The sequence below is a fragment of the Apteryx mantelli genome, chromosome 5, assembly GCF_036417845.1.
Source record: "Apteryx mantelli isolate bAptMan1 chromosome 5, bAptMan1.hap1, whole genome shotgun sequence".
In the NCBI taxonomy this organism is placed as follows: domain Eukaryota; kingdom Metazoa; phylum Chordata; class Aves; order Apterygiformes; family Apterygidae; genus Apteryx; species Apteryx mantelli.
Window position 1 is genome coordinate 73,339,756 of NC_089982.1, and position 262,873 is coordinate 73,602,628.

Here is a 262,873-nt window from a genome sequence, read left to right on the forward strand (position 1 = left end):
CTCTGAATGGCAGCACAGCCCTCTGGCGTATCGGCCACTCCTCCCAGTTCTGTATTGTCAGCAAACTTGCTGAGGGTGCACTCTGTCCCTTCATCCAGGTCATTGATGAAGAAGTTGAACAAGACTGGACCCAGGACTGACCCCTGGGGGACACCGCTAGCTACAGGCCTCCAACTAGACTCTGCACCGCTGATCACAACTCTCTGAGCTCTGCCATTCAGCCAGTTCTCAATCCACCTCACAGTCCACTCATCTAGCCCACACTTCCTGAGCTTGTCTATGAGGATGTTATGGGAGACAGTGTCAAAAGCCTTGCTGAAGTCAAGGTAGACAACATCCACTGCTCTCCCTCCCCTCATCTACCCAGCCAGTCATTTGATTTCCCCTTGGTGAAGCCATGCTGACTACTCCTGATCACCTTCTTGTCCTCCACATGCTTGGAGATGGCCTCCAGGATGAGCTGCTCCATCACCTTTCCAGGGATGCAGGTGAGGCTGACTGGCCTGTAGTTCCCTGGGTCCTCCTTCTTGCCCTTTTTGAAGACTGCGGTGACATTGGCTTTCTTCCAGCCCTCAGGCACCTCTCCTGTTCTCCATGACCTTTCAAAGATGATGGAGAGTGGCTTAGCAATGACATCCGCCAGCTCCCTCAGCACTCGTGGGTGCATCCCATCAGGGCCCATGGATTTGTGGGAGTCAAGTTTGCTTAAATGATCTCTAACCCGATCCTCCTCGACCAAGGGAAAGTCTTCCTTTCTCCAGACTTTCTCTCTTGCCTCCAGGGTCTGGGGTTCCTGAGGGCTGGCCTGAGCAGTAAAGACTGAAGCAAAGAAGGCATTCAGTAACTCTGCCTTCTCTGCATCCTTCGTCACCAGGGCACCCACCCCATTCAGCAAAGGGCCCACATTTTCCCTAGTCTTCCTCTTGCTACTGATATATTTGAAGAAGCCCTTCTTGTTGTCCTTGACATCTCTAGCCAGATTTAATTCCAAACGGGCCTTAGCCTTCCTCGTCGCATCCCTGCATACTCTGACAATGTTCCTATATTCCTCCCAAGTGGCCTGTCCCCCTTTCCACTTTCTGTATACTTCCTTCTTCTGGTTGAGTTTTGCCAGGAGCTCCTTGCTCATCCATGCAGGTGTCCTACCTCCTTTGCTTGACTTCCTACTCATAGGGATGCACTGCTCTTGAGCCTGGAGGAAGTGATGTTTGAATATTAACCAGCTGTCTTGAACGCCCCTTCCTTCTAGGGCCCTAACCCATGGGATTCCTCCAAGTAGGTCCCTGAAGAGGCCAAAGTTTGCTCTCCTGAAGTCCAGGGTTGCGATCCTACTTGGTGCCCTGCTGCCTCCTCGCAGGATACTGAACTCCATGATCTCATGGTCACTGCAGCCAAGGCAGCCCCTGACCTTCACATCTTCCACCAGTCCTTCTTTGTTTGTTAGTACGAGGTCCAGCAGCACACCTCTCCTTGTTGGCTCCTCCACCACCTGTGTCAAGAAGTTGTCACCAATGCTCTGCAGGAACCTCCAGGACTGTTTGTGCCTAGCTGTGTTGTCTTTCCAGCAGATATCAGGGTGGTTGAAGTCCCCCATGAGAACCAGGGCCTGGGATCGTGAGGCTACTTCCAGCTGTCTGTAGAAGGCCTCATGGACTTCCTCATCCTGATCAGGTGGCCTGTAGTAAACACCCACAACAGTGTCACCCATGCTAGCCTGCCCTTTAATCCTTACCCATAAGCTCTCGACTCGCTCTTCATCCACCCCTAGGCACAGCTCAATACATTCCAGTTGCTCTCTCACATAAAGAGCAACTCCACCACCTCGCTTTCCTGGCCTGTCTTTCCTAAAAAGCACGTAGCCATCCATGACAGCACTCCAGTCATGCGAGCTATCCCACCATGTCTCTGTAGTGGCAATGAGATCATGGCCCTGCGACCGCACACACATCTCTAGTTCTTCCTGTTTGTTCCCCAAGCTGCATGCATTGGTGTACAGGCATTTCAGGGAGGTGATTGAGCATGCAGGTTTCCCAGGAGGGGTAAAAGAGGATCCTCCATAGCCACATCCCATGTGCACTTCCCTGGCTGCATTCACCTGCTGGAGGCATCCCGACTTGAGCTGTCTTTTGCCAACTACCCTGGCACTATAACTCTCCCCTTCCCCCGTCTTTCCTAGTTTAAAGCCCTCCTTACCAGGTTGGCCAACCTGTTGGCAAAGACCCGCGTGCCCTGCCTCGTGAGGTGGATCCCATCTCTCACCATCAGTTGTTGATCTTCAAGACACTTGTTTGGAAAAAAGCTATAAGTGATAGTATTACAGTCATTCAATAGCCATCCTGTTTCCTCGAAGAGGATTCCCTGTCTTGACACTGGTGTGTTGTCTCCAAAGCAGAATTAATCTCTTCTCTTTGTAAAATCCTTATCGCAAGCCAAAACTAATTAGCAAAGACAAGAGTAATACTTTAAAAGAGGACTGCTGTGGTGCACAGGGATCTGTGAAAACCATCCTCACTTCAGTTGTTGTGACTTAAACTTTCTAAATTTTAATAATTAGATTTGAAGGAACTTCAAGTTACTCAGTTTTATGTGCCTCAGTTTGCTGGATTAAAAGTCTAGATTTTTTTGCAAAAACAGTTTTCATTGCTTCCATCTAATTCATGTTATTGCCAGACTCATCCAGAACATGACCTGGTCTTAAACTGGAGCTTTGAACATTGACCAAACTCAAAGGAAGTAGTCACACTCTAGGCTAGGTGGGTATAAAGGTGAAGCCCACAGAATGGGAGCTCTGAGAACAAGGAAAGCAAAGGGAAGATTGGATGACCTCCTAGCTGGGACTTTACATGAGTGGGCCTGGGCTCTTATCCTTGCCTTCTTTCATGCTGAATAAAAAGCATCTTTGTATTTTATCTTCTATGATATGGCTTTGTTTAATTTTCATTGTGATCTCTTTTTCTCTGGGATGCCTCAATGAGGTGAATGAGTTTTTTGCTTATGGTTGCAGTAACAGACTCTGAGTTTGGCTATGTATGTTCCTCCCAATAGTGTGGATATTCGTCAGCACCAGTAGACTTGCAGGAGTGCCTGGAGGGATGGGGAAGGAGAAGAGGGGAGGGAAACCTGTTGAACTTGTGGTAACTGAGCACTGAATTATCCTGTTCTACATGTGACTATTGAGAGCTAGAATTTCTCATTTCAGAAATTAAGCCTGTCTTGGAAAGCTCTAAAGTGGAAGTCAATGCATCCATTAGTTTTTTATTAGATATGTTATTTAGACTATAAGTTAATTTGATAGGCACAGTGGAACTCATCTCTGTAGGTGACTGTAGAAACTACCTGACAGAGTAACAACCATACACATGCCCTATTTCTTGCCTCATTTACATAGACTTTTTAATGCTAGAACACAAATTACTTTTTAAATTTTTCTAAATGATTGCTTCCATTTTATTCTAGTGGATAGCAACTTTATTCATGCTTTCCTGACAGTTTCTATTATATAGATCCAATTTTTTCCTATACTTGTGCCCAATTTCCTCAAGGTATTTGAATGTTTAACCTCTGGACATTTTGGTGATTAGGCAGGTTCGATAACTTTGCTGTTGGGAATAATCTCTTGAATTCAAAGGAACTAATCAAATAACATTGTTCGTGCCTAAATATCTGCAAGATATGGTCCAGTTGGGTGATTCCTCTAACGTTTAGCTCTACAGCGTATTGATAGTACTCATAAAGGTTAATTTATGAATAGCTCCCTGAAAGATTTCAGTTAGAATTTGTGCACTTGGAGAGATGAGATTTTGATTTCCCTTGATATACAGAGATTCATACACTTCAGGAGAGCTTACATAAGTTTACTGTTGTAATTTTCTTACTAGAACACCAAGAACCATTCATTTTAATAAGGATGTTAAACAAAATAGGCAGATTTTACTTGGCTACATTGCCTGGGAACACATTTCTCTACAAAACTGCTCTTAACGTTGGAAGATGCAGCTCTGAGCTCGAGTTCTCTGGAGTATGTTTAAACCCATTCCCACTCAGCACACAACATTTAAATACAGGTTTAATGAAATGCCTATCTGATTTTTTGAACTGAGCCCACAGTCATCAAACAAGGCAGTAACAGGTGACAGCAATCCATTTGGTGTGCCAACAAGGCCTTGTATTCCCTATGGAGCTGTAAAATCTACCCATTAACAAACTGTTCCTATTATCAAGGGAACAACATACAATGTGGGCTTTAGGGGCATCAGAAGGCTTTCCACATCTCCGCATCGTTCTACTATGTCAAGAGGAGGCAATGGTTTTGCTTCTGATATCTCAAATCTTTCTTTGCAGAAACTCAATTGGTATTTTAATTAAGAAAAGGAGACAAAAGGAAATAGCACGTCTCCCCTAGAGGAATATTCCTAACACAGAGTGTGTGGCCACAGAACAGAATGGAAAAAGGAAGTGATCAAGCAAAGCAAGGCAGGAACTCCTGGAAAGACTGCCAGGGACAGCCTGTTCCATACTGTCAAAATTTAGCATGGGCAAGAGTTACTCATCTCTGTGACCTTGCACAGTACTTGGGTTTTTTTGTTTGTTTGTCCTTTCTCAGGGAAGAGACTTCCCCCAAATAAAGGTATTATTCCATTCTCCCCCTCTGCCTTTTATGAAAGACCCAACTGTTTCTGCTGCTGGAAGCTAGACTTAACAGAAAACTATTTACAAGTGTAAAAATTATCTAAGAACTCTTGTAAATGGAAAATCCCAGCAGAGTAGTTTAGCAAGATCATCCCTCCTTAAAACTGAAACTATCCTTCAAACCAAGCCTATACTTGATCCATCCAGAAGAAACTGATAGTCTGGGGAAAAAGTTACCAGAAAGAGAGAGTAAAAACTGCACTGAGTCTGTTACATAAACTAGCTTGTCATAGAGACCTTTCCCTACTGAGAACCAAATACATCCATGTGTTTTTGCAGGCACATGTTGCCATTGAGCAGCACCAATGTATAGACTAATGGAGCCCTACCAAAGGTGTTTAAAAGATCTTTTGCAGAATCCCAGACTCATTGAGATTGAAAGAGACCTCTGGAGACCACCTAGTCCACCTTTTCTGCTCAAAGGAGGGTCACCTAGAGCAGGTTTCCCAGAACAATGGCAAGTCAGGCTTTGAATATCTCCAAAGATGGACAATCCATAACCTCTCTGGGCAGCCTGTTTCAGTGTTCAATCACCCTCATAGAAAAGAGAGGTTTCTGTCTTATGTTGAAACAAACAATTTCTTGTATTTCATTCATTTTTCTATTTCATTTTGTGCCTATTGCCTCAGTGGTGCCCAGTGACAGGACAAGAGAAGAGTCTATCTCTGTCTTCTTTATACCCACCCATCAGGTATTATACGTGCTGATAAGGTCCCCCTTGAGCCTTCTCTTCTCTAGGCCAAACAATTACAGCTCTCAAAGGCTTGTCTTCATAACCCTTTGCTGGACTCACTCCCATATGTCCATGTCTCCCTTCATACAGGGGAGCCCAGCACTGGCCACAGAGCTCCAGGTATGTCTTACCAGTGCTGAGCAGAAGAGAAGGATCATCCCTCAGTCTGCTGGCAAGGCTTTTCCTCACGTAGCCCAGGATACCACTGACCTTCTTTGCCACAGGGGCACATTGGTGGCTCGCATTTGACTTCTGCACCTTCTGCAAAGCTGCTTTCCAGACAGTTGACCTCCATGGTGCATGGGTCTGTGCAGGACTTCTTAGCATTTCCTGTTATTGAACTTCATGAGATTCCTCTTGACCCATTTCTCCACCTGTGGAGCTCCCTCTGAGTGGCAGTACAACCATCTGGTGTATCAGCCATTACTCCCTGTTTTGTATCATCTGCAAACTTGCTAAGAATACACTCAGTCTCATCATCCAGACCATTAAGGAAGATGTTGAACAGTATTGGAGCCATTATTGACCCCTGGGGTACATTGTTGATCACTGGCGTCCAGCAGGACTTCATGCCACTGGTCCCAACATTCTCAGCCTGACAGTTCAGCCAATTTTCAATTCACTTCACTGTTCATATATCTAGTCTGTGTACTTCATCAGTTTGCTTATGAGGATGTTATGGGAGACAGTGTCAAAAGTCTTGCTAAAATCAAGATAAACAACATCCACTGCTCTCCCCTCATCACTGAGCTAGTCATCTTGTTGTAGAAGGCTATTGGGTTGTTCAGGCTTGATTTTTCCTCTTCATAAATCCATGCTGACTACTCCCAGCAGTCCTGCTTGTTCTTGTTTGCAAACAGCTTCTAGGATTACTTGCACCAGATCCTCCTTGCCCTCCTTGAATATAGGAGTGATATTTGCTTCTTTCCACTCCTCAGGAACTTCTGATAGCCATGACCTTTCAAAGATAATTGAGTGGCCCTACAATAACATCAGCCAGCTCCCTCAGCACTCGTGGGTGCATCCCATCAGGTCCCATGGACTTGTGGATGTCCAGCTTGTTTAAATGTTCCCGAACCTTATTCTCCACCAAATCTTTCTTGCTCTGGACTTTCTCACTGGTCTCAGGGACCTGGGAGTCCTGAGGGCTGGTGTTACAGGTACAGACTGGGGCAAAGAAGGCACCAAGTACCCTGACTTTCTCAGTGTCCATTGTCACCAGGACCTCTGCCCCATTCAGCAGTGGGCCCACATTTTCCCTAGTCTTGCTTTTGCTACTGAGGTACCTGTAGAAGCCTTTCTTGTTGCCCTTCACATCCTTCACCAGTTTCAACTCCAGTTGGGTTTGGCTTTCCTAACCCCTCCCTGTATGCTCAGTATCTATGTTCCTCCTGGTTTACCTGCTTCCGTCTCTTGTATGCTTTCTTTTTGTGTTTGACTTTAGTCAGGAGCTCCTTGTTCATCCACGCAGTCCTCCTACCATCCTTGCTTGACTTGCTGCATGGATAAAGACATCCTCTTGGAAAGCCTGGAGTGTAGGGAATGTAATTTCAGAGGGAATAGATTTACTATCTGCAGCTTCCATAATATAATGGGATATTTATAAATTACACTTTGGGGGTTTGATTTATTGGAATCAGCTGAAAGGATAAATGAACACAGGTTTTTGTGGTGCATTCTTTTCTGCACATTTGGGATGATTTAATCTCTTAGAGTTCATGTGTCTTCCTGCATAGATAAATTAAAGCTGGCAATAAACTTTTTCATGTTCCAGACTTATAGAGAGAAAGTGGATCCCCTTGCCTTCTTGTATTACAGCAATCTTCTAATTTATCCAAAACTATCTTCAGCATCATGTCATCAAAATGTGTCTGGCTATTGTTAATAATAAATACTGAGTCAGCTGTAGAGAGGCAGATTTCAAAATCAATGAAGCTAAGTGGAATGGGGAAGAAGAAAACAGTCCACACAGCAGCTTTCTGAATTGCAATCTGACGTGGTTACTAGAAATCATAAATTTGTGGACAGCTGAAAAGCAGAAATGGTGAAATGCCAAAAACTTGATTGCAAAGCCTGCTGGAACCAACCAGCACATAAATATTTAAGGGGGAATCTAAGTTTACAAAAAAAGAAGGAAGAAAGGTGCAAATTATTGTTGCTGACTTTGCTTTGCTTTTTTCTTTATAAATGTGCTGTTATAGTTTCTTCAGTACTTGACCAGCTTCAAAAGGTGATAGGTTTCTTCTGGGATTTTTTTTGGTTCATCTCAGTGACTCAAATGCTGAGACATAGTGCTTGTTTTCTAAATGGAAGCAGCAAACATGGGTCACATATCTTAACAAATCAACTTGCTCCAAATATCAATAATAAAGGGTTACCTGTTTGTATATGTGATCCACACAGACTTCTTGTGTTACTTCTTTCTCAACACAGTGCCAGTTCATGTAATAGTGTGTGTGATGGGGAAGATCCTGGTGGCTAGTGTGCATGCATCTCTTTCTGGGAGCTCTTTTTGAGTGTAGACCCCTGCTAGGTGATGTGGTCCCAGCTGCAGCAGCGTGCTGTGACCTTTCAGCTACTCCACTATGGGGGAGCAGTGGATCCACCAGCCAGGTATGTGTGATTGCTGGAGTCAGGGAACTGGCAAGGTACAGCACAGCTGTGCTCCTGAAAGGCAGCGTGTCCAAAATAGGGTGGAACTTGTGTCTGATCACTTCCTATGAGTAAGGGCCATCACAGTTTTGGCCCAAATGAATGTCATGGATGACAAATTTCTGCATTCTGACAGAGTGGAGAGAAAGATGGAACTGAACCTCTGCTTTTGGCGAATGCAGAGACTGTTTCCTTCCTGATCTCCCCATCACCAAGAGAAGAAAGTTGGAAGAGCAATGGTATGCCATACTTAATTACCAGCTTGAAATCCCATAGTAACGATAACATGTACTTTACAAAGAGATGTACTAATGACAATCACCCTGTTAAAATCCCAAAGTTTTGAACAGCAAATTATAAGCTAAATTGCTTCCTCTTGCAACCTACAAAGACTTGGTATGCACTGAAGTTTTAAGAGTTCCCTTGGGAATATGGCCCAAACCTACACAGTGCTGCTTTCAATAGCAGCTCACGGTGCTTGGTTTCTTCAGGTCATTGTCCCTGCTAACATCAGATGTGTTTTACAACAGAAGGCAGCAGAACTGAAGTACCAGGAATGCCTAGTGAGAATAAGCAATGTAAAATGTGTGGCATAAAGGTGATGTACAACATATGACTAGGTATTGAAACCGGGCATAGGCTTTGGCTAATCTTTCAGTATAGCTAACGCATGGATACTTCAGCAGTTTTTCGATTTCTTTTCCTTTCATATGATACTCTATAAAGTATCCTCTAGTGAATGCATCCTAATTCTGTATCAGTTCTGCAGCACTTACACTGGCAATAGCGACATTAACTGAGCTACATATTTGTGTAAGAACTTGGTATTCTTGACTATTCTACAGAATCACATGGGAGGAAATGTCAGTGTGCCTACTTGAGCCTATACCCATTTACTAGCATCAATCTCTTGATCTGATCTGTTCCCTGAACTCTTGATGGCATTCCTTCAGGTTAGAAGGTTCTTTCAGGTAGAAGGAATCCCACTTCAATACTGCAAATAATGCTTGCTGAAAATGTCTGTCCTTTCTCCTCATTTTTGAATTTTAAATATGATTCCTGATCCTGAGAGACCTCTTGAATTTCGCCAGTTTCCAAATTTCGCTTGATTGCCAAGCTATGTGGGACTATATCATACAATTGAGCTTGATGCTGGACTGTAGACATGCAGAGTGTAAGGAGGAACTTCCACCCCACAATCTCAGTGGTGCTGGTTGCAGTATGGGGGTTTGAAGACAATAATAACAAATCACTGTTTTTTTTACAGATCCAAGATAAATAGTCTGTTAAAATGTTCTGGGAGATTTCAACTTTCTTTAGGAACCCAGGACTGTCCTGAAGTTATTGTTTGCTGCTGAATTTTGGATGTTGCCCATTCAAAAAAGCAATACACGTAGTATTTTTCACCTTGACCATCAGGTCCTCTTCTGCTTTTCAATATCATGTATCCTGTATAAGCCACTGGGACATATGTGTTACAGAGAATAGACCACACTTTGATTGTCTTGACAAGAGCTTTAGCAGGGAGGAAATACTTCTTCAAACCAGTTCTGGCACATGAAATAAGAATCCATTTTAATTTGGACCACAAATCTAGCTTTGGTCAAAAGCTTGCCAGGCACAATGAAATAGTAATCTGTTTGATTGCTGTGTAAAATGTGGGTTGTTAGTAAATCCAAGACCCACTCCTAGACCATGTGAGGATATGCGGCTAAAGGCAGTGCTCACAGCACTGGATGGAGACTCAAAAGACCTATGCTTTATTTTTGGCACTGTCAATTTGCCATCTGATTTAGGCAAGCTGTTTATGCCACAGTGTTCATACATTTACATACATTTAAAACTGCATTTAAATAACTAAATAGGCAGTCTGATTTAGACGCATCAATGCCTAAATTTAATAATCTCTTTCTGAGCTGTCAGAGGTATTATGAGATGTAATTAATGTACATAAAGCACTTCATGATCTTTTCTTTACCTGTCTATTTCTTTATCCAGATTTTTATGCCAGACTGATGAAAGATGCTAAGTTGAAAGTAATTACTGTATGAAGAGATGACTGAGAAAGCCTAATAGCATAATTACTCTTATCAATAGATTTTCTTGAGTGCAACTTTTTGTTGTCCTCCTTTGAAGACAGTGATGATTAGAAATGATTCTGTTTGCATAATTTCTCTTCTGAATAAGAATCTTCTGTGAGGACATAAGTGATAAAATTCCATTACAGAAGACTGGAGTGAAAGTCTGATGGATTTTCAGTTGATCGAGGAAGCATTTCTGCAAATACAGAACCATCTTTCTTTTGAATTGACAAAGACGCAGAATTCCCCGGCTTGGCTCTTCCTTCTTCCCATCCCTATTCTTTTCCATTTGTTCAGGCAAAGGAGAAAGTGGGATATGCCATTTCAATATTCTGGGCATGAGCTTGAGTTTACAGTTGTAATTAATCAGGATGATTAACTAACTATACTCTAAATTTTTTTTTAACTTTTCCAGTAAAATAATCATTGCCTCTATAAAATAAAATGCAAAAATCTGTAACCAGTTATTCAGTAGGTGATGAGGTTAAGGGCTATGAGAGTTAATTACAACCAATGTATGCTGCATGGAGTCACCTTTGGGATCAGCTAAAAACTTTTGCTTCTGAAGATCCTGGCAAAAAGGCAAGGTTTATATTGGGTTTATCTTAGGCTACTGGATAAGCCCATTTGTTCTCATAAGCACTGAGTACTGAGCTGGGGAAGTGGAAGAGAGGGGAGATGTGGCTTTGACCTGCAACCTGCTCTTTGTGGCCATGGCGGGAGTTAGCCAAGCTTTGCCCTTCCTGTAGTCTGTCATGCCAGGTGATTCTTCTTTTTCTCCTGTACAACTTCATGACCATTTTTTGCCTTTGAGGCAGAGTATTTCAGGAGTGGCATATATTCCCAGCCTGTGAGTAATTTGGCCATACTCTTTCTTTTTAGTGTACATACGGGGCTTGGCAAAGCCCAGGCCTGAAACTCCTAGGACTTCTATAGCATTACAAATTCAGATAATTAATAAAAATGACACAGTAGGCTTTAAAGGGAATGACTGTGCTGAGTGAAGAAAGGTGCTATGCAAATGTGACTATCTGCCATTCCCCCTGGAAGTGGTTATGTCTCTAGCCTAGCCCATAACTGCACTAGTCAGTCATGGGCCAAGCCCAGGCTGTACAACCAGGTGCTGTGTAAACACTGAATGAAAGATAATCACAAGAAGTTTCAGGCTAGAATGGAGTTCATGGCGCTTCTCACCTAGCACTTAAAAAAAAATCAGCCCTGTCACACTACCCATAAAAAAAATTATGGTTTGTTATTATTAAAATTTTAGTGGAGAAAACTAAGGCAAGCACTACACTCTACAGTGATCAAAAACCAAATAGAACTGCCAATTTGAGCACAAAATGCAAATAATTTCAGGACGTATAATTAGTGATGAGGATTGTAAACCAGGATACAGTTCCTATTCACTAGAAGAGTGAGGGTACTAGAACAGCCTGAGTGCATTTCTTCCTTCCTTTGTCAGGCATCTGTGTCATGATCAAGGAAAAAAAAGTTTGAAAAACAGCAGACTTCATGAAGCCTGGTTTCATGACTATCCAGCTGTCTGTCAGAAGAAGGCAGCAAAAGCTGAACATTTATTAGACCTCAGAGAACTCACAGTGGAGAAAAACAGCTTAAATTCTGCAGCTGCAGAAAAGCTTCCTCCATATTAAATAGTGGAAAATGAAAAAAGCTGTGACCTCCAAATAACATTTTCCCCCTTCTTATGTCATTAATAGTGCTTCTCTCTGATCTTGGTTTAATAAAACCTGTGTTCATGCTTCCCTCTCTCCCTCAATAGGAACTGTACCATTCTGACTCAGAATAAGTACTAGGTACTTATCTCATGGGAAAGTCGTACAAAAACTGGGCAGCTTTGGGGTCTGGTCCCTGGACTACTTTAGGGTTTGTGTTTCAGTTCAATAACTAATATGAAATGTGTTAAGAATCCGGAAAGTGAGACTCTTCTCCTGGGAGAACAACTGAACTGCTGTGCTCCAAAATCAGTCTTGTATTTATCTGCTCAAATGGGGTTAGGAACATTCCAGGTATTGAAACATGCTTGGCTACACTGGGAAATTGTTAGAGTAGTTCTCTGCATGGTTTTACCCTGGGGAAGCTAATGCTCTTCTAAAAATTCTGGCTGTGGCCTGGGAGTTAGCATGGATCAGAGACCGTTGCCGACAGGCTATTTGGCTGCAATCACCCTGTTTAGGAAGGTAAGTGTTTAGTAGTAAGGATGTGAACTGTTTCATGTCAGATAGTGTCAGAGAACAGCCCGAGACACAAGGACATTTAATGTGGTGATATAAAAATAACCTCATGTTCTCAGCTGCACCCTGGTCCAACAGGAGTCTACAGCCTGGGAGCTGGGACAGTATCCTGGGAAGGGGGAGGTGCGGGTTTGTGCCTTTTTGTAGGTCTGGGTCTGTGCAAATTTAAAAAAATGTCATTCCTCTTTGCATGGTCCATTCAAAAACCAAAATTCAATTTGTATCTATCTGTACAGCATCTGGAGCGGCCTTTGCATTTCATTATGGGTGTTGCTTTTTTTTTTTCTTCTCCAAATGTTTTCTTCATTATAGAGTATTGAGGACAACTTGTACTCTAACATTCTATATTTATCTTTAAATTTAAGTTAAAAGGCGTAATAATGTCTCCAGATTCTTCAAAATGGAATTTGTTTGTAATCTTCTGTTGTCAGACAGTGCTGATTGATAGAGATTTCTACACTACTTGGCATTAATAAAATCTCAGCTGGATGTCTATGTTTAACTTTGAGCAATACTCTTCAAAAAGGATGGTGACCAATTGGATAGAGCCAGAAGTAAGGCAACAAGAAGGGTCGTGTTTTCTAGACCACTGATCAATGAAGAGAGATTGAAATGACTGAATTTGTAGAGTGGGGAGAAGAGACACAAGTCTTCAAATGTGCTGACATCTGCTGCAAAAACAAAAGAAACAGTCCAAGCTTGGGCTAAATAAGGCAGGAGGCAATGGGCTTAAATTTTGAGAAGGGCAAATTAAATACCAGGTAAAAGTTTCTAACAAAAGGGCAAGTGAGGCACTGGAACTCATTATTTGGAATTGCTGTGGACTTTCTAAGATCAACTTCTTCTTAAAAGCTTCCAGATAAACTGCTGTCCAGAATGACCTGGGCTATCCAGGCTTGCCTTGGGCCCGAGGAATGTGTTAGCAGGTCTTGAGTTTCTTTCCTGTTCTTTGACTTTTTTCTTCTGTAAGGTTTGAATAGTTATGAAGTAAAGCCTGTATATTTCTATCCATCACAAAACATCTCTGAAAGGTTTTTTTTTTTTTTTTTTTTTCCCTGTCTGGCTGTAAAATCCTCTTATCTATCTGAACACATTCTCTTTAGGGACCTGCAAACATGAAACAAGATTTCAGAGTATGAATGTATGTACCTGTTTATCTTCAAAAGATTATTGTTTTAATTGTTTTTCTCTTCATTGCTAATATCATGTACCTGAGGAAATGCTTTGACTCTGCGCTGAGCAGATGCAGACTAAAAATCTTTCAATAATGAGATCATGTTCTTTTTCTGGATGGTGTGAAGTGCAGTGAAATCCTGGGTGGCACAGGGTTCCTGCATGTTCTAAGCCTAAAGGGAAAGGGTGAATCCCAGAAGTTGTACAAAAAAAGTTGGTGGAGATTATTCTTTGAAGTTTTTACTTGTATTGCCATGTACTCTAAAATTGGAAAAGGTTTTCATGTGGAAAAAATTACTGGTAGGGGATAAATGTTTGCGAGGTAACATTATCTACAGCACTTTTGCACTGCAGCAAGTGTTTTGAAAATTTTTTTAGGATCCTCTGAACTCAACACACGGATGCCACATATGCAGGGGAAAGTGAAATGGACAAATGGACTTTCCTAATTCTGGTGTTTGGACAATTTAACAGCATGCTCAAATTTAGAACATACAGGTCAGATTCTTCCCCAGTGGTATTTTACTGTATTTTCTTTTCTTTTTGTTGGAATTACATAAGGGCACATTTGATCTGGATCCTATTAATTAGTAGCAAGTCCCCATGTTATCCCTGGATCATCAATGGCACACTGTTACCCTGAACGACCTAATTATCTGATCTAAGGCTGTTGTCTTTCCTGACTTGATGCAGAGGCTGGGGAGTAGGTGTTTAGTAGCCCTCAGCCCTAGGCTGTTTGCCCCGAAAACCAATTTATGAGGAGTCAAACCATCAGTGACTACTTCAGGAAAGGCCATATGGCTTGGACTGGAACAGAAGAGATAGGAATGGAGCTGATACTAGCAAAATTCATAGTATAGCATTTTGGCAAAATTGGAAATTTACATCTTTGAATAATTTTGCAGAATATGTCCCCAAAATCTACAGTTTGGACAACCTTAGAATCCAGTGTGATAATATGGTGGAGATAAATTAGGCGGTCCCTTGAATTAAAACAAATATTCCTCTGCTCCTCATGGAGGAAAGCTGCAGGAATTTTGCAGGGAATTTTGTAATTTTGGAAATGCAGGCATTTCCAAAGGTGGAGCAGAAAATCCTCCTAGTTCTCCTAAGTAAACATCAGTAAGACTTGCAGGAACTGATTTCCCATGCCCAGGGTTCTCCCAGGACTGCTGTTTAGTGAGCTTTCTTGCAGATGGAGAGAAGTAAGTCTGCAAAGGAAACCTAGTCCTGGGGTTGACTACTCTTTCCAGCAAACCTCCTTAGCATAACGGGCAAGACAACAGAACAGATGGTTTGTTATTCTACAGATCTTCTGTAATGATCATACAAGCTGAACACAATTTCTTAATGATGTGCTTTGAGTGGTATTCTGCACTAACTACGCATGGTGCCAGGTGACAAATTACAACAAATGCATCTTACCTAATCCCTTCCCAGTGCCCACGCCTGCCCGGGGCCCTAAGGAATGCAGACTGTTGTGATGCGGGAATAGAAAACTCAGTTACATGGATGATTTTACCACTGCTTTCACTTGGTGCAAAGGTCCTGGTATAATGGTAAAATAAAAGTGTACGAACTTGCTGCCTTGATGAAGGTGAGAACTGGATGATTTCTTGGCAGATTCCAAGTGAATTAGCTCTGTTTATCAATGTTTTTTCCCTTGGACTGTGCCACGCTGGAAAAATATGCTGTCCATGAAAAGCTTTCATCTAATCCTAAATCTCATTAAGATAGTCTGAGTGACAGCAGGTTACTATGAACTGAAAGAGCATAGCTTTGCTTTTAGCACACTTTCCATTAAAAATGACATTTGAGATGTGAAAAAAAGTCACAGCACAAACCATGGGGAATATGCTTGTAAAAGCACTTCAGTGATCAGGCAAATCTGATCCTGGGAATAAAATATACAGCATGTGCAGATGGAGGATAGGCTTTTAAAGCACATTCAAGTATGTATAGTCCCCAAAGCATCCAGTTGCTTTTCTCTGCTTCTGGGGAAGTAGGATGTAACGATACTAGAGAACTGAACTGCTGGTAACTAACAGGTAAGACTGTGTCACAAGCAGAGTGTGTCCTTGTCAGTCATGTCAGTCATACAAAAAGCTAATGTTACTAACTAAAAAAATGCAATGAAAATAATGATTTCTGTTCTGTTTCCAATTCCGAAGACTTCTTGCAAGATATTTTGTCCTAGAAAAGAAAAAGAAATTAGGTTACATTTTCCTCACAAAAGTAATCAGCTTAAAGCAGGAGAAAATGTATTTGGAAGGTGGTTGTAAGAATGAGAACATTATAGGAGAAATTTGAAGATAGAATCATGAGTTCAGTCCAAATGGACTAAGGAATGCTTATTTACCTCAGTCAAACAGAACAAGCAGGAGTTCTGAGAAAGTCTGTGAGAAAATCCTCCCCAAATCCTCCATTTCAGAAAGTGCGTGTCCATGTAGAAAGGAAAGTGTGGACAGAAGTGCCACAGTTGCTTGCTCAAACTTTAACCAAGGTCCAGTTCTAGGAACAGAGTTGTGTGAGCTTCTGCGGGGCAAGGAAATGTACCTGGCTCTGCAGTGTGCTTGCCAAAGTACAACACTGGTTTTACAATAGGCCTGTGTTTAGACCCTCTGACAGCTGGAGGTGGAAAAAAATGGCCAAAGATTAACAGCCTTTGCTGCCTGCTGCCAGCTACCAAGCACATGTAGAGCCTGGTCACTGTGTTAGCTTTGCAGGCTCCGTGGCCTGTATAGCGCTTTCTTTCAAAGTATGTCCATGGTGCTCTGTGTGTGCAGGTATGAAAAGCATGGGCTGTGATGTGGTTTTAATACTTGTATGGAAGTATATGGTCCTTAGTATTTTCCCAGCTCTGCTTGCTTCCCCAGGTGGCATTTGAGTCACTGGACAAGCAGAGGACCCAGTTGGAGAGAGGATGGATTTTGAATGCAGAGTCTGACAGCAACTGATTCAACTCCATTTGGATTTTTCCTTGAACGATAGAGAGCTGCCAGTGCTTACATGTTCAATGTGAAGTCACTGCCAGCATGCTAGTAGATGTCCTTATCTGAGGATATGCTTGCTGCTGAAGGAGTTGGCCTTGGATAGGTGGAGAAGATGCAGAAAATTGGTGTTGGTATCTCTAGAGTGTGCAGGATTTTGTGCAAAGGTTGCTGGCCTGGAGAGGAGAAGAATCTGAAAAGCAAACCAAGCAGTGATTCTTCTGACAGCAGAACTATTTCAGCTGTTGAGCTTTTTTCATTTCAGCCTGGTGCTAGATCAGAGAGTGCACTGCTACAGACAAGTCTCTACCCAATGCCAGTATAGATGTCTGTGCGTGTGTGTGGGAACCCTTGAGCTGTTTACACACAGAGTGGCTCATCAAGAGGATTGGTAGAGCCAACAAATAAAGGATTTCATCTCCAGGAGGGAAGTACAAAGTCGGACAGACACTTTCCTTGAACCTCTGCCTAGAATTGAAACTAATTGAAAAGGAAACCAACATGCTTGCTTCGTTTGCTCTCCATCTCTCCTGGGTTCAGTGTTTCCCTCCCTTATTCTATGGCTCTATGGGATAGTCAAATTTTCTCTGTAGTTCTATGGGAAATTCAAATTTCAGAGGCATGGAGATTTCTGAAATGGCTTCCAGACAAATCTCCTGTTCAGAGAGCTTGTGACCATTTCATTCTAAATATACAGTATGCTTCCTGTTCATTAATAGAATAGAGGGTAAATAGGGTAAATACACTCTTTAAGGAAAGGAATAGCTGTACACCAATGTATTCTTTTATTGGAGCCCTAGAACACATTCTGCTTTCTGTAGGTGTTTCTTGTTTCTGTTCAGGTCTTTTCTAATTTGTATCATAGTCTCATACCTTTTATCTGAAAATATCAAATCATCTACATTAAGTTCTGAGCATTCCTGGGAAGTGTATTCATACTGATAATACTTATTTTGAAAACAAGCAAATTGAGGCACAAGGAAGTTGCATTGACTAAAGTGTAGAAACTGAGTAGGTTTCTTGCTTGCCTCCTTCACTAGCCATTAAACAAATGGACATGGATCACCTTCCAATACAAGCACAGATCTTCATGTAAGATTTCATCAAAGAAATTGTTTGCATTAGGGAAAAATTCACCTAGTAGAAACTTAAGCACTGCCAAATCATACAGACACAGCAAAGTTTGCATTGCTATGGAAACAAAGCTAAAGATGGCTTATGCTGTGAAAAACAACTTACAAGTGACTGTGAAAAGCAAGTTTATAAGGATGACACCTTTTGGGGTGATCTTGATAGACATGATGTAACACAAGCATCTTGGGTTAGAAAGTTGTTTTTATTTAGTTTTCCACCAAGAAAGGTAACGTTCACCTCTATTCTTACAAGTCTGACATAAAAAAACTATCAGCGTACATATGAGCTATCCAGGTAGACAGACATCTGCCAGTACAGACTAAAACTTTTCCTGTCAAACACTTTAGCAAAAACAAGCACGGTCTTTTCATGCCCATCTAGTGAAAGAGGAACTGCTAAGTCAGGATAGAATATTGATCATAATATATTTTCCTCTATATGAGTCAAGTTATTCATAAAAGAGTAAAAAAATCTGGTATCTAGTGTTTAAACAAAACAGACTTCATACATTTGGCTAAGCTGAAACATCATACCTTGCCAAATGAAAAAATGCTCTCTAACCATAGTTTCACTAGCAGCTCAGTAGGTATGTAAAGCATGCAGTTCATTTCCTGCCAAGGCTGAGAAAAATGGGTAGGTCTGAGATAATATTGCTAGTGTGCCTGAAAAAGATCTTAACTGTTAATGTTATAGCTGACTGCATATATATGCTTTGGCTTTTGGTCTCCTTTAAAATTTCCCAGGTAAAACCTTTGGTCTGGCTCCATTTTAGCTCTGAATGATGGAGGGTGCAGCAGGAAACAGAACAGGATTTTCCAAAGCATTACAGTCATTGGTAAGGAACACCAGGTCCTGGAGGAACAAGAGAGATAACTAACATTATAAGGAGGAAGGCACAAAACAGTGAAATGTTCAGATGCTCAGGCCCTGATGCAGTTTTGCTGAAGTCAGGAACAGGGTGGAGATGCATGGGGTGGAAAGCAGAGGCTGCATCCTTGTTGTTGCATCTGGACCTACCCTTCTACAGTAGGAGATCATAATGGTGTACAGGCTTCGGGCTTTTTCCTTCAGAGCACTCACTTGAAGCACTTTCTCACATCTGGGGTATGCTACAAAATCACGGAGTTTTGCCAACACACAGTAATTCTGAAAAACAAGCAAAAGAGATATTTGTAACACTGCACAAATGCAGATTTATGTTCATTGTCCACCACTTAAAAATTCTTATTGTTTTGTGGGAACCTGGAATTCCTACCTCTATGCACATCTAATCTATGTAAACCTTTAGTTAGGAAAATTAATCATCAATATTTCAAAACAAAGATGTCTGCTCAAAATCAGTGCTTGGAAAAGTGCATTTTGGTCTGACAGCTTCTTTCCCACATGCTTTAGGATGGAATCATGCTTTAGGACACATCAGTACCAATACAATCAAATCTGCTCCTGAAGCTGGTGGAGTTACTTACAGTACAGATGCACTGTATCCACTTTAAGAGAGCTCCTCACTTAGCTGCTGAAAAGATTTATCAGGGTCTCACAAACATCATTCTGGTGTTCCCATACAACAGGCAATACTGGGAGCACTAGGGAAAATTTTTCTCAGAGTAATTCTCCTTCACACCTTGTGTTATCAAAGCAAAGCATAGATGGCACTAACTTCACAACTTCCCTGTAAGGCAGGTAAATAAATATGCCAGCTCTTGTTTTAAAGCAAGGCACTAGAACTGCATTGCTTAATCTTTGTTAAAAGTGAGGTTCTGGTAACTCTGGAATTAGAATCCACAGGCTCTTGGCTTGCAACACTTGACAGTGTAATTGCCTCCTGCAAAATGCATTGGACATTTCTTGGTTTTCTGATATTTTTTACCTGTTAGAGCTCAGTGAGGCACTGGGCACATAAGCAAAGTGTGTCAGCTATCCCAGGACACAAAGCTGTAATATAAACTACTTGTGCAGGAGACTATTTGTGTTTGCTGGGAGAGGACTACTGCTGCCTTTTCTCAGTATCACACTTTTATATCCTCTGAAATACTTTTTCTTTCTGGATTCAGCAAGTGGCTGTTTAAAAAGGGAAAGTTAGCAAAGTACTCCTGCACTCCTATTTATTAAAACTGCAGTGCCAGTAGTCACACGTGCTATAAAACAACGTAAAATAAGGTTGATTCTATGTTTTTTCTTTAAACTATTACTCTAGGCATTGTTGCACATTTAACTTCTGAAAAGGAGCTGTCACAATAAATTAATAATATACAAATGGTAATCACTTCAGAATTTCCTCATTTTTGAATTTTTAAGCAAGTATAATCCCTGAAGCTTCACAGGGATTTTAATAAGACCCAAAATGATATTTCTTTTTGCTTTTTTTCCCCCCACCTCTCTAGTTAATTAAGCTTTGAAAAATTAATTTCAAACCACTCTTCTGGGGTACAGTCTAAGCAGTTATTCTCTCTTTTCATTAGCTGATTTTACTGCACAGCAGTAAGAAAGAAGAGGGAAAACTTACGTGTATGTCCAAATACAGCCTGGGGAGCGCCTCCACACATGGGTCCTGCAGGAAAGAAGAAAAACCACTGCAATTTTGTTTTCAGAGAAATTTCTGCCAAAAACTAGCAACCCAAAGTTTCTTTGCAGGAACAGTTTTTAGATGGACTCACCACAGCTTTGGAGGTCTGTAAATCCCTAAAAGACTCTGTAATTTCTTTACTCAGAGACAGCACCCTCGAGTAGCAGGTCGGAGGAGCTGAGCTGACAAGCAGGACAGCAGAGAGCAGAGCAATCAGCCTCAGCAGCATCTTCATCGTGGGAAGTTTGTCAAAAGGAAGAGAAAGGGAGGGAAAAAATCGCTGTCAGTGATTGTGCAGCTACTGGTAAGCTTCAATAGTTAAGTTTGACAAGTCAGCTTTGACAAGTCAGCCCCCAATTAAATAGTCTCCTGCATCAAAGGAAAAAAAAAAATGTCTGGGAGTGGTCCAAGCAGCAGCTTGCTGCCGTTTTAAATTTCCTGCCAACTTATAAGCCCGAGCTCCTAGCACTTTCCTGCCCTGGAGCAGGGAAAAGAGGGAATGGGGATAACAAAACAAACACTATGTTATTCCAGAGAGAAAACAACCTAGTGAGCATCTAAAGGAATACGAATACATGTAATAAACAGCCCAGAGTTATTGAGGGATCATAGGCCCTGATCCTGCATGTACTTTGGCACATACCTCTTTCTTGGGAACATAATATACAGCCCTGGGACTACGCAAGCTACATAAAGAGAAGTATCCTCACAGGGCTGGTATCTGATGTTGATAGTATTGGTTAGATTGCTTATCATCCTTAGCAGGTCTGAAGGGATACTACTATAAAGGAAACCTCCCAAATTCAGTATCTTTTTCTCTTTTCAGTCTATGCCGATGCTCAGTGTTTCTTAATCAAAATAATAGCACTTGTTACAGCTGCTTGGAGGGACTATATATTTATATAGTCAAGGTCTCAAATGGATTAATACGCCTCTATAAGGCTGTCATAAACCTATAAACACCATTTTGCTTTCCAAGTCGAATTTATGAAGCTCTCGTTTTTTCAGCAGAGTCCAAAGTGAGCTGACACATCCAGATGCTGGGATGAAGGCATAAGGGCTGAATGCATGTTGGTTTTAGATGTTAATTGTCCAGTAAAATGGAAGTACCCTTGAAAGAAGAACTGGCTACATGTTAAAAACAAACAACCCCTTGTTCCCCACCTCCACCCCAAAACCTTTCAGGGTCAGACTCTACCTAGGTATTAACCTAGGCAATGAACTGTCTGACGGAGGACTGCACAGTTCCTTGGGATTGAAGCAGCCTAGGAAGGTTCACCTGAATACGGGAGAAGGGGAAAAGATTGAACACCTGTACAAGGAAGGGCTTCCCACCAGCCATTTTTGAGAGGAAATCAGGATTCTGAAAACAGGTTTTGGGGGAAAGAGAGATTCTGCCTGCTGCAGAGGACTCTGCCTTAAATCCTCCAAGTACCTGGGTGGTGGGGGGAAGAGAACTGCATACTATTCTCCTGTTACATATTTCTTTGCTTTATAAAGAATGGTCCATTTAGTAAAATCATGCGCTCCTGAAGGGTTGAATGATAAATAAGAACACCCGATGAGGAAAGAAATACGTAAACTGTTGGGAGTCTTGGCAGTGGGGATTTTAGAGCTGGCTTTGGCAAATGGGCTGCCAGGTCTTATTTTCAGGAGAGGGATTTGCTTAGGCAAATGAGTGAAGATCTTGGAGAAAAAGAGGGAACCTTCTCCAGTAGAAAACAAGAAGCTCCAAAGCAGGTGGATCTACCAAGTGAAATCGAAACACAGATACCTAGTGCACATCCAAGGAAAGGATGTTGCTTTGTGTAAGACTTGCCAGCAAAGAAATAGACCCTTAATCACTGTCTCATTACTGTAAAGAGGAGCTTAAGGTAGCAGTAAAATATTAACCTTCTATCACATTCTCATTTGGCAAGCTGTTAAAATGTAGCTGCTCTGCCAGAAAAACAGTCTTCTGAACAGCATAAATGCTGTCTCAGTAAAAGAAGTCTGCAATCCAACCGCTACTAAGGATGTCTTCAAAATGTAGCTTTTCCTTTTTTTCCTTCAAGTGTGAGCAATACTCTTTCTTCATATTTTACCTATATTAAGCTTACAGTGACAATTCCATTTCAAACTACACTAAAATACTATGGAAGTGTGAGCAACGCTCTCCTTCCTCATGTTTTACCTATATTAGCCCTACAGTGACAATTCCATTTCAAACTACAGCAAAATCCCATGGCTCATGTTCTAAAGGATAGTTAAATGTCAACATGCCTGTTACGAACCCGGCCCCATGGCCACCCCTTCTTTGCCTAGAGTGAAACACCAGCAATAGTAACTCTCCAAGTCCTGCATTTTGGCCAGATTCAGGTAACTGAAAGATATTTAACAATCTCAGTCTGAAGGATGGGCAGAGGGGCAAGCGTGTGGCTTCCTATGGCCCAAGACAGTGCCCTCTGCCCCAAATGCCTCATCCAACACTCATGTCCGGGGAAAGCCTGGCAGTCTCAGACCTCTAGCTCCATGGATGCATTTGGGGAAGGAAGTGCCCAACTCCTGCATAGCACTGAGGACTTGGACTTTTTGCCCAAAAGTGGAGAGACCTGGGATTAATTTCTTTCTCAGTCTCTGAAGGTGCAAATTTTTGTTTCCCATGTCCCTGTTGAATGCCCTGATCACTATGCTGCAAAATTGTCTGTCATTTTCTTTGCTCTGCTGTCCCTCATGACTCTTCTTCCAGCACCCCAGGGCTTGATGGCCAAATTCTGCAAAAGCAGTAAAGGGAAGGGGGCAAAAAAAGTCTGCCTCGCTCTGTTCGTGCCTTTGCATTTGAATTTTGCCTGGGCCCAGGCTCTGCATGCCCAGAGCTACATCTGTCCTGAGCACTGCGGTTTGCTCAGTCCCAGGCTCTCGTTTTGCCACCGGCAGTCAGAGACATGACCTGTGCTCTGAGGCACCTTCTGCAGAATGGGGAAATGCAATGAGCTTTTGAGCTACCGAGACGCTTCTTACATGCGGCCCAGAGAGCAAAGCAAAGTCTGAATCTAGGCCTTGCTGAAATAATTAACCAAAAACAAAAACAGACTCCCTGCTTTGTGACAAGGCAAGACTGCTGGAATAATTTGCTCTGAAGATTTTGCTCAGCTGCAGCATTCCTGCCTTGTGGTTTCCCTTTGATCCCATAAGGATCAAAGAAGGAAAGACACCTATGATGGTCATGATTGCATGGACATCTTTACTGTACTCCTCAATTCAGTGAGCACCTGAGGGCTCTGAGGGCTCGGGTGCCACACGCCATCTCTGTTCTACATCAACTCTTTAGGCTGATGTTGTCACCACAGCCCCTTAGTGCTACTTACAGTGTATATATTTACTCTTTTTTTATAAGGAATATTCCATACCAAAAGTAAACACACAGGCTGAGACTAGATGCCGCCCATGACATGACTCTGTGTATGTATCTTCTTTTTATTTTTGAGCCGTGTTGTCCTCTTGCGTCTATTTTCCTGAAAACTCAAACAATAATATTTTTCTAAAAGTCAAAGGACTCGCTATGTAGGCAGAAATTCCTTCAATGTTTGAACAGTCTACCAGGGCCTCAACCAACATTTGAGAAAAGCCCTTTCAAGTTGCTGCCTTTCCAATACTAAAATCCACTTGCCTAAGGAAAATGTTTATTTTCAAATAGTTGGGGGCTGCCATGAGGCACTTCATGAAGTGAGCTTCTGATTATATGGAAAAATAGGAAAAGAAAAAGGAAAGCAAAACAGCACTTTACAGAGAAGGTCTTGTGTACTTAGGAAGCGATTCAAAGCCCCATGACTTAGCTCACTGTTGTGGCAAAGGTGCCACTTTTTGCTTTAGAGCTGAGCTGAACTGCCTTGCAAGCTTCAATCTCAGCGCAGAGCTACTCGGAGGCTTCTGGAAAACCCTGAAATTTTGATTAAGGCCTCATCTGTGCTGGTATGTTTGACTATTTTTCCTCACTGTTGCCGTGCACTATTATAATTGCACTTTGGTGAGCCTTCACGTAGACACCAGCACTGAACTGGCAATCAGGGTTGTGCAGTCTCACCCGCTCGGGGGGTGCTGGGCGCAGCACCGCCAGCAGCACGGGTACAGGGGGAGAGGAGCATGCCTCAGCACAGCATGCCCTCCCTTGAGGCCGGGGTTTCCAGCCCATCTCTTTTGCAGTTTCCTGCTCGTCATACGTCTCTGCGGGAGAGCTGAGGCGCTTGGTCGAGCCGCGTGGACTGGACAAGGCAGGAAGGGAGGACCTCGGGGCTGTCGCTGCCTCTGGGCTGCTGCTGCGATGCTGTTTGGGATTATTAAGCAACGGTTTTCCTCTCCTCTGTTTACTCAGTGACACAGCTCTCTTTTTCCTACACTGCTGTCATTATTTCCAGTATTTTTAAAAATTTACATATATATTGAAGAAACAGATGTTACTGCTCAAAAGCCTATTTTTAGATAAAATGGTTATAGAAGCAGTTAAGTCATCTGGGTCAGAAAAAGAGACTAGACGTTCTGCAGCCCGCAGGCCTTGCCAGTATGAACCCGGCACGAGATGCTTTTACCTGCAGGCAAACATACGGAAATGGGGTGTCCTGCGGCCTAGGATGGAGGCAGGACAGTTCAGCGGTGACTGCACTAGTCACGGGTAGGGGAGCGGGAATAGTTTCCTTGTGCCGCCATAGAACAGTGACCAAATCACGTACACTGATGGCACTTGTAGACATCTCCCCTCGCCGTCTGCCGAACCTGCTACCCCAAAAAGCCGGGGGCTGGGGCAGTAAGATGACGCTGTCCTCCGGGGCGCTGAGCTGAGGGTGGTGTCGGTGCCCGCGACTGCTCGGAGACGTGCGTGTGAATGGCCATCGCTGCGGTGCAGACGAAACCCCGGCGCTGCCGAGCCTCCGTTCCCCGCCTGTACCCCGGGGATAGCGGCGCTTCCCACGGATGCTGTGGGAACATAGCCATTAGCGACAGAGAAACAGCAGATTGCGCACAGTTTCAGCCCTGTCAACGATGCTCTTTTCAGGGACTGCGAGGCTTATTGATTCGAGTAATGTGGGATTTAGAGTCTTAAGCCTTGCTGAGAAAAGGGCAATTTTACCTCGGAGTAGCTAAGCAGCCTTCGCTGGTAGCAGTGGTGCTTTCAGTGAGGTTCCCTGGTTGGGACCGAGCGCGGGCAGAGCTGCAGCGCCTCGTCTCCTGCCTTGTCTGCACCGTGCCTGGGTTTGGAGACCGCTCGCGCAGGGGAGCTATCTCGAGGTAAAAACACACCTTGCTGACGCTGAAGGCAGGGCCTCGGCAGCACGGTTTGGGGGAGGGAGCCTTGTTTAGATTTAGATCAGTGTTCAGCAATAAAAAGCCGTGGGGAAATAAGTTGAGCTGTTGGTGCTTTCCCTGCTACCCCTTTTGCCTCCCTTCCCCTCTCTCTGCATCCACATGCAAATGTGGCAGATAGCTCCAGGTCTTATCACTGCTGGTCAGCTTCCACCCCCCCTCAATTACATCACGATGAAAAATGATGTCAGCCAGCGAGGAATGTATCAGGGGCAATGCAAATAAAAGTATTCATCTACTAAATTTATCCCTGATATAAGCCATGGGGGAATTCAAGGATTGAATCAATGCGAGGTCTGCGCTACCTGCTCTCAGAGGTTGTCCCTTCAAGGAGCTCTTGTCTATGCTGTGCTTAATCTGTAAGTAAATGAAGGACTTCATTTGCTAGGACTGGTATTCCCGCACCTTTCAGAAGCATTATGTCACTAAAAGAAAATAAATGGGTGAGACTGAAAGTGCAGCTGTATATAGTAACCTGGTCCAAGCTAAACAGGAATCCAAAGAGACTTCTCTGCTGAACTACAGCATGCACGGGAGCTTTCTCAGTACATGCTTAGCATGCTAGCAGGTTCAGTTTTCTATTTATTCTTGCCGAGAAATCCGCAAACGTCAAAGCTTATGTTGCTGTGTGTATTTCTAGATATAAACATCAGTTCTTCCAGCAGGCTAACATAACTGCAAGGCAAAATAAATTCTCATCTCAAGTGGCTGAGAAGGTAAAGTACAGGTCCATATAATACATCATGTCCCCATAGTTCTACTTTCTTTTCTATGGACTGCTTTTCATGTTTTATGTTTAAACATAATGGATGAAATCCTGCCATCATTGAAATCAATGATACAAGTCACAGAGTCCTGCAGATCCACATTCTCACTTTAAATCTAAACTTGTATTTGGTTCATCAGCCTCAGTATCGCTGAAGCAGTGAAGCCAAACCAATAGTAAATCACACACACTATTTCCTGCTCCTCATGGAGAGTTTTACCTTTGGGAGTCCTGACTGTTGGATATATGAAACAGGTTCATCTTTGCCAGTTCCCTATAATTAAATGATGTGACAAGTACCTTGTACAGGTATAAATATTCTTCTATGACACAAAAATGTATAAAATAAGGTGGGAATAGTTGATGATCTGCTCAGCTTGGTAAAATCAGAAATCATGAAAATAACTGGAGTTTCATTCTCTTTAAGAAAATTAATAAACTTATCAACCATTTTATTTTTATTCTATAAGCTTGCCTTGAAATAGTACTAGGCAAAGTATTGAGCATGTCAGAAACTGATCTCAATACCCATACTGTGTTTCAGATGCAGTTTTCAATTAAAGCTCAATTTCACTTTTCATTGCAACTCTTCTGCTTCACATTATGTTGATAAAAAGGAAAAGAATCTCTTCTGCTTCAAAACCACATGTAATGTATTCTCAGGTGACTAGAAGTCCCTGTAAGCATGTTTTTAATTTGTTTTTGTTTAATCCAGGTGACTAAGAAAAGAATTAGTTAAATACTCATGCATATTTTATGAAAGATATCTGCAGACATGCCTGAAATAGTTATGATAGTTCCCTTTGGAAATATGACCATAGCTTAACGCAGTGCTTTCTCTACATGGGAATGTCATATTGCTGTATCAGTAGAGTCAGAGGCAGTATTACCCCAAGTCTGGACATACAGGTTAGGTGTGGGCTGCGTTCAACAGGTAGTTTTGAGAACATCTGCAAGTGGAAGGTGCCCACCTGTCCCCTTCTGTCGGATCAGCTGCTTCACAGGTGGTTTCCAGCGAGTGTGCGGCAGTGCGTTAGCTGGGGGTACTGCAGCACACGGCATGCAGAGAGGACAGTGCCATGCGAGAGGTGGGTGTTCGTGGTCACCACCTGGATAAAAGGCAAGTCAGATCTGAGCGTGGTTTTGGAGGACTTTCTCAGCAACAGCGTATCTATGTATTCTCATTGCTTTAGAAAGTTTGTTTTTACCCACATAGTTATTCCTAAAAGGAAAGAGAAATGTTACGGATCTGAGGTATCATTATAACTGTGTCTATACTGAAGGATTGTATCAACAGAAATATCTGGACTGAAGAATTACCCCAGCTGCAGTGTTATGCTTTTCACATGAACATAGAACGAGCCAAGGTCTTTAACATCTAAACTTTTAATTTTGGACCACTAAGCTTCTGTTAGAAGACTAATTAAACAAACACCTATTTTCTCCCTTTCTGTTTGGTTGCAGATTTTTCTTTTTGTTTTCCCTTTTTGTTTGTTTGATGTTTTAGAAGGGTTGTGGCCGGGGGAGTGAGAACTTGGCTTGGTTTAAAATGTAAATGCAATTCTATCAATCTTCTCCTCTGCTAATAGGCTGCCTGGGCATTTTAAGGGCATATAGTGAAAAGGAAACTGTGACTGCTAAAGAAAAGCCAGCCCCCTGCTGTTCCTGTTCATATTTATTTCACAATCAGCCCATTGAAATGGTGTGATTCACACTCTGATGCTGTCGTTGTCTAGCTGGCAAAGTCACTGTTGAATTTAAAGAAGTTTCCCAAGCTGAAAACCAAGCAAACTACATTTGGGGCAAAAAGCAATCTTATCAGCAATTAGAAATAGTGACTCACTGCAGTGATCTCTCTTGCTGAAAGCTGAGGCTACCCTTGCAAATGAGAAGTTCTTTTGAAATAAGAAGCTGTCTTCAAAAAACTGTAAAAAATGTGTTGCTTTTGAAATGTAAAGTGTCCTTCTGGCATACATATACATAAAGTATACAAGAGTAAAGTCATGCTTAAGTTTGTAGAGGCAATGTAAACGTCCTTTGTTAAAACACCATTCCTCCAGAGAAATACCCAAGAAAGAGTAAATACCCAAGAAGGAGTAAAAGCATGTGTCCATGCACAAGAGGGAAAGAGGCTGCCCAATTCTCCAGTAATCTTGGTGAATACTAAAGAAAAATCCTGGCTGTATACCTTAAATTATCCAGAGTTAATTTATTCATTGTCTACCTTGTACTCAAGCAGTTTGTGTGAAATAATGATTTCCTGGTAACACAAAGGCACACATGGCCAAAACATTATCTTTACTATATTAATCATTATCTATCTTTGTGACAAGTATTACCATATACAATATCACTGGCATAACTTAAAAACAAAAGTTCAGGAGCAAATATCAATGCAGAAAAGCAGAATATCCTAGAGAAATAAATAAAATTCAGAAATCCAATAGTATTATGTACCTGGCTATCAATTTTAAGATAGAATTTCTCCCATATAATTCTCCCAGCTCATTATTTGGCAGTGATAGAAGATGCAAAAAAATCCTGAGTTTATTACAGCATATTTACTTATTAATCATGGGATGAACAGCCTGATATTGCCGTGAAAAAGATGAATGTAATCTTAGGATGTTTCAGAAGAGTTGTATCCAGTAGGGACAAGGAAATATTGACACAGTCATAAAAGCAGGGCCAAGAGCTGATCCGGAATATTGCATACGCTTTTGATCAGCCATGCTCAAGGAGGATGAATTCAAACTGCATGGGGTGCAGAAAGAGACCACACTGTGAATGGAAGAGATGGTACAACCTGGGCCTTTTTCTCTTCTACCTCCTTTTCCTCAATGCCCCAGCACTTTTCCAGCCACCAGTCCCTGGCCTGCTGTTGTTGCGGAGCCGGCTGCAGGTGCCATGGCTTAGGGCACTCCTGCCTGTCACAGCCGCCCTGTGCTCAGCCCATTCCCAGCCAGTGGTTCCTTCCAAAGGTGCCACCAGCACGTTCTGTGGTAGGGGATGATGGTCCCGCAGGCAGCCTTTCTGTGGGTGCACATCCCAGGTGCTCAGGAAACATGGAAATACTCACATGCTGGGACCACAGAGTCCAGACAAGCTAAAAGCTCTGCAGTTTGGGCTGGGTACCAGACCGTGGCCAGGAGCCACCACTTTGGCTGACACAAGAGATCGAAATGAACCTCCAGAGGCTTTCCAGGCAGGAGCTCACAAGTGCCTGAAGCAGAGTCCAAAGGTCTTGATGAGTCCAGGCTGGAGAAGGATGTGGTAACGCACTGACCAGAGAATTACAGTTGTCCCATGGAGACCAAGTCTGAATACAACATTAAAACTGTTGTGTAAATGGTGCTACTTGATGCTCTCAAAAAGACTGGGTTTGCTCTCTGTGAAAAGCACATGTACAAGCAGTGCAGCAGCTGCCACCCTCAGAACATCAACCCATTTTATTCACTAATTGTGCACTAACAAAAAGCATGGCATCAACTTTGTTCATGTCAAAAAGACACAGTTTCAGTTCTTCCTATTGCATAATTTAGGGGCATGCGCTTCTGTAAGAAAGCAATCAGCGGAGCTCAGGACGATAGCATTGTCTGCACCACTGTCGCTGTGACACCAAGGAGAAATGGAGTGAACAGAGTCAAAGAAACTGCACATCATTCAGCAAAGTATCAAAGTGATCAAAGCAAATGCTTTGATTCTGCTTTATACACAGTATTCAAAGACGAGTTACATTTCCAGACTCAGTGTGTCAGTTCTCAGTTCCAATAAACTGGCTCTGTAGAGGTTTAGCTTTATACTTTGGTAGGAGTAGGGACTGAAAAAAAATCTTTTGCAAGATGCATTTGCCTAAACCATGCTATCAAGTGTTGAACTTGCTAGGAAAAGGCTAAATGTATTTGTTACTCTCTGAGGATGCTGCGTCTTACTAGAGAGAGACACAGTGTCTGGGCTGGGTAGCCCTGTAGAGGAATCCACATTTTGCAAGTGTGAGGAGAAACTCTGAGCTGATCTTTTTTTTCATTTGTATTTAATATAAACCTCTTTGTTAACATAGCCAAGCCTCAGGGGAAAAGGGTGTTTTGACTTGCATAGTTTGTGGAATGTGTTTAAAGAGCTGTTTGGAAAAGGTGCCAGGTCATAGTCCTTTTACAGCTAGAAAATATTGATTGATATTATTTTCATGTAGTTATTTTCTTTTTCCAGAGAGATAGGCAAGGATTCGAGGCTCCTGATCTAAGCGGACTGTTGTAAAATACTGTTTTTTGATGTTATGATTTGACCATTAATGATGTCAAGCATGAAGCTTTTCTTATATCCTGGCAGGATGTACTCCATTTCTGTCTTTATAAAATCTTATTTTCTCTCTATGTTGCAGCAACTGTAAAGCACAAGCTTCCCCCAGGGAGATATTTTGTTTAGCTGTGTGGACACATTCCTTCAGGTAGTATCGAAGCCAAACCACACACACACACACACACACACACGCAAAAACTGTATCAGGAGAATTCAAACCTTGAACAGAAAACAAACCAGTATTGGGCCTGAGGTCTGAATTTCAGTGCATGTTGAATTGTATTTTTCACTTTTTTCTTTGTTTTTGCTCCCTGAGTTAGTGGACCAGTGCAGGCACTTTCCAAACACACAGCACTGCTCAAGAGCAGTCCTATATCCTTTGGCCATGTCAGAGTTAAAAAAAAGAACCATATCCACCACGTTGCCTAAACTGTCCTACCACCATGCATATCCACCACCTTTTTGTTCTGCTCCTGTATGAGACAGACATGGCCAGTGGTGTTTTTTTATCATGAGTCAAAATTAAAAAATGCAAAAGATTTTCTGCAATGTGCACGACCAGCACGTGACTCTGGAGGAAAAGTGGTGCAAGATGGGAGATGAGAGACAAAATAGATAGATGTATGCTTGTTGTTTTATACATTCTTTTCTTTTGGTCTCTGAAAGCAGATATTATGGCATTTTCTTTAAGAGAAAAGTCAAGCTCTATTTTCTTCCAAGATGGAACCAGATTTTGATACCCTCCCTGGCAGTTAGTATCAGGAGTAGGATGACTGCTACAGTAAAATGATTAAAACCATCAGAGTCTGACACTTGCTTAGGACCTTGCTTCTGCACTGAAGAACAGCTTCTATTAGGCCAGAGCTGCTGCTAAATTGAATAAAGTTCTAGTGCTTTGTTTTTTTTATTTTGTTTATTTAACATTTATCTATTTGTTTAACTTTATTTATTTAACTTTTATTTATCTTTTTAACATTTTTATTTATTTACCTCTTTAACTCTATTTATTTTGTGTGTTCCCACCACAGAGAACAGGGAGCCATGGGCTGGCCATGGAAGGACTGAATGAGTAAACATGAAGCCAGACCATGACGGACATTTGTGCAACCGGCCGCAGGGATGGACTTCGCACTTCTGCTGCCCAGGCAAAGACCCGTTACAGTCGCAGCCCCTCATACCAGTGAGCAAAGGGGCTGTCTTTCCTGGCGCTCCCTGCATTGCCAGCTGTCCAAAGGGACAGCAGAGCAGAGGAAGAGCCAGTAAATGGCTCTGAAATGGCCCCCAAGAAAGGGGAACACACTGTATGGCTTTGTTTTACTCACTGTGCATATTCTCCCTCCGGCTGAAGAGCTCTGCCTCTTTTCAGACACATTTTGAGTAAGTAACTCCATGCGACTTAGGTTAAACTAACAGGTACGAAAAGAAGAGGGGAGGACAATGCCCGCTCTGTCTGGGCGTGCTGCTAAAGATTATTAATAGAGTAGCAGAGGGAATGACTGTAGTCCCCTAGCTGGCTTGTAGGCCTCCTTGGGGTATCTGAGTATCTTCTGGTAAAAATGAGGAAAATGTTTCTTCTCCTGATCTGCCTTGCCTAGCGAAATGCACAGTGACAAAGAGGCAGAGAGGTGCCAGTCTTTGATACTGCAGCGCTACAGAAAAATGGCTGTGCTCAGAGATAAACACTTCACAAGATCTGCAGTGGATTTTTTGTAGTCTGTTTTGCTCAAGAGCACTGCTGGGTAGGGACTAAGATTTCTTAAATGTCTGGAGCAGTGTTGAACATAACCATCATCTCTTAACAAATGATACTAGTAATTGGAAAGCAGATGCTTAAAATCGAGGGTAAGACTAATGTAAATGAGGGTGAGTTTTTTCCCCTCCAATTGCTCTTCTGCTTAAGATGGCATTAAACTATAGGTGTAATACTTTTATATTCTCAGAAGAAGCACAAGCTGATTTGGGATTAAAATGATGATGCTGAGAAATTTTTCATATAGAACTGGTGTATGAGTTGCTTGAATTTCCACTGCAATGTGTGAACAAGTTTTCAGCTGTGTAAGAGATCATCTGATGCTGACCTCTTTTTTAAAGAAAACACTGCTTAGAAGGAGAAGACGGTGTTCTTTGGGAGCAAACTAAGGCTCCAGCAAAACACTTAAACACATGTGAACTGAGGCATATCACTGAATTTGATAAGAGCACTCTTCTCTTTGAAACTGTACATGCACGTGTGCCTACAGCATAAATGGTGGGTAAAAACTGCCAGAAAAAGTTGCGGACAGATATTTGTGTGCGGCTGCCTAGTCAAGCAAGCTATGTTTTTGTTGACCCTATGTTACAGTTTTTACTGCATAATTCACAACCATTTTTAATAGTCCATGTGGCCATTGTTCCCCCTGATGCATAGATGGTTTAGGGAATGTAATGATTTTTGGCTTTTTTATATTTATGCATACTTCATTCTTTTAATTCCTTTCATTTTTGGCTCACAGCCTCCAGCAGGGGAACAAAGTCCACTGACAGTGTAATGGAAGATGCTTGAAGCACAGAATAAGAAGACACTAGGTGTGATTATCTATGATGCTGTTGAGAGTTGGAGACTGATTTCCAGATGACATATATTGTTATCATTGTTTTAGGGATATAAGGGGCCAAAGTCATAGATCAAGACTCCCACTGAGCTCAGAGCTGTGCAAACTTGTGGTGAAAAGATGGTCTCCAGGTCGCAGAACTTTGCTCAACTGACTGTTTTTTTTCTTCCAAGGCTGTTTTCTTACATCCATTAGTGACAATATATTTTCCTTGTCTGGTAATTGCATGCTTTGCTTAGTATTTGTCTCATGAAATCTGAAAGTGAAAAATGCCTGTGTTAATATGGTGGATTCCCTGCTGTTGTGTCTACTGGTATCAGTGAATCACTCCCACTTGAGACAGCGAAGATTTAGGAGGCATTCGAATTTCTCTCCTTTCCAAGACAGCATTGTTCCACACACTGTTTTCTTGAGTACTCTATCATTTCTAGTGTTAATGATTCATGCAGGCAGAGCACATACCTCTGAAAAAGTCTGTATCTGATTTGGATGCTGTTGCTGACTGGTTTTTGTGGTTTTGCATATCTGGGATGCTGAGACTGGACAGCTTTTCCTCCAATAGTTCTCTATTTATGCTAGAAGCACAAATGCTGCTTATATAGTTTGTTTTATCTGGCAACATTTGGGATGAATAGCATATTCCCTGTGTCAGTTTTTCTGACCAGTTTCTCCTGTTGGGATCTGAACCTGAAAAGGCAAATTCATCATTGTTAGTTCCACTTGGTACCTGGTCCAGAAAAGAGAGGACTCTTGCAGAGCACAAACACAGAGCTCGGCTCTCCTGCTCTGGCTCGTGTATTCGGCTTCAGAAGGCCTCAGCTCAGTCACCGCTGTTGAGCAGCTGTCACATTAATGTCCCTAATGCTGTCACCCTAGGAAAGGCTTACCTGGTACTGGAACTGCTGGAGGTATCAGATACTTGAGACAAGTTTTCTTTGCTGTGGTGGCTTCCATCCTGATCGATGCCGAGGACTGAACAGAAAATCTCACAAACTGGTGCGTTTCCCAGAGTTAAGCTGTAGAACTGGAGGTGATGGAAAGGTGGGAGAGCACAGAATGAAGTGAGTGCAAAGAGGCACATGGCTAAATCTCCAGCAAGTACTACACTGATATGAGTAAAGCAAGCAAGCACTAGGTATATGTTCAACACTGCCTAAAGAAAATGCATTGTCTTTTTGGCAATAGAGGAGATGATTGCACAAAATGTAGGAAAAAAAAACACATTCATGTGTTTCAAGTCTGTACAACTCCACTGTTTTAGGATTTATCTAGTTAGTAACTGAAGTGAACATACTATAGTTAATTAGGTTCAGGCAGCATATAAAAACAAAAATTAGAGTCAAAAATCTTATGGGTTGGTTGTTTTACCGTATTTTCTCTGATTTTTATGAATCTGACCATCGCTTTTCTCTGTCTCATATGGAATTTCAAAAGCAGTTTTTAAGTACCTTTAGTACTTGGGTTATATCCAGTGCCTTGGTAACTAGATACAGTATCTTGGGGGATAGGCTGTACCTGCCAGGACTGATATTTCTGGAGATTCAGTTTTCATTTGACCAGTGCAGTAGGGGATGCATTCCCACTCCTCTGGACATATTACCCTTCAAACAGCCCCTGCACTCCCTGTCTTAGGAAACCAGATGCCTTCTGGCCTATTAGTTTCCAGAGATCAACTCATATTACCAGACTTTTTAAAAAAGGGGAGGTTTTGAATGCTTCTGTGCCGGACTTCAAGAGGTGACATTTTCTAGCATAATTACTACTGTGGTTGTTGCTAGTGTTTATATAAGACACATGTCTAAAGACCCCAGTGAGATAGACACTGTATATGTAGTTAGTGGTCTTAAGAGATCAGAAGCAACAGGAAAAGAAGATGAACAGAAAATGTGGTGTGGACAGTCCTACCTCCTGATAGGACAGGGAGTATTTTGCTGGCTCCCAAATTATTGCCATGACCACAGGCCACAGTGATTCAGTGGGAGCTGAGGAGATTTCGCCCCTCGCACTCTTGCCCTTCCCTCAGGTGGAGGCTGAGATGGAAACTGTGGGGACTTTTGCAAAATCCTCATTTGCGAGCAAACTCACAAACGCTTTCCAAGACTGCAACGAGTTCCGCTGACCTACGTGAGAAAAGGTCACTGTCAGGTGCATAACAGGAACAGTTTCTACAAACAACATGCTTTGTCACCAACATAATTTTACCTTAACATTTTCCCTTCTATGTTTTTATCCCTCTCCCAGGGCTGTTGGTCGCTGTATTGAAGATTCCCGTAATTTCAGCAGTAAGCCACAGCAGGCTCCTCTCAATCAACAGCAGCAGCGTCACAGCAAGCATCAAAAGTAACAAATTTCCCTCCAAGCAAACACACTCTGACTTCATTCAGGCACACAAATGTGCTCCAAATCCCAAATCACAGTCTCCCAGCCCAGCAAGACAGAGGCTGCAAACTGAGTTGAAACAAAACAGATAAGCAAGTAGAAACATTTTCTTCCAGCAGAAAAATAACCCAAAAATTTGCACTTTGTCTTCCTGCTGAAACCTTTGTTCCTTTCCATGATCCCACTGCAGCGTTTCTCTTCTCTAGACTGAGGGCCCAGGCCCGTTGGGTGCAAAGCATGTTCTTCTTTTTACCAGCAATCGAAATTCCTCACGTTTCTCAGGAGAGGTGAAGAGATTCTGACTTTGGGCAACCTCAGTTCCCAGTGAAACCGTTTGGAAAAACTGCCTTCAGGGCTCTTAATCAGATCCTGCCTTCAGAGCAATAGAAGCAGGAGCAGGAACCATGCTTTCTTCAGCCTTGTTTCTTTAATTTCCAGCTCACCATTTGCATAACTAACTAATTCAGCCTCATCTTCCAGCTGAAGGCACAATGAGGCTTTCATTATAGCAAATACACACATACAGAGACAGATGAATGGAAGCCACAGGTGGTGGTCAGTACCGAACACTGGCTTTTGCGAAGCGCTGACACTACTTAGATGCTGGAGATTTCTCCCAGGTTTTTGTGGAGACAGATATGAGAAGCACTGATCTGCTTGTCTAATCATAAATGCTTGCTGAAAAGTGGAAAAAACAACTATTTTTATATGCACCCAGAAGAGGATACTCTTAGAAGTTACCGTCATTTGCAAGTTTCCAGTACAGCTTACAATTATCTGTAAATATCGACATTTTTACAAATGCTGTCTAATGCTGTATTAAAACACCATCATTAAAAGGAGGTAAAATAAAAAAATTCATATTAGAATAAAACATTACATTGTGTCATCCAATTTCAGAAAATACTTTAGCATGTAGGACTGGACTCCTTTCCTCCTCCATTATCATTAATGGAAGAATATAGAAAGATAAAAAAGAAAGTCAGGAAAGAAATCAAATAGAAAATAAATGGTGATAAGAAAAACTCTGAAGGTTACAGGAGATCCGAAAAATATTAAAATCCAGACCAGACAACATCAGTTTCATTTTTGTATCAGAGCAACAGAACAGCGTGTGGGCCCATTTCGTGTTGATATTGATTCTTTTGCCTCACCTGTCCTGACTGACTATCTCCTGAAGAATCAGAAGGATATAAGATATATAAAATCAGTATTTAATACATTTATATTTGTTTAAAATTTTAAATTAATTTTAAATGCATTTTAAAATTTTTATTTTAAGATTTTTTTAAATAAAAGCATCTTTTAATTGATAATTTAAAATTTGACAGTAGTTTGCATCTTGAACTAAATATGCCATCACAAGTTTTCTCACAGAAAAGCAATGTCATAATAGCTGAATAAAGGAGACATGACAGAATGATGAAGCATTTCTTCACATAATAAGGACTTACGATGGCATCAAATCAATGGAGTCTACAGGGCTGCAAAAACTATGAATCCTGGAAAACTGCAGATGTGATGAGCATAACTGATTTTCCACTTCTGCGCTGACTAGTATGTGTGGAAAGAATTCCTTCCCAGTATTAACCAAGCACGACTCTTCCAAACTGTGTGTCCAACTGTACTCTAATATGAAAAAAATTGCTGTTGTGAATGTATATTATTCTGCAGATCTACCTTCAGGAGTCAGGCTCATTTCTCACAGCTGCCTGGTTGCTAAGGATAACTGATGTATATGGATATAGACTGCTCGTTGCATGCATATATGCACTGTATTGAGTGAGGATTTTAAAAGAATGCCTCTCCTGGTACTTCTGCACATTTTTCTGTTTGAATTATTTCTTGAATGTAAATTGAGATAAGCCTGGAGTATAGTACAGAACCAAATGCTGAGGTGTCCGTATGTACCAGAGATTTTTCTTGGCCTACTTGTACAAACAAGTTAATTCCACAGTCAGCCTAATTTTCTACTGTTTCAGGTCCATGGTTTAATGGCAGAAGTTCCAGCTGGGGACAAAAAGCATTGAACAGGGGCTATAGCCTCGTTAGAAGCCAGGGAGTAAGAAGTCAGAACTCATCCAAAGAAGATATTTGCTGTATCTACATTAGCAAGTAGTGCAGTGCTATGGGAGCAGATCTAGAATGGGGAACATCTGGTGCTGAGGATGCCATGTTCACACTGCATGTGTTTTGGAGGTTTCACACCAGACTGGTGCTGATCTGACCCCATGGACTGTGCCCAGTACCAGCTGCAGTGTGTCCTTGGGCTAAAATCTTTATTCTTGAAGCTTTTTATAAAAATTATCACAAAGTTTTTATTTTCTACCCTATAAGCAACTAGGGTGTTGGAGAAAATGATGAAATTATTAGTTTTGAGAGCACTTACAAAAGTTTGGATTCTCATCCAAATTGCTCAGCGGACACATGGCAACCTGCAGACTAAGTCTGTTGGTTCTGCAAATCTGAATGCAATTTTTGCGCCTTTTTCTGCAAACCTGAACACTTCATGAACACCTCTAGCAAGCTTTGCTCTGACAGATTTTAGCAAACTGCTTGAATGGATACTCAGCAAATAAGGTTTTTCATTATTTTCCAGATCTGATTAATTTGATAATTGTTCCTTCAGGTGCCACTTTTTTGAACAATTTCTTTTTCATTCTGTCAATGCTCAGCTACCTGTGTACAAAATCTTCAGGGTCCAGAAGCAAGCCCTTTGCACAAAGTTCAACTCACATGGGTTTATTGTGTCACTCTCAACAAATGACTTCACTTTTCTAGCCATGAGTTTATATTTTCTTATCTGTTAGATGAGAAAACATGTCTTGAACTGTTTTTTTTTTATGTCTAAATAAAAACAGAAGGAGAATGTGTGGCTATACTCCTGTGAGAAAAGAAACAAGGGAGCTGTAAGTCACCCTGGCACTCCTATTTAATGTTTTGCCTTAATAGCCCAAATGTAATAGCTCTAAAAGACTGGCCTCCTAACTATTCTACTAAGTAGGGCTCTTCATCACTTGAGCTACTTTCTGAGTTCTTGAAAGACACTCTGCAGACTAGGAAGGACTGTGAAGTCTATAATTTTACATCAGTCAATATCACCGACAAATTGTCAGTCACAAGAAAGGAGAAGGCAAAATACAATAGAACAAGCTATTAATGAAGCAGCCCCCGTGTTCTAGATACAGACATATTACCTAAAGAGGGGAAGAGAAGAATCATTAAGCAGTAAAGCTTATTAAACAGCTAAGATTAAGGGGAACACAAGCTACCTGAAGCTAGCATGGGCTATGGAAGAGAATGGCTGGGCTGTTTCACTGCTGTGTAATGGCTGCACATTAGACCAGCAAAGCACCCAGAGCAGACACCTCAGGAAAGTGCAATTCTAGCCTGACCTCCCTTGGAATATTTACTCTGGGGAGAGGCAAGAGGTATGTTATGTTACTGACAGGACTTTGCAGCAGTTAGGCTGGGGGAAAAAAAAAAACAACAAGCTGCTCAGGAGATATTCTGGGACAGTATATCCCTCACCTGTTCTACCTAGGCCCTGTTCTTTTCCAGCACCACTCACCTTTATGGCCCAGTGACACCCACTGGAACCAGTTTCCCCTGTCTAAGGAAAGGGAAGCTAATTCAGGCCTTTTTATTTGCTCCTTCCTCGAGCTGCAGGAACTCTGTTCGGCAAAAATTACTTGGTACTTAAAAACACTGAGGTGAAAAGACAAAAAAGTGTGCAAAGGTCACAGATCATGAACAGCAGAAGAGAAACATGGGAACCCCTGGTGCTCATGCCCAAACTGAACATTATTATGCTCAAGAGCATGATTTTCTAATAAGTTGGCCATAATGAAGTTGCATGGTCTCAGAAGCATTTTATCCCATGTGTGTTTTGATGCCCTCAACTGGTTTAGAAAGATTCCTTTCTGACCTCCCAAGTATAAAACCAAAGGCTATGACCAGTACCTGTACAGACAGCAAATATCTTGTCTGCACACGATGTATGTGCATGCAGCGAAGACCAATCTCTTTTTGTGCTGACAATGCTAAAGCTTGACTCTGCTCTCAAAGCAGCAGTTTCACAACATGGTATTGCCATTGACCTTAATAGAACACACACACAAATAATCTTGCAGAGAGCTGAAACCAGGTTTCTCAAATCCCAATCCAGTTGGGTTTTGCTTTATCATAAAGGTGGGCTTCAAAACTTCAGTTGCGCCAAGGAAGGAACTTACAAAAAATTTTCACAAGTCTTACATGGTATTTTTGTGCTGAGGGAAATACATAATGCATATTAGGTTGAATTCCACAGAAGCAGGTAAAAACTACAAAGAAACAAAATGCTTTCTATTTTGAGTGATTTCTACTACATACTGCAGTGAAAATTGCTTAGGGTTTATCAATCTGTGATTTACTGTAACAGTGTCAAATGACAAGGTACGCATAATGGAAGTGATCAGGCTGTAGCTGAAGTCAATTGCAAAAACATCAGTCAGTAGCAATACATCAGAACTAGAGCCAAAAGTTCTGGCGTTGTAATCATTCCTGACCTCTGATTCCAATAACTTTAGTTTCTTTTCACTCCTTGAATATGCACAGGAAGTTCACTTCATTTCTATAGATAATCAAGTTTTCTGTGGGACTCCAGTGCTTTGAGGACTATTTCCAGGGCCAGTGCTCTCTGGAATGGTATGTGCTCAGCATATAAGCAATTTAGTCTGTTTTGATTACTTGTGTGATATCATGGTATTTCACAGATAACCAACATACAATAAATAAGACTAGTTCCTAACTAGAAGCCCAAGCCCAAGCTACTGCAATTTGGACCAGATGTATTCAATGTAGCGCAGCACGGACTGTTGAATCATTATCAGCTTAAGCTTCTGTGTAAGTAGATAGTTCTATTTTATCTCTAATACACTAATTACACGGGCACATTAGATATTCTTGCATTTATATCCAGCACATTTTTAAAGATACTGTGTTCAAGGCTTTTGAGCTATCCTCAAAGCTAGTTTGGGTCTCTAGGAAACCCTGAGTTTGGTGTAGCGTGAGCGTAGTGCAGCTGTGATGGAACGATCAGGTTTGGGAGAGGAAAGAATCTAGATCAGTATTGCTTGTGAGGCGCTTCTCTTAACCACTATGGACACAAAACAGCTAAAGTCCTTATATTCTGTGGAACTTGTAAATGCAGTGCAAAGTGGGAACTGCCAGAATTTTAGGCATCTACCCCTAGCTCTGCTGGGACTTTGCTGCATTCAGGAGACTTTTATTGTTTTAGCTCTTTTTGGAATATGCTGGTATGAAGTAGTAGAATTGAGTAAGACCACCAAACACTGCTGTTTGCAGCACAAGCTTAGTTGGGTTCAAACTCTGCACTGTAGCTGTAGCTTAGCTGAGGTCAAACACTTTTTTTGTCCTCTCCTGAAACAAGGCTGAGCATACAGCAGGCCTCATTTTGAGTAAATGGCCAGAACTGTGCTGAGTTCACGTTGATGTAATGCAGTGAGGCAGCTGTCTGGCAGCCTTTTATAAACCTTATTGAATGGTGTTGGCCTTCCTGTAAAATGGAAGATGGGAGCAGATGCTCTTCCAGTCTAACCATGAGATTTGATCTGCGCAACCACTTGACCGTAAGTCCATTCCATGCCCTGTTACCTTGTCTAGTGGGAAGGCTGGGGCCCTATTAGGTCTCACAAAAGTTCATGCCTGGGTGATGTGTAGTGGGATTAGTGCAGAAACTCTTTAAAACTGTATTTGTCTTTAAATTTGTACCTTGAGGATGAGAAAGAGGACTGCTGGGGAAGAAGGAGTTGTTGGGAGGGCAGTTTAGGAAACCAAACTAAACCACTGCCTTGCTACAGGTCATAACTCTAGCAACGTAAAGGTAACTTTGATCTATGCTGAGATCAGTTCCAGAACTTTGTCCATTCTGGGAGTATGCCAGAGGATGCCAATTAGATTCACTGCTGCCCGTGGTAAACCTCAATTAAAACTATAGCTCTTTAACACACTCTTACTAAAACCTTAGGAGAACGGAAACAGTTTTCTCTAAATTCATCCAGGGGATGAAACGGGACTCAGTTATCTTAAACAGGGTCTGACCTTTCTTGAGTACAGCAAGTACTTATGTTTGAAGAGCGACTAGAAAACTGTCACTGTACATTTCAGGGTTCTTGTGTCTTGCTTCTTTATCAAGTATTCCCAACGCATACATTCCCCAAAATACAAATAAAAAAGGGCAGTTAAGTTTTCTAGTTTCGTATCTTCTGTCTCTTATCAACCTTTAGTGATTGGAATGAGGGGAAGGCAATCAAATATGGTTTTGAAAGCGCATGTGAGTAGATTTATCATTGCCTCAGGTGACACGTGGTAAATGGTCACCGAGTTCTTATTCCAACCCAGGGCAAAGCGGAAGAAGTTGGCTTAAACCACAGAGCCAGTTATGTCTAAACTGAGAGCACAACGACCGCATCTGAAAGCTTCTAAGTCCTTAAACTGCTTGGACCTTCTCCTGAGAGCAAATCTGACTCTCACCAGTTAACACTTTTTGGTGATTTGGAAAATCAATGAGATTGGTGCTCCTATCTCCCTGATACTCACTTTAAAATCCCGCTACCTCTTGATGAGCACAGCTGTGCCCTCCCCTAGTCTGCGCAATGGCAGTAAGGCTGCAAAGTGGCAACCTTGGGAAAGAAGAAGCAAGGAGAGGTGCTATGCACAGGGAACCTCTCAGTTTCCAAGGAGGGGACTATTTTTACCCCGTCATCTTTCATTTTTAAAATGGACACAATTTTGAAGATGCAAGATACCTTTCTAATATCTTGTTTCTTAACTCTGGGGTCGTATTCAAACATCAAAAATTTCAGTGTAAACAAGCTGCAATTTACAAATATTAGCATAACAACAGGGTATGCTTTGAAATCAAGAACTGTAAGGTCACCCTGTAAGTGTCATCAGAAGCATTTTAATACAAAAGCTGTAATCACAGAATTGCTAACTACTGACTCTAAACTACTAAAATGCCCTAAGGGAAGTTTTATAGTGCAAAGGAATGTAATCATGTTTGTGTGGTGTGTGTGTTTTTTTTTTTTATTGCAAACTGCATGGAGGTCTGAAAAATCACTATTAATCTAAGACATATGACTTAAATGAAAATGTAAAATAATATCTTATAAAGATGTTCATGCTGATTGCAGCTTCTGATTTACAGGGAAAAAGCCTAGCTCTATCAGACTGTCCTTTCCCCTATCAAAAATGTTGATGTTAAAAACAGAACATATTTTTAAAAGTAAAACATCGTTTATCTCAAGCAAAACTGGATGATCTTTAAGGAGAGTAGATGAGCATGGGAAAATTGGATTCGGTTCTGGTGTTGCAATACTTACAAATTTTGACTGCAATAGCTTAGAAATATCTGTCCCAGAAGAGCGAATATTGAATTGTCTTGAAAATGTTTAGGCTTCAGAGAGTTTTATTGATATGCATGATGTTATGATATAGGATTTCAGGCTTAATTTCTGATTTACAAAAACAATTGGGAAAAACACATGAGTGATTGTTCTTGAAGAACTGTTGCTAAAATTGAAGCAGATGCAGTGGTATTCTGGTTGTTCTGGGTAACCTAAAATAAAATAAAATAAAAAAGACACTTATGTTATGTATCTGTTCAGCGCTTAGAATATGTTTAGTGTCGCAAAGGACAAAGCGGAGCCCAGGACCCTGTGAATAAGCACCTATATTTTCAAGGATTGCTATTACTCATATTGAAGGTACTAGAAAATTGCCATTGATTTCCTCAGGTCTATGCCGGGCCTGCAGCACACATCTAGCCTTGATGCCTTCTGTTCCAATGGATGCCATTAGGAGAACAACATTTGATTTAGTAGCAGAAACACTGATGCTACCAGGAAGCTCATAACTTGGTACAAACAGATCTTTGTTCAGAGTATAGGCACTGTGGCAATACAATGTATTCATTGCCTTCAGAATAGCAAAACTGAAAATTCTTTTCAAATGATCTTTTTTGGTGGTTTCATATAGTAAATGACTGAAGGATAGCATCCATGCTACCCAAGTGCAGGAGTTAGAGGAATGTAATGGTATCAATTAATAAATCATGAATGATTTCATCAATACATTATTAATATATGCTAATTTTTCACATCTTGCATTAACACAGCATACTGTTTGTCTTAACCTCCTAGCTATGCGGATGTTTAAACATAAGTCAATAGTTTCCACAGACCAAGGACAAATGGATTGAAAAGCTGCCATAATCCAAATAGGAGTTAAAGACACGTCAGTCTAGTAGGACTAATTAATGAACAGAGACAATTCTTTGCTCTGTAAATTGTTAGAACTGTTTTGGTTCATGGTTGGCCTTGTCATATGAAAACATGAAGGGCATCTCAGAAGACTCATTAGACTCTCAGCGTAGATGGAAGACATTAGATGTTTAAAGAAAAGCAACTCTTGGAAATTGTTTTGAATAATTTTGTTTTGAATTAGCATTTTCTGCATGCTAAGTATTCCCAAACTGTTCCTGCCCTTCTGATGTCTATGGATGTATTGTGTGTAAAGTAGTCAGTCTGGAAGTTTGCTGTCAAACTAGCTCTTTTGCCAGTTATTTAAGGCAGGGGGGAGGTAGCTTTAAGGTACTTTCACGTGAATTGAACAAATTACACTAACTTGGTTTAAGCCCTTGGCCCAGGTAGAAGTTAACTCCTATCAATTGAAATGTGTTAAACTGTAAGTGTGGTCCTACTCTGTTGCTAATGCAAAATGAAATGGTTAACTTAAACATCTTAACATTTGCTGGTTAACGTGAAAGATAATTGTTAGCTGAAAGGCAATGATTTCTTTATATGCTATTGCTATCTTTTGATTGCATGAACATAACCTCAATAACATGGTATTGTTTCAGTTTTTTGACAGGGTAACTTAAGCTTTGCGAATGGGTGAGAAATAAACAAAAGAATAACAAAGAGCAATTGACACTTTTCTGGAATACATGTTAGATGAACAGTGTCAACTTTTTGAGAACTTCCCTATTTTGTGAACATTTTTTCATGTAAATAGTGGTAATCCAAACAATTAAGGAAGAGATATCAGATAGTGATACAATCTCACCATGTCTACTTATGGAGAGAAATCGCTGTGTCTGGATTTATTGGCTGCCAGGGTTTGCAGGCACTGCAGGTTCTGAGCCCTTAGCCACTACAAGCTCTTAGACATGCAAAGCAGGGGTTTATCCACTGTGTTCAATTCTAATCAACCTTTCTCTGAAAGGTTATAGCCAAATTATATTGTGTTCAAAGACAGGTGATACAAATAACTAAGATAGTTAAAAATCCTGAGAAGAGGCTGGAAGTTCTCATACTTTATATAGGGTTTATTTTAGGGCTTTTCCTAACCCTGTCTTCTGAAGGAAGTATGGTAGATGTTATAGGAGAGCATTAGAGCCTCTCTGCCTAGAGATGAAAATATATATGCATTGGCTTAGTGTTCCTAGTCCTTCTACCTCTTATAACAGTGGAGAAACCATAAGTGAAACTTCTGTTTCATTTTCTTCTACAGGTTTCTCCTATAGGAAATGCACAGACTTTCAGATACTATAGAACGGTACATTTTCTTTCTACCTGTTTTCCCTCTGGTAGAAGCTTCACAGGTAAGCCTTCCACTGCTTGCCACTAGTAACATTTAAGGTGAATATTCACAGGAGGATGCTATTTCTGTGTAGAAATGTCAATAATATTTCTAGAAAGATCTCACTACTTGCTATATAGCAGGTGATGTGTGTGGTACCTCGAGGCAATAAAGTCATTTCAGGATACTCAAGCTGAAATGTGTGTGTGTGTGTGTGTGTGTGTACTTATAATTGATTCACTGTCTTTTTTGTGCACGTGCAGAATGACAAGCAGGAAGGCCCTCGGTCCCTGCTCACGGCTGCCGGGAAAGGGCCGGGCGCGGGTCCAGCCCCGGGGGCGGCGGGGGCGGCCGGCAGGTGGCGCCGCGGGGCCGAGCCGGCGCGGCGCTGCGCGGAGGGCGCGGAGCGGAGCGGGCTGGGCGCGGCTGCCGGGCGCGGCTGCCGCCCGCACCGCACCGCACCGCACCGCACCGCGCCGCCCGGGCCGGGCCGCCCCGCTGCCCTCGGCGGTGCCGCCTCGGGAGGCCGCCGTGGGAGCGGCCGCGCCCCGCCGGGCCAGGCTGCGCCTTCCCCGCCTCAGGCCCCCCGGGCGACCCCTCGGCGCGGGGGCCCGGAGGGAAGAAACAGCGCGGGCTGGGGGGAGGCAGTGTCCCTTTCTCTCTCCCTTTCTCTCGCTCTTTTTTTTTTTTCTTCCCCCTTCTTTACCCCTTTCCTGTCAACTCAGCCGAGTTCGGAAAACCGGCTCGGTCCCTCCCAGCTGCCGGAGAGAGGACCGACCCCCCCCCCCCAAAATCAGGAGGCAGAAATTTATCTAGACCCAGTACAGCGTTTACCCCCCGCGCCCTCTTCAGGAGCCCGCAGCTCCCGGTACCCGGCCGCTGCGGCCGGCGAGGGGAGATCCCGGCGCGTCCCGGGGTGGTGCCGCTCCCCAGGGGCGGCCCGGGCGGCCACCAACTTCTCCGGGCGGCGGGAGCAGCTCCGTCCGCGTCCCCTCGGGCAGCGCTCGGGGGTGCGGGGGGGAGCAGCCCCGGCCCCATCCCCGGCCCCGGTGGCGGCCGTTCTTGGCGCCGGGGCGCGGGGCTCTGCGCCAGCGCTGGGAGGGGGCGCGGCGCTGCCCGGCCGCCGGGTTTCGGAGGCGGCAAAGCAGCGGGAGGATCCGCGAGGATCCAGGTAGATCCAGCTTTTACCTCTCGCCACAAGCCACCATCAGCAGGACCTCCGCCCTCCGCCTCCCCCCTCCCCTCCCGCCGTCCCTTCCCCCCGCTCCCCGCTGCCCCTCCGCTGTGCAAGATGGATCAAGTTAGTGAGCGGTAGCCGCGCTCCCCGCCGCGCATCGCCGCCGCGGTCGCAGGGCGGTTTCCAGCCCGGCGCTGCGGCGGCGCAGAGCGGCGGAGCGGCGGCGGGCCGGGACCCCGCGGCGGCGGAGCTGTGCCGGCGGCGCCGGGCGGGCGCTGCGGGCGGCTGGCCCCGCGGCGGGGCATGCGGAGGAGGCTGCGGGCGGCCATGGGGGGCGGCCACTCCCACCGGGCGCCCGTCTTCGACGAGAACGAGGACGGTGAGTGCGGAGCTGTCCGAGGTGCCGCCCCGGCGCCGCGCCCCGCTCCCCCGGCCGCGGCGGAGGCGGCGGCGGCGGCGGCGGCGGCCGGGAGCGCTCGCTTCGCCGGCTGCCTCTCCCTGCGAAACCCCGCAGACCGCCCGCTCGCTCTCGGTGAAACTCCCCGGGGAAGCGGAGGGAAACCCCACCTTTTGCTTAGGCACCCGCGCTAATGGCACAGATTTGGGCTCGTGTCTCAGCTAGTCTCAAGTCTAGCGCGCTGTCGCTGGGATTTTAAGCACATGGCAGGTAACTTCGTACGTATCTTTGTGCATCGTTTTGGAAATGGATGCCCACTCTCGTGCTGCTGTTGTTTGTAGCTGACTCCTTGCCCTAATGCCCATTTTAAATGGCGATATCTCTTTCAGTCTGTATACTTCTTTTACCACCTTTACTTTCTGAAACTTTTTTTAGCTTGTTCTGTTACTTAAAGATTTTCTCCTCTCCTAGATGTCATGCAAAGTGTATCCTGCAAAGTTTTTGGCAGACAACGGAAAATTTTGTATTAAATGCTGTGATTCTTCACTATTTATGCATTTCCTTATCATTCTCACATAAATAGAACATATTTAACTGGACTTATGTGACTGTGTTTAAGTTAAAACCATTTAGGTTTTTAAGCAAAGAGAACACTGTCCTTTTAAGAAGCAGTAATTAAGTAGCAGTATCATCACCAGAAATGCTTTAAATATTACATCTTGTTGTGCGTCTGTACAATTTATGCTTGATTTTCAAGATATTCCTTTCCCAATATATTTTATTATGAGGTGGTTGTGCCTCAGCAGACTCTATCACACTGCTTTGGTTTTCTAAGGTTCATAACAGGTCAGTAACACATATACTCTTCCCTAAACATTCAGAACACAAGGACATGTTGGTATTGTTTTACTAGGACGGAGGAAATATATTAAACACATTTAAAGTGCATAAAAGGGTGGCTACCCATTTACTTGTACTTAAGACAATTAGCATTCTCTGTTACTTGGCAAAGCTTGGTGAGGTTTTGTTAACAAAACTTCATTGCCTGCATGGAGTATGGTACACTTTATTTACTATTTGACTATGTTTTGTGATGCAATAGTTGTATTTTTTCTTTAGCAATATCAAATTTCAGTCATTTGCCATAAGTCATGTTAGCTAAACAAACGAGAGAGAAAGAAACCACCCCTCAGTGTAAAATCCTAATGGTGACCAGGTACAATTAGTCTTGTAAACCCTGAAGCTTGCCAAGAAACATCCAAGGCTGAAAGTATGGTGTAAATTGTGTGTGGACATCTCAAGGTAAAAATTAGCTGCGCATTTGCCTTTATGAGAGTTTTGATTGGACTCTCTTGAGCTAGCTGCTTCTATGAATTATTACCACATTTTTTGCATGAGGCAAATCTGTGGTTGTTTTTTGTACAAAATGAACAAGGTTCAGTAATGAGTTACTACAGAGAAGACTTCATACCACTTTGTTCTTTTTCCTTCAGAAAAAACATTTCTGTGATGCAACCGTTATTAATACCTATTTAAAAAAGCACACAGCATAAAGTATTGGTGGCTTTCTATTAGATCATTATTTACTGTTTGCTTCTTTTACCCATTGTGAAAATTCCTAACATCATCTCATATTTCTCTTAAGACATTATGCTTAATACAACCATCCAGTCTGAAAGAATCCATTGCTTTTGAAACACTAGTCTATTTTCTATGGTGCTTATAAATTATTATTTGGAATGGGATTTTCCCAAGTACCTAAATAATATAGGAAAACATATCCTCTTTGAAAACTTGCCTTACAAGGTTTAACCCAAAACTGAGCTGTATTTCATATTCAAGAATCTACAAGAATCACTTCAAGAAACTACAAGAATCACTCTTTTGCACAATATTGGACTCAGTACAAAGTTAAAAAAAACACAGTAGCAAAGGAAAGTAGATTCATTTCTTGAGATGGTATACTTTTGCTCAAGAAGGACAATACTTATCAATTCCAATACAACCAGAATAAATGTGTTATATAGGGATATATAGGCACAATAGAAACAAACTATTTAATGTATTTTACGTAATGTCAGAGCTGCCTTCTAAAATGAGAAAACTAAGCAAAAAAATTGTCATTTTATGTTCATGCAAGTTAATGTTAAATGTAGAAAAAAACATGAATGTCAGAGAGCTTTAAAGCAACTTTGTTAAATGGTTCACTGAATCAGTAACTTTCTACCTGAGTTTCAAAAAAGTATATGGAAATAGCTTGGGAGGTGCTGCCTAACAAGCCTGGAGAGTATCTGCACTCATGCTTCCTGTTTGATGAGAATAGGTCCTGATCCATTGAGCAGGCACTGATCTATCAGGCAGAAAACTAAAAGCTGTATGTAGACCTCCCACTGTGTTTGGAATAATAAAAATGATCCAGCCAGAAGCTGGAAGGCATGTTGTAAACCATGTTGTTCAGTCCCCAGTTATCACAGACAGCACATCACATCATTATAACATATTGATCTTTCTAAAGGTCATAATACATAGCATTTTTTAAACTGTATTGGTCCTCTATGTCCTATTTTTGTTAGAAGGATCTTCCAGAACTTCATTCTTCTAAAGATTAGAAACATTCCGGCTTCTAGATTAAAGGCATTCTTGACCTGTTTATATGATTTATATTTACTTCTATTTTTTGTTAGCTTAAACAGCCGTTCACCCTCCATGATGATTACCCCAGTGCATTTTAGATAGCAAAAGTTTCCCTTCTCAACCTTTTTTTTGTAGGAAAACCTCTTCTAGTTTTCTTTCTACTGCCTTCCCTTTCCCTGAGTCTTTCATCTGCATGTATTCAAACTCATCTTGATTACACACAGCTAGCCTAAATTATACACAGTATTGCAGGCAAATTTCACCAAGACCTTTTACAGAAAATAATACTTCCTGATCTCTACTGGAAATAGCTTTCCTGGTACAGTCTATAATTGCACGCGCCCTTTTCATGGACATATCATACAGATAATTCATAGTCATCTTGTGATCAGTTAGCCCACCAGTCCCCTGTTCAGTAATTTCTACTGATGAGCTCCAATTTGCAGCAGAAATTCTTGATAATAGCTCCTATGTGCATGACCTTGCATTTTGCACCATTGAATTTCAGACCATTTCTATTGTTCATATCCTCAAGATGATCACACTCTTTTTTCCCTTGTATTGTTCTGATTCTCCATTATTTTAACAATGCTTTGTAGTGTCGCCGCTTTCATTAGCTCAATGCCAGTTTTTGAGTCCGCTGTATATTTTGTGGAAATATTCAATTGGATCATTTCCAGACCTCATCTTCTTTGCTGGTAACCCACTTCAACTAGACATTTCCCATATAAACATAACATTGTTTCCCAGCTTACATTTTGTCAGCTAATCCCCACCTTGTTCAGCTTTGCTGGTGCTTTCTTATACTTTCGCTCTGCTGGAATACAGTCAAATGAAATCTAACAGAACTCTACCTTCTACAAAATAAGTTTCTCATCAAGGGGAGGTATCTGGTTATTCTCACACAACTGACTTCTGGTAAACCCATGACAATTTTTTTCTTATTCTAGCCCAGGTTAAAGCACAGCAATAGCTAGGAAAAGCCAGTGAACAGAGTTATTTGTTTGCATAAAGCTTATACTCTGGCTGAAGAAGGTCAAAGGAAAAATATGTTTCGTTTCTTGATTTTTATTGCTGTACAGATTGGGTAGAGATAACCAGATCTGATGTAGCAGCTCCACTACCTCTACTCAAAGTTAGATGCTTTAATGGGTTTGGACTGTAACTTTTTTTCAGACATTTAAAAAGTGTTTTCAAGCTAGATACTACAGTGTCTACAATGTCTGATCAATCCAGTGTGAAAGTAAAAGGAAAACAGTTTCACTTTTGTTAATACTCATGAAGCAAAAGAATTTTGACTCCATCCACTCTGAATATTTCCTGTTCTCATGAAGGAAATAAAACAACCATCCTCTCCTGAACAGGTGCCTCCTGTATAAATAGCAGAACAGAAAAGGAGTGCTTCTTTCCTTGTGTTCAAGTGTTTGGAAATAAAAATAAGTTCACACAAATGGAAATAGAGGACGAGAGGAATATTCACCTCTAATAATAATAAATGTAAATATGTTATTTGCATATTCTCAGTAAATATCATAAGTAACAAATAAGCCAACAATAGCCTTGTGATTGTGTAGAGTATCTTTTATGCTAGATTTGCTTGACTCTGCTCCATGAAGCCTGTAATGATATTTGACAGGTGAAAGTGAAATAGTAGAAAAGACTCATTTAGAAAGGCTCACAAGAAAGATTACTATTACCAAAAGGTAATAACAGATATTTGTGTATACTATAGAGGAAGATACAGAAGAAAGAATAGGAAGCATATGTGTTAGAGGCTGGAAGCTGGACCTTTGACCTGATCTGACAGTTGCATTTGTTTTTGATGATTTTGGGCTTTAAAAGCTGGGTTTGGTATAGTTACTTTTAGAAACAAGTGCACTACACTTTTTAAAAGCTTGGGTTTTTTTTACAGTAAGTGACTTTACTCTTAAAGCAAATTTGTGTTTCCAAAACACCTTTCACTGAGCATCCTGAAGCCATAAAGCTTTCACACTGCTTTGCAGAGGTCAGTGTGACATGCTGTGTCTCAGTACTATAATCCTGTAGGAGGGAAACGAGGAGTAGCAACGTGCCTTGGCTTATTTCTACATAGGGAGTCTCTGATTCAGTGTAGTGCTTATGTATCTACTTACCTCTACGCAAGTGCTGAAGTCCCACTACTTTGCCTGAGTCATTAGGCTTCTTTCTGCTACAGTATCACAACCACAGAGCTCAGTACAAGTTTTTTGTACTAAAGAATAGAGGATCCATTCTCCTGGGTGAAGTTTTAAATTCTAAGTTGTAATTTTAAATTTGATTTCTACCTCTCCTCTTTAGAAAAGTCTTCAGATGACTCTCAGCTTAAAGCAAGGATTTTAAGTTGAGACTAAGGTGAGTCACAGAAAAGGTCATAATTAAATGACCAGCTGCCCAAAAGAACATCTTACACTAACAGCACACACAATAGATACAGATCCTAACAAAAAGGCCTGCAATTAATACAGATTCAGGTAGCTAAATTCAGAACATAATGGGTAAGTTTATACAAAATACGGTAGAAGCTGAAGATCTATAGAAGTGACATAGGGAAAACTGCCATACAAGGGTTTCACTTGGAGCCAATTTACAGAAATGGTTAAACGCAAAATGAGTCAGATTCAAAATACAGTATGCAGTATCCAGTTATTGTCAGTGATAGGGCAGTTCTCATCTGCCTGCTGTGACAAAGCTATAATAGCTAATGTAATATACTACAGCCACATAGCAGCTGCAAGAAGCTCAAATCCTGAAGCTAATAATGTATTATTTTCAAACTAATTATTTCGTAAGAAATAGCCCTAAAGAATGGTTATGGCAAAATAAGTCAAATAGAAGCTTCAGAATCTAAATAAAGTTCCTTCGTGAAAGTAACAGGTATAGGGTGGGATTCATATGTCAGCTGGATTTTTGTCCATGCAATTTTTACAGGGTAGTTATGTGTCATTTTACTGTTTCCTTTGAAAAGATGAATATTCTAATTCCTTGTTAGAACTGGATTAGGTAGGAATGCCACATTGTGACTTATAAATGCTCTAAGGCAGTTCTGTGTCTTAAAAAGGGATAAAACACAGCTTTTTTAAGGCATTATGTTATGCTAGATAACAACTATTAGAAAGAAAGATAAAAAAATCAAGACCACTTTTTTTTTTTAGTTTATGGCCATGCTGTTATACGATTTTATTTGTCAAAGTTTAGAAGTGAATTCATCATTATGTGTAGTGCAATATGTTTCAGAAATCATAATGCTTCTGAATGCCATAATGCTTTGTCTTTGCAAACACAGAATAAAATAGTGATCACTATTGAGCTTGCAGCTGCAGCATAGTATGAGACAATAGGAAGATATGGACAGAAAGGAGAACTCAGAAGAGCAATATGACAATACCAGACAGTGAGATAGGCACCAACTGCCTTACTGTTGTCAAGTGTTTGCATGGCCTGTGGCAAAGCAGATTAAGAAAGGTATTATGGCATTGTAACCATTCTCAGTCATTATCTTCCTGACTCAGCCTCCTTTAAGGTGTTGGTATGGTGTACACAAATAGTGTCGACCTCTTCAGACACTAAATGACAGTTGTAGTGAGGGTTAATATTAGATCCCAGATTTCCCTTTTCCACAGGGAAATCTGAAGAAAAGCAGGACAAATCTGTCACTTCCATTTTAGCTTCTTGCTCCTTGGTCCCTCAAATTAACTGCATGTGCATGCCTGAAAATGTTGTGCAGTCTGATTCTCTCACACTGTCAGGATTAGAACCAAGCCTCTTTCAAGTGGCAGCTAAAGTATTTACCAATTTTACTTCCACTGTCCCGAACACCCAGATTCAGCACAACATCTGCCAGCAACGGCTTAAAGATGGACTAGATGATTTGTCAAGATCCTTTCTAAACATATTTCCTATGATTTCATGATTTGATTTTCTGTTTTGATGGACATGTTCTTGTCAGAAGCAAGACCTCTGTCTTAAATAGAAAGACACTGTATAGGTCTCTGCCTTCCAAATTTTGCACAGGTGGTTGGCATGGTAGCTACCACTGAAAGTGTTAAAGAATTTCTGAGTGACTTGTTCTCCAAAAAGCATAAGTGCTCCGGAAGCATAACATTTTACCCAAATTGTTCCGTATGTGTTATGTAGTGTTCATGGAACTCAGGATAGGCTTTTTGAGTAATCAAGAATAAATAATTCACGGCAAGCAAGATAATCCAACCCAAGATTAGGGAGAACTCCCAATATCAAAGAAACTGGGAGAAAATAAGATTCTTATGTGTATCTCAACCCCATTGCTTTTGCAATCACTCCTTTCCAAATTCATAAATTATGTCTCCCATCCCTGCTGTAAATGGCTCTTGCAGTGAAAATTTCAGGTCCTGTTCCTGCAGCTGTGCTGCTGTGGTTTTCTTTGCCAACAGAGTAATCTTTCAGAGAGCTGTGTTCTGCCAGACTAGAGAAGCTACATGGTGTAAAAGGAAGCAGATTCGAAAATCCAGTGTACCTACACTGACTTTTTGTTGGTAGGGAGCTGCGGGTTGCTGTGGAGGAGAGAACCAACAGCACGATAGGCTTAGGCATATATAATGTCTATATTACAAGCTTAAAGACTATCATGAGCAGCAGTTAGGAGGTAGAGTCTGAACATTTGAATATCTCCTTACTGACTTCTGTGCAACACTTTAAAAAAAACCTATCTTTGGAAAGCTTGCTCAGGATGTGAGATTAGTTGTAGCAAAATATCTGAAAAAGCTTTTTTTTTTTTTTTAACATAGCTGCATTGTGTCCAAAAGTATGGGGGTATTAAAGTTGCTCTATAGTGCAATATCAGCTCACTTCCAGTTGCATTCAACAGACCAATCTTTCAGTTCTGCCAGGGACACCATCAGGCTGACAACACTCATTCTTTGCTGACATGTCCCAGAAGAACAATGAGGAAGAGCCGCACTTCCTCCCATCCGGCTCTCATGTGACATCCCAGAGGTCATTAGCTACATTTGGCATGAAAGTGAAAGAGTTCCTTGATGTGGCTGTGGGTTACAAAACCAGCAATAACGTGGGAATGCAGTTTTTTTGTGACTCTTAAGTAACATTCCCTTCAGTGAAAGGAGGGAAGTTCAGCCCTGAATGAAATGTTGCCCCCAGCTGAACTAGAACATGATTGAGAAAATCTTAGGAAGAAAAAACAGTGAGATATTATGATCTTGCTTATAGATACTCAAAGAAAGTAGGTCCTATCTCACCAGGACTGTCTTTATATAATCTCTTCTGAATGTGGGGATGAAAACCAAGAACTGTGGGATTTTGCTAGCCAAGCACAAGACTCTTTCCTTTTTTTGTGGATTCCTCATGAAATGGCAAGGCTGGGAAAGCAGGAGGAGGAACCCTCCTGACGCTAAGCCTAGTGGGTAGTGACTTCTGGGACCAAGCATGGGGGAGCAGAGAAGGGGAGAAAAGATTGTCATGTTCGTTTTTGAGATGTCACAGTATTTTGACTTCACTGAAATGAGCTAATGCTGAGATGGTGGGGAAGGTGTGGAGGAGGAAATGTTGCCACTGAGCTCAATCAATACAAGGTAAAAAATTCCCAAGGGGATATTCAGGGCAAGACAAGGAGACCTTCAAGTTCAGCCTGGTAGGGGGAGCTCAACAGACAGTTGCTTATCATGGTAAAATATGTGAGGAGAAGAGACACAAATGGGAATGGGTAGTGCAAATTAATCATTGAATTCAGCAGAGAGACGGGGACTTTCTGGTAGGGTAGAGTACGACCAAGGGTAGAGTAGCTATAGTAAGCAGTGTGCGCTGGGCAGTTCGGCTGATCTCTCTTGAGTTCTGCTTAATTTCATGAGCTAGTTATTAAGTCCATTACCTTAAGCTGCATTCTTACTACCCAATGTAAGGCTAAATATGAGCCTTTGTTGAATTTTCTGCCCTATTTGTTAACAGTATATACATGTGTTTATGTGTTTCCTGACAACAGGAAAAGGTTTTTTTGTTATTATTATCCTGCAAAGATCAAAACCTTATGCTGGCAACCAACGTTATTTTTCTGACCAAATCCTATTCTGAATTTCCTTAGCTTCAATGCAAATTTTTCATGTATAATACAGAATGTTTGCAGAAACAGAATAGGTTAACATTTGTGGATTTTCTTCTCCTTTCATTAAAGAAGAACAGAAGTTCAATCTCTAATATACTACTTATTTTGAAGACTAATACCGTCTTCAGTGTGTCTCCATTTGATGCTAGGAATCTGCTTACTGTTTGAGAAATGCTTGTTCATTTCACATTGTATCTGCAGATGAGTGCTGATGAGACCCAAGATGCTCATGCCTTCTCAGTACGCAAGAAGGTTGAACGCTACAGTATCACTTAATATATTTGTCAGGGCCTACAGCTGAGTCAATTAATATGGTATTTCATGGAACTCCTTTCAACTTCACTTCAAAGTATGCAAAATTAATGTTTCACTGGATTCCCCCTCACTCCAAGTTCTTACTCTTCTTCTTCTTATGTTTTGGAGTATGTAGCAGATGGCCTTTTATTGCACTTCCTCTTTGCAAAAAGTTATTGATAGATACTTTGTCTATGAGTAGATAGATTGTAGAGGAAAGGATGAAGGTGTCTGTTGCTTCACTGATGACTACTACCAGTTTTTCAGATTCTTTGCTTAGCGGAATCTGACAGAGAAGGAAATTGCTACATGTAACCTGTTTTCAGGATGTCCTTGGGAAAATCTTAGTGTTATATATTGGTCTGTTCCCTTGGGCAATCAGCATTCACCAGAAATGTCTGGAACAAGGAACTCTAAGAGTAGGGGTGTACTTTTGTATCACAGAGGAAAGGTCTTTCTTCCCTTTGCTATAAAAGAAATTCTTTTCCACCCCATTACCAGAAGACTGGCTTGCACTCTAAACATCTCACACTTGATCAGTTTGACCTCATCTTTAGCTTCCTTCATTTCCACATTGGCTCTTATCAACCTGTGTTGTTATAAGTAAATCAAACATCCAAATGGACAGGCTAGGATTTGTAAGGCACTTAGTTTTGTTTTTGACCTCTGGAAATTTCAACTCTGTAAAATATGTTCATAAAAATAGGATGCCTCTTCTTAAATCACTGGCTTGGCTCTAGAGATTGTCATCTTTCTACTTTTTTCAATCTGGCATTCTTTTGTCTATCAGGAAATCTTCATAGCGGTATGCACCAAGGAAAGCTTACTGGAGAGTTAGGCTTATTGCACTTGTATCTATTCAGTCCATTTCCCCCCTCACCCTTTTTTTTTTGTCAGTTTGGCATGTGCTTAGTTTCTGCTCTAACTAGTAAAAGATTCTTTCTATCTATAATCAGTTTTTCTTCCACACTCTTTTCTGTTATCTCGCACTAGTCTTGGCACAAGAGTGTCAAACTCTATAATATTTTGTTCTTAGAAATGTTCTACCCTATTTTATGACATGCTTATTAAGCATAATGTAAACACATAAATTGCTTTCATTTATTCTATAATTAACACAAAGACTTTTTCCTTTTAAACTGAAGGAACCCCTCTTGGAGTATGATTCCAAATCATTACTGGAGTTGGAGGCAGCCTATTATACAGATTTTTAAAGCTTTAATTATAACTAAATGTAGTTGATGAAACTGAAATTTATTTCCAAAATTTTATATCCCTAGAAGTATTTTATTTTAGAAAAGTTATACTATCATGACATAAAAGTCTATATTTTATATTTCATTAATCCTTTTCTACTTTCTTCTATATTGAAGATATTTAGTTTGAATACTTTTCATGAAATCTATCCTACAGCTTGGTTATCTGACTCAAACTGAAATATAAATTAAAACTGTTTTTTTTAGCCTCCTATCTCGCAAAATTTTCTTTGCTTTTGGATTTGTTTCCACTTTCTCTCTTTATTTCTCATTTTCTCTTACTTTTTTTATTCTTGCTCTTTGAATTTTGCAAAGTTTTGGGTAAGTTCTAAAACTTATATCCTTTTTTTGATCAAAATGTCTTGTCATTTTTAATTTTGCTTAAAACTGAAAAAAGTCAGGCACCAGCTTCATGACTGCATTACTAACACCACTCTGCGTAACACTGTTGTATTAAATAGCATAAATGTACTACAATAGATCATACGAAAAGTAATTTCCTTCTTTTTCTTGCTTTTGCAGTGATGGTAAGGGAACACCTACTGTTTCTTATTTAAAATCTAAAAATGCAAACTGAGTTAATCTCTCTGTTAATTATTATTTCCTTATGATATTGTTCTGCCTCCCTTGCTGAACAATGAAAACTACTCTTAGTCCCCCTGATTAGCCAGCTCCCTGGCTAACAGTTCCTCTGTTAAAGCAGAAATGTAATATAATCACAAAATCACCATTAGCCATAGATTCTGAATGTCCTCCACACTTTCCTGAAAGTATCCTAAACTTCCCTCTGGATTGTCTAATAATGTTTTCTCTTTATGTTGTGAAGATTGTATTTAGGCCTTTTGGATTTAATACACTGCCATTCCACGCTAACTGGAAGAGTTGTTTTATGTGTTAGGCTTAGATAAATCTTTTTCCAAGCTGTAAAGCCTTCAAGCTCTTTGGGGGCAGCACTACATCATAGGCATTATGATTTGTTACATGCAGCCTGAAGTCAAAGAACAAAAACTAATCAAAAGATCATTTCTGAGAAGTAGCAAAAAGTTATTATTTTAAGCCCAAGTAAGTCCAATTTTTTAGCCCCAGAAATTAGTATTTTAAGCCCAGCTTTTGGCCCATGAAGATTTCAGATACACCTATGCAATCTTAGGTACAGGACATTACTATAAAACAAAGTTAGAGTCTTCACTGAGATTGGTTTGGATAATGGAAGGAAAAAAGTAGCCAGAAGTCATATGCAGTTTCATGGTTCCTCTCTGCCCACCCTTGACATGATTTTTCAGTAACATGTCAATTATGCCATTATTTTCAACTCTTTTCCAGCTCAGTGACATGTCTTTAAGGTCTTCAGCTTAAATGTTTAAGCTAAACTATTATACTAGATTGTTTTATATTATAAATAATAATAGCAGATAAAATGTACCATATAAAGAGAAATACACTTTTAGTGTGAAAGTCTCAGCAAAAACTCATTATTGAAACTCTTTGTTGCAGTATTTATTGTTCTATCAAACAAAAATGTCACCATTAAGTGCTAGAAGACTTTTCTGGAAAAGAGTCATAGAATAGAGCATTTTTTTCTGATGATCTAAACTTTCAGCAGTGCAACCCTTGTTCTTTTGGAGTTAGAGAGCTCTCTGCTGATGGATGTGAGAAGAGAACAGCTAGAGAAGAGGCTAGCTGCCCAGGTTAGTTGTAAACCTTGGCTGTGGGTGGAAAAAAAAGTGCAAGCGATGCTGGTCTGGTGGTCAATCAAATTCTAGTTACTCCTAGGATAAAATCTTCCCTCTGAATGGCTTTTCACAAGGCTTTACTGAGAGTAAGGAGAGGTCATGTTTGTTTTTTAGAGGAGATTAGGTAACATGTAGCAGGGAAGAAATGCCATGTTGTCAGAGGTTCAGCATCAATGCTGATTGCTGCCCAGATTTCAGCCCTTTGGTTCTCCTAAGTCAGGAGTCATCAGCCCATCACACAGGTGTTGGAGGGAGCACAGGCACAAATTTTAAATGTGGTGATGGAAAGCCGCCCTTTCAGTGGGAAACATAGCTGCTGCCTCCTGCAGGGAAAAGACGCTGCTTGTGGTATTCAGTTTTATCAGTTTCCCGTGAGATGAGAACTTGAATGCTTCTCTGGGCGCACAAACACATGTGTTTCAACAACTGCAGGATCAGCTCTCAGCATCTTAACCTTCCTCAGTTAGGGGGATCGTATACATCTGTTGATCCACAAACGTACGTGGATCAATAGCATCCTGAGGCTTTGAGAGACAGTATATCCTAGATATTGCTAAGAACCTCCTGCAAAGTTATATTCTAATTTGAAATAGAAAAATGCATCCTAGCAGACCAGCCTGGGAAGATTGCTGACTGCTATCATATGCAATATGTTTCTTCCAGTCTCTAGTTATTTGAGCTGATTTGCAGTTCTTTTTCCTTCTATATTTGTTGATTGACACACTGCCTTCTCCCCCCTGTCAAAAGAGGATAGAAAATAAGCATTTTTTGTTATTTTGGAAGTTTTTCATTCTGCATTGTGAAGAAACCAAGGATTTTAAATATTTTTTTCATAAATAGCCAGAGGAAGCTCTCACATACTGATTTTTACTATCTTATCCCAGTTAGAAAAGTACAGATACAAATATATTTATAGATAATCCATATATATACACGGATGTTTTTGTAGGTGAATTACTCTCATCAAAACAAACTTTTTGTATGTGGCAGGGAACTGTAGAACTGAGTCACCAACATTCATTATTTTCATCTATCATTTATAATTAAGCTTATTTGAGATTTTATTTCTGTGATAATACAGAATTGGTATGAGTGCTTTTAGTAACACTGAGTGTTTCAGAAATTTAGACTAAAAAGCCCTCTGCTGCATCGAACAATTTTGTCTTTTGCAGTTCATTATTTGTTTGTGCTTTGCAGCTAATGACTTCTATTGTTAAAATTAGAAATTATGTTCTTGCCATTAATATTTATTGGCTACGCACCCTCAAATTCAGATGAATCTTTTAATTCATTTCTGTTGTGTGGTGATATGAGGTAGGTCTTTGTAAGTTAAGCTGGGGCTTGGAGAATCTACTGATCTGCTGCTGTCAAGGCCTGCCACCAGGCTGGGAACCGCAGCTGGTCTCAAGTCCTTCTTCTCCCCTCAGAAATCTCTGCACCAGCAGACATGAGAGCTGAGGAATGGAGCCGAGGTGGATTTGACTTATTTTGTTCAGTGTATCTATGCTTGCTTTGCTTTACATCTTTCATGTTTAGTCTCACTAGTGGATAGATGAGACTAAGGCCCAGATTTCCATATTCATATTTACTGGTTTCATCAATGCTTGGACCCATCAGCTTTGGCGTAATTGCTTGTGGTGCATTAATAAGCGTACTTTCATGACACTGAAACTATCTTTACTTCACCATTGGAAGTATTGCCCAGAGGTAATTAATGTAATGATCAGAGGATAAATAATCAGCTCCAAGTGAAAAACTGTTGCAGTTAGGTGGCCATTGTATGTACAGCAGTCAGCCCATCTCTTTCATTCTCAGTGCTAAAACTACCAATTCTTTCATTAGACATCTACCTGTAAACATCTGAGATGAAGGAATTTCAGTTGCCCTGAATATTCTACAAGTTCTTTATGAATTAATTATAGTTTTTCTACACTTTCCACACAACCCTGAAAGAAGATTGTGACAAAAAGTGAAATATCAAAAATAAAAAAGCATTTTAATATTAACTAATAATGCAGGTTGTTGCTTCAACTGAAAGGGGCACAGACTGATCGTGTTGGAACCCTGGCTCAAATTCAACAAAAGATGGATTTTGAACACGAAGGTAGGAAAGCCTTTGGGAGGCATGCAAGAGCTTTCAGTCAAAAATGGCAGACGGAATGAAGGAATTCTTATAAAATCAAATGATTCACACAGTGAAATAGTAAGAATCCTAGCTAGAATCAAAAAGAGGTCCCTTCCTGGCTGCGGTTCATTCCACAATCAAAACCATAACAATAGATTCAGGTCAGTCCTCCTGGAATCGCAGGTTTTGATTTGAGGTTCCATTTCTAAATTTACTTTTCACAAGTATAACTTAGTTTTAAAAATTTGAGATATCTATGAGTAAGATACAACTTATGAGTGCTGAAGAACATAGTGAAAGTAGTTTAACTGCAGGAGATGGATAACAATGTGTGGGTTAAAGAGTGGAATTAATGAAAAAGATCCAGCCCTCTTAAAAGTAAACTTTCTTTTATTTAAACAGACCATGGCAATTTGACTAGTATAAGAGGCATCTAGCTTCTGATAGTTGGTAAGGCACTTCTTCATGCCCATTCTTTATTGATATCCTAGTAATGGAATACTTGATATTTACTGTAACGCTTCCATATTGGAGTGCATTTAAATGCACTCACATACTCCCTGCCCATCGTGTTAATTCAGTTCTCATGGCTTTTTCACACAGGTCTCTTCACAGCAGTCTGAGTCGAGGCTGAGCTGAAATGGGGTCCTGGGCCCATGGGCAGTTTGCAGGGGGAGACTGGTCAGGGTCAGTGAGGCCCATTAGTGTCCTCAGGGCCCTGAACAGACACAGGTTGTTTTTTAAGCTGATATTTGTGACTTTTTTGATGAGGACGAGCCATGAGAAACAAATGCCTGGACATCATCAGAAAAGCTCCTTAATGTTCTTGAAATTTTTGCTATTTCAATACTATTTTCAAATCCCAGAAGATAAATCAGACCTGGACAGGCATATTTACAGCCGGTAGGTTTGTCTGCTTCTTTGGAAAGGTTTTTACTGAGAGAACATCTCTACTCTCAAACTGATGAGCAATAATCTTACAACGACAAACGAAAAACAAGCCTACTGCTCCACACTTCAGGCACACTTCTGCTACAAGTTACAACTGACGTCATTCATTTGAAGACCATGGGGTTGGTTTGGGTTTAAAAACAGTAAATGGGAGGTAATCCCAACTGAAATGTGAATCCAATCCGCATGGCTCCGTAACCTCCCATTAACATAGCACTAAGATCATATTTTCTGAAATCCTGCTTTGTAAGAAGAGTGGTCTTGGAGCCACTACCCAAAGAAGGCTAAAGCAAATGGGTTTCATAGCCTGCCCCCAACCTGCATTATACAGGCCTCTACATGGATAAAAGTGATGTCTTACAGAGGATTTTGTTGGTAACTCCATGGAAAGAATTGTCCTTCACCTGGGGATACCTCTTGTGAATTTTATTGTAGGAAAAAACAGCCTGGTCCACTGAAATTTGACATTTTATTCCCATAGCAACTTCCCTCAGAGAGCCTTCCAGTTCAGTTATTAATGAGGTTATCCTCATAGTAACTCTGAGGGAGGTGAATACTCCCACTTTCCAGCTGTAAAAGATGCCTCACAGTTCATTATGTGTTTCCTGATCTCACAGGGGAAGTCTATTATAGTTAAAGTGGAACTTAGACTTTCTGTATTTCAGCCAATGCATTTTCTTAAGGAGTATCTTTTCTGTCAACCTGTTTCTCCTAGTAATAGATTTCAGAGATTCATTTTGTCAGTTCATTCATAAGTAAGCAACATCATCAATCAGAAATCCTCTTTTCTCAACAAATAAGATTTATGTTTTATTACTTATGAAAGGTCTTAAAGACATTTTACATTTGAGCAGTTTCTGAAACTTTTCTCCTTAGTTTCAATGTCATGTTTACCCTTCAGAAGAGCTATGAGCAGCACACAGACTCACAAAGGCTTCCCTGCTATTCACTGGCTGTGACAAGGTCTAGTACGTCAATTCCATTGTTCCTTGATGATTTTTGATGTTTCCAGTATTGCTACTAAGTTAATAGCTTTTCTGAACTAAACCTCTGTCCTGTAGCAAAACAGAATTGTTTTCATAGCAACAAAAAGGAATCTTTAATTAAAACTTTCACTGATCTTAAAAAAAATCAAATTCACTGACTTGTGAGTCTATAATAGTAGAATTTTATAAATTACTACTTTAAAATAGGATACATGGATGAGTGAGTGAGATGATATCAGAAGTTCCAATTACTTTCTGCTGAAACAAGTTAGTCTATGCAAAAGACTTGCTGCACTAGAAAATGGGTTACCTAAACGTTGTATGCTAACAGAATGTAATTACAGCTAAATCAGTTGCAAAGATCTATTATCGTAAACAAACCTGTAGTTAACCTGAAGATCTGACACTGCCTAAATAAATCCTAGTGACCATGATCTAGTAGAATGTATGTTGATAATGTTTTACTGTACATAGCAAAAGGTTCATCCATTTTTGTCAGACTATGTAATTATTTCAAAGGAACTACTAAAAATATTTAATATAAGACAACCTGCAAGCTTTAGAATTGACTAATGCTGCCAGTGCTGCTTGGAAAGCAGACACAACTAGAGACTTACCTGCTGATAGGTTTGCATTTAAAGGAGTGGTTGTACTGTCAACAGTGATGACAGCTAACAGTTTCTTTTCTGCTTTCATTTTGGTTAGGAGTTCTCCTATGACTTTACAGGTCAGGGTGAAAAAAGGAGACAAAAAGATGCCAGTATGTGGACTGGATTGTAGCAAGGCCATTTGTCCAGAATCAGCCACATCCTGTGTTTCTTCGACTGAGCATAGTGGCAATGAGGTCAGGGCTATGAAACTAAGTCACTCGCAATGAATCACCATTACTATCCAATGCATCGAACCTCATAATAACTTAATAATTTCAGTTCGTCATGTTGCATAACTACAGTGCCAGCCAACCTGGAGAGAGAGAATCAGGTGCTTTCATATGGCCAGGCACATTCAGTCCTGTGCCCAGGAAGTGAATGTCTCTACAGCACTGATGCTTAACTGTTTTCAGCGGCAATTGAATCTTGTCTGGCCTGCAAGCTGATGCAGGTGCCCAGGCTCTGGCCACTGGCAGACACCAATGATGTTTAGGAACTGAAGGTGAGAGTTATGTAAACATTTCAGTTCACCCTAAGGGAAGGCATCTGGCTTCTGACATTGTTTTTCTTACCACTGAATTCTCCACCACGCACATAAAATCCCCGATCAGTCATTAAAGGCCTTCCACAGCAATCTGTAGTTATTTGTTCCTTGTTGAAAAATAGTAGTAGACTTAGTGGTGCAAATTCCATTCACCTTTATATTAAGCCTAAAAGAGAAAGGCCCTGTATTTGAAGCTCAACTATCTTTTTAGTTTAAAGTATAGGTGATTCACTAGTCATCATGAAAAAATACCAATGAGTGGTTAAGAAGGGTTGCTTCAAAATAATGCTGCAGAAGGATCACACTAAACTGGCCCACATGATCTAGGCCATCTAAGCTGTTATCAGCCCTCAAGTTCTTGCTCTCAGTCCGTGGTACCACATTACTGTTGTCTAGGTCAGATTAATCCCCCTCTACCCCCATGGGTGTGAGAAGCAGCATTAGAAGAGCATCTTGTCCATGGTTCCTCTGCAAGGGGTCAGCTCTGTGCAGACCACTCTCCTCAGCCGCAGTCTTGGTGACGGTTTCATCCCTACTCTTAGTCTGCACTATGTTATAGTTCTACCTCTTTCTGAGCTTCCTGATGTCTTTTTGTTTAGGTAATATCCTAGGGCAGGAATTATTATAAACTGAATTGCCTTTTGCAGTATTAAGCTATATTCATGCTTGCCACTATTGTCTTTTGTCTCCTTTCTTTTTGGGCTGTCTCAGCCGCTGCTGCTATTTTAAATCTTAGGTACCTGTCAGGGGAGCTTCACCTTGGTTATATAGCATGTATATTATAGCATAAGCATAATTGGGATTTCTGAAGACCTTGCATGACCTAAGAAAAAAACAAGTAAAAATCATCCTCCACAATAATTTTTGCAGCTCACATCATCAACAGTGATGTTAGATAGTCATTCTTTCCTGTTTTATATTGCACTCCTCATGAGGACATGCTATCAACTTGTGCTTGATCCCGGCTAGATTGTCCAGCTGACTTTTTGTAAAGAAGACACATCTCTCACGTTCCTTGTATTTTCTACATAGTTCTGTCAGCTTTATTTGACTTTTTTTGGCTGTTAATAACAAATAATTTTATATCTATTATTTTAAATGAGTGCCATAAATGGATTAAGAGGTTTTATTGGGCTTATACATAACTTCACTTTCAAGTAAAAGCAGTCATACTTTAGGTTATATTAACTTAAATCTTTCTAGCATAGGCTAATTATTGTTCCTACTTATTCTCAGACCAACGCTGAGACAGATTCACCACCTTCCTGAGATTGCCATCTATGGCAAAAGGCCTGCTGCTTAGCAAATCTTTTAAATTCTGTTTGTACATTTATTGCCTGTGCTCATTTATGCCTTGGGGGAAAATGGAAGGCTCATAGTCAGTGTATTTTAGTGGGACAGGGATTAGATTTTGATCTCTACCTCGGTATAAAATAAATAATTTTTGTAAAAGTAAAACACAAACTCTCAGTTTTACAGACTAGAAATAAAGATAGGTGTAAATTACTAAAAAAGATCTAATTAGGCCATCTTGATTTTACCTTCTCTTTAACAAGATTTCTTGCCAGTAGTTTTACCAGGTATTTTATAGGTTCCTGTCACTCTGTGTTGAATACTACTTTATCTCTTGCATATCCCTGTTCTACATTGGACCAGAGGGTCCTTGGTCTGTACCTAATACTACTGCAAACTCCATGGAAATGATTGGCATGTTGAGTTACTAGAATTTTTCCATTATGTAAAATATTTTCCATAGTATGAAGTGAGAGGAATTCTGGATGTATTTATACTGCTTCACTTTGGCATCTTGTTCAGTTGCTTAAACGAGGAGGCTGCCTGCAGTCTCCCTCTGTCCTCCAGCAGGACAGACTATCTGCTTTCATAAGGTTTCTTGGAGAAGGAGTCATAGGTGCTATAACTCACATTTGGAGGTCACTATCTCATTCTACTCTCCCTGAAACTAGACTTTAACAAGACTAGCTTAGGTATCATGAGGTATCATGATTGGCTTAATCCAATATAAAAATCGATACTGCCACCAAAAGCAGTGCTTCTACTCTCCTCCCTCCTCCTGTTCTCCTCAGTGTGCCAGTGACAGAGTTCATGTGATTGCCTGGTAAGCTGAATGAGCCAGCTGAAATCTAATAATTTTTTTTCTAAAGTTAGTTCTGGGGCAGATCAAGTGTTTTATCTGGATAACCATGTGCTCTTGTCATCTCATGATGTGACAAGGATTGTAAAGAATGGCAGAAACACAGTTTCAGCGAGGTGGCCTTAGAGTTAAACTGGTTGTGCACATCAGCTCTAGGGCATCTAAGTTGTGCTTCTGAAGTTAGGGAGAGTAAGTATTCGCTACTTCATCTCATTGCTAGGCTGGCTGAAAATAGAAATCTTCTCTGTGAAAACCTTAAAACAAAATGAAATGTAAAATTTCTTGAAACATTTTGATTTCAGCAAGCCAACTGGAAATGCACATGCTCTGTGTGCACACAGACAGACAATAATAATAGCAAAATGGAAATCATTGTGAATCAATAGTGAGGAATTTTTCATTTCAACTGGGATCACTCAAGGCTTTTTGATTTTGTAACTCCTTCATTTCCTTCTCCAGTGGCAAAGAGTTAAAATGAAAAGCAAGTACAGAGCAAAAAAGATGAGAAAGACTCCAAATCTAGATAATTTTCTATTTACTTTCCTTGGAATCAAATTCTTAATCAAAGAATCAGAACTTTTGCACTGTTTTTGTATCCTTCAGATAGACATTATTCATTAAAAAAATCATTTTCTTCCTTCATCTCTATACATTTGCTCAAGCAAACTATGACAGGCAAACTCTTGATTTTCAATTACTTTCCTTTTTCCTGGCACCTATCTGAAGATCAGAGAAGCAGCACACCAAACTCTCAGATTACGATTTAATATGGTTAAATTTTGGGCTAGTATTAAAGGGACACAAAACCTAGAAAACTGATTTTGTTTTTTAATCTAGTGGTCCTAAGAAGGACTGTGCTAGAGATGAGCAGTTGCAAGGACTCTTCTGACTGATGCAATTAACTTATGCTGTGAGCATGTATTCCCACGTAATCCTTCAGAAAGGAATAGCCAATCTCATCTAATCAGTGTTAAAATTCTTGTGGAGCAATACAACAGCCAAGCCCTTCCACACCTTCCACACAGAAATAAACTTTTGTTTTTCCCCAGGATGACAATCATGGCAATCCCTTTAGCCCTTAGAGCTTCTGGTGAAGCCTTTTTTAGGCTATCACAAGGGAAACCTTTGAACAGACTTTTAGCAAAAAAGAATGAGTGACATGGTTCTTAGATCAAATCCCTACTCCAGTTTAAGGCAACAGGACTTTTGATATTGACTTCAATGTCTTGATGACAAGACTCTGGTATCTGTAAATCCCTCCCTGTGGCTCACAGAAGATGATATCCCTCAACAGCTCAGAATGAAAATGAGCATCCTTTTCTTCGCTTTGGTTTTGGTGATGTATCTGAAATTCCTCAGAAGAGGTCTTGAGACTGTAGGGTGACACACAGTAGTTTCAGTTTAAACCTTTCCCACAGAAAAGCTGTAATGATTTGTAGCTGCTCTTTGAAACATACTGAAGGAGTAAACTTCTTCTACAGGTTTCAGTTAGTTGCTTGATATATTTTACAGACTTGATGTGTTTAATGGCTTTATTATTTTATTTTATCTTATTATAGGTGCAAACAGCTATGGAAAGAATTTATTTCATTTAATCCTAGGATCAGACAGATTCTTGATTACCTAGGAGTTGCAGTTTGCTTGTGAATGCAAAATTACATCTTCATTTTTTATAACTTTTACAGAATAGCATTAAAAAAGGAATTATTTTCTTTAACAGAATTAAAAGTGAAGCAAGATTTTGATAATCAGTCCTAGCATCTTTTCCTTTAGCAGCTTGGTTGTTGTCAAATGTTAGCTTTCTTCGGGATTTCAAATCCGTTTTGGGTTGTGGCAACACATGCTTGTTTCTGCAACAGTGTAAATCACGAGCTGATTCACTCAAGTCCCTGAATGCTTCCTCAGTTATTCCAGTCTGTTTTCATAGGATTTTGTCAGTGAAAAATGGTAGATTCTTGTAGTTCTTTCCGATATGCACTTGAACAAATACATTCAGAAAATTCTTCAGCTGCTTAGGAAAAAAAGCACACTTTTAGGATACAATGTAAGTTAGATTTCACCGAATACAGTGTAGAATCCTATGACGTTGGTATTGGTTTCAATGAGCAAATTGTGGGTTGTCTAAGTGTACCATGAGTTTGATGTGTAGCTAGGTTGCATATCAAGAACTCACTCCCTTGTGGGAAGATTAACTTAAGGAAATAAGAATGCCTGTAATGCATCACAGCATATGTTATTTAGCCCGCTCTGTTATCTATGATATCAGATATTTACAGATAGAATATATGAATAAGACAAGTATAGTGGTACTTCTCCAACACTGAGGTACTGAGGTATCCTCCCCATTTCTGACAATCTAGAGCAGAGGTTGCATGTGCTTCATCCTGTTTTACAGAGGACACTGCTGGGAGATATCAAGGAATTCCGTCAATTTGATTTTTTTTTCAGAAAAGTGTTAATTTCAGCAAAATGCTTTTCATTTTTGTAACAGGAGATTCACGACTTTCCCCAGAATAATTTTTTAATGGAAAACTGAAGTCTCTGAAAAATCAAATGCCAGTATTTTCCTATCAAAAAGCTGCTTCTGACAGTCTGAATGGAATTAAAGTTTACCTTTTCAAACTGATGTCATTTTTGGTCAATTCAAAGTTAGGCTGCATTTCCGTGTTACAACACATCTTCAAAGGAGTTAGAATTTTATCCTCCCATTCCCTTCTGTAGACCCAAATTTTGTATCCAGTTACATTGCCTATAATCTAACATAACACTGCTTCTGAGTGAACAAAGTGTGTATCGTGAAAGTTATTTGCCCATGCTTAAGTTATGGACGATAAAGTCCAGCCAATAGCCTCATCCCATAGAAGATCAGACATAGTCACCATCACAAGGAAATATAACTTAATAATGAACTGCCCTGAGAGAAACCACTTTGGATCAGTCAGAAAGTCTGAAATGAAGTCTTTTGGCAATATGGGAATGTTTCATTTTGATGGAAAAACAGAAACATGTATTTCCTTTATAAGATAGACATTATTCTGAACTCCTGGTTCTGGATTGTTGTGATCTGATTCCGATATTCAAAGTGTAAAAACTGATATCAGTTCAAAATGAAAAATTTTAGTTCAACTTATAATGTAGAAAAATTATGTTTTCAAATCATTACAGAATCGCAGAATCACAGAATCACAGAATGGTTGAGGTTGGAAGGGACCTCTGGAGATCATCTAGTCCAACCCCCCTGCTCAAGCAGGGTCACCTAGAGCACGTTGCACAGGATTGCATCCAGGCGTGTTTTGAATATCTCCAGAGAAGGAGACTCCACAACCTCTCTGGGCAACCTGTTCCAGTGCTCTGTCACCCTCACAGTGAAGAAGTTTTTCCTCATGTTCAGATGGAATTGTCTGTGTTTCAGTTTGTACCCATTGCCTCGTGTCCTGTTGCTCTGCACCACTGAAAAGAGTCTGGTCCCATCCTCTTGACACCCTCCCTTCAGATACTTGTACACATTGATAAGATCCCCTCTCAGGCTTCTCTTCTCCAAGCTAAACAGGCCCAGCTCTCTCAGCCTGTCCTCATAAGAGAGATGCTCTAGTCCCCTAATCATCTTTGTAGCCCTTCGCTGGACTTGCTCCAGTAGTGCCACATCCCTCTTGTACTGGGGAGCCCAGACCTGGACGCAGTACTCCAGATGTGGCCTCACCAGGGCTGAGTAGAGGGGGAGAATCACCCCCCTCGACCTGCTGGCAACACTCTTCCTGATGCACCCCAGGAGACCATTGGCCTTCTTGGCCACAAGGGCACATTGCTGCCTCATGCTTAACTTGGTGTCCACCAGCACTCCCAGGTCCTTCTCGGCAGAGCTGCTCTCCAGCAGGTCAACCCCCAACCTGTACTGGTGCGTGGGGTTATTCCTCCCCAGGTGCAGGACCCTGCACTTGCCTTTGTTGAACTTCATGAGGTTCCTCTCCGCCCACCTCTCCAGCCTGTCCAGGTCTCTCTGAATGGCAGCACAGCCCTCTCGTGTGTCAGCCACTCCTCCCAGTTTTGTATCATCGGCAAACTTGCTGAGGGTGCTCTCTGTCCCTTCATCCAGGTCATTGATGAAGAAGTTGAACAAGACTGGACCCAGCACTGACCCCTGGGGGACACCGCTAGCTACAGGCCTCCAACTAGACTCTGCGCCACTGATCACAACTCTCTGAGCTCTGCCATTCAGCCAGTTCTCAATCCACCTCACAGTCCACTCATCTAGCCCACACTTCCTGAGCTTGTCTATGAGGATGTTATGGGAGACAGTGTCAAAAGCCTTGCTGAAATCTAGGTAGACAACATCCACTGCTCTCCCTCCCCTCATCTACCCAGCTAGTCATTCCATCATAGAAGGCTATCAGATTGGTTAAACATGATTTCCCCTTGGTGAAGCCATGCTGACTACTCCTGATCACCTTCTTGTCCTCCACATGCTTGGAGATGGCCTCCAGGATGAGCTGCTCCATCACCTTTCCAGGGATGCAGGTGAGGCTGACTGGCCTGTAGTTCCCTGGGCCCTCCTTCTTGCCCTTTTTGAAGACTGGGGTGACATTGGCTTTCTTCCAGTCCTCGGGCACCTCTCCTGTTCTCCATGACCTTTCAAAGATGATGGAGAGTGGCTTAGCAATAACATCCGCCAGCTCCCTCAGCACTCGTGGGTGCATCCCATCAGGGCCCATGGATTTGTGGGAGTCAAGTTTGCTTAAATGATCTCTAACCCGATCCTCCTCGACCAAGGGAAAGTCTTCCTTTCTCCAGACTTTCTCTCTTGCCTCCAGGGTCTGGGGTTCCTGAGGGCTGGCCTGAGCAGTAAAGACTGAAGCAAAGAAGGCATTCAGTAACTCTGCCTTCTCTGCATCCTTCGTCACCAGGGCACCCACCCCATTCAGCAAAGGGCCCACATTTTCCCTAGTCTTCCTCTTGCTACTGATGTATTTGAAGAAGCCCTTCTTGTTGTCCTTGACATCTCTAGCCAGATATAATGCCAAACGGGCCTTAGCCTTCCTCAGCACATCCCTGCATACTCTGACAATGTTCCTATATTCCTCCCAAGTGGCCTGTCCCCCTTTCCACTTTCTGTATACTTCCTTCTTCTGGTTGAGTTTTGCCAGGAGCTCCTTGCTCATCCATGCAGGTGTCCTACCTCCTTTGCTTGACTTCCTACTCATAGGGATGCACTGCTCTTGAGCCTGGAGGAAGTGATGTTTGAATATTAACCAGCTGTCTTGAACGCCCCTTCCTTCTAGGGCCCTAACCCATGGGATTCCTCCAAGTAGGTCCCTGAAGAGGCCTTAGTTATAGCCATTTTGTTACATTAAAAAGAAATAACTTTTTTGGGCGGGCGATTTTGCGTATAAACAAATATTAAAGTATCTGAATTTCCCAAGAGACAGGAATTACATTTTGCATACATGCTTAGTTTGCAAACATGATCAGACTGAAATGCATTTTAAAAATCAAAGCCACATTAGCCAAATTTTAAATCACATTTATCTGACATACAAAGATCTTCAATTCTTTCTAACTGCAAACAAATGCTGAATAATTATAAAAAAGATTAACATAATAATTAGAAACAGTTTATATAAAGACTTAAACACTCATTAAGCCTGAAAAATTGAGACATTGTAATGCAATTTAAATGCAAAGCTCCTAAATACAATGATAAAAAAATGCCATGCTCCATCATTAATGAGATAAAAGATCATCTCTGAAACTGATTTTATCTTGTTCTTCAGTTATGTAACTCTTTCTAATTAGTATGTTCCCCAGTCAATTAATATATAGGGATGGCACATTCCACCCATAAACCTAATGAAGCTATACAGTGTTTGTATTCTTTGCTCGCCTCGAAGATACAGCTTGTTTTAGCGTGCCATCAACAAAAAATCATTTCATACTTAATTTAAACAGTATCTTTCTTCACTAGTTCATTTCCTATCAATAGAGCATGATGGAATGTGACTCCTATGACTACCCTAACCATTTTATACTCCTTAATCTAATTTTTAAGCACTCTTCATGTTTCTCCTGTCTATATCCATTCAAGCTGGTGACTCCATCATGAGTACTGAATATCTATGACTCTATCTACTTGGTTATTCACCTTCTGTGTCTGTGTATGGAAGTACAAGAGCAATTTTAACAAGCTTTGACGGTTGCTGAGGTTCTGTCAGCATGGCCCTGTGACTTTAAGTCATTGTCTCTTTCTCTCTCTGGGAAAAACTGGAGAATGTGAAAGATGAACACACATAAAAGAAGAAGGCAGAGTTAGTTTGAAAACTTAATTGCAGTGCTGCCCAATGAGTATAAAGCAGGTCAAACCATACAGATCACATCTATAAAGGAAATCTGATTTAGTTATTACCCTGTTTTTCTGATTCACACAAAAGCAGGAAGCATTAGGACATCCTGAAACAAACATACGATGTCTAAGACAGAACATAGACCTAAATAAAAGTGTATTTCCTTGGCTGATGTAGCCATTGTAGCATTTCCCTGTTCCTGTTTTCCATTGAGATCAATGGGAACTAGGCTAGATGCCTTGAAATGCACATTCTATTATAAATGTGGCTTTACTGTTTACCTCTAAATACCTTGAGAGACATATTCTGGTTTTGGCTACTGTCACACAGTCCAAATAAATAAGTGGGCTCATCCAAGAAAAGCTAAAGAAGGAGAATGGTTGGATTTGGCTCTGGATACTTATTAAGTAGCTCAAAATATTTCAAATCAAAAGACCCCTAATTTCTTTTCTGTGATGCCAAGAATGTGTGTGCCTGTGTTTTGACTGCTTTGGATAAGCTGCTCTCTGAAATACGAAGTTATCTCAGGTAATGGTTATTGAGTGTATTTGGGCTAATCACATAAATATGCTATAAACACTCCTCAGCTGCAGTAAGAACAACAGATGTCAGCTTTATGTAAAATACACCTGATATACATATTGCTTCTCAAGCTAGATTTAATTTACACTTGAACAAATGATGGGGAACATGAGAGTATTTTAAGTTGAATTCCTAAGTAAAACTAAAAATCAAAAGGTAGAAATTTTATGTTTGCATGTGATGTCATAAATCAAATATGTAATGATCTGCATCAAAGTAATAGTTTGCTTGCATTTGTTTGGTTCAAATTACTGTACCATTCATGAATAATGCAGTTGAGGTGAATTCATATGAAAGACTTCATTATTTTAACACACATCATTGTGCATATAATGCTGATTAGTCTATGCAAAAAAGAATAATAAGCATTTCCATTAAAACTATCTGGTGTGTTTGCAGAACGGTTGTAAAAACCCAATAGTCTGTGATGTGCATATCTTCCCCATAGTTTACTTTATCCTTTGGGAGTAGTGGAGCAAGAAATGTTTATTTTACTTTTCACTGAGGAGTTTTATATCAAATGTCTTCAGCATTCGTGCAGTTGAAAAAATATGTCTGAGAAATGTTGTGGTCTAAAGTAGGAGAGGGGTTCTTGTCTCAGCTCTGCGGCAACTTGATGTGTGCGGTTTGAGTTAGTCATCTACTTTTTTCTGTACCTCCACTTCCAAAGCAGGGTATACTTTTCATCACTTTGAAAATTGCTTTCAATCTTTATAGGGAACGCACTATTACCTGAATTGACAGCCTCTACTCTCCTGATTACTACTGTATCTGAGCACCTAAACTATTTCCTATAGCTAATTTTACAATTACCTAGAGATGTAATGATCCCTGTTTCCACTGATTGGGGCATATGGTGCTGAAGCCTAAGGTCACATGAGAAGGCTGAGGTAGAGGAGAGATTCCTGTGCCCAAGCTGCTCACAAACCATCACGCTGTGCTTCTAGATATTCCTAATATTTTTGGGTGCACTAATATATGTGAAAAAGTATCCGTAATGGCTAGGACCACCTTTTTCCACATTTACTGGCAGAGTGCAACCATTAATTCAGGTTATAAATCCCATTACCATCACCCATGCTTTTATTAGATCAAGATTAAACTACTGCAAAATGCTCTACATGGGGCAGCTTCAAAACCATGAAAACAATCAAAGCAAGGTATACTTGTACTTAAAGCTATTAATGTAGACTTGTAGCTGTGCAGTGGAATTCATTTAAGATTTATTTGAGCATGACTAAATGGAAAAAAAAAGTTTAATTTAGATGCATACACAGCTCATCACTGAAATTAACAGGCATCAGTCACTGTAATACTGTATCATGCAACAGATGCCATAAATGCTGAACTATTTTCTCCCTTAGTTAGCTGAATATTTCTGTTTTATTCCATAATCATTGTCAGTTCTGAATTAATGGAGATTTTTTTAGGGTGGGAGGAGGAAGATGGGGGAGGGGAGAATATCATCCTTCTTGATCTTTCCAAATTGATGAAAGTCAATAAACCTAAAAGGAAACTCCTACATAATTGTTATTAAAACTCACAGTTTAGTTCTGTGAATTCATCTGTGTAAAAAAATAGCTGAAGACAATGTAAATTCATTTTGATTTCTGAAAAAGGTCCAGCTGAAATATGTGCTGTAAGACTCAAGTTCAGAGCTGATGTCTAAGTCAGAACTCCTAAGTATGGCATGTGAGGGAATCTAGCTACCATGTTGGGTATGGTTCAAATGGATCCCAAGGAGCCGTGGGGAGGGTGTTAGCTCCTGGGCCAAACACATAACATCTTTTTGGTGTGGACTGCTAATGAATACTGAGAGTGAAGCATGGTGCAGAGAAATCAGAGCTAAGGCATGCCCTAAAAGAGTCTCAAAAAGCTCTTGCAAGGGTCTGGGAGAAAGATACCATGTCCCAGGTTATGGGGTGAATGATAGCAAGGGCTCCGTCCAGGAACAGGAGGATCGTCTGACCGAGAGGTGCACACACAGCCTTGCGGTTTCCAGGATTAAGTGGAAATTGAGCTGGACAGGCTTCTGAATGTGAGCATTGTTTTAAGCGAAAGGGGTTCTCCGTGGTCCTTTTGCACTTCTTTTGTAGATCTAACCTTGAGTGGTCTCTGGGCAGGCTTTCCATCCGAACATTTGGATTTGCAGGATCTGCCATTCTATTCTTCTGCATTCCAATCTGCAGTCTTTCTACTGGATCTGACCCAGGACCTAAGGATTCAGCCCTTATTCAGTCAAAATTCAAATGTTGTTAACTGTAGTTGTACAATGACACTGCTCTAGCTGTGATGCCGCATGCATTTAAAGTTTGTTCTTAGGTGTTATGAAGAGAAATGGTATGTTTTATGAGACCAGCTGATACTTAGGGAAAGATGGCTTATGTGCCTGAAAACTGAACTGTTTCTCCCAACGGTTTCTCCCAACTGGTTTCTCCCAACTATCAGCTGGTTTAATAAACGTAACCTGTGCTTTAGCAGTGAATGCAGGATCATATTGTTGGAGAAACTTTATTTCCATTCATGTTTGTTAAATACAGGCAAACCTTCTATAACCAGAGGTAGATGAAGCTGATTTAAACGGGAGTTTCAGCGCAGTCATAGTGCTGTGACCTGACACGGGAGTTCTATTTGCATCAGTTGGTGTTGACAGAAAGTTAATGCCCACTTAATTTCATAACCTTCTCTACCTCCATTCAGTCTATATTTCATTATGATATACATGATCAGAGGCATACATAGAGGTATATATATATATATGTATCATAAAGAAAAATGAACATTCATGTGTGTGTGTGTGTGTGTGTGTGCGCGCATGTGTATGCATACTTATATAAAATCATTCATTAACTAGTACCAAATAGTTCTTGCTAAAAAAACTAGTGATAAAATGAGTGTTCAAAAAGTTGGATTTTTTTTCTCCTCTCGAGTAAAGGGTACTAAGAAAACTATTTTAAAAAGAGTAATAGTCATATTATCCTTGCTAAAGAATGTATCTTTCTGCCAGCCACACCATTATCTCAGCTGGGTTTTGTGCTAGAAAAATGTCATTAGCTGCAACACCAGGCTTCACAAGAGAGTTAGACATGTCACGCTTTAGAGGACAAGAATACAATATTTGTGATATCCCCATTGCAGAGGAAATGGCAGTGTCTGATCTTGATGATATTTTAAACATTGGAAATGCCAGAGGTCATGATGAGCTGTAATTCTTCTCAGAAGAAGTAGTGACCCTGTGCTGTTGAATTTTCATCATAGGGGAGAAAAAGCGCATCTAGAACATAAAAAACATGTGATGAACAAAATAAGCCAAAAATTTTCAGTGTGAGATTAAAAACACCTGAGCAGAATAACTAGTGTAATAATAAGGTGGCAGTGAACTTAGCTTGACAGTTCGCTGCTTATTAGAGTAGTGGTGTTAATGTGACTGCTGCATGGCTGATCTACTGTTGATGGGACTGTTGCTTAAAACATGTTAGTTTTACCTGGTTAAATATGGTGTTTGTCTCAGCTGTAGACTGTCCCTTTTATTCCCCCTCCCTAACATCACATTGAGGGAATTTCCCCAATTTTGGAATCTTCAACATTGTATGTTTGAATGATCAAAAGAAATCAAGTTGCCTCAGCTTAGTGAATTGGCCATTTCCAGAAAAAACACAGTGGCTGAAAGCATAGCTCATTTCAGATGCAAACTCAAATGTGTTAGCATACTTCCACAATCACTTGCAAAGATCTTTCTTTTCTCTTCCACCAAGTGTGTTGCAATCATTGTCCCTTGATTTAAGACAGGGCAGACCAGCTTGTGGGACAGTGATATACAGCAAGTAAACACTCCTTTTTCTTTATGAAGATCTGAAAGTGTAATAATGTCCCACTTTCTCCTCATGTTGAACACAAAAACAGAAAATTTGATCAACTGTTGTGGCTGTATTTTATAACCACTTATTAGACTTACTAATAATCCACATTAAATCACAAGGACCAAATGCCTCATTTAATAATTTTCTTCTTAAAGAAGTCCAATCTGCATTTAAATCCAAAATAATAAGTCATTCTAGGCATTCAGAGCAATAAGAGCCATTAAAGAAAGAAGTATAGAGAAATAGAATTTACATTTACATAATAAATTTCCTTCTCATAGCTAAAAATGAATGCTTAATCGTAGTTTTACAAAAATAAAATAAGTCATTGAACAAACTGATGCATTTCAAAATCAGCTGGGTTGCAACACATTAGTATAGTCAAGTCCTACTGAAATGTGACCTGAATTCAATTCAGATAATTAGAGACTAATATATATAAGGTGTTTTCCAGTTGTAGTTGGGAATTGGCCTCAGGGATTTGGATTCAGATTAATGTTACACTCATATACAACTGGCATAAGGTAGGTCAAGGTAAACAAATATGATATTATTCTCACCTATCTTGCATTGAAGTAGATTTGTTCTAACTTCTTTTGAATTATGCTGAAAGAAATTTGGTTACCAAAAAAATGGTAACCTGTATGGATATTCTTCAACTCATCAAACTCTTCCCACTGACTATTTCTTACTGAAGAAGTGTGCCAAAAAAGATTTTTCCTTTACCAGCTCAGCATTACACAGGAACTAAACAGAATATATAAATACACAAAATAAGAGGGGATGCTCTTAAATGTAGTCCTAGCCTCTTTACTTTAACTAAGCTTCCAATGAAATAAATCTGTGTTTTATGCAAAGAATGTCTGCAGAATGGAGGACAAATTCAGTGAAACTAAACTTTGTTAAATGAAAGTGTTTATTAAAAAATCAGTAAAATATACAAGAAATATCAGAAGGTTTGAAAGTTGGGGAAGGACAGGGAGAATACCAGGGTACTGTAGGGAAAAAATCACTGAATTTTCCTGATCAAACAAATCGGTGAGGTGAACACATTGTTTTGAACCTTTTCAGGGCTATGTTGAATTCCTGCCTAAGCTTCCATCAAATTAAAGATCCCAGTCATTAAGCTCTCAAATCCTCCACCTAGGGGAGCACATTTGGATCGAATGACTGGTGGGAACAAAACTTATATTGAAAGAAGTCTGTGTATAAGGTGGTATTCCTAAATCAGCCATCCTATCCATCACACCATCTTGGACCAATGGGAAATACGGGACAATGCCCCACTGGTAAAATATGTGGGCAGAGACCACAGCCATAGGGGTGTCCTTGGCAGACAAACATGCTTCTTCCAAACATCAAGGTAACCCTAGCTCTAACCTGATTCAGCCCAGAACTGTTTTTCCAGCAATAGCAGGTTAAAAATCCTTTGCTGTTTTATGCATTTTCCTTTTAGTATCCAAATCCTAAAATGACTATATTCACAATTATCATCTTTGTTTGTAAAGAGTAAAGCCTGCTACTTTCAACTCTGTCAGCTCTGGATTTGATTTGGTCTCCAGCAATTACGAGGAAGATGGTTGCTATAGCTGCACTAATGAAAGGAGCAACCACGTTTCCTTGAAGACAATGTAAGCAAGCATAAATAAACAAATGCTTGAATATATTATACATGGCATTAATAGTGCAAATGCAATATTCCTGCAACAGGGAAAATAAGATATTAGCCTTTTTTGGAGGCTTGATATATATCAACCTTACAATATTCTGCTTACTCCTTAGCTTGAGCTGGTAAAATTTTTTGGCAGATATGCAAAATATTATAGGATTCTCTTTTTCATCATGATGTGAGTCACATTTTTGTTATACATGTTCATGTTGCCACATTTTTCCAGTGACAGTCTACCTACATAATCTTGCTGGTGTCCTGTTACTGCAATAATGGGCGCATAGATGAAGGTACGTGACCAAAGCCAGGAACAGAAGTTTTAACTAAAAAAAAATCCTGTTAAGTTTCAGTGAACTTTACCAACTCCAGTTCACTGAGTTTAGCCTTAAGTGTGATTCTTTTCTGACGAGTGACTGTAAAGACTGTCACACACTGTCAGGTTTGTGTTTCAATGGCTCCGTATCAATTTTGTTCAGGATGTTATTGGATTTTTTTAAACCACCAGACCTAACAATGAACCAGAGAGATGAAGGTCATGCTGTGTTCAGTCTCATGCAACACCAACAATAATGACATTTCTGGAAAATGAAATATCTCACTCACCTTCACAGTACACCACTTCACTGTCTAGGGCAGAGCATGTTATCATTTAGATTTTCATGAAGCTGGAGCAAATTCATTCTATTGCCAAGCTAAAAGGAAATCTTTCAAAACAACTTATGCTACATCTATGAAGTAGACTTAAAAATATTAGTATTATATATGGTGTTAAGGTGGCAAAGTTCAGAGTAGCTGATCCTGCTAGCCCATGATGGGGCAAGTTCCATCACTTTAACAGAATACCTTCTTGAATAAAAGATGGGAATTGTCCTGTGGAGTGATTACTGTAACAACACTATCCTTATATTATACATATCTGTAAGCAGATGGTATTACTTACCTGAATTATTTAATACTCTTTTAATAGCAATTTCCAGAAGGATTAAGATCTGGGCAGTGCTAATGGCTGCCTAATGCAACTAATTTGCTGTCTTCTTACGTGGTTAGGACAGAGATTTGTTGCGTTTTGGAGACATTGGACATTGGAGGCATTGGGCCAAGATGGGCTGATGAACAAATTAATATTTTAATGCAAGTTTCCTCTTTTTCTAGCTATTAGATAGATTTGGTGTTTTAAGAGAAACAGTAAATATCACATGGTAAAATGGCATTAATAGGAAACTGCCATTTGTTTTAATTGTTATTTGATTTCTGATTCTCATTTAGCACTTGGCAAACTATTTTCCTTCTGTTCTCTACTTTATTTTGCAGTTAACTTTGACCACTTTCAAATATTGCGGGCTATTGGGAAAGGGAGTTTTGGAAAGGTAAGAATCAATTTATTTTTAGCAATTAAAAATCTAACAGACAATTCTTTTGTGTATTTCTGATATGATCTCATTAGACACTACTATAAAGGAACATAGGTTTGTAGACTTCTGCTTTTTGAAGACATTCTGATCTCAGTCATACTAACTCAGATTGTACACTAAATTATTTCTATTGCATTATGTTCATTAAAGTTAATTGAGTAAATATGTTTATAATAATTAAATCTCTACAATGGGGATTAGCAGAAGTTAGAAATCAGTCCTCAAAACAAAACAAAAACATGCAAAAAGTTGGAGCAGACCACTTAGTAGACAGTCTGGTAGGGTCATCTTGTTCTTAAAAGTCTGGACTTATTCATGTCTTTAAAATAATTGCAATATTTTAAAGACACTTTACATAGATACAATACACACAGGACTGTATAAGCTGACATTCACTGTAATTATGATCACTGAGTAAATGTTTGTTCAATTCAATGGGCTTGTGTTGAAACAGAGATTAATGGTTTGTTTACACATGAGTAGATGACCTTTCTTTGCTATAATAAAGACTATAACAAGGTTTTAAATTTTAATATGGGTAAATACAAGGCCATGCAGCCAGAGAAAATCATATTAGAAAACCGTTAGAAACCATTACTTGCAGAAATACATTTGAAGGTGAAATACAACTTCAGTAGCCAATCAAGAAATAACTATGTAGACCTTGATTTTAATGATTCTTGAGCACGTGCCAGCTGAGTGGCAGTGGGCTACTTCTGTAATTATACATTACACACATGCATTAGATTTTTTTGGCTCCTGGCCTTCCAGGCAGAAAATTGACTTTCATTGTACAGGAGCCTAAAATGCTTCACGCAGACCATTGCCTTCCTGGCGTGTCCTTGCTCTGTCCAGTGGATTCTACGAGAAGTGCTCTCGGAGGTGAATAAGAGAATATGCTGCCGATGCAAAACTGTAGTCAAGAATTCCTTCAAAAATCAGGGTGGCTGGAGAGCTGTGACTGTTTATTATCACAGTGCTCTAACGGAGCCTCTTATCAAACAAAGGATAGCTTCCCATTGCCTGCAGTGCAAGTTAGGTCCAATATAAGCACTTAGAAAAGTATCCAAATCATCCTGGCCATCACAAATGTCTCCTGAACCCCTCTCTTTCTTCAAAGCTTCCACGTTTGCACTTCACTGTCTCTGCCTTACCAAAGGGGCTCTGTCCCTTCCACATCATGCCTGAAAATTAAACAACCCTATGGGCTTTTTGGTGACTTGGTGGTTGATTCATTCTTGTCTATGGCATCAGTGTGTGACATTTCCTATGAGGGCAGGATTCAGGAAACGTTGCTGAATGTTTCTATGATGATATTTCTAGAAACAGCTAATTTTCTTATGGGCTTATTTTTTCTTATGGGCTGCAGTGTTCTTCTGAGCCTATTTTGGGAGTAAGTGTGAGAATAAAGTTTCACAATCCTGAGAGAATATACTCAATGCAAGAAAGAAAGAGTACATAAGGTCCCCTTTGAACTTAAATCCTTAATTTGCAATTGTCAATGCAACACAGGAGTCCTTGGCATAACAGGCTTATTTATTCCAAATGAATGCAAGCTTCCAGCCAATCACCTTATTTTTCCTTCCACACACAGAAAGAAAGAAACCCATTTTAAAATGACCTATTGTACCGTAGCCAAAAGCACAACATAGTAAATCAGTCAGCATTTCAAAAGTGTCTTTCTCTGTGAGTCAGTCTTGTCTCTCCCCTTCATTTAGAAGCCTCATTGCTGGCAACTTTTCCTGTTACTGTCCTTCTGGAACTACCTGGCAGCAGAAAACATCAACAAATGATGCAAGGCCTCTAATCTCTATTAACTCACTGTTTAGTTTGGGGTCTACTGCACTCTACCATACAGCAACACGCAACACCGTGTTTGGTATCACACTTTCCTTAAGCTGCTTTCTTCCTTTATGACTGCTCTGTGGCCTTTTTTGTTTTCTGAGAACAATAGGATTTTTTAAGACAGGCTCTAGTTTTTTATTTTATTGTTCTTGGTACAATCACTCTCTCTCTCTCTCTCTCTCTCTCTCTCTCTCTCTCAATATTTCTTAAATTACTGTGGTTGCTACAGCAACCTTAGGCCTCTGTAGGATATTGCTGCAGGAGGTATCTGGAACGGCAGCCAGGCAGAGACTCTGCACAGCTCAGCTCGCTTGTGTGCACACTGCTTGGGGTAACCTGGGCACCCTCTCTGCTCCACCAGGGCTCACTGCTTCAGCAGCTGCGCCCCGGCTCTGCCAGCTGCCTTCAGAAAGCAGATTTCTGACTTTTCCATCAGCTGTTGCAATTTACAGTGGCTGCATTTGCTGTTACAGGAATTCCCAGGCCATTCAGTATCAACCTGTTTATATCCAAAGAGTTCACCTTTCCTGGGAAGGGATCACCAGTTTTGAATGATGCTGCCCCAGTGACCTTTGTTCTCGCAGGGGCAGGTTAAGGCAGATGCAGTCTCCTGCATGCTCCAGTATCTTCTCTAGGGAAAGTGAAGGGACATCACAGCAATTGTGAGGGTAGGAAAAAAGCATGGAGAGAAGAGAAATGAGGAGCATAATCTGGTTTCTGGAAGCAAGCAGGCTTGCTTCTCTTTGCCTGGAAAGAGTTCAGTTTGCAGTTGGCTACTGGGTAGATCAAGAACTTGAGCTTTGAGCCTGCTTGGGACCATTTTGGCCATAGCTTTTGTGCAGCTCAGGGGGTCCTGAGGCTTTATTCAAGACAGGTGACATGTAAGCTACTTCAGACCGATGTGTGACCCCTGACTGAATACTCGTCCCCCTCCTGGGCATGTGCCCTTTTGCCCAGTATATATCTGTATCTGTAGGCATGCATAGATACTGGTGCAGATCTCTGAGCTGCTGAGCAGCAAGCAAGACCAGAACAAGGTATGTGGCACAGCTAAAAGCAGTCTTGCTGGCCTCAGTGACCTTGCTTTGCTGGGTAGGTGAAGGGCGCTCTTTACTTATGCCTTGGTGTCCTCATCTGTAACATGAAATATTGATTTTTATTTTATTGTTGTTTTGGATGCTAGTTGTGCTTTACATGGTCCAGCTATTAGTATTTTCAGATACACTTGAGGTGGATCAGGTCAGAAACTTCCTCTGAACAGTTTTTGTCTATATATTAATTTTTTTCCTTCTAAGTAAATTCAAAGTGGACAATTAGAAAAAAATCAAACCAAAAATTCTGAACACTGGTCTAAGAAGTTATTTCTTTATGCCATGCCACACATTGTAAGTGCTCTCTTATGTTTAATCTGGCTAAATTTTTTTCTTTTATATATAAATATAGCCATCATTCCCATCAATTAAAATACTGCAAAAACGTATGTATTTGAAGATTGTTCAATAAATAAAACATTGACTGGGAGTGAAATACAAAAAAAAAAATCATTTTTCTTTACTGCAATTGTAATGTCATAGCTGCAAACTTACTGCTGCAAAATAATTTGTATTCAGCTGCAATGTCTAAATTTCAGGGATATTATAGTATCAATTTTCTTCAAGTTCTCTGTTCATGTTAACAGGTATATTGAACAATCTGACCTCCTTAAATTAAATTTAAATTATGATTTCAATGTACAAACTCTTCCTCCTTCTATTTGTCTAAGATACTGAGACACAGGGCATAATTCTGATTAATTTGGTTGTATAAAACAGTGACTTCCTCTGCTGAAGTAATTGAAATTACATTGGTGTAAAACAGACGGGAGCCCAGAATCAAGTTTGCGCTGATTGAGGGTACTTTACTAAACAATATGCAAAAAATTTCAGAAAGAAATCTGCTGCTATCCTAAAGCAACATAATGCACAACTACAGAATATTATTATTTGACAGTATAACCACCTATTTTTTTTAGTTTGAGTTAATATGAAAGAATACTAACCAGATGCTCAGTCCCAGCTACAGCTAGTTTTCTCAGGGGAATCTGGGAATGAATCCCTCTATGTCAAGGAAATTTCCTAGCAGTGTAAAGCCAAACTTCTGACATCCATTCTCCGGCTTGTTTTTGCAAAACTCACCCAGTCTGCTTGTAGGCTGAGTCTACGACAATTAATTTTAAGAGTATGCGAGTAAAAAGCAGATCAGGTGGCAGTATCTGGAAACATGCTTCGTAGGCAGATTTGTCCATTCTGACATTGAGTGTGAAACGTGTCGCTGGCTTCTGGCTTGTAGTCTCCTACATATAGGCGTGTATCTTCTGTTTCGATGGTGCCACAGCCTCTCTCCTGGGCTGTGATTACTCACGACAGTTATAGGTGATCTATTGACCTATACCTGACCCTATCCATATCTGATATATTGACACGATTAGTGCATAAGAGATGGTACAGAAGCGAAGCTGAAGTGCTGCTCTGCAACTTCAAGCTTGCCACCTAACAGAGACCATGTTCAAAGGAGCTTCCTCTGGCATCTCTCCTGGTTTATGACCTGTCATACCACCATATCATATACTAGTTTAAGAAGTCCTATACATGAAACTGAGACCAAAATGGCTTTACTGAGACTAAGTGCTCCTGTTTCCTGCTGTTCTGCTCTCAGGATCTAACATGTGGCAGCTAGGCATCTCATGAGGTTAATAGGAAAAATGACAAGTCTGTGCTCTGCAGCAAAATTTTCAGCTATCCCCCTCTTCTGGTTTCAAAAGTACTTTTCTGAAGCTACCTATGGCCGCTCCTATGCAGCATTGTACAGTTTTCTGCAGCAAACCAGCAGCAAATTCTGCCCAGGTTTTATTCAGCAGAACTCTCCAGCTTCCCTGACCCAGCTCTGTAAGAGCCAAGAGGGCACTCAGTCACTGAAAATGGTCTTAGTGTCTGTGACCTATTAATCTGCAGATCAAAATGGAGCTGTAGGGGTTCTATTTTTCGCATGTGAAATCAGAGGAAATCAGAGATGCAGAACACAGCTTAGAAGTGGATCACAGTCTAGCTTGTTCCTGAAAGGTTCAGTTTAGTGCTGCAGTCATAATGTATTCGTTTTCTTCGTTCTGAGGGCAAATGGCTCCAAGTCACACTCTGGTGAAATTCCTTCTAACCTGGTAATTTTGAAAACAATTCATCGTTGCCGTCTCCCAGGTATCAGAAAGACACAACCCTGTGACAACAGCTTAGACATGTAGGAACATCCTCTTTAGGAAGGGAATATATTTGCAAGAGGCTTTTAAATTTAAATCAGCACCCCATAACTTCAAAGAAAATTAACAAGACAAGTTTCATCTTACCTACTTTTAAACACGTACAACATAGATGCCTACATCCAAGCTGGTCACCTAGAGTCCCTTTATATTGGGTAGAAGAGAAGCTGTCCCTCTCGAATTGATTCCCTTACCCATTTAGATCTTTGCTGTAGAAAGAGATGGTCTGTGCTCTGAAAGTGCCTGTCCCTCCCTGCTAACTACGAAGCTGGATAGCTGGTTAGTTGAGTTCATCTGACACCTATATTTGGTTTACAGAGATTGCTGAAGCAATGATATCAGTTTGAGCTGAGCAAAATCATTGGCCTTTGGAAAAATTCAAAGAGGATGTTTTAGCAATGTGAGCACGACAGGCTTCCATACTGATATGTGTAAATAAGGCAGTTCCGCACAGACTTCCTTGTATAATGAGTCTTCACAGAATTTGTTTGTTGAGGTGCCAGAGCACCTGTTTGTCCCTATTTTAAAATGCCTCCTTTGGAAAGAATTTAAACGATAAACAAAAAAACAATTTAAACATTTCCCATTAAGACTGCACATATGAGGAAAACTCTAGGGTTTTTCCTTTCTTTCCTGCAGTAGCTGAGCAGTTTAAGCTTCGCAGAACAGCCTGTTGATGTTCTGCTCAGAAGGAAAGCTGACAGCCAGGAGGTAAAAATGCCAGCGAGTGTCTGCACTACTATTTAGCACTGTCATAGCAATGTCAGGTGTTTTTCACAATAATATCAGTATGAATGCAGCCCGGATTTCTTGATTTTTAGCAGAAAGTACCTTCAGTATGCTAATGAAAATCCTGGTGATTTTGAAAACGTTAAAAGATGTGAGCAGGTACACGTTTCTAGAAAATGTTTTTCACTACTCTTTTTTAAGGCTGTATGCTAAGAAAACTTCTAGTAGCAACAGAATTGCCTTGAATGTCCTCTCAAATGTGCTGATTACCCTCATCTTTACTGTCAGATGAGAGAACCGAGTGCCTTTTAGAATCACAACAATGTTGTAAAACATAATCTCTTTTTATTACATATTTAGGTGTTGTGTATGATCCTAGTTTTCTCCATTGGTCAAACCTGTCACCTCTTGCTAGTCAACTGGTTAATACGGAGGCTCTTAGTATAACGGAACAGGTGACTTCCGTGAGCCCCTCTCAGTCTCGGCCAAGTTTCATTTAAGATCATGCTGCAAATTCATGTAAGTGAATGAACTTCTGAACTTGGGTTCTGAGCCAAACTCCATAACTGTTAGATTTTATAATGTGATTCGCTAGACTGGAGCAGCCAGCTCCAATTCTGTGAGTGTCCACATAATCTCAGATAGGGAGCAGGATTTGCCACTTGCAAGCTCTGTTACACTTCTGAAAAATTGGCAGAAGTTTGAACAATTCTTTTCCTCCCTCCATTTCAACTCAACCCCACCTGCGGTCTGTTCTTTCCCCAAGAGGCCAAATCCAATTTCTTATTTTTACATAGTTTGGGTTCTTTCTCTATAGGCTTGAACCTTTAGTTATTTTCAGGACTTCACCAACATTCTGACTTTCCATAACAGCCCAAGGAGGAAAACAAAACAAAACTTCAGTACACATCATTGTGCAGGATTGATGGCCTCAAGAAAAAAAAAACCACTGCCATTCCTGTTTTACTTAATTAGTAGAACATCTCCCAGTATTAGGAAAGGTAATTAGAAAGGTTGTTTAATTAAACCTTATCATTAAAAGTTAAAAGTACTCTATTAATTCCTATCTTTGGTCTGCATTTGAGCTCAAGAACACAGTTTGTGGAAATAGAGTTCCAGAGAAATAAATGTGGTTCAGTTTTGACCCCACTTCTGGAGGGACTGGAAAAAGGTGGAGGAAGTAAAATATGCCAATGGAAAGCTCCTAGAGCATTTCCTTTGATGGTAAGGTATAACCGAGCGTGCTGTGCCTCCCTCTAGGGCCCTGACCCTGAGCTCTGGTGGGTTGTTACTGGGCCCAGAATTTAGGTGACACCTTATTAGAGTCAAATAAGAAGTTTCAGCTCTTCTAAGTTGTCTCAATTTCTCCAAAGCATTTCTGAACTTTGAGTATGCAAGTTCCTTAAAACACAAATCAAAATCCAAAGGATTTCTTTTTGGTTGACCCAACAATATAATTTGATATCTGAGCACTAATCTCATATATGCATGCATATGCATATATTATAATATGTGTGTGTGTGCACATGTGTTTTTTATATATATATGTATAGTATAAATATATATATTAAAAAATATAAAATAATAAAATAATAGTGCCCACACCAAATGAATCCTGCATAATATCCTTGAACTTACTACAGAGTTGTGGTATCAAAACCGGATACTTACAATTGGTAGTCTGTATATGTCCTGATGATGAAAGATTCTGATTGGAGCCTATGACTGTATCAGCAATATAAATGTTGCATCAAAATGGTATTTTCAGCTTATGTTCTTTAAGCTGTAAGACACACTAGGAGTCCCTAAAAAGGGTGTGATCAATTAATAGGAAAAAACCTTCAGAGCAAAATTCTGGTGGATATATAGTTGTGCTCTATTTGTGTATGTAGGATTTGTTATGAAGATGAGATTCATACTAGCTTTGGGGATGAGACACAGATCAATCTTACATTTCTGTGTTGCCACAAATCATATTTAAAGTGATGGTTCTTAGATGCAGCGCTGATTTAAGATTGTGACTCTCTCCAGCTTCATGCACAAGGAAACTACTCTACCATCATGACTAATGAAAAAAAACCTACAATTGAGTGCTTATGCTGGAGTTCTCTTGAATAAGATTTTCTTCCTGTGTTTACAAAATTATTTCATTTTTTGCCAAAAAAAAAATGAAATTAAAGCAAAGAAAATTACTACCTGAGACTATATCATTGTAATGGTCTCTTGTGACCTTAAAAATATTATGATGAACCTCTATATGAAAATTCTCTTTCTTTTCAATATTAGTTAAGGGAGAATAATTCTGATATTTAGACGAATTTTTGAGCCAAATGAACTTATGACAAATTTATGATGCAATTATCAAGATGTGCATATTGACTTGTGGGAATGCAGACAGTGACTGTGTATTTTCCTAAGGCAGGAGGCAATAATCTCTGTGATTAGTGCAGTAGCCTGGGATTCAAGCAATTAGTGTGTATTCCTCCTAGCTTTACCAAATAACTTCTGGAAGTTATGCCACTTTCTGGGTCTCAGTTTCTTTTTATACAGAATGGAGTAAATATATAGGTATTCTTTTGTTAATTTATTAATTACAAGCTATTACAAAGAATCCTGCATAGTTGTAACATGGACTTTCTAAAGGTTTTCCTAGTTCATGATATCCAGATCTCCTCGGATTCTTGAAATATTGTAAAAGGCTTCTTTTTTTGAAGTCATAATTGAGTTTTATTTCTGCAGGTGTCAAACTTTACCTTTTATTTTGCTGTCAATTAGGTGTGTATTGTACAGAAGAGAGACACCAAGAAAATGTATGCCATGAAATATATGAATAAACAAAAGTGCATTGAGAGAGATGAAGTTCGAAATGTTTTTCGGGAGTTACAAATAATGCAAGGCCTGGAGCACCCCTTCCTAGTCAACCTATGGTAAGCAAGTCTTCTTAAAAATTCTATCAAGGATCTATTGTTATCTCCTTTTGCTGAATAAATTCAGGCTCTAGAAGGCTGGAAAACTGGAAAGAATGAAAGAATGACCTCTTTTTTAAGATATTTGTTTTTTGCTGAGGGTTTTTTTTCATAAATATTTTAGAGGTGGCCTTTTGTATTGCAATATTCAACATCCCTTTCACATTTTCATTTCTGGTTTGGGTTCTCCCTAGATTGTTATAGCAGTATGTGGAGATATGTTGTTCTGTCCATCTTTATCATTTCTTTTTGACAATACCTGGACTAAGTAACTGATTTTAAGATGGTGGAATATCAAAACCAAACATTCAATTAAAAAACGTTTTGAGTTGATTTAGAGAAATTTCAAAACTCAATTACTCTTAAAAAATGGTGACAGGGAATGACATGAAATCATCCATTTGTCACCTGAAATTTCTCTTACCCTTCCAGTAAAAACATCTGAATGCCTCAGTCATGAGAGTGTGAGAAATTGTTGGTCAAGTAATGACTAGGTCCAACTGTACCACAAACTTAAAATATTTGATGGCTTTTATCTAACGATAGTGGTAGTGGGATGCAGACTTTCTTACCTGATCTAAAGATGACCTATATCATTTTAAAAAAAGGATATAAACTATTATGTTATGAGAACTATTCAGTTAATGAATAGCTTGATTGTCTGCAGATGTTCACAATGCAAACAGACCTTCTATTTGTGAGTTTTTAGCAGTCTTACTAGAGTTCAATGACTAACCTACACTCTTTTGTCTGTCCTTTAGCTCTCTCTTGACCTGTGCTTTGGAACAATTTCTTGTTGCCAGTTTAGCACCTTTCATGAACTAAGAGCCAGATTATTTTCTGGCTTAAGTGAGCACAGCTTTAGTTTAATTGCACCCACTTATATCAGCAGAAGACTCGATCCCAAATTTCATTCAAAAAGCACCTAATCATATATACGTGTCTCAAGTGCTCTCCACTTAACACAAATGATCATACTTGAGCTCATCCAATGTCTTGTCTCCAACAGTGGTGTGATACAAAACTTTCCCAGTATACTCACCAAGGTCCCAGCAACTTGTACTCTGGGGATTTCTTCACCAAAGATATGGTATCTGTGTGCTTTGTAGCCCGTGGATTTTTCTTTCATACATTTGCGTAATCTCTCTGAACCTATACAAACTTGTTCTATAACGAGAGGTGGCAAGGATTTCCACTGTATGACTAGACATTGTGCAGAAACAGTCATAGGTTGATGTGACCTGCAAGATACTTTTTTAAGCATAACAATGCTGAAGAATTAAAGATCAAATATTTATTGTGAAACAAGTTGTATGCTATATTGCAGTTACTGAATTATAATTGGCTAACATATTTTTTCTTATTTTCTTTTGTTATGCCAAAGATCAAACCTGGAAGAGACAATACTTTAAAACGTGTTGGGTTTGATGACATTTTTCTTGTAAATAATTAATGTATTCTTCTCATGCTTCTGAGACACAGTCCCAAGATCTCAAGGTTCAGGTGTCATACTATATATGTACATGTTCCAAGAGAAATATAATACTCTAAAATTAGCAAAATATTTCAGGTAAAAAAGATACTATTCAAAATGCACCACTGTACTAACAATGATCTACATCCAGTGCCTCTAGCAATGCTTATAGATGATCAGACTGTCTAGGATGCTTATTTTGGAGGATGACCAATTTTTCTTTGAAGGCAATACACAGAGGGGGCCTTCCCACCACATCAGTTCACTTAGTAAATGACAGGTCCACTGTAACAGATGGAGCCAGAAGTATATACCTGCATTAAATCATGTGAACGGCTCAGAAGCTGAAGCTCCTGTCTCACACTCACCAGGGTTGGTTTCCAGGACTGTGTATAAGAAAGAAGGACACGGACTATCCTGAGACTTACATCCAGATGTAAAAATAGTGCCTGCATTCTGGGGCTATCTTGCCAAACCATGCCATTTGCTTGCACAGTTATACAGCCCCTGTTGCATTAGTATCTAAATGCTTCACAGCCTGAAATGTTTATGTAGACAACATCATCTGGTTCTCCTTAGAGCAAAAACGTGACTCTGCAAAGGTACATATAAGCCAGCAGACGAAACAGCACCCAGGACCATTCCTGGTTGCTGCCGTGTGCAGCTGGAACAGCCCTTGGCACGCACCAGGCCCATGCGAACCAGCCCTTTCCCAAACAACCTCTGGGCATAGCTCAAGAGTTATAATGTCCAGGGATCATTTTGGCATGGCCAGCCTCCATCAGCGACTAGGACTTCCTATCATAGGCACAAGCTGTTCCATGCCAGCTGGTCTGAGCGCTCAGGAATGATCCCAGCGAGTACAGCCAGAGAGTGCCTTAAGCAGCACAAGCTATTCCAGGGACACCTCTTCATCCTTGCAATTGAAGGTGGGCAACTGTGTAGCCAAATCTTGGGTATATCACACTCTTCTGAGATCTAGCAACTGGGACATGCACAATTAGAGCTGTAGGAAATTTTCAGAGAATAATTACATTGACAAATACTTATTATTTACACCTGAAGTTTTTCTCCTCGGACATTATGCATTCACATTTCCAGGGGTTCAAAGCCATGACTCCAGAGTAAGAGGCTGAGCATGCATTTTAACCAGGACAAGTGTGGCAAATGAAAGACTTGAGCCCAGGCCTGCCCCAAAATAATTTAGTCTCCCAGAAAATCTTGTTCTTCTTTGTACCCCACCTGTAGTATGTTTCTGTAAAATGCACTTAGAAAGTTCTGATATATTTCTCGAGTGTCTACACTTGCAGACTGCAGTATCATATTCCACACCTCAGAACCCTCCGTCTAACTCAACATTTGCCTGAAATTCAAGATATTCTACTCCTTGTTTTTAAATAATAATTTCTGTTGTTGAACTACAAGGGCAAAATACAAAAATCACAAGTGATCCACAAATACCTGTCATGTCTGTTTTAACATTAAGTCATGTGAAGCTCTTAAACATATTAAATATATCACATTTATTTAATCATTCAAACTGCATTTTATTTGTTTATTTACTATCATGGAAAATGGAACACTGCAAGTAGAAATGGAATATTCCTGTTAAACATATTTTATGTGTTCCCAGTAATAACCTTTTAAAATAATAGTATTTGTATTTTCATTGATTGTTGGTGAATTAGCAGCCTACTTAATGCATTTTGACTTGCAGTTTAGATACAATAATAATTTGCATTAAATGAGCTTACATTGCAGCTATAACTTATATTGGATGATTAGCAGGAATCCATGAGATTTCCTCTTATGACTCAATTCCTGGCATACTAATGGAAGGAAATCATTGAAGCTGCATTTCTGCTATAGTAATTGCAGCTATGTTTGTGTTTCTTTTTTCTGAGTCAGATTTTTTTCTGTTCATTTTGTTAATTACATTGTAAATGTACAAAGGGGCTGTTACAGGAGGTACTAATTTTAGCTTATTTCATAAACGGCAATATGAATTTAAAAAGGTGTAATTATGTTATGGTGTGTGTGCATGAACTGAGCTGCAGGTCATGTAAATATTCAGTTTTTTTGACTAGGCCATTTTGGACTAATCTGTCTTTCTAGGCTCTATCACACTGACCGAGATGAGCGTCAGAATCCCATCAGCCTATTAAATTCAATGACCATCTCCCTGTGCTGGGATATCTAACTTTGCCCACAGATATTCAGAAGTAATTATTCAGAGAAAGTATGTACCAATCTGCCATCTAGAGCTCTGTTGCAAACCACGTTTAAGCAGATAGGCACTAACACTGTGTCTAAACCCTTGGAGAAGTCAGAAATTTAGTTGTAGGCAGAACTCAGAACCAAGATGATTAGTGGTGTGCAGCTTTTTGGAAATGGTTTAATTGTTTTGCATGCTCATTTTACGTTAGGCTGTCATTGGATAAAAAACAAAAGCAGATTTTGGAGTAGGATCCGTAATAATAGCAGGATCTGTAGTAGGATCAGTAGTAGGATCTGTAGTGTGTTTGCACTAAACACTTTTCAGACTTGTGGCTAAGCGGTCTTGTAGTCTATGAAGAACGGGAGGGTCCAGAGCCCACATCTCCCACTTTCCAGGTGAGCATGCTGACTATTTGCCTAATACACAAAAAGCAATGGCAGTGCTAACACCTTTATTGATGTAAATGTATCTTACTTGCCCCTTGCAGTCTCAATGAAAAATGATTACCTGGCTGAACACACCCTGAAAGTCTTCAGAAACATCCACTTCTCTCCACTGATTTGATAGGGAAATTAACAGCTTATTTTGACTGCATTAACCCTTCACCTTGATACCTTCTTCCCTCCCCAAGTCCTCAGACACATGAAGCAAGACTTAAGCTTAGATATGTAGCCTGGATCTGATCTGCTATTATTTTGTCTGGAAGGAATATGAATGATGAAAAATGTAGAGAATTTTATTATCAAAATCCTTGAATTTTTTTAAACATCATTTTCTGTAAAAAGAACTTCAGTTTCATCAAAAATTATTTTTTTGCTTTTGAATGAATTAAAATAAAATCCCTTATTTCTTTTAATTCATAATGTCAAATCCCAAATCTATATTCAAAAGCATATTTGGAGGAAATTCCACTCATGGCAACCTTTTCATGAGTCTGCCGGACTGTTCCTAATCAGAATTGGTGATTTTCAAATATTATTCATCCTAACCTTCGAAGTATTTAATAAAATCAATACCATGGTAAATCTCCCAACAATTCCTTGAACTTAAGAGAATACTAACCAAGGACATTAGTCTTCCTTTGAGAAATTCCATTATCAAAGAGAAAAGTTGACAACTCAAGAAACAAACAAGCCTGGAAAGTCCTTTAGTTATATGTGATAACTGCACAAAGAGGGAATGAAATATGGGTAAGCAACCTGTCATCAGTTAAATTCTTGTGCAGCAAAAGAGAAGAGGGAAAGAAGGTAAACCTTCTGCAGTGGGTTATTCTGCTGGTATCCCCCAGTAATCCCAGCATATACAAGGATACAGAACAGCTAATATAAAACAAGGGCAGTGTTTCAGCTCCATAAGATCTATATTAAAAAGCTTTTTGAGGATCATGCATCTTTTCTGAGCTTTATTAAATTTAATTTTACAATCTGAACTTATAAATCATATTATTTGAAATATGAACTGTCTTTCATAACATCTGACACAGAAAAGAACCATTCTTCTGTAAATGCTCATAATAGCTTGGAGGATAACAGCATTTTTCAGGAAGGGTTTGGGGATGATTTATAAACTTCATTTTGGAAATAAAATTGAATAAATGCTCAAAGATATGTGAGTCTTGTAGCCAGTTTTATCACCTTTAGAGGCATTTCTGGTAGCAGCAATTCCTTCTTAAAATGAAAAGCAGTCCTGTTTTTTATTAGACCTTTGGTATGTGTCATGTGGACTTCAAGCACAGATGAATGAGCTGTAGAAATGTCAGCTGCTAACACAGTCCCACCCTGAGACAACAGCATGCCCCTCTGAGCTCCAACATTATATCTTACATTTATCTTTCCCCACATACCTGGGTGTCCTCTGGTGAGATGTGTAGCATTCCTGAAAGGATCTATATTTTAAATATTTTTCTTACACCATGCATTAGGACTGAGCCAAGATCCACAGACCCTATCTACCAGTATGGTTAAACTTGTCATTACTTTCAAATATGAGTAGATTGACTAACTACTCTGAAAATAACATAGCTTACTACAAAAGACAGACTTTTTTTTTTTTGGCAAAAACATAGATGTCAAAAATGGTGTCTCCGCTGATGTAGATAAGAAAAATATATTTTCTGAACCGTTCCTCAAAACCTGTGAAACATTGAAGTGATCTTATTTTTAGTAGCCTTTCTCAAGGCTATTATGTTCCTTTTAAATTGTCAGAACATTTTCAAAGGCAGCAGAGGGAGACAAATGAAGATTTACTTTTGTCAACTTACAAGTCATTCTCCTAGTATAGCCAGAACAATATGCTTGATATATTTAACATCCCATACAGAAGGGTTAGCTGTATTCTCAGAGTGGCTCTATATCTTGATATATTTTTATTTCTACTCATCACCCTCTGGAAACTCTGTCTTTCACAAGACAGATCTACAACAGTACATTACTGCTATCAGCTAGAGTAGAGCAAGACTAAGTTTCAAATCCAGTGAGAACTGGAAAAAATCAAGAGCACCTATCATGCCAAAAATGTAAATGCTGTGCATGCATGTCTGAATTCACCTATTGCCTCCTGTCTTCAGACTATATTGGCTGTGCTACAGCTGCAGGTTATCCGAAACAGTTTTCATAGAAGGACATTAAAGTTCATCACTACTCTTAGTTCTTTGTGCTGGGTAAGAGGTGGAAATTTTCCGCACTGTTGTTTGCAGGGAAGGCTGAAGCACAACTGCCACCAAAAGTGGACAGTGAGTAACAGCATTCAACTAACTATCCACCTTCATCATCTATCATTGGCCCAGATGTTGAGTTGCTCTGGCACAACTTCAGAGGTTACTCTTGCAAGAAGCTCACAAGCATGCTGGGACCTCTCACAACAGGAGCCCTCTCTTTAAGTTCCTAGGTGGGTTCTCAAAAAAAAAGGAAGAAAAATAAAATAGAAGAAATGCTGAAGAGAATAAATGATTGGTTCAGTCTCAAGTCTTGTAATGGATTGTTTAATGTACACACACACACACACACAAACAAACATCACTGGAAGTTATCATTTCCCTGTGAAGACACCCTTGCTAGAATAAGCTGGGAGAAATGACACCTCAGGCTGCCCTATAACACAGCTCTTTTCCTCAAACTGGAGTCAAAGAAGAGATGCATAAACCTACAAACCCAAGGAAACAAGCACACCTGGCCAAGTGTTTTCCTGCTGGGTGGAGCTGAAAACAACCAATCAAGTAGCATCAGTTACTTATCAGAAACCTGTGGTGGTTTAGGTGGAGGTACTTCTGGTCAGTCTTAGGGTAGTTTGATTAGTGGCTGTAGGTCTGTGGCTGTGTAGCTCAGTGAAGGAGCATGTTGGGTTTGATGTTGGAGATTTAATCTGGAGAGAAGATATTTTATAGGAGATAGAGAATTTCTTTCCTGGTGTCTTGTATGACCACCTTTCTGAGCTTCAGGATGTACTCTATAGAAGACTGAGTAAAAGTCATGATCTGAGAGGAAAAAGGAAGGGAGGGAAGGATTGTGATGTTTCCTGTTAGAGCATGGGTTGGGTGTTTACAACTAGCAGGACAGCTTCTGGGAGGTATTATGTCCTGCTGAGAAGGAAAGTAAGGTTGTGGGTGATGTCTGTCATCTTAAAGTATGACCCCCAAAAGGTCATGAAACAACAGATCCTGACAGACACTTTATCTCTGGTGAGGAGAGTGTGTCTCAGCAAAACTGCCCAATGCTTTTAGCTTTCTTCTTGTTCATACTCCTCAGCTCTAAGCTTGGCTTATGGGAAGAAAGGCTTTTGTATTGCCCTCCTTGGCTATATTTATATTGGTAAATCAGTATTGGGGAATCTTCCTGGATTCTGGAACTCAATTCTCCATGTTGCTAAACTTTGTATACCTGCTCCTAGTGCAGCTGTACGCTGGGATGGGAGTGCTGTCCCAGATAAGTCCAGATGTAGCCAGAGATCCCTCCAAGCAGGCAGTTTGCATGCAGTCACTCTGTTTTGGAGGCTGATCGTTCAATAGGTACAGACACAAGCTTTTCTATGCAACTTGGCCTCAGTACTGGAGAACAGTCCCTGGCACATTTAATTATATAAATGTTTGCTTCTTACTACTCTTGTGCATTTGGTTGTGATCATGAACTCTAGGCCATGATTTTGGTGCCTTCTAGATATCTGATGGACACCAATTCCTTTGTAGGCAAGAAGACATTATAAATTAAGGGAGAAAGATACCTTGCAAGTTTGTCTTGCATAGACCTCATGTGAGTGAATTGGTCTTATGCAGGAACCTCTCTCTCCCCTCATTGTAGAGGGAGCCATGGATGAGTACTTTCCTCATACAGCTAGATAAGTTCATCACTGAATTAATGCAAAATTGGAATAGGTAAAGATATCAGAGCCCTATATCTAAGTTTGAAGAAGGGGAGGAAAAAAAAAAACCAGTCTCTGCTCTCCAGAGCCTTAGAAAAGATAATGATGAAGGAAAAAGGTAGAAAGTGTGGTAAGGCAGTGGAAAGGGTAGGATAATTGGAAGAAGAGACTGTAGGAAAGGTTTGTTGAGAGTTGTAAATATTCGGGGTATTGTTTCTGGCTGCAGAAAGGCAAAATGCTGACTCAAGTGTACTATTTGCTGTATTGGTAACCCCTGGATGCTTGTGTTAACTGAGAACGTTAGCCAGCAGATTAGCAGTAACATCTTAATTTATTGATGCAGCCTGAATGTATGATCCAACAGTTCTTCATTTTGTGCTGATTTTTAACACCATAAGATACTTACCATCAGTATTGGAACACTGCCTGGACTCTGCCTGTATTGAATTGTGTTCTGGTGACTAATTGCTTCCTGTGAGGAAATCACTGCCACCTTTAGATATATATTTTTGGACTTGTTTTAATTCTCTCTTCCTGAAAGCATGCTGGAATTGGCCTTTGGCCTAGTTTAAGTTTTGATCTCTTTCCCATTTAGAAACTGCTGCAATAGGTATTTCATTTCATGTGTGTCATTGAAACCTGGGACCTTTCTTAGGAACCCATTTTCTGCATCATTCTTACGGAGACAAAGACTTATTTGCTGCTCTGTAATAAACTTTTCTCACAAAAACCTTTCACTGCAAGAGGAATTTTATTATTAACACTGATAAAGTTCAAGCTGCTGGAAAACAATCATTTTATTTTAAGAATGTTCAGTTTCACTGTCAGGCTCTTCTTGTGAATTTGGGTTTATATCCCTCTGTAAAGCTGGAGCAATCTGCTATCCAAAGCAGGCCCTCGTGAGCTTGGGGTTAGCCTTGGCCATGTCCCAGTTCTGTAGTGTGAGGAGAGACACAATAATCCTCAAGTCTGAGTGTGGAAGAGGCTTCTACCATTCCTCTTTGGACAGAAACACAGCTCCAGTGCTGTGGCAGGGGTATCCTCAGGACAGTTTGTTGGAGAGCAGGGTTTTGGTGCCCTCAGCCTAATGGGATGGAAAAGAAAGCTCCTTAGATGTTGTTTCAGACTATTGAATTGCCATTTTAGGCAAGAGGTGCTATATTCTTTTTTTGCTTTCATCCTCTGCTTTAAAGGTTATGATTACCAAACATGATAGCTAGAGCGTGTAATTAAGCCAATAACCAAGGTCCTGTAGGTGAAGTGGTTCTTGTAATCAGTGACAGAGTAATGAGTTCATCATGCGAATCTACTATTTTCAGGTAGACATGAGTGATTCTTATCCATGCTGTGGAAACTGGAACTGCAATTAGCCTTTAAAAGCCTTGCTAGAGGCAGGCTATACGAGAGTAGCTCATCACTGCATTAACATAGCCATCGCCATGAAACAGCCATCAGACTGCAAGCAAAACTTACTTGGAATTACCTGTAAAATAATATAGTAATCCAGAGAGTGAATGCAAAGTAGGTAATGATTACTAAATAAAAGTAAGTGCTTAATGTTTTCCCTGCAAAACTTTGATACTGAACATATCTTGCAAATCAACACCCAGTCCAAAAACATTAAAATTGTTCTTGGATGCTATTGATGATATAATATGGCTTGGAAATTATTCCTGGTAATCTAGTTAAAAATATGCTTCAGGTGTAAAAGTATAAAAATACACTTGAGGTCTTGACTTTTGATTTCAAACCAGAGCCTAAAAATGCATAGGTTAATTCCTGTTTATTTTCTTTATTTATAAGAGGATTGATGTAAAAGTCTGGACTTTTTTTTTTTAATAACAACATCAAGAACTATCAAAATAGCGGGGGAAAAAAAGGAGTAATTTATGTCTTCTTCAGGACATATGTTAGCTCTTTGAGGCAGAGATCTCACCTTTTAACCTGTCTTAATATGCCAAGTCTACTGTCAGTACTGCCAAATAACAGTTTTCTTTTTGTTCAGATGTTCATAAGGACAGAACATTGTCTGAAAGTCTAACTGTATATATGAGAGATAACAATTAAGAGTGTAAGGCAGTTTAAATTGCACATTATAACAATCATATTAAGTAGAGTACTTTTAACATGGTAAATAGCGGAACTGAAATAAAGTGGGAAGTTCAATAATACATTATTGTTCTAATATTGCTTGCTTGGGGATCACTTGCTTTGGTTCATTAAAGCTTTTCAAAGCTTTATTTTAAAAGTAGACTACAGAGTGTTAAAGAACAAGTGGGCAGTAATCCAATTTTATTTAACAAAATGATATTTATTATACTTGTGGAATAGTGATACTACTTAGCTGATACTAAGACTTAAAGTTTAATCATCATTTTCCTAAGTAATGACACTTTTTCAGTCTAAAATTCTTATTAGAAGAGACTAATTCTCATGCTTTGTAAGTACATGCTTCATAAGGGAGGAATGGGAGTTTCTTTCCTCCTGATGGACTCTAGTTGTACTCCTTACCCAACCAAGGAAATCTCACGCGCTCTGAGGTAATGACTGTTTAAATTCATCTGCAGAACAGTTCTGGACAGGAGGAAAACGAGTTCTGCCTACCAAATTCTCTTCAGCTAGCTAAACTGGAATTTATACTGGACACAGTGGGTAACTTCTTTCTTGCAAAAAGCAGAGGTGCTGGATCGAGCCCTGAGGGCAAACAGACCAGCAAAATGCAGCTAACAAAGGTAACTCCTCTTCTTGAAGTTGCATAGCTCTCACCGGCCCACTGACAGATGGGTTCAGAGATGTTAAACAATAGGGTGGGAGAAGAGAAGAAGGCAAACAGGAGTGATAATGAGCCGGGTGGGGGGGGGGGTGCAAACACTGGGGATGAAAGGAGAATTCCCCCCTCCCCCTTCCATGGGTACAAAATCTGAAACCTAATCACAGAATATAGCAAATACTGATGCATGAACCACTTTCGAAGGTCTGAACTCTTCTACTGGCACTTGGAAATAAACCTGTCATTTGCAGATTTTCATGGCAAATAATTACTTTTTACTGAGAATAAGTCACAAAAACTATCTGAAAACACTTGATGTCTGAAAATAACTTTTTCATGCCTCCGGTATTTTCATGACCTTGTTATCAAAATTCTATGAATGCTTTATCAGACAATGCTATGCAGTGACTTTGTGGCTGCCTCTTTTTAATTCAGAGCTCTCTTTTCTAATAAGAGTTGTCAAGTTTTCTGATATGTGTAGATATTGTTAAGAGTCTAAGTATATTTAATAACCAGATATATTCCTTGTCTTTTAGACAGGTTGAGTATCTACGACTCACACTAGAAAGACTTTCAGGTGCTGAATGGGTGCTCAAAAGACAATTACATATTTAGGCATCTTTATATTCTTAAAAGTATAATTTTATCCTTTTTTTTAAAAGAACAAACAAAATATTGGGTCAAGATATAAATTTGTTGTTGTTGAACGTCAAGTGGAGAATGTGCACTTATCTTAGAGCAGCAAAGAAAGTTAATTTTATTTGAGATCTATCAGAAGAAGCAGAGACACTGCTTACAGGCCTATGTGTGTAATGTCTTTTCTGTACAACCTGAACATAAATTCTTTCTTCTGAACATAAATTCTTTATGGAAAGGTAAGGCACTGTTTCTTTGCCAGTCAGTACAAGCAGCTCTATAAATGTCAGATAGTATCAATTTCACTTCCCCAAACAACTTTACTGGAAGATCCAGAGCTTACATGTGAACACTAGCATATTTTTGCTAGATCTGGGAGGCCTGATACAGCAATGCTTGCCATTTGCCATCAGCCATAATGCAGCATGCCTGCATTTAAGTGGTCTGTAAGTATGGGTTTAGACAAGCTACACTATGTGCTGTCAACATACTGTTGTGTTATCACTGTTCTACCAAACTGGCAGTATCTGGTGTCTAACAGACCTCCTACTGACAAATAAGGCAGCATCAAATGTTGATCTGTATTTAGAACCATTAAATTACAGAATAGCACTAATGAAATGTGTTTTATTCTGACACTTGTTTAAGTGGAAACAAGAATTCTTGCTGTATGTAAAAACTAGCATTAGTTATGAGGATATAAAGGTACAGGAAGACAGGTAAGCAGGCTTAAAGGTTGAGACACTGATTCTAGATACATTGATCTTTTATATTATGAGTGATATTTCTCATGAGCATGTTTGAAGTGTTCACCTCGGGCCCATGGGCAACATTCCTTCCATATCTCAAGTAAAAGGATCAAAGGTGAGTGTTTTGCCTGGGAAGCTCTGTGATCAACAGTCACCTCACAAGGCTGAGACAGCTGAACAGCACAACCTCATTCATTTAGGGTGTGTGCGTGGCGGGGGAAATCCTAGACTTGTGACATTGTGATGTATATCGATGCTGACAAAGAAATTGAACTTTCCTATTGGCACTACTCTGCCATCAGTTTGAGCTTGCATTTCATCATTAAGCAATTCCCCCTCAATCTATGCACATTGTCCTTGAGTTCCTAGACAACATGGTGGTGCATCTCTTCTGTTCCTGGCCAGCCACACCAGGCCTTACCCTGCCTGGTGGGTTCACTAGTCACTTGGGTTGTACAGGAAGTGTCTGCTCAGGTGCTGTCATTGGATTTCCTCTCCTCCTCCTTTCTTCCCACATGTCTCACAGGAGTCTTGTGGCTGGGAGTCCACTTTGTTTTATGATGGGGGTGTCTCGTGAACTCTTTATAACTGCTTATTTTATTTCATGAAATGCAGCTGAATAACTTAAGTGTTTTAGGTCTCCCTTTTTTTTTTCCTCCCCTCTGCAAATAATTTAAGAATATCTTAACAGCGTTTTGACATATCAACTTCAGGATGCCCCTGTCAACAAATACTGAGTTGCCCATGGCTTCTTATTTTGCTTTCTGCCTGGTACATTTGATACTAAGTCCACTTGACTTGTGTAACTAGTGGCAATAGCTGATACTTTGGTTTAGGTGAAATATCTTTAGTGTTATCACAGCCTTTCACAAGTACAGCCTGCTTTAATGACACCCTGAATTCATTTTTCTGTAATTGCTTACTAGAACAGTTTCATTTCATTCCCTAGAATGTCATTCTTTTGTTTTCTTTTCTCTCTCTTACTTGGGAGACATCTGAATATTTAGCATGTCACCAAGACTCTAGTGCTCTCTTGAGATGTATGAACTCTTTCCTGCTGATGAGGGAAGAATGGTGCCCTTCAAATTGCTCTCTGATCTCTCTTCAAGCAGAGTATCCAGGCTGTACACCACCTTCTGTGCACTTGCAGGCACAACCTCTTTCGAACCAAGAATGCTGTCAGTAGCTGCAGAATAATGGAGCTGTCAAACATAATCAGATTGGGAGGAACAGAAAGGATCATCTAGTTTTCCAGAGCAATGCACAGAGGAGGACAGAAGTCATGGTTGACACACTTTCCAGACAGGTTGATAGTCCTGGGCAGCTGGCCCTTGGTTCCTCTTACAGCTGGTGTCAGACAGTTCAGTGTTGTATCAGCAGAAATAGATCTGCTTCCTGGTTGAAACACTTTTTTTTTTTTTTACTTTTTTTTTTCTCTGCTTCTGTTCAATCACTCATGTATAAAATGACCCAGTTTAACCTTGGAAAGATGCTTCTGTTCAACTTTATTCCTTCACAACTCTCGGAAGTTGAAGAGGCAAAGTTATAGTGAAATTAAATGATACTGTCTGACAAGCTAAGACTGGCATCTTTGTTTCACAGAGACATGATGGGTTTTGTAGTAGTCTGGAATGAGTGGTAAAGAAGAAATTGTATTTGCTCATTGATTAATCTGGAAAAAATACTGCTTTTTGTCTTGTCTTTTGTTACTTGGAGAAATTGGTTAAGTTTGTAGGACTCTGATCTGTGTTCTCCTCCACCCTCTTCCACATCCCCCATGAATACAGAGCCTTAATTGGAAGCTGCAGTAGGAGAGCAAAAGCATCATGTGTACCATCATGTCTGCTCCTCTCTCTGATGAACCTTCCTCTGAGGCAGGGTCTAGAAGAGTAAGATGTGCCTGTTCCTATAACATTGTTCAGACATTTAAGTCTCTGGGGAAAAAACAGATCTGTAAGTAAAGGACGCAGACATTATCACAGCAGATAAGTGAAAGAAGGCAGGTGACAAGATAGTGTTTAACAAAGAAAGATCCTTCTTTCTCAACTCCTTAACAGAAGGGAGGAGCCAGACTTTCCTTTGTGTGCCCTTCATCCCAGCCCCTTCTGCCCAAATGATACCCTGGAGGAAAGATCTTGAGCGGCCAAGACTGTCAGAGAACAAACGATTCTCAAGGCATTGTCCTTACTTTGGTTAAATGGCTTCAGAAGGTAGAAAGTGGCTAATATATTTATTTCTAAGACATGCCTTCCTCCTCTCCACCCTGCCCCTGCCAAGTCTCTACCCTTCTTTCTTTGTCACTGAAGTGAATCTCATCACTGTCTTGATTCTTCCTCCCTCTGCCAGTGCCTGTGCTGTGATGTCTCCTCCCCAAGGCAACCTGCAAGGCAGCTGCTCCTAATCCAGATTGGCTCTTACTATTGCAGAGCAACTGCCAGTCTTCAGTGACTAAAGGAAAGGGTGGATTAAATTGACCATTTACTCCTTAAAGAAGCAACAAAACACCGGGGGGAAGTCTCTTCTCTAATCTTGTGCTTCTGACCTCACTTTTTTTGAGCAGCAATTCTTAAACTATGCATTTGAAAAGTGTTGTGTGTGCTGCCTTAATGCAACAAATAACTGCCCAATACTTCTTTTGTGCAGGAGATACATGGAGCATTAATTAGGTTCTATTGTTTCTACATCTTTAATGTAGGTTTCCATAACAGCAGAGAGACAAATCAATCAAAGCTAGTAGTTAAACCTGACAATTCACATTCTGGTCACTAGTCTCAAAAATGTGATGTACATTTAAATAATTAGACTGTCTGAGTGCTTGGTCATGTGTTACACTGCTGCCTTTTCATTTACAGCAGTCTTCTGTAAAAATACAAAATGTTATGGGATGTTGATCTGCAACTCAGACTTTGCTATTTACAGAGCAGTCTGTTCAAATCCAAGAAAGATGTTTATCTTACAGATGCAGTAATAGCAGTAATAAACAAGGAGAGAGCTGTTATGCTGTACCTTAACTATATATTTGTATGATATAAAGTTGTATATAAGGCTAGTTGAAAATAGTTTTAACAGAAAATTTATCAAAATGGCATATTGACTTAAATTTTTTTTCTTCTAAATTGCTTCCTTTTCCAGTAAAGCTTCAGAACATTCAGAAACTTCTTCAATCTCTAATGCTGGCCGCATTCTCCTGCACGCTAGTTTTGATGCATTTGCTTGCTATTTTAGTCAGGAGGAAAAAACGAGAAGTTTAGACAGAACTGAAGATCTGGTCTACATGTATATTTTAAGAAAGATGGTTTACTTCTTCCTGTAAAAGTGTCTTTTTAATCACTTCTTAAAAATTGATTTTTATATTACTGTTTTTAATGATTAGTGTTAGCCTGTATCACAGGTATTTAAGACAATTACAGGCTTCCCATGTACAGTGTACAACTGTAAAGAAAGGGAATCTGAAGGACAATTAGATTGAACATTTTCATAAAAGCTGGTAGAGGAGAAATCTGGGGACAGTAGAGGTTTGAATGCTCTCTGGAAACTTGCTACCAGCTGGATCTGATCTAGCCCTCCAATATGGAAGCCTTCTCCAAAACAGTCACCTGATCTCATATTGAACAGTATCTCCCTCTTTAAAGTGCTATTTCTGTTTTGTGTGATTGAGAGCACTGACATATTTTGTTGAAAAGAACACATGCAGATGACCTCTTCCTATTCTCAGCTGCCTTTCTGGAACATCAGGTTCTTTTGGGTATGTCTCCTAAATAGCTCAAAGTATTCAAATGTGAGATGTTGCATCTGTATCTCACTGGCACAAGCCAGAGAAACTACTGCTATTTTTAAGAGAAATTTTATGTAGCAGCACATTTGAAGTGTGCAGGTCAGGGCTAGACACCTGTATGGCAGTTTTCATGTTTTATGATAAAGTAACTGAGTGCCTGATTCAACTATTCAGCATATTCAGTTGAAAAATATGTAGCAGTAGCTGGACAAAACTGACCTGTCTCTGAGTTTGTATGGCCTCCTTCTTGGCTCTATGCAGAAGCTGCTCCAGTACTACAACTGTGGTATTTCTCTCCTCCCTCCCTCTCTCCCTCCCTCCCCTGAGCACTTTTTAAGGTAGTCTCATGGATGTCTATGAAGGCTGAGACAAGTGACCACAGTATGCCTTGTTGAGAGCAAGCCCAGATGCATACCCACTGTGCTCCTCCAAACTGGTAATATGTTTATGCATAAGACAAGGGGTTTTTAATTTTGTCTCTTATATGACTGCAGTATGAGGTATAATGTGACAAATGATAGAAGACTCTGCACAGCTTAAAAACCAAAGCCACTAAAAAGCAATAGGATATATATTCAAGAGGGGTTGGAGTAGCAGAAAAAGGAACTGATTGTTTCTTTTGGGGTTTTCAATGAAACTAAATACAGAAAATAACTGCTGTGGAAGAAAAAACAAGCACATGTCCTGGATTCTCAAGACAAATGGCCTCACTGAAAAGTTTAATCAAGTACTGGAATGCATGTTAGATTTCCTTTAAGTATGTAACATTGGACTGGAATGAGTTGCTGCTGTTATGACTTGCCCTTAAGAAAAATATCGGGCACCAGCAGAAATTTTTTCTCTGACAATTAAAAGATCCACTTTGCAAGAAAGGAAGCCTGATAAAGAGTCACCAAATAAAAGTCAAACCCAGTCTGTTTCCATAACACTGTCGAAAGTGCACGTGCTGTATCAGGAAGAGCAAAGAGTAGGAGGGAAGGAGCATCTTCAGCACTTGCCCCAGTACAGCTGCACCTTTGGCTTAGCTTGGCAAACGAGCAATTCCTAAATAGAAATAATGGGTTATCCCAGAGATGTCTGGAATACTGGGGTCAGTATATGACTCTAATGCCAAAGCAGGCCTCTTGCTCCTGTTACCATTTCAGGAAAGAAGTGTGTTGCCTGCTCAAGAAAATAAAGCCCTTGCAAAGCCTGAGGATGGATGGGTGGATGAGGTAGCTATGTTAAAACTCTGAAAATAAACTTGGTGTGTAAAGATGTGATGAGTGGAAAGAATTACAAATCAAAGTCCAAACTGAACTTCCTGATACAGGATGTATTGGAGAATTAGGTCATTACAAAAATGAATGGATTGAATAGGAGTCTGATTACAGTGGCAACAACCCGCCTTCAAAGAGAACGAATTACGGGCAAGTGTTAGAGAATGCTTCCTTATTTGAGGAGATCATCAAAACCCTCCAATTCTTTGCCTCAGTTTATTATAGAGTAATTCTTTCTGCTTCCACCTCTATGTATTGCTGACATAATCTGAGTGTTAGACAAGTAGAAAGCCTCTGAAGAATCAAATAATGGCAATGATGATGACAACAGCTAGCCTTTCTAGAAATGAATAAGTATAGATGTAAAGAAGGATGGTATAACTATCTATAAAGGGACACGGAAAGAGAATCTAGAATCCTGTTCTGCTGGATCCAGGGGGCTGGTCTGACAGCAAGCACATGTAAAGGCTTACAGGGTGTAGTAGTGCAATGCATCTATGAAACTACTGCAGAAAACACAAGCCCCTCTTAGTCTCTGTTTTAGGACTCTAGAATAATTGAGGTTGGAAGGGACCTTGGGAGGTCTCTAGTCCAAGCCCCTCCTCAGGGCAGGGTCAACTATGAGATCAGACTGGGTTGCTCAGGGCTTCATACAGTCTTGTTTTGAAAACCCTAAGGATGGAGACTGAGCAACTCTTCTGGCCCACCTAGCTAACCCACAAAAAAAGTAGTTAGTGAATGTGGAATGAGGCAGAAGTTTTAGTTTCTACTTCTTTGTGCTGATTGCACTTCTACTTGAGATTTCTAAGTCAGACAAGCTGTTGGGCCTTATCTCCATATAGGGTGTAGAGCTGTGTGATCACAGGTGCCACACATTCAGACAAGTATAGCAGAGGCCAGTGCTACAGGGGTGACAGAAATGGGGATGCTTCATATCTAAGCTTATTGGTAGTTTCCGGACAAAAGAGTGGATTTTCCTCAGTACTGGGAGGCTTCTTCAAGATAAGAGCATGCAGTACTTCAGAGCCCAGTTCTTGGCTGTGCTTATGGTCCCAGTTGACATTTTATGCAAGTTAACCCAGGAACATTTTACTGCAAAGGGTTGTGACACACAGGTGTGAGCAGCATCTGATTCTATGAGCAGCAAATATATTACAAAGGGATGTATACCAAAAAACTGGGAAGTAGGAGGTCTTAAGTACTCTGCAGAAGAAGTCCTTTTTCCTTGAAAGAGATAAAGCTCTATGGCATTCTGAGAATAAGCAATCAAAATTCCAAGTAAGAGGTAGCTTCCCCTGCAGTTTTACAGTTTTGGCCTTTGACGTAAACTAGTGTAAATATCTCAACAGACTCTTTCAGAAGATGGAATAGTCTTTACCATGAAGAAAGGAGAAAATATGACAGAGTAAAATAAAATAAATTAAAAAAAGACAGAGTTAAAAAAAAAAAAGTAACTTCAGCTATCTGTTAATTCTCAGAGAGGCTGCTGGAAAGGAGTGGCCTACCATCCACACCTGGCTTGCGCTGAGTGGCAGGGAAGGCAAGCAACCAGAAGTTCCTGAAGAGCTCTTCTGGAGAAAGAAACTTCTTGCAAACCTTAACAGGAAAAAAGTACTGTGATGAGGAGAACTGGGAGTAGCTGTAGTCTGTCTGGTGAGAGAACTTAGGATGCTGTGACCAAAAAAAAGGCTGTAGGCTGACAGCTGCTGTAATGGACTATTGTACATTTTTTCCTTTTGCTTCCCAAGGTGCTTGGACCACCTGACTTGTTTTTCCCACATGAGATCTATTTATTAAGGCACCTCCTTAATTCACAGGAAAAACAATCTTAGGTTACTGATTTAGGGTTCAGTTGGGGTATAATATAGAGATGACGCCTATCCTATTGCTTTATTCTTTTTCTTTAAGTATTGTTGCAAAAGTGTTCTAGGTGACCCCGCTTGAGCAGGGGTTTGGACTAGATGATCTCCAGAGGTCTCTTCTAACCTCAAACATTCTGTGAAATCTGTGAAAAGGCCCTCTAAAGTTGTCTTCTGCTATTCTGAACTCTTGGGCTAATAAATGCATTACCTTCTCCACTCTAGAAAGCTAAGTCTTTTATCCAGATTGGCTATGCAAATACCTTTCCTTGCTCGTACAATCAAACTTTCCTTGATGACCCTGAGAGAACATAGCTAGAGTTCTTTCTTGTCCTTTGAGTTTGAAGATCTCCTCATCATCTAAGTTGCGGTGGGTTGTTTTGCCTGACGAACTTTTTCCACTCATAATTCAACTCAAGTTAGCATCTCTTTCTTCAGAAACCTTTAAAGGAAATTTCCAGAATTTGAAACTGCTGAAACCGTGTTTTTTGTTCTGAGGTCAAAGAATCAAGATTTTAGTTTTTGTTAGCTAGGTTAACCTTCCAAAACCCAGAAGCTTATTAATTCAGATCAATTTTGGTGTGGAATGAACTGAGATGACCCAAACCAGAACTTATTGTTCTGTATTATAGATATTCACAGTCATTGTGAACAGTGGGTGAAGAGGTAAATGGGTTTAGCATACATTCTTCCAGTAGTAACTAGATAAATTTTTTTTTTTTTGGTCAGGATTCCCTCAAACTCCTTGTTGGTTGTTCATGCTTATGATGCACTCATGCATAGGAGCACACTTTATCAGGTGCAGATGTTTTATGCTAACTGGGTGTTAAGCTCTGTGCGTGCATATTATTTGGCTATGTAAATGACTATTATGTACTATGTTACGTACTAAGTTCTAAAGTTACAAACTAGAAGTGACAAGGGGAAGGTGAAGAGATCTTAGTAAGGGGTTACAGGCCAAAAGCTACAAGGTGAACCTGCAAACGTATTTTGTCAGAATGAAGCAGTGCAAGGCCACGAGGACAAAGGTACTCGGGATACCAAGGTGAAGGCACTGCCACAGCATCTTCAGAGTGTGCAGATGAAAGGTTGCAAGTGAAAGACAGGGTACAGAATTGGAAATGAAAGGTCCTCAGTATTACAGGAATTAAAGTACCTAAGGTACAATGCAAATAATATTATTTTGGAATCAGTCTCCAAGAGCCTCCAAGAGTTCAGAGCATATTTCTCTCCATGAGCCTTATGGGCAACCCGTACAACCTATTGCGAATACCTCTGCCCCCTTCCCAGCCTGCATAATGAAACCCTCATTAAGTAGTAAGCACCCTACAGTTTATACTGTATATCTTTGTCCTTTCAGGCATACACTACTGATTTAAATGCCGTTGTGTTCACAAAAATCTCCCGCTAATTGCTAGTCTTAAATATTATCTGCATTATGCTTCTTCCAGCCACTGTGTGTAAAATTATTCGATCAATATTTTACGGTGGTGACTTCTTTAGAGGCAGAACCATTGATTTTAATATTTTAAAGACAGAACTGTCACCATTCAACAACAGTAATTACCTCATCATAATTAGAGTTAGATACTTAGTAATAAGTAATAATGGTAAAATGCAAAAATGATAACTGGAAGCTTTTATAATTAAAATTGCTAATAGCGAGTCATAAACAGTAGCAGCTGAAAGAGGAAATGAAAGCTGCCTGTGTGGGGCACTTTCAGAAACCAAATCTTTCTGTTCAAATGGAAAGCAGTTCAGGTATCAAAATAATTTTTGTTTCAGAGAAATAGCTAACTAGAGAAGAAAGTAGCACGTCTCCTTCCTTCAGTGAAGCATGTCTATTGAATGAATCGGATTGTGCTTTTGTTTAAGCTGAAGTTATTCTCTATATAAGAAAAGAGAGAAGGATGCATCGGTAATGCCAAAATTATTCATCCCTGGACTAGGTAAAAGGTCAGGAGCTGACTGTGGAGAGAAGAATTATTACTTACCCTTCAGGCAGACTTTCCCCTAACCCTTGAATTTTCCGAGCTTCAGGAGTCCACAGGTCAATATTGCCAGATGCACTGTCAGTGTATCAGTTGCATTTGTCTTTCCTGTACATGTACACCCTTTGCTGGGAACAACGCAGTTTCCCCCTCCCCCGCCACATATTCACCTCCTGAAAAGTATTGCAAGGAAGAATACCTGCAGGATTATTTAGTCTCAGAGCTCACAATACTAGAAGCCAAATATGTATGCAAGGAAGATGATGACTTCTGACTTTGGAAAGAGGAGCTTGAAATTCAGTGCATGAATTTACTCCCAACAGTTTAGCAGTTATATTGTTCATTATTTATGTTTCACTTATAGAAGTGAACAACATAGAGCTAATTCAAATATGACATTTTTGCCTGAATTTTCTACTGCTTCAAGTTGTATATAACTTCCATGTAGAATGGGTGTGAAATGCTTTCATTCTGTTGTGACAGCATTTTTTCAGCAATTAGCAACATTCATGGCTTCTTGGCACCAGTGGTAGGGATTACAGAAGGTTAAAGGTTATGAAGTATCAGACATAGACCCTGTAATCTTTCTTCAAAATCCAAATTCTGAAATATAACTTTGCACAGAAACAGGTTTTCTCTATGTTTCAAAGACTGCTTTTTTTTTTTACTTGTTTTCCTCCTCCCTTTCCTCTTGGTCTCCTGGGTGTTGATTATAAAGCAAAGAGAATTTCTTGCTATGAAACCTAAGGTCTGCCTCAGAATTACACCCATAGCTGCCACCAACCAGCTCGTCTCTGTTTTCGGTAGGTTCAGAGCCTTTTTGACTGGGGATTTTTTTGAAGTTGAAAGACATGAAAAGTACAAACATCTCTCCTGTGTGCCATTACCTGCAGCAGTCTGTAGAGGAGCCTCAGGTTATCCAAGCGTAACTGATTCTTGGTCAGGGACTGACAACTTTCTGCCTCCTTTTTTACCCACCCTTTACTGTCCTCTCCATGAGTTCTTTCTCCTCTGCATTTCTCTTCTGATCTTTGTTTCTTTTTTAGCTGTTTACTCATATTACATATTACTCTTTCTTCTACTAAAACATAATTTTTCCACATGTTGACATCAAGTAGTCCACTGAGCTTTTGACGTTAATGTAAGCAGCTGTTAATACAATCCTCCATTCTCATATCTATTTGTGATTGTTAATGTAGTATTTTCTAGAATTCAGGAAATAGCTGCAAGTGTCTTGCTATCCACCCATCAACTTGTCATGCATATTTCCTAAATACCGCTATCTGATTAAAAACATATTGTGTATGATTAATAATCAGTTCTCACTAGCAAAGAATCTATTGAATGTACAAAGACTTAAATATCTGAGAGATCATTAAATCTAGCTTTAAAGATCCTATCACTATTTCTCTGTCTTACTGGTTGTATCATCCTTGTATTATTACTGTTGACTCCAAGGTATTGTGCAGGCTCATGGACTATTACGTCCGAGTTTGGACTAGTCTCATAGTCTACAGATAATCTGTGATAGTTACATTGTTCTGTATTTTTTTTCCTACATTTGCAGTTGATTTTACAGCCTAAAAGCCATTATTCATAGAACATTCAGTACTATAGCATTATATAAGCAAAGTTGCACAGCAAGTAACTTCTTTAATGTGGAGAGGTTTTGTTATGGCTAAAACTTTCTGAAATTGTTTTATTTTCATGTAAGCTGTTGCTGGTTCATAAATACTAAGTGATCATTATAGATATGAATAGAAGGGGAAACAGTTTATTCTTTCATGAACGTGAGAGGAAGAGTGGTCTGTAACAGGAAAATGTAAGGATTCTTTGCTGCTTAAATTGGAAAAAAAAAACATTTAAAAGATTTGACTGAATAAATTTAACTAATAAACTGACCAAATAACTTTCTTCAGATCTGAGACGTACTAATATTCCAATATATGCAGGAACTCTTTAAGGTCATACAGGTAGTTCTGAGGGTAATATTTAGTTCTTTGGGTTATGCTGTCTGAAGCACAGATTATGATAAATGAGGGCATGTTATCCAAATGTTTAAAGGGTTTGCTTTATGCACTCTGCATGGACTTGGATTTCAAAACAGGTGTATTTTTGTCATTACATACATTTCATCCTATAGTCAGAGAGGATTAAAATGTCCTCTAAAATCTTGGATCAGTGACTAGTTGGCAGTGAAGCTTTAGGTAATCTTTTTATGAGAAGAATTCATTGACAAACCTTCCAATAATGAAGTGTTAGGTCAAAGTTAATTTGAATGTTCCACATTGAAATGTCATTCTTTCCTTGTGTTAATGTTGCACTGAGTACACAGCATTGCATTTCAGCAGGGTAATAATTCTGAGTCATGTCCAAAGTGTCAATGGTGCTCTCCTGTGATTTATGAAACTTCTGTTTCCTGAGGGTTGGTGTGATATTTTCATTTTCCTCTGGTGAGACTATGCAAGTTTTGGACCAGTCTCATTTCTTCTTATACACTCAGATTCCTGATTCTACAGATTTCCTTGTTGTGCTACTGTTCTTTATACTTTTAGTAAATTTAATCTTTATATGATGATTATTTTTGCAGGTCCTTTAAGTTTCATTTGCAGTCTTTGTTGGAAAAAGTGTAATTTAAAAATTTTTGTTGTTAATATTATTCTTGTATAATGCAGAATATTTTTGTTTAATGTGTAATATAAGAATAAATACCGGGGTAGAACTGGGTGGATGAGGCTAATTCCTGAATGACTCCATAAATATCTAAGTACGATAATAAGATGAATGGGGTCATATGCTCTCATTACACTGCATGGGTATGGCACCCATTGATTGGTTGCCCAGACAGGTTGTGGAGTCTCCGTCCTTGAAGATATTCAAAAACCATCTGGACACAATCCTGGGCAACGTGCTCTAGGTGACCCTGCTTGAGCAGGGGAGTTGGACTAGATGATCTCCAGATCTAGAAGGGACGATCTCCCTTCAAGCCTCAACCATTCTGTAATTCTGTGGCATTCGTTTCCTAAATCCTCCAGGAAAGCTTCTGTCACCTGTGCTTATGCCATTCTTCTAAAGTCTGCCCTGAAAGTTTTGTGTTCCAGACTGATATCCACAGCACTGGCAAAGTCGCAGTATTCAAATGCATTAATCGTTTCTGAAACAAGCCTTCTGGAGCAACTGCCCAAACGATGTTGGGGATCCGGTTAGTTGCATCTGTGGTACTATGGTTACATCTGTGGGCAAAATATTTGATCTACCTGTGAGCTGTAAAGTATCTGTTATTATCCAGTTATGCATTAGCCACATGGTATGTGGGTCCTAGATCTCAGAGATGAAAGTCTTTATTTTTATCTACAGGCTAGGTGATTCCATTCCCTCTCAGGAAAAGGCCATTATTCTGTAGAAAACTCTTAACTTTAAGAAACCATAAATCAGATCTGTTTTTTTAGTGCAATATTTTTTTCAGTAATGGTAAAAGAACAATATTTAAAACAAATTTAGTTTATTGCTATTTTAGAAAAAACAGTTTTTGCTAAATAACCTCTATTTGTATTTTTCTTTCTGAAATAAATGTCTGATTTGAATCTACTTATTACCTCTAACTTTAAATTTTGAAAAGAGATGAACTTTTTTATCCTTAGACACTGGTTTTGTCCAAAAGACCAACAAAAATGCAACATACAACATATTCGCAGAATAAAACTGTACCCTGCTGGGAAAAGAAAATACAAGCTGTCATGTGACTGACAAAATATGGCAGAAAAAGCAGTCCATTAGAAATGCTCATGGCAGCCATTTTAAAGATATAATTCCTATTTCCCAGACCCCATCAGAATTTTGCTACCTTCTTCAATCTTACTGGAAAACCTCAGCATATTCCTTGAAAACTGAAATATTTCATTGTCTTTGTCAAAAAATATCAGTGAGAAATAATGAAAATAAGATTCAGATGATTCATTAGATTTTACTACAATTTTAAACTTGCACAGGTGGAAATATAGGATTTAAATTATTTTTAAAACAATGTGCTTTTGATACCAGTCAAAATGACTCATTTTATTTGCTGCTTATAAAGCATTCTGCAAAATTTAGGGAGGTCAGCTTTTATTTTCAAATTCTTAAAGGACTTTAAAATCTTAAGACAATATTAGATGGAAACCCCACTTTTCAGACAGTGATATTGCTCTGTCATTTCTCAGACCGTATTTATTTCCTCTGTATTTAAAATGGTATTCCAACACCAATGATTAAAAATTGAGGCTGAAAGTTGATAAGTCAAAAAAAAAGTATTGAAAGCACTGTTTTCAATACCTCAAAATTTGATCAGCTCTGAATTCGTTAACTCCCACAAGGGCTATATTTTAAAATATAATTAAAATAATAAATGTAAAATGTCAACCGTGTATTTCTTTAAATACTCATACAGTGCTTCAACATTTTTTAACATTGGATGCCTAAGATGTATTTCTAAATCATGACTGGACTCTTCTGCTTTTCTGTTGGGTGGGGGTTGTTGTTCAGAGCTGAGCTATTCCTTTTCCTGCTGAAGCTAATGAGAACTATAGGCACCCTGTTTTTTGGATAATCAAACTATAAGCTGAAGTAAGCATCCAGCTTTATAAGTGTTGGTCATTGCATGGGTGGCTAGAATATAGATTCTGTACCTTCCGTTATTATGTAGGGCTCTACTCTGCTACTTGTGAGGAAGTGATTTCAACAGTGACGCACAACTTCATTGCTTATAACACAAGCAACTTTTTCCATCCATGGGCTTTCATATTTGACTCAATTTCCTGAAAATCTACAGTATGCAGCTTTCTATGAGAATGTGGGAAATCTAATGCCTCTGGCTGGGGCCTCTTGGTAGAGAAAATTCGGTTGGAAGCAGCATCTACTCCATGCCTTTGTTTATGTCTGTGTTAACAGGTAAAGTAGTCCTGTAGGACAGGATCTGTAGGGAGATGGTCTGTGCTGTGGACCAGCAGCCACACTGTATGCCTTTTGAGGGTTTTACTTTGGACTAGCTCTAGTCTGGTCGCATTAACTGAGCACCATTTCGTGGCTGGTGGGAATGAAGCACAATACTAGATTGCATCTTCAGATTTACTTTCATCCATGGAGAACCCAATGGGTGCTCCAAGGCATTTCGTCTGTCAGACATGGTCCCGATCCAAACTGAAATGACAATGCAGTCGCACCCTCTGCTAGGAACTCCTTGTTCATTTGTTAGTCATTCAAATACAAAGGACATAGGGGTGGAAGTCCCTTTCTGTGTACTTTAACTATAATTCTAGCCAAATACTGTGACAGGCTTGCTTTTTAGAAATGAAAAGCTAATGATCCATGTAATGAATAAATTAAATGCTTTTATTCACTTTGCACATGTTTTATTACAAAATCAATCTGAAAGAAAAGCTTGCTTAATCATGTCTTGTTGAAGCACATGTTTATCAGCCTCCCAAATGTAATATTTTCTGTCAAAGATGTGCAAAACTTCTGCATATTTGGCTTCTGATGGAAGGATATGTAACTAAGTAGCTGCTTAGCATTTTGCCACACATCTCAGGCTATGCTTCTTTGGAACTGTGTTACTGCTCTGTGGGGTATGAGGGTGATGCAGTTTATCTTTTTAAAGCAGACTGAGAATGCCATACTTTGATTAGGGTGGTATGTGCCCCAGAGACCACCACTCTCCCTTGGGAATCTGTAGTGATTTGAAAGATGCAGTTATCTTCCACTGAGAATTTTTTGTTTAACAACAATTTTGGTAATAGAGAGAAATTGAGCCAGTAGCACTGTCCAACTAGTTTTTAAATTCAGCATCAGAACAAACTGCTACCGTCATTTCAATTCCCCCACACACACCTTAATTTCAGTGTTCTCAAGATCTGTGCGTCCTTTGGAGCAGCAGTGGGTAGTGGAGGGTGAGGTGAAACCTTACAGAAGACTTCATCAGCATCTGTTTTGCCTTCAAAAGTTGGGCAGTGGATCGTGTAGTCTTAACTAGGTCTTTTGGCCTATGAAAACTATATAGCTAACACTGTATTAGTATTTTAAACAGTGTAGTCTGATGCATATTTCAGTGCAATTTAGAGGTCTTCTGAATTTTGCTTCTTAAGCTACTGAATTGTAGACTTAGGAAATCTGATTTCAGAACCCAGCTTTGCTAGAATGGTCTAAATCTCCTGAAGAAAAGCTCTTTCAGTACTGGATTTGGGAGCAGAATTTCACTCCGGCCAGAATAACTCTATTAATGTTATCTGTTGTACATGCTTAACCTCAGGGAAGACCACTTTGGCTGAAAACATCTTTGCTTTTTATTGTCTCTATAAAATACATGTTGATCTCAGAGTATTGCATAATATAAACCATGGTTTCTTTCCATACCAACAGGAATCTGTTTTGAGGTGTTAATATCTACACAGCCCAGGTGAATAGAAAATAACTTAAAACATTTATTCTTGTTAATAGCAGCCATAACTTAAGAATAAGCAATGGTTTTGTTGCTCTTTGCTTTAAGATGTCTAAATTAGGGGTTTGGGTTTGTTTATTTGGAATAGACCTGTGATTTTTGCAAAAAAAACTAGGAACAATTTTGGGCCAGGATGAATGCCAGCACGTTCAATTTTCTCATCCCAGAGCAGAGATCTGATATCACTGTTTTTCTACTTTTTTTTTTTTTTAACAAAACAAACCAAGGTGCTCCTAACGCTTATGCAAATACCATAAACTTCTTGCAAGAACTTCCATTTTAATTTTTAAGCTTCCTTTTACACACCTGAAAACTTTTTGCACTTCTCTTTCATGGATAACACCTAATAAGCAAGCTTGACTCATTTAAATGCCTGAAAGCTAGTTTATATTAGTCAAACACAGATTATTAGGCTCAATCCACGAAGGATTAAGGCTATTCTTATGACCTGTTTTGTGCAGACTAGGGTAGATAACCCACTAGTCGTCTCTAAATCTAAAATAAATGTGTAGTCCAAAAATAAAATAGGCCAGACATAATGAATTATGGCAGCAGTACTGGAGAAAATAAATAGCTGGCCATCTAGGATGTTGTTTTCCTTTGGTGCAGATTAAGTTGCAATAAATCTAGGAGGTGATTGCTCATGATCAGAATGAATTAAATTGAGATTTAATCCCTAAGATGTTATGAGAATGCATTTGTATAGGAAATCTGACCATTTTTATTGACTAGGGGTTTTAGGGTTCAGGGAAGCATAAATGTTAATCTTGGAGGCAAGCTGAGAAGAAGACTTAATGTCTCCCCTCCAGAATTAAAAAATGCTCTAATAAAAGTTATGATGTTCAGCAATATCACAAAGAGTTATTGCACTATGTTTTCCTGATTGAATCTGGTCCGCAAATTTGAAAAAGTAAAATTTCAACCCTGCTTTAAATGCAGATCACAACACAACAGTAGAAAGCAAATACTACTGACTCTGCTTAATGTGATACACATATATGGTAACAGCAATGACAGAACTGCAACTATGTCTGTGCGCTGAGCCACTGCGGTTATAAGATACAACAGTCAGCATTCTCTATAGGTGCAATATATATTTTCTTCTGCTAAGGAAGATTTAGCTCATCTAAGCTTTTCAGATAGGGAAGTCCTAATTTTCCTCCCTGTTATTACACTATTTACGAATCCAGCCTGTATTCCTGGTGAATTGCTGGCAGCTCTGGTTGTATCTGCAACCTGTGTCTCTGGGTTTTCACAGACAAATGGGGATCCTCATCGAGGAGGCCCCATTGAATTGATCTTTGTGGATATGAGGCATGTGGTCATACCAGTGTTTCCTTTTCTCCTGTTGGAGAAGCAGGACTGGGACTGCCTGGAAGTCCTGGCATAGTGTGACAGATGGTTGCTTTTGCCAAGTAAATTGCCAGGGGTTGGTGTCCCAAGGGTTGGATGACTTCCAAGCACATGGTAGCCACAGAAAAGTAGCTCAGGCAGTCCTGGTGTCCCTGGTACAGCAAAGTGCTGGTGGAGCATGGACTTGGCCATCTGTTCAGTGAAATCACAACAGTTGGTTTCAATGCAATTTCTCACTTGGCAGGGGTTGGGAAAATATCTGGTTTTGCCATGATTAGGATGAAATCAAACGTATGAGTGGCAAGTTTGGTCATGAACAGAAAACACTGTTTTTTAAATCTACCCCTAGTAACTCTCCCACCTAGCTTCAAACCAAGTTTAGGCTCCTATTGCGTTATGTACAGCACATACACAGAGTAAAGGATTGTCTCTGTACCTAACCAGTAAGACAAAAGAGTCATTTTAACTAGAGGTGAAGTGAAATGATTTACCAGTTGTACCACTTACTCTGTTGCAGACCAGAGAAATAAAACCAGGTGTTCAAACTCCCCATCAAATATTTGACAGCTCAATTTGACAGCTCAATTTCCAGCAATTGCTTTTCTTCATCTGACCTAAGCATCCGCAGTGTTGTCAACTTTTCTGTTTGCTCAATGTGAAGACTTCTCACATCAGGTCCTGTGGTATGGAGGGATACAGCCCAACTGTGTGTGCTACTAGTCTTCAGTCTGTGGTGATAATGTTGTTTCTTCTCCTCTGACAAATGAATCTCTTGCTTGTAACAAGCTTACAACTAATGCTATGAACGGCTCAGTATCTGGTTGTGGGTGCCAATTTGTGCCCTGTTGGCAGTCTATCACTGGCCCACCTTATTAGTTAATTTAGCCTCAGAGACTTTCCATGTGAGTGATTGAAAAGCAAATAAAGATGGAGGAACTTTAAAAAAAAAAAAAAAAAGGAATGGCAGGGAGGAGAAATCACTGCAGCCATCTAGCCACTAGTGCAGTTCCATTTCTTCATGCTCAGTCAGTTGGATCAATGATGAGGTCTGTTACAGGCCTTCCTGAGATGCAACCTCATCAGTCTTTCATAATTAGGAATCTCTTGTCAGTTCAGGGGTATCCTTGTTAGGCTTTGTACAGCTCAACAGATACCTAGGTAATTTGAAGCATGTTTAGTCTCATGGAAATGAGGGATCAGTGTGTGCTTGTGTTCCTAGCACTTCAGAAAAGAAATAACAAAAGCGCCATCTGCAGAACTAAAGGTAAAATAAATCAGTATTTTTCTAGTTGCAGGGTGTTTCACATGCCTGGAGGCCCAAGTTCTTGTCTCTTCTGAGTCTGAGCAAATGAGGATTTGAACATGTTGTGGAGTCTAATCTTCTGACTCAGCTTTGCAGGGACTTTTATGCTTTTTGTTCAGAATGCCCTTGATTCAAGGGAAGGGTCTCATGAGAGCCCATCATTACTGGCTAAATACAGTCAGAAGTAGATTTCCTGTCAGCAGGGCAAGGAGGAGAAAGCAGCAGCCTTGGCCTGCGTTAGCCTGGGCCAGGAGAGAGCGCCCTCTCTTTTGGGAGAGAAGAGGGGTGGCTGTGCTTTGGCTCAAATTCTGCCCCCTCCTTATGGAGGCCGCATGCAATTTGGAGCTAGAAAGGTGCCACAGCAAGGTCTCTGACTTATATCTCTTGTTCCAGCCTCAGAGGCCTCTACTGCTGCACAAAGGACGAATCCTGTGTAGTCATCACTAGCAGAGTTCACCAGTAACTAAAACTATGAAAACGGAACATTTCATCCAATCAACAGTGAAAAAGTGCGATGAATAAGGACAATATGTATTTGCAAATTATTATTTTGCAAGCAAAAGGTCAAAGTTAATAAGGTGAACTATTTGTATGATATCATCCCTGTTAGCAGGACATCTGTAAGCGTATTAACACTAGCTGCAGTCTGGAAAGTAACACGACAAGCTGTCTTTGCTTATCCAGATTTTGCTGCTGAAATAACATCAACAAATGAATTTAGTAAAAATAGATCTGTAAAATACAAATAATTGGAGTTTTAGAACTGTCTATGTTCCACTACACGATAAGTTTAAAATAAGACTGTCACAAAATTGTATTCTAGCTGGTGTTATTTCTCTGCTGTGAAGGTGAAATATTGCTATTTCTGTTAGGGTTGCTGAATCTGGTGGTTCAACAGAGCTCCATTACCCCAGGCCCTACCACTAGCAAGGCTGAGCATGTTTTTCCATTAGGTGCACGCATGCAGACATACTCTACAGCACATAAATGCATATAGACATGGCTAGCCACACAGATCAGTGCAGGCAGAAGATCCCACGCTTGCCCAAATGCACCAGTGGCACCCAGTCTCTCTAGTTGCTGGCACCCTGGGCACACAAGTCCCTGTGACTTGTGGTCCGAATCTGGTTGCTGGCACTCAGACCTCCCCACACATGCACACAAAATAGAGTCCCCCTCACACAGGAAAATACTTAGAAACGGAGTTAGGGAGATGACAGGACAGACTGCGGTGATCAGGCACAGAGCAGGGCCAGGCAAGTTTACTGACCTGTTTTTGTGCAACCAGGTCCTTTTATCCCCTTATCCGTCTATTTTCCCTTGCTTGTTCCTCTCCAGACCATCTTGCTCCCTCCCTATCTCTGACCTTGGTTCCTCTCCTGAACATCCTTAAGTCTTTTGTAATCCCCAAATGCTCTTCCCTTGCATCTCTTACTGTGTCTCATACCTCTAGGCAGTAACCTCTTCCAGTGTGTAAGGTGGTTTGGGGAGCCTCTCCAACTGACTCACCATGGTGGGTGTCACCCCAGGCCTACGGGGCTGATGGTTCCTCTGTGACAGCCCTGGGAGGAGCCAGGTGAGGGTATTATTGGGGTTCCCCCACCTGCTATAGTGCCTCTGTGCTCTTTTGTGTGTGTGGTGATGAGTCATTTATCATAGCACCCAACAGCTTCCATATTAGCCTGATGAACTTTTAAAGCAGAGCTCTGCAATTCCTACCAAAGATTAACTCAACTCCAGAAGAACATGTCTTGAACTTTGCTTCAGCGTAATGGTGCAGTTGTGGCCACAGGGTAACATTTAAAAGGGTGTCACTGTGTACTGATTGGGTTCTGAAGAATGGCTGAGCATGGAGGGGCTACCAGGATGATCATGCGTGCCAGCAGGATTAATGGAAGGGCATCTGTACACGGGTAGAATAAGAATGAAGCTTATGACTGTATGAGGCACTGGTACATAAAAGGCCTTTTAACATGCTAGTGTCCTTTGGGCTCATTCATCTTCTACAGGAAGAATCTGCACTGACTCTCCTAACCTTAAATGTAAAACATTTGCTGTCTATGTAGGAGCCTGCATTTTGAAACACGCCCTGTACTCACATGAACTGGAAAATTGTATGTCCTTTGCTTTTATGTCAGCTCTCATAGGAAGGTCTAATATCAGAGTAACATCATGAGCAGACAAGATTTTTTTTTCTTTTTTTGAGGTAGAGCTTTTTTTTCCTACTCATGCTCCCAGGGGAAAATCCCTGTTTAAAATTCTCCATCTGTGGCACCGTGTTGGCCAGGATGTACTGGATCTGCTTGAAACACCAGAAGATTCAGAGCAGGCCACTGCTCTCAGATAAGCCTCAAAATACCTCAAAAGTACCTTTTTCTTTCTTGGACACCTAGCAGCCTGTTAAAGAGTCTGAGCTGAGCCTTCAAGAGAATCTGTAAGAGTTTTGGCATATTGAATATGTCTCAACACAGCAAAGAAATAGAAGAAATTTCTCTGAGTTGAGGAGGAAATAATAGCATGCAATTGCAGTGCTAGCAACCTCACTGCTTGAGATATGGCTTGTAAGCGCTGTTTGCTAAAAGCTGACTGTGTGTCTGCTAGAGGTTTTTAAACTTGTGTTTTGCGTCTTATTTGGAAACTGAGATATTTGAAGTTCATTTCAACATATGGAAAATGGCTGGTTCAATAAGTTAATGGTGGTGTTCTTTCAAAAACATTCTCTTTGTGCTTTGTTCTTTGGGGGCTTCCTCCAATTGTTAGGAAATAGTTGACTTGTTTTGTGTGACGCTATCTGACTAGTTTTGATAAATAACTGAAGAACTCCCTGTTGAGATATTGTTCTTCCTCATTGTTCTCCCTTTGTGTATTTTCATGTGTTTTTTCCCTTCAAAATACTCTTCTAACATATAAATTAAAGCAACCTTTCTTGCTAGGTTTTGTTTTCCAATCTTCCATAAAAATCGAAAAGCTTGTAAATTAACTTATCTTTTCTTGTGTTCCTTGATTCTGTTGCAAATTATCAGCTGCTATTTTGCTTTTCTATTTGTGCAAAGATAACACAGCTATCCATATTCAAAACTCAGAGTTGAGCTTGAATAGCATTCCACCTCCTGCTGTCATTCCACCTTCTCTGTCATTCCATTAAGTACACAGTAGAGTTGAAAAGTTCAGAAATAATAGTGCAACCATAACCCTGCTACGCTGAAATTAAGTGTGAAAGTCTGGGGGATATCCTTGCTTTGACACACAAACTGCCTCACACACCTTCCATAACAGTGTTATATTTTTATGTACATTTTCAAACACTCTCTGTAAATCATATGAAGCATGATATATACATAGGCATTGCATCAAATACTCATCTTTCTTGCTTATTTGTACTGGCTTGAGTTAATTTTCCTAAGGAAAAAAACATTTTTTAATAGCACTCACTGTGTTTGCTGTGCTATATGATCACTTATATATGAGTTGAGTGGTAAGAAATAGCACAAAGTGTTCAACTAAAGGTCTGTGCCAATATTAGTTAACAACCTGACCGCTCATCATTTAAAATTAACATCTCAACACTGGTAGCAAATTATATTTTCAGTTAAAATAGCCCAGATCTGGCAGAACAGCTCTCAAATTCATATAAGCAGTAGCTAACAATTATAGATTCTACTGATTAAAACATCTGGTAATTTAGCTAAAGAAGTAACACATTGTTTCTATTATTAAATCTAACAGATTAGACATTAGGTTATAAATTCATCTGTTTCCTATATCACTTCTTTCATGGGTGAATTCCAAGTGTCCTGACTCTTATATGTCACCATTCTTTTAAGAATTTGTCATAATAAACACATTAAAAGACCATGGAATTATTCTACTACCACACATTCAAATACTGTCTCTGCAGTAAATAACAAATCTAAAATTTTCATGATCGCATTTCCCCTTTTCTTTTGAATCACCTGAAACATCAATATCCCATTTTTCTACCCACTGTTCAAGAAATTTCAAGAAAGAACTGTACCTGTGACTGGCTAAAAAACTAGTCATGAATTAAACCCAGCCATTAGAGAGAAACATGATTACATTGCTTAAGACTCCAAGACACTGAACTGCATTTTCCTTCATTTGATGCTCGGGCTGAGCTGAACTCTTATGGCAGAGTGGGCTAACTGATAGGAACTGGGAAATCCTGACCTTTGAGTATCAGGTTCCTCTACTGATAAGATATTGAGTTCTCAGCAGCTCTGTTATTTCAGTGTTTCAAACATATATTGGTAGAATGGAGACACATCTGTTACCCACATAAATCACAGGGATGCTGTGAATGCAATTAGAAGTCATTAATCAGCATTGCACTTGAGGCCTATAAATGCTCTATAAATTCTGTAATTCATATCATTGTGATATTCTTTCTCTTTAATGCTATTGAAAAATCTTCACTTTCCTGCATAAAGATCAGGGAAGAAGACACACACTTTTGCAAGGAGCTCATATCTTTTGTCTTGAAAAGCTCAGTGTTTGTGCTATATCTCATGACTTCCAAGGTCCAGAAAGGAACTGCTATACACAGGAGAGGAAACAAGAAAAGAGGGACAAAGCACACAGTGGATTTACCCAGGGAGATTTTCCTCTGATGTCAAAAAGCTAACATGAGTAGTCAACACTAGCAGGGGCATGTTATTGTACCAATAAACTGCTCACACACCATCACTGACTGCCTCTGCGGACCAACTGCAATGTAGACAGACAGGAGGGGATGGAGCAGGTTGCACGCAAATCTCTTCTTGAGGGCATGCTTTTGGTAAGATGAAGTCAAACAGCTGAACAGCAGCAAAGAAAAACAAGGGTATGAAGAATTATGGTTTCTGGAGCATGTGTCTGGGCAGTGCAAGGAACTGTGAGAAAGAGACAGTGAGGGAGCATAGCTACTGCAATAAGAAATGGTCTGACTTTCTGGGAGAGGTGACAACAGTGATGATTTAATAGATGAGATTAATGCTAATGAGGTATGAGCACTTCAGTTTTATTTTAATCAAGGGATTGATTCCCTGAATTTGGTACTACCCCATAGCTGTCCTTTGGAGAGCCAAGAAACTGGGTGTTCTCAACTGGAATGGGAGCTAGTTGGAAAATTGCCCTCAGAACAGAAGATTGCATTTTGAAATTGCTTTGATTTATGCATTTTAAAGTTTGGAACTAAACTAAAATGTTTAAAAGTAACCAGTATGCTGATTTAGCAAAGCCAATTTATTGAGGCTTTAATCTGGCATTTTTGAAATGGTATTTCATACTAATTTGGCTTCATGAAACAAAGATTCAGCTGATAATAGCCCTATTCTTTCTTCTTCTTACTATGCTTTCCATTGATGGTTGAAGGATAATAATTGATGTGAGCACGGAAGAGGGGAGAAATGATGGCTGCTAGAAAGTCTTAACATTCAGAGCTTCCCTAGGTTGCAAAATTCAGATTTTGACCCACTGTGTCAAGAGGTAAGAGATAGGAGGGCAATAACAGACCAAAACCAGTCACTGGGTATCTATGAATTACTGATCAAACACATACAGATAAAAATAGATCTCTGCTGGTAATCAAGCAAATAAACAATATTGAATACAAATTATATAGGCAAAGTCACAAAAAGAGGAACTGAACACTTATCACTTGTCTACCTGTACTTTCGTAAGCTGGAGTACTTTTCTGTTTCAGAATACAAGGAAATGACAGAAAAGAAAACGAATCCACTAGTAAACAAGAGAAGTGAAATTGCTGACCATCTAAAAGAGTATTTTCCAGGAAAAAAAGTGGGGAGGGGAAAGATGGCAACCAAGTCTGGATAACTAGAAAATAAGAAAAAACTTGCTATACCCGGGGATAAAGTGTGTATCTCAGAATATTTGAAAAATTCAAATGTATGCATCAGTGGGTCTGACAAATGTGTAAACAAAACACCAGTGAAATGAATTTGCTACGCCAAATCTAGTTATGCAGCTGATTTTGAAAATGGCTGGAGACCCGCTGAAAGTACCAAAAAAATGAAAAACAGAAAATGGCAAGGCCCTTCTTCCATTTAAAAAAAATCAATAGACAAGGAAATCATGTTTTTGTACTGACTAGAAAGAGAAAAAATGTAAAGCCCTGCCTCTCGGACATTGTCATCTGGATTCCCTTGTCCCTGCAGCCCTCAGGAGGTCCTGACAAGCTTTCCGGGTTAGCTACAAATACTGATTCTAGTGTCCCCAAATCCAGGTTTTGAATGTGACAGTTTCCCATAGAGAGCCATTTTGAAGTGTCTGCACGGTTCTTGGTTCCTCTGGGCTATTCCAGCCTGGAAATGTGTATTTTCTCTGAACATCCACCCTGGCACTATTGCATGTGAATCAGTAGCAAAAGAACATAGTTACATTCTGTCATAAGGGACTAGGTTTAAAACCTCTGAATGTTTGTTAAATCAATGTGTAAATGGCAAAGGAATCTTATTTTTGCTTATATTGCTAAGTTGGAGAGATTCATAGCTAATGCTTGTAAAGTGCAAGCATAGATTCTATTGTTAATAGTTACTTTACGTGTTTCCTCATGATCGCCAAGGACAATAATGTGCGTGTAATGGGATACTCCAAATCCCTAGTATAATGTTGCCGATTTTCAGAAAAGCCCTTTTGCAATGGCTTAAGACAAAGTGGCAAGGAAACAAATATGCAGTAACTTCCCCAGCTGTCAAACTGTTGGTCTGAAAATATTTAGCTAGCAGTGTCCACTGGCTTCCGTGCACGTTCTCTGATTAAACCCTGATGTTTCAAAGGGCTTCCTACCTTTTAAATATTTATTTCATACACAATTTATGCTACTGGCATGCAGGCCAAACTTCAGCACTGCTGGCCTCATGCTGCCATCAGCTGATAGCGCAGTTTTTCCCCTCTAACATTACAGTAACTGCTGATGTTCTTCTGTTTCCTTTCCTGTTCCCGGTAGATTGTCTTTTTGACAACTGATGCATCTATGGTGCCAATAACAAGGCAAGCTAGTTATAACAGCAGCAAAAGAAGGAAACAAATGGTTTGTCATTCCTTATAGGTCTTTTAAATAGCTCTTTTAGAAGTACCTTTTTCTTCTGTGGTAATTGTTTTGCTTGTGTTTATCCAGTTCTGTGGTGTTTTGTTCAATGCATGTGAATGCAGTGTGTATTTTCATAATTAATCATTTCTCTTCCACATAGTGACAGCAGCCTTGAAGCTGTGAGAAATGGTGATTTACAGTCTGTCATTTGGGGAAATAATTGTATTAGCCCACTTTTATGCTTAATATTACTCCCCTGATGATTCATTTGAGGTGAATTTTTCTGTCATGCTCTGCCCTTATCTTTCTGAGCACAGACCATCATCACGTATGCCACATTATAAATGTTGCATTACAAAAGTGATCACTTTTGAGCTCTTCTGATTAATTGCTGTTTTTTCCCCCTTCATTTTATTAGTAACAAAATACCAGTCAGTTATACTTAAAAAATACCAGGCTTTTTAAAGGACCTCCATCCCAACAGGTGAGAAGACTTGCTGTTAAGATTCAGTGTTGGATTTGCTCTTCTGTAAGAAGAAATGTAAACAGTCAAGTCACTACTCAATGGTTAAATTGGAGACGGTTCACAGGCAATCAGTTGGGGTGGATATGCTTTGGTGCAGAGCCAAAATGGAACCGAGGTGCTTTAGCACCGAGTAGCCTGGTATAAACCTCTACAAGCACAGCCCTGGAGTGGGGATCTCGGGGTCTGTTAATGCATGCAGGAAGGGATTTGGACTCTGCAGGCTGGAGTATGTAAAACCCCACCTAGCAGAGGGGAGGCATGGATAGCTAGTCACTAGCAAAAGACTCTTTTGGGGGTTTTGGCGGTTTTGGTCCCTCACTGAGCCCAGTTTGGGAGGTGCCTTCATCCGCTTGAGAGTAACAGCCCAGACTGCTCTCCTGCCTGTTCATAACTAACTTCTTTTTTTCAGAAGTAAAACTAGGATCACGCTGTCTTTTCAAATGACAGTGGTGCAAATGCCATTCCTTCTTCCCCTTTTATGTAATAGCCTGATGGGTAAAGCCAAGGAAACTTCAGTCTAGTTTCCTAATAAATTTCCATAGGCCATTACATGTCAAATCAGTGCTGACTGGTTGCTCCTCCACTGGGAAGCTGGACTGCAAGACTCTGGCCTCAGAGATCTGCTCCTGCTTAGCAGAAGAGCTGTGCTCATATTAAAGTCAGATGCTGATGACAAAAAACAGAGCAGCAACAGAAGGCCAACATTTGCCATGCCTGTGGAAGGCTGCAGAACCACTTCGTCCTTTCTTGCTTTTCATTTCTGTTTTGCAGACCAGCCACACCAATGGTCTGTATTAAAATTTATGTTCCTGAGGCAGAGCCAGAAACCAGATGGGTAGGCTAATAATCTGGACAGCATGTGCAGAGTGCTCTGCACTCAGTATTTCCTCTATGCTACAAGTCCGTGAAGTTGCTGAATGTTGTCATCATTGCTGGAGAGGAGAAATGATAGATTTATACCACTGGTTTAATACTCAGTTGTCTACGTAGGTGACTCCATGTTTACACACCCAACCTTTATAGCTATAAATGTATTTTCTGATTGTTTAGGTTCCTATTTAAAGATATAGCATAGGAATTACAGAAGAATATGGGACTAAGAAAGAAATGAGGACTTTTGCCTTCCCACTCTTGTATTTAGGCTGTTACTCAGCTTCATTTTTAGAATTTCAGTTTGCTTCACTGCTTTGCTGTATTTCTGAATCTGTACACAAGACCATAGTTAACATATCCTTTAACAAAGTCTCTGTAGTTATTTGCCTCCTTCTGTTAGAGGATAAATTTACTACTTCAGTTTACAAATCTGTGTGCTGAAAGTATTTTTCCATTTTTACTTCCCATAGTGTGTAAACTGCCTTTGGTCTCTGTTAGAATCTCTGGTTAATGTGTACAACAAATCAGTGTTTCTTTCCTAGACTTAATCCCAATTCAAAATGTTTTTCAGTCTCTCACGAACTTATTACAGGAATATCCTCAAATATTGTTTCCATTGTCCTCTCCAGTCTAGCTACAGCTGCCAGCCTAAGCACCAAGTGTCAGATCCACTGCAATTATTACTACAAATTCAGACAAATACAACTTGGGAGGAGAGTTTATAATGATTTTCTGTTAGTGTGAAGCAAAGTGAATTTGCTGTTATTGGAGCTGGATGAAATTTTTCCAAGGGAACTGTTTTCTATGAGGAAAACCTAAATTAAAGTGAATCAAATGTTCCGAAGACATGCCAATTAAGAAAAAAAATTTGTTGGAAACCCACCCCCTTCTCCTCTTGCCTGGGGGACTGTTAGACTGCCAGACTCTGGGCTCCCTTGCTAATGGGTTGTGAGGAAGAAAGGGCTCCCACACTGGCTTTCTGCCTCCTTCCCCCACATGCAGACTTCTGGATTGCCTAAGTGACAAGATCTCCACCCATCTCGGTGGGTGGACTGCCCAGCTCCCAGGCTTTTAGGCCAGCAGATACCTTTCCTGTGCCCTGGGGGAACAAGTTCCCTAGCAGACTTAGAAGCTCAGAAGCCTCTAGTGCATATTTTATTGAGGGAAATATCCAAAGGAAATACTTGGGATGTATCCAGAAACTCTTTTTTTCCCTTGCATCCTAAATTAAGAATAATAATATCTTTAAGTCACAAGACTCTTGTACTCTGGCTGTTGTAGAAGTCCTAGCAACTCTTGTAGTGCTTGGGCACTGGGATTAAAAAAATAAAAATAAAGGGATAAGAGTCTGGGATTTTCTAGGGGTATTTTGAACAGCAGTGAACCAAAATCTGAAGCACTGCTGCTTAGATCTCCTTCCTCAAGCTCCCCACCATTTTCTACATAAAGAAACATGTTGAGAGAGATTCAGGGAAAGATCAGGCCATGTGTATGATGAGGCAGAACAGGTCAGAAACAGAAGTAGCATCGGATCCTGTCATGTTGAGCAGTCTGAAGAAGAAACTGTTCAGCTGTTAGCACTGTAGGGGAAGGACAGTAGCTCTCAAGCTGTAGATTTGGGCATCCACAATGATTGGATCTGACTTACTCTCAGTCTCATCTTCTTGACCAACAACGCAAGATATCGCTTGTAGGATGCCTGTTCCAGTGCAGGACATGTAGCCAGGGAAGTCTTCCTGAAAGACAGCAGTAAGCCCATTGCTAGCTACTGTATACAGTTAATATCTATTGCATTCTTAATGAATTAATAGTGACTCAAACTAAAAATGTGGAAGCTGGCCAGTAGTACAAGTGAGGAGGTATGTGTACTTTCTATATTACTGCTTGGTTATGTGCTTCTGTTTGCTTTAGGAGACAAGATGCCTGGTGAAATAGGCTTTGGATGCAGTGCCAGAACAGGTTGCTCTTCTGTTAATGATCTCTCCTTAGTATAATGTTACTTTCACAGATGATCTTCTTTGCTGTCATTTGGGTCTCTCCCTTGCTCCTGACAGTTTGGCATGCTCCTCCTTCCTGTACCTCATTTACACTAAGCAGTTACCACAAATAACATCAGTGTGCCACGTTAAAATTAAAAATGAAGAGTAAATCTTGAAGGCTTGACAGACAATTCTGCAGAATAAATTTAAATGTCTAGGATGAGATAGAACCATAGTAGTTGACAACTGAAGTTCCTTCTTTCCTATTACTCTGAACCAACTTGATAAACTCAACTGTAAACTAAGAAGGCAAGAGGTACCTGAGTTTTATATCAAATCTTGCCATTTATTGTCACTATAATGCGAAGTGGGAAAACAAGCTGAAGCTAAAAGCGACAATGAGATCTGATTATTCAGGAACTACATTCTGACAAAAAATTCTGCCATGCCAAAAATATTGTTCTTTGGTAGCAGCTGGCATGAATAAAGAACTGTGAGTCATTGACAACTGTTCCCAGAAAAATGTAAACAAAAAGAAAACGGGCAGAATTAGGGTTCTTTATCATAGACTATCGTGATGTGCTGAGATCATAAAACCCCATTCCTGGGTCAGAAGGGCCCAAGAAACACACGTTCCCATCAGGCATGCTTGTGCCTGGTGCTGGTCAGGAGGACCCAGCCTGGCAGCAGCTGCCTACCAGAAGTCTGGTGAGGGTTAGCACAGGGAGCCGGACCACAGGTTGCAGGGGGCAGGTGTATACCTCTGCTGGTGTCCCAGCTGTTCTGCTAGGACCTGGCCCTTGATTTAGTATGCTGGCTTATGAGACTTTTCCCAGAGCTTTGGCTAATTCATGACACTGAAATCGGATAACATAATGCAGTAAAAGGGTTTTTTTTTGTTGTTTTTTTTTCTTTAGAGACATAGCCTTCCCCAGGACCTGAGAGCCATATCGAGCCTCTTATCTTTCTGCTGAGAGCAAGGAAGAACTTTTCTAACACGCTGCTTATGATACTGTGCAATTCAGAAAACAAAAAGATCCAAAAGCTCTACCAAAGTAAGATACCCCACTCCATCTGCTAAGAAATTGAGGGGAAATGAACACCTGATGCGTATGCAGTGGTGTCACATGAAGCACTGATGGCAGGCCCTCAGTTCCTATGGCTCAAGAACCACCAGGAAACAGAATACTTAAAATCCTGGGGTTTGGTTATCTGACTGCATGTATCCAAATTAGTTTAGTTTAAAATGCTGTCAGCTGAGACTAGCCGCATATTTGTTCCTAGCTTGCACCTTTATGGGAATGAAAGCCAATGAAGGTTATTTTGTGACTGGATGCGTGTCTGATTACTACAGTTTATGTGCCAACTCAAGTGCTTATCATCATATGAAAGTAAGATGTGTTCAACTGAGGTGACTTTAAGTAGGCTTTGAGAATTTAACAGTCAGGCTTTAGTACTAACCAATGGGAATTAATGCAATTCGAGTATTTAAATTCCATAACTGACTTCAGGTACCCTAAGCATTTATCCTGCTGGGTTTTGAAAACAAAAACAGAACAAAGAAATAAATTAAAAGTTATTGAAATCTGCACAAGAATCTAAGGGAGGATCTTGTCTGAAGCTTTCATATGTGATAAAGGTGAAGTCAGTTTTAAACAGAATCTAAAAAGGAAGGTTTATTCTAAAAAGGATTCTTCTTCCCTAGAACATATACATGAATTTAGATGCAAGTGACTAGCTGGTCATTTTAGGGACTTTTCAGCACAGAAGAGACATGAATTCTTCTAAGTTAAATTCAGACATCAGCCTTGTTTCCTCTGTAATCAATGGAAAGAAGATGGTATCTTCAGAGAGTGAATCAGTACATCTACAGTCAGAGTTTCCTCTGGAGGTGTTAATCTTTCTCTACTTACTACACGGGTTTACTAGAGAAGCTAGTCTTCTAACCTAAAGCACATTAATAGGGTGCCTAAATGCAGGCAGGGTGAAACTAGTTTTAAAGAAGCTCGGTTCTAATAAGCTGTTTAGTGCAACCCATCTTGTCCCATTTGGGTTTATGACTAATGTTCTAGAAAGGCAAACAAAATTTTTTCATTTCTAAGTTTTCCAAGGTCTCTCAAGATTTGGTGTGTGGGTAAAAAGAAAAGGTGGTTTCAGGTATGCTCATAATGCTTGAGGAACCACTTAAATCACACTTGTATCTTACATCCCTTCTGGAAGAGCTGATTGTAGGGAAATCTTTGTGAGAAAAAAAAAAAAAAGAAACTTTAAACTGAAACTGAAAACAACTCTCTGTCTTCAGTTATAATTACAGTGAGACAATAAACCTGCTATGTTCTGCACTACATTTTTCACATTAGTGTTCAGAATTTGTTCTGTCTTTTGGGCCTGGAAAGCTTGTGAAATAACTAGTGTGCCATTGAGAAGGTAAGCCTGAAATGCACTAGTAAAGATTCAACAGTGTGAACAGTATTTCACTTCAACTTGTTTAATTTATTGCAACATTTCAGAAATGTTGCACAGTTTAAAGACAGGCTATATCGTACTAAGAGGAGTGTCTCTGAGGACTTCTCTGAAAATGTTAGCAGGCATCTACATGTGATTGAAAGTACTGTGCTTTACCACTGCAGTTTTAAATTAACTAAGTCATTTTCAGAAAATAGGAGGAGTTGCTTATGTGAAACCTTTCGAGCCAGACTTGGCTGGTTTTATTCACCAAAGGTAGTGTCAGAGAGGAAGAGATTCTGTGGGAAACTGGCTGACAAGTTTTGGGGTATTTCTACCACAAAAACAAAAGAAAGCAAATCATTCATAGCAGAGAGAGAGGTTTTGGTCTACAGCAAAGTCAGGCAGAGGGAAGGGTGTAACTGGACATCTGTCAAATTCCGGCGAGGCAATGGACTACAGAAGGCGTACATAGGCAAGGTAAGCCTGGGCTGCATTTTCTAGGCCACATACAAAGAAAAATGAAGGTTTTCATGTAGCTCAGAAGAGAACCTGGTTCAGGCCTAGCTAAATAAAAAAAGGAAAGCTCTATTTTAAGTCTCTCAACTCATACAGGGTGCTCACACATACAGATACACGTACACAGTCACTGCAGTGTATAAGGCTGTATAGGGCAAAGACTTAGGCCTATTCTTAACCTCAAAATGTGTTTGTTTATTTTTCATTTAGTGATGTTTTTCTTGTGCTGAAGGTTAAATCTGTATGATTGAAGTTTAACTGTGAATGCTGCATCTTTGATGTTTCTTTGCTTCATAAACCTGAAAGAACAGTTTTAAAAAATTGTCTCTAAAATAGAACAGTGTTGAAGTTAAAAATAGGGAGAGTTTGGAGGTCATTTGTTTTAATCCACTCCAAGTTTGACTGCTGAACTTTGGATTACACCGAAGTATGAATCTAAACCTGCAACTGGGTTTCTCAATAGCTCCTGTTGCTCCAGCCAAACCTTAGAGCCAAATACTCTGAAGCTTTGGGTTATTCAGCCTGGTTGAAATCTTTGATTGGTAATTTCTGTCTATATTTAGAAATGTTGGCAACAATTTTTTTTTCTTTTTAATCTTCCACTAGATGAAGCAAGTGTTGTGAATATCAGGTAGCAAGATTGTCAGAAAGATGAAAGAGAAACAGAGAAAATGCTCCATGGGACAAATATCTGCTCAAATTTTTCAGTGCTCCTTTTCCTTGTAAATATCCCCAGTTTAGAGACCCAATCAGCTGGTATAATGAAAAGATCCAAGCTTTGCAAGCTGAAGACTGGGCTCTGGACTTGCTTCTGAAATTTGCATGTTTTCAGTCTACATTTCCCACTGAGCTTTTTCTTTCTCCCTCTATCCCAAGAATCCACCTTTCCTGGAGATCTGTTTCCTGTGTTTCACCGAACTTGAGCAGAGGGTTTGGACTAGATGATCTCCAGAAGTCCTTTCCAATCTCAGACATTCTGTGATTCTGTGTGGGTCATGGGGACTTGTTCGCATGAGAGGCAGTTTCTCTGAGTTCTTTGTATATGTTGTCTGTTGCTTGCTTCAGTTGGACATGTTTGTGACAAGCAGAGACAAGAGAGACTAGCTGGCACCACACAAATAATTGCTACTGCTGTAGGGCCACGTGCGTATGAAGTGATATAAATTAGCCGTGATAATAACATGAAATGATAATGAAGAACTTGGCGAATATTCATTAAGTACAATGAAAATAGCCAGTCACAACACATCTCCAACATTGCTGAGTGGATTTTAGAGTCTGTGTTCAGCTGGGAATATCAGCAAATCCCAAATGCCTTCTCTATATGCTATTATTCACTCAAGCAGAATAGGGTTCTTGTGTGTAATTGTGATGTACCTCTCATAAAGAAGGCTATATAGAGAACAGGAGATAGTGCAGACTTTTCCTTAATCCTCTCAAAAAAATATATATGGAAGATAAAATACTTGGAAAAAAAGATTGATGAAGAAACTAACTGAACTTAGTGAAAGCTGCCATGATCTTTGTGATAGCAGAAAAAATAAAATGAGCTTTGATGATCGGAAAGTACTTTTAGAGATAGATAACTTCAAAAAACAAATCACTGTTAGTCTATGGGCATAAAAAAGTTGCCAGAGCAATAACAATGGCTAGCAGTGTGGCTGCTTGGTAGCTTTTCTGCTTTTAGTCATTTCATAGCGCAACAGAAATTCTGCCTATTTGTCTGAAACTTTCCAGATTCCAAACAAATGTTTTTAACGGGTTCAGCAAATGTCACTTATTACCTCAAAAATACTGTGGAGTGATTTTCTGCCTTGGGCATCTCTATCCAATCTCTTCAAAATGGCTAGCCAGTAATTTTGCCAGGTACCCTCTCAAACTGGAAACCTTGTTTCTTGGTAAGCAGCACTCACTAATGCAAATATTTCATGGACTGGATTATCCAGTTCCATTTATACACTCCTTTTTCTCTGTATGATATAAAACCAAATTTCTGACCAGCTGCAAAGTTGGAAATTGGTACTCCCACTAAGGTGCTGCAGAGCAGTTTATGGGGTGGATACATGACAGTCGAAGCAGGAGAGTGGATGTGTCAGAGCCCTTGCTCTGATGCTCTTAGTGGGATGCAGGAAACAGGATGTGGCAGCTGATGCCAAACAGGGTCCCAGCAACATGAATCCATCATGCAATGACTCCTTTTGCACCCTCTCCTGCATTAATCTTTCATGGTGTGAGATCATCTGGCCCTTGTCTACAAATTGTTAAGTTTTAGAGAAGCAGCTTGTTCGTGGGTTAAAGAGCAGAGCTAGCACATGAAGCTATGGGCTCTTCTGACTCTGCCTGTCCCCATGTTCTTTGGGAAATCTCTCACTTACCAAGCTGCAATAGCAAGATTATAGCTAGCAAGCTGAGGAAAGTAATGTCTAGCTGACATTGTGGGTCTCACCTGGAGCAGTGTGTCCAGTTTGGGGCCTTCCAGTATAACAGATCAACAAATGGCGGGGAGTCCAATGGAGAAAATTTAAGATGGTTAGGGGTCTGGAGCACATGATGTTCAAGGGGCAGCTGAGGGTTTCTTTAGCTTGGAGAAGAGAAAGGAAGGGCGAATGGGGATCTAGTTGCAGTCCTACTCCCAAAGAAGGTGGCATAAGGATGGCAATATATACAGATGGAGAAAAACTCTTTGAGATGCACAGTGAAAGGAAAAGAGACAACGGTGACATGGTGGAGCAGGGGAAATCCCAGTTAGCTATAAGCAAGAAATCCCCCCAAAACTCAGTGACTGGCTAGAACAGACAGCTTGGAGAGGCTGTAGAATTTCCATCCTTGGAGATTTCCAAAATTTTTCTGAATGAGGCCCTGAGCAACCATATCAAACTTTGAAATCAGCCCTGCTTTGAGCAGGAGGTTGCACTTGGTGACCTTCAGAGCGCCCTTCCAGCTTAAATTATTCTATGAATTTGTGTTAACATTCAGTGAACACTATTCAATAATAATGTAAAAAATATATCACTTGGTTGTGGTCCATATAAAACCCTGGCTCTAAGTTCTTCACACATGATCTAGGGGAACAGTAAACTGTAGTCTAAATAGTAAGAACTGTTTCTAAATCAGGAGATGACTACCAATATTTTGATCACAAGGTTTCTCTACCATACTGTAAAAGATACCAGGATTAAATATAAGCAAAATATCCACAGCTATTACCATTACCCACTTCTCAAATGACCCTCATTCTCAGCTAGCATGTCCAAAATCGGAGGCAGAAATAGAGATACTATCTTTAGAGGGAGCGAGGTATGGGTGATTAGAGCCAAATGGAGGAGTGAAAGAGAAGAAGCTCTGGGGTGAACCATCTAAGGTGATCAGGACTCACAAAGAACTCCAATAGCTCAACACAACATTTATCAATAACCTGTAGTTTATGTATATAAAAATGCAGTAATGAGGATTATTTCATTAGGCAAAGGCATAGTGCATAGTAAAACAGTAAACAGTGCTTATTTATTTTCCATTTTGCTTTTGTATCTTTATATCATTACTGTTCTTTGCTGCCTGCTTGCTGTTTGGTTGCTGAGCGTGCCTGGGATGAGCCGAGCCTAATGCTATGGCTGTGCAGAAGGGAATGAGGAGCAGTTGTTTTTCAGATCAAAGAGCATTTCTGGCCTCTTCTCATCCTCCTGGAGGAGGAAAAACCCACTTCTTCCATGTGTAGATGAATACTAAAATAGCTCTAATTGACAACCCCTAGCTGGTTTGGAGCTAATATGAATTGGTATTAGTTATATGAATATATGCGATGGTAATGAGTTTGCAGCATGTTTCTCACTACCTTTGCTGCAACAGAAATTCTCAGAGCATCTTAAAACTTCATTTCAGGCTATTCTTTATTTAGTCAATTTTCTTAGCTATTCCCTTTGGTCACATCAGGGCTAAATGGAATTCGAGATGCTATTTCAAATAAGCAGAAACAACTTTATAGAACAGTTTTCCTATCTCAAAAGTTTTTAATGTAATCTTTAAAAATATTTTTATATATTTGTACAGAAATAAAAGAATTAATTGTCCCTTGTCCTTAACAGCCTTTGGAGAAATGGCTCTTGTCTTTCTGAGTTTGGAAGCAAATTTCCATTTTTTTGCAATAAAAGACTTCTATAAAATAGTTTGCAAGTGCAAATCGCAAATCCCAATAACAAATGCTATCCATTTTCCAAAATGACAAAAGAAATCCATAGAACGGTGAGCAAGACAGACATTATGAAAGAACATTTCAAATGTGTGTGCTCAAATTTAAGAGGTTCATAAATCAGGGGGGGTGTCACTTGAAGTTTGTCTTTGACTGGCAGAAAATAAAAACTTCTTGAAATGTCTTTAATTAGTTTGGACATCTCATTTTATAAGCTAAGCAATTCAAATATAAGTATTTGCTATTCCCATCACTGTGGATATAAAAGTTTTCAGTGTATCTTTGCAGTTAAAGCACAGGCAAGTTTTTAATGACTTGACATAAGAATAAATAATGGTATTACTAGCCATACTTTGCACCCATGCTTTTCTTCTCTACTTAACTATTCAGTGCATAGTTCTCTGTCAAACCCAAATTATTCAAGTTTTTAAGTGATATTCTCTTTTTTCAATACAGTCGGTCCCTGGTGACCCTTTTACTGACCAACAAAGGAGTGAGGAGTATTCTATAACACAGTACACAAATTGGGCTATTAAGAAACCAAAACAAGGCAATCAAGAAATAATGACACTAAAACCATTAATTATGCCCTTTCCCTACACAAGGGTGTTATGACAGAATCATTAATTGCAGGACAATGTATTAACTGTACATGAAGAAGATGCAAGCTGCCTTTAGCTTCAGAAATTCATTGGTAATACCATTCAGTATTAAGAGGCATTGTATACTATGCTATATTTTAATGTCATGGTGGTTTAACTTCTCTTTATTAACCAAAACTTTCTGTATGGCATAATCTATAGCATATATGTATTAGTAATTTTGTCAGCTTTTAATGTATTTTCTTACCAGTTCCCAGCACAAAATTCCTTCAATTTAGACGTTAAAGCAGTGAATTTTTCCAAATTTTGGATTTGCTTTTTTACTATATATTCAAGGCAAACCTGTTTACTTTTCTCTGATATGTATTCTGTGTCACAAGCTGCATAGAGACTATTAATTTCTTTTTTTTTGTTCTGTTTTTTATACATTTCAAGTAAATAACTATAATAGGCTGTGTGCTATACTTTTTCAGATCTTTGAACTTTGTAAAGGAAAGATAAAACGATGCTTTTCTAGCCTGGCAAAATATAATAACCATTATATATATGCTGGCCATGCAAGGTAGTTAGACATGGGATCTTTGTTATCTGGCACTTTTATCTTAATAAATACTAGTGTTCATTGTAAGGCATATAGGTAAGAAGGAGAGATGGGATTCCTGTGCATTATCCAGTCTTGTGATTGCGGTGCACCTAACCATGCTGCCTCATGTTTTCCTGTAGAGAATCTACTGGCATTTTCCATTGCCGTTTATCCATAAGCAGTTTCTATGCATGGCTATTTTGTGCAAGCCTTAAGAGTTTTGCAGAAACCGAAGAGCAGAGCCCGTGTCCTGTCTCAGAACAGTCATATTCATTGTGCATCTTTATTAGCCAAATACGTGTGCAGCATTGGTTTCTGTTGTTTAGGAAGGTAGCAAGGTGACTCCTTCGTATCTGGAGTTGTGTAGAACTATCCACAATGTAAAAACAGAGTAGGTCAGTAGCAATTCTGCTGATGAAAGTTGCTGTTTTATCAATAGGAAAGCTGAGCAGAATCAGCTGTGGTAGGCTTTCTCACAGAAAGCAGGTCATTGTTCAAAAGGTTGCCACTAAGTAAAGATCTCAGAGTCTTCAGCTTTGTTTTACCTTCCAAAAAGGATTCCCAGACCTTTGGGATCCACAGCTTAATGGTGTATTTGCCTAAGAGATTACCAAGCATTGGTACACTGGTGCTTCTGGAAATTTTGCTGTGAGATAAAGATTCTGTAAGATCTGGTGATCCTTGGAAACATTAGCAGGAGATTCCTGCTCAGGGACTTGGAAGCCATGAAAACCCTGATTTGGGGTAAGGGCTCTGGAATTTGCACTCCTACATAAAATCTAAAATCTACTTTTGAACAGTCTGTTTAAAAGGAGAAACCATGTAGTCCAGACATAGCCCCATGACTTCTCTGAAAGAGACCAGTTTGACCAGTTAATGAGAGTTACACCATCAACTGCCTACCCCCTCTTGGACAAGCTGAATGGGATTATGTGAGTTAAAGAGAAGCTTTTTCTGTTGGGATGTGTCTGTGTTTGAAGGTTCCTCAAGGCATTGCTAATTCAGGCCAGTTTTGAGCAGCTCTGCAGCAGGATTGAGCAGGGCTCGCAGAGGGAACTCGTAAAGCGCTGAGACGTAAGGCCAGTCCTTCCTAAGCCCTTTGGGTTCCTTATTTCAACTGCAAAGTTAGGCGCCAATGTACTGCTCCAGTTCACTGCTTTGCACTGCTCTGGTGACACTGAATATCTGTAAAGTGCACTTCAGTCTCTGGTGTGCTCTGTCTACTTTTCCAGTGCACAAGAAAATCTATGATCAGTGGGGTTTTGCATTGCTAAAAAAAATTACCTCCTCCCCGTAATACTACCAGGGGAAAACAAGGAAAAGATCTTGCTTTAAATTTCTAATTAGGAGCTACCAAGACTTAATCAGTTATCATATTCACTACAAAGCAGAGCTGTGGTTAGTTGAATGTCTGAATTGTGCATTTCTTGCCTTTACCGATGACCTCAGATTTATAAAGTTTGGTTTGGGCTTAATGACAAAGTCTTTATAATATGTTTTTACTCTTAAATTAAAGTTATACATAAAATATCCATCACAATGTCCTTTTCCGCAGGTAGTACATATGAAAAAAGGAAGGCTGGATAGTGGGTGCCTCGTCTGGCAGGATTTCAAAGAAAAATTACCCTGGTTAACAAAGAAGATGGAATATAAAGGGGAAAAATGATCTTAATAATTCTTCTGTAACTGCTTACGTAAAGAGACAGAGAGATAAATAATAAATATAAATATGATATAAATACAAAAAATATAGATATTATAAAAACAAATAGAGAGATATAAATATGAAAACAAATGTAACTCATTCAGAAAGTGCTTTGTTTCAATTTGTTTCCATGGAGGAGTTTATTCAATTGTAATTTATCTTCCAGCCTGAAAATAATCAAAAGTCCAATTTGTTGTTGCTAGGGGCATTATTATTTTATCTTAATTTGAAGAAAGCTGATTCTAATGCATTAAAACTTCTCTTTAAGCAAGAGAAAGCAGAGACTAGTACTGTAATTAGAATTGTTTTCCTACAACTGCTTCATGACGCTACTTTTTTGAAGAAAAAAACAAACAAACCTGAATCCAAAGAAAGCAATTAACTACAAGCCATTTATTCTCTCATTTCTGTGAGTATTAAACCTGTGGCTTTACAGTAACTTAGTAATATGGTATTCAATAGTAGTCACAAGGCCATAATTCATTCAGTAAGGTATTTCTCAGCTACCTGGTTAACATAAAAATCCAAAACAACCTCTGATTTTACTTCAGAATCAATCAGCCCTTTTGTATGTCTTTTGCCTTTGAGCAGATGAGAAGCTTACGAAACTAAAATTACAGCGCTTGCTCCAGGAGCTGATCTCCACTTGGCTGATTTGCCACGAGCCCCTCCCCACCCTCCGCAACCCACAGCAATATTTTCAAAGATTCATTTTTCAGGGGGCCAATATTTCACTTTCTGTCAATTTCAGTTCTTAGACGAATAAATCAAACCCACTTATTTCTTGAAATATTGGAAAGAGAGATGTTAAAAGGGAATACTTCATTTTTTGTGTAAAGAAAGAATATTGGATTTGTACAAGGGAGAGAGACAGAGAACAAAACTGGTTGTGACCATGACAAATGAATCCCATAGGAGTTGGTGCACCAAGTTCTGTGGGTCCTCTGCGCAGCGCAGGAGTAACAGTGGTCAGTTCCCAGCTGCACCGCAGGACCCGGAGGGACTCCTGCTCAGCAGTTTAAAACTTGCTAGCTGCAGGAGCTACTCAGTGGAGTGGCCACCAGAGGCCTTCTGCTGCTTGACATGTCCCAGCCCTCCTCTAGGTTTCAGGCATAGAAATTTAGTGGAATAATCTCATTTACCCTCCAGAAAATCTCCAGTCTGTAGCACCTTTTATCTCATCATGATCTGAACCTGGCAGTCTGAGAAATGCCATCCATGCAGGTTTGAGCCAAGTGGATCGACAGTACAAGGAAAATGCCATTATCCTTGGCTATATGCATACCATTAGCACAGTGATGTGTGTTGGGTGCAATATAATTTAGCAAGAGTGAAAATGTCCACTCTGTATATTGAACATGTCCACCCACAGTACCTTTCTTTCTAACTGGACATGTGCAGCTCATGCTCAGCCAAAGCTGTATAAATACACAATACTTACAATAGGATCAACAGAGTTACCACAGATATACATCAACATAAATAACAAAGAAAAATCTGGCTCCAAGTGAGAGAGGAGAACATTGGAGAGAGTATACAAAGCTCAGTAAGAACTGTGTCTCAGTGTGCACTATCATTCTAGCTTTAATGCCTAAATAAAGTTGGCCTGTGCTCCATTTACAGATTGTGACAGATACAGGAAGGCTGGTGAATGCAGGCGTTAGCCATACTTTTGTATCTCTGCAGCCTTCATTCTTTTTTTGTCTGTTTGGATTCTAATTATGTTGTTCCAGGGGTACAGTCTCCGCTAGAAGCCTTGTAGCTGTGTTTGTAAGGATTGCAATTAGGTTAATCAGTTTGTCTGAGAGGCGAGATGTTGTAGCAGGAGCCCAATCATTCACTAACAGGTCTGGCAGCTCCCAGGACAAAACCCACCTCTCGTCCTCCCAACCTAGATTCCCTGAGATGCCAAAAAAGTCCCAGAAAGTCCCAGAGCTGTGAATGGGCGGAGGCTGGCTGAGTCCTGGGGGGAAGCGTTATGTATTGCCATACCGCTCTTTACTCTTCCTTGAGCATCTGTTCTTCAGTGACTGTCATGTTGGATAAATCTCTAGACTGACCCAGGGTGGTTGCTCTTATGTTGTTACAGCATGTGAGCAGAAATAGCACACAACCCTCTGCACCTGACTCTGTAGACATGCCCTAAGACTATTCAAATATTGGTATATTCTGACATAACGCAATGGGACAGAGTACCAGCTCTTTCCATGTCTACTTTTTGATCTCTCTTTTAAATCATTCGCCATTCACAGACACGCCAAGAAGTTACTTGGGAAATAATAAAGTGCCACCATTCCCTGCCGTGCACGCTGTATGGCTGTACAGAAATCAGAGTGCATCAGCAGAGTCTCAAGCCTGGAGTGAAAATCCATTTCCAGCTTGGGTGGGGCCAAGATTTCACATTTATTTCTGGATGGTTCTGATGGCTCTTTTATCTGGACTAAACATTTATGGATACGCTTTGAAATAAGCTCATCATTTTTCCGGGAACGGGAGTAGTTGTTGAATTTAAAACGAAGTTCACAACAGTCACTCTTTACCCTGCCTTCACCATTGACAGCTGAATCATTAAAGAAATGACTCAGGGCATTTTTCTTCTCAAGACCAGAGTTGCGTCAAAACTATTTCTACTGACATGTAATCATATGATTCTAGACACTGTGAGACCTCTTTAGTCCCAGACTAGACACAATATTTCATTTATACATTTAAGTACAGAGTTTTCAGTCTGTAACTTTTGATTTCATTTTTTTTTTAATATAGAAAGGAACCAGACAAAATCTACTTTATTTCTTCCTTCAGTTACTGCTTTAATAATCTCTCTCATTACATGTGTTCATAGCTACAACTACTCCATTTAAAAATACAGCAGTGTCAAAAAAGAAAAAAAGTCTTAAACATCAACTACATATTTAAGCTTCCTTTTGAGATTGCTCCAGGCTCAGCAATGCACAATGTTCAGGGTAATTTGAATATAATTGAAGCCTTCTCTTTTCTTGTGTTATGAAATTCTGAGTCTCTGGAGGTGAGTAGACACCGTGCGCCACCTACTTTACTATTTTGTTTCAGAGATTTGACTTATTAAGAAGTAAGTTTAATGCAAATAAAATGGCTTTCCCCTCCTGGCATTTGGCAGGCATACAGAAGTGCGACAGAAGAGCAGAGTACCTAGAGACACTTGCTTCTCAGAGCTGTGTGCTGAAAGAATAGAAAGCATTTAAATTCAAAACGAACCATCTGTGACAACCCCTAAGCAGTGCCTCATTTCAGAAAGTGCAAGCCTGGGAATAAAAGTGAAACTGTATGTAGCCGCCAATTAAAATAATCTAATATAGACTTTTCTGCTTTTTTTTTTTTTTTGGTATGGATTTTCTGAGAACCCACTCTGTTTCATTTCTTTAGTATATGTTTTACAACTGAAAGGAAGACTATTTAAAACTGTAGTCAACATATATTAGACACTTCATGGGATAAAAGGTGATGGAAGAGGCATCATTGTGGTTCACCTCTCAGCAGTTCATATCTACAACTGATATAAGCTAATATAACTTTAAGTCCAAACGAATACTAAAACTATTTCTCAGACAAGAGTGATTTCATACTAGAAATAAGGTATTCACCATTCCCCATTTGGGAATTTTAAAATACTGTATCTTAGAAAGTCAGCATTCAGAAATGAAAACCAGAGAGTTTCTGTCAGTTTACTCAGATCAGAGGAAAATAGCGCAATGGCAGCATACCCAAGGTAAGTAGAAACACATGGAAATTCCTGCTTGCCCAAGCACTATATACACTATATATTGGCTGTCTATACCTTTGGATTTACAGGATTTAAATCAGATCAGAATTTGGACCTCAGAGTATTCAACGTGCTGTTCTGGGAAAAGATCCAGAAGAATTCGCTCAATAACCATGAAGACTCTGTCACTTTATAAGATATAAATCGTACACTGAAAAAATATGTAATGTTAGGCAGTACAATTACAGTTTTATTTCTTATTGAATTTGGAGCTACACTGCAAGCTGTAGAGAATACGCAATAAGAGAACATCACGTACATTTACTGAATTCAGAATATACCCCCAGGATATAAGGTTCACATCCCGCCACGATACTTTTCTTACGCAGGGAGCTACAGTTGTTTGTGTATTAAAACTAAGTGTGTTTCACTGGCCTTATTTTTACTGCTGCTATTTAGAAGGCCATTTTGGCCAACTGAATGAGTATACAGTTATCTAAAAACCCATAAACCTGAAAGGTATTTTAAATACTGTTTCATCAACATTCAGGTGTTAATCTATGGTCAAAGAAATCGAGACAGCAATACATCAGCAGTTTAAGCTCTGCTTGCCTTGAATATGCAAAGAGTCCCACCACCATCAAAGTTTGGCCACAGGTGGGGACTGCAGGCTTCAAGTGTTACATACAGCAGTGGAGAAATTGGAGCGTTACTTCTGAGCAAATTAGGGCCTTAACATGAACAAATCTACTTCTGAGAGACACCCCCAAGGCATGGCTGCAGCTGTTTCTTTGACCATGGCACCTCAGCTGTGACTCTTCCTTCCAGGTATTCTTTTCAAGATGAAGAGGACATGTTCATGGTGGTTGATCTCCTGCTTGGAGGAGATTTGCGTTACCATCTGCAGCAGAGCGTCCACTTTAACGAAGGAACTGTTAAGCTGTACATTTGTGAGCTGGCACTTTCCCTGGATTATTTGCAGAGATACCACATCATTCACAGGTGAGTGGATTTTAGTTGAGGCATGGACTACTTGCTTTTGGCAGAGCATGGGAATTTTATCTTGCATCTGATTATATAGTTTTGTTTATCCAAAACCTGTACACCCATTCGAAAGTTTTCATTGTTGCACAAAGGTATCCAAGGGTAGAATTTGGCTCTAAAAAGTTTTTTTTTTTAAGTATTTTTTCTTCTGTCAGCCATTCAGTAGCCCCATTTCCATGCATATCCTTCTCATACTACCTTTTATTTTCTCTTGATCACATACTATCATGTATGATTTTTAAACACTACGTAAAACATGTAACAGCCTCCTGGCTGCTTTTAATTTATTTTTAATTCTCCAGTGTCCCAATCTGCCTGAACACACAAATGTTATAATTCAGTGCAACAATTTCATACCACAACATGAAACATCAGGAAAAGGTCACAAAACCAAAGGCTGAGAATGAAGAATAATTTGTTAGCTTCCTGAACCTGCTCGAAGGTCAAAAGGAGGAGAAGAGGCAGGGAAATAAGAGAAATAGACAGAAATAAATTGCACCAGCAGTAGGTGGTGTATTTTTTGTGCTTTTTTTAGATTACAACCATCTTCTCTTTTTACTGCTTTTCAAGAATTTAAAGTAATCACAGTATTTGTGTCCAAAAAATTGTCAAGCATCAGGGTCTGTCTGTTTTCCTTAAACAATTTGTCTATTTTCCTTAAACAATTCTGTGTTTAATTAAGGTAGGGGAGTGAGGACCTTTATGATGTTAGCACAGCAACTGTGGAATTATAAAATGATGGTCTTGATCCTGCTCCATTTTTCTATTTTTAGGCTGAATTTCGCCTTTTTAGGCTGTATTTCTCCTTGATTTACGGTGGTATGAATAGGAAAAGAATCAGTTTTGTGAGTCACCATAGCTGGATGTGAATATCAGAGACCAAAATGAACTCATCTGAACCATAGATCTACCAGTGACCAATGTAAATAAATTCCTCCAAATGTCTTAATTGAGAGTTGTCATCCTGTCCACCTAGCAGAGCTGTCTCATGATTTCATAGTAAAGAGCTAATAAAAATTATGATTTCACTTTCTGAAGAGGGAGAGATTAATAAGAAATTTATACACTCTGAGGTACAGAGGCAGGTGGTTGTCCGTATTACTGAAATTGCACAAGACAAAAATTCAAATTCAAAAAAAATTCAAATAAACACTGCAACTGTTGTTTTGCTTGCAATTAAAACTCCCACAAATGTTGCAAGCATTTTCTGCAATCTTGTATTCTCAGCATACTGTTTTTATTTCAGTACAATTCCATGTATTCTGCATATGTTTTCCTTTCTTAGGGAATGTTTTAAAAAGACAAGCTCAGAATTTCATCTGACCTTTGTTTCTATGCCTTAAGGAATGTTCTTGGTGAAAAGCAAACTGATGAGAGTTTTTCTCATCCTCATTCTAATGATGAGAAATTTTATGCAAATAAGCTGTCAAAACATTCATGAGAGAATCCAGTTTCTAATCGAAACTTGTATTTTGTTACTTGTTACTAAGCCTGCAGCTTAAATAAGGTGGCAAATGTCTTGAGAAAATGAAAGACCAGATCCAAGTGTTTGTGACTGTAAGTTTTCACGACAGTGTCTGCATTGTCATGGTCCAACTGTAAAGCTGAGCAAAACCCAGATGGAAAGAACCTTTTGTTCATTTCTGTATTACTTGATCATGAATGCTAAGAAGTTAATTCTTTTTTGCACTAGTTGTATTATAAATTAACTCCACTGACTTCAAAAATTGTTGATTTGCACCGAGGTAAGTGTGAAAGTTGCAGGGTCCCAGGAGCAGCTAGACGCCATGGAAGTTGCTGGCTCCAGTCGGTGGAAAACTCTGTTTTCATTCCACACTGAAAGTTTTCACCAAACCAAAATTGTGTTAAAACACCAGTTTCTTAGCCTGCAGGCGGTGTCACTCGCTGGTTAGTTAGGATTCTTGTTTAGGATGTGAAAGGTCTGGTTCAGGACTCCGCTGCGCTTTAGAAGACCGGGGCAGACCTGAGAGCTGAATGTGGCTCTCCATCCTCACAGCTTCTTGCCCAAACCACCCAGCTGTAGCATGAGGAGCCTGTTGTTTCCCATCTTCCCACCAATTAGCATAAAACCCCAAATGATCCAAGTGCCAGTGAACATGGCATGAACATTTAGTCAGGAAAGTCCCAGCACATTTCACCTTCTGCCTCATCTCAGCTGCAAACTGAAATGTAATTCTGCTGGGCATATCTTAACCGGCATCAAAAGCGCAATGCTGATTTAAATTGGCTAAGAAGCTAAGACAGCAGTGTTGCACAGTGAAGAAACGTGTAGCCATTACTTTACTGTTGCAAATATACCGCCCCATCAGAGACTGCACCAATGAGCTGATTGGTATTTACACCTCAAGGTAGCACACCTCAGCAATACCTTTGTGCCAAAGTCCTACCAGTCAGCATTCGCATGTTCACCTACAAAACTGTATTAGACCTTTCACTTTTAAATGAGTGCACTGGTAGCAAAAAAAAAAAAAGAAAAAAAAAAGGTTTAGTGAGTCACTAAGCCGTTGAGAGAGCCCCCTACTAAATTTTGTCTGTGCTACAAAGAAAGAATAGTTGAATGATTCATCGGACTGGGTAGATGGATTTTCAAATTGCAGTATTATAAAGAGTTGAATATATGGTGTGTGAGTCAGGAACTTAACTCCTCCTCAGTATTTACAGATGTGTAGGAAATGTGTACAGGTTTCCATTACTATTACATCTGGTGACATGACAGAATTGTTTTTTCATGATTAAGCTGCAGCTCCGCAGCTCCAGGAATTTATTATGAAAGGAAGTGTCAGTGGCGCGACAAGGAATTGTCAGGCATGTATGAATGCATGTAGAAGTGTCTAGACCTGTGTTAAGCCGGTTGCTATTGGAGTTGCCATACTATCCGTCTGCATTTGTTGCTGCAAAAAATTTGCTGGTATAGCTAGCTTTGCATTTTTGAATGTGGCAGCCATTTCAGCAATAGAAGTAGTGTTTCTTCCCTGACAACTTTAACCATATAGTGTAAGAAGGACTACTGTTGTGGTGTATTTGTGAAAAATCATAATTTTTCATTAATCACACATATATAAATCCATATTTTTCATGCACAGTCCTACAATAGTGGTCTTATTTATTATGGCACAAGAATGAACGCTGCTCTCTCTCTCACTTGTAGCTCTATTACAAATGTTTGCCTTTACATCAGTGTCCAGCCAGAATTACAAATACTTAAAAAGAAAGAAATTACCATTGTCAAGCTATGATCCAAAGACTACTCTAGGCAAATTTTCACTTAACTTGCACAATAGCTAATTTAATATTGAGACATCTCTAAATTGTGCTTTACGTCACAAACCCCTATTTCCCCACAGTCCTGCTATAATAATTTTATCCTTATTTTTTAAATAAAAAATAATTCTTTAAAAGCTTCCTGACCAGTACTTCTTATAGACCCTTGGATCCAGCATGTACAGAAAGGCTTCTGGTAATTCACATGGTCTCATTCACTCCCTAATGCTGGACCAAATTCGGCACTCTATATTAGCTGACAGCAAGTTTCAGGACTGTATGACTAAACATATTCTCTCTAGTGCTGGTTGTATAATACCATTGAATAATGTATTTGATAAAAGTTTTCCCATCAAAGGCTGAATAAACTTATTTCAGACATGAGTAACTCAACCTCCTCCTTTGACAAATGTTGCTGTTCATACATTTTAATAAAACCACCTGCTTCCTCACTAAAGTAGGCCGCACAATTTCATTCAGCTATTTCTTCCAGCCGTAGTGGAGACATGGTGTCTCCCAGGAGGCTTTTGCAGCTCGAGCCCCGGCTCGGAGCAGCGCCAGGCCTGTGGCACTGAGGGTGCTTCCAAGTAACATGCTTCATGCTGATAGAAACACATTTTCTCTTTCTAAGGGGGCAAGTGTTAACTGCATCGCCCTTACAACTTTGCAGCTTCATTTGGCTTCATCAGAAGCCAAGCTTTGGTCAGAATGAGGCTGGATGTGGCAGGTGTCTGGAAAGGAAATTACAATAACGTTCCAGCATCACTTTAGTGTGCTGAACAAACTGTTTGATCTGGATGCCCGATTTTATATATATTTTGGTTGAAGCACAATACGCTTAGGGTTTGTTCAGTGTCACAGGTCTGTCCTGCATGGTTAGTGTAATCACCACTCTGTTTCACATACCTGCAAGTTCTGCTTTTGAATAGCTATTCAGTAGGATAGGTAGCAGCTAATGGAAAATGGTGGCAAACTGAGCATCATGTTTCACTCTGCCAGCTGATCCACTGCAGAATAAGAGTATCTTGCTGCTACCAGCTAGATGAGGTGTACTCTTAGTTGAACACTGCTACACTGTGCTACAGTGGAGAAGATTCCTGTTTGTTCATTACCTTTGAGCCTTTCAAGGCATCCAGCAGTTTGGTGAAATAACATGTCTAAATGATTAAGTCCTCTCTCTTTAAAGCGAGCCTTTCCAGTTTTACCTGTGGTGCCATACACCAAAAGAACAAGCTCTTATTCAAAAGGTTCCCTCATGAAATTGTCCATTTAGCATGTCAGCAGCAAATAACTTTGGGATTTATTTGAAAACAGAGCCTTCTCCCTTTTTATCAATTTTCAGAGATGTCACAGGCAGAACAGTGCTATCCTGAGGTTTACCAGGACATATTAAAAGGACAGAGTTCCTTATGGATTTCAGCTCACACTGAAATGAACTCACATTCATTTTCTTGCTGGTAAGCATGAGGAAAAAATGTAGAAGAATCTTGAGTCGATGACATGGGAAAAAACAACCAGAGTGTGGCTATTATTCATATGTCCTGCTAAGGATCATGACAGGTTAAGAGGCCTATTCACTGAATTTTCTGGATTTGTCTCCCCAGGTCTCTCCCATTTCTTTTTACTGTGTTTTTTAAACAAGTGCAAGCCCTCATTATTTCCAAGAACAAACTGCAGGAACTGAGAAATGTCATGTAAGAGAAGCAAATTAGAAAATGTATCAAAACCAGATAAAAAAGAAAAGCCATACAAGCCACAAAGCACAGAAAACCTGCCGAATGCTTATGAACTCGCACTGATCAAAGAGAAAGTGATTTACAAATTCTAGGTACAAAAAGTATTTAAATTTCAGCTGAGTCCTTAAAAAAGAATTAGATATCACAAGATATGTATATGCAGAGAACAAGCCTTTCAACTTTTGAAGGGAGTTCTTTACTTACAAAAACAAATTATTTTTACTTTTGTTTGGCAACAGTAAAAATAGTAAATTATTTCATTTATCAGATGACAAACTGCAAACAAATGAAGTTGCTTTGAAAACACGCTGAGATTGCAATATCCACAGACTAGGTTATTAATGATAGGTTACTATCAAGGAAGGGACATGAGAACCCTCTAAGACACTTGATGCCCCATCAGATGGTCCAGTTCTGCCATTGGCACTGATGCGTTCTTGTATTGTGTGTATAGTGTGCTCGCCCTTCTCCACTCAGGAGAAATACCAGAAGAAAGGGCACCAGAAGAAATCCTGCCATGCCCTGCCTGCCTACTTTCAAACCCCATTAAGGAGAGATACATATTGCCATCAACAGGGAATTGTTTTGTTCCTGGTAGTTTGCAAGTGAATAGATGAAGCTGGTGCTCAACCCTGCATGGGAGAACAGGGAAAGGAGGATTTCTTCCATGCTCCTTCGCCTCATTATTGCAAAGTTGTGACAATGGGCTTGCTTGAAATACTTTGTTTAGCCAAGGAAATGTCATCTCACAAGCTCTACATCATCTAAAACTTAGGTGCCCAGTCAAAGTTAGTAATCTGAGAGTCCCTGTAGTCTATAAAGAGATGCAGATAACTTCACAAAATGATTCAGGCTATCATTGTAGACATATATGGCAGGAGAGGGAAAATCTGATCTGTAGATTAAGCCTGGCCAACTAGCTTACATTAGATAACAAATTTCCAGTGGCCAAAGAAAACTGAAATTAATCCCATTCCAACTTTTTATGTGCTGGATTGAGCTCTAGAGAACAAGTCTCCTTCACTAAGAAATTAAAGCAATGATGCCAGAATTTGAAGTGTGTAGAAAGTTTTATCATTGTAGTAGGTTTTCTTATGGCTTGCTTCTCTTTAAAAACAGGCTGCAATTGTATAAATGGTCACACACCCACAAGGCATAGATCTGGTCCTAGATGAACGTACAACATGCATCTAAGAGAAAAAGTTATATATCAATGATAAGCATCAATCTTACTAGTTCTTCTAAAACACAACTATAAATAATTGCAAAGAATTTTATCTGAATTCTGTTTTAATTTTTTACACATTTATTTAACTTTTTTTCCTGAATCTTTTCTCACCTCACAGTCATTTAACTGCAACCAACACAATTAACATGAAAAGCTGCTTTTTCTAAATTTCTAAAATCACAATACCATCCCTGTAGACTTCTACATGTCTGACTTGCTCCTATTAATTGTAGCTCCATACTCCCTACTACTGGAGAACACGGTTCTCTTGGAGCAACCAAAGCATTTCCATAGAGACCATAACTACTTATGTGGTTCATGGCCGAGGACACAGGAAAGGTCCTCAGATCAATCCTCAGAGTGAGTGGAAGAGAGCAAACTAGGAGATTTCTCTCTTAATTTTCAAGGCAGCTCAAGGCTACCTCCCTTTTGCATCCTTACTTACAATTCTGAAGCATCCTGTGAACCTGAAACTCTTGGAAAGAAGCAGAACCAATAGTAGTAACTCGTGCTGGAGAGATGGGCATTAACAGGATTAAAAAGCTTTTATACCAGCAGAAATCAGTCCTACTGAGCCTATCCCACTCTTTATTCTGAAGCAGTTTCATTTCCAAGTGTGTAGAGAAACTGAGGGCCAACCAAATTCAGCCTCCCTGTCATGCCATGAGGCACAATTTTGGCTTGAAAATGGGCAACAAAAAGCCACTACCTTGCCAAAGAGCTTACTGCTGCAGAAACTGTGATAGTTGCATCTTAAGCAGAGAACTGGAGATAACAGCAAGTATCTGGTAGGATACCTCAGCTCAGTACACTCTTTTTTGTAGACTATGCTTCAAGGGAACTTGTAATATCCTTTTGGGTATTATACACCAGTTCACTGGCTCCAAGCTCTGCATCTCCCATTTGCCAGTCAGTCTGGCAGGGAGTATATCAGTGTTTTGTTTTTTTCATTTCTGTCTGTCTGCCTGAGGGCTTTCTCAAAGCCCTTTACATTTGTTCTAGGGCTACTCGCCTATGAATTGCTTCTAGTTTCTGCTGAGTGCACCCCCATCTACAACGGCTGCCTTACCCTGTCTGTGTTATTCTTTTTCCTATCCTTCTGGATTTTTTTAATAATCCCTTTGTGTTAACCTACCTTTTACAAAGCAAAGTGTTATATAGGTAGCCTGCAGGACATATGATATATATTAAAATATTACACGTGTCCCTCATTTCCACAATTTATCATTCCATAGATAGATAATGAAATTAAATGGTCACCTTCCTTCCTTTCTCCCCCACCCTGCTATTAAAATTTTGATCATGAATCATTTTCATAGATTCATACACTGAAGTAGGAGATTCTGACAGAATTGAAGCACTGCCCTATATTCAAGATTATCTCAGGTTTTCATACACAAATACGATCTGCATTATGCTAGTTTTCTGCTTTAGGATATTACTAGTATCTTCCTGCTCAGTGCAGGGTGAGTGTTACCAGAACCATCTTTCTTTTGCAAAAATCTTTTACAAATTTCTTGGTGTTGCTTTAAAGCTGGAAATGGTTTTAGTACAGCATGTCTTCTTAGTTCCTGTATACTAGTGAGCACCACCATATGGATAGTACATTGGTGTTGTAATTCTAAATATAATAATTACAAGTATTAATAATGAATTTTAGATAACATTGAATAAATAATTCAAATGATTAGGCCCTTATTCTAGAGAGACATTGCAGTATCCACAACATTAATTGCATGCTTCCCCTCTCAGAGCCAGGATGGTGCAACTTCCCTAGCCTCCCCATTCCAGCTGCGAGGGGAGGAGGGGATGAGCCAACACTCCTCTTACCAGGAAGATCAAATTAGCAGTGAAGCAAGGTCTGAATGAAAGGGGAGAGAATGAGACCCCAAACCCTTCTGATACTACATCAATTCTTTCTCCGAAGGGATTAGTATTAATGTTATTCTAAAAATATTCTGAAATGTTTGGTACTAGCACTTTGGAAATTTCACCTGGTATCACTCATCGTGGCTCTGCACAGGCATATTCTCTCTAGTAAAGTTGCAGATTTGCATGCAATGTGTTTGAGTCATTCTTGTTTGCATTCAGTGAAGAAATCTAAAAGCTTTGACTAAAGTTAGGTAGATGGGGGAAAAGAATATGAAAAAAGAAGGTGGTAAACTTCAGGTTGAGCAAAGTATAAACCAGTAGCAGTACAAGTGCCTGTTTCTGCTTTAATGATTGCACCACCTCTTCAGCTTGGATGAGCAACACTGGAGTATTCTATCATTCCCTTGGAGATTTCCTCACAGTGTAAGCTTCATTTTAATATATGGCAAAATAACAAAAACTTAAGGCAAAAAATGCACATTTACATTAATTTTTTATGACTGCAGTAGTTTTTTATGACTCAGGAACTGAATATATTGTCCATGATGTGGTAGAAGACATTTCATTAAAGGATATTGCCAGTTTAAGCTTTCTTCCTCTCTTAGAAATTCATTGAGCAGCTTTCAGGACAATTCTGAGATTCCAGGTGAGAGTGGTTTGAGTTGTACAGTTTTTCACTTAGCAGATGTATGGAGGGTTCAGAAAGAGTGGGAGTTACAGCACTGATCACCTGAGGGAGTTTCACCTTTCAAAACGTTTCATCTGGTAGGCAAGAACTGTAATTAAGATACTGATTGCTGAGAGTTTTGTTCTGCTGAAGTTGCTTTCTTGACTTCTTTTTTTCCTCTTGCATTTATTCTCTCTTTCCCATCCGGGAGCTCATCAGGGCATTCCCTAAAAATTGCTTTCAAATATTTCTGTGTCCTCTGCAAATACCAGTACCAACTCCCTTGGATGGGTTTTACAGTGGAGAAAACACAGCAGCTAAGTTTGATGCTGTAGGATAGTCCTACTAGTGCATCTCAGCTTCTTTCAACATGTGCATACGCAACGCACACTGATCCCTGGGGGGAATTTCCTGTTGACCCCGTGGGACAATTCACATTTTCCTTCTGCAAAGGAGATGAGGCAGGCCTGCGATTCAGCAGTCACAGTGCCCTTACGCTCAGCAAGGTTATGTATGTTCTTAGGGAAAGGACTTTGCTAAACCGGAGTCTTGTGAACATGCTGAACTTCCTCAAGGTGGGAACAGCACTAGGTAGACAGTGCACTTTTAATGAACTGAAGTTCGTTGGGATAGATTCTGGTGAATTCAGTCATTCATTATACCATGATCAAAATCATTCTTGTAGTCGGACTAACATGAATAGGAAATAACCTCTCTCCAGTGGCTACCATTTTTAATTCATTTATTTATTTGTTGATCTTGTTATATAGAAGAAACTTTGGCACAGTTTTGAATGTAGAATGCAGAGGTTGTTGCTTTGTAGTCTAAAGATAGAAACAGCTTCTTGAACTTCTTGTCATTTATTTTTTGCCTTCACAGTGACTATTCTGTGTGTAATCATCTTATAGTCTCCTGTTTCTTTGAGTGATATTCTCTCTTTTTGCATATTTTGCACTCTTTGGAGGTGGTGGGGGGTGTGACTGGATGTTTAAATATGAGCACAGGTCCTTTAAAGGATAAATAAGAGTTTCTTATAATACAACTGTGGGCCCTCTTCCTATATAGAGATGCTGTTTCTATTTTGCTGTCAGATTTAGTTCAGGTCATAAGCATTTTAAAGTTCAAAGCATATTTTTCTTTGGCTTTATGCGACCTCCAAACATTGTTAGTTTTTGGTAAAAACTAAGACGGCTTAAAATCTCATCTTTTTTGTAGCTGTTATCATTCAATGTCAAATGGTCTGCAATGGAATTGGAATGATAAAAAACTTCATGAATGATAAAAAACACCACAAGAAAAATAACCAAGCAAAAAGTATGATTTTTTAAACAGTGTCAGGAAAACAAACTGACACTGGTCTGACAATCTTATGCTAAGCTCTGAATGTCTGGCCCATGAGCTCACAGTTGGGAGCTTCAGTGAAAATGGCTGATTTTTCAGATAACTGAGCAGCTACTGCTTGAAGAGCCACTAGCAAGAGGAAAAGAAATTGGTGGTAAGACAAGTGAACTCTAGAGTACCAAGAAGAAAAAGTACATCATCTCTCTGTTCAAGAGCTTGGGGAAATTTTTGGTGGCAGGGAACCGGAGAAGGAATAAGGGAAGCACCGATGAAGTAGCTTGGAATGAGAAAATGATAATTTTGAGGCATTTACAGAGGGTGGATAAAAGCTGAATACACCGAGGGGACTCTTGTATGAAGTGCAGAGGAAAAAAATGCCAGAGAAGCACTGGGAAGGTTGAGGACTGGGGAGTGCAGAAGGCGGTATGGAGCATGGTCAGTGAGAAATCTGCCAGGAGAAAGGAACAGTCTCTGAAACTCAAAATCAGGAGTGAGTGAAGGGAGTGTGGAGAAGCTGAGAGATGCTCTATGAAGTGGAGGAGGGGAGTAATAGGGGAAATGGGGGTATGTGCCAACATACAGCTGTTGAGTTGGGGGCTAAGGCTAACAGAAGACTGACTGATTTTGAATATATCTCTCTTGGTTATCGTCGGTGTCGAACAGCTTTATTTGCCAACCCTGAAAAATCTCTCCCAGAGTTCTTTATGCAGATAGGAGTTAATACACTGGCGTGAAAAATAATCTCTCCTGTGTATTCCCAGAAGAGGTGCTCATGTGGAGAAATGCAGTCCTAGATTTGCTACGTTGCTCTCGCAAGTTGTTATAAAAATTTACAGATGATCCTCTTCAAAAATACATGATCAACAGGTTTACTCAAGGAGTAGCAGGCATCTGTTTTGAATGCAGATCAATCAGCAATAGCTGACTTACTGTTAATAATCAATAACAATTACCAATATAGTCACTTAGCAAGACGTTCTGAGGTGAAAACCTATTGCCAGAATGCTGCATTTGTAAACTTTTATGCTAATTAAATGTATTAATTATCTAGAGTTATGACTTTAAAATCTACAGAGACTCACAGCTTGCCTCTGTTAAACTGGAGATACTGCAGAATTTTCCCCTGACAGTGTTCTTTCAACTTTTGTCTGCAAATCTACTCACAGATGTAGAAATACTCTGCAGACAGACCCCCACGCAGACACATGCACTTACATATGTACACAGAGTTCAACACTAATTAAAATGCTAGCTTATTTCCCTGACTCCCACAGTACCTTTACAGCTGAAACTAAAAATTATGAACATACAGGCAAAGCCGCCCATTTCCAGCCAACAGTCTTTTATCCTATCATTATTATTGAATGTTTGATTTTTGGAAGAGAAGATAAAGTGTTAAAAAATACAATGTAGGAGATCTAAAGCTGAGAAAAAGAATTATTAAGCCTGAGTTGTCCAGATTTTTGAACATATACATCACACCAGAGTAATTATTTAATTAGTGAGAAGAACAATGGTGCTCAGTCATTGCCTGCTCTTCTTCCCTTCTAAGAAATACTTGATCACCAGTTTCATTCCTTCAGACAGGATTGTCTCCCCTAGATGAAAGGTGGCTCCAGCTGTTTAAGAAGAGCTCTGTGTGGCAGCACCTGGTCCTCTCTGGATGCTGAGGATGGCTGGGCATGAGATGATCACGAGTCTGGTGGGGAATAAGGAACCCCTGCTCCTTCCTCCAACATCCCTGACATAAACTCACTCTGTCAGAAGGTTGGGCAGACACTCAGAGACTTTCCTGCAACAAATGAGGAGGATATTCTATTTAATGCCACCAACTGAGAAAATTCTTAGGCATGCAGTCTATTTTAGTTATGGCACAATTTATTGACACCCACAAATCCATGGGCCCTGATGGGATGCACCCACGAGTGCTGAGGGAGCTGGCGGATGTCATTGCTAAGCCACTCTCCATCATCTTTGAAAGGTCATGGAGAACAGGAGAGGTGCCTGAGGGCTGGAAGAAAGCCAATGTCACCGCAGTCTTCAAAAAGGGCAAGAAGGAGGACCCAGGGAACTACAGGCCAGTCAGCCTCACCTGCATCCCTGGAAAGGTGATGGAGCAGCTCATCCTGGAGGCCATCTCCAAGCATGTGGAGGACAAGAAGGTGATCAGGAGTAGTCAGCATGGCTTCACCAAGGGGAAATCAAATGACTGGCTGGGTAGATGAGGGGAGGGAGAGCAGTGGATGTTGTCTACCTTGACTTCAGCAAGGCTTTTGACACTGTCTCCCATAACATCCTCATAGACAAGCTCAGGAAGTGTGGGTTAGATGAGTGGACAGTGAGGTGGATTGAGAACTGGCTGAATGGCAGAGCTCAGAGAGTTGTGATCAGTGGCACAGAGTCTAGTTGGAGGCCTGTAGCTAGCGGTGTCCCCCAGGGGTCAGTCCTGGGTCCAGTCTTGTTCAACTTCTTCATCAATGACCTGGATGAAGGGACAGAGTGCACCCTCAGCAAGTTTGCTGACGATACAAAACTGGGAGGAGTGGCGGATACACCAGAGGGCTGTGCTGCCATTCAGAGAGACCTGGACAGGCTGGAGAGGTGGGCGGAGAGGAACCTCATGAAGTTCAACAAAGGCAAGTGCAGGGTCCTGCACCTGGGGAGGAATAACCCCAGGCACCAGTACAGGTTGGGGGTTGACCTGCTGGAAAGCAGCTCTGCCGAGAAGGACCTGGGAGTGCTGGTGGACACCAAGTTAAGCATGAGGCAGCAATGTGCCCTTGTGGCCAAGAAGGCCAATGGTATCCTGGGCTGCATCAGGAAGAGTGTTGCCAGCAGGTCGAGGGAGGTGATTCTCCCCCTCTACTCAGCCCTGGAGAGGCCCCATCTGGAGTACTGCGTCCAGTTCTGGGCTCCCCAGTACAAGAGGGATGTGGCACTACTGGAGCAAGTCCAGCGAAGGGCTACAAAGACGATTAGGGGACTGGAGCATCTCTCTCATGAGGAAAGGCTGAGAGAGCTGGGCCTGTTTAGCCTGGAGAAGAGAAGGCTGAGAGGAGATCTTAACAACGTGTACAAGTATCTGAAGGGAGGGTGTCGAGAGGATGGGACCAGACTCTTTTCAGTGGTGCCCAGCGACAGGACGCGAGGCAATGGGCACAAACTGAAACACAGACAGTTCCATCTGAACATGAGGAAAAACTTCTTCACTGTGAGGGTGACAGAGCACTGGAGCAGGTTGCCCAGAGAGGTTGTGGAGTCTCCTTCTCTGGAGATATTCAAAACGCGCCTGGATGCAATCCTGTGCAACGTGCTCTAGGTGACCCTGCTTGAGCAGGGGGGTTGGACTAGATGATCTCCAGAGGTCCCTTCCAACCTCAACCATTCTGTGATTCTGTGATTCTGCGATTGTGTGTGAACGATTGTATTCTTCATTGCGTGAAATTAAGCAGAGCACCAGAAGCGTGACTCCTGCAGAACCTGCCTGTGAGTCTGTGATAACACATTACAATAATTTGACTCAGAAACATTCCCCGTTGTTTTCATAATTCCATGCATCCTGCAAGTTTTTTCTTATGTTTTTAAAAACACATTCCACAGTTCACCAAGATCTAAATATAGGTGTCTATATTTGGGTTGGTTGTCTAGAATCCCAATGTAGCAAGTGGATACCTAGTCAATACACTCAGTGGAATCTAAAAAGCTATTCAGCTCCTCCAAAAATAGACATTTAGTCATCTCTCTGGTTCTTCACACTCCAGTGACTGTGTTGGCTAGACTTCCATTGCCTATAAATAGGAATATAGACACCTAATTTACACTCAAATAACCTAATCTAAGTATCTTTTGAGCTAAATCCCATCCCTAATTTCAATTGAACAAGTAGCAAGAATAATCCTTATAATAATTTCAGGACTAACAATTACTGTAATGACAGTTTCTCTGCATAGAGTCTACTTTTTCACTTGTACTGTGTTCTGGTCTAGTAATCTTAACCAGGATGTTGCTACTACTACAGTCTGTGACCCCAGCTAATATTGCAAATGTTTTATTCCTTATCCAGTTTCAAGAGAATCTGGAATAAATAGCTGTTTAATTCTAAGCTATATGTTGTCTACTTGTCTTAGAATAGAAAGTCTTCTTAAAAGATATCATAATGGAATATGGGTTGTGTTTTGGGTCAAATGTTGTATACTGTCAGGCCTCATCTATCTTAAATAGCAGTCTCCAAGAACACATATACCTATTACTCTGGGACTTTCTTAGTAAATTTTCCTTTTTAAAAGCATTCATACTTATTCTTAGAAGTAATTTATTATTTTCCTTCCCAGGACAGGTGAGGCTGGAGATAGAGAAGTGTCATGAGACTTATGTCTGAAGTGTTAAAGGTTGGTTGGCAGGAGCAAGTACAGCATAAAATCAGATATTTGCCCCTCTATTACTTAGAATTAATCCCTCTGCTGGTGGATTTCACAAGAATACTTGCCAGCTGCTTCTGACAGATCAGGTAGGGAGCAGGTCAGCTTTTTTAATAAAATATCTGTGGTTTTCTTTTCAGGCATATACTCTGTGCCTCCAAGTCTGATTAATGCAGCTCACTTTACATATATCATAACTCTAAAGCCAGCCATATGCAGGATGGCAAAGCTCACTTGGCTGTGGAACATATTCAGCCTCTTCTCTGTGATATATCTTGGTTGTGTCTAAGGCGGTCATTTCGAGGAATAAAGGCCCAAGTACTTATAACTACGGTTCTCATGTTGTGGGCATTACCCAGCAGGAAATGATGGCAGCGGTAAAGGTAATTGGGGGTCTGACATTCCTGCTAATATTTGGGGTTTCAGATCTGAAAGAACAACATAGCATCACTACATGACACATTTGTATTCTACTTGCCAATCTATAGACCCACTCCTGGCTAGATCACACTGCTGAAGCTCAGATCAGCAGAAAATGTATTTGAAGGGGATCTTCACTGTGTCACTTCAAAGGAATTCCCACCCAGGCACTCGCTGAAAACCTTCAGCCTTTGGAAGCTGCTGTCACCTTCCCTACCTGCACGTGAAGCCCATCTCACCATACTGTACTTTAATTGCCAGCCAGTCAGGCAGCACTGAATATATTAGCATGTATCGCACTTTGATATACATTATTTAACATCTGTTTCCTTCATGTATTACTATTATGTATGCTGCTGTTCTGACAGACTTCTGTATATAGAAATTGATAGGGCTTTTCAGCCAAATTTTAGAGATATTTTACAGCAATTATAAACTGCAAGCAGTGACTGATTCAGGAATAGTTTCTTACGCACACGTGTGTTTGGAACTCTTTATATTTTCTTTCTGAGTTTGTCTGATAAGCTGAGCAAACTCTTGGAGATCTGATAAATCTGAATGGATCTATTCCATATTTCATGCAGTGACAATAATGGAACAGCTATATGAATTTTAGTCATTGCAAAACACCAGACTTTCCATGTTAGACTTTTTTACAACTGATAAAGCAAGGCATGCTTGTCAGTAATGTTGTGCTCCTCCTGATTTATCTTTAGGCAGGGGACAAATGTCATCAATTCTTGCTCTCATTTACTCTCACACAGGGATTTCTGCCTGTGTTGGAAGAGGGCCTATCTCTTTTACTGGAAGGAGAGTGATATTCATGCAATTGTTGGCAGAGCACATGCAGAGCATGGTCTTCCCCTTACTCCCGGTCAGAAGTTCTCGCATGGTTCCTCTGATGAAGGAAGCATCACCATCACAATGTACGTACTCTTCTGCTGGGTCAGAAAATGCTTTCCAAAGCTGAATTCCAGCCTGTGTCTAATGAGCTGTGCACTTCCCGTGGTTATCAGAGAGGTCATCTATTCTCAAAAGCTGATTCATGCATCGGAGTGTGACCCTTGTCCCTGTGTACACAGAATGTCTCAGCAATACTTGAAACTACAACACAGAAAAGATTAAGCCATCAGCTGCGAAGTTATCAAAATATTACTGATACATGGTGATTCCACGTGACTCCTACATATACACTGAAGCTGAGCATTCAACTAAAAAGAGTTTATTCATTCTTTTTTTAGTATCACATTTTTCTAAAAACATAGGTTGAAATATGATGATGTTTTGGCATTGTCTGTAACCCGATAGCTGTTCAAGGCCCCCCTCAAAGCTACCCTGCAGTCCTGGTGCTCTAGTCCTGGGTGATGTCCAGTGTTGGTACTAGAATGCAATTCTAGCAAAGGAAGTGGAAAATTTCTCATTGCTTTGGGTCCTTCAAGCAAGATTAAACCAACGACTAGATTGCCTGCAAGTTATTGTACTGGATAATGTTCACTTGGAAGAGAACCTCTGTGTCCACAGCAGGAATTCTGGAGAGCACTCTATGGTTTTTGTTATGTAAAATCTCAATTTATATGGCTGCAGTGATGCTTTCCAGCCTCAATCTCTGAGACATTACACGATGAAATACATAGGAGGCAAAGTACTGGTTCACTTTCTCCTTTGAACAAATCTTTCTAACATTAGGAAGCTTTAGCAGTAGGGGGGGTTATAGTACATTAGAATCTTCATCTATTTTTCCTGCAATTACAGAATGTAATTACCTCTGTGATAAAATCATATTGAATCTTCAGGAAGCAGCATCCACTGAAATATTCCTTGTTGCTATTTTATTTTAATCTAGAATCTATGCAAATAAATTCAGGGGCTAAATCTAGCCAAAGATGACTATTATCTGTCTACATGTACCCAGAAATGTGAAAGGCTCAGTATAGGATTATTGTATTTAAAATAGCCATTTTCTTCAACCCAGGATAACAATATCTATTACATCTATTGCTCTAAACCAAAATTGATAGTGTTTCCAAAGACCACTGTCCATACACACAAATGTAGATATCATTACTGCCACCTATTGTTACAAGTAGAGAATTGAAAATATTTTCATAATTGTATTTTTCCAAAGAAAGACATGATTGGAAAATAGCAAAATTGTTCCAGTTGAAGTATTTGTAAATAAGCATGTTTTGGAGGCTTCCTTACCACTCCTGCTTTCAGTGCTATATAAAGTTGGCTATTACGAGTGCTAAGAAAATTCAAGATCTTCATGGACATCTGTTCATGGCATAAAAATTAGCACTAAAACCCAATTCCACAAGAAGGAACCACAGGTATCATAATGCTCAGCATCACAATAACTTGCTTCTGTATATCTAGGTACCGGAATCCACAGCCTTGAGCTTGGCATCTTGACTCTCTTTATAGGTACATAGTATAGGTAGCTATAAAGCTAGCGTTTTAGAACCCTTAATTAGCAAAAGCTTCTTCACTTTTTTTCACTTCATTTTTTTAATTATCTTCTGATAATTATTACAGCAATTATATCTTGCATATGCACCAGAAAATGGTCTTGTTGATCAAGCAGGTTGCTACACAGAAAGAAAAAAAACCACCAAAGTGTTATTTTCAGCTGGGTGATAGGATTCTGATTACAATCATATAAATGCAAGCTATCAGATAATTAATTGGAAGTGATTATGGATTTTTTTCTGCATTTATTCCCCAGGGTGGGAACTGTAGAGAAATCAGAAGCTTTAAATAGGAGGACCCCATAGAGGAGTTTTTGCAAGCCCTACTAATTTGTTGGGCACATCAGATTCATGAATAATGCGTCCCAGATTTTATAATAACAAAATTACATATTTCTGATTGGCGATAAATATTTTATTTGAGATCTAATGTATAGAATCTTGGCAAAGGGGCTTTAATTTTATGGAATGATTTTCAAATCCTGAAATCTTTATTTTATTTTATTTTATTTTTATTTTTTAACATAGCTAGAGCTTCCATTATAGGAGTAACAGAGCTGCCTTAGTGAAGACTGTGAGACTGGAACATGTAATTAAAATATCATAGAAGTATTAACACACTGTGATAAAACCAAACTACCTTCCAAGTTGGAATGTTTGTTAGTCTGAGTTTTTCCTGAGAAAAGAAAGAGTTAATTCTTTTAAGACAACTGGTATCTATCTGTCTATCTACACATATATATATATATATATTTAAAAAACAACCTTTTACTGGAGTTTGATGATTTTGAAACCATAGCTGGTAAATTACTGCAAAACTATACATCTGTGCCTTCTTTGGCATCTGAAATGCAGGTTTTTTTCTTGTTAGAGATGGGACTGACTAAATAAGTTCCACTGGAAGGAATTTAGACCAATTAATATTTTAAGCTTTTTGACATTTCAGACTGGAATAGAACACTGTAAGCAATGCCCTTTAACATGTCTGCAAGTCCTCTGTGCATAACAGGCTCCAGAAAGTGCAAATGGAAATGGCTGAGTTGATTGAATGAGTTGTACCCTTTGCTTCTTAAAAGATAAATATATGCATGGACATCCTGGTGCAAAATAGCAGCTTATTCTGCTTTCAAGCAGAACTAGTGGATCTCAGCTGTGCTGGAATTTCCTTCCTACTCGAGAGAGAAATAGCTAAAAAAGATGCATTCTTCTGTACAAATAGCTCAGCCAGTGAAAGCCATGCTACAGTAAATGAATTGTGTAACTTGCCTCTGGTTGTCAGTGAGTTAGCACAAGTTTAAATAGATCAGGACTAGTACTTTAAGATTTCAGCATCTCACTCATCTCTGCATTTCCGTTTCACACCTATTACCTTTATTAACAGAAATTCTTCCCTTATTCCTGTTTCATTTAGAGAGCATGAAGTGTGAAAGTCTGTTTCTGAGCTTAATTATTCTACTGATTTGGGTACTGGATGTGTTGTCCTGTGAAAGTGTATCCAGACTCATACAAACAAACATCTGGAAGATTTTTTTTTTTCTTTACAAATCTCTCATAAACTAACACCAAATGTTCTCATCTGATTTCCACTTTTACTGAACTCTTCAAATTTCAATATTACAGTGATTGACAGGGTCATGTCATCTCATGGTATTCATCAGAGCAGGAACAGAGGGCTCTAGAGGTCTTTTTATGAAGGGACAGTATGCGGCAGCAATCACTAGTGAGAACTAAGTGAGGGGTACATGAAAGGGCAATCAGAGGTCTGGAGTGGTTAAACTTCTTTCATCCCTACCCATCAGATGGGGAAGTGAGTAAAGAACTCCGAGATTCTTACTGTGTTTTTGTTTCAATACCATTGATCGTTTCTTGAAATTAGGAAGGATGTTGGTCAGGAACAAAAAGCTAAGAAGCTAAATGAGCAATGAAAGGAAGAGAGGACACAGCAGACTTCATTAAGGCTTTTTCTTGGGCAAGCACTTTTTGTAGGTACTCTGCACAGTCCAGCTCCCTGGGATACACCATTTCTGTTCTGCCCTTCTATAAGAGAAGTGCATCTGAATAATTCTTCTCTTAGTTGTATCGTGGCAAGCAAATATTGACTTTTCCTTTGTCAAAGGCTTCAACAAATTTGCCATAAGGAAACATCACTAAATATGTACTCACTTTCTTTACTAACTGCGATACTTGGGCATGTGTATTACTTATGCAAGTGTCTATTTGGTCTAAATACCAAATAAGAAGGAAGTTCAGTCCTTCAAATGTAGTCCTTCCAGTCTATTTGTGAAAATCATAAATTGTTCATATTTCTTTCCATAATCACAAAAAAAACCTTCATAATATATGGTTCACTTCAGTGCTCTGATATAATGCTAAATACCATGTTGACTTGAATATTCCATAGCTGAAACTCATATTTTCCAATTCATTGCCATTTTTATGGCTGTTAAGAACTGTTATACAGCTAATATTAACCTTAATGAAACTTGTTCCAAACTACTCAGTTCATTATGATATGGCAGGTACAAGTCTGTGATTTAATGTGAAACATTAGCATGACTAACTAAAACTAAAAAAATAAAGTAAAATATAAAAGGCTCTGGTCAGGTATAGTCTGTGCTGTATAAATGAGTTATGAGCAAATAATTGAGAATAATTTAATATTTGAGAGTATCAGGAACTCAGTAAACTGAGGTTATTGGAATTACCCCTTCATGACTTCATGTTGTTATCCAGAACTTGTTGTTTTTTTCTGTGCCTTTTTTAATGATAACAGCCATATTCTAGACTTGCAGCTAATAGCCAGTCCATACTCCTAGTCTTTCTGTAATGTTCTCTATATCCAAGAGTACAACCAATGCTCACTTTTAGTCATGATTATGGGAATATTTTGACAAACTGGAGATATACAGGATCTGACAACAGGATAGTGGAGCTCGTTATAGGCTGAAAAATAGTTAATGTGATTTTCCATGACCTTAACCCAATTTTTTTTCGTAGTGAAAACAGTAACTTTAAACACTTTTTTCTGCATAAAGAGAAAAATATTAGTTTAAGAAATGATCTGCATAATTAAGAAAATGGAAAGACTTACTAATAGCCTATATCTTTCGTCTCAGTTTTTCAGTTTGTCCTCCACAACACACAGTTAGATTGTCAGCACTAAGAGAAAAGAGCACAAGAGAAAAATTATTAGGGATGAAACAATGTCTGCTGAAGCCAACATAATCCTTCCATTGACCTCAAGGGCCTTAGTTTGGATCTTGCTTTTTTTCCATCCTTATGAGAACACAAAATTCATTTACTTTAATTTTTCTGTTGGATATTTTGAAACAATCTCCAAGAAACAAACTTAGGCTTCTGCAAGGACATAAGCTGCATTAGCTATAAGCCAATGAATTCTAAGTGTCAACATTGTCCTGGCCACATCCAAAGATGAGCATCTCTTATGATCCATGGAGTTTTGTTACAGGTAGACTTTAGACTTTCCCATTTTTCTTGGAGGAGATTTGTAAGGGCTTGTAGTGTTAAAGGTAGCTTATAGAAAGCCACTCAGTCACTGCTCCTAACCTAGTGGGTGGAGAAAGATCCCTTTGCGCCCTGAAGAACTCACCAATATTTACAGAATCATAGGAAAATATCAGGTTGGAAGGGACCTCCAGAGGCCTCTAGTCCAGCCTGCTGCTCCGACAGGGTCAGTTATGAGAGCAGACCATGTTGCTCAGGGCTTTATCTAGCCAGGTCTTGAAAACCTCCAAGGATGGAGACAGCACAACCTCTCTGGGCAGCCTTTTCCACCACTTGACTGTCCTCATAGTGAAAAAGCTTTTTATCATAACCAGTCTGAGTCTCTCTTTTCTCAAGTCACACCTGTATTTTGGTATGCTAGATTATGGTTTTCAAATAAAAGTGACTATGTGCATCTTCTGTCTATTCAGAAAAAAGCAGCTAAGGGTCACTTTAAAAAAACCTAAGACTTCATTTCATGAGCTTGTATACAATTGAGTTTTCTATGTTAGTTATATCTCTTTAATGAAGAGTTGAAATCACAACATTCTTCATTCAGAGAAAATAACCAATCATCAGTTTAAAGTGGAAATACTCCTAATAATTCATGCTGGTAAATTTACTATTAACTGTAATATTCACAGATGTTTCTGTGGGATCACTTAAGTCTTATGAAGCTCAAGAGAATGGAAATGTGGTAATATATTAAATCACACTCTGAGCCAGCAAGGGAAAGAGTGAACTCCAAAAGACATAAATCTGATGATAAAATATTTTTTGGATTTTGCTGATACCAAAGAAAGGGGTAGAAGCTATTAAACACATAAATTCAGACCCATTCAGGACTGTTACAAGTGAAATATCTCCTCCAATAATATTAAAAAACAGCTTAGTTGGCAAAGAACACCTGCCCCTTTGTTAAACCAACACATGAAAGCTTTTGATAAAACAGAAAGAAAATGCAGGAAAAAGCAGGAAATTGCAAACAAATTTTAAAACAGCAGAAACCAAGCCTGCAGTGTTTGTATGTTTGCTGCAAAATATGAAAGCAGCATGAAACAGATGGGCAATGTTAGTTCTTCAGTTCTCACACGTTTAACGACAAGCATAGACCTTGTGTTTGGCATTATTATTGATGTGTTTCAAATAGGTGAAGGGAAGCCAGCATCTGTACTAGCTGTAGAAGTGCTTTCCTAAATCAATTAGATTAGTCTTAGCAGGAGAAACTCTAGCTGGTAGTTCTGTTACTCACATAAATGACTAAATCTTTGTTTAAGCTTCCCAAGCATTTTTATGCAATTATGTCTTGTAGTAATCAACTTCAGAGTTTAATTCTCAGTTATATAAATAAAATCCTGTTTGTTTAGTTTATTTCATTTTTATGAAATATGAGCCTTACTTTTACATTCCAAAAGCAAACAGGAAAGCACTATCAACCTTCTAGGTACTATTTATTATTTGATATGCCTGTTACATCGCATCTGACAGAGCTCTTCTGTTAACTAAACAATCCTAATCTGTTTGTTCTTTACTCTCAGGGAATTTTTTTTATTCAACCCTTCCCCAGATCTTTTTCAGTTGTTTTCTTTTAGATACTATGAAATCTGGTGACCTGGATACCATTGTTTTAAGTTAGAGCATAAAATTTTTTTCAATATTTTTCTATAACCTATATTCTATATTTTCATAATTAGTTGTTATCAGTGTGGTGTGGTAGTCAACTAAACAGTCATTTCTTTCTTTGCTTAACGAAACTAGACATTTGATGGTTGATTTCACCAACCCCAATCCCACCATTTCTGGATCAACCCTTCAAGTCCAGCCTAGATGGATAGTTACAATAGAGAGTTACAAAGTCCTGGTTGCTAATTTGTAGCAGTGCACATGAAACTTTTTTAGTCATTGTTCTGGATTTCAAGATTTAGAGAAAATAGCATCATCACAAAGCTTTTCAGTCTTCTTTCCTGTGACTCGTTGACCTATCTAAGGGATATGAATATGTGAACTCTAGAAAGTTAATTTAACCCCTATGAGTAATTCAAATTCTAACCTTCTGATATATATATCTTGTGTCTGCTTTTACTTTTACCTGGCACAGGTAATGTAAACATCTAGCTTTGCTCATTCCTACAGAGATTTCTCAGAATCTTCTTTAGATGAAATAACCTTCATTACTTGCCATTTCATATCACTAATAAATATTGTTACACCTCCTCAGTACCAAATGGTTGGACATTTCAATTTTAATCTTCTGTCATGCTGAAGATTGGCTGTCTATTCCTGCTTTTTTCCTCATGAGTAATCTAGCCCCATGACAGAGTTTATCATGTGGAAGCTATGACGATCTTCCATAATAAGCAGCTGTGCTGGACTATATCAAAGACTCACTAATTTCCACATAAATGCTCCTATTTCAGGTTTCCTTTATCTCTTTCATGATCTTCCTTCTAGCCAAAAGGAGGAGGGGAAAGGATGTTGGACTTGAACTTGTACATATTATTTTTCACAGAATCACAGGATTATTCAGGCTGGAAGGGATCTCTGGAGGTCCTGAGTTCAACCTCCTGCCCCAAACAGGGTCAGGTGTGAGATCAGACCAGGCTTCTCAGGGCTTGAGCCAGTTGCATCTGGAAAATCTCCAAGGATGGAGACTTCACAGCCTCTCTGCTGCTTAATTTAGAAACCTGCTTTTACCCCACTCAGTAACATCAGAGAGGAACATGGATGGAAGCAATAATTGACACTGTAGATACTTGAACCTGAATCCTTGTAATCATTGTGAGCCTTTCCAGTGAGTTCAGTGGATGCTGATTTACATGTGGAGTGAATATGAATTGGGCAAAATTTTCCTCCATGCAGAGGGAATATCTTTAAGCAGTGGATATCCTCTCAGCCTAGATATTATAGAAGATACAAATAGACTATTATTAAAGTTGATTAATCTTTCTTTTTTACTTGGAAAATATATGGAGCAACTTCTTACTGTTCTTTCATCCTTCAGGAGGTTTCAGTTTGACATTTGTTTCTAGGCAAACAAAGGAAGCTAGAAATGGTTTCACAGGCGGTAGCAACAAGTGTAAATTAAGCTATGCTTTTTTTCAATCTTTTCTCACCTGTCTGCACCTCTGAGCTTCTTGGCCCAGCTATTATAATGGTTGCACCTGGTCCTGCCAGTGAGTGAAGAGTTTGAAGGTTTCACCTACTCTCATTTTTTGGTGCCTGCTCTGATTTTTTGTGAGCAAAAGGAGTTAGAGTAGCACCAGCACAGACTGAGAAAGTTGTGTGTATGAAATCAGTGACTAGGAGAGTGCTACTAGTTATTGCTCAGTGAATGGTTTGAAGACAGCCCAGGGCCCTTCTCAATCTGAAATTTGAGTTTATTATTTGCAAAAGTGCTTGGATTTATATTGTGAGCTCATTCAAGAGATTTGTATCATGAAATTACTGTTTCAGTTCATTTGTGTAGCTGGGGATGTGCATAACAGGAAAACACTGAAGTTAAGGTATGGAATTTCACATCTGCTGTTTGAACAGGCCTGCTAAAAGGAAAAATGTTTTCTGGAAATCTGATGTGCAGTCAAAATAGAATTTCACTTATTTAACATGTTTGTTAAACTGCTTAACTAAAGAATTTTTATGTTTTAAATCCACCTGCCTACATAAACAAGGTTTTTACTATTTAAATGTACTTAGCTAAACTTTTTATTTAGAGGGACTATCTGTCTTTTGTATTATAGTTGCCAAAAGTTCTCCATTCTGAATATATCACAATTGCATTGCTCCTAGACTTGCCAAGTATTCACACTGACTGTGTTGAATCCTCCCTACCCCATGAGCACTTAAAGATAGGCCTGTACCTGGCAGGTTAATGCAACATGATGTACTACTGGCTTGCTCCTCTGCAATCCGTAGAGCTGTCAACCAGCTGCCTGTGGAGGAGTGAGGTTTTAGCACCATGCTATAAATTGAGGATAACCATGTGAAAGAGCGCTACTAGAAGGCACACTCTTCACTCTGACTTTGCACTTTGGTTTCTCATCTGTAACGTGAATCTATTCATCGTGCACGTCTCCAGGCATGTGCTCCCAAAACAGCAGCATTGTATGTTCTGGAAAAAAGTACTTGAGAAACTTGTTTCCCTTCTGGCTTAAGTTAGCCCATGACTTTTACTTACTGTAAAAGCAGTTCAGAATAACTTATTTTGAGATGTGAGACAGAGTTATGAGTGCATCAAGGTGTCTTGGGGGCTGACAGGTTGGACTGCTTTCCGCAACGCGATATACCCTGCTGCAGCTGCCTCCCCGTGACAGCCCTGGCTCAGAGCAGAGTGCACAAAGTCAATGGAGCACATCTTGGAGAAGATCCCTTAGGCGGGAAAGGGTCTATGGTACATTTGGATTTGTATCAAGTATAAGCCACTGTCTGAATTAGTCACAGAAAGATAAGCACAGATCTAATTTTATTGCTCGACTGTTCCTGAACATTACAGTTGCAACTGCATCTAGAATATATTTGGTGCTATAGACAGATGTCAGGTGGATATGTCAATGTCTTTTCTGGTGATGGTAAAAATATATAGTTTATTTAACGGGGCAAAACCATAGCAGGCATTCACATAAGATTGTTTAAGCTCATCTTAAAAAGAAGATAGAAAAAGTGTGGGCTTGTAATTAGCAGTCCCTGAGTGCTGCATTATTATATGCATGACAGTACATTATAAAGCTGAATTTCTACTTTTCCTCAGTTTTATTCTCAGGGAAGTACTAATGAATTTTACCATTCTAATTCTTAATTTTTCTTTTATTAAATTGGGGAAAACAGTTTGGAGGCAGTTGAATGTATCACTGTTACCAGTAAGCCACCTTATTATGACAGAAAGGCTCTAATGTCCGTAGGTGTAACCCCAATTTCTTTACCCACTTGAGAATTGCAGGGTCTGGTTGTTGAACTTGGTGTAGGCAAAGTTTAAAAGATTTAATTCAACAGCCAAAACTGCAAAGTGTTTGTTTCTGTTGAAAGTCACTGATATATCCAAGTATATACACAGATCTTTGCAAATCTTTGCAGCTTGTTTGCAAACTCATTCAACAGCTTAATTTAACAGTTTGCAATGGCTTCTCTTTTGAGTTCAGTGGAAAACTCAGCCCAAGGGGCAAATGTTTTGCTCAGTGTGGATTGATACTCCACGTAACAGCACGCCAAAAGCCTGGCTTCAAAATTACACTGAGCACCAGCTGCCAGTGAAAAGGCAGTGCCACACAGTACTCCCACATCCACTTCATGAAGCTGAAGGGCAAGACAAATCAGGGAGCTGTCACGAATGAGTGATGCACTTCACTCGTAAGAGAGAAGCAGCAATATATTTTATTGATATAAGACAGTGATTTAGCAAAGTTCAATGGTAAATAAGACAACGGTTTAACAAGATTCGATGGCAAGGTACACTTGGTTATTTACTGCGTAGAGGACAGGGTCAGACAAAATCGTCAAGGAGACCCTCCCGTTGAGTCATGAGGTTCAGAGTGGACCCCGTTGCTTTCCAAACTCCTTCTCAGAGGAGTCTGGGTGCAGCTGAATCCAGTCTTAGTCCCGGACTTGGTCAACTGTTTATGTCTAAAGGATTACGTGCACAATCAATCAGAGATACAACTTAGCAAAGTTTGCAAAGTTTCAGCATGCTATTAGTCTCTTACTGAGGATCTGTCATGGGTAAGGAATCTCTCAACCTCAAGGAGTAACCTTGAGAGGCGTCCCTGCTCAAGGGGAGATTCTGGCATGCAGCCCACTGCAGTGCAGGAGAGCTCAAGGGGCTCTGGGCTGCCCCCTATTTATGGGATAAGATGATTGACTCATAATCATATTTGCATGCCAGCCATATTTCAGTTGGCACATGCTCAATTAGTCCTTGGCTATTGTCCTGTTATCTGTCTCCCCTGAGTCCAGTTTGAGCCGGATACATCCATCACAACCGGATGCAGCTATCACGACCGCTGTTGATGGTTTGCCTGAGCAGTGTTACAGGTGAAAGGTCAGGTGGCGGGGGTGGGGGGAGCACACCATCACAGGAGCCTATCCAGACCGGCAAAGGAAGAGACGAGTTTCCACCAGAGCAGTTCCATAGTGCGAGCAATGATGCTGATCCAAGAAAGGGGGTGGGAATGCCCAGAAATGGGTGGGGGGAAAAGTTGTCTCCAACCCTCCTGACAGTAGCCTGAACGTAAGCCAACTTGCAAATGATCCTGAAACTGCAGCTAGGGCAATGCCATTTCTTTGTGCTAAGATCTAAAGAGAAGAGTTGTGCTAATGTTTCAGCATATCATAATCTCTATCCTGTCTTACCATCCCTCCCTTCCTCAGCCTGCTATCTCTGTTACAGACAGACATATGCAGATTTGGGATTTAAACCTGGAGCTGCTAGACTTACCCCAGCAGCATAAGATAGCAGGACTCTATGAAATGTGAGTGGTCAGATACATCAGCATGGGAGATAACATCAGCGGGTTCTGCCAGAAAGGTTAGGTCACTGATGATTCCAATTAAATGATTTTCTTGGGTTTGTCACATGAGGAGTCCCTGATTCACTGAGGTACCTTCAAGATGCAAATCTTCTGTCTCTTTGTTACCACTGCTATAAGGAATAAAGTATGTAATCTTGAAAAACAATTCCATGTCAATGCTAACCATGTGAAAACAGAAACTGAAATGGAATCTTTCACGCTCTCTTTAGCATTCATGTTTTATCTGAGCAGTAAAAAGACTTAGACAAAAATCTCTTGCCTTTGTGTATGGTATGTTTTTCACAGGATTTTTAATGATTTAAGTGTCCCAGTGTCCTACCCAGATGGGAAAAGCTTTAAAATTTGCAAGTCATCTTTGGGTATCAAATGTAATGCATTCCTTTTCTTATTTTCCAGGGATATCAAACCTGACAACATACTACTGGATGAGCACGGTAAGTGGTTATTGACTGTTTTCTCTCAAATATGTCTAATTTATGAGATCTCAGTGACATGGTGGCTTGTGCTTTGTGATTCAACCTGAGATTTTGGATTCGTATCTGAATCTCATCTGTCCCTACAAAATCCCTCTGTCCACCTTGTGGATCTTGTAATTTCCCCTCTTATTGCAAACAATTAAAGTTGCTCTGACACTTACAAGATCTGAAGACAGAGTAATTCAGTCTGAATTGAGATCACCAGGGTCACCTGATTAAAAAAAAAAGAAAGAAAGAAAGAAGAAAACAGTATTTTAATATTGAGAGACCCATCAGGAGAAGAGTTGATTTTCAGAGGTACCGAGCACTTACAGTTTCTATTCCAGAACTGAAGGGCTAAGCGATTTGTAATAGCAGGTTATTTCTCATGTAGGCATCTGTAATTATTTTCCTAAATTTAGATACAAATTTGGAAATTTACCTCTAAGCCTCTGTAAGATTTTTATGGCTCTACATGAAGTTTTGGTCCAAATGACATTAAAAATACGAGACAACATAATCAGCTTTGAAATTTCATTACTAGTTCCTAGTAGATCTAGATCTCAAATTAAAAAAAAATGGTATAATAAATGCTAATTTCTCTAAAATTTAGACATATAGTAGTATATGATAGCAAAATTCTTCATATATTGCTTAAAACTTCCTTCATGCATTGTTTTGAAGCTATTCATAGGAAAGACATGAGAAAATAAGAGTGAAAGAAGGCGTTAACCTTTTAGCAGTTACAACAAAAGTATTTACAAGAGGAAGACTAAATGGGGAAAGAAAGAGAGATGTTTGGTGTGTGGGAAAGTATCATGCTTCATATGCCTTAGAAATTAATCTTTGAGAAAATATGGAATCTTGGCAAGATGCCAAAGTCACCATTATCTTTCAAAATATATTGCAGAACTGCTGGGTATATAAGTTAAAGTTGATTAAAAAAAGTAACATTGCAAACAGCTGGAGTTTGTCCCCAGGAATACTGAAGCCAACAAAGCTGAATAGTATTTGAGTTTTAAACCATCTAGGACTTAAGTAATTTAATGTTTCAGACCCATAAGTGACCCATAAGTGACCAATATCAGCAAATAAGCGTGAAATAGAAATCTCTTGTCTTTAAGTCCTGCGTGGATTAAAGATGTCAAAGGCAACATGAAATGACTATGAGTGTGTTAAATCTCTGATTGACAGCCTTTGAAGTATGGTTGCCCTTGTCTCTTCTTGCCCCTCATTAAGGTCAATTACATCACAAAATCAGCCTCTTGCAGGAGCTTTGCTGCCATCTTAAGGGAGCCTTACAGAGGATCAAGTATTGCAGAGGAAAAGCTACACCAGTGACTGATGTGTTGCAAAATGAAGTTTTCTTAGTGGCTATGAGGCATTCAGTAACAAAATCAGCTATAGCCAGCTCGAAAATTTTGGGATGGATAGTCCTATTTCTCCATAGCAGCAGCAAACTGCTCTTACATAACACCTGTACACAAGTGGCAAAATAACCATGCTTTCCTGGACTTGCAAATCGGCCTTGATCAGCAGAATTAATCAGCTATTTGATAGATGAATCCTTGGTTCACAGACCTGTCAGCTGATTGGGCGATATAGCCTTCCCAGCCCAGGTAAGGGTCCATGCATTTCAACTCACTAAATGAGATTGTATCTTTAGGACAGGTGTATCTATCTATGCTAGTCACCCTTTATGCTTCCTTTACAGATGGCAGAAAGACACAGGCACATTGTAGGGTCTGATTCATCTGACCTATTTCAGATGCCTACACTAGAAGTATGTGTTTCTCCTCAGTGACCCAAGGAAACCTTGGGTTCAGCTGTAGGTATCCACATTATACATGCACATTTAGCAAGATGAATACCATCCCTGAGGTCCATAAAAGTTTCAATACTTCATAGTAACACTGTTTTTGAAGGAACCATCAGCTTTTACTTCACAGAAAAAGGTGTTGAGTATATACACCTTAAATATGCTAGGCTGCAGAGCAAGCATAACAAATTCACCTAATAGCAAATATGACCAGGTGTGCAGGAACTTTAGGTAGCCTCTCAGATGCCATGCCACTTTCCTATATGCTTGACATTAACCTTAGGTTCATCTTATAATTTACTAAACAACACTTTGCATAAGCACAGTTTACAGAATTGGGCATGCATAAAAATTGGACCAAGAGTTTGTTTCAATAAGTTAGATTTCTTTGACTTTACTGAAGAAAACTATTTTGGCAGAAGTTAAAGTGTTAGGCCCTTCTCATTGTCTTGCATCTTCAAGCAGTAAAACTGACTGAAGCTTTCATAAATTATACCAAGATTGCAGATATTTCTGCTCATTAAAACTAGTTTTACTACAATTTACCTGTGTGGTTTAGGAGGCATACCTCAGGAATACGGAAATAATGAAAATGAGATTTTTCCCAACCCATAAAAATGATCAATCTAAATTTCAAAGCAAAAAGCATGAAAATATACACCACATATTCAAAATCATGCTGGCAGAGCCAGCCTGAATTTTCCCGTAGGCTTTTCAACAGAGCCGCATCTTTACACTGCTGTGCACAGGTTCTGATGTATCAGTGGAAACAGATGTTTGATTATCATGAGAAGTGTAATGTTAAGTGAGAACGTGGGAATCACCTATGAACAGTGTTTCAGCTGCTACCAGAAGATAATTGCCAGGTCTCCTGGAGAGATTCTCCAGCCCATAGAGGAGTCTCCTTTGAGGAGAGAGATTAGGGATGTTTTCCGTGTGCTGCCAGTGAAACAATGGAATATTTCATATTGGTTCACCCTCTAAACTGGAATCGGGCCTCTTTAAGGAATCAAATGCTGCCTGTAAAGCTCTTCTTTCTAGTTCCCTCTCTGCTTTCCCAGAAAGCTCTTCCTCTTAGGATAAAGACTTCTTACTAAATTTAGCAGTGGTGCTCTGATCTGTTAACCAACGTGCATCTGAAACAGAATTATTCCATTGATGGTTGAAGGGACTACCCAATGGTTCAGGAGAGCTATAATTATTGTATTATATAGAGAAGTGCGTTATAGGATTCTCTTGATGTTATTCTGCTTCCTCCACTGTTCCTTTCATTTTAATGGTTTAGAACAATAGAACTGAAATGAAAATGTTTGGAACTTAGAGCTGTTGTATTTTTCCTGAAATGCCAAAGAAATTAAAGATGCCTTTAAATCGCCTCATGATCTATTAGCTTGTGTGTCTAAGGAGAAGTAGAATGTCTTAAATGCAGAAAAACAAGCAGTGACATCTGGATTAGTACATGTCTTTTTTTCAGAGAAACCAACTTATTATTTCTATGTATATTAGGTAGCACTGTAGCTGTTAACACTTCTGGTCATTCTGCAGAATTATTGGGCTGTAGTTTGGCACCTAGGTTTTGCATTGTGCAGAATGACCACATCAAAATTATACTTTTTTTACAGGAAATTTGAAAGGGTTTGATTTCCCCTCAGGCGTATTTTTCAGGACATCACTCTATAAGACTGGAAGGTTACCTACCTGTAGTAATTTCAGTAACCTCCCTACCCGGTAGGGTGCCTGTGTGGTCTCCTAGGGAATGATCCCCTACTGGGTCAGATTGATGGTCTACCTAGCCCAGTGTACTATTACAGCCAGAGCAAAAGGAAATAGTTTTTACAGAGAGCACCTTTGCAACTTTGCCACATCCAGTGCTTTAGCGCTCCCTAGCACCCACAGTTTTTATGTTAAGATGCTAGAAGTACATTTCTGCATATGCCCTTTAGAACCTGGCTGGACTTTTGTTAATGACCTTGTCTAAACCCTCTTTGAAGCTGCTGATATTATCTGCCTCTACAGCCTCCTGGAGCAACAAGTTCTAGAAGTTCACTGTCCTTCATGGAAGAAAAGTGCTTTCTTTTATCTGTTTTAAACAATCCTCCTTTCAGCAAATATCCCCTAGTCCTAGAATTGCAGGATTTGGTGAATAACAGTTCTATATTCACTTTATCCACCATCCTCATGACATTCTAAAACTCTCTCAGTCCTCTCTTGTTTCATATGAAGATCCTCAGCCTTTTTAATTTCTCCTTTTAAGGCAGCTGCTCCCTTCCCTTTCTCCTTCCCTGTTGTCCTAGATATAGTTACAGATATGCAGGCTTTCAGCTTAAGAATATAAGAGCAACCATACTGGATCAAAGACCCATCTAAATGAGTTTCCTATCTCAAAGAGCTGCTAAAAAGTGAATGACAGAGCAGAATATAAAACAAGGCAAGCTCCCAAGGGTACTTCCCCTGTGTACTCACCCAGCCTCCAGTCTTTTGTGACTGAGGCATTTCCCAAGTTGAACGTGGTTCATGCATTTAGTAACATTCAGTGGTCTTTTCCATGGTCTTTCCTGGTGTTTCCTTGAATGGAGTGAACTTTCAGCATCATTAACATCTTGTAGCAAAGAGTTCCATAGCTTAAACATAGATTATGTGAAGAATCATTACCTGTTTGTTTGCTTTGAATGTACCACCTGCCATTTTCACTGACTGCCTCCTAGCGCTAGTCTTGGAAATGTTTCCTAAAGTTTTTCTCGTATTGAAATCACAGACCTGATATTTCACTTTTAGCCTCAACAAGAATGATAATGTTCTATTCATTTTTTTATAAACTGAATTTTTGCATATGTATTAGCGATAATTTTACTCATTTCTGTTATGAAGAGGCAGTTTCAAGTTGACATTTGTATGTGCCTTTTATATATGATTATATTGTTTTATGATCATCAAAGTTGTCCTTAAAGTTCCATTTACTTGATTATATGAAAAGCTCGGCTCTCATTTGAAAAATAAAGGCAAAGTTGAAAAAATGCAGCCAATGTGCAATTTTGGGCTTAAATCCAAAAATACGATGAAAAAGGAACCATAGATTCAATATTTTGAATTCTGGCTGTTGACTTCTGAACAACAGAATTGGCAATATTGATATTATATAAAAAAAGCTCTGAGAGATGTAAAGTCTCCACTAGAGAAGTACCTGGTGTGTCTGCATTAGCGATAACCCTTATCACATGCACAAACAATTTTCCCGGTGTTGGTTAACCATGTGAGTGTTCAGAGCACAACTCATTTACCTGGAACTACCTAGGCTTTGAAAGTGCATTTGGAACTTTTACATGCTTATGTGGCCATTAAACATGCCTGCCCCTTTTGAAATACATAGCCTTTATGAACCCATCTATAGCAATATAGTAACGTTTCTAAAAACTTCCTTGATAATAACTGACAGACTGCCAAGTCATGCCAAGTTCACGTGCATACCAGCTTACACTCTTGTACGTAGTACAGATGAACCCAGAGAGTTGCTTTTTAAATAGTTCATAGAGCTTGACCTTCTGAGGACAAACCAGTTCTGAATTTGCTCCAAAATGTTACTTTGCTGAGATTTCCCATGCGTTCTGACGCATGTGGAGGTAGTGGCACTAATTCCAGGCTTGATATTTTTTCTATCTTTCCACGCATCCACCCCGTCAATTGCATACTCTTAGAAACTCAGTTAGGTGTGAAATTATGTATATTTTCCTCTGCTTAATGTTAGTCAGTCTGCCTCAGCCAACTTTCAGAACTTAGTTTGACTTTACTTATGATCAGTCCTCATTTAGCAAAAATTAAATAAGAGTCCAACAAAGATTATTTGTTGTTTACTTCCAATATTGGATTTTCAGGCTATGTGGAAAAGCGAGACATACAAGCCATATAGCACTTCTGAGCTGCACATGTAAAGCTTCTGAAAGCCATACACTGTGCAGTAGGTATTAATTTACAATTTTTTGCATTTATAGCCTTAGTTTGAAGTTGACTGGAGGAATTCAATTTTCAAAACAATTTCCATTGGAATACTTTCTGCTTAGAACATATTTGTTGATGTACATGAAATTTGTAAATACAACTCTGTAGAGAGTCAGAGGAACATGCTAATTTGCCTTTTCTTCTCTTCTGTCCCCTGTCATCTTATTATCATATTGGGTCATGCAGCCACAGGGATTAAGCAGTGACTTCTTCCCCTGCGATACTCAAATCAGTTTGGTACTGCTGAATCTATCGTGCACTGTTCAGTCTCACAGCTCTTACATCTAGAACCAAGTGGTACTGGCATACTGTTTGGTTCAATATTATACCTGACACCTGAGAAGGGAACCAGGGTACAGTTGACCGTTTCTGTGTTTAATTGTTGTGCAAGATGCTATGCAAAAAGTGAGATCAAGTATAAGGTTTGAAGCTCAGCTGGGAAAAAGTCCCCATGTTCTGAAATTTTGGAAATGGTATGAAATGGCCAATATTCTTGGATTTTTAGTCTAACCGGTAGCTTGCTTTTCTTTTCCTGTATGCAACTGTTGCAGTAAAAGTACATGTCTTAGAGATTGATCAGAAGCCTTCTATAGAAATTGGGGCGGGAGGGAGGGCGGTACTGAAAGCTCCTGAAATATTCAGGAAAAGAATTAATGATTCTTTAAAAAATGCAAGTCACTGGGCTCAAAACAGTCGAACCTGTTAAACTTTGTGCCCAGGAAGGCCGAAATCTACCTCTGCATCCCTCCAGCCATGGCCTTGCCCTTCTCTGCTCCCGCCTGTCTGCACAAGTGGGTGCTTTGCTCCCCGCCACCCGCTTCTGCCCTGGCTGGGGGTCAGCTCCAGCCTCTACCTGGCTCCCACCAAGAGCCGCTTGCAGCCAGTGCAGCAGCTTTTGTATCGGTACCAGGATGCAGCAGAATTATGCAGATCCGATCTTCCCAGTCTATCCCTTGCATTACAGAAAGGCATTTTTAACAAAAGCCATCAACCAGTGTATATAACACTTCACATGTGTGCTATTTTAGTTTTGTTAAATGGAAAGAAATCTAATAAAAGGGAGAGAAAACAATGCACCACCGGAGAGGCAATTTTCATTGCAAATCAAATATTTGGATCAGTCTGAATGAATATTATGTAATAGGTGTTATGCATTAGGCTATCATGCTGGCACTCTAATAGGGAGAATCACTTACAATACTGTCATTTAAATGACAGAACTTAATATTTATCTGTCAAAAAAGAGAATGTATTAGTCTGCCAAGATCCTTGCAGCTTTTCATTCTACTTTGCACCTGAAATTGCTTGTATTTACTGCCATGAGGTGGTTGTATGTGGTTCAATTATCTCTTTCAAGAAACTTTCTCCCATGGTGTTTTATTGCAGAAATAAACTGCAAACATGCTGTGCACCTGCCATTGGCTTCAGCCACCACGAAAGGAGAATGTCATTTTGCAATTTGATGCTAGACCGAGTTATGAACGCTAATTATTGTTACGGCAGCCTAACACCCTCCCCCCCCTTATGAAGAGATTACTTTTATCTACTCTCAGTTTTTGTCAGATTTTTCCACATTTCTGTTGATATGTTCAGAGCTGGATGTCTTAGGAGGAAAGCTTCATAGGTGATTTTTGAGAACAAGGTTAGGGAAAGCATGCAAACCATTTCATTGAAAACCTCTAGTGTGTCTCTGATTTGGGCATATAGCTTTAATTTTGGAAGTGGATGTGCCTTTTTCCTTTTTCCCTTTAAAAACACCGCAGATCTGGCCAAATTATAGGACTCAGAGATTTTCAGTTCACACATGCGTGATTGCAGACTTCTTAGAGATTGGCAGATGCATTTCCTGGAGACTTTGTCTGAACATTATCTAGGTTAGACTGTAGGCGCTGAATAAACTTTTACTGAAATTGCTGTTCCTCAGTCAGGCACTGGGGTAATAGCAACATCAGGACGAAAAGCAAGTTACACTCATTTCATCTTTGGCAGCAAACATGATAACAACCTCTTTCATTTAAAAACTGCCTCATGCCCAGAGTCTGCTCTGTTCTGGGCGCTGAATGAGGCTGGGATCCTGATCAAAAAACATTACAGGAACCTGTCGTTCAAGACTCTAGTTAATCACATGACATAACACGTGGCTCAATTCCAGTGAGTGAGTTACTGTATAATAACTGAACTAGTATCTGCAGAGTTTTTTTTAGAAGTCTGATCCAAGTGCACGGTTAAGCTGGGGAAGAAAGTACCTTTCCATGAACTCTGTCCTCTAGAATGACTTTGCCAGATGTAATCGCAGGCAGCATAATATCTACATCATGCCACAATATGAAAGGAGTCCTTAAGTGGAAGATGCACAACCAAATAGCAGATTTAAACTTTAAAAGTTTGCAGATACGTTTTCAGGCTAGATTTGCATTCAGTTTACCTTGCCTATGGCAAGTCAGGGCTACGAACCATTGCTTTGCTATATGTGGTGGAGCAATTTTAACTCTGCTTGTAGTAAACTACCCTAGGAAAGAAAATAATGATGGCAGGTTTGGGTCATCCAACCTGATTAGTTCAGTTTAAATCAGCTGTCTAGCTGGTCAGGCAGCAAGTCCAGGGGCCAATTTGTGTCACATGTCTTTCATCTTGTAACCCACTGTCAAATGAGTGATCGTTTGGGACCTGCTGCTGTTACATACACACTCTTCTGCTACTGTGAATCTAATTTTATAGTTATTGTACTAGAAAATACCCTTTTTCGTCTTGGCTCCCTTTTTGCCCTGAGGAGATTCAGAAAAAGCCAGGCTGACTGTAACTTGAAGTGGATGAGATAGCAGACAGATGTCACAAGTACATGAGATCGCGGGAGATGGCTCTAGTTAGAGGTAAGGAGAGGCATATTTCACATATAGGGCCACAAAATTCAGTTCTGCTCCTGCATAATGTTACTGTTCTGAAAAGGTGTTTACTGTACTTGATGTTCATGGCAGGAGGAGGTTCAGGGGTGACCAGCAGCAAAGGGTTGGCACTGGGAACTAATGGTGGACATCACCATACGGGAATAGAAGTGTGCCATCATTTTGGAGCTGATATAATTTTTCTAGTTCTGATGAACATGTAATAGTAAGTTTCTATGAATTGGTAAAAATTTCCAATTTAATTTATTTCCATTAGCATTTTAATATTAAATAAAGAAAGGAATATTTGCATGATGTGCTATTTTGACCTTTGTTTTCACTTTGTGTAATTGCAGGACATGTTCATATCACAGACTTTAACATAGCGACCATAGTGAAAGGCTCAGAAAAAGCTTCTTCTATGGCTGGCACAAAACCCTATATGGGTAAGTTTTCAAGACTATTGTAACAATGTAATAAAATGCACACATTTATGTTGATTAGTGGTGTATGAAAAGAATTTTTAGTTGTAAAAGCATATAATAAATGTGAGCAACTTCTTTTTTTAGGTAGTGTATGTATGTTAGCAATGGAAAACATCAGAGATAGGAGGATTGGGGAATGGTTTGGTGTCTGCAGTGCTTTTAGTCAGATTCTGTTTGTTTTTTATTTTGTGAAGCCAATTTGAGAGAGGCTCAGCTGCGTTCTGTCAAGCAAGTCCCCACAGTTTGGAGAGAAGAATATAAGGTTATAACTGTATTACTGTATCTATGATGTAGCAGAGAACACATAATGTAATTTTTAAAACCTAGGCACATCATTAATTGCATTGCTGAACTAGCTTCCTCAAAAATTTACCTGTTATTTAGAGTCCTAGATAACTAACCACTTAGGTGACTGTTCCTTGGCTTTAGGGGACATTTTGTGTTTTAATCATGTGAATTTTAAATGCATAGATTGAAGGCTGTGAGAATAAAATTCAGTTCCCCTGACTTCATGTGCCTAAAAGTTAAGCATCTTGGCTAAGCTAATAATTCAAATTTCCCCTAGAGCTGAAGGAGTGAAGACATTTCCTGAAGGCAATTTGTTCTACCGAAGTTAGGCTAGCTTTCAGAGCTAAATATAGGTGTGATTCAACTTACCTGTGGCTTCACACACATCTGTTATTTTAATTCTGTCCACGCAGAAAACTGCCATAGCTTGAAGACAAGACTAGCTTAAGACTAAACTTATTTGGGGTCCAGAAACTAGTCTAAGAGGTGTGTGTGTGTCCCCAAAAGGCTTTCTCTGCCGGGCATGCTCAGGGCACATCTAACACCCATGCACTATCAAAATACCAGTATGCTAATGTATTCTGAACATGTGGATAGGGGACCAAAAGCCACTGTTACCTCACTTCTGCATAATAGCATAGGGCTCAAAGTGTTTGCCCAAGATAGAAATGAGCACTTTATGCTCTTCCCACCCAGAAGAGCACTGTAAAACCTGCATGTCGATGAAGCGGCCAGGCTTGCACGGGACTACCTCTGTGCTAGTACTGAGACAGTGTCACAGCGGTCCCAGGCTCCAGAGCACACTCGTCTTATTTTCAGATATGATGTGGTTTTAGCCTGAAACATCTAGCACTCTCCCAAGTAATTCCCAAAGAGTTAGCAGGGCCGGGTCTATTCTGCATTAGCAGCTGGGACATAGACACCTTGTTTTGGGGTTGATAGGATACGATAGCTCGCATGTGGCCAGACTGGGCCACTTGGGCTCAGGCTTGCATGTCACCTTGGTGTTGTTTAGCTTACTTTTATAGATGAACCCCAAATGGCATGAGAAACATTTCATGTAGTCCTGGCTAAAGCATTTAAGTTATGCAGAGGAGTAAGGTTTAGACGACTTTCTCACTGGTCAGCTCTGGCTGAGTACCTGGTTCAGTGTCTCTACTTAGATGAGCTGGTCAACACTGCACATGCGCTGTGTATGGAGATCAGGATGCCGAGTTTAGGTACTCGGGGCTGGTACCTGAGTGTTCAACATTGTACCCTGCATCCTCTATTGGATGTGGTGAAAAGAGATGGGAAGGGATATCACAGCCTAACGTACACTGACTGCTTTAATTTAACAAGAATTCACATGAACATTTTTGCCTGTATGTGGTGTTTTGATTTATGAAAAAAATCCAAAACAACAAAAGCTCAGAAAAAATAACATTTTTTTCCTCTAGAAATAATTTGACCTCCCCCACGTGCACACACACACACAAATAGCTGTACAACTTACATGTGAAACGAACTCCATTCACTGAAGTGTCTTTATACATGTGAGGACTGAAATATTTAAAAAACTCCACCATTTCCAGGACTGTCGTTTTGCATTTCTGGGAAAATTTTATATCTCCAGGCTCACCAGCAGCTCCAGGCTGCTTAAATAGCTGCCTACAGCCACTGGCATTAGATGTGCAAATTCTTATTATATACATTATTCAAAAAATACTCTTGGACAGTAGATATTTTGCAGGAGCTCAAATAAATTTAGAATATACTTTTTCCTATTTAAATATGATGATGACAGCAAACATAATATCAATAGAATCTTTTCTGTGATTTAATTTGGTAGTCAATTAAATGACTGATATGGCAGCTTTACGCTTTTAATCTTGAGGCGGTTGCATAGTTTCACATTAGAAAGCAAATTTATTATGAAAATTAACAGAAGAAACCTAAGTATTTGCTTAGGAGTCAGTTAGCATTTTAGCATCTGCCTGTCATAGTCTGAATGTGTGGAATGAAGAGATCATCTGAGTGTTAAAATGATCAGAAGCAGATTAGTTCAAATATTCTGCTGAGTGTTAACAGGAAATTTAGCATCCCTTGGAGCTTCTTTCAGCCCATTTGCACACACAGGTGGACACCACTCTTTTAGTTATTTTGTTTGCAGATTTTTCTTCACAAGAAAAAGCTAGCTAAGAACACAAAATCTGTAGCAAGCGCTAAGTACAGTGATTTGGTATTTTAGGGATCAGTTTTAGAATAATGACCAAGGTGTTTTGGAATTCCAATCCCCCCCCTCCACCGCCAAAAAAGGAAGAGGAGTAACACACATTATTTGCATAACTGGCATTACCCAAGGAAGTGAAATGCTTCTGAGATTCCTCTTAGGAGGCCTGGTTATTCGATGCAGAGATGCCTAAGTCCAGGCCACACTGCCTAAATTCCACTTATATCCCTCTGCCTCATACTTTCTATTTGTTAGGCAGTTCTGGAGTCCTTGTACCCAATAGGGAAATATTAGTCTCAGAGATGGATATGTCCTTATAGCTTTATTGTTTTGAGATGAATTTCTCACCTTAAGATCGTGACAAATAGTTTCTCTGACCTAAGTTTGAAGTGCCATTTTTCTGCCTTTCCAGGGAGTTAGATGAGGTCATAGATGGTTCCAGTCATGCAACCGTGGTCAGCCCAAGCTGACACAAGTAAGGAGGTGTATTACAGAGCTGGAAGTGGGGGAGGATGAGGGACAGGGGCAAGATGCACACAGTGATGAGCTACTATCTTGGTTCGCCTCAATTCATGGAGCCATTCTGTCCCTGAATCCTCCTCCCCACACATCAGACCTCCCCCAACCAACCATCTCACCACAAAAAGAAATGATAAAAGAAAAATGCCTTTTATGAAGAGATTTCTGCACCATCCATCAGTTTACTTTCTCTCCAGTGAGTCTTCTTCATCTCTTGGAAATGCAAAACCCACAGGTTTAGAGTCCTTGCTACTCTGTCTGTCAGAAGAGTCATCCTTGCATTTATCAGGAGCTGCGAGGAAGCAGGAAAGCTTTTAGAGCTGTTACAATTCTCTGTTTCAGGATAAAAAGTGATGGGCGATTATCCTCTGAGGCACAGCCTGGGATTCAAAGCTTCAGCAAAACTACCTCAGGTATCGAGAGTTTGACAGATAGGGCCGGACAGTGGTGTTGCATTTCCTCTTTCTAAGTGAATTGACTTCACTTCCTTTCCTCTTAATTTACACTTTTAAATTAGTGGAGAATCATACCTTTAGTGAAATGCTACAGATACATTTCTGTTGCTGGGATCAGAAAAGCACTATTTTCACTCCCATTGGTTATTTGATATTGGTATGATCTCCAGGTTTAAGGCTGTATCACAGATTTTTCACATGGCTTTGCATAAGTCATTCGGACAATGACAGAAAAAAAAGAGGCTTGGAGTTTGGCTCCATGTTTGATAGCAGGTTTTCATTACCATGAATATAAATCACTCTTTAATCTCAGTGTAATAAGGGAAAATTACCTCCAAGCAAGTCACTCGTTGAGCATCAGAACCAAGGAAATCTAGTGATTCCTGTAAGACATACTTCATGTTATACTGGTTTTGACAACAATGAAGATGCAAAGTGTGATTTCCCCATTTGGGATTTTATAAAAGCTCACTCCCATTTGAATTCTGCTACATATAATATGACATGAGGGCATACTCCAAACTTTCCCCTAGTTGAGGTATTTATAGGCTTTCTCATCTCTACCTACTGCCAGTTTAAAGAAACATACAGAAAAATATTATCTTTAATTTTATTTGAAATCTGATTGGAACAGGCTGAGAAATTGCCAGGGAGAGATTCATTCACATGCAGCATGACTGCCTAAAATTTGTATCCATAAAAATGCAATATACTGGCATTGTGTTGTAGAAATGCACTAGCAATTCTGATTAAGATAGTTTAAAATACAGCCTACCTTGTAAGTCTAAGCATGATGCGAGTTAGCTCCTGCAGCCTTTGCTTAATCCCACTTCATATTAGCCTTTTTGTCCCCAAGTCTTTCTCAGGCTAACTAGTTCTCTGCCTATTTCCCTAAATATGAAATGGCTCTATGGAATGCAATGTATCTGAACTTGAACATTTTTCCAGAAACCTGCCAGTTTCTGTACATTCCACCATTCTTAGCTGATTCATTCAGACACGTAAAATACATGCCACACATAAACAACAAAAACATGAAGAAAGGTGAATCTGAAAGGAATCACAGAATCACAGAATCGCTGAGGTTGGAAGGGACCTCTGGAGATCATCTAGTCCAACCTCCCTGCTCAAGCAGGGTCACCTAGAGCACATTGCACAGGATTGCATCCAGGCGCGTTTTGAATATCTCCAGAGAAGGAGACTCCACAACCTCTCTGGGCAACCTGCTCCAGTGCTCTGTCACCCTCACAGTGAAGAAGTTTTTCCTCATGTGCAGATGGAACTGTCTGTGTTTCAGTTTGTGCCCATTGCCTCGCGTCCTGTCGCTGGGCACCACTGAAAAGAGTCTGGTCCCATCCTCTCGACACCCTCCCTTCAGATACTTGTACACGTTGTTAAGATCTCCTCTCAGCCTTCTCTTCTCCAGGCTAAACAGGCCCAGCTCTCTCAGCCTTTCCTCATGAGAGAGATGCTCCAGTCCCCTAATCGTCTTTGTAGCCCTTCGCTGGACTTGCTCCAGTAGTGCCACATCCCTCTTGTACTGGGGAGCCCAGAACTGGACGCAGTACTCCAGATGGGGCCTCTCCAGGGCTGAGTAGAGGGGGAGAATCACCTCCCTCGACCTGCTGGCAACACTCTTCCTGATGCAGCCCAGGATACCATTGGCCTTCTTGGCCACAAGGGCACATTGCTGCCTCATGCTTAACTTGGTGTCCACCAGCACTCCCAGGTCCTTCTCGGCAGAGCTGCTTTCCAGCAGGTCAACCCCCAACCTGTACTGGTGCGTGGGGTTATTCCTCCCCAGGTGCAGGACCCTGCACTTGCCTTTGTTGAACTTCATGAGGTTCCTCTCCGCCCACCTCTCCAGCCTGTCCAGGTCTCTCTGAATGGCAGCACAGCCCTCTGGCGTATCGGCCACTCCTCCCAGTTCTGTATTGTCAGCAAACTTGCTGAGGGTGCACTCTGTCCCTTCATCCAGGTCATTGATGAAGAAGTTGAACAAGACTGGACCCAGCACTGACCCCTGGGGGACACCGCTAGCTACAGGCCTCCAACTAGACTCTGCACCACTGATCACAACTCTCTGAGCTCTGCCATTCAGCCAGTTCTCAATCCACCTCACAGTCCACTCATCTAACCCACACTTCCTGAGCTTCCCTATGAGGATGTTATGGGAGACAGTGTCAAAAGCCTTGCTGAAGTCAAGGTAGACAACATCCACTGCTCTCCCTCCCCTCATCTACCCAGCCAGTCATTTGATTTCCCCTTGGTGAAGCCATGCTGACTACTCCTGATCACCTTCTTGTCCTCCACATGCTTGGAGATGGCCTCCAGGATGAGCTGCTCCATCACCTTTCCAGGGATGCAGGTGAGGCTGACTGGCCTGTAGTTCCCTGGGTCCTCCTTCTTGCCCTTTTTGAAGACTGCGGTGACATTGGCTTTCTTCCAGCCCTCAGGCACCTCTCCTGTTCTCCATGACCTTTCAAAGATGATGGAGAGTGGCTTAGCAATGACATCCGCCAGCTCCCTCAGCACTCGTGGGTGCATCCCATCAGGGCCCATGGATTTGTGGGAGTCAAGTCTGCTTAAATGATCTCTAACCCGATCCTCCTCGACCAAGGGAAAGTCTTCCTTTCTCCAGACTTTCTCTCTTGTCTCCAGGGTCTGGGGTTCCTGAGGGCTGGCCTGAGCAGTAAAGACTGAAGCAAAGGCAGCATTCAGGAACTCTGCCTTCTCTGCATCCTTCGTCACCAGGGCACCCACCCCATTCAGCAAAGGGCCCACATTTTCCCTAGTCTTCCTCTTGCTACTGATGTATTTGAAGAAGCCCTTCTTGTTGTCCTTGACATCTCTAGCCAGATTTAATTCCAAACGGGCCTTAGCCTTCCTCGTCGCATCCCTGCATACTCTGACAATGTTCCTATATTCCTCCCAAGTGGCCTGTCCCCCTTTCCACTTTCTGTATACTTCCTTCTTCTGGTTGAGTTTTGCCAGGAGCTCCTTGCTCATCCATGCAGGTGTCCTACCTCCTTTGCTTGACTTCCTACTCATAGGGATGCACTGCTCTTGAGCCTGGAGGAAGTGATGTTTGAATATTAACCAGCTCTCTTGAACGCCCCTTCCTTCTAGGGCCCTAACCCATGGGATTCCTCCAAGTAGGTCCCTGAAGAGGCCAAAGTTTGCTCTCCTGAACTCCAGGGTTGCGATCCTACTTGGTGCCCTGCTGCCTCCTCACAGGATCCTGAACTCCACCATCTCATGGTCACTGCAGCCAAGGCAGCCCCTGACCTTCACATCTTCCACCAGTCCTTCTTTGTTTGTTAGTACGAGGTCCAGCAGCACACCTCTCCTTGTTGGCTCCTCCACCACCTGTGTCAGGAAGTTGTCACCAATTCTCTGCAGGAACCTCCAGGACTGTTTGTGCCTAGCTGTGTTGTCTTTCCAGCAGATATTGGGGTGGTTGAAGTCCCCCATGAGAACCAGGGCCTGGGATCGTGAGGCTACTTCCAGCTGTCTGTAGAAGGCCTCATCGACTTCCTCTTCCTGATCAGGTGGCCTGTAGTAAACACCCACAACAGTGTCACCCATGCTAGCCTGCCCTTTAATCCTTACCCATAAGCTCTCGACTCGCTCTTCAGCCACCCCTAGGCACAGCTCAATACATTCCAGTTGCTCTCTCACATAAAGAGCAACTCCACCACCTCGCTTTCCTGGCCTGTCTTTCCTAAAAAGCACGTAGCCATCCATGACAGCACTCCAGTCATGCGAGCTATCCCACCATGTCTCTGTAATGGCAATGAGATCATGGCCCTGCGGCCGCACACACATCTCTAGTTCTTCCTGTTTGTTCCCCAAGCTGCGTGCATTGGTGTACAGGCATTTCAGAGAGGTGATCGAGCATGCAGGTTTCCCAGGAGGGGTAAAAGAGGGTCCTCCATAGCCACATCCCATGCGCACTTCCCTGGCTGCATTCACCTGTTGGAGGCATCCTGACTTGAGCTGTCTTTTGCCAACTACCCTGTCTCTATAACTCTCCCCTTCCCCCATCTTTCCTAGTTTAAAGCCCTCCTTACCAGGTTGGCCAACCTGTTGGCAAAGACCCGCGTGCCCTGCCTCGTGAGGTGGATCCCATCTCTCGCCATCAGTTGACGATCTTCAAACAGGGTCCCATGGTCGTAGAAACCAAAACCCTGTTGCCAACACCAGTGGCGCAGCCAGTTGTTAACTTGGAAAGTCCATCTCCTCCTCCTCTCATCCATCCCCCTCACTGGCAGGATTGAGGAGAAGATGACCTGGGCTCCCAGACCCTTGACCACCATCCCCAGAGCTCTGAAATCCTGCTTGATGGTCTCCAGTTTGCCCTTGGTGTCATTGGCACCCACATGGAAGAGCAGCAGTGGGTAATAGTCTGAAGCATGGACAAGCCTTGGCAGTCTTTCCATGACGTCTCTCACACGAACCCCTGGCAGGCCACAAACCTCTCTAGACATGAGGTCAGGTCGGCAGAGAGATGCCTCCATCCCCTGCAGCAGGGAGTCCCCCACAACAATCACCCGCCGCTTCTTCCGGGCGTTCCGGCAGGGCACAGGGTCTGTTGTCCCAGTTACTCCCCTTGCAGCCATGCCCATCTCCTCCTCATCCTGGAGGGCACTAAACCTGTTCTTCAGCTGCAAGTCTTTGGGAGGAGTAGGAGCCTTTCTCCTCCCACGAGCAGTGACCAGTTTCCAGCCTTCTTCTACGGTGTTATGATGTACCGTTTCACACGGCACAGAGCCCTCTGGCAACTCCACTGCTGTGGGGGGTTGGGACTCCCGAAGCTGCACAGTCTCCGAGAATACCCTGTCTATCTCTTGCTCATCTTCTCGGATGCTGCGCAGCCTACTGACCTCCTCCCGTAACTCCCTTACTTGACGACACAGCTCGCCAACAGCAGCACACCTCCTGCAGGAGAGCTGGCTGCCAGCCCAGGCCTCCCAAAGAGGCCCCAAGCACTCCCTGCAGCCTGAGACCTGTGGAGCTGCATCTACTGTCAGAGGGTCGGTCTGGGTCCCAGCCTCTGACACAGCAACTCCAACAGCCACTGGGGAACGCGCTCTGTGGTGTGTCACGACCATACTTGAGGAAGCGTACACCACAGGGAACAGAAACGAAGGTACCTTCATGCGCCCTTCTGCGCAAACTGCTGCGCAAACTGCTGCGTCTGTAACAAGACCAATAGTCTGCAAAATCAGCTGCAGCTGCTGCTGCAGTTTTATTCCTCAATATAAATTACCCCTTTGACTTGAAATGCTGAAGTGAATTCAGCTGCTTGAATTTCCAGGGGTCTTTAGAGTTTCTGTCCCCTACTACTCAGGTGGCTGCAGCTCTGAAATACAATGTGTGCCTTAGTCTGATTTAGGAAACTTTTGTGTCTCACCCGTGCCTGATCTTGTCATTATGAAATTACTCCCCAAATCTTCTACATCACCTGTGACTGAGGGTGCTGTCAAGGGTTTTATCGTAAGAACAGTTGTTAGAAAACTCATATGCTTTCAGGTTGTCATACTCCTACCCTGGCAAGCACTGCAAAATGTCCTTTGAGCTGACTTTTGACAGGCATGTCTGCTTCCAACAAGTAGATGCAAACACTTGTGGGGGAATGCGTGGTGAGCAGGTGCAAAGAAAGCCAGCACGGGGCAGGACGAGCGCGGTCCCCAGCCACGGTCCCCAGCCACAGTCCATGGCTGGAACATGTGGCCTCGGCTTTTTTTCCTGTGGGCAGTCATTCACTTGTCCTCTTGTGATTAAAGGATGCCAGGATATGACTCGATGGAAGCACTTGTGTTAATGTTCACCATCTTCAATGCTATCCAAGCTCTGTGAGCAAAAAAAAAAGGTGTTTCTCATTTTGGCCCCTCATACAGGTTGCAGGCAATACACTTGTGCCTCAGATAATACTTGCTATACCGGGAGCCCAGTTGCAATATTGACCTTTGAACCCTGCAACAGGCTCGCTGGTTACAAAACAAAATGTTAAACACTAAAATACATCCAGAAAATATTACTTACATTACCTTTTGTTTATTACTGACCCTTGCATAATTTAGACATATTTGAGTCCTATTGCATATGCTTTTTATTCCCTGAAATATTTGCTTTTTTTGTGATGGAATTTCCATACATCTGTATATTATTTGTGAGACACACTGGGTGTTGTAAAAACTTCCCACTCACAGATTATAAATTTCTTTTCCATTTCTGGTGGTAGTGGAGCCAGATAGAGGGTTTGAGGTTTTCTTCAGTATTTCTTTTCCATTTCTGGTGGTAGTGGAGTCAGATAGAGGGTTTGAGGTTTTCTTCAGTAAAGGCTAAAGTTATCTGAAAAATGCACCATGACTTTATTTCACAGCAAACTAATAAAGTAACTTTTAGTATCCTAAAAGTATCTTACATACCTGCCAAAAATCTAAACCAATAAAATCAGTAGTAAATTACCGAAAAAGTTTCAGCTACCCCTTCCTATCTTACAGGCTTGTTATCTCAGATTTTCACAGCTGCTTTCATAGGTCGCTGTCATGGTGAAGAATTGCTGAATATTTGAGATTACCAGAAAGGTGTGAATTTACAGAGGCCTACTGAACATCTAAAGTGTATGAGTCATCCATATATATTAATTAATACTGTGTGGGTGTGCTATTGAAGTCAGAAAAAAACTAGTGGATGTCCTGATGTCAACCTTACAGGTAAAGTAAAAATATCCTGCAGGGCTAAATTTGTTCCTGAGGTAGTTATAATACAGCAGACACAAATCTGGGGTTGGATTTTCAGAAGTGTTCAACCTTTGCCTTATTTGCATTCATAGTAAACAGTGCTCTGAAATTAAACAGTACTCTGAAATTAAGTAGTGCTTTGAAACTCCTATCTGAGCAGTTAGGTCAGTATTCAGGTTTTTAAAAATCCTCCTCTTGTTCTGCAGGGCATGATGGGTTTGACTGCCTATCTGCAGAGTTTCCCTGGGGATGTCTCTGCCTGGCCTTTGGTCACAGGAAAATAGCATGGTGCCGGGGAGAGCTCGGAGGCTTCTCCTTATTCTGATAAGCGAGAAGTGAGAGGGGATGTGTGAGGCTCTGAGGTATCCAAAAAACACCCTCCCCTGTACTGACGGGTTTGTGCAACCTGCGCTAGGACCACTGCAGCTCAGAGGATTGAGCACTGAACTGGAAGCGGGTATTCAGGTTTTGGCTCTGCTCTGACATTAAAGAGTAGGCACACAAGCAATTTGAACTGAAATGACCGAAGGGCCTGATCCGATATGCAGGTCCACAGACAAATCTGAGGGGAATTAACTTCTGGCAGAGGTAGGAGAGGGGGCAACCAGTAGCCCAGCAAGGCATTTCTGGTCTCTGAATAACTTGTATTCTGTGGTCAAGTCGTGCAACTCCTCCAATTATCAGTTTTTTGCATGCATAAACTGAGGCAAAGATATTTGCTAGCCTGGTAGGAATATGTGAGGCATGAGCACCTTAGTGCTTTTGGAGTGTCAAACAGTAGCTGTAAATCAGATACATATTCACAAATTCTGTTGTGCAAATCCTCAGTTCCCAAGGCCACTTGGCTTCAGTGGCAGGGCAGAACTGCTACTGTCTCTACACCAGGCCCATCTCCCAAAAAGCACGTGGGTTTCTTTGGACGCAATCACTTCAACGGCTTGTTAGCAAACCTGTGACACTGCAGCTGCTGTGAGCATTTTGATGGAATAAGGAAGGTATTTCCTCTGTATAATTACGTATCCAGTAGTAGGAGGCCGTCACACGTCCCTTGTCGGGCTGATTTCCACAGGACTAGCCGTACAAGGCTGCTTCTCCGAGGCTGAGCCAGAGTTTCTGCAGTAAGAGTTTCTCTGCACAACCACAAGTTCAGTGATTAAGTAATGCAGAGGGTTTTCTGAGGACAGCACTCTGTGAACAAATGCAAGAGCGGTTGTATAGATATATAGCAGACTAATAAGGCATTCTAAATGTAATGTCTGTATACAGGTAATAGTACGTAAAATATTTACTTTGATTGAATAATTGCATTAAATATGAGTATTAAAACTACTGTGGCACATTATGTGAATAAAGGTACAAAATCAGTCACATTGCTATAACAGCTTTAGATCTCACACTAGAAAATTGCCAGCCCAACATGTTCAGACTTTAAGCAGCACTTTACCTTTGTTCAGACTTTAAGCAGCACTTTACCTTATACAACAGAAGTTAGCAGCTTGCTACATGAAAGATCTGAAACAGGAAGCTGTCCATTATAATTTAGACCTTTTTAGCACATGAGAAAGTAAGCTCTAGGAGGTAAATCAACAGTTTACCAAGTTCATGTTTACATTCAGGGAGAGAAAAGTTGTTTTCTTTCATTTTGTTCTTCAAACAGCTTTTCCTCTAAATATCAGATCACTTGCCATCACTATAGTTTGATTCCTGCCTTCTATTTAAAACATGACCTAGAAGAATTATGGACCTTCTCTGAATTTATTTTTCAGAGAAAAGTGAAAATTAATATTTTCTCATCAGACTGCTGAGAAAGCTGTTAACATTTCAATGAACCTGTTCAGTCAAAATCAAGTTCACTTTTTATTTAGACAAATCAGTCTGCTATCCATTAAGCCTGACTCAGCAAGGTGTAGGCATGTAGCTAATCTGTGAACATGTAATATACATCAAATCACTCACACATTCAGAATTTGGAAAGGTCTAAGCTTTAACAACTTATCCTGTGCTGGCCAATGAAAATATTGTTTATATTGTTTCTATTGTATGGGGGGGGGGGGCGGTTACAAGGTTTGGGAATAATACAAAGAAGCAGAATGATACCTAACAGCATGGCATCATGCTAGACCTCAATTAATGGTACTGGAATCTATTTTCCCATCTATGAAATCTCACACTTCAGTAAAACCCACATCACTGAGGTATGGGTTTGCTACGTGACCAGCAGAGTGTATGGCTTTGCAGTCCCTGCCATACACCACAGATTTCCAGTTCCCCTTACCAACATGCAGGGTGTCTGCTATTTACTACATAAACAAACTATTGAGAGCTCCAACTGGCCATCTGCCTGACTAATGTCAGGGCTTTCATTCCTGAGCAATGCTTTGGACATGCCCGTCCAAACCCGATCATTCAAAAGATTTGAGGCCAATCCACTACAGCTTTGTTTTTTATTTTACTGTCAGTTTGTCGTATTGATAAATTCAGCAAAGGGCATTTTGTAGGAACTAATGACCAATTCTGGTTTGCAACATTTAGCTATGCATGGGCCACCATCTCCTCACAGCTGATGACTGATCTTCAGGAATCACTTTGCACTGCTATCATTACTGCTTAAGCATACTGCAGACAAGGGGATTTGTTAGTAGGTAGCAAAGGCCATTTGAAGAAGAGTGTTCTTCTTTTCACTGTGCTCTCTCTCATTGATTTTGCAAAGTTTCAGAGCAGTCCAATGGAAGTCAGAGGTGATTCAGAGTAAGTAATAGCTCTGTAAGCTCCCTTAATCAACACTTGTCAGACTCCCGTGTGGTGCTATGCAAGTACACCAGGCATGCTTTGATTAGGTGCTTGCTAAGCAAGTGAAACTTAAATCAGTTCATCAGAGAAGAAACTTCACATTGTGCTCTTTAGGATTCATGTCAGAGCTACTCCAAGCCCTTCATTTTATGATTTAGTCTGATAAATTGTCTTTATGATTAAACCAGTATGCTCCATCAAAAATGATAGCAGCTATTCTTTATGCTGACCATTCTAAGTGATAGACCACAAATTGACCATTTTATCATGGATAGCCTTTTCAAACTCACCATTGAGTAATAAATTAAAATGGCCTGAATTTCAGAGACCTGGAGCACTTAGCAGTGCTATGCAGTTAAGTGGTACCTATGAACATTCAGCAGATTCCTAGAAACCCTACTTAAAAGCTTTTTCTTCTACATACAAAATGCTGTCTTTTACAGTATGAAAAGTTACTGAAATTTGGGTTGTGTTGTTTGCACTTATGTTGATATTGGTACAGAGACAGTCTACAATGTTATAGCATTACTAGAAAGATACAGTGCCAAAAACATTGGAAGACAGAACTCTGAAGAGGATTTTATTTTAATTTTTTTGTTGAAAAAAAATTAACTGGAAATACATATTAGGGATAGTCGTGGGATGCACTGAAGCACATTTGATGTAGCACAAAAGTGAGTTCATTCATGTGATTTTTCAAGAAAGCAAAGTAGGTAAAAATCAGTGAAAAACTGAAAGTCTGATATTAGGAGAAAAAGAGGGAACAGTAACAGAAAAATAAAAAAGAGGATTTTTGACTTGCTGAATTGTTGAAGCTAAACATGCACATTTGTTCATTATCATACAAGCCAGGGAAATATTCCTGATCTTATCACTTGCCCCTGTTAAAGTTAGCACAGATGTCCTAGCTTGGACATTTGCTTAATTTTGAAATGCTCTGTGTTTCTAGTTACTGAAGCCTTGTATGAAAGGTGGTGGCTGGTCATACTCTTTTGTCACCCATAAAGAGTAGTTCCTCTTTGCCTAGGCCAGAAGATTTCATTGCCTCTGAGATGTGGATTTTCAAAACTTCGCAGCACTTTGCGTAACTATTTCTAGTTGTGTGATCTGAGGTAAAGAGGCCATGCGGTTTATATTGTCTGCTTCCTTTAAAAGGAGCTGTGTCTCCTAATGTACCTGTTACTACTTACTAAGGAAAAGTTGTGGTATAGCTTGGTGGGAGAGAAAAAGCTACCATAAAATTTCATGACAGTTATACCAATATAAATTATGCTTTAAAATCCAGCTTTTTCATTTAGATTTTCAGTTCTACGGAGAGCAGCAGTGTTCTGCATTGGAGTGTGGCCAATTAATTCTAATTTGTTCTAATAAAACTTCAGTGAACTTGCTGATTCCTTACCAAATAGCTTGCTGTCAGCTGCACTGAAAGGCAGGGTCCTAACCAGAGGAGGGTGCTGCATTACCCAGTCTGGTATCAGACTGGTAGAGCAATATGTCTATCATCAGCTGAAGAGAAAGTTGGAGGCATCTCGGTGGAGGGATGCTGGTGTTGGCCATTCAGAGCTGGGGTAGCCAATGATGACCATGGCTGAAGGGCAGGGGCTGTCAGGAGGAAGACACTGTAAAGATCTCACTAAGACTTCTGGCCTTAAACCTCTTTGTCACCCCACTCAGAGGGACTGAGGTAGAAGCTGGTCACTTAAGTTTTATTAGCTTCATATGATCATAGGATAGTTCATGTTGGAAGGGATCTCAGGAGGTCTCTAGTCCAACCTCCTGCTCAAAGCAGGGTGAGCTGTGAGGCCAGACCAGGCTAAAACTGTTGAAGGCCTCTTGGGCAGCTCTAGTAAAGCAGTCCTCCATTATGTCAAAAACTTTTGTTCACAGGGACTCACCTGTAAGACCTACGGATTGCATCACTTTTCCACTTGCCTTTGAACTCACTCTTCGGAAGACTTGCTACCAAATATTTTAGTTTCACTATTTAAAAGCTGTACTTCCACCATGCAAACTTCCACTGACTTCACTCTAACCATGCATGACAGTAACTACAAACCTCAGGTGGAAGAATCTGCAGAGTCAGGCCCAGTATTAAAACTACATATTTTCCTAAAAAGCCTTTGTTTAATAGATGTTGCTAGAGGAAAAAGATCTGAAACTCTCTCATTCTTACATGCAGTCTCTCACTTATGTTCATTTGAATGAACCTTTTCAGGCAGGATTCATGTATTTAGGTGAGTGCACAGGGATAAAAGATATAGGAGATCTTCTCATCCTAAATCTGAAATTTTGATGAGAGAGGATGTGTGCAGAGAGGATGCACACAGCAAAGCTTGCTCCAAGCTGGCAAGCCCAAATCCTATCATCCTTGTAAAGAGCCTACCCAAAGCAGACCTCAAGCTGCAGGATGGCTGTCCAGAGATCAAACTCAAATTTTAAAAGATTATAAATAGTCTATTTTAATAATAATCTTGAAGAAAATCAGTGCAATATTTTAACTTTCTTTTCAGATTTTTTTTTGTTTGCTTTAATCCCATAAGTGTGTACTCAGAATTTGTTCTCCTGACATAGTTATTTCTTATGGCAAATTATAACATTATGTTCTGTATTTCCCAGCCGTAGTTCTTCAGAGATTGGCTAACCCACGTCACTTGGAAGATCTGCTCTCTTTCTGTAAAATCATGCTATGATTCTGAAACTGAGCAAGGATCCTGAAGCAGGCAAACTGCAAAAGTCTGCCGTACAGGCTAGAGGCCTTCATTTGCACCTAATGTCTCAGATCAGAAAGGCTTTTAGGCACATTAAGCATACGCTCAGTGTAAGATTTGTATTTTACAGCCTTGTTAAATTAAGCAAAAAGGTCTTTTGGCTTCAGTGGGGCTGAGCTGTCACCCTATGAATAAACCAGTACGTAGCATACTGTCAAGGATATTGCACCTTCTGCCAGTGTTCCCTCATCTTGTGAAGTGGGTGCTTATAGAGGTTTCCCTGAAGTTGCTTAAATGCAGAGAGACAGTCCAGCTGAACAGCAAATATTACTAAAGCAGGGAAAAAGTGCTTATCTGCTTTAAAAAAAAGGGGGCTGAATGCTCTGTGATCTAAGGACACTGTCATCAGCTTAAGGTGAGAAAAAAGAGCACCTTTCAATAAGTCTCAAAACGCTGGACTCTGTTGCAACAAGAAGCATATTCAGCTGATCTGCTTAATGTGGGGTGAGTCGATGCTGAAGCTTTAAACCCAGCAGATACAATAGGAGTGGATAACTCAGTCAATGAATTAGCAAAAAAGCTGCACCATTCTGTCAGGGTTGCAGGTTACATCAATAAAGTGTTTTTGTCTCTCCCTCACAGAAATCGAATAATGATCCTTCACATTATTACAATGTTAAACTTATAAAATAAAGAGTGAAACCAATGTTATACCTATTTAGCAGAGTAATGCAAGTCCACCAAGGCTATTTTCTTTAATGAAACATTATACATCATTTAGGCATAGTGGGCAAAAGCCATAACAAATGTGGGTCAATAAAGTAAACTAATATAACCCTTCACTGCTAGATGCCTATGATGATATTCAAAACGTGACTTTGGAGCCTGATATGCAGTGGCAGAATTTAGGTGCATTGTTCCACAAAAGTAAGGCAGAAAAACCTGGCTAACCCATTTAGCATATATCTACATGATAGACGGGCCCTATGCAAGTAAGTTCGGTCTACAAAGAGCCCCAGCCAAATACAAACAAGACCTGAAGTGGATGCATGCCAAGTTAAGCTATATTAGCTGGAGGCAAGACTGAGCTAATGCAGCATCACAACTTTTTATGGCACTGCTGACTCATGAGCCCCTGGATCACAGCACAAGCTCATGTTTGCCTGAGATCCACTCTTAGTTATTCTCCAGTCACACATATCCTGGTAAAAACATTTACTTATGTGCCTGCAGTTCTGCTACTGCACATAATTACAGATGCTGGGCAGAGAGTGCAGGACCACTTTCATTCATTCATTGCTTTTTATTCTATATTGCTATTTATTCTATAGAATTTTTGCCACACCTCATTCATGGATGCCAAAATCCTCTGTTAGATTTGGCTCTTCAGGACTTTCTAAACTCAATGCTTGAGTTGTAAATTGTTAGGATGCCATCCATAATGACTCAAGGACTGCAAAACTCCTCTGGAAGGAATGTCTTTCCTTTAATTAAAGGCACTTCTCTGAATGCCATACAGAGTCAAATCCCAAGCTGCCAGTCTGAAGTGAGACTAGGCTACATTATTCATTGCAGCATGCACATTAGAAAGCGATGAGATGGCAATCAGGTGGTAACGTGGTGCATTAGTCTCAGTATTGCAGCCAGGGAAGAGACTCACCTGGTAATTGCAAACTAGCATGATGTTACGGTCGGTGATAGTATTGTCTAGAGATTCCCCAGGGAAAGTGTTGTTTTCACAAAGTGTACTGAGATTAGGCTATAAAATAATTAGGAAAGCATGACTGATTTTTCATTTCATTTCATATCCTATCTTATTTATATGTGGTTTTCAGAAGAAACTACACTGGCATTATTTGGTACCTCTTTCTTCCTGAAATTAGTCAAGTGGATCTTTGTTTTGAACAGATCTTTCTTTTTATTCAGGAAAGTTATTATGGTAGTTATTACTTTATTGACAGTGTGTTTATTTGCAGTCATAATGGAGTTTCTCACAGTATACAGTCAGTGTCAGGATTTGTATTTAATTAGCATTTTCCTATGTTAAATGCTTTTAAAATCCCTTTGATTAATGCTATCCAAATGTAGAGCGAGGTTGGGATTTACTATGTTCAGCACCTCCATCAATCATAAAGAATCATCTTGCTTTCAAATATTTGTCCCAGTAAATATTTGTATTACTGTAAATATTCTAAGTTACATTCCAGTTAAGAAACTCTCCTCCCATAACTTATTTTTATTCATATAACATGAAACCTAAACAAATCGGGTTGAAATTAGTATACAAAATTAGTGGTTTTGAAAAACCCTGACCAAAGGATCCCCAGAAGCACATAACCCAGATGATAAAGTACAGGGCTTGATTTGAAAGCTGGCCATGAAGTCACTGTCTTTTGGATATCAAGCTGTGGGCCATCTCTACTTCTGTCTCGTTGCCCAGCTCTGCCTGTGTGGTTAGTCAAAACCCAGTGTAGATACACACTTAGGGATCCCTGCTTTGGAAGGGCGGCGTGAGAGAGGAGTCTTGCATACGCCGAGGGAGGAACTCAGCTGCAGCATTGCACCGCCTGGGCTCCTCCATCATCGCAGCAAAGCACACTTCAGCTCGTTGTACAAACGCACTCATTGCCAGTGAGCTAAGGCACTGAAACCACCTCCTGAAAACTCAGTGTTTACAAATGCCTTTAATTCCAGTTAATTGCATCCTTATTCATTTTCAAAATACAAATATTAATAATGATCTATAGTCTAACCTTAATATAACGCTCTTTGTTTGATTTGGTTTATTGTTTTAGCTCCGGAAGTATTCCAGGCCTTTATGGATGGTGGCCCAGGATACTCGTACCCTGTAGACTGGTGGTCACTAGGAATTACAGCATATGAATTGCTGAGGGGCTGGGTAAGAACATGAGGTTTTGTTTTTTATTTAATGCATTGCCTGACAGAAGTCCAAAAGTTTGCAGTGTCTGCCTGAGCCTATCGTTCATGATAAACTTTGAGTGAATGAGGCTGAGGTTTGGGTCTGGAATGCAGTCTTGAACCTTTCCCAACTGAAAACGTTTTGGGGCAGGTTTCCCCCACTCTCAATTACTTTATGACAGTTTACCTAAAATGGACATAGGCTTTTGGTGTGTGCTAAGAAAAAAACCTAATTTTTACTGGCTGCTTGATGATGCTGAATTGGAAGCAGTGGTATTTTTCTATATAGAAGTTAAGTAACTTGAGTCTTTATTATATTTTTGATTTTCTTGGTTAATACCCTAAAAGAGCTAATATAATATCCTAAGATATTTGGCCCAACTTCAGAAAATGCTTATATGCCAGTGCACTCACTACTTATCTAATCAATTATTTGAATAAGCTTAATGAAAGATCTTCCTAAGCACGGTCAAATTTCACATAAAAAAATGGAAAACTCTTTTCCCTTTTGGTCCAAAGGATTGAAGTTGGTTGGTTAACTATTTACTGTTCCCTATGGAAAATAATACTTTAAATACTATTTCAGGGTAATGATATTTAGCTTACGTAGCTGGGGGTTTTACATTTAATTCCTATTTTGGAAAAGGATTTTATTGCATTATGGTATGCTGTACTTAAGGGAAGAGTATTTATTATTATATCACACTAGCACAGTGCTGCTACCCTGTCCTGCTAGGCACTTTCTAATGTAAGACAATCCAGCCCACAAAGATCTCACAATTTCATGTGGAATGACAGACAAAGGAAAATAAAATAAAGAACAATTATTATCCCCATTTTTAGAAGGAAAACTAAGTTTCAGAGTGCATGCATATTGTTACTTCAGTCCATAAAACCAGATTTTTCAAAGTGTTAATATTTGGCCAAACTATTTTGAACTTCCATAGGAATGGCAAAGGTCCTACTCCTGATACAAAGACCTCTCCCATGCCAAATCTCAGTCCCTGCTCTCAAAGCACAGGAGTATTAATTTTTTTTTTTTTAATGGTCTTTGCAATTTTTTGGTACCATCGTTCTGAAAAATTACTGAGTGTTTAGGTTGACATTGTCCCCAGTATGGAGTATTTTAACCTGAACAGTTAAGGTCTAGCAATGATAAATACATACTTAGCCCTAGTCACAGAAGGTTGTACTAGCTGCACGTATAATAAATTGAAAGAACATAATGCTGTTTTAATATCAATCTTTTTCACCAGTGGGTTTCTCCAAGAAAGGAGCATAATGAATGATTGTGCAAGTAAAGCCAAACTCCCAATACAAATCACTAAAGATTCCTAGTTACTTTAATAAATGAAAAATTATATAGAGCGGTATCCATTTGCCAAGATCAACAGTCTTCTCTGAATAAGTTTATCCATCTAGGGGCAAAGCAAAGCGGAGGCTGAATCAAACCAATTTTTAAATAAAAACATTGCCATCTGTCGCTGCTCCAGCCAGCCCAGCCAGCTGCTTGTATTGCACCGAGGAGTGGTTCTTACCCATTGAGCAAGCCAGAGGGTGGCTTGGCAGCCCACGCCTTTCTACAGGCTAGAAAAAAAAGTGTATTTTTTCCCCTAAATTTTAATTCTAAGTTTTTTCTAGTCTAGACGAGGCCTAAGCCAGCAGAAGTGATGACAAGGGACGTAGCAGGGGGTTGAGGCAGCGTGCTGAAGCCAAGGCGGCAGCTGGCGCGCGTGGGGCTGCACGCTCACGCTGTGGGCAGGCAGCCCAGGCCTCCTCCGCCTCCCTCGGCGCTTCGCTCGGTGGCGGCACAAGGCATCCCACGGCCGCAGGAGCAGAGGCCGGGGCGCTGGGTGCAGCCAACCCCAGGGAAAGGAGAAGAAGTGCCACTGGGCCAACCTCCTGGGTACGACCTTCTCCAGCCTGGGCATGGAGACCACTGTGCTAGGGAACAACAAGGCAGGAAGGGAGGAACACAGAAAGAAAAGGAAGAGTGGGTAAAATATGAGGTTATTTAGAACATTTTCCATCTCCGAGTTCTGGGTAGCATAAGAAACTACCTGCCTGAGTTCAAGGGGCGCTAGGTAAAATTGATTTGCTTTCTGTTGTGCTGAATTTTTGTTCTTCTTTGCCTCTGCTCTTACCAGCTGGAACTCTGCTCAGAGGAGGCTGCAGCCGCGCACAGTGCAGCTGTGGCTGCTGCCTTGTTCTCTGCCACCAGACAGCCGAAAAAACACGGGGCTGGAAACAGGGCTGCAACCACTGCAGCAGGTTGCAAATGGTGCTAAGATGCCCTACCCTTTTCTCGATTATTCACAGTAGTATCTGACAAACAAAAAACCAGCAGTTTCTAAAACTTTGCACTGAATGTTGCTCTTTTCCCCAGCTCCATGAAATTAAACTGCATGATGCACACCACAACACAAGTCAGCCTGTTCCTATACCTCTATGATTTCAAACAGACAACAGCTAAAATATTGTACTAACTGCTTAGAGAGGCAACAAGAATTTAACTGAGCCTACTGATTAAACTGAGCAGAATGGTAGGCAGTGAAAAATTCTGTCAGTGTAGAGTATCATTCTAATCACTTGTTTTACAAATACACGACTTCAAATAATATGTTCATAATAATTAATGAGAACCTAAATTATAAGGAATCCTTTTATTTCCAAATGCTACATTTGATCAAGAATAGATCACAGCATTCTTCACAAAGCACTTTAGAGCTTTGGGCTTCTCCTCACCTATAGAAGAATTCAGGAACTGCAAACACAGCACACCAGGTTCATGTCATCTATAGGCCCATATAATGAGTTAATTTTAGATTTCAAAAAAGACGACTGAGGAGGGCTATAAGTGAGAGAGACTACTTTTTTACTGTGGTTCTTAGGCAGATTTTTTTGTATGCCTGCACTACATTTTTGAATTTCTCTCTACTCCGTGGAAAATTAAGGATGATAAAGTTTCCTCAAGCTAGCACTATTGCACTCTGTCACTTTAGATCAAAGTACTTTCTACTACTACAAGTACAAAATAATAAATAATCCACATATCACATAGAATGCTACAAGAACAAAATTATTCATCTGTCTAATTTGAACTGATATCAGATACTCCTTTTATAAAAAGAAAAATCTGAAGAGAAAATGCTTCTATAGGTAATTAAATTCATTAAAACCAAAGGAAAACACACCCACAAAGAAGGATTAGCCTCAAAGTTGTTATAAGATGCTTTCGTGTTTCAATATTTCCAAGATAAGCAATGCTGAGCTCAGGGAAACATGAATTGTCTAGTCTTTTATCTGTTCTTGCTGACTTGATATTGATTTAACTTTATCCCAGAGGCCCTATGAAATTCATTCGGCCACCCCCATTGATGAGATACTCAACATGTTCAAGATAGAAAGAGTTCACTACTCATCCACATGGTGCAAGGGCATGATAGCATTACTGAAAAAGGTAAGAAAGATAAAGTCCTCTCTTCCTCCCTCTTCCAGCAGTCCCTCCAACAATTGGGCAAGCATTATACAAGCAAGACACAGCTCAGAAACTGCGCAGTTAAAATTTCAAGGATTGTAAAAGAGTGCTTATTTTTAGGCTTTTCTGAATGTTGGTGATGCTGTATTATCTCTTTAAAAGCTAGATTATTCTTTGGCTTAGACGCGGGTCTTTCAGTGCCCTGGAAGAAATAGAAATCTAATATTTCTGTTTATTTTAAAACATGTTTATGTTAATAAAAGAATTTTGGGAATCAGTGATTTCCGCTCTAGGCCCCTGCCCCATTGTCTTCAGCCCGCATGGTGGATGTGGGAGAGAGAAGGAAGGACCATTATACCCTCTGAATTTCTGCTAAGATTTCCAGCAAGTGTACTTAGAAAAGGGCTGTATCTCTCCCAGTGCCATGTTGCTACAGTTGCAATAACAAAAGTCCAGCCATCTTATGCTATATGTCAGTAGCTACAAAATGGGTGTTCTTCTGGCACACATCCTGACCCTGGAACTTGCTTTCTTCCTAACATCCCCATGTGTTCATTTGTTTTATTTGCTTGGCCATACTGCAGGGCTCATTTGCCCCTTCTAGGTATTTGAAATCATTAGTCTTGATGGTTTGAGCAGGAAGTGTTTCTGAATGTGTGAAAAGAGCAATACAAGATCAAATTCGTTTGCTGCAATGAGCAATCTATTTTTGATAGATGGTGCAATGAGGTGGTTAATTTTAATTGCTGCCAGGATGCTCACTGTAATAATATCTTCCAATAAATTAAAGATTAAATACAAATTGGTGGGTAGCATTGAACTGTGATGTTTCATGTCACTTGGACTCTCGTGTATTTGTAAATAGACTTTTATTGCTAATTCATTTCTATATTTCAGGCCTGAAACAGCCATCTGGTGGCAATTAAATTATCTTAATATCCTATGAGCTAAGTTAGTATTTTTATTTTTTGAGATTGGACCTTCTAGGAGGTATTAGATGATTCCCTAACCATCTTATCACAATAAGTTGTGTATCATACAATTTATTTGTGTGATACATTTATTCTTTTACATGGCATCCAGTTCCTTAGAAAATGCCTTGTGTTGATCACAGCTCCTCACTAAGGACCCAGAGTGCCGTCTTTCAAGTCTTACAGACATTCAAAACTCTCCATACCTAGCTGACGTCAACTGGGATGCTGTTCTAGAGAAAGCTGTGACCCCAGGCTTTGTTCCTAACGTAAGTCAATATTCCAGCTGAACTGTGCAAATTCCAACTTTAATTATCACCGTTGTTTTAAATGTTTACTAACAGACACTTGCATTTATTGCTCTTCAGTGATTTTCTCTTGACAAAAGCTTTACTTTGGATTCTGCTTCCACATACTCAGACATAGCTAAGAGAAAGTTTGGCCGATTTCATTAGATCAAACCAAAAACTAATTAACCTTGGCTCTCTCTTTGTTTTCTTTCAAATAAAAAACACTTTCCAGACTTTGCATTTCAGCTACGATAGAACAAATGATTGTCAATGTTAACTCTGAGCCGAAGAGAACCAAGAACATTGCAAGTCTGAAAGCTATGCATCTGAATAACATTTGCAACACCTTTTAATATTCAGGTGTGCTGATCCTCTTTCACCTTAAACCTACTGTTTCAAAGGACTTACCTATTTCCTTTGTGGCAATTCAGATTCTGTTAGGGTATTTGGTGGTTTCTGGTTTGTGGTTCTGTTTTGCTGGTATTTTCTGGATGTTTTTGTTTTGTTCATTTGTTTAAAGTGTCCCATAAATTGAATGGATTTGAGGGCCATGAATAAAAAGCAAGGACTTTGGTGACAAAATGTTTCTCCAGTTTGCCAAGTCATAGAAGTTAGTTTGTGCCATAATTCTTCTCTAAACATTTGTAACAGACTAAGGATTATTTATACTTTTTTTATGCAACCATGGATAAAAAAATGAGGAAGGCAGGGATAGCTAGATTCTCTCCCCATCCAGGAGTATATTAGAGTTCCTGATAAAACTGACGGGGATGGGAGTGAAAAGTGACTTTTATCCACTCGGATTAATCTAAAAGTCATATTAAAAACTCTATCAGTCACTTCGGGCTAGAGGCTGATATTGCAGGGTTTGTTCCACCTGGTTGATCAGGTGTATTAGGAAAACAAGTGAGAAGGTGAGAGAAAAAGTGTCTTCTCTAGCATAACTTTTTTTTACATTTACTTTGTTATTTCAGGAGACCTAGCTTGGCCAGGCATTTTCCAGGGAATTTTCTCTCTCTGAGCCCAGCATAACCTACACTGATTAATTTAGGCTTTGGGTGAGAGGGTGAGTTGAAGCCAACATGCCCTGGGATGTGGGGAGGGTTTTATAACTGAGGTGTGTTTGTCATTACTGTCAGAAACCTGCCTACCCTCTCCTTGTTCTTCCCTTTTTAAAAGACCGGCTGCCATCATGTGAGAGGTCTGTGGTAGGAGACCCCACAGTTTAATTTCTTCCTCAGTAGTTTAATTCTAGGAACATCATTCTTGCTTAACTACCAAAAGTGTTTCTTTCGAGTTTAGCTAGTTTCTTTATATCCAGCTTTGAGTCATATATGTTTTGTAGTTCTTTTATATACTATAGTTTGCAGTGTTTTATATACTTTCAGTATCTGGACATTGCAGGGAACCAGTACGTAAGCAGTGATCTCTAAATCAAATATTTCAGTGCAGGACACCTCAACTAGTGTAAATGATTCCTGATGTGGTTTTACTGCCTAGTGCTTTCGGTTACTAGACAATATCTGCAATTTATGCACAGCTTGTCTTAGTCCTGCCGGCTCGGCAGTGACAGGGTGCGCCCGAACTCCCAGCAGTCCAGGGGAAACACGCTGCCCTTGAGCCCCACCTGCAGCAACGCGCCGTGCGGGTCAGAGCATCTGCAAACCTCTGGGAACGCACTGAGCGATTGAGGAGCCGAGAAGAGCGCGTGTTGTTCTCATTATAGGAGGCGCAAAACACCCATCCAGCAATTAGGATGCCTTCTAGTCACTTTTTAAAAATGTACTGGGTTCCGCTGAAGCTTTTTCACAGACTTTCTGGCCATGCCTCATTTCTCACCCCTAAACAGGAGAGGAACAGTCCATATTGCCATGAGATGGCTGTAATACGTTAATGAACAGAATGAAAAAATTCAAGGTATAGCGTACTCCTCCTGTAACCTTTTGTGCTGAACAGATCTCAGAATTAAGGAAGGAAATGACCATGTAGAAATAGTATTTCCAATCACCCTGTTTAAACAATGGCTTCCTGATGCAACAGAGAATTTTGAGATTTGGTTCAGGCATTGCAAATCAACAAAAAAATGCAGAATCCAGAACATTTACGTAATATGAAGGAAAAAGATAATAGAGGCAGTTTTTTGAATTTACTCAATGGAGATATAAACGCTGCTGACTGAAGATGGCAAACTTTTGTCATTCTTTATTCCTCACAATTTAAGATGCTAGGTGCTCTCAAAAACCTGACAACTTCAGATAGTTACTTGAATGGAAATTTAGATTAGAAAAATCTGGCATAGACTTTGCAACTTGATTTTTGAAAATACACCTTTCCACATTTGTAGAGATAGTACAAGGCTGCCATACTCAACATCACCACAGCATCAATAAGTTAGAAAGGAAGTTTGAAAAACTCTAAAAAGAAAGGATCAATGCCTCTGACAGATGAACGTATGTTTCAGATCCAAAATGCTACAGTGGTCTGTAGCAGTGTTTGATTGTTGATTTTTTTTCACGGTTTCGAGTTCTCAATTGCTCACAAAGTTGGAAATACCTATAAGTGGGAATATCTTTCCTCCTTTTCATCAGCCTTTTCCTATTACCCTATGAAATAGGTGAATCTCTGTAGCTCTAATCATTAAATAAACTTCTTCCTACATTTAAATGTTTTTTATTTACAATTTACATATCATTAATACATCCAAAGCCCTGTACAGATATTAACTAATTGACCATTACCACCTCTGTGGAATAGGTATAGTTGGCTTTATCCCTTTTTACAATTTTACATATAGGAAAACTGAAACAGTGGTGACAAACAGCTAACAGCAGTCACATTGGAAATTCCTTAAAAACATTAGATGATGGCTGGACTTGATCTTCAACGACAACTTCATTGGCTATAATTCTTTTTTTTTTTTTGCAGTCAGACTCTGCTAAAACCATTCCCATCATGAGTTTCCACAGCGCAGATGGTGACTACAACTTGCTAACATGAAGTAATTCCATAGCTTTGAGTCATTTAAACATACTGTAAATAGTGAAATACAAGTAACAGTTCAATCATCATTATTGTTTTTGGAAAACCACAAAGAAACCTTCAGCTCCTATTTAAAACTCTCACCTGATCAGCAATTAAAATTCATAAGCATAGCAGTGTTTATTGAGCGTGTGGAAAAAAAATTGCATGCATGACCAACTTACTATTAGATCCTGTTATACGAGGCAAGGAAATCCTTTTCTAATAATCTTTTTCTAATAAGGACAGTTTTGTTTGCGGAACTGTAATAGACTTTACAAGCAAAAAATAGTTATTGTTCCAGTGCAGGTGCTTTCTTCAGTAGGGCAGTTTGCTGGTCTATTCATACTAGCAAACCATTCTGCTGTAGGTAAGGCTTGTCTTTGAGTGCAGTAGGAACAAGATCAAGATTTCTGATGCAGAAATTTATTCCATATGCTGGCACTAGTTTCTCTCACCACAGCATACAGCAAGATATTCTGCATGGGAATGAGTCTGAGCTTGTTTATGTACAGAACCCGAGATCAGCCCCCTCCTTCGTTTGGTATCTTGGGTAGTATCCAGGCACCTGAACCCACCTGCAGCCCTTCAGAAACACAAGGGGGTATACACATTTTAACAATAAGGTCTTAGGGGCACTTCCCATCCTTCCTGCACTGTTACAGTTACTGTTTCTGTTCTACAATACTGATTTATGTTCGGATGAATTCTTTGAGGCAGATTCCTCTCTCTGATTGGAGTAACATGATTGGAGTCACTCTAAAAGTACATCTGTGTATAACTAGGAAGAGAATCTAATGTTCTGTAATTGCTTTATAATGTGATTTTTATCTTTACTCTGTTATTTAATCTTCAAGCATTCCTCCAGGCCTGAAAAAGAGTTTTCATTTTGCAGTTGTGGTTGGGAAGCTGGATTGTTATTAATGCTATTAATGCTGATTGGACAAACCAAAAAATGCAATAATGCTTCAAAGAATAACTTTATATCCTTTTGTACCAGAAAGGAAGACTGAACTGTGATCCAACGTTTGAACTAGAAGAGATGATTTTAGAGTCTAAACCTCTCCATAAAAAGAAAAAGCGACTTGCCAAAAACAAATCGAAAGATGGAGCTAAAGAAGGCTGCCCACTGGTAAGCTGGGGTCTGCAGTGTCAGTCAATGGCATCTCATGTACTTTCTCTAATGGACATAATCAGTTAAGTCCAGTTTTATCATCTCCAAAAATAGACTTGGTCTCCATGTGTGTCATTTTATATATAGCTGCATAAACCATCTCCAAAGCAAGATAAAAAGCAACCATTTATTTCAGTCATAAAAGTAACAGCATTTTATACTATAATCATTTTTAAGATTCTCACGAATGCTCATTTAAAGTATGAAAAACTGTTGCCAGTTGGCAAATATGCTTCCCACACATGAGCAGATAGTTATAAGGCATATTTATTCATTGCTAGTACTGAAAATGAAAAGTATGCAGTGAACAAACTCCTTACTTATAAATGTTTTAAAGCTGTCTCGTGCAGTCTTTACTAATGTGCCCCATGTAGAAAGACCCATTGTATATACAGTCTAAACTTTCAGGAAGATTAAGAAATAACTACTTTCCAGACTTGAATTTTCATTTCAGTGAGGCTTTACAGTTTCTGTTGCTACTTCTAATGATTGTGAATGCTGATGCAAACTTAGAGCTGTCAGACATAAAAATCCTCAGGGATTCTTTGTGGGGAACATCTCCTGGAAGAAAGAAAGATTGATTCTGCTATCAGTGTGTACCTTTGAAGAATCTGCAAAATGCCTCTTGATAGTGTTCATTCATAAGCTGTTTTGTTCAGTATCATTTCTGTTGTTGTGATTTTGCCTGTGATTTTCTGTCATTTTTAATCAACCTATTCATGCTGTTTTTTAAAGAACGTACACCTGCAGCAGTGCTTGGAAACCGTTAGGAAAGAATTCATCATATTCAACAGAGAGAAGTAAGTGCATTCCTTAATGCCTATTTAGCATTTACTACTGAAATTAATTTCAGAATGATTTTTTTTTCTCCCAGTCTTAAGAAAAGTGATTAATGATCACAGCAGCAGCTGCTAAAAGACTGGATTTCCATTGATTTCCTCCTTTTACAGTCTCTGGTGTGTTGATATTGTAGTTCTCCCATCTCCAAAAGCAAGCAGAAGTGCTTATAAGCGAAAGTATGTTAGATAGATAAGGCAAATGTCACCAACAATATGCAGAGAAACTGTTAACAATTAAGCAGATGGAATATAATACAAGGAGCTGATTTTTCACAAGAACAAAGCCAAAGGAAGTGATAACTCATTAAATTTTAATTATATGAACTGCAGTGTTCTGAAGCGGATACTCTATTTGTACTTCATCCCATAAAACACGTTATTTCAATATCAGTTATTTCAACAGACCTAAATATTAAGCAAAAAGTGTATCCAATAGGAGGGAAGTACTTCATAGTCTAAACATTAGCCAGAAGCAGTAGAAACACAAGTCTGAATCCCTAGAATGTAGATTTTCGTCCTACTGATATACTGGATTTTATGTAGTTTGCTGTGTTTGCGTTTGAGCCACTATCAACCTGTTAGTTGTGTATTTGTATTAAAGATATAGTTCTTAACACCTTCATCCAAGTATATTCAGGGAAATCATTGGGAAAGTGACAATCACTGGGAAAGTGATTGTCAATCAATCACTGGGAATCACAATCACAGTGATTGTCAGCTTTGCATCGTTCAGGCCACGTCATTAAGGCAATTATGCCCTGGATCACCCCACTTTTCCATTACAACCTGTGGGACGCCTCCATGCCCCCCTGCTGACTGCTCCACATTCCTCTGAAACTACAGCAAGGACTTACAAGGAAAAACAATGTCAGATCGATCCTTAATGTCATTTTGCATGATTTTTGCATGCAAACAAGAAAAGCCAGCACATGTCAGCTCATAGATTTTCAGAGGCCTTGGTGAACTTCTCTGAGTCAGTTCTGGTATCAACGAAATAGGGAATGCCTGAATTTTGTAGTAGTTACTAACTCATAAAAAGAAAAAGATTAAGATTAATATAACCACCTTTGAAAAAGTTTGAATTGATAACCAATTTAATTATTTCTAAGAAGTTCTTCATGCACCTAGTTCATTCCCAGATATGACCCTCTCACCTACTCAAGGAAATTTCCTTGATATCTCAAGGAAACCCAGTGTATTGCAATTTCTGAGAGAGATATAAAATAAAACATTTAATTTTGTAAAACACTGTCAAAATCCCATTCCATATGCTTGCTGTATTGAACAGTTTCTTTTGACATGATTTTGCTTTGTTATTCTTAAATCTTTTTTAATAATACACAAAGATTTTTTCTTTCCCTTTCTTCAGACTGCACAACCACAGTAACAATTTAAGCTATAGAGGACTCTGAGGGATTGATGAGAGATCAAGGAGATGTTTAAAGTAAAAAGGAAGAGAAAGCTAAAACACGTGCACTTCACTATAGCATGTTTCAGTCATTACTTGATTGGCTTTGGCAAGGTAAAGAAAAAATATTTAAAATAGACCTACAACAGATCCCGCATTGTCTTAAGCCAGTTCATGATAATTTTTCTGTTTAAATTGTACTAGGGCTGAAGAATAATATAGAGTTGTATAGAAAAGTTAAGAAAAATCAAATGAAGTTAATTAATAGGGGAAGCAAAGGTAACATTTTTTAAGTGTAAAATGAATTAGTTAAAGGTAACAAAATAAGAGCACTGACAGACATGGACATCATCACACTGCAGAGAAGAAGAGGCTATGCAGTACATGCCAACATAATTCATAGTGGGTTTTCTTAGAGCCTTCTGAACTCTTAAGGATGTATGTACCTGCATTTCCAAAGCTGCATGACCAGCCAAGTTCTTAGGAACAGTTGCCAATTCCAAAAGACATGAACTATTCCGACAAACACAATACCCAGCAGTATGTGATCATATCATTAGCCTAGATTTTAACCCCAAGCAGGGTTTTAAACCAGTCTCAGATTGACACAGCTGTATGTTTAGATATCCCTCCATGCTCCTCTGCACAGAACAGAATTGCTTATATATTTTAGCTGTTTGAAAATATCTCCATATTTCCTTAGATATTCATTATATTCAGCTACAAAGAGCCACATTTTATTGTGATTTAAACATTCTGCTATGTCTGCTTCAGTGGCCACAGAACAAGGTGTAAATCATAAGAAAGTATAGATCAAAAATTTAGCCCATCGTTCAAGTGAAAAGATGAGAATTCCCAAATTAGAAGGAGCTTAGGAAAATTTTCAGGTGTTTCTAATCAAGCAACATGGAGGCATGTAGTAATATGGCATAGTTAGGGTACAGTATTAATTTATCTGATTCCACAATATCTTGCAATCCAATACTAGTAAAATATTTGCTATAAAAAGCAGAATCTGTTTTTGTTGAATTTATCCTGCTGGTACTTCTAGACTGTCTCTCTTTCTCACCAATATCATTCATCCTGTACCAGATATCACAAATCTTGAAATAGGCTATATTTATTTTCTTTTCAAGATGCTCAGGAGACAATGAGGAACTTTTAAACTGCAGTTAAAGGAAGGTAAATGGAACTTTTGGAAGTAGTAAGCCTTAAAGTAAGTAAGTAAATAAGTAAATAAGTAAGACTTAAAGAAAGGGCTTACTAGGCTGAAAAAAAATGCAACATTCAAGAGACTGAAGTAAATTCACAGTGCAAGTTAATGCTGGCAAAGATGTAATGTGCACATTCTAGCTTTTCTATTTTCTTCTGCAGTTAAATAACTGGAAACTGGTATTTATAGGAGAAATGCTTTAAGCAAGATGACTGCACTGGGAAGACAGAGGCCATTTTAGCTAAGCCCAGCATTCAAATGAGTGAGCTCAGTTAAAAAGCCTGTTTTTCTTCCCAGATGGCTTTACCAGAGGAATTCAGGCAATGTCCTTTTTTCAGTAAGTCTTATACTGTCCTTGAATGCAATTAATTTTTTTGGACTATTGTTTAACTGATGTCTATGGACTGAAGAGTTATGAGACTGAATGAAAGATCTGAAGAATTATGAAGACATAGGATGGCATATACAGTCAGAGAGCATGAACGTACGCTGCAGACTAATGGAGCAAATATGTTTTGTTTTCCTAGGAACTAGGAAAGGAGGTCTTGGAGTGGTGATGTTAGGGGTTTTTTGGGTTTGGGGTTTTTTTTGTATATTGGATTTAACTGTACAGAGCTTCCTGGCCAAGAAGCCAAAGAAGATCATCAGCAAGTGGTAGCAAAAGTTAGATTTATACATATTTATTTAAAAACTGTTGGTTGCACAATTTGTTGTGTTGATATGTAGAATTCATTGGAGAGATGACTAGGAATAGAGGGAGGACCAACTATTTCCAGTTTCTTTGTACAAAAAAAAAAAAAAGAAAAAGAAATGTATCAAACAGAGACATTTCCAGAATATGAAACAAAAGCTTTTTTTTATGATTTGTATTAGTGAAAGACCTTGTTCCAAGTACTAAAAATAGCAGGTATAGATGAGAAGTCCAGGTGCAGTTCTGTGCTTCAGTTTAGCTAGGGATGTTCTCACCACAGTTAATGCCCCCAGACAGTCTGGGAACTCTGCAAGACCTGAAGGGAAGAAATACTGCTTTTGCGTCTGCAAAATGGCCACTGAATCCTCCAACGTCTTTCTATGACCTCAGTCAACGGTGGTTCCTGTGATGCCCCATTGCTTCGATAAAGGGATCACGTTCATCCACCAAAGCCCCGTCATTTCCTCGTGGACACTCATACCTCTAGCATGCAACTCCACTTGGGGATGGCTGAGCTTTTCCGGAGTAAGAGGTAGCTTTGTACCCTCGTCTTAATTTGTGCAGGAAAACATGAAACATCCAAAATGAAGGCCATACACTGAAAGTAGATTTTATCCTGATTTTATTTTTCCTGATGCTTCAAATACCAGAGTGACTAGATGGAAGGCTTTGTTTTTATTGACATCAGTATTTCACTGAATGTGAGCTACAAATTAAGATACATAAGTATCTTCTGTTGAGACACAGATATATGTCTTCTTTCCACTGTGATTTTATCTTCCATTACTTTTAAGACAAGGGTACATACTGCCCTGATCCGAAGTAAAATAACATAGGAAAGAGGGTCTTTTGCAATCCAAATTCAAATTCGGTGGAGGAAATATTTTCTTTTGTTCTTTAAGAGTGATAGTAAAATCTCTTATTTACTTTTGAATATATAAACTAAGCAAACTGTGATCTAAAAAAGTCTATACAAATGGACTTACTCAGAGAATATGATTTGATTTCAGGGATGCATTTGGCCCTTTTTGCTAACAATCAGAACTTTTTTTGTCCTTAAATCTATTGCTGTAGGTAGATGCTTTATTTTTACCTCTAATGTGCTGCAGTATCTATGTGCATATTACCATAGCCCTGCCAGTGATTTTTCAAGAAGTTGATGTTATTTAGAAGCTGTAGGTTATATTTTCAATTTCTTTGGGAGAAAAAGAAAGCTTATAGAGATAAACTTATGCTGTTTCTTCTGCTATTTCTTCATAGTTTTATTAAAAACCTGAGCACAGATTATCTTGCCATCTTAGTGACATTATCACTAAATAAATCTCCACATACATCTACATCTATTTGCAGATGTCCAAAACCTGAAATAGCCCAAAATAAAAGAAATAGATGCAATATTTTGTTGTAGCAGAATACCATTTTTTGCCCTTCATGGTTCCTGAGCCTCTTCCTCTGCCTGAAAAGATGTCCTTAGATTAAAGTAAGAAAATAACAGAAGAGAAAACACAAGAAGTATCTACTCCTCAGACAGAATAATGATTCAGTTGAACAATTCTAAAGGTTTGTCATCAAGATTACCAGCCCACTAATTAAATTAAAATATTTTACGCTACATTTTGACAAATAAAATATATATTTCAAGTATATATATATATATAAAATGTACATGAAAATGAATTAGAATTATGTAGAGCTAGTTTAATAAATGGGTTGAAGTGACATGCAAAATTGCCATATTTTTAAAAATTGTAGTGCAAACTGTCAAAAATTTGCTAATGATTTTGAGGTTTGGAGGTTGTTTTCTTAATACTAATATACTGTAATAACATTGCTATGACACTCAGCTAGCTGTCTACTACCCATTGATTTCAATAGGCTTCCACTTTCCTAAGCCACTAGAAAACCTTATTTCTCTTAAGATTTGTTTGAAGCAATCACACTAAAAAATTTAGCCCTAAATTGAGGCAGTAGGATGGCTGCTTCACATTTTCCTCTCTTTTCCTCCTATCATTCCTAATGTTTGGCCATAACTAGTCCTTTCTTAAAAGGTGCTGAATAGATCTAGGTGTATGGATGGCTCTCTGTACCCAGAATAAACAGCAAAAGTTGAGGGGGGTTGGTAATTTACAGGTATTAATATACTTAACATGATGTTTATGATTTTGTCCATATCATAGGCTAAAAATTTATTTAATATTCTCTGCATTTTTTATAAGATCAAATTTATTTTCTCTTCTTTTGTAGTTCCTTTTCTTTCAATTTTCTTTTCACTTTCAAATCCAGAGTCCCTGAGTACTTCCTTTCATTTCCTTTTGATAGGAATTGAATATTCATAATGATTTGCAGTAAACCTCATTGAATGTACTTTTCTTAATAGGTATTTTATGTCATTGTAATGTCTCTTGGGATATTTCTATTATCATAATCCTAATAATGTCTGAATACTTTTTGGATGAGGCTACGGAACACCTTTTCCTTTCTTGACACTTCTTCTGACCTTGATTCAGCTTAAATCCATCTCTTTGAGCATTTCAAGTGGTTGTGCTGCTCTTCACTAATCTCTTTCTTGTTCCTTTTGTAAGCTTCAATTCTGTGTACAGTTCTGCTTCCTTATCTCCAAAAAGATATAGTAGAATTGGAAAAGTTACAAAAAAGAACAACAGGATTGATCAGAGGTATGGCATGGCTTACTCTGAAGGATTTCATAGACTTGAACTTGTTTAAACTCAGAGAAGAGACAAGTGAAAAGAAGAAAATAGGCTAAATGCTTATATGTGTAATGAAAGTTATTGAGAAGATGACTAAGCAGTGGTTATTCACCTTTTCTGATAACTCAAGGGCACAAAGTTATCAGGCTGCAGGGTTTTTTTAAAAAATGTGCCTTTTTGTGCAACACAGCGCATTGCCAAGGGGTGTTCTGGATGCTAAAGCACAAATGGATTCAGAAGTGGATTAGGCAAATTCATGGGAGAAAGATCCATCAAGGACTGTGAGACACGAGGTCCCGATACTATCTCTGGTCCTGGACATTGGGACGTGTCGGAAGCAAGGAGGATATGCTGTAGGAGACGTTCGTCACCATTTGGTTTGTTTTTAAACTGCTTCTGCTGGTGCCAGAAATGAGCCACTCTGAGAGTCAGGAATCTGTGGTGGGGGGAATGCTATGAAGAATATGGAAGAGAGAAGAGACAGCAGAGAGCTCAGTGGAGGATGCAGTTGCTGCCTGGAAACTCAGTGATTCTGGTTCCCAGAAACCTGTTGTCAGGAGAAAGAGAGAAGGGGCTAGCCAGCTCCCAGGCACTCGGGCCAGTCAGAGGATCTTTATTGTCAAGTCCCAATAATCATGCACAGATTAGCCTTCTACGTACCATAATTCATAAACTGTCACCTGTATGGCTCTCACGGAGCAGCAGTTTTGATTAGAGATGCCACATTATGGAAATGGGTGCTGCTAAGTAAACATTGTCACAGCTATGATTTTCCTCATTCATCTCAAAAAAAAAAAAAAAAAAGCATTCTAGGCTTTTTGTCTCAGGGGCCAGGAGAGAGGGATAAAAAGAAAAGAGAAGAAATGAGGGAAGTTGAAATAGTGATGTCTCAGTGATGGATGGCTGTCTTTTTCTTGAATCCTACTTTGTCATGACGTTCTGATATACTGACTTGCTGACAGGACACAGCACTGTGGAACTGTACATTATCACCAGTGCAAAGGCAGGCAGTCATTTCACAGGCACCACATTATTATTTCTCTTTAAGGTCTCTGTCCACTATCAAAATTTATGCTCACTTATGTGAACTGCTGACTGTTAGCAGGCCTCTTTACTTCAGCTCTTTTATAAAAGTTTCCATGTGCTGAGCTCCAGGATGAAGGTGGAAATAGTTGTGGTTGAGATTATATTTCCAGCAAAATAGACCTAACTCTAGGTGCCGATGAAGAATTGTCCTTCTCCACTATATTTCATTTAGACATGACCCAAAGGATTACTCATCCTTGAAACTTTTGCATGAAAAGTAAAGGAAGAGAATAAGTAAAAGCAACTACTGTGAGCTGTCTGCTATCTACTGACAGTTTTACAAAAGGGGGACTACCTATCTCTTTCAGAATATACACACAAGGCAGGCTAGGAAATGTGTGTCTTCCCTGAGAATGCATTTTGGACCATACTGCTGAGAATTATCCTTATTCACGGGCAGGTGCCTGTAGCTTATGAACTAGATTCTGACAAACTAGAGGGAACATTTTCTCCTTGTGGTCCCACAAAGTCTAGTAACCAATACATTAATTTCATAGCTGCTTTCCTGTTGTTTGTGCATGTGGATCAACAGGATGTATTTAAACTAGAATAACAGTTCACATTTAAAAATGTAACTGAACAAGACAGATATTAAGATGCACCTGGCCTTGGACAGCCAATAACACATTTCTAAGAGACACCTATTTTTCTAGTCTGAGTGTAGCTTGAATGTTAGTGTTAATCGGTTGTTTTAGTTTCAGTTTCTTAAATGGTTGCTCATCATTTACTGTTTTCATTTATTTACTTCATCTCTTGACTCTTATATTGCTTTATCAACTCCCAGGGTAAACCTGAGCTCTCAAAACGTTGCAGGCCAACATGTTTCAACATCCAGTATAATTTGTCACTTGAGTTCCACATAGTTCCACACACTAGTATTTCACATGTCAGTCACTCCGTATGTGCACCTGAACCCATTATGCTTGATTATAAATTGCTGGTTGATAGAAAATTGTATTCACAGGCATTTATTGAGCATAATTACTCAGCAGGAACCATCAACCTGAATCAATTACCCATGGTGTAAGCATATTTCCCCAAGGATTTTTGGAAAAGGTGGGAATAAATGTCATGAGTGTCAATGGTACAAGACATCTGTGCTACATGGGGCTACTTCCTCCAGAATTTTACTTTTCACAATCAGCTATAATAAAGCATAACTTTTAGTCCGTGCCTCAGTCATTTAATTTTAAATGGAATTAAAACAGAGTTATTTGAATGATTACATGGTAATCATCTACTATGCTATCAAAACACATACGTCACAGTATGTTAGGAAAACAGAATGGAGATTATGGTTGTTTCTGCTGAAGCAGTGTCAAGAGGAGATATTTGGAATCAAAGACACAGAGTTAAATGTTAGTTGGGCACAGAATAACTCCCACTCTAAAGGGCTTAGGCAAGATTTTCAAAGGTATCTGAAGTAAATGGGAGTTAGATGCCAAAGGATTTTTCAGGATTTTGGCCCCTATGGCCCTGCCTGTTGCTGGCAGACCTTGGGCCGGACTGTATGCTACAGGCATGTCTGCATGGACAAGGACCAACAAGTGCTTGCCTGTGTCCCTGTGCTCCTCTGTAACTTTATTACACAGCTCTTGGCAGAGTTTATCAGCCTGTGCTCCATACCAGGCTGATGGGACTATTCACTTTCTGCATGCCTGAGCAGCGTGGGTGTAAATTAGCTCTAATCCAGAAGCAAATTGGCTCTGCTAAACAGTGCGTGATGAGTTTGTACAGCTTGTAGAGAGGAAGGAACTTGACTCTGTGGTTCAGAGAGGATAGGTATCTGTCTTTTTTTCTAGAGCTGCAACAAGGTTAGGATTCATTTAACTTGATTTAAAAATTATTTATTTAGTCTAAACTCCTTTAGTAGTGGGGAGAGACTGATATCTCCCAAGGTTGGTCTGTGACTCATATAACTCAGGCTGGAACTAATTATTCTGTGTAAGTGCCTTTATCCTGCCTGTAAATCTTTTAGTTGTCTACAGTTAGGTGGCATAAAATTCATCCCAAATTTGTGGGCTCAGTTCATTTGCCTAAAAATAAGCACCTAGCTGCCAGTTCGAAAGGGCACAGGTCTTCTGTGGTCCAGTGCTGTGTCTGCTGCTCTTGGTGGGTGTCAGATTGTCTAGGATATCTCACATGGCACTGAACATGTATTTTTGGGCAAGTGCATTTGAGTTATACATATCTAGCCATCAGGGCAGGATGCCAAGAACAACAAGTTATAAGGGTGAACATTATCAAGGAAGAACTAAAGACTCGTGAAGTCCACTCTTGTTAGTGATTTGGTGTGTTACTTGGATACAGGTTCCCCAAAATACATACCTGTGATTACACAAACACACAATCGCATTACGCTTCCTTCAAAGCTGCTCTGTACATGTTGGTTCTCTACAAAAACTCTAGAGTGGGGGAAGGGAAAGATTACTTAAGGCATCTAACACTATAGACTCTCTGTTTTTCAAACTAGAGTTGCCCAGCTCAACACTGACATCACACAGAGATGAGTGTTGAGTCTGCTCCTGTCTGCCCCAAGATGCCTCTGGCTCAAAAGAAGATTGTGCCATCTTCATGTACTTGAACACACTTGGAAAATCCAAGCACTTTTCAGAAATTCCTGTTTTCATGAAAATGCTAGTGAGAGAACTCTGTATACAAGGTAAAGAAAAGACTAGCTCACAGGTAATTCTGCCATGGTTACTGCTCCTCAGTTAGGTGTAAAGTGTTTTTCTTTTTTAATAAAAAAGCACATTAGCTACACCCAACTGTCTCTCAAGATAGTTTTAATTAGCTCTATAATTACTTAGTTTAATTAATTAGATTTCCACAGTTGGCATTCTTCTGGATTCTCTCTCATTTTTCAAATGTCTAGCTTTCCTTCTTCCATTTCCACTTCCTTTTTCTTTTTCCTTTTCTTTTCTTATTCTGCATTTTCCACCTTCATTGTTGTTTTATGTCTATTTTTACATCTTTCTTCTGTATTTCTTTTTTCCTTTCTCTGTGCTTTTCATGTCTACCTACATCTCCTCCAAATGGATAAAGGGCAGCATAAGGATTAAGCTGACACTATTAAATATTAAAAAGGCAGAGTATAGGCAAACTTCAGTTGTTAGCATGGTCCCTGGCAAATTTTTGGCCTGGCCAAAAAACATTCTCTGAAGCAATTCCCTTCATGTTTCACAGCATGAAGGTCTGGTTAGCACAGACCAAAAAGCATTCCTAATAGGCAGCTGGAATGCAACAGCACTGTTTTGGAGATTAGAGAGCTTAGCTGTATGGGTGGAAGCCACCCTGTGCTACTTAGCTTCCAGGAAACAATCCCTGCACCATTTTATCTTCTGGTATAAATGTAACCAATGCCTAAAATGCAGAAATTACTTTCATATGCAGACCTCTATTTGCTGCCTGTCACAAGAAACTTCCTGGGTGCTACTGGAGAACAGAGAGTAGATGAATAGTTTGACAGAGGTATAGGTTACCAGATAATTTAATATTACACAGGGTTATTGTATCAATCAGTTCTGATATATGTTGCTGTGAAATCAGAGCAGTTTTTTCAGCTCCTGAATTTCTAAGAATTTGGCCAGAGACTGAACACCAGGCCCTGTCTCTGTTCATACATCCTAATCCTATGTCAGTTCCTCACCCTGCACTCTGGTTTCCGTGGGAAGCAAACCTGAGCATAAGGGCAGGAAGGGATCTGCATCTCACCCCGACAGGATGTCCTACATGGACACTCCAGAAGAGGCATGTATTACAGAAGGAACAGCATGTCATTTCAAGGATATGTTAGTTTCGCTCTTTTTTGTTAGCAGGTTTCCTTAAGATTTATATGAGGCAAAAGTTAGTGTTTTCCTCTTTATGGATGGAAATAAAAAACAAGCAAATTTGCTGAGCTAACTGATCTATTCATGGGCTCAATTTTAATTAATTAATTATTTATTTATTTATTAAGAAAGCAGGTACAGGAATTTCCATTGCTTTCTGATATATTTGGTGGCTATTATGTTTTGGAGAGTAAAAAATACTCTTCACAAATATGCTTATTCAGTGAAAAATAACTTCATCAGGATGGTTTTCTCACTTCTCTCTTCTTCATTTTCCTCCTCTTTACTAAAAATGTAGTTAAATGAAAAGCTGGCAGATGAGAACTAGTAAGCAGAACAACAGAGGTATAAGAGAAAGAGTAACACTTTCTTACAACTGCAAAATAATGCCAGCTTCTTCAATTTTACAAAAATAGAAAACAGCAAGTGCCAATTTACAAGAAAACCCTTCAAAAATGCAGGCAGAAAATTATCAAGTGTCTATGTATCAAACTCAATTCTTATTTCCCACAGTGGCAGACAGATGACAAGCCAAGCTGTTTATTGTCCCAGAAATTGTGCTCAGTTATCAATATTTCTACAATCATTGCCTACAATTGGTGTTGAAATGATGGCACAAAACACACCACATGTACATATTTTAAAGGCATAGGCACAGCACAGCAACTAAAAACAAGTAGTGGGCAATAGCAATGAGGCACCAAAGTGAGACCTTGCCTGCCCTCAGCACCAAGATGTCTCACTCTAGCCTCAGTGGTGTATAGCTAACCACTATCTCAGCTGGTGATGCTGTGTTTCCCCAGCTCTGTGGGTATTCCTGAGAGAGATTGCTACAGCAGGGCTCACCATTCTTCAGGGAGTCCATCTTCACAGCGCATGCATCGTACCACCTTCTGTAAAAAATATTTTCGGTTTGGCTGGGATTTCTGCAACTCCAGAATATCCAGCACTTTTAATTGCATGGCATAACTTCCAAATTTCTATTTGCTATGACCAAAAAATATCTGTATCTGTCACTTTCTGGCTTCTTCCTACTCCTTTGCAATATTTAATTGCTAGACTATTTCTATTGAGAAGAAAAAAATTTCAGTGTAATATTTTGAAAGAATACTACCCTCTATACAATTCTGTCTGTCTGTCCAGAGAGTCTTTACCAATTGGTATTCTAACAGTACAATCTTTGGACTTGAAGATACTTCTGGTTGCTGTGAAATCCATCCTGTAACTTCTGTATCTGTGCTCCAGTAGATAAACCAGAATGATACATGCTTAGAGAAATAGTTGGAGTCGAAGTGCAACCTTCACTTCTTAGCACAGTCATTTCCTTGATAGATCAGGGGTTTTTTTTCTCCTGTTTCAGACATGTTTGTAATTAACCTTCCAACAAGGCCATCTGGACAAGACATCAGCATCACTTATGTGTAACTGCTAAATCATACAGCTGAGTTTTTTTTTTCCTAACTATTTAGCAAGCTGTCCCCCAGGATTCATGAATTTAAAAAGCTAGTAGAAACATGCCTGGTCTGTTCTGACCTCAGACTTCCTCCCCTGTGAAGGATAACAGGGATAAATGTTCCATAGATTTAGCTACTCCTAAGGGCTCCTTTCGAGGGATGCAAAAGTTTCCCTTGCTAGAACTTTTCTTCCTGCAATAAAACAACAGTTTCAAAAGCTTGACTTCTTATGCCCACCTTTTCCCCAAACCAAAAGCAAAAACATCTTTTATCACCTGCAAAGGTTTTGAAATATCAATAGGCCACGGTAACAGCTTCTCCCCCCCAAAATGCTAAATCAAATTCCACTGTCCAGTCACCATTTTATTTCCTCCACATTGGTTTTGCAACACTGGTAAACTCATCTGTAAATTTTCTGTAATAAAAAGAGCATTCTATAGGACTTGCTTCATATGTGAGTCTCGGAGGAGCTGCAGTTTTGCCTGGCTTGATTTCCCTTTTTGTCAGGAAAAAGTCCATCCTCAATGGTTGCTCACTGTCTGAAAAAAGTGCATACTTCTGAGGCTTCAGTTTCAAACCAGCAGCCTGGCAAGGCCCACTGGTGAGTACATCAGTTGATGAAGGCATTATCAGGCACTGACCTACTGCCTGGCCAGAACAAATAAGCAGAGAGTGACAGGCAGTGTAACATCCTCCATAAAACTCTCACACAGGTCAGGTACATTTTGTAAACCTGATGCCATTGCTCTATATTGCTACAGGCTTTTTTGGACCATACTAACAATTTTTCCTTGTTCTTTGAATCCACTTCTACTTACAAATATCTGCCTCAAGATCCAGTATTAGAGACCAATACTGCAGGAAATCTGCTATAATTTCTGGGTATCAAGGTAATAAGAATCTTTCAAAACTTTCCATAGTTCACACAGCCACATTCTCTTTACCAGACTGCTAATGAAGGCCAAGACATGACAGAAGGCTCAGTCACTCTTCTTGATACCCTCCCATAGTGGTTGGTACAGACTTTTTCTTCCTTGCCACTAAGATGGTTGCTCAACGGTCTGTGTCATGCACTATAAAAATTGTGCAGATCGATGGTGAAGAAAAGGATAACTCTGCTTATCTCTTTGTTGGGCCAGCAGAATCACTCTCAATTCTTAGCATAACTGTCCCTGAGACTACTTATCTATTCTATTTGTGCAGAACTGTCCTGGAGTAAATGTAATAGACATTGTTCAAACTCATTTTCAACCTATTTTCCCTGCAAGTTTTCTTCCATATGGGTGTCCACTAGAGCCACTTACTCACTTTTTTACATCCACAGTTGTCCATTTTACTACTTACCCTTTGTTAATAACATTCAGCAAAGGAACAGTGACCTGTTTTGAAACCACAATAGCTAGGTCACCATTGAGCCATTCTTCAGCCTTTATTCTCCCTAGGACTTTATCTAGAAAGTCATCAAAGCCTGCAGCTGCATCAGCTTAAAGGCAGGATAAGTCATTCACTGCAAGGCAATTTCTTACAAAGGATTTGTTGGAGTAGTGCCATCTTTAGAACAGAATGGCCTGTACTGCATTTGTTTTGCCATGAACACAGAAACTGTGTCAAGCTACCCACGTTTTTAAAAAGCTGAGAACATCTGATGGAAACTTGCTCCAAAGTACCCAAGAATGGATGAACAAGAGCTAAATTTCATGTTTGCAGCTGTCCAACCTTCTGATTGAACAGACTGCTTGTTCACACACAGTTGATGTAGCAAGATTTGTTTAGGTCTTGACCTGAGCCCTCCTGCAGTTTCAAACTGGATTGAAATACAGACTAACTATCTTTTTCTTTTACTTCTAGCTCAAATTGCAGTGGTTTGAGTGGCAATGCATCCCTCAGTAATATTTCTGAGACCAATGAAATGGTTATGATTGGGTGTCTCCTGTGCCTTAGGCTTTTATCATATCAAATCATGACAGTCATGTTGAACCTACAGCTTCTCTTCCTTTTCTGTTGGACATATCCTACCAGACAACAGCCTAAAGACAAACTTCCAATATTTTTTTTCACCTGGTCAGAAAAACTGAGCAGGTGAATCCTATAGCTTCCAGCTCTTCCTTGGTGGTTCCCAGGTTTGGCAGTGGGTTTCATTAAATGTTTATGATTTGCACTCTGGCGTGACATACTTGTAACAGCCTTTTTCTTCAGCATTATATTTTCCATGCTAGTATTTAGCCAATCTGCTCTCTTTGCTTTTGTATTTTTATATATGCAATAATGCATATATGTATAATTACATATGTGGTATAATTACATTTTTCATGATTATATATGCCACCTTCTTTTTTAACCATTAGAGGTACCAGATGCTAATTGCCCATGTCATTCAGGCATGTGGGGCACAGAGCAGTGCTTACAGACACAAAGCTGTCAACTTCCATCTCTCTTGGGAGCAGCTGCCTCGTCATCCGATGGGCAACTGCAAGGAATGACTCACGTTTTCTGGCAAATTCCTCGCTCCTTGGACTGCTCATTGCCTCCTTTTCCTAATCCAGAGCTGCAAGTCCAAGTCTGCAACATGCTCTGTCACCAGTTTATCCTAAAAATTGCCTGTGGGTGTGGATTTGACAGGAACACAAAGTTTCATCAATCCAGACACAATTTCAGTTTTCTTTTTGTTTCTAGTTCTTAGTCATAGCTTTTCCAGATCAGATTTATGACTAGCCGCAAACCATGTGAGATTTCTGGATAAGTATTCTTTCCTATCACCTCCAACACTCTACACTGTCTCCAGTTTTCAGCTGGGGAAGCTAATGCACATGAAAGGGCTGTAATTTTCTCTTGAATGGCAGAGGTGGAAAGAGAATCAGTATCTCCTGATTCTTAGTCCGGTTCTCTAACCACTAGGACACACTGTCAAGTAGGTGTTAGCATGCCCTTTAATAAAAAATAAAAGAACAGTAAGGTCTTTAGCATAATTTCAAATAGTGAATAAAGTGATTGATAAATTATTATATAGTTAAATAATGGTTAAATTTCAATTATGCCATCAGGTTAATAACCCCTAGCTTACTTTGATAGTTTGTAAATTATGGCTAGTGAATCCAGATACAGAAATAGATAATGTGTGAAAACGGAATACAATGAAGCACTGCTAAAACAATGTATTTCTTTGGCACTTCCAAACCTCCAGAATCTAATTATGTTTCAATAATAGCCCTGGCCAGTAGGGAAGAGATACAAATTTAACCCTGAATCCATTACCAGACTGCAAAATGTCAGTTGTTTAACTTTAATTGGCAGCACTGCAGAAATTCAGAAGAATGTTGCCTTCACATGAAAATGTAGAAGTCATTTATTGAAATTAAACAAAATGATCACATCAGAACAAGTTAGTATAATACAGTTAAATACCCAGGTATACCATGGGTACAATGGCTCTTACATTTACACTGTTCGATCCACCAAGGATAATGTATTTCAGCACTGAATGAGAAGGCCAAAGGTTATTTTCCCTCTGGAAATAAATCAGCAATAGAAATCATCTCTGTAGAGAATGAGAAATTCAAGACTGGTCAGTGGTATTTTTTGAACTCAGCATGAGCTTTGCTGGCGTCCTTTTCTCAGTCCTCCTGACAGGCTGCCTTTGTGCCAGTTTGAATGGTCTTGGAAGAGTTGAGATGGTCTGCAAAAAACCTCAGTGTTTTTCTGCTTGGTGCTGTTATTGAGAGACTTCTTATTTCCCCATTAGTGTTGGAAGTACAGTAGGTGCTTTCAGTTTCAGCATTTGATGGAACAAACAAATATTAAACAAATTCAGGGAGAAGGTACTTGAGTGTCTTAGATCAATGCAATGATTCCTCAGATCTCCACACAGCCAAAATTCATCTCACCTCACTATTTAGCATGTAAGGGCATATCAGTTTCCAAGCACTGTAGCTTCTTCTCTTGATGTCTACAAATATCTCTAAGGGGCCAGTAGATCAGACCCTAATGTTGTTCTGGAATGTGTCTGGTTCAGACATTCCTCTGGTAGATTCCTGGATCTCCCCTGAAGCCCTACACCCCTACCAAAAAAAAAAAAAAAAGCCATCACATTTGCTACTTTCCTTTCCTTGGTACCAAGAGAGTTTTAACAAGAAGTTACACACTCCATTCTGTTGTTCAGAAACTACATATTTCAATTTTCTTAGAGTCCTTGGGTGAAAATCCTCTGCCCTGGTGATTTGTCAACATTCATTTGAAAGATCTGTTCTAAAGCTGTTCTACTGACAGTTTGACTTGAGATGATGGACGAATTTCTCATAAAGAAAGGAATGTCCCTAAGTGCCTCTGTCATGAGCATTGGTGTAGATAATTCATTGACTTCTCAGCTAGGGACTCATATTTCTCGTGCTCTCCTCTAACGTCTCAGTCATCCATCAGCCTGTAGGCTTACCTGTAGGCTTCCTATTTCTAGTGCACTTGAAAAAAATTACTATTATTAGGCTTAATACTTTTAGCAATTTGTTCCTCTAAAATCTTTTTTTTTTTCTTTTGGTCTACCTTATAGTTTTTTTATTTAACTTACCAGTTTTTGTGGTCTTTTAAACATAACCTGTTTGCACAGGGTCTTCACTATTTTTACTTTAAATATTCTCCTTTATTCCTCCATTTAACTATGATGGAATTTTCATGTCCTTTCAAATTTTCTTCTGAGTCTTCAGTATGGCATCTTCATAGTCTTTACACCAGCTGCAAGTATTTTAGCCTTTTAACTGACCTTTTAAATTTCCTTTTTGCATGCTTTTTCATTATTAAGTAATTTATATGTATTAAATGTTACCTGAGAAGGTTTTCTGGAGCATATCATATATACCAGTTATAATCACTGTTATGAAGTGCTTCTTCCATAGTTACATCTGAAACCAACTCCTTGGTGCCTTTTTTGGGAATGCATCAACAGCTGTTTCTCATTTTATGAAGGCAGCCAGTCAGAGAAAAATTGCTCCAAAAAAAACAGCTGTTAATGTTTTCTAAAAATTTGGTCTCTACCTCATAACTTTCACATCAGTTTAGCCACTCTGCATGAAAATACTTACATTGTGTCTTTGTGTTTGGAGGAAACAAAAGTAAAACAACAAATAATAATATCACCAAAGCTGATACCAGGGTTGAACAGAAATGCTGAGAAATTTGATGATAAAATGATTGCTGGGTATTGCACATGCTGCTATGGTTGTTGTTATTTTATAGAAAACAGAATCTAAAGAAGATGGTTTTGCAAAGTCCCTAAACAGCGTAGGATTTTTTTTTTCTCTTTCTCTTACCTGAAACCACTTAGGAGGCTTTGACAACATCTAAAAGCAATAACAAGAGGAATATTCTACTCACACTTTCACCTCATTTTTTTTTCTCACACTGTTGAAGGTTACTAATACTTTTGTACAATAGCAGAGGGGAACAGCTGCTTATCTCCTGTTGTGTGGCTGATCAACCTAGAGCAAGAAATTTTGTTGAGTTAAAGTCCGAACAGAGGTGCAAGAGCACAAAAAAAGCACTCTACTCTGCTGGTTATTTATGATAAGCTTTGGTGGCAGCAGGTTTTAACCAAAACCCAAATGCACATATTTAGAAGGAGGAATTCATCAGTATTTAGAAGGAGAAATAGAGGGCATCAAGTAGTGCAGGGATCTACTTATATACAGGTGCATTTGGCTACCCATAAGACAATGGCAACAGCTATTATACAGTCATTTGCTCATGATAACTATAACTCTATCAATGTTATTAACCTTTGGTAGATTAAGAAGACAGCAGGATCAAAGTGGACAGACTTCTAGCATGGACAGTAGAGCATCCCTTCAGAGCCATGGAAAACTTCAAGATGGACGTAACAACAATTTATTGGGACACGGCTGCACAAGAGGCTGCAGCAGCTAGTGAGATACGGCTCCATCACACACACTCACCTGGGAGGGCGAGGAAAGTTCCTCTCTGTGCATGCCTTGATCTTTGTCCCCTCGGACCCCAGGAAGTCTAACTCCTTCAAAAAGCAGGATCCCTAGCTGACCGCAAACCCACAGAGCACACCAATTGAGCATTTCTACATACAACCCTGCTCTTCTTTTGACTGTGCCACTGGAAACATGACCATCAGTGACGAAGTACAATTTTATATGTAAGTTTGACTTTTCTCTCAAAATCCTGGAACAAAACTTGAAACAGTTCATTAGGCAGCCTCTCAAAGATTGCCAAGATTCTGGCTACTTGCAAGAGACAAAGTTATATTGGGGCCAGCTTTATTCTGAAGACTTTACGTTTTCCTCTCTGTCTCTGTTAATTAAAATGGTCCAATTTGGAATTTTTGTGAAACTGCTAAACACAGCAGTTTCTGAGCATCTGCTTTTGAGTTTATAATGGATGTATATGATGTAAATACATGAATGTAGTGTCAAATAGGCCAAACACCAAATAATTTCATTTAACCACCTGAAACCCATTGAAAATTTGCAGCGTGAATGTATTCACATTGTTCTTTATGCATTCTGCTTAGTAGTAAAAGATGTGACTCTGGCCAAGTCAAAGTTTTGCTAATGATTTTAGTGGATGCAGGATCAGACATATTAGTAGCGTATTGTAACTATGACAAAGAAAGATCTTTTTATTAGTAACAATAGGCTGACCAAGCCAGAGTTGAAAAGCAGCTTAGTAAGGAGAGCTAAAAACATTAGAAATTTGCTCAGATCCATAGTTAGATGTTATAAAATGTGAAGGTGTTACATGTGTCTCTGTTTTCATGGATCTATTCTGGATAAGAACTGTCTTGAATAGAAAGCAACACACTTTATCCAAAACATTACTGACATGAAAGCCTTTTTTTTTGTTTTGTAGCATCCACAATTCCATGCATTTGTGGTATTTTACAACTTGTATATCCACATTTTGATAATAAATGCATGCTTGTTCTGTCCTATTGTGCTTTTATTTTTTAAAAATTATCATCCATAAGCAAATTTCATTTTCAACTTTTTAAAACAAATAAATTAGGCTTTTGGAAGTGATAAGTATTTTATTTATAATACTCTATTTTTACTGTATTGTTTCTGTTTTATCTTTTACAAAACAAAGTTCTTTGTAATTGAATCTATTTTTAAATTTGGTTTCACATTATATGTAATTTTTGTCACAAAATTTTCATAAAACACAGTTTTTTACAGCTCCATGAAATGATATGGTGTTCCTATGAACAGCAGAACAGTTTACAGCTGTAGTAAGGTAGAGATTTTACATCTTTCATGAATACAGTGTGCATTTACTTGCTTAATTTGGGCATAGACTGAAATAATTGTAAGATCAAGGAAAGGAGCAGTGTTTCTCTGGTCCTGAGAGGACAGGTTTCATTGTCCAGAATAAACTGCTTCATGCTCATCTCTTCTTATAATGACCTTTTTCTTGCTTAATTTTGGTTTCACTTGGGAAGGACCAACATGGATAACATTCCACACAATTTCTGGAAATTCAGAATCACAGAACAGGTGGAGTTTCAAGGGACCTTTGGAGATCATTTGGTTCAACCCTCCCTGCTCAAGCAGGGCCCACTAAAACAGGCTGCCCAGGACCACGTCCTGTTGAGTTTTGAATATTTCCAAGGATGGAGACTCCACAACCTCCCCGGGCAGCCTGTTCCAGTGTTCAGTCACCCTCACAACCACCCTTCTTATGTTCAGCTGGGATTTCCTGTGTTTCAGTTTGTATCCCTGTCTCTCAGGCTGTCACTAGCCACCACGGAGAAGAGTCTGGCTCAGTTTTCTTTACTTCCTCCCATCAGGTATTTATACATACTGATAAGACCTGCCCTGAGCCTTCTCTTCTCCAGGCTGAACAGTCTGAGCTCTCTAGGCCTCTCCTCCTATGACAGATGTTTCAGTCCCTTAATCATCTCTGCGGCCCTTTGCTGGACTCGGTCCAATATCTCCATATCTCTCTTGTACTGGGGAGCCCAGAACTGGACACAGCACTCCAGGCGTGGCCTTACCAGGGCTGAGCAGAGGGGAAGGATCACCTCCCTTGACCTGCTGGCAATGTTTTCTTGATGCAGCCCAGGAGGCTGTTGGCCTTCTTTGCCATGACGGTGCATTGCTGGTCCATGTTCAATTTGTTGTCCACCAGGACCTCTGGTCCTGGTCTGCAAACCTGAGAGCTATTGCTTTGTTCTAATTAAAATACATCTTGATCTTGGATCTTGATCTGGATCTTAATCCCGGAAAAAAATGAAAAAAAAATTTATTTTAGTAATCTCACAGAAATTAACGGCACTCTTCATAAGTAAGCGTTTGCAGGATCCATGCTATATCAGATAATATAGGTTAGAGCCATGGAATTTTTAGAAGTAAGGTCAGTAATATGTCAAGATTATCCAAAAATTTCCAATTTGAAAAACACCTGGCAAAAAAAGGAAGACAATTATAAACATTAATTTTTGTATGTAATTACGATTGTTTTGAGTGACAAGAGTTATTATGGGTGATCTTGTACAAAGTCAACAATATAGGATGCATTGGCACTAACATATATATTAAGACTGAGAATGCATTCCTGAAGTGAATCTCCCAGTCTTTCCATTTTACTGCATTTTGGTTCACATTGTAGCACACAAATCAGATTCTTTTTGGATGACACTAAACCAGAAGATGTGTTCCAGGAGCACACTTAATGCCATCCTTCCATCCTTGGGCCTTTAGATCACAGAAACAGATTAGAGCAAGTCTGTAGTGAAAGCTCCTGCAATGCATCTAGAACAGATGTCAGGTCTGCATCACCGACTCCTTCACTCTACAGAACCCCTCCTATTAGGCTGCACCACTTGCACATACAGCCATAAAGAAGCCTGTGTTTATAGAATAAAATAAATTCTTCTAAAGGAAGAATTCATCTGATCCAAAGTCAGGTTATCAAAACTTCATCAGTGATAGTATTGCAGACTGAGTCTTTTTTTTTTTTTTTTTCTGCAGATAGAATTTAATTAGGGGCAGGAATTTACTGAACATTTACTGTCTGATCTGGCTGGCTGCAGGGTATCTCTGCCAATGTTCTACTACACTGATTTTGAGAGGAGCCTGGTTATTTTATAGCTGGCATCTCCTTAAAAATGTTTGCACCCTGTATTGTGCACAAATGCAAGCTCACTCTGACACTCTTTAATTTCATGCTCATTGCTGCGTGGTCATTTCTCAAACAACTTGCTACTGTTTGCACAAATAATCATGGCACTAGGGCTCAGATCTATCCAGAGGCCATGGCACTCTGATTGACTGTAAGCTGAACTTTACACTGCATGTAATTATCCTCGTCTACACATTGCACAGCTCAAACAATACCCTCAGCTACACTGTGGAAACCCAAATAAATTTTTAATCCCTCTTTCCTTTTAACCAACATAGATATAATGAACTGGCCTGTCACAGGAGACCATGAAGAAGTAAAAGAACTCAGCTCCTTTTGTAATAGCTTGTGCTTTCTGAGGATTAGAGGAGTAATACAAGAAAAGGAATCACAGTCTGGGAACAAGCCTGAGAAGTCTTTGGATAGGATTTGTCTTAGGTTTGTCTTAGCCTTAGACATGTACAAAATATACACTTCTGCAGCTGAGTTAGTCAGATCTAGAGTCAAAAATAAAGAGAAAGAGAAAAAAAAAAGATGCTTTCAGGATGTGGTGTACTTGCTCTATCTTGACTGTCTCTGTCAGCAGCTGGATCTCACTGCAGCCCTGCCTCCATGGAGCAGGAAGCAGGGGTCCACGGGCAGAGCAGATGCAGACACGTGCATTAAACGCTGACGTTTAGTCAGATAAATCCTGCTTGTTACGTCACAGACATTTGGTGGAGATGCAGTCTTAACTACTTATGAAGAAATGAGAACATTTCTGATCATTTCAGCACACGAAAGACTGAGTCATTTAAACAGTTTCTGTCCATACATGGGAAAGGCTGGAGAAGTTACGCAACAACACACCCTTGCAATGAGCACTGCCTTGCTTTTCCAGCACAAAGGAGCAGAAAGGAAAACAGGCAAGGCAACCCAAATAAGCCATGGACGCTTTTTGCAAAATACTCAGTGAGATGGAGGCAAAAAACAATGTGAGGCAGTAATAAAACCAAAAGAAGCTCCTTGGGACTCATTTATTCCATACAGCTTTATTGCCTTACAAAAGCAGCTAGTGATCTCAACTCCCAAAGTCTCATCTGGTTTCTTCAAGTCATTTCAAGGGTAAAATATTTTGTCTTATTTCTGTTCCAAATGGAGAAAAGAGAAGGAAGTCTGTCTAGCTGGTTGTTCACACAGCTGGAAAAGCAGTTTGCTGCTACAAATTTTCATTGCAATGCCACTTGCTTCCCAGTGTTACATTTCTGATCACACATGCGCATTCCCACAGTACCATTCCATGTCAAACTCTGCCAGATTTACCTTCTGTTCAGCTTGCTCCTTCTACATTGTGTATTAAATATTGGCACAGTACTGAAAGTGTTTAATTACTAACTGTCATAAAATACAAATGGATCCTTTCATCTGTAGTCATGACAAAAATGATTGATGGAATATTTTCAGAAATTCTTCCATAGATTTTTTGGGGATGGTGGTAACAGATCTTTGCACCCTATTCAAAATTACATCAGATTACATAATAGAGGAAATAATAGGCAGCTATCTATCCATCCCATTCATTTAGGTATTTTCTGATTGCAGAAATATATGATCACAATTTAAAATTAATTTTTAGCAGTTTAAACCTAAATACTTGCATATTGGGATGTATTAGGGGACTTTGAATGGCTGACCAAGACCCACAGCATTTTTCTGCTTTCCAGTTGGGTGGCTATGCCAACACTTCTGCTGTGAAAAACATGTATTCCAACATAGTTAAAGCTTTGAGGTTTTGGACAGGTACATTCACAGGTTTTGTGCCAGAAAGACATAACTTTGTGGTGGGGATTGGAAAGGAAGCATATACTCTAAGGGCATTCACTTAAAAAAAAGCAATTGTACTCATGAGCCTCCTATGCCAGAATCTGCCTCAAGAGCAGATCTGGAACAAACCATCATCATGCAAGTAATCACCATTATTTCTGTATCTGGCCCAGATTTCATCTGTGGCTAAATAGATTCATTTTTGGAGGCTCCTAATGACAAGGGACTGAAGTCAATACTCCCCCTACCTCCAGGTTGGTCTGCGCAGACTCTACCTTCTTCTATGGCAAAATGAACAGCAACTTGTGGAAGCTGCTGGAGCATAAGTCATTCACCCTGCTAGAAAAAAACAAGAATATTTTCTCCTGTATAGCAGTTGCAGCTTGGTCCCTTAGCACATGCTGCCAACATATCCTCTGGCTAATTTTGAATGAGAAATAATGTAAAGCTTGTACAGATCCTTCTGGTACTATGCAAAAGCCTCCATGCTAGATTGGTGTGATTTTTTTAAACAAGAACTTTGCAGTTCTTCTTCTGGATTTCTTATGCATGTTGTGCTTAATCATCTTAGCTTCCATCAGAGTTGTTACTTCTGTTTATCTTTATTTTAATGATTGGATCAACTGCTCTCTGGCCAGCAGGGAAAAATATTTTGATATTTTTGGCATTCATTTAGCAATGCAAATTCAGTTGTTATAATCATGTTTATGAGAAAACACACAGTACAATCAGGACCTTAATAATGACTGATATTAGGTCTATTCCATACATCAATGATCTTGGCTCAGATATACAAACTGTATTTTTCGTCATTTTTAATTTGGAAGGAGGAATGTGCATAATCAATTAGAGCATTTTTTACAGAATAGCCAAACAGTCCTCCATGAGTCCTCCCAGAAGTTCAAAATCAGAACCTAAGGCAGCAAGTTTTGTTGTTCAGTGTTTGGGGTTCTTTTAAGTCATAAACGATAAAATAAAGATATAAGAATCTCTGTAACATTCAATCCCCCTTAAGAGAAATAGGACTAAGAACAATTCTAAAATCCCAGTGCATCTAAACCTTATGTCCATGAATAGAATTATATGAAATCTGTGCCCTTTGAATGAAATTACACTAATGCATTTAGTGACAGACATATTCATGAGCAAGAATTTGTTAGAACTAGAGCTCTGGAGAAATGTTTAATGCTCCTTATTTTTTCACTGTTTTGATATGTTATGTTACATTCCTGAAATTTTTCCACAGTGATTATTTTGTACTTGAGAATCCCTCTTGGAAGAGTACTATAGAATTTAATTAATAGTTATACCTTTGCTATAGTCTTCAGTCAATGTGCTAAGATATTAAAGTAATTTCTGTGTGGTTAATTAGTAAGGAGGGAATACTTTAAGTCTTAAATCCTATCAGGATAAATACCATATTCACACATTAAGATAAGTCAGACACTACTGTAAGGAATTTACAGTTTGACCTAGCTTTATAAGATATAACCTGAAACTGGAGAAAGCATTGTTCAAGGAGGCAGGTAATAGTGAAATCAGGTTATTAAATGCAATGAGCAACCATATAATGTAGATTTACGGATTTTTTTCTCTATTAAATTACATGCAACATTTCCTTAAACACCATAAATATCCCACTTATATTTGAAAGCTCAGACTATATAATCTTGGACAGCAGGGAAAGAGCTGAGGGAGTGGAGAGGCAGCAGTGCCAGCTTGCTGTTATACTCTTAGCTGCTGTCATTAATACCTTGTCCTTTGTCCAGTTTAGGCCAACTATAGCACAAGAGATTATTTCCACCGAGGAGAATATCTCTGCAACTGCAGAATCAAACAAAAGAGAGAAGTGACGAGTTGAAATGAAGACGTATACAAACAGAATGACACCCCAGCCAAGGGGGCTGGCTTGTTCCCTCTGCACCACCTCCAGAGAACGAAGATGTTGGCCAAACCATGTCTACAGCAGAGCCAGTCACCATGGGCTCCTCTGTATGACGCATGGAGAGAGACAGGCTCTTTTAAGACAAGATTCCTTTCACCCTGAAGTAAATATTTTCGGTCAGATGAACTGCACCCTAAAAGTGGCTTTTTCTTTCCATTTACTGCAGAGGGAATCTAGGGTGACTGGTTCAACTGCAAATATCTCAAGGTCACATCCATTGCCTTCCTCTTTTTATCACCAGTCACTCTGGTGACAATTCCTCTTTCTCTCTTTGCCTCACATGGTCTCCAAACTGGGAAGTACTCCTTACGAAAAGTCATTCTTTGAACTTTAATCTTCCTTCCAACTTTGTAAAGGCTCCCTGCCAGGATGACACCAACAGACATGGTGCCTGTAGGAAAGAAGCAAGACTGTCTGCCTGCAATGCTCCAGCCCTATTATCAGGATCAGGAGGAAGCAGACCCTTCAAGCTGTCATGTCTTGCTTTTCTCGGTCGTGTGTAGTTTCACCTTCCTCTTCCATTTCTCTCCTAAATTAACTCAGTTGGCTCTTTCCTATTCTCTCAAAACATCTATTAATGCGTAAACTTTCCCAGCACTACAGCCTTCCCAGAACTCCAGCTCTAAGAGCCCCTGTCCTAGTTTCAGCCCGGGTTCACCCCTTCTGTGCACAGCATGCTCGGGGTCCTTTGAAAGGAGGCTGCTTTTCCTGTCCTTGTCTCGATGTTGTCTTGTGCCTGAATGAGACTTTTAAAAGTATATCAGAGGGCAATATCATTTACACCCAAAGTCATTCTTCAAGTCAGCTAAGGTATTTGCTGTCATTACACCCTCATCCTGCCCCTTACTGACTCATCCTCCCCACCCACCCCCACCCCCAGAAACATTTTTGGTTGCTGAGCCTGCAAATACATTGAGCTCATGACAGTTCCATTTCCCTCCCTACTTTATTTCAGTGGCTCCAGTGAGTTATTTATTTTCTGCCCGGGTTATATCTATAGTCCTTGCCTTTCACACAGCCTGCCAGAGGCATTCACTCCACCAGTCTGTTCCTTTGGTGACATCCATGTACGAACACTGGGCAGCGATGGCGCACAGAAATCAGTCACCAGCTGAACACCGTTTTGACTGACATGGACCAATCACTTCCCTCCCAAAGTCAAGCCAAATACTACTCAAAGACATACATTCACATGGCCTTCTCTTGACAGTGAACCAGTCTGATAAAAGACTCAGTTTGCCAGCTATTCAGTTATTGTAAAGATGAGTCAAAAACTCCTGGAATTAAGGGTCTTGGAAATGCTTATAGCCTGTTGAAAACCTGTCAAATCTACCAGTCAGAGTGCTTTGGAGGATTTTCTTGTTATATGTTAGCATTCTTCTTATTTCAGTACAGGGCTTTATTTTACCTTTACAGAGAGAAACACAGTAATACTGAGCAGATAATAAAAAGAAAGAACACTAAATACACAGCAATAGAACCAGCCAAGCTACATATGTTTTAAAGACATTTCTGAAATATGGTTTCACCATCTTATAAACACAGCTATTTGAACAAGCAAAGTAGTTTTCTTGCAAATAAGAGAGACATAGTTAAACAATCTGTGCAGAGAAATGCCCCTAAATATATGTAAATGATAGTGTGCTCTCATTACCTTCTTCTCATTATTTTCTTCAAGACAAAGTACCTGCTAAGTCCTGTATTAGTAACATTGAATTCTGCAGGTCATGCTATGTGAAATATATTAAAAACAGTAACACCATCTGATATTATCAGTTTTAATTTTATTCCACTCTGGGTTTTTTTCAATTTTGAAGATGAATAGGAACACACAACTAGTCTTTTTGGTATCCTTCATTGCTTCATATTGTCCTCACGCGTATTTGTCTCCTCTTCAAAAATACAAACACTCACCTGACAACACAAGCACAATTATTCTCCTGTTGCCAGGTTTTCAATCTTTCCTCACACAAAAAGCTTTGTGTCTCTAAGATACTGTGCCATTCTTCTCTAGAGAAACTTCTCTCTGGACTACACTGTTTTCTTAAGATTACCCCACCAGGACTGTAAGTTATTCAAATGGGTCTGTATTATCATTTTAAGATGCATATCTTCATACTGTCACATTCTTCACACTACTGAGGGGTCTTGGGATGGGGGGTTGTTTAAGGAGTTAAGATTTTTTTTATATATTACAGCAATACATATAGCTCACTGAGACTGCCCCTTTCAATCTTGAGCATGTCAATACTGAGTTTCACTTCCCATTTTGTTGTGCAGTCATCTTTCATTGGCAAATTTATTGGTTTATTGAACCAGTGCCTATACCATGCATATATCTCTGCTTTTCTTGAAGAGCGTACATTTGTATGAGTAGGTTAACTAACTAACTGCATTTTTATCCTTGAAAAAATGAGTATCTACTTCAGTTGTGATAGCTGGGAATAATATATAAAACCTTTTCTATTAAGCACACTTCAAGCAAAATCTTTTCTTGCTTCCCATCAGCTGCTCAAGTCAGGCTCTAAATGAATGTTACAAGATTTGAAATGCATTATCTGCTGGAAATATGCTTTTATTCCTCTTGAAGACATTTATTCCAAATCTGTTTCCATAGAAATAATACAGTGATCCCTGTGATCTTTTTTTACGCAATGATATGCTCATTATGTCGCATATACACATTAAAGAATAATTGAAAGGTTGCCTGTGAGAGATACTTTTCATTCATCTGCCTCATGCTCACCAACAGCTTCGTAATGTGTATCCATTTACAAGAGACAAGTCAAAATATACAGGTATAGGAGAACTTCTGTTGCATAAAAAGCAGATTTTTCTTGTCAATAGGGTAGAAGAAGCCTCAGTCTTCCAAGCCAAGCAATACACTTAAATATAATGAGACATAATGTAACCACATCTGCAAATGTGTTTGAAAATAAAATCTTTCTCACTTTCTCTCCACAGATTTGAGATCTGCAAAATTCCTGCCAGAAAAGATAGTATAAGGATTTAGAGTAGGCTGGAGAGAAGGAAGCGATTCTAGGAGACAGTTAAGTACACTGTGGCCCAATACTTGGAATGTGATAATGTTTTGCTGTTAAATGATGTGTCTTCCTGAATCAGGGTGGTTTTCTTGACATAACAAGGCAAGACTAGGCATAAAACTAACACTGAAACATACTTCTGTTGCTCCAGCCATAATTCAGTGTTATCTGGATGAACTGTATTACAAGGGAAAGATTTTTTTTTCAAAGTGCTTGTACATGCTATCATGAGCAATTATAGATAGATAAATTCCTGCGTGAGTTTTTATCCAAATTTTCTGAAGCATTTTGAACTTTCTTCCCTTTTGTATGTCTCCATTTTTGCATACCTTCTATACCCCTGTGACCTGCCCCACTCCCTCTCCCGAGAATTTCATCTGAACTCTGAACTAAGCCCCTCTGCTTCCCACCGGCTTTTGTATGCAAGGAGAATTAACTTTGTCCTAGATTTAGTGATATTAATTATTTGTACTTCAGAGAAAGGTCTTCTTTAACTGTAATGGATGCCATGAAGAGTGGAGTTATGAAATCTCCACTGTTCTGACAGTCCTCCCTGGATCCACTTAGGCATATCTTCTGGATCTTATGATGTAACATAGTTCTAATGGAGGGCTTTGGTGGCTAAAATATTGAAGTGCTGTAAATTTAGATGCCTGAACCATGGAGCCCAGGGAAACTCAGAGCCATGTGTTTGGAGCCTACTCTTTCCTATTGCTTTACAGGGAGGAGATTAAGGCACCACAGGACCCAGAGCAATTGTGTCAAATATAGAGAGCTCACTAGTAAAATATTTTAAGCACTGGGGTATGTCTAACAGTCCCTTCTCTCTTAAGGCAATGGGGCCTTCAGCCAGCTCAGATCTACAGCCTGAAATTCTCTCCTAGGGAAGAACAGGCAGATACAGCTCTCCTAGAGAGAGTATACTCCCAGACCCACAATACTCACAACCGCTTAACAGTGAGAACATTCATCCAAAAAATGGTAAGTGTGAGTCTGAGACCGTCCACAGCCTAGGGAGCTTAAAATATGTGCTTCCAGGACAGTGGCCAGAAAGTAGAAAGAGCAGAGGATCTCTTTTCCCCAGTCTCTGAAGAAAAGAACTCAAGATTAACAGGACCCTCTAACAAATCTTCAACTAGGGGAAGAATAGCTATGAAAATAAACAAGGCAGCATTATATAGAAGACTGTACAGAAGAGTACAATGTATGCAATATAAAACATGAAATTCAAAAAAATATCTTTGTATATGCTGTTCAAGTCCCACATCTATGTTACTTATGCTCAAGTTCAGCTACAGGACTAAAAGTGGTTCTCTTTAATCAGTATTCGTATTAGTGTTCAAACTATAATTCATATTCCTTAGAGACAGGTACCTTTCTCAGTTCCAGCTTTTTAAAATGAGAATGAACTACTCTTCAAATATTAACTTTGATGTATTTCAGGAATTTCTTTATTTTGGTTGGAAGAAAATGATTTGCTCCAACAAATCTTAATGTCTGTATGTTTTGCTTTTTCTATTTGACTATAATATTTCTTTATTGACAAAAATCATTTTAGAAAAATATGACAATTTTAATATTTAACAACATCTGTCTCCTGGTTTTAAGACATATGAGAAATGACAGTTGCTTCTAAATTTATATTATTTAAAAACAATTATACTGAATGATCTTTTTTGTTGCATGAAGAATTTGGTATAGTGTGTGGGGTGAGAGGGGGAAACTTTTTTTAACATAAATTGCAGTTGGCAGGAGCTCATCATTAACACTCATGCAGAATTTTATTTTGCCAAAAAGACAGAAGTGTGTACCACAAGGGAAGATGGGGGACATAAGGCTAAGAAAATTCATTTCATTTGCTGCAAAAATGAACTGGCAAGTGAATACCATTCAGCCAGCCTGTATGATAGTCATCAAAAACAAAATGTAGAGGAAAGAGACAATGTGCAGTGATTCCAAAGTAAGGAGCACTATATCCCTTGATCTTGTATTCACAAATCATGTTACCTAAAAAAGGTCCCTTCAATTTAAAGGATGCAAGAGAAACTACTAGGGCTGTTACAGATCTGTTTCCATGGATGATGAAAGCAGCAACATAAAAGCAAGTGTCACCTGAAGTATTTTCTTTTACTTTCAAGATAAAATCTTGGAAATCTTGGTAAAAGCAATGGAAATCTATCAAAATGTTTTCTTCTGACATGTTCCTGGTAATTATCGTGACTGATATAAACCTTGTTAAATAGCCACCAGTGTCTGCTAGAAAAGTGGAGAATGGATTCCCTTCCCACAATCAGTCTAAATATAAATGTCTTGAGGAAAGATGACCAAAATGAAAAAGTCAGGTTGATATTTCATAGTTAAATCAAATCAAAGAATGTCTCCAGATATTTTTTTAACTGACAAACCTTTTGCTTACTACTAAACATGTACAGACATAATAGACGAACATTATTTATATTGTAAGTAGGTTTTGGGCGCTTGCCTACCACTTCCTATTTTGATTAGCTTCTCCAGTTTTAGGAACAAAATGATTAAAATTCTCTCCAAGTGTGATATATGGCTCAGGTTAATTTTATTTTTAAGAGGATGCTAGCTTTCTCCATTTCCCCATTTCAGAGACTGAAGACAGAGAGCTATATGGCATTTTACTCACTGTTAAAAAAGGTGAGTTCAGCTCTAATTCCATCCCCACAGAAAACCTGCAAGCAGATGCTAAGAGATTATCACAGCAGAAATTTCAGGGTTGTCTGTAACGGTACCTGAGCATAACCTCAAATTCATATCCCAAGTCAAGAATGGGGTACAGTCAAGGAGAAGTGCACTACAGTCTCAGCCACAAGCAGATCCCTAATCTCAGTTTATCCTGCTTATATGATAGACATTTTATTCTGAAATAAAGCCAAACTACAGCCAATAAGGGCATAAAGTACCAAGGCTGCAGAATGTCTGACCCTCTCTGTGACAAAATGACCTATGACAGTGTTGTACCATCTTCAGTAAAATGCTAATAAACCTAAAGACAAAATGATCTATGATGCCAAAATATTTTTTGGCATGTGATTCTCTAAATGGTATGTTCAAAAGTACAAGTTAATAGATTTCCGGAGAGAACAGGTAGATGTGGAGAGAGCAAAGGAAAGGAGCTACAGTCTGAGATTACCCTCTCTGAGATTACAGTCTGAGATGAAAGAAGAGTGGGGCGGGAGGTTAGGGCTGGGATGCAGTTAATCAAGAGAGAGGCGGGACCTGGAGCCTGGAACTGCTAGGCAGAGCTTGGGCAGGGATAGGCAGCATGTATCTGTGGGTGAGAAGGGGAGGAGAAGCATGAGCTATAAGGGCAGGAAGAGGCTTGGGATAAAGACTGGTCTGACAGGGCAGGACAAAAAAGGCTTGTGAGGAATGGATGGAACAGTTGGTGCCCAGTAGGTCATATTCCCTTTCAGAGCCCAGATTTCTCACTGCTCCCCCAGTATTGGCAAATACTGTGAATCCACCAGCAAAACGCATCTCCTTTCTATCTAGTGCTAGATCCCATGGAGAAAGAAAGTCAAATACAGCTATCAGGGACAGAGGTCTGTGCAACAGAGCCAGCAGTTCCAGACTTGCTGAGGAAACATATGAGTGCAAATGAGGTACTGTGTGATTAAAGCTCACCAGTTTCTTTCAGTTTCAATGCAGGAAGAAATTTTTCCAAAAACATCATTTGATTTCTTTTTCAGGACCAGAAGGCATGTGTGTTCACTTTGAAATAATCAAAGCACTCTCACAGCAGGAACATCTTGGTGCCTCCAGAACTGGGGAGGAGGAAGTCTGACATGCCATGGGCTGCCAGGAATCAGGGAAGTGGGAAAATGGGCTGGCAGAAACGGCTCCTATTGACATTTCATGTAAACTGAGATATTCCCATGGAACCTGCGGATTTCTGTGAATCTTCATTTTCTGACAGAAAATACTCTCTTGGAAAATTTCTACAGTTCAAATCAAGAAGGAAATGTTGGTTTTCTGGCTTCTTTGACAGAGCTAGGAATCTACACACAAAAATAACATTCAGAGATGATTATGGCAAAACAGTCAAAAGTTGGAGAACGTCAGAGCTAAAATGCGCTGGCACAACAGCCCACAAAAAACAGACTGAAAGGCCAAGGTAATTTAGCAGAGTCAGTAGATTTTTTCCTTTGAACCCCAGCAGCACTATTTTTCAAAAAAGTTTTGTCTCTTCTATGGGGGATTGTTTAATGGCCAATGACCACGGTCAGTCTTTATATTAGCCAGGTAATGAGAAAAACAACTTCCCAGGTTTATAGCAATAAATATTTTGGATCCTGAAGTAGGATTCAGCTGGAGTTAGAACTCAGTATAGTCCCCTTCCACTTCCAGCAACCTTCTCTTTTCTCATTTGCTAGTAAGTGGTGGGGCTTCAGTAAGAGTCATGACAAATACACCAGTACAGAACTATCTTCTGTGTATGGTTAATGCCCTTTCCTCAAACCTGGATTTGACTGTCCTCAGACAGAGGAGAGGACTGAACAAGTATTTCTCCCCACCTTGTGTGAGTTTCTAGACTACTGCACTATTACTTGAAAGGACAGAGAAGACCCACCTTCGCCTTGAAAGAAAGACTTTAAAAGGAAAGGTCCCTCTTCAGTTGTAGAAAGAACTACCCTCTCCTACCTGCAGTTCAATGTTACAGAATCTGAATGAGAAAAGTTTTTCCTTGGTATCCTGAAGAAATCAGAGCTTGCAAGAAGCTCTGCAAGCTGCAGAGCCTACAAAATTTACTCATTGCTCCGATTAAGCATTGGTAATGAACTGAATCAGAAATGTTATAGGTACATATTAGTTTTGCATACAAAAAGGAGAAAAGAAGTGGGGCTCTCCTCTTTGGTTCAATTTCTGTGAAGGCTGGATGTTCCCAGCTTTTATTTGTTTAGGATCATGCATTATTTCAGTAGTCAGCATCTGGTCCCAGCAGAAACCATTTACAAAAGCCAGGAATTCCCAGACTGCAAATGCCATGGGACATTGGTACGCTGCAGCAGACAAACATCCCAGCTCATTAAAATACATTGATGGCAAAGGGAAACTGCCGGCCAGGAACAGAACCCTAGGTGCTACCCAAGGACAGAAGATGTGAAAACAAAATTACACTTGCAAAATCCCACAAACACACTGCTCAATAAGGTACAGCGCTCCTGTGTCTTGTGAAAATGGACTTTTGATAGACAGTGATTTGTAACTGTTTTCCTGTGAGTAATCAGCAGCGAGTTAACCATATGGATGGTTGCTTGTGCTCATCACTGTACATCATGCTCAAGGAGAGGTGGCTGCCCTGGTAACGCAGAGAATGGAGCAGGCACCTAGAACTGTCCTATTGGGAAACAAACGGTGCTGACTGACAGTATCAGCCCCTAAGCAAAACAAGATGGGTGTGGGATTTTCGGTCTCCTGCTCATTTAATCAGTGTCTGGATTCAGCTGGAAGGGAAGTGAAAGAAACCCCAATTTTCTAATCTTCCTTCATGGTGATTTTGTGAGGTTTAATGGATAAGTATTGATAGTCCTTTAAGTACATCCATGTTAAGAATAACTTCTCATAGTCTTGTATTTTTTGCAGGTATTCAGTCTCTGTCTCTCTCTAACTTCAGCTGCCTTTCTGAAGAGCTACCACACCTTTGCATCTTGTTTTATTACACACTTTTATCAAAGCTGAGACATTCATGTGGAAAGTAATCCACAAAGAGAAAAGACTCCTGGTCACTACCAGTAGTGGATACCAGCATAGCTGGATAGCGAAAGCTCGAGTGCATAACCACCTAATTTTAGTATATCATTTAGGGACTTTCACTTCAGCAGCAGGCATCAAAGATCCTTATTTGTGACCAGAAGCTGGTAGCTCATTACAGGATCCCAGCCAGGCAGCACACAAACACACATCTAGCAGTATGCAGCAGATTTGCACATAAATGCCTAGAGGTAAACAATAGGGAAAAGCTGAGAGCAGGAATAAATCCAAAAGCCATCACCTCTAGCTCCATAAATCATCTATTCCCTTTATGCACAACAGCACTGTATGAAATGAGATGTGGAGTGTCCCCCCACTTTCCCCCTTCGAGCAGTCTGGTGGTTAGAGCGTGCTCTCCTGAGACATGAAAACGTGGGCTTGATTTTGCTTGAGCCTAAGGGAGGCAGTGAACTTACTGAGTGAATGCTACTTTACAAAAGGAAGGATGTGTCTTCTCTTCAGGCTATATGCTTTGAAAGGAGAGAGTGAGCTGACCCTTCATAACAAAAACACACTGCGGAGACCAAAGTCCAGGAGGGCAAAGGAAGCGAAGCCCTAACGAGATGCAGAGTTTCTGAGTCGGTGGCCTCCTGTGCTAGCTGATGCTTTCCCCGCCAGCACGGCGGCTGGGTGCACGGCAGGTCCGCACTCCCAGACCCCACAACTCTCCTACACCCTGTACGGGGAATGGGGATTCCTCTGCCAAAGCCACGTGTGCGAGTTGCCTCTTTGGGATCTGGCCCCTGATGTTTGATTCTGGCATTACATTGCCATTGTAAGTCAGTTTTAATAGCACTTCCCTTCGCTGCGTGCCTGATAGAGAATTGTTCTAATATGCAGAGAAACATGCATTCATTACTATTTTGTGTTCAGTTACATCAAGTGTCTCATCTAAATGCAGCTGCAAAAGAACTTTTAAGCTATGTTTGGAAAAAGGTTAATGACTAGGGAATGGTTTTCTATTCTAGATATTTTGCTGTGATGAGTGTTTAAGAGAGCATACATAGCTTTGTCTGAATTATACATCTCTGCTAAGTACACAAACATTTACTCACACAAAAGAAACCAATGGAGTGTTGAACTCTCAGATATTCAGCTTAATAGTGCATACAGAGACAACTCTCATGTCTTTCCATGTATTCATAAGTCTGTCAGACTTGCATAGATATTTCTAGTCTTTGGCATCCATCCAAGGTAAGACAAGACTCTAAATGGGAGCTGAGAGGTAATGATGAAAAGTATTGTCTTGTCTTAATGTCAAGGCACCAGGCTTACTGTTTTTGATTTTTACTTTATCTCTCACCTTTAAAATCTTACCTTTTGCATAGTGTACTTTTCATTATATATTTTCATGTTTTTTCACAGATTGTCTTTTTTTTTCTCATGCTTGGTAGTTGTATCTAATATATGACAGTGAATAGAAACACTATATGGGGGGTAGGGGGGTGGGGTTGTCACTGACAGGAGCTAAATGTAGTAGAAAATTTCCATTCCAAAGATACCATAGATGAGGAGAATAGCTTTTCTCCTTGTCTCCTTCCAAGAAATGCAGCTATGCTAGTGCTGAATTCTTTTCCTAAATTATTAGGGTTAACGGGAAATCAAAATTTTACCTGACTTAGGCCACTGATACTATCATCTCCCAGAGAGAATCAGAATTTAGTGGTCATTAAAGATCTTTCAGTATTTGCAGCAAAAGTAGATATCAGAAAGTTGTAAAGGAAATTCTCATCCCTCTGAAGTCAATGAAAATTTTACCACTGATTCCTGCAGGATCAGGGTTTCACCAACACAGTACTAGAAGCTGCATTCTGCTGTGGTAACCTTCTCCCTGAAGTTTAAAAAGCTGAGGGGAGATAAGATAACATCGTGGAGCATACAATCCATAGTGTCTACAGATAAATTGAAAATGGGTAAGGATAGAATACTAATCTGGAGATCTGACACACAAGAAGAAACTAGAGTGCTTGAAGAGCTCAGTTTTAGGAATAGAAAGCCCTTTGCTGCATCAAATCTAGCCGCTGGTTGCCAAAGAGAAGCAGGTAACATATATTGGACAGGCTTTGATAGAGTCTCCATTTGATCATGTTGGAAGAATCCAATTTATATATCATTTATGAACTTCAACTTTATGCCATTTGAAAATTACCCACTTTCAATGAGATAGAAAGGCTTTTTTATATAATTTTATCAGCAGTAATCTTCCTATTCTAGCAACCTCGTGTTGGGTAATCCTCACATTCAATTCATATTCCATAAAACTTATATAATAGGCAGGGAAAATACTCATGCATCTGTTTATATTGAACATGAAAACCAAACAGAACCAAGAGTTGATATCATTATTGGAAATTTTGTTCTGTGGGATTCCCTCAGATGATGTCACTATATTTTTAAGTATTTCTTGTGGCTTCAACAAAGACCTCTTGGAAAAGTAGGTGTCTAGTTATCACACTTGTCCTTGAAATTTAAATAAATGGGCCTTATTCTAATATTCATCCTCACAGAGTTTTCTGTGGAATTAATTCTGTATTAATCTTATATTTCACAGAAATACCATATTCACAACCTTTTTTATTTTTAACTATAAATAGAGATAAAAAGCGGTGGGGAAAACCAGCTACATAAATTTGCAGCAGTATATGGCACATACAATGCGCCTGAATTAAATACCTTCACTTCTGTGTAAATTCAAAGGATATTATTGCTCAGAAAGTTTCTAGCAGAATATTTTTCCACAGGAAAATTCAACTTTTAGATATCAAATTTCATCAGGAAATAAGTTTAGACTTTTTAAAAAGATTTTTGATAATGTTCAATTCTTTTTGACATGCAAACAAAGCTTTACTTTTTGCCTTTTGGAGAAAAGGAAAATCAAACTAAGAGGGCAGAAATGGTCAATATTTTTTGCAGGGTATTTCAAAATTCAAAATGAAAAATCATTGAAATAGCAGAATTTCCCATGGAATGCAAATTATGGTTAGAAAGTTTTCAAACTAGTTCCTCTATGTAATTTCAATAGTTACTATATTCCAACTCTTTGAAAATGATTGCACATATTTAGCATGATGAATTTTAATTGCCTGGTGTGTTGCTTAGCAATGCTAGCAATGGTCCACAAGTTCCGTAAGCACTTATATTTTTGAAAAAAATAGGCTCAGTTTCTTCATCTCACTCCTTCAAGCCCTTTCTGATCCAGCTGATTACTGTAATAACTTGGCCCTGTGTTATGGCAAATCTGTCCTCAGGTTAGTCCTATTAAATTACAATTTCAGAAGCTGTGTTACACAAAAGCCTACAACAGGGATGGGGAAAAGATCTAGTATTACACTGAGTGATCAACTAAACTATTTAGAATGTGCGTAGTAGCTCAACTGCATTTTATGTTTTTAGGCATAAGTTTTTTCTTTTTGTTTATGTGCTAAAGAACACTACAATGTAATAAAATGAAGGATAGAAACGGTATTCTTAACCCCCAAAGCCTTATCAGTCATTTATACACCAAAAGTCGGTATTTTTGTTGTATTTCATATCACCTTTGTAAAGTGGCTGCTAGAGGCACCATCAGAGGCTGCAGCATTGCTATGCTTGGACTGGTAAAGTTAGATAAACAGCTGACTTTTAATCCACACAGACCTGATAGAAAAAAGAACTACTATTATCTACGAATTCAGTGGTAAGGGTGGAAATTAGTTTGGGAAAACATCATTTGCATTTTGGAATCTATACGTCTGCAAGTTTGTCACTATTCACATTTGGTCTTCAGAGCGTTGCTGTTATATGCCACTCCTTTTCAGCCCTAGCCCATTTTATGATGACCTTAAGCCAAAAGGAAAGAAAGATTAGCTTTTAGCCATAGAGTAAATCAGAAACTCTCTTGATTGTGTAGCTCAGTGCAGAATAATCAGAAAAATAAGGTACCTAAGACATAAATCTGGATTCTAAACAAAGAAATAAAAAATATGGACCTGAAGATTCAGTCCCAGGATCAGTGTTGTGCAATAAGCCTAGACTCATTTAATTGGCTATTTAATTAAATGAATGAAATACTAAAATGAACTTCCTGCTGTAATAGATTCTGTAATAATTTCATCTGAACAATATATTTCCTCTGTTTGAAGGCTTTTATATGGTTGATTAGTGAATCCAGTCTTGGAGTTTAATCGTAAATATCTGTAGTGACCCACATAATTTAATGGCCAAAGAATTTTGTTTTAATTTGCTATGAGACCGAAAGGGACAGAGAAAAAAAATGTATGTCAATTGTTGGCAGTTGCTTTTGCCGAGTTTTATAAATGCAGTGGCTACCATCTTTCCAAGAACAGCTGCTTCTCACAGGTATTGTGGTAATATTTAGGAGACCTAGCCATACCAAGCGCTTTGTATTCACTGACAAAATATATTCCAAAAAGATAACTGATAACTGACCCAGAATCCTCCAAATATTCTCTAAATAATCCCCAAGTCATTAAGAAACCCTGAATCAGGATCTTTGTTGCTGTGACAAACTTCAGGGAACAGTCATGGTCTCTCACATATCTGAAGGCAACAACTCTTGGAAAACAGTGATTTTTTTCATCGTAACCATTTTAGTTCAGGATTCACTCTGCCGAGTTTCTAGTGCAACCAACTCGAAATTACCATCTGCTCGAAAAGTAGCAGTTTGGTTAAATTAGTTCTGTCCTGCCTATTGTTTGCTTGCAAGTACATTGGTAGTATCATCTAAAAGCACAGGAACATTTTAAAGCAGGAACTGCTCTGCTGGGAGTTATGATCTCTCTTTCCTTGATTGCTATTGCTGCTAGTGATTTCAGATTATTTCTCACAACTGCTTCAGCAATATCACCCTATAATCCATCATACTTGCTCATATCTCACATCATTTGCCCTCCTCTGGAACTGTAACCAGGTTTTAAAAGTTGGAACACAGAAAAATGTTCATGTTACAATAAATTTTTCACTGAACAGTACAATACAGTAATTCAGTCCAACCAGAAAAGAAAGAAGTAAACTCACAATAATTTTGCAGGCTGTTTCATGTGAAGATCATGACACTTTAAAAATGCCATCTTATTCAACATCCTAGAGAGAATAAGTCCACTGCCCTGCAGAGAAACAAAGAAAAAAGAAGACTTTGAGAATATACATCTCTCTGTTCTTTGCAAAATCAAAGTAAGAGTTAAAGTAAGAATGAGTGGACAATTATTAAAAGACATTTCTTGGTCACATAAAACTCAATTATACATGGTCTGCTGCTACAGAAAACAAGTTATTAGCAGATTATTTACTGCTGAAGGAAATCTTTAAAAAATTAGGAAGTACAAGCAAATTCAGTAATATTAGATCCACTTCAGGAAAAGAACACAACGGTTTGAAGTACCTGACTCTTTTAAGTCCCCAGAGATAATAAAATTATTTCAGTGCTCATTCACCCATTGGTCTGTCATTTTAGAAACTGTGCTTTGGAAATGACTGCAAATATTAAGCAGAAAACACATGACATGTCAAAATATTTTAATAGTACAGTATCTTAGTGTTGTAGACGAATGAGTGAATTCTGATGAGTGAGAACTGTCAAAAATCTGGAATGATAATGAAGAAAAGGGAAAAATGGTCCTGAGGTAAAAGTACTGAGCTGTTACTCTGTTCTCAGGTCTGCTACAGACTCCCTGTTTGACCTTTAGCAAACAGGTTTGTCATCAACTTTACTGGGTGCTAGGCCAGACCTTTAAGTCCTCAGCTCTCCATCCATAAAAAAAAGATAATACTTCCCTAGAGAGAAATTGTGATGGATAATCCTTTCCTGGAGAGTAATTGTGATGATAAATTGTGAGAGGTTTAGATGCTATGGTGATAAGCACTATAGAAAAACATACTATGGCAAGATAAAACTTGCACTGTCACACACCAAACTGCTGAGAGGCATTTTCTAAAGTGAGATTTTCACATTATTTATTATAAAGAAGGGCCATTTTTACTTCTCTTTTCAATTAGCAGTAGAGCAAGTGAAATAAGACAGCAAAAAGTAAACTCTGACTGATGCCACGCGGTGCTAAGATTCATAATCGCACTTCTCCCTTTGACACCCAAAATACACTGAGGTGCAGTTCAGTTCTGAGAGAGCAAAACCTGCCAGGGCTGAAGCTGGTGATGGATGGGCTGCAGAAGATTCACAGGAAAGGCTTGCTTTGAAGCAGCTTGGCAAAATACTATTCCTGTGTTAAGCCAGCTACTATTTATACAAAATAAGCAGAACGATGTGCTTCTTAATACAACAAATAATCGACCTGTGGAACTCATTGCCAAAGGATGCTGTGGGTGCTAAGAATTTACACAGGTACAAGGCTGGAGAAATAGATGAAAAAGAAATTCACTGAGCATTACTAAAAAAACAGAAAACACATCCAGATGTCAAAGAGAGAAAAATAGTTGGAGGCTGGGGAAGGATGATGCTTGCCCTGTTCTTATTTTTCCCTTGGCACTAATTTATGGCACCAGTAGGGACAGGATACTGACTTCAAAAGACCTTTGGACACACCAACTAAAGCCATTCTTAAGGCCTTTTGGAATAAACATGTCAGGACACGCACTTGCTCCTTGCCAGGCCCAAACCGCACCTGCTCCAAGGAGAGCATTCAAGGTGGCATGCTGACACTGTGTTGGGAGCAGCACTGCCAAGGCCAGCGGCACCGACGGAGATCTGCCTCCTCCTTAACTGGTTCTCTTCTCTCTCTCTCTACTAATACAGGCAGTCCACATTTCTGAAGTCATCTCTCCTCAGAAATAAGGACTCAAATGAGTTTTTTTCATATCAGTGGGAAACTGAAAATTTCTCTAGGGTATCAGATTTACCTCAGGAGAGATGGTGAGAAATATGTGACCTAAAATGACGGATGGTACATACTGAGTAAATGACTGATACCGCTGCCAGCTCACAAATGCAAGAAGAGTAAGTAGAGAACTACAGGGGAAAAGATGTATAGCCATTAGAAACAAAAGTTCTCTTAGTTCATTCTCTTCGTGTTCACTGGTTTATTAGCATATTTCTGCATGTCCTATATGTTGGACCTCCATTAATGGAAAAAGTAGCACCTTTGTATTGAAACGTGCATGATGTCCAACATGGACATTTTAACAGAAGATATTTGCTAAGTTAAAAGATATATACTGTAGTTTAATTACACAATATTTTATACTAAACCTTTCTCCTTTAATTTTGCTGCAGTACACTGACCTGATCATGTATCCAGAAAAGCTATCTATCTGCCTCATCTCACATCTTGGGGAGGATCTGAGTACCATATTGTTCACATAGGCACTGGTGTGTGCAAGGACAAAAAATTTAAAAAATTAAAAAATTACACCAGTATTAAAAAACTATGACCCCCTGATGTTAGAGCAGAGAGCTGTGGCATGTATCAGATTCATTCTTTTTTTTCTTTTTTTTTTTCTCCTTTACAAGGCTCCAATGATGATGCCATTCAGGAGTAACTCTGTGATGTCAGCAGGCAAGGACTGCACAATCGAGTTATAATATTTGGCAAAGCTAAAAAAACCCACAAAATAAGCTGTCCCCTGCTTTGTAAATTTTGCCCTCTCTCGTGTTTCTCACTGTATAGACACATTCTCAGGCTATTAAAGCAAACACTTGAGAAGTGTAAAAAAAGGCCTGAAGATTTTTCTTTCACATTGCATTTATTCTGCACCTTCTCAAGTCAAAAACAAGCACCAGATCTCTGCCAGGTGGGGTGTGCTGTTTTAATGTTGATAGAGCAAATAGATCCAGGCAGACAAAGCTGTAAACACATACAAACAGTAACCCAGGTTCAGGGTTCTGAATACAGACACCTTCGTATGAGCAGCATAAACCTCCAGTAAATCTTTCTGACCCTTTCTTAAAGATACAAAGAAAACTGTTAAAGCATTTGAAATGTAAAACATGAAGTGAGATTAGGTTTAAGGATGCTGTTCACCTCTTTCCCTTGAGCTGTAGAGAGGAATTCTTTTAAATGTAAAAAAACATTTATTTGTCAGCATTTTCAAAGTATTTAGCTGCTCTTCAGGCAAAAGAGAGGAACGACAACTGCTGCTGCTCTTTGAGGCTGATCCTGCTTCCTCAAAGGCAAAAGGAGAGAAGACTAAAGGATAGCAGAGTATCTCAGCTTGTCTTTCTGATGCCAACTCTACCACCAGGTCATCTGCTAACCTGAAACCTGGCAGACCTGAGACTGGCGGAGCACTGACTCAGAGATCTGCATTTGCTGCCTCTTCGGTAGTGAGGCTGCTAAAGATACCTGGTTTTGTCTTTCTTTTTCTCATCTCCTGTTTCTCTTTTATTCTCTTTTCCTTCCTTCCTTCCTTCTTCCATCCCTCTCTCTTTTGTTTTTTCTTTCTCTCTTTCTCTATCAGAGATCTAGAGGAGACAGATACTCAACCAAAGGAATAACGCAGGGAAGGGAGAGTATGTAAGAGAGAGACTGCCCAGGAGAACACCATCCTGTGGGAGCTCAGGACGCAGGTCATGGTCGGAATGACACTCAGATTCCTTCTCCCTTCCTCTGGCCTCACCAAGGATCACAGCAAAGATGGACTGGTGGTAGCAAAGCAATGATCACCAGCACAGCCCCACCAGTGATGAGTTTGTCCCTGTCAGTCCACCTGCCTTCTTCACACTACGTGAAAAATTAGGGACCAAGGAAAGGAACTGAGACAAGGAATGAGCTATTTTCTCAGTTTGTCAGCCAATTAATCCTAAATCAAAGCATTTCAGCTTTTGTGCATTGATTTCTCTTTCATGTTGTTTTCTGGGTAAGTTTTGATCTTAGCAGTAGCAGTAGTCCTGCTTTGACAAGCTCAAGTTTTTATAACGCTTACAAAAACATTTATATAATAAGAGAATTAGACTCTTGTACTTTGGTTAGTTTGGGTTTTTAAGCCTCTATATACTAGGTTTCCGTATCCAGTGATCCCTTGTATAGCCTTGTACACCCTTCCTGTCTTATGCACAACATGGCAGCCATTGTCTGATATGCAATGGAAATAGCGACCCTACATGCATCCCACTACTGCCCAGCTAGCAAGCCCTGCCCATAGCATGGAAAAAGGAGTACAGACCTGAACTGCAATTCCAATGAAGCAAGGAGACCCAACCTTAAATCTAAACACTTGAAGTTTGGGCAAAAAATGTTTCATTCTGCAAACCCTGTTGGAAAAAATTTTAAAAAAGCAACGAAAAAAACTATTTTCCTATCAGCTACAACCAACAGTTAGGATTACAGCAGTTTAAGTATCATTATTTCATGCTATTAATAGCATCAGTGTTTCAAACAAAACATGAAGTCACTAATCCAAGACAATGTAAGTGATATCTCACAGAACTCAGGTTCTCCCAGTTCAGTGCTTACTCTGCTCTACCAGGAAATTCATTAGTACTCTAGAATTATCAGTTGGAACCAAGCTTCAGAAGTGTTGTATCCAGACACATCTTTTAAAGCTTTTATACTCTCTGCATGCCGATTGCAGCCCTTCCTGATGAGCCTACCCATATTTGTGAATTTTAGATCTGACATTACACTCGTTTAGCCTCCTGATAGCCTGAACAGATTTTTATCCATTGCAAAGAAACTCGCATCCCATGCAGAAATGCGTCTCTCTCTCTCTCTCTCCAGACACATTTGGCTGAAATAGTGTTAATAGAATTGGCTTGATAGCCCATAATTCCACATCCACTCTTTTACGATCATCTTTTTTTAAGCAATTAGCCTCACGATGGCACAGAAACGAAAACACTTTTGAAATGTATTGTATGTAATCTCCCATGGAATGAATGAAATGATGTGAGTAATAAAAATGTTTTTTAATGACTGGGCTTCATTATCTGAGGTGAGTTTCAGTCTCTCATTTAAATCATGTTTTCCTCTTTTAAAAAGAAAAATAAAAGGCAGGCTCAAGAACTTCTTTTCCTATTTCCTTCTCTTTTCCCTCAGCTACTCTCACAGGCCTTCAGGTTTAGGGCACTGGTGAAATAACGTCAACTGTTCTTCACCACTCTTTGGGAGGGGATGTCATAATCCATTCATAACTCAGGTTCATGAAATAAACACTGCATAATAGCACTTACTGAAAAGACCACTTTCTCTTTTCTTGAATCTTTTAACGTATTCTGTGCTTCATTTTCCCGTGGTTAAATGGGAGAAGCACTGCTTTTTCACCACATTTATTCAAAACATATGCTGCAGGAATGGAAGTAATGAGAAGTCCACATTACTGAAACACAAAGAATTTTTTTTTAAGAATAAAGATCACTCAAAGTGAGTGAAAGTAAGAGATGCAAATTATGCCTTAGCGCATGTGTCCAAAATACATAATATCAGAATGGTAATTGTCATTCCACCTGCAATTCTCTCTAACCTGCAAGACTGCTTGGTATTATCAGACAGGCAAAATGCGAAGGCCTATTTAGAATTATTCAGTTTAACTGTGGTGTGAATCAAATCAAATGAAAATTCCTCAGTCACTAAAAGGAAGTAAAAGGATGAATAGAACAGAAATGGATTTCAGATCTAAGAATTTGTTTCCATTTGCAATACAGAAATCATGCACAGATGTATTTATTTCTTCTGCTTACATGTTTATGCTAAAGCAAGAAGAGAAAATTAAAAAAATAAGAAAACAAAAGAGAGAAAAAACATACAAATGATCAGTTGAGCTTCAAGGGGTATCAGTTAAGATACATCTGTTAACATCAGTGGATCTGGCTCTGACTGAAATTTTCCCAGATGTGTAACATAATGCTGCTGATTTGTAAGGGGAGTGGGAGCACTTTCATGCATAGTTAGCTTGTCGGTTATTTAATCCACACCTCAGGAAGAATTAAAAAAAATAAAATTCATAAAATTTCCTCTTGGGACTGAGGGAAAGATATCCGCAGATATGATCAATACTTTTAATTTCTGTAATGCAATTGCATAGCACATGAGTAACTACTTGCATTTTGAGCCACTACAGCAGCCGTTCCCGGGCACAATGATATCATTCTCAGCAAAAAGAATTAGCAGATTTCTTATGTCAGCAATACAGCAGTGCACTCCCAGTCTAATATATCTCCAAGACAGTCTCATAGGTTCTGTAGATATTAACTGTCATGAAAAGAGTCTAAAGATTTGTTGGTGTTCATTTTGATTAACACAATCTACTGCAATAAAACCAACTCTCGCCCTACAGCACATCTAATTACATCTGAAAACTGCAATGTCCTGAGCACATTGGCTTCATAATATCCTTTGGTCTCCCATAACAGGATCTTACCTAACTGCCCACAGGTCTCAGACTGAGTCCTCACGCACAGCACTTGGAGAAGGAGCAAGAGCTGCATCCTTGCAAATGAGCAGCAAGTATTCAATGTAGTAATCAAACTTCTTTCAGCAAAGGGGTATTTCTTACAGCGACAGTGCTGGAATTCAGCTATTTACCAGCAATGAAAAATTTCTTAATAGTGGTTATAATGTCAGAATCTTAAAAGTTTTCCTTAATTCCAACAGATATTGAAGCAGGTCACGTGGCTTCTCTCCAGACTTACTGCAGGAAAGGTTATGAGCAATTTCAGTGCTGAGGCTGGAAGACTTCATTACACGACAATTCCCCACTCACTTATTTTGGGGGGTTAGTATTAGTCCCCAAAGTTGAAACATTTGGGGGATTGATTTTTCAGACTTTAGACACTTATGTTAATCACTGTAGAGAAGTTAGACAGTGTAAAGGCTACCCCTATAGCAATAATAATAACTTTACTGCTAAATCAGAGCAGTTAGAGGAATATCTCTACTTTCAAACTTACATTGCTCCTGTTCTTAAAGTTAGTGGAGGTCTCTCAAGTTGCATCTTTGTGTGAACTCCAAGGTTGTCTTTTGTATAACTGACTGTTTCCTGAGGACGAAAGAGTACAGCATCTCTTAAAAACACGTACTTTTACCTTGCTAAGTCCCACTGGCTCATCAGGAAGGCATTAGAAAATAATAATAAAAAAAACCTCTTACAAATGAAAGAAAGCATCTGCATGCCAAGCATGGCTTGCTTGATTTCCCTCGCAACTGTGATCTAGGTTAGTCAGCTACCTCCACGCCAGCAGAGCCCCACGGCTGATCAGTCATGGTACGCTGGCATGGGATCAGCATGTAGCTGCAAAGCTTCAAGTGGGCCACCCTGGTTGAATTTCTTGATGATAAACAGGTTTCAGAATGAGCATGACACCAGACTACGCAGCGCCATCAAGATTGGACCATGTTAGGACCACCAGCAAATAGTTATCGTAAACGTGTAGGTAACTGCAGAAAATAAGTGTTCAATGCTTATGAAATTTAGGTGCCTCTAGAGTTAGACTAGAGAAGAATTAATTGAAGATCACATTTTGGATATCGGATACTTGAATACATACCTCATTATTGGTACTTACATAAGGGGCCAAAATTGTGGATTTAGCCCTAAATGATTAGAGGGACTGTCTGTTTTATCCAAGCATTTTGTAATGTGTTTTTCCTCTATTAAAAACAGGCTCAATTTCATTAAATACAAGAAACATGAAAAAAATAAGATTTTCAGTCATTTAGAAGGACTGAGCAAAAAGAAGAAAGTGGAAACAAACCAGACTAAATGTTCTTATTTCCAGTTTTGTTTAGTATGTCTTAAACAAGTTTGTTTTTGAAACGAAAGCCCTTCTTTCGTTAAAAATATTGACCAGCTCTAACTAGATATTTGTTTGAAATTGTTCCCATGGCAGCTGCAGCCAGAAGCTGAAAAGATCTTCTGTTTTTCTGTTGGAAGGAAGACTTTAATGGTGTAAAGCTTTTCTGTTCTTCCTGAGTATACTAGCTAGTCTAATAAAATATATAGTTCTCCCTCCAAACCAGGATGTCTTGCACTCGGTATATTTTTTATAAAGAGATTCTGAGACCCACAATGAAAATATACCTCTGCTTTGCTGAAGTCATACAGCATAAAAGTGCAAGAGAAAGTACTAGAGAAATAGATTTTTTTATCTGAATATTTTTTCCTATTCAGCAGCACAGAGTGAAATTCTTCAGTTCCTCTTCTTCTATAGATTTATTTATTAACAAAGGCTTGCCCTTGATATAATATTCTCTCGCTCTCTCACACTAATTCAGTTTAAATTTAGGATATGGCACTTTAAGGTGCATGACTGCTGCTAAATTTAATATGCTGTTGGTGGGATTCATCTTGTTTTTATTTTGCCAGACAAAAGGTAGGCAGCTGGATTATGCCAATTACCCCAGCTCCATCTCTTAAAAGTGGTGAGAGAGAGAGACATTTAAAACCCAGCTTATACTGTCTATTGTAGGTGTTACATGAACTATCCTACCATAATGCCTGTACCTGTCCCTCAGTTAGAGGAAAAGCCAGGGCATTTACCTTGGATTAGACACAGTGACATTTAAATGGTCAAAATAAAGCAAAACAAATGGAAGCAGGTACCCTGTGTACAGAGAGCACTTTGAAAGTCAGAGGTTGCTAGCAGGATTTTGTGCCACACTGAACTACTCTCTATTGCGGTATGATACAGAATTATAGTGTACGTGGGGACTGTATTAACCAAATCCTGACATCTTTATTCATGTAAATAATATTATTGCATTTAAGGAACTACTCAAATGCACATATACTGGAGGAGCCAGGAAGATGCATGGCCATTTCTGCAGGGTTTTTTTCTCCCCCAAATTTACAGAGCTTTTCTTATGACATTTTCTTGGTAAGTATTATTTCCAAAGGCTAGAAGACAGGCTCTCCTTATTTCTCCATGTGTTTCAATTAGGAAGAAAACCTCTTGCACATGCACACAAAGACACACAAAGGTAGCAATACAATTATTCTCAGAATAAAGCCATTTCATAATCTCATTTTATTTGTTCCACAGTCTGGGCTCGGTATCAGAAATTAACTCTGCTCTTGACAGCAACATATGAGCCGTTTTTAAAGCTCTTAGTCAGCAGCTTCCTGCTTTGAATCAAGAGTCTACAGGAAACTTGCTGACCCCAAGGCTTTTCCACACCGAGCTCGGAGGAGACAGACGGCTCAGTGAAACCTCTCTCACTGCAGTGCTGCTCATGAGCTGATCCTCAGGAGAGACCACGTTGCATATTTAATGGCTGGCTGGCTGGCTGGCTGGCTGAGAATTGCCTTACTCAGACGTTGGTAGGATTTTTCACTCGTTGTTTTATTCAGGAGTCGGATGCTGTGCATTGCGAGCCCACTTAGGGCCTCGGTTCCCAAAACTTTACTCAGTCATCACCGAGAGGTTTCCTGGTTTAACTCAGTCACAACAGAGAAGCAAATCTGGATGAAAGGAGCTGTCAAAAGAGCCCAGAGCCCTCCTTAGGAGTTTTGGTCCCGGATTTTCTGACAGATTGTCACATTTCAGTGTGACAAGACTGAGAGAGACTCTGGGCTGTAAGGTAGGGAGCTGACCTTTAAGGAATCAATTTATCCATGGTGTTTCACAGGGGTGTTGAGCAGAGATGGAAGAAGAGGGGAGCAGATAACTATGCACTCACCGGCAGCAAAATGATTATCTAGGCTTGAGAAACACATCTAATATATAGACCCATTTCTGTAAACAGCATCTTAGCGCTGATATAATTGGGACTACATGCAAAAGTAAGGGTGAGGTAGTAGAAAATTCAGTAAACCCAAGGATTCTCTTCCTAAATTGGGAACATAAAGGGCTTCTAGGACACTGCACCCTCACTAGCTATTAAAGAGAACCAGTCTCTTCACACTAGGAAAAGTGCAGTTTTGGCTCTGCTTCTGCTGCCTGGGTAAACTGGAGCCCTTTGAGAGCAGTGTAGCATTAAGGCTGCCAGGTTTTAACTACCAGCTCTTTACCACCATCTCTGATTAAGCTTAGTTGATTCTGATTTCCTTCCACAACACTCGTCATCCATGCATGGAACCCAAGTTCTCATTCGCTCCAGTAAATGTGCAACCAGGAATATACTCCACAAAAACTACTTTAACCCTTCATAAAATACTTTAACCCTTCATAAAGATAGTCACGTTAACAGCATGCTGGCCTGATATACAAATAAGATCAAAAGTTAGCAAACAGAATTGTGAATCTAACATTTATGTAAATGGAATTGGCTAGGTGTGGCTTTTCCTCTTCTCTATTAGTGGCAGGAGAGAGTTATATTACTGCAGATCTTCCCACTCTAGGGTTTGCATCTGTGTAACATGCAGCATAAATTCTGCTGATGGATTCTGAGGTAATCCTGGTATCGTTTTGTGTGTGTGTGCGTGGGGGTTGCATGCAACACAAATTTAAGTGAATATATTTAAATGCAAACAACTTCCTTCTGCTACCTGCCCCAAGAATCCCATGAGTTGGTTTCAACAATAGCATCCTTTCAACAAAATGTACTGTCACAGACTCTTTAGGCTGTCTAGAATTTACCTATCTGCACATTTGAGCTGAAGGTGTGACTTCGGGTCTTGGGTTACTTCAGATTTCCTTTATACTTTATTATGACTACTAACAACTATTTACTCTTTTTCTTGAAACTGGAAGATGTTCCATTTCTTTTCATTCATGACCCAGAAGATGAAATAAATAGGGAGTATTTTGACTCAATCTGCAACCAATACCAAACTGAGAAGAGCAGCAAGCATAGTGAAGGACAAGACTGAAATTTAAAACAGCCTTAACCAATCGACCTTATGCCATAAGGATAAATAGAGAGGACTGTGCCAAATAGGAAGAGCCAAAAGCACAAGAACCAAATGGAGGAAAACTGAACACCGTTACTAATTATACCTTGCTGTAAAGAAGCTATTGGCATGAAGGAAAATATTGAACATGATTTACATGAAGTAAATGCTTTACAGTATTCAGTATGGGAAGGAATGATCTGAGCAGGGGAGTTGGGCTAGATGAACTCCAGAGGTCCCTTCCATCCTCAACCATTTTGTGATTCTGTGAATATTGAATACCTCAAATCTCCTGTATGTTTCTGAGCTACTAGAACTGAGCACTAGATGGATGGGCTTGTAAGAGGCATCTTCGGAGGTATATCTCTCAAAAAGTGTGTATAGAAAAAGCAGCATGTAATATCCCACCAAGGCATACTTGGCCGCTGTCAGCTCACTAGCTGACAAGAAGCTAACCAAGAAGATGCTCACTGTGCATCAAACTGCCTTCTGCCTGTACCTCTCCGTGGGGGGAAAAAAAATGTAGGTAGGTATTCACATGGATTTGTACGAGTCGGGGAGCATTATATTCTCTAACATATTCATCATCCTGCAAAACAGAGGCACAAAGGAGGTTTTTGAAGGAAATCTGTGACAGAGCAAGGACTTGAGCCCAGTCTCCCAGCTTTCATGATAATAATATAGTTTTTCCTCTGTTCCCCAGAGCAGACCAAACATCAAAGACACAAATCTTGTCATAAGGTAATAAATACATTTTTCTGTGAGAAAAACACATCTTACATTTTTGGAAAAAAATACTGTGAAAAGAACTTTATTAAAACTGTCATTGAATTATGGTGTGCCATCATTTGAGAAAGGGAGAGAATGGGAACATTTAATCATTATATAGAGTTTAAAAAAAGAAATTGTATAATGAAGGTTTTGTGAATTTTTAGTTATTAATAGGAGAAAATTTGTTAAAATATTACAAGAAAAAATATGTGACATTCCTATTATTTTAGACAGAGTTTGAAGATCTGAAACAGCAAACATTCAAAGACAGCTTCTAATTCCTAGTGTCCCCTTGATATTCTCAAAGACGGAAAGATATAAAAGTAGAGATCACTTCGAAAGAGATCACTTTTGAAAAATGCAACCCTGAATTATCCAGTTTTTATAGTATACCAAGAGCAATGACAAACTTACTCCTGCGTATACATAAAGGCTAATTTGCAGAAACAGCCAAGATGGCAATTTTGGAACAATGAATTATCAGTGATCAACTGCAAATGAATAAGAACCCTGCCGCCATACAGTACTAGATTTAATTACTAGTGATGGTCATGCCATAAGGACACCAAAAATATATAAGAAATATCTGACAACATTGATTCCAGCTATTAATTAATAGATGCACTGCACATCTATCCACTCAAAATATTTTCTAACGGCCTTCCAATTTTTATGCCATCTGAAAGTAATCTTTTACTCCTTCCAAAACAGGCTACATATGAGTATTTTTGTTTGCTGTAGTAGCTACAAGACCACTCACATCTTGCAATGAGGTGTCATTCTTGACTATACAAAATTAAGGACTGAACGCCAATGCTCAGACAAATTTCAAATTTCAACCTCAGATTCTGAGTGCTATTTTGGCCTAGAATGATATCTGCCATTTTCAATTTTTATTTTTGTATTCAGTTATCTTCCCTCAAACAGAAGTGGGTGAAAGTACACACACTCTTTCCTGAGGGTAGCTTCTTGGTATAATTCAAGAGAATAGAGCCAACAAGAGTTGTCTTTTTCAAATATATTTTGCTTTTCTGCCTATCTAGCCAACTAAGCTATATACTCTCCTGCTAAAACCTCCTGCTCTCCAGAGGAACGTTCAAACCCGAGGCAAAACAAACTGCTTTCAGCTGATGTAGATCCCAAGCTTCTTGCTACAGCTGAGGTGGAAAACATAACTTATTGGTAACATATTCCAACACGTACAGACTGCCCAAATACTCACACAGATGGGCATGGTAGGTTCTCATAAATGGATCATTTTATTACAGCTTGTCTGCAACACTAAGGCAAATAGTAAGCACATCAGAAAGTCTGTTGTAAGCACTGAGTCTGACTTTCCCCTACCTTGGTCCCTGTGAAGGACAACGAAATGAGTGGAAAGAGAGCTCCTGGCCTGACAGCCTTTGCCAGCCGTTTGGCAGAAGAGGACTTGAGTGAACAAGCAGAAGGCACCAGAGACAGGGTCTCCACTGGAGAGCTCGGCTACACAGCCAATGTTCGTCAGCACCCTGGGTGTCTCGTGGCATTGCTCTGCTGCCGGAAGCCCTGGTGCAGTGCTCAACAGCCTGTGACACTATTACTTTTGCTAACATAGCTTTTACAATTCGGTGGACAAAATAAGCTTGTTTTATGCTGGTACACCTATGTCTGCATCAGCTCTATCAGTATGTTAGCAAAATATTTTGGTGCAGGGCAGGGTGAGGAACTGGGTCAGCTAACTGAGTTAGTGGACTTAGTGTTCACACTTTGGAAATCCTGCTGTCAGGGTCTCAGGAAGTGAGAGAAGCTGATGAAAGGCTGTATAATTATTGGCACTGTGTTGTATTAAGATAACAGCATAAAAACGTAACTTTCCCCAGAAGAAATACAGGTGCTAAAACAGCAACTGGATAAATACAAGATAATGAAGGCAAGCAGCATGATTTCCCCAGGTTCAAATAAACCAGATAAGTATTCTGCAGAACTGACCGCATTAAAGAGAAATTGTCACTTTAAAAATTAGTCTGAAAACAACAAAATTATGATAGCAATAAGTGAAGATAACAAAGTTATCTATTTAATGTAATAATTAATTCCACAAAAAAAATAATCTGCTTAATTCCATTTTTACACTTTTCTCAATGCAGATGTGCCATCTCCATGTATGTATATTCACTTTTCTTCACAGTCAAGTGACTTTTTGACACAATGTTGGTAGAATCTAGCAGAAAATCCAATCCTTCATTATTGGCATTAATTATTCTTTGCCATGCTTAGCATGTATATTGCATTTCATAATAAATTGATAAATAATACTGAGGACAGGGAAATGAAATGGAAACATCTTAGGAAATCTCAACTCTCATGTTT

General features: G+C 39.7%; 2 protein-coding genes across 3 annotated transcripts; one reads left to right on the forward strand and one right to left on the reverse strand.

Moving 5' to 3' along the window:
- Positions 1–17,966: 17,966 nt before the first annotated feature.
- Positions 17,967–20,505, reverse strand: CYTL1 (cytokine like 1). Its single transcript, XM_013959960.2, has 4 exons — positions 20,362–20,505; positions 20,211–20,255; positions 18,725–18,853; positions 17,967–18,559 (listed from the first exon to the last, which is right to left on the reverse strand). The coding sequence occupies exons 1-4, from the start codon at positions 20,503–20,505 to the stop codon at positions 18,476–18,478; spliced, it is 402 nt and encodes a 133-aa protein (XP_013815414.2). The 3' UTR covers positions 17,967–18,475.
- Positions 20,506–46,726: 26,221 nt separating this feature from the next.
- On the forward strand, positions 46,727–229,719 carry STK32B (serine/threonine kinase 32B). Of its 2 annotated transcripts, XM_067297180.1 has the most exons (12): positions 46,727–46,843; positions 80,053–80,108; positions 88,792–88,943; positions 144,228–144,401; positions 172,294–172,331; positions 181,403–181,492; positions 200,048–200,151; positions 203,515–203,631; positions 204,764–204,889; positions 208,929–209,060; positions 209,838–209,902; positions 228,103–229,719. In XM_067297180.1, exons 1-12 carry the CDS (start codon positions 46,768–46,770, stop codon positions 228,239–228,241), a joined length of 1,269 nt encoding a protein of 422 aa, XP_067153281.1. In that variant the 5' UTR covers positions 46,727–46,767; the 3' UTR covers positions 228,242–229,719. The 2 variants fall into 2 exon arrangements, with proteins under 2 accessions (XP_067153281.1, XP_067153282.1); XM_067297181.1 differs by lacking the exon at positions 80,053–80,108 and having other exon boundaries at positions 46,791–46,843.
- Positions 229,720–262,873: the final 33,154 nt, after the last annotated feature.

Bases quoted from the DNA above. Each gene is read 5' to 3' on its own strand.
- STK32B (XM_067297180.1), top strand. From the start codon at position 46,768: ATGCGGAGGAGGCTGCGGGCGGCCATGGGGGGCGGCCACTCCCACCGG. The intron at 144,402-172,293 runs GTGAGTGGATTT...CTTATTTTCCAG, and splicing joins AGATACCACATCATTCACAG to GGATATCAAACCTGACAACA. The intron at 209,061-209,837 runs GTAAGCTGGGGT...TGTTTTTTAAAG, and splicing joins CTAAAGAAGGCTGCCCACTG to AACGTACACCTGCAGCAGTG.
- CYTL1 (XM_013959960.2), bottom strand. From the start codon at position 20,505: ATGAAGATGCTGCTGAGGCTGATTGCTCTGCTCTCTGCTGTCCTGCTT. The intron at 18,854-20,210 runs GTAAGTTTTCCC...CTTGTTTTTCAG, and splicing joins GGCTGTATTTGGACATACAC to AATTACTGTGTGTTGGCAAA. The intron at 18,560-18,724 runs GTAGGTCCAGAT...TTGTTCCTCCAG, and splicing joins TGATCTCCTACTGTAGAAGG to GACCTGGTGTTCCTTACCAA.